This window comes from Marmota monax, unplaced genomic scaffold (genome assembly GCF_021218885.2).
Source record: "Marmota monax isolate L192 unplaced genomic scaffold, Marmota_monax_Labrador192_F-V1.1 WCK01_AAM20220418_F8-fsc00004, whole genome shotgun sequence".
In the NCBI taxonomy this organism is placed as follows: domain Eukaryota; kingdom Metazoa; phylum Chordata; class Mammalia; order Rodentia; family Sciuridae; genus Marmota; species Marmota monax.
Window position 1 is genome coordinate 27,857,002 of NW_026692881.1, and position 287,106 is coordinate 28,144,107.

The window sequence follows — 287,106 nt, forward strand, 5'->3', positions numbered from 1 at the left end:
TTACTTCCTGTCCCCAGATCTGCTTCCTACATAACATGCTGACTGACTGCTGTTCGCTTCCTTCTCTGCTCATTGAAACAGGCTGAGTGAACCCTTGCTCCTACCCAAGAAAGGCTTGTGTTCCAGGACTCCCAGATCTCACGTCCTGGAGAACAAACTAGGCCTCTATAGTTTTCTAAGGGTGAAGGTAGGAAGTGCTCATCATGAAGACCTCATCATCCTCACTGTAGAAGATGAGCCCCCTCAAAGAAAGAGCCATGTACTTGTGGACATCCCCTGAGAGAATACGTTTAGCCTTCATCCATGCTGATATATTTTTGGAACATATCCAAGGGCCAGGCTCTGTACTAAATGTCACGGTGGACAGAGCAGAGATGGTCCCTACACTCAAGGAGAGTGTGGAACTTCATGGTCTGTTTCTTCTCTCCTCTAATTTCCTTGCTTCATGAAAACTTTTGCAGAAGGCTCAGAATGGTTTACATAAGAATGGTCCTGGGTCCCATGGATCCTGACTCTGATGGGCCCAGTGATTCATCCTTAGATGCCAGGATGTCTTTGGGGTCTGTGCAGAGGTGTGGAAGCTCCTTCCCGCTCAGTGTGTCAGGCTGGTTACCTGTTCCCAGATGTAGTTCTGCTTGTGCCCAGAGCCACACAGCCTGCTCTACACACTCGCAGCTCCCAGCCCTCATCCCTTGTCTTGAATGGTCATCTGTGGACTTTAATGCTAACTATAGAAATCAGCATCATTCCCGACAGCTACCAGAGGTCAACATTGCTCTCCCCCTGAAACAATAGCCCATTGCACTTAGAAACCCAAGAGCCATCCAGTTGTCCCCACTCCCCCCTTGTGGTAGCCAGAGAAGGCGATGGAATACTTTTGGAAAGGTGTTGGAGGCTTTCCTGGGCAGAGTTGAACCTGGAAAAGCAAAATGCTTCCAGTTTCAAAAGGGAGAGAGGGGGCGGGGGGGGGGGAGAAATAGGCAAGGTTTAAGGTAGGAAAGGACCAATAAGCCTTTGTGGAAGGTTCTTAGAGACCATTCCCGCTTCCCCACCAGCTGGAGATGGTGAGTTTAGCCACGTTCTCCCAATGGCAAAGGCTGGGCTCTTGGCAATGAAATTAGACCATGAAAAAAGTCCACCGTATGCACATTTTACCTAATGTGTTTTATTCCCCAAACTATTTCCTGAGAAGGTTTCAAATACAGCTCATTGTTCCCGCTAAGGTCTTGAAGATCTAGAAACACAGTGTGATCACCAAAAAAAAAAAAGATCTCATCCATGGAAGAGACTCTATTTCATTCCTCTTTCCTCCTCATTCCTGTTCATTCTAATATAAATTAGATACAGCTGGAATATCCCTAATCTGAAAATCTGAAATTCAAAATGCTCCAAAATCTGAAACTTGGAGCACTTACAAAAAGTTCCAGATTTTGAAGCACTTCAGATTAGGGATACACAATCTGTGGAGTTTATGCAAATATTCCAAATTTGGAAGAATTCCAAAATCGGAAGCACTTTTGGTCCCAAGCATTTTGGATAATGGATCTCAACCTGCACTCAATAAATGTTCTTTGAATGAAGACAGTATTTTTCTTGCTCCAAATTGAGGAGAGAGTTGTTGTTAGGACACTTTCCTCAACTATGTCCCAAGAAATAACAGATAGCAGTAAGTATTTGAAGCCAATAGGATCCTATGAGCACTTGAAGTTTGGTCTTAGCTACAATAGACATTAGCCGACCAAAGGCTCTAAGAATTCCTGTGGCAGGTACAAAGCCTTTAGGCTTTTTCTAACTTGACACTTTTAAAAACTCTATTGACCACGGAACCCTTTATTCCATGGAACAAAATCTTCAGAAGCACCTCACAGAACCCATTATGTGAGAACTTGAGTTAATTAGTCAAAGAAGGATGGAAGAGACATTGCACGAGAAAGAGAAGAGAGAGGAGAGACCATGGGGTGCAGAGTCCTGGGGCTAGGGGCACTTCTGCATTGTCAGGGTACGAGGTGTCAAGTGGAGAGGTCTGAACCACAGACTGGGAGGAAGGGGGCCCTGTTCCTGCAGAGGGCCCATTGCCATGCTGTGGAGCCTGGATTTAGCACTTGGGAGCCCTGGTTCTCTGAACAGTAGAATGACATCATCAGATTCCAGTGGTCAGGTGGAGAATGGATTGGAAGAGGACACTAGGGATGTCCAATCAGGAGGCTGCCTTGCAGTTTGGTAGGAGAGGTTGGGGTCTGATGAATACTGTGTTAGCGGGTGACAGAGTAGATGATCTGTCGTCCAGTATGTTCCCAGCCTTAATCAAGGCCTTGCTGCAATCTGTATATGGGGTAAAAATGGGAGTTCATAACCCACTTGAATCAAAGTGTGAAATATGATATATCAAGAACTATGTAATGTTTTGAACAACCAACAATAAAAAATTAAAAAAAAAAAAATTCAAGGCCTTGCGAAAATGAATAGTGCCAGCTAGCCAAGCCTCTCAGCAAAGACCCTGGTGTCTTGAGGGCAAAGAAGACACTGAGAAGTGGCAGCAGAGCAAGATGGCATCATGGCATCAACTCAGAGGTAGAGGGGCAGAGAACCTGAATCCCTTCAGGGAAGGCACTCATTGTCCTCTCTTTATTCTATTTTTCTTTGTCTCCCAGCTTCTGACACAGATCAGAGTCTCAACAGATGTCCTTTGAATGAATGAACCAATCAACCTGTTGGCTCAAGGTTTCTCAACTTAGTCCATTTTCTGTTGCTATGACAGAATATCTGAGACTAGGTCATAATAAGAGATTTCCTTAGTTCACCATTCTGGAGGCTGGAAGTCCATGATTGAGTGGCCCCATTTGCTTGATTTATGTGTGGAAAAGAGGGAGAAGTGGGCAGAGGGGGACCTACCCTTGTAATAAGTAGTCCACTCTCACAATAACTACATTAAAGGCTTCATGAGGGTAGAACCCCTGTGACCCACGCCTCTTAATAGCCCCACCACCTCCCAATACCATCGCACTGGCAGTTAAATCTCACCAGGAGTTTCAGCAGGGACAAACCACATCCAACCCACAGTTGTTTACCACCTTGTACAAGTTTGCCACTTTTCAAAGAGAGCCTCTCGCAGCAAGAGCAGCCAAAATAAGATGCCCTTGGTTAGTTGAATTTTTTCCTCTAAGGCCTCATTAAGTTCCAGCCTAAGCTTATTGGCTCATCTGTTAAAAACCGAGTGTGAGTTAGGGGGTCTGGGACTTTGGGGGTGCGCACACTGTGGAACAAATGGCCCTGTTGCTAAGGGACACAGAGGATGTTCCAAGTCAGACCTCAGCTCTCCACCCCACCCACCCCAGTCCACATTGTCCCTAAGCATTTGTCCTTAATGGTTAATGCTGAGTGTATTTCAGGGGAAATTTAATCCATATGGTTTTGATTCATTTACACTTAACTCATCAAAACACTTATTCTCTTTTTTTTTTCTAGGAGAGTTTGTTGCCATATGGGAAGTGTTTTCAGATGTGATAAAAGCTTTTAAAATGATCAGGAAAGAGCTAGAAATTGGTCATAAAAATGACGGATTCGACGTGGAAGGAGGCCCAAGGCCAAGCCTGGCCTTTCCGTGCTCCCTTCAGAGATGGCCACTTTTGGTCACAGTGTTCTTGACCTTGGAAATGGACCAGATTAAAGGAAGATGGGAAAACAGGGAGAGAAGACCAGAGCAGGAAGCAGTACAGAGGGGCCAGTACAGCCCCAGCCCTCACCTGCAGGCTGGCAGGCGGAGGGCAGAGGTCCCCCTCCAGCCACCTTGCCCAGCCACCCTCACCTGGGCCAGGCTGTCACCTTGGTCCCCTTGGTTGTGAAAAATGGCTCTGAACCCAGGCTAACACTTGGACAAGCCCTTAGAGACCAACACATACCCACTGGGTTTACACGGGAGCAACCAAAGGGCAGAAAGCAAGAGGCTTGCCTAAGTTCATGCACGGAGCCTTGAGCCAGGCTTCTGCCCCACCCCACACCTGTGTGCCTTGTTACGGGGTGCAAGCTTGGGCAAGTTTTTAAACTTCCTTTATCTTAAGAGATAGTAAACATGGTGACCAGGAGAGGAAGATTGGAGTCACTATGCCAGGGCTCCAATCCCAGCTCTGCCTCTTATTAGGTGGCTGATCTTGAGCAAGTTACTTGGCCTTTCTGTTTCTCAGGCCCCATCTCATGGATGTGTTTATAAGACTGGGTGTTCTTATTATTTAAGTTAGTCCCCCATAACTGCCCAGTAATGGAGCTACCCTTTAAACCTCCATATGGTAGATAAGGAAATGGAAGCCCATGGCATTTGTCCAATGCAACTAACAGAGCTGGAATTCAAACTCAGACTTTTCTGGGTCCAGAGAAGCAAGTCTCTGGGGTTTATTTGATAAGTTTGTAGAATATGTTTATTAGGCTTTCCCCCTCACCATGATATAACCTAGGTGTAACAGGACTTCTCTTATATCTTTAATATACAGCATAATACAATAATGATTGACATTAAGTATCAAATAAATTTCAAATAAAATTTTCACTGTATTCTCAGAACCCGTTTAGTAACTGGTCTCCTTGTGAAATGTTTCTATTCTACACATGATACTTGCAGATCCAAGAGACCAAAACTCAACTCAAATCTTGCAACACACACCAAAAGAAATACGTCAACTCGTATAACTGGAAAAGTCCATGGTCAACTCCAGCTGCTCAGAAGATGTCACCAGGAGCCTTTGTCTCACCGTGCCTTCTCTCTGCTTTCCTCAGGGCCGGCTTCTGTCTCGGGCGGCAGTCCCCATGTGGGGGCAACATGGCCACCTGAAGTTCCAGGCTGATGGGCCACCAGCTTAGCAACCTTGGCAGAAAGAGAATGTGTTGTCTGCAAATTCCACCAAAACCCCAGTGTTGATTCTCTTCTGGTCTGGCCGGGACCTCCCTCCACCCCCTGAAACAATCACTCCTGCAGGGTACAAAACCCAAAGCTTACTCAGCCCTAGTCATGTGATTGTCCCCTGAGTTGGTGAACACAAAAGACTGAGGTGAGGGAGGGGTGGCCCCCATGGAAAGCTCAGACAGGGGATGGAAGCTGGGCTCATGGAAACATCAGATGTGCGCTCCGAGTTGCCAAACAAGTGTTAAGAAAAAAATCAGTCTTTGAATCATACTTGACACCCCAGTGGACAACATTTTCATCCTCAAACATTCTGCCCACGAGTTTTCCTTTGTCTGAGAGCCACTTCTGCCAACGCCCTGCCGGGATGTCTCAAGCTCCAAGTTGGCAAGAAGGGCACAGCAGCCCTGTGCAGGTGGGGTAGGTCAGCTCCAGCCTCTGGCTCTGCAGGGCCAGGGGATGTTACTGCTGTCCCAGGTAAATGTGTTTCCCCTCTCTGGTGAGGACCTAAAACTGGCTTTCCTCGGGATCTGAACAGGGAGAACTTCCCCCTGATTGTCTTGGGACAATGAGGTCTCCCTAGAGGTTGGCTGTGGTGGGGACAGTATTGGCATGAGGACCACGTTCCCGGGACTCCCTGCCCACAGAGAAGTCACCCCCTACCCCAGTTAGCCCACCTAGGGGCCTTGAGGATGGCTGGGCAGAAGCTGTCAGCACCCTGTGAGCTGGTAGAGAAGCCAGTGAGTCATTTTCTAGAATCACATGTGGTGCTGATAAACAGGTCATTTGGGCTGAACCAGCCATTGGCCCAATCCAACAGCATTTACTGCCACTTGTCAGCCTAGGGACAAGCATAGCCGTGGCTTTCTAGTCGATGCCATCAAACTGCTCAAGACAGTGTTGTGCTGTGGAAAGACTGCAGGCGAGGAGTCAGACGGGACCCACATGCTTTCTGGGTGACTCTGTCCTCCATTTCCTGGTCTGTAAACAGGGACACTGTCACAGAGCCTATGTCTCAGGGCTGCCCTGGAGGGTTCCATGAAGAGACATCTAACAGGCCAAGTAGCTGGAGAAATCACTCAGGAGGTGCGGCCTCCCTTCCTCCCTCTGTTGGAGAATTCCTGCTGATGATCCTTCCCAGATGACAAGATAGAGTGCCTTCTGGTACATAGAGATGGACACGTGGGTACTCAGAGACAGCAGTGTGGACACACTGACTTTCGTTTGGTTCAACTCTCTAACCAACTCCTTCAGGCAGTAGGAAGAGGAGGGAGTCACCAGGTGAAAACTGGCCATCTGTTAGCCAAAAACACACCTTAGTGGGCGCCCTGGGTGTCTCTTCATGGCTCCAAATGGAGAGTTTAGCCTTTGCAGTTAGCCTTGATGGCTGTGGCATCTAGATCTGATAATGATAACAGAAGCCAGATTAAATACCATGCTCTTCCCTTACCTCAGAGAGTCATGTATTGTTATCTCTTTTTACAGATGAGTAAATGGAGAGTTTCCATCCAGGCAGCCACCCTCAGTCGTATGTGTGGTCTGTGTGACAGCACCCTCTGGTGTTGCGGAGGTGCATAACAGTCATAAAAATAGCAGGCATCTGTGCAAGGCCTGATGTCTGTCACATGCATGCACATCTTAATCCTCACAACTGTCCCATGCACAATCAGAGACCACATACAGAGACTCCTGGCTAAGGAACTCGCCCAAGGCCAAGATCTCTTAAAGGAAGGGGCCTTCTAGAGTCCCTGCCACACACCCTACACAACACCTCGTGATTGACTAATTCTCCTCCACTCCCCACACACTAGGTGGGAGCTCTGCAGTGGCAGGATAGCCATTCTTGCATCCCCAGGATATAGCAGAGCATCTGGTTGATAGAAGGTGCCAGATAAATATTAAAAAGAAAGTGAATTAATGAATGGGGTATATAATTCAGGGAGGGTTTTGGCCTATGATGTCACAGCAAATGGTTGGAGCAGGTGTGTGTGGCGGGGTGAGTGCTGGCTTCGATGCCAGGTGGTGCAGAACAGATAGAGACTCCTGTGGAGTCTAACACAGATGGAGCCTAACAGGGCTGTGTTTTCTCAAGTTCCCCAACTTTCTTGGTCCCCTCATAACATCTGGTCTAATAGACACATTTCTCAGAAAAGCGAAGGCACTCATTCTGACGTGCAAGTGGCCCCTGGCCAACAGGCACTGGGGTCAAGGCTGATTTTGTTGAAACAGCTGAACGTGGGCCACAGAGACTCAGCCCTTCTGGAGACTCAGCATCTGGGATCTGAGTAGGGACTCTTAATCCTCCTGAACATGGATGTGCTCCTGACTTAGCTCCCAGGCACCCAGCGCCTAAGGGGCGGCCCAGGGCGAGCTGGAACATTCAGAGACACTGCCATCTAGTGGTGCCTTCAGGACAGGGCAGGGTGCTCTCTGGGCAGCTCCTCCAGCCAACCAAAGCCTAAATCCATTTTCTCTTTTTTCCTCATCTTTTTCCAGCTTGACATCACTCCCCCAGCTCCAGAGTAGTGACAGAATCATGTCTGGATACGATTTTGGCATTTGAGTCCTTTCTTTCTGAAAAGAACACAACTAGAATGCACTTTTGAATTCTTAGGAAGTTTTTGGAAATCTTTCTTGGTACAGAGCATTTCATGGAGGATGTGAAGAGAGTCCCCCTGGTGTTGGGTCTCCTCCTGGGTTCAGCTGAGGCTGCACACTGTGGAGGCTGAACACATCCATGCCACCCCTGTCTACCAGGGCTGTGTGTCCTTAATGTGACCTCGCGAATGTAGATATGTCCCCACAGTTTCTGAAAGCTCCATTCACAGCCTGGATAACATCCTGCATGAAAGATTTAATCTGAACTAAAGGGATTTGCATTAGTTTTTCGTCTCTGTGACCTAAGTACCTGACACAAACAACCTGGAGGAGGAAGGGTTTATTTGGGTTCACAGTGTCAGAAGTTTCAGTCCATGGTCAGTTGGCGCCATTACTCTGGCCCTGAGGTGAAGCAGAGCATCGTGGCGGAAGGATGTGGTGGAGGGAAGCTGCAGTTAGAGAGAGAGAGAGAGAGAGAGAGAGAGAGAGAGAGGGATTGGAGCATGATATGGTCCCCATGGGCACCCCCCATGCCCTACTTCCTCCAACCATGCCCCACCTGCCTACAGTTTCCACCTCTTCCCAGTAGTCTATTCAAATTATTAATCCATAAAATGGATTAATCCACTGATGAGGTCAGAGTCCTCATGATCCATCCATTGTTCATCAAGGACCCAAACAAGTGCCTCAGGTTCTAGACAGAATAGACACTTGACAATTCCAAGGTGACTGCACTGTGACAGAATACATGGCATCTCTTGTGCCCCCGGGAGTCTACAACATCCTAAGGGAGCAAAGCTTCAACTGGGTGCTGAGAGGTGATTCCTAGAAGATGTTGTTCCAAGTAGGGCCACAGAGACCATGCACCCTCGCACCACCTTTTGGGCTTGAAATAGCTGCTGCAGCCACCACCTGACTTAGCCGGGAAGATGAGGCCTGGGGGACTGGGAGGATTTGTCCACTGGTTTTTAACACAGAAAAGGGACAGAGAACAAAGACAGAAGTGGAAGCACAAACCAGCCTGCTCTCCCAGCCTCCACCCTGGGGTCCAGGCAGGATGCCCTCTGGGTAGGGGGTGCACTCCTAGGAGGGTGAAGTGATGTTGGATGTGAAATTAGAGACTTCTCCGGAACCACAGCCTGAGGGGATCCTTTTGTTCCAAATAGGAAAGCCAAAGGACACTCCTGACATGCCACCCACAGAAGCAGCCTCTGCAGCCCAGCATGTGCTCTGGGACATCCCTCTACAACTCAAAAACAAAATTCCTTCTTCATTCCCCATGTCCCTAGGCAAGAGCATCACAAATGGAATTTCAGGAGAGCAGTCTACGGGATACGGAGAGGCTTGCATGGGAGGTAATGTGAAGGGAGCTGGGACCTAAAGGATGGAAGCGATGGGCAATATTATAAACACCAAATATTTTCTGCTCTGCTGCCCAGGGGCATGGTGGGCTTGTACTTCCTTCCCTGTCCCCAGATAGTTGGCTGTAGCCCAGCTGCTAGTTCTGACCAATAGGAGTGAGCAAAGGTGACCACTTTTAGGCCAGGGTGTTAGACTTCCAAAGGGCTCTCATTCCCTCTGGTAAGGAGATCACGTGATTTGAAATGATGGGTGTTCTGTTAACCAACCTGATTCCATGACTTTGATGACCAGAACCTTGTACCAACCCATGATGGACTTGGAGGATGAGTGAGAAATGAGACTTTTGTTTGAAGACACTACAATTGGGAGGATGTTTGTTACTGTAGCACAGCTTATCCTGTTGTGACTGATACAGTGGGCATGACTTGGATGAATGACTATGGTTACCAGAGAAGATGTCACTTTGAACCAATTTCTTCCTTATCTGGACTTCATTTTTTTTCCCCCTGACATGATGACTTTGTCTTGGAAGGTTGGGCTCTGCTAGGTCCACACTCAGGAATGAGGGAGAAGAAACAGAATCATTTATGCACATGTAACACTCAGCTGTTTATAGAAAAGGTCCAAGTAGACTCCCTGTGTGCTCCTTATACCAACCCAAGGAAGTAGGCAGAGCAGGAGGATTTCATACTTCCAGAAGTTGGAGGAGGCTGGCTTCTCTGTATCCTGGTTTGCCACATGTCCCCACCCATGCCCACCCTACTTCCATACCCAGCACAACTTGCACGTTCTTGAGCTGCATCTCTCATCTTTGGATGTTCATCAGAATGGCAACTGTAGTTGTTTTTTATTTTACCTTTTTATGGACCAAAAATTTATTTGTGTATTTAAAACAAATTCTTGGCTCTTCCATGGTCTCAGTTTAGATTCATCCCTATGTCCCAGATATATGTCAGCCTTGTTCAAAGAAAAATGAAGCTCACTACAGTAGCCCTGAGATGGAGTAAAATCCTTAGGTGCCTTCAGAAATGAAAAAAAAAAAAAACTACAACTATATGTGAAAGACCTTGAGTTATGGAAGAGCCTTAGACATCGCCTAGTTCAAGATTTTTCAGTCATAAATGAGAAAAATTCAACCCAGAAAGATTAAATGACTTGCCCCAAGTGATGGAGAAATGGTAGTCATTAGAAGAATCCAGACAAAACCCTCCATCTCCCAAATTTCTGGTGTTCTTTTGAATACTGGTAGTTTGCAGGGCCTTGAATGGTCTCAGAATCAGCAGACTTGGGATGGGGCCTGGGATCCTGTCACCTTCAAGACCCCTGGGTGATTTCTGTAAGTTGTGAGCATTGAGTTGTGCCGGGCATATAATTGAAGTTCATGATACTGACTTAGAGCAGAGTCCTCTCGGCTGGGCTAAGCTGAGGTTGGCATGGCGGGGGCTTGGCAAGACAGCTGTAGCTGCTGCCTTAGAGAGCATGGGGCCAGCGCCTTTGTCCTCTCAGGAATTTGCAGAGAAGAGACCTGCTGGAGCCCACCCCCGAAGCAGACAGGGGACAGAGGCACACGTTTGCGTTTTATTATTAAATGGACTACCAGTCCCTGCAGGCTGGCAGGGCCTAGAGTGGTTTGAATTATAAAAAATGAGTATGTCCCCATTTTATTGATGAAGTCACCAAAGCTCAGGAAGAGGGCAATGACATGGCCAACGTGTTAGAGCAAGTAAAAGGCGGATGAGGAGCCGGCTCTGTTAGTAACAAAGGACCAGGCATGGAGCGCCTTACACAGCACAGATATAGTGTCTCACAGCTGGGGGGTCTCACTGGGGTAAGACCTGCATGTCACGGGCTGGCTCCTGGAGACTGGAGGGAGAATCCATTTCTCCTGCCTCTTGCAGCTTCCAGAAGCCCCGGCATTCCTTGGTTCATGGCTTCCTTCTTCTATCTTCAAAGCCAGCAGTTTTGCATCTTTCTGACCGTTCTACCCCCACCCCCACCCTCACCCCTCTCTCAACAGCCAGGAAAGGTTCTCTGCTTTCAGAGATTGGAGTGCACCCTCCCAGAAAAACTAGCATAATCTCCCCATCTCAGTGTCCTTAACCTTGATTGCAACTCCAGCCCCTTTTGCTCTGGAAGGTTCTCAGGATCAGGCGAGGACATCCCTGGGGGCTCCTAGTTTAGAGCCCTGGGTCAGACCAGGCTGCGAGAGTGTCTGCCCTTCCTCCCTCACCCCCTCCCCTACTCCCCTCCAACACAAGGAGTGACTTCCCCTCAGGCTACATCTGCTTCCAAACGGATCCCACAGTTCTCACCCAAACCCACCATTTGATTCAGAAATTACATGCAGGACTAATTGTTGCTGGAGGCGACTTGTGAAATGGGGGTAGTTTGTAACAAAAAAGCCCAGCATATGGCTTCAAGGTAGGAAGTGAGCTGTTCTGGGAGGAGACAAGAAATACAGAGAGAACCCTGCAAACTCTGTACTCTTTACCAGGTTTTCCCAGGTGGTAGCATTTAGCAGAACTATAATGCAACCTCTCAGCCAGAATATTGACAGATACAATACACTGATTTTAGTTAGAATTTCCCAGTTTGATTTGTAGGTTCACACATGGTTCTGGGCCATATTATTTTAGGCTTGAGTTCTCGTGTCTACCACCACCCAACAAAGACACTTTTTTTTTTTCAAAAAAGAATAGTTTTTTCACTATGATGATTTCTCATGAAAATACAAACAAAAGTGGTTCTTTTAAAAAAGAGAGAAAATATAAATAAATGGATACATAATGAAAACAGGTGAATATCTTTAGATTTAATGAAAGAACAGAGAATATAGCCCATCGCCCTATCCACAGGGGATGTACTCCAGGAACCCTGAAACCACAGCTAGTAGCAAACCCCACCATTGCCCATTCCTGAATCTGTGTAGCCCTCTCTTATTTGCTGTAAGTGGCTTGATGTCACTGGATTCAGGGGTCCCTTATTGAAGACTTCATAAGGGCTTAGTGCTGACTTATGAAATATGTTGCCAGCAAAAGGAAGACGTTTTCTGTTCCTGTGTTCCACTCACACATTCAGTGCCTTTTCTTTTTTAACTCTGCGCTTGCCAAACACTGTGGTCATAACTTGCACTTTGATGTGTGATAGCAAAACTAGAGTGAATTTCTTTTTTTCTTCTTCTCAGTTTCATAGGTGATTCATTCTTAGCAAACTCTGCATAGGATTTTCCCCTGCATCCTTATTAAGTCAAGAACTTTCACCTTTAAAGGAACATTATATGGCTTCTCTTGGTCATGTCCAAATGGCCAGCATCAGGAGTCCTGCCCCTTGGGACCCTGATTAAGTGAAGTAAGGGTTACCTCAACACCAGCGCTGTGATACGGTGACAATAGATCTGACTGCCAAAACAGTCCTCAGGGGCCAGCAGGTGGCTCTCACACAGCACAGGTGTGCACACAGTATGGATACAGGTGGTGGCTTCCTGCTCTCAGCCTGCATCAGTTCTGTTACGTTGTCAAGTAAAAAATAATCCCTACTTTATCTGAGTTGTTTCAGAAATCAAAAAAGGGGAAAAGCTGTCTAATATATTTTATGAAAGGACCATGCCTCAACTGAAAAATTATATAAGAACAAAAATTAGAATATAATAGAAAAAAACTTGAGTCAACTAAATCTAATGATTAACTGCATTAATAATGACAAAGTTAGGGTTCATTCCACAGTACACAGATGCTGAATCTTGGAAATCCTATTGTAATTCAACATATCAATGCACTAAAGAAGAAAAATCTGGTGCTTTTATCAATAGATTCAGAATATGTTCTTAATAAAGTTTAACAAGTGATTATTATTTTTAACTCAGAAAAAAAAAGTTTTTTAAATTTTTTTTTAGTTGTAGATGGACACAATATCTTTATTTATTTATTTATTTATTTATTTATTTAATGTGGTGCTGAGGATCAAACCCAGTGCTTCATACATGCTAGGCAAGTGCTCTACCACTGAGCTACAACCCCAGCCCAGAAAAAAAAAAGGTTTTCTAAAAGTTTTCTTTAACTTGAGAAATGCTAGATATAAAACACTTGTGCAAAAATTAAAACTGAGAAAAATTCAGATGTAGTCCATTAAGAATACCAAAGAAACAAAAGATAAATGCTTTCCTTTTACTAACCAGTGTAGCACAGGTGTCTATCCAATGCTGCAATATAACCAAAGGAAACAAAATACGGAAATTGAAAGAATGGAAAAGAAAACTGTCCATATTTGGAGGTGATAATGGTCATTTCCACAGTGAATCCAACAGAACCAGTTGGAAAATTCTTAAGAATCATAAGAGCCTGGCAGATTGCCAGATTCGAGAGTAATTTACACACCTCAATGAAAGAATGCATCTCTGACTTTTAACTTATGGTCCTGGTGATGGCACTGGGACTGGACTTGCCATCCTAAGAACACCAACCCAAAGCAAGTTAAAATTTGAGACAGCTGTTTCCAGGAAATGAACAACAAACAACACAAGAGCTCCGATCCAGGAAAACAAATGAGGTAAGCCCTACCATCCCTGGGGGAATGTTCCGGAATACAGTACAGGGATTAGGATCCCAAGCAGCCCATGGCTGCATCCCTGAGTGAAGAATAAAGAAATCATAGTCTGATGAGGCTGAGGAGACTAGAACTTGTGGAGGCAGAGAACCAGAGGAGAGAGACACATAAAGAAAGAATTCCATGAGTTTCTGTGTGACTCCTAAGATGTGCCCCAGTAGAATGAAACTCCATAAGGCAGCACAGGAATGTTGGAGACCTTGCAAAGCCAACAACTTCCAGAGACAGACGCTTGAGAACTGACCAAATGGAGAAGAGGGTCCTTGAAACTCAGGATTTTTCAAGATAGTGGCTAAGGGTCACATGTTAGCTAGACTAAACTAGCCCAGAATAAAGTTCACTCTAACTTACTCTAATAACGGCTTTAAAAACAAGTCTCAACAGGATAAAACTGATGGATCAGTAACTAGACTGCCTGCCAGAACAAATCCAACATTCCAGAAGGAAAACAACAAAACCCAGCAACATGAAATTCTCGATGTTCACCATTCAGTAAAAGATTACGTGAAATACCAAGAAGCAGGAAAATACAGCTCGTACCCAAGAAAGAAAAAAATCCAAAGAAAGAAGCATCAAAATGCCATGAATGATGAAATTAACAACCAAAGCCTTTAAAGCAGCTATTATAAATCTGCTCAAGGACTTCAAGAAAAATGTCAACACAATGAGAGAAATGGAAGATATATAAAATATATAAACACAACAAACTGAAATCTGTTGGGTATAAAGCAGTGTTTAGAGGAAGATTTATAAATTTAAATGCTCCTTTGGATAGATCTAATGTATAATCTCCCATTATAAAAAATAATTAGAAAAACAAGCCTAAATGAAATAGAAGGAAGAAGTCAATAAAGAATGGAAACCCATGAAATAGAAGCAGAACAAAACTAGAAAAAAGACGCAATGAAACAAAAGCTGGTTTCTTAAAATTATTAATAAAACTGGGCTGGGGAAGTGGCTCAAGCAGTAGCATGCTCGCCTGGCACGCATGCGGCCCGGGTTCGATCCTCAGCACCACATACAAACAAAGATGTTGTGTCCACCAAAAACTAAAAACTAAATATTAAAATTCTCTCTCTCTCTCTCTTAAAAAATTTTTTAAAAGAGAAAAAAATTATTAATAAAACTAATAAACTTTTAACCAGACTTGTTAAGAAAAAAGGAGAGAAGACAGGGATAACCAATACCAGGGACAAGTGAGGAGACATTTTTATAGATCTTATGGATCTTAAAACCATAATAAAAGGATATCATAAGCAACACTGTACTAATGAATTTAACAACTTACATAAAATGAAAAAAAAAATAATTTGAAAGACCAAAAAATAAAATAAAAATATATAAAATAGAAGAAATAGGAAACAAATTGCCTCAATGCAATTTTTGTAAATAGTAAAATTTTTTATACTTCCCACAAAGAAAAGTGCCAGCCAAGATGGCTTTCCTGGGGTATCAATCATATATTTAAGAAAAAAACAACTTTAATCTTAAACATATTCTTTCAGATAACAGTAAAAGAGAATAATTCCCAGCTTGTGTGATGAAGCCCATATTACTTGAATATCAAAATGAGGCAAAGGCATTTTGAAGAAAAGAAAATTGTGGATCAATATCTTTCACAAATATACATGCTAAAATTCTTAATAAAGTATTTAACAATTGTAATCCAATTATATATATATATATATATATATATATATATATATGATAAATCATATCACACATTGTGACCAGATAAGGTTTATCCCAGGAATGCAAGGATGGCTCAACATTCAAAATTCAAATTTATTAATAGAACAAAGGAGAAATCTCATATGATCATTTCCATAGATACAGAAAAGGCATTTGATAAAATTTAGTATGATGCTCATGATAAGTACTCTTCACAAACTCAAAGTGCTAACGGTTTAAAAAAAAAATCCTACAGCTAACATTATACTTAGTTGTGAAAGAGTAAAGCTTCTTTCTTAAGGTTTGAAGTAAGTAAAGATGCCTGCTTTTACTATGTCTGTTCAGTATTACATTGAAGGTCCTAGGAAATACACTAAGAAGAAAATTTTTAAAACATAAGGTATACAGATCAGAAATGAAATGATATATTCTCTAGGGATAAGCTCCTGAGAAATCTATCAACAAGCAACTGAACTAATAAATTGATATGATAATATTTCATAATACAATAATTAATGCAATAATTAATTGTATATCCATATTTAGCAAAGAAAAACTTAGAAAATGAGATTATAGAAAAGGCAATTACAGTAATAGAAAGAAATCTCTGTGGTTGCCTTGGATGAGCAGAAGCATAGGAATTGAGTACAGAAGGTCTTAGGCAAATTTTTGAGGGGTGATGGAAATGTTCTGTATTTTGATTGTGGTCATGGTTACATGGGGTATATATATTTGTCAAACTCATGAAATCCTACAATTAAAATGAGTGTCTTATTTACAGATTTTTGTTGCAATATGATTAATGGGGGAGCATATTTCACCACACTCCAAAAACCTCCTAGAAAAATACTATAGAACTCAACTCACAATTCAGAATAATCTCCATACCTGGGACTATCTAGGAATTAACTGAAAAATATACCAGACCTTTACAGAGAAAATTCTACATAAAATAAGACTCAAATAAACAGAACCGTAGAACGTGTTTATGATTGTATTGACTTATCAATTCTCCGGACATTAACTCTTTAAATTTTATTCAGTTCCAATAGCATTTCATATTTTTTGGATACTTAGAAATAAAATAACACAAACAGCTAAGATATTTCTGGAAAATAAAAAAAAAGAGCAAAGAAAGAAACCATTGCCCTATTAGATATGAAGACACTGTGTAAAGGTGTGGTAATAAAAATAGTGGGACAGTATGTGGGAACAGACAAGTAGACCCGGGGAATAAATAAAGGAACCCAGACAGAGATCCGTGATCTAGATAAGGAGGCACCAGAATTCAGTGGAGGAAGGAAAAAAAATGAATAATTTAGTAGATTCTTGTTGGGGTAACTGGTCGACTGGATGAAGATGAAGACATTGTAGCTCTAATTCAAAACACATTCAAAAATGACTCAAAAAGACCTCAATGTGAAAGAAAAATGTGAAGTATTCAATAGAAGAATATGTAAAAAGAAATAATAATAATCTTTTTGACCCTAAGGTGGTAGTGGTTTTCTTTAATAAGACCCCAAAAGCATAAACCGCAGGGCAAAAACTGGTGAACCTGAAAACGCCCAAATTAAAAATATCTGTTCAAACATGGCCCCTAGCGCCACAGTTAACTAATGGGCAGGAGATTGAACACCGTGGAGAGCAACAGAGGAAGAGACCCTAGAATATAAGATTCTACTGATCAGCAGGACAAAAGCAAGAGAGCTCAGGGAGAAAGGGGAGGAAGGAAACTAAATAGCTAATACATTTAGGAGAACTGTTTAAGCTCCAAGTAAGTAGAAAGACTCACATTAAAATAGCAACGGGATGCTCTTGGTAAAAACTGGAAAAGTGAGAAAGAAGAGATCGAATGTTGGTCAGGATGTGGGGAAGATGCAGATGAGCATGTTCTCCAGACGTACAAGGACCCGATGTCCTCTGGAGACAGACCAGGGTCGGCAGCCATGCTCTGGATTGCTAGATGGGTCCTTGGGCAGGAAGAGCAAGGAGCCATTGCCAGGGGAGCCAGGTGGAGCCCTGACTGGACTGCAGGGCGTCTCCAAGGGATGCCTGGATACAGACCAATAGGAGAGACTGCGGTGGCATTCGGGTCCTGCTGTTTGTCCAGGTGGGATGTGGCAGATGCCGAGTGCAGGGTCTTTCCACTTGGCAATGCCCAGATGGGACACATGCAGGTCGGTCGTAGGGTGATGGGAACAAACGTGAACACCCAGCCCCAGGTGACTCTGTGAGCTGCTCCACCTGGGTCTCCTGGTGCTTCCGCCACCGTGCTCTTGGGCCCTCTGCGGGGGACCTCCCTGCCTCTTCTGTCTCACAGGCCAGGTTATATAAATACCAGGTCTGCAATCTCAAAATGCAACCGGTGGGCTGGACCATCAGGAAGAGTGTGCTGGGCTGCTTTGAGGTTTGACCTATTTATTTTTTGCCAGGAGCTTTTTTGAAAACTCTCTTTGTTAAGGTTTTTCCTCCCCTCTTCCTTTCTTCCCTCTGACTTTGACATCAACACAAAAGCCAGTGTGGGCAGAATGTGGGCGTTTAAGGACACTGCCAAGCAGCGAGTCCGCTCCTGATACCTCCTCGCTCCTGAGTCCTGGTGGCTTCAAGAGTTCCACTGACCCCCAAAGACAGGGGCCAGGTTCCTCCTCCCCTGCCTCGGGAGGGCTCCCTTTCTAGTCTCCTTAGCAGGTGCCCAGCAGAGGCCTCAGGGGCCAAGTTTTGCCCTGGACCCTCTAGGCCCAAGGCCGACCTGTCCTTCTCCAGCCTGTTACTCCATGAAGAACTTTGTTCTATGGAGTATGCGCCCATCAGAGTGTTCAGGAGGCCGAGGGGACTGGTCTGTGGAGCAAGGCGTCGGCCACCAGCTTTACATGACCTATAGTCTCCCCACTTGGCTGGAAGAGGTCTTGGGGTTTGTCATTAGAACTCAAAACCTCATCCCAGTCAGAAGTAGCTCATCAAGTCTCATGAGTTGTTGATACCTCGGTGTAAGTTCCATGCACATGGTGGGAGAGAGAAGATTCTAGAGCCCTCTAGAACCCCACCAGGAAAGACAGGGACTTCTGAGAGAGAAAGACACACAGACAGGCAGGTGGGTGTTGAAGACCAACCTGGCCAGCTCCTGACCAGCTCTGGTTGGGACAGACCTGCCCAAAGCCTCCAGTGCCCTCAGCAGGCTAGCGGGTCCAATGCCGGGCCCCCTGCCAGCCCCAGGGTGAATCTCCTGAAACTTCCTCTCCACTTGCTTGCTCTCTCTCTTTTTCTCTCTCTCAATGTCTCCTCTGTTTCACTGTCTCTTGAACTTTTAATTCATTTTCTCGGTTTCCCCTTTGTCCTCTCTCACTTTTGGTCCACACCTCTCCCACTGCCCTCCTGTCCTTCTCCCGCCACATGGTCTTCTCCTGCTTCCGTTTGGTCTCTTCTCACGTCTTGGTAGCCACGCTCTGTCCACTGAGTAACGTGGTCCCCACATGGTGGGGTCATTCTGGTCTGATTCTCCAGGAGCAGGGGAGCATGCGCTGACTTTCTTCTCACCCCTCTCCCCTTCCCCACACCCTGCACCCTCCTCCTCTGGGCGAGGACCCTCCTCCGACTCCCTCCTCCTACTGCATCTGTCTCCCACCCTCTTCCTTTCAGGGGGCTGAACATCTCAATCGCCCCATGTCGGCAGATCCTTTGCGGGTTGATATTTTATACCAGGTGTGTCTGCTTTAACTCTTCCACTTAAAAATTAAACCCATCTGCCCCAAACCAAAAACAGTCTCTCCCCTACTGGGGACAATAAATATTGATGACTTGAGGCATGATTGGCTTTTATGATGTTTGATGACAACTGGTATCAGTTACAGAACTTACATCATTTAAAAAAAAAATACAAAGCCCTAGCAGGGATGTTGCATGTCCACAGACATTATTAAATGTCAAAAGAAATCCATTTCCTTCCAGAGCCCCAAATCTAAACAAGGTGGGGGGTGCTGGAGGGGGCTGTGGTAGGGGAGGTTTGGGCAGCTTTCATGAGAAGAAAGAAGAACGTTTCTTTGCATGTCCACCCTCATCTGTGACAGTGGAGCTTTCCTACAGTCCCACTGTAGTGACCGCCACAAATGCTCCTCCTTGTCCTCACTGGAGAAACCGAGCCCACTTGACATCTCTCCTTCCCCCACGGAATGCTCTCAGATGCCTCCAGATGGGAGAAAAGGAGACCAGGAGAGCTGGGGAGCCGGAAGCCAAAGAGGAGGTGAGAACACTCATGTCCCTCTTTATTTTTGTTGTCAGAACAAAATCAGGGCTGTCTGGCACTGAGGTTGAAAGCAAATAAACCAAAATCTGGTGCCGGAGCCTACTGTGCTTCTATTTATATCCCTAAGAGTTAAATATAAATAGCTCTATTAAAGGGAAGGCTGGGGGGGGGGGCTGCCAGCATTTCTATTTAGAGCGTATTCAAAGTCATAAAAAGAAAGAAGAGTGGAAATATTTTACTGCTATTTTAAATGTATCTATGTGTTTTATGGAGCTGGATTCTGACTACCTAAGATACTTCCGGAGACTTATTTGGATATTTTTGGAGGAGTCATAAATTCTTGTGGTCTTGAGGGTGGCTTGGTGAATCAAACCCCTCAAGGCTTTTGTAATTGGAAAGGGCAACCTGGCTTCTTCAAGTTCCTAACTGATCTCCCTCTTGCCCCCGCCCTCATAGTTTATGAGATGGGAGAGGCAGACTCCTTTGTCATTCCAAAGAAGGTTCCGGAAAAAGAGAACAGAGCTGCAATGGGAATGCAGGGATTTCTCCTGAAGCCTGCATTTGTGAAGCAGCGTTACCATTAATATCCATCTCACAGGGTCCTTGAGGAGGTCACAGGAACATTGTTCATGGAAGTGGTTTGGAAGTGGGAATGGGTTGAGCGTTCTCTCCTCTAGAGAAACAGGGTGCCACTTACTTGGGGGCTTTGGACCAGTCACATACCCTCTCGGATCCTCTATTTGCCATCAGTGAGATGGAAATGATAATCCTTAGGTCTGAGGCCTTTGGTGGGGAGTGAATGACGTGTGTCTGCAGCTGCTTAGGAAGCAATGAAAGGCCAATGACACTGACCTTGGCTCAGGCCCGCTGCCAGGAGCTGCCCATGGAGAGACGGGTGATGGGAGAGCAGTTTCCACCATGAGGATACCAACCACTGGGCAGTTCCAGTCTTGAGACCTGAAGGCACCCCTCCAGCCTGGGGGCATTTCAGCACAGGTGAGGGAGAGTGGGAGGAGAAAGTTGAGACAGACTGTGGGACAGTAACTGGGCCCACTGGTTGTCCTTTATCCATCCGAGTTGGCCAAGGTCAGTGGAAAGGCAGGGATGGTGCTGAAAGGAAAGAATGAGGCCAAGTTTGGCTCAAGGAGGGGCACAAGGTTGGAACGACGTGTTGCAAGGCCTGGGATTAGGAGCTGGAGAGAAAAATGCGAGGTCCCTCAGGACTTCTTCTGGTGGCATTGTCCCCATGTTGACATGATTTGAGCTGTTTTGCCCAGTTAAGGCTGGAATGAAATGGGAATGCATGGAAGGTCCTGTCTGGCTCAAACAGGCCCTCTCGGGAATCCAGCTCGTTATCTGGGTGATCTTAGCCATCAGGGGCGGGGCGGGGGTGGGTTGGCAAGAGTGGCTCAGAAATGACTTTCTTGTGATCCATGCAGCAATTCCGTTCACTCTGCCAAACCAGAAATACCACTGACCCTGAGGTATTTGGCGTGGGTGACGTTCTGGATCCTTGAAGGGCACAGGGTTATAAAACGGAAATGGTTCCCTTAAAAGTCCACGTAGTTCTTGGAGTGGGAGTGCATGTGTGTGCATGCGTGCATGCAGAGGAGGGGGAGCAAGAGGCTCTCACCTCTTCCAAAGGAGCTTCCCAACCTAATTAAGAGCAAGTGCAAACAGACAGGGGTGGATTTCATAACAGCTGTGGGTTCTTCACCACTGACCACCTTCAGATTAACTGGCCCCCCACACACACCAGAAGTTGTCCCTTTAAGTGAGGTGGGCAAGCTCCAAGGAATTTAAGAGAATCAACGTGTTTTCTTTTCCTGGTTGCATTGCTTCAAATATTTCACTTCTTAAAGTAACCTTGGTTTGTTACCGGTAGATTTTTTTTGGTTTTGTTTTTTTGTTTTCTGTTTTGTTTTGGCTCTTTTTTATATTTTTTTCCTTGTAAATTTTTTTTGTTGTTGTTGTTAAGGTGAGAAAACCAGCTCCAGGAAAAAGAAAAGAAAGAAGGGGGGAAAAAAACCCCACAAAACCCCACAACTTGGAGTTGTCAGAGTCGGAATGCATATCAGTTATGCTAGGAGACAATGAAAACATCAAAAAGAGCATACAAGCCATAAAAAATTCAGGTCCTCTGAAGCAATGTGGGACACGCTTGGCTGTGCTCCTCATTTGCATGGCAGTACCCACAATGCTCCGCCAGCTCCCAGATCTTTCTGAGCAGCCCCAGTGTCTGAGCTCTGGGGAACAAAGCGAAAGGTTGGAGCGTGCTTGTGGGTAAGAGAGGTACTTTTGTGTCGGCTCCGAGGAGTCGGGCGGGTGGGGGCGCGGGAACCTCTCCCACCGTGGTGATTAGCAGGCAGCCCTGGAGGGCTTAATCATCGTCCCTGGCCCTTTGTTTTGTGGTTCTGTTGTGGGTTTTTTACCTTCCTCAGCTGGGCTGTCTTCCCTGTCCCCAGATGCGCTGCACCGCGGAGGCACGCTGTGCTGTGCGGTGCGGTCCGGGCAGAGGAGGGGGCCCAGCCTCAGAAGCCCTTCTATTGCATTCCCTGGAACTGGGTTCGTGTGCAGTGTGTTTCCCAAACTGGTCGTCACCTCAAGGGTACAGGCAGTCCCTGCTTGGTCAAGGTGAAAGCCGGATGCCACCTTGGCCGGATGCCGAGGGCCAGCGGTTCCCCTCAACCCTTGACCTCCACCTTCCTGTACCCACTGTGCTTTTCCCTCCGTAACTCGCTCCTTGGGTCCAGCAGAGCCATTGTCTGGATGCTCCAAAGCCCAAGGTGGTTTGGGGTGCAGGCGTCAAATTAAGAGCAGATGCAAGAAGAGCTGGGCGGAGGCCCCCTGGGTGTGTCCCGTGCACCGTCTCCTGTTCTTTGCCAAGTCCGCCCCGTGGTGTCCCGGGCTGTGGAGGGCCTGGTGGCTATTATTCCACTAGTGATTTTTAGCATGACCAACCGTTCTGGGGCATTACAAAATACATTAAAAAAAATAAAATAAAAGTAAAGCTCGATCTTTGAGGTTGCTACCTGGAAGGTTTTTGTCTGGGTTTGTACTTTGATTTTTGAGCTTGACTTTTCTCAGTGCTGTAAAAGAGTTCTTAGGCTAGATTAATTTAGCAGTAGGAAGGTCTGGGCAGAAGAGTTAACGTGGGTACGTGTGGGCCCTCAACTGCCTTCTGCAACCCCGAGCTTCAGAGGTAAGATGAAAGTCAGCCCCACCCAGAATTCAGAAGTGGGCTACCCGCGAGCCGGAGCCAGCAGACTTGTTTGTGCAGCCTCAACAGAGCATCACAACTGTGTTGAATCGCTTGCCAACGTTTTAAAAATCAGGAGTTTTGATAGCATTTCTTTAAGGTTCTGAAGATTGGGTGCATTCCTCATGGGAACCACCGGCCGGGGTTGGTTGACAGCGCCCCCTACAGGCAGACTCCTTTCCCACTAGGTCTGCAGTGGGCTCCGCCCCAGTCCCCCAGGTCTCTGCTCTTAGGCTGCACACTCTGCCCCCCAGAGTGCCTGTCTTGCAGGCCTCTGAATGCTCAACCTTCTGGGCTGCACTCCCAGGCAGAATCCCTGGGCTTTTCCATTTGCTATCTGTAGCACTGGCCCAGGGCTTGCCCAACCTCAACTTTCCACCTGGGCACAGAGAGAGGCAGCACCCGGGCTCTTGACTCACAAGAACTCCCAGCTTCTCTGTCCCAATTCCAAATCTAGCAAATGCATTTTTCACCTGCTCTCCCTCCAGGGGTCCACTCTGGCCTCCGACTCCTCTTGGCACATGTTTCTCTTCTACCTCAAGTAGTCTGGGGTGAGGGGTGGGTTGCAAGGTTTGGATTTTAAAAATTCTTTCCCAGATTTGTTGTGTCTAATTTGGGCTGCAAGTGGTTTTCGGTGTCAACGACTAACCAGTGTTTGGTCTGCACAGGCATTTCTGTTGAACTTGGATGGTGGTGAAAGCCCAGTTTCCCCAAATAAAGTCTAAATACATTCACACATTTATTCCCAGGTGCGTCTTTATGTTTCTGCCTGTCTCACCACACCTCAGACGTTTCCATGGAAGGGGAGGGTCCTGGAGAGAAAACGGGCAGGTAACCTGAGCTTCTAATGTAAACTTCGTCAAGACAAAAACACCAGCACTGACCCTGGACAAGGGTTGGTGGTCAAGATGCTTCCAAGCAGATGTTCACCTGAGCTTTGGGGCTGGAATTTGGTTCCCTGAAGACCTAAAGGATGGATAATGGGAAATCGAATAGGGAGATCAGAAACATAAGTGAAAGGACCACTTTAAAAAATGGTCCTCCTCCCCCCCAAGTCTAGCTGGACCTTTCAGCCACACCTGCAGCACACCAATGTATGAGACGGTTATCGCCACCGGTTTTAATAATGCTAATGCTGCAGGAGCCATTGATAAAGGGCTCATTGTGTGCTAGGGTCAACGCCGAGGGCTCTTACACGCAGACTTCCTTAGTCCTCAGGATAACTCCATGAAATCTATATGTTATCCCCATTTTACAGACAAGAAAACTGTCACATGATTGAGTGATTTGCCTCTCTTGGAAGGCAGCTGTAAGAGAGGCTCGAGGTCCAGTGGGTGGGAGCAGCCCTTTCTAATTGGAAACTGCAGAGTCAGGGTCAAGGTACTCTCACTTCTCCAGGCCAGCTGGACCACAGAGCTGGGCCTTTAGTAGAAGTTAAATAAATGTCTTTTGATTGACAAGTGCGCCTGTCAATGATTTTAGGGGCTCTTGGAAGGACTTGTGGGAGAGGTGGAAATTGAGTGTGTGTTGTATCTGTTAAACCTAGACTTGCTGCTAGTAAGATATCTAAATTAACAGCTGCAAAGCCTAGAGGGTGATTGTGTAGCATATAGAATGAAGTCTGGAGGGTTAGAATCCATGGCAATACGACACCTTCATGGTCATCAGGGATTCAGCTTGTTTTCTATCTATCTGTTCTTGGATCTTCAGCTCACAAATGAACAGGCCCAAGATCACCTCATGGTAACAAGACGGCTGCTGGAATATAGGTCTCACATCCACTTTCTAGGTAGAAATAAGGAGAACAGGGAGAAAGAACAGCCTTCCCAGAAGGCTCAATTGATTTCCACCAATATTTCACTGACCGCTTCTAACTGCAAGGGAAATTAGGAAATATGTTCATTTATCCTGACACATCCTTGATCTGAATAAAATCTTGCTTCTGTTAGGAGGAGGAAGGGAAGCACAGACAACCTTAGACTCTGTTTGCAAGATGGAGTCTTCCTTTTGGAGAAGGAGAAGGAAAAGAATTCATCAAGGCAACGCCTGTCTCATTCCTGTCCTGTGAGAGGCACAGCTTTGGAACGTCCTTTATCGTGACCTGACGATGTGGCCAATACTGGGCACCGGTGCCTTGGCACATAATTAGTTCCTGCTCTATTCAAACCCTCCTGCCCAGTGCTTGGTTGATTGCACTGACCTCTCCTTCGTTATCTGCAGCTGTTTAATGTGCCTCGAAGAACACTCGCCCTCTATTTGGCAATGAAGCCTCCGGTGAAAGACGGAGTCTGACAGGTATGAGGACAGGAGCTGGGCTGCCAGGAAGGTAGATGGACCGAGAGGTGGCTGCGGTCTTTGGTAAACATTGAGAATCACTCAGCAGCAACATTACTGCCTCTGGCTGATGCAGACCCGCCATTCCAGAAGAATCACTTCTGCTAAACAAAACACGGGAGTTTCTCGCTTTTAAAAAAAGTCTACAAGAATCGGAGCTCCTGTGGAAGACAAGTGCCAAATCCCCACTCATGTGTTTGTTCAGCTTTCCCAAACCAAACAGAAGGTACCAGTTCTCCCAAGATGGCAGCCCAGCCGCCCGCAGGTGCTCTCAGACAAGGAGGGCGCCCTGGACACGGGAAGTTCCCTGTGTCTGGGATATTTTTCCAGTTCCCTTCACCCCAGGGTGAGGAACCCAGGTCTGCAGAGGGGAAGGCCTAGGGCTTCTCCTGCTCCTTCTTACTCTTGCACAACCAGCTGAAGGGGTGCGTCACCTCCTGAGGAAGCCTCCAACGTCCACCAGGCCTGCTGGTCTCGGCCAGTCCTTGAAGGTGGTGAGAGTATCCAGGACACCGACATCCATCCCAGTCTCTGTAGGAAAACCCACTCAAAAGCGGATGAACGCTTCATGTCATCCACGCTGGGAATTTTTACAAACATCTTCCATTCTGGCTTCACTGCAAACTCCATGAGAGCCAGGAATGTGTCCTCTCTCTCTCTCCTCACTCCTTGCCCAGAATCCAAGCAGAGCTCAAGGTGTCTGAGCTTAATGATCATACGGGAAACACCACCTCATTTCTTTCTGGAACCATGTGCAACTTGGCTTCTTCCTTCCCTTTGGTTCCCAGGTTCTTGACATATTTTCTCTTGGGTAATTTTTTTGGGGTATCCTTTTAGTGATTTAGATTATATATAGTTAATTGCATGTAACTGTAGATGACCCTCCATCAAGCAGTATTATACAGGGTCAGCATGTTCCCACATGCTCTCAAATAGACTAAACTGCTCTAACAAAGAGAACTCAAATATAGAGACTTCATTAAATAAAGTAGAATGTAATTCTCACCCACATAACAGCCTAAAGGAGCCTGTGGCAGGTGGACAGTTCGCTTCCTTAAAACATGACATCCTTATCTTGGTCCCTATCAGTGGCTCCTCTAGTTTTGATCTTTCCAAAGCCAGGGAGAAGAGGGAGAGGAAATGGAGGATAATAACTTCCTCATGGATATGCAATCCACAAGGTGTACATTTCACTTCTGCTCACATCCCTTGGATCCAAATGTGTGGCATGACTCTAGTTAACCTGCAAAGGAGGTTGGGAAATGTAGTTTCTGAACAACCAGATGTCAGGAGTTGGTGCTTCCAGATACCCAATGTTAACCTTCAGGATTTACAGACAAGAAGTTGGAGTCCCTGGCAAGACTCAGAAATCCTGAAATCCTAAGCTATTCTTAGAAGACGTCAATGGACTTCGTACCGTTGGCTTATTACAATGGACAGCTAGCAACATTGGTTTGATAAATGAGAAATATTCAGTTTAACAAATTTACAGACAACTATAGCCTGTAGCAAATAATTAAGCATCAAAAAGAACTAGTGAATATTATTGTGTAATATTCAAATAATATAACATTTAGATCTTTTAGCAAAGTTCAAGTGCTACACATGGAAATTGCCAACCAAGGGCTTATTTTACTTCCCAAATTTGTTATTTCTGAGAACATTGCTAACAAGATTTGCGTAAAGCATACCTACATATAAATTTAATATTGATTTATTTCCAAGAGTGACTCTCCATTTCCAGTGGTCAGGACCATCGACATGCACACTTATAGCAGGACCAGAGCCATAGTCCTAGCCAATCGTGATCCCCTATCTCCCATGTGCTCCTGTCCTGTCCCCATGATGTCATCCTTAACCTGTCAGCATTTCCAGCTCTTATCTTTGGTTTGACATTGGTGGATTGAGCCTGTGTTGCTTCTAGGTTCGCGGTTAAGCTTTGATTTTTGCAGGACAAATACTTTTTCCATTAATTTCTTGACTAGTTTTTCTTTTAGCATTTAGAAAAATGTAAACATTTCCCAACAAATGCTGGAAAGGAATTCCCACTTGGAAAAACTCGTCCAGGTGAGTAAGTGTGGGGAGTGGAGTGGAAAGCCCTATCCTCGAAGGCAGGAGAGGATGAGCACTGAGAGATGCCTCTCCTCCATGAGCTATTAGTGAGCTCAGTGCAAAATGAAATGTAGGGGTTCTTCATTAAAAGTTATTCAAAGTATCAAGGTGGTGCCCACGGAGCACTAAACCAAGTGTTGGGTCTTTTTAACTGTGGCATCCTGTACATGTGCACAAGTCCCACACCTATAAAGCTGACCCTGTCTGATACATCACATTATTTTAGAATCCTTGTTAGTATCACTTTTAATGACAGCCTAATACTCTACTGTGCCAAAATGCCATAATTCATATTAATTTTCCTGTATCCTTGAAAAGTTTAGTAACTTAATTCAGCAGTCTTTGCTACCGTTTTTACTTGAACTTGGTGTTCTCCCTGAGCTGTGGAGCCTCAGCCTGGACACCCCAGAGGAGCTTTAGACTGCTGCTGAGATGTGGCCTGCTACCTGCATGGCTTAGTGAAGGCCGGACTAGAAGACCCCAGGACCAGATGGGTGTTCTCAGGAGGAAGGCAGCCGGTCGTGGGCAGTATTAACAGGAAAATCAAGTCCAACCTGGATCAAGATACATCAGTAAGGGCAGAATGGCAGACAGGCAAATGAGGGCTATGCTCAGAGATGGTCATGTTGCCCAGCTGAGGTCAGTTGCTGTCCTTTGCTCGGGCAGCCTGGTTCTTCTCAGTGTGTCTCTGAGCTGATCTCTCTGGGCTTTAAAGAGCCCAGGCCTGTTCAGGCCATCTCTGTCTCTGGTGGATGACTCTCTCTCATAAGCACTGGGCAGACCAGGAGCCCATGGGTTGGGGGCTACAGAAGGAGGGGATGGGCTGGATGACACATTTAGCAGGGCCAGGCCAGTATGACCAAGTGGGAGGCACTTTAGCATAGAGAGGAGAGAAGCCCAGGGGTGCCTTTGGAGCCGAGTCCTGCCCGGCACAGGAATTCCCAACCTGGATGACCTTGGGCAGCACACTTAGCTTCCTGTGCTTCTACTTCCTCACCTGTGCGGTGGGTTGATGGCTGACCTCGGGGCCATTCTTTCTTCTGCAAAGGGCTACACAGTAAATTTTTTAGACTTTAGGGGCCACAGGGGTTTTTTCATAACTACTCAATTCTGCTGTCGTAGAGGAAAACAACCACAGGCCATCTGTAAATGACAAGGAAACCGTACTTACAGAAACAGGTAGCTCGCCATGCTTCCCCGACCCCCCAGCTACTTCCCAGGACAGCTGTGCAATTAGAGACCGTGCATGCGAGCGCCTCCCCCAGGGGTGGGCACAGCCAGGGAGAGGAAGCGCTCTCCACTGACCCTCAGGCTGTCAGGACTGAGTTAACACCACGCTGGAGACGGCTTCCGCTTCCAGGGAAAGAAGATAGCCAAGAAGAATCCCGACAGCCCTTCAGACAGACAGAGTGACACACTTCTGTATTCGTCACTCTTAACTATTTTTGAAGATGGGCACTTCCCAGGATGTATTCACAGACGCATGGCTGAAACAGGAGAAGAGTCTTTGAGAGCTTTCCAGTTCTTTTTTCCCCCATATTGTACCTCCTTTTCATCTCCCATTCGTTCCCTTCTTGAATGTTCTATTGTGGTGAGAACACTTCACCTGAGATCCATACTGTCATGGTGTAGAACAGTGATCTCTGGGCACGAGGTTGTCAGCAGGTCTCCCAGAACTCGGTCATCTGCTGTCACTGAAACCTCATGCGATGGGTGGATGGGTGAGCCACACCCCGTACTCCTCTCCTCCCAGCCCCTGGTAGCCACAGTTCTGTTCTTTGCTCCCCTAAATTCGATTATTTTAGACACCTCTAGGTGATCGTAAAAGAGCCTCTTTCCTCTCCTATGTCATCAGCTTGGTGCTCCAAGGGAACACTGGGGAGGGACACTGCAGCCCCAGATCCCCTGGATAAGGGACAGGTTGGCGGAAGCTCAGAATAATGGCGCCCAGATGCCCACCCCCGCAGTTGCCTGGTCTGCCTCTGGTTTTTTTGCAGGCTTGCTCTGTTGGCCAGAAGGCAGGGGACACGGCAGCACATGCCCACCTGCAGTGATGGCTCTGTGCTCCAGGAAGGCGCTGATTTCCCCTGGGCTCGGCCACCTGGGGAAGCTGGAACTTGTGAACTCAGCCGCAGACGCAGGAGAGCCCTGGGCTGGGAGCGTTTCCGCGTTTCCAAGCCAACGCTGAAGGCTCGGGCACTGGTGGATGGGAAAGCCATTGATTTTTCTCGAGATAATAACTCCAGTGTATTTGTTCAGTGTCTTTCAGAACCAGAGCCTTGTCTGATTTTATTTCTGTTTTGTTTTGGTTTTAGTTTGTTTGCTCTGAGAGGAAAAAAGTGAACTGACTAAAGTCAAAAATCTCAGTGTTTCTTGTTCAGTGGCTCCCGGGGTCAAACGGTTGATGTCCTCCTGTCAAAAGCACTGGTTCTGCAACATGACTCTAATGAGCACCTACTGTGTGTTGTCATGGGCAGGGAGGGCTTTGGGAGGAGCATGACGTCTGGTGGCTTCTGAGAGGGCAGCCTGGCTCCTGGAGTCCATAGTCCCTCCCCAAGTGACCTCTAAGTCCTGATGACAAGTCCTCTGTCAAGAAACCAGTCAGTCCCAGACAAAAATTCCTTGGGAAACTTAGACCCAATGCTCAGCAAATCCTGTGTGTTGTCTGGCCTGATGTCTCACTTCCTGTTTCCAGTTCTTGCCTGATTCCCAGAAAGCAGGTCTCTTTCCTTCCTGTCCATCAACGGAAGGAAGGAATGGGAAGCCATGGAACATGGCACCCAATACTTTCCACCTGAGGCAGATTTTGTCTTCCCACTGCCCCAGCTTGCAAGACAATGATGCCTGTGTAACCGATGGAGACTGAGGCCCCAGAGAGTATTGGCCTGGCCTGTGGAGCCAGCTGGTCGGCAGTGGAACCTGCACTCATCCCTCTGCTGAGTGGCTCCCACCCACACCACGGCTCCCTGACTTCTGTGTTCCCCGAGGGCATCTCATCTTCTCCTTTGGGCCCTCCACCCAGGCCTTTCAAAACCAAGTAGCATCATACTTTGATTCAAGTGGGTTATGAACTCCCATTTTTACCCCATATACAGATTGCAGAATCACATCAGTTACACATCCATTGATTTACATATTGCCATACTAGTGTCTGTTGTGTTCTGCTGCCTTTCCTATCCTCTACTATCCCCCCTCCCCTCCCCTCCCCTCTTCTCTCTCTACCCCCTCTACTGTCATTCATTTGTCCCCCTTGTATTATTTTTCCCTTTCCCCTCACTTCCTCTTGTATGTACTTTTGTATAACCCTGAGGGTCTCCTTCCATTTCCATGCAATTTCCCTTCTCTCTCCCTTTCCCTCCCACCTCTCATCCCTGTTTAATGTTAATCTTCTTCTCCTGCTCTTCATCCCTACTCTGTTCTTAGTTACTCTCCTTATATCAAAGAAGACATTTGGCATTTGTTTTTTAGGGATTGGCTAGCTTCACTTAGCATAATCTGCTCTAATGCCATCCATTTCCCTGCAAATTCTATGATTTTGTCATTTTTTAATGCAGAGTAATACTCCATTGTGTATAAATGCCACATTTTTTTTTATCCATTCGTCTATTGAAGGGCATCTACGTTGGTTCCACAGTCTTGCTATTGTGAATTGAGCTGCTATGAACATCGATGTAGCAGTGTCCCTGTAGCATGCTCTTTTTAGGTCTTTAGGCTATGTAATGTTTTGAACAACCAACAATAAAAAATTAAAAAAAAAAAAACCAAGTAGCCTCTCACCACAATGCCCTTGGTGGGTCAAGAGTGCACTTGTATTCAAAGGACCGCTCCTCTCCCTCCAGATCATCCATCTTCTGGGGAATCACCAAGGCCCGAGGCCGTTCCTTCTCCCAATATGGTCCCTGGCCCAGCAGCAGTAGCAGCAGCCCTGAGGAACTTAGGGGAAATGCACATTCCTGAGTCCACCCCAGACCCACTGGCCCAGAACCTCCCAGCATAGATGCAGGAATTGTGTTTGAGTCCCCTCTCCGGGTGGCTCTTGCCATGCTCTGAAACAGAGAGCCGCTGGCTCAGATTTGATGCCCCGTGGGCTTGGATCATAGAAAGGATGGGAAAGGGGGTCATTTTTGTGTTCAAAAATTGGCAAGCAGCGCGTGTGCTATTGCTGTCTTAGAAATTCATAAGGGTGCCGTGTATTCAAGACCAGGAAGAGCTTTGCAGTGGGAAAACCCATCAGTTTGACTTAACTGGCTCCTTCTAAGCTAAATTTTTCCCTTAAACATATTTTCTTTTGCAAAATGCCTGTGGCTTTTTCAAGGAAGCAGTGATGATCGGCACTTGAGGAGGTATTGATCAACGCGTTCCCCACCTGCGCACGGCCAGAGCTGCATCTCCAAAAGCCACAGCAGACACTCAGGAACATCATGCAGATTCTTTCTTTTTTTCTTTCTTTTTTTTTTGAGAAAATCACTTTGGGATCCGCACAGACCCCAGTGTTGCACAACTCTAAGGGACAGAACCACATAAACAGGGCCCCTGCAGTCAGGTGGCACTGCAGCCTGGACCTATCACCAAATATTGAATTAATGAGAGACTGAGAAAGTTTCCACCTATCAGAGATAATTTAAAATCTAGGGGTTTGAGGAGCCCAGGGAGAGAGATTCCAAGATTTTTAACTCTTTTAACTATGTGAAAAAAATATTTCAGGATGAATTTTGCCAGTTGTAAGTATGCCAGTAAACACCATTGCATCGAATAGAGTCCTATTTTTCTCCTTGAAGCAGAGTTTGTCTTACATTTTCAAAGCTCTTAATAAAATTATGTGGTATTTAGTAGCCTCTTTCGACCCCGCCTCTAAAGACAACCAGAGAGAGTAACGGCAAGAAAATTTCCCAACTTGGAGGTTCCTCCCCTCTGGTTGGGATGGCAAGTATCTAACAGAAGAAGGGAATTTGTTGACACCGAAGTCACTGACCAAATGTTGAAGATGATATCCAAGCCCATCCGACAGAGGAGCCGGAATGCAGATGTGACTGTGGGCTTTCTATTTCCATGAATTAATTTAAGAAAAAGAAGAAAAATAGGGATTTTGTGTCTTCTTTGTGGTGCCCTAAGAACCGCATGTTTAATCAGGAGATGTTTGCCATTTCCAGGCCCCGGGCATGCCTGAGAAATGCCCCAAATCCCTTTGCATTAGATGCTGGTTCCAAATGCAGCAGGGAGCCAGGAATATTAGACACACATAAAAGTTGGTCATGGGGGAAGGTGAGCAAGGCCACCTTTGAGTTCCCTTCCGCCTGGCAGGTGCCTTTTTTTTCTCTTATTTTCAAACAAAGTTTATAATTTTCTCTTTTATAAGAAGAATACCGTCTCATTATAGGAAATTTCAATAGAATCGTAAGAACTGAAGAAACCCCCCTTCACCCAAGGAGCATCACTATTAACAGTCTCAGCTATTTCCCTCTAGTCTTTCTCCCACGCATTTTAGAAACAAAATTAAGGTCACACCAAACATACCAGCCTGATGTCAGGGTGTTACGGTAGAGTCTAGGAAGATGACCTTGCTCGTCATAATGACCCTGGGACCTAGCTCAGAGCCTAGCAGTAAATGTTGCTGAACAGAACGGCAGGGGACAGTATGGCACCCAGAAGATGCACCAGTGCTCCTGTGACCTGCCCTTGGAATCACCGTGACAGGCCATGCTGGGATTCTGCTCTGCTCACTTTTTCTAGACTGGGATTGTCATCTGTTGCAGATCCTGTCATGGATCCTACCATTTCCCCTCAGATTTCCCCAGAGGCACCTGCAGATAGTCCCTGGACAGACTGCTGGCTTCCAGTGTCACCTTTCTGAGCTTGTTGACTGGCCATGGGGGCATGCTTGGTCTACATACATGTGGGGTAGCCTGGGTGTGCCAGTGATATTGTCCCCAAGCGATTCTCCACCCATGGGACGCGAGCGGATGGACAAGTGTCCCGGTTTCTTGCTGCCCATCACGTAGACTTTCCTCTCATCCTTGCCGCCCACATTCCCCACTTCCTCTGGAAATGGCTTTGGGGATCACCTTCCAAACGAACCATTCGCACCAGACCCTTATCTCAGGCTTTGCTTCTCAGGACACCAACCAGGTCAGCGACTTTGCACCCAGACTCCGCAGCAGAATTGCTGGGCTAAGCGAGGATGAGTTGTTTAAAGATTCAGGATGCATGTTGATGGGCAAGTAATTTCCAGGTGGGGGTTTTCAGAGCTCTTCTACTAACCCTCGACTTTACTCTGAGTATCTGGACCCTGAGCTGAACCCTGAAGAAGAGGGAAAAAGTGAAGCCCGAGCCCTGAGCCTCCGGGTTGCACTGGAGGATGGTCCCGCAGTTCACTTGAGTTCGCCCTTGATGTCGCTCACTTCTCTGGGTGGTTTGCCTGGCTTGGTTTCCCTCCGTGTTCCTGGACAGAGGCCAGTGGTTATAGGATATTCTTCTTCTTTTTTTGTCTTTACAAATGGAAGAGGAGGGGGAATGGAATGCAGTGGAGAAAGACCCTGGGGGGAAGGACAAGCAAGAGGTTGCTTCAGAGCATGTCAGCCTTGGGTCTCCGTAACAACCAGAGTCCGGTATTTTCAGAAAGAATGAAAAGAAATAGACTGGACTGTAAACTGGGATTTGTCATCATGAAACCCCTGAAGTCGGTGAGGAGGGTGCACAGTTGTGTTCCAAAATACAGCTGCATGTTTGGGGATCGTCATGGTGACCTGAAAGCACGTTTCCTCCAGGGACACCTAGGAAGGAAGTTTCCTGCTGGCTTCCCTCTGGGGCTGGGGCTGGGGCTGGGGCTGCACGTGGAGACAGGACCCCGTCTGTTTTGCTGAAAATGACCAACAAATGGCTCTCTTTTGCCTAGTATTGCCTGGACGTTCCAAGAAAGCAGGGTCAGCCATTGCTGGGGGGACCTGGAAGATAGAAACTTGAGCACTTAGCTTTGGTGTCCTGGTGAGGACCCAGATTTTGCTATTTGTGCCCCCCTCTCCTGAAAACCTCTCCCTAAACCCTTCTCCCGAAGCCTGTCCCTAAACCCAATCCAGGCGGTCCTCACCTTCCCCGTCCTGCCTTCCCTTTTCAGAGCTACTTTCTGGACCCAGTTTATACGTAGCCCTCTCCCTTCTCCTCTGAGAATAAACCGTCCATTCTGGCCTCACTGTTTCCTGCGACAGCTCACAGGCTCCCCTGAGTTCATCAGAGACCCAGAAAGGTCCACAATGAGATCAGCTTCTTCTCAGGGGGTGACATTGAGGGAATGGCTGTGGATTTTCATGCACTATCATGACTATTTTTTAAAAATGGCAAATGGGTTGACAACGCCGCTATTTGTGAGTGATTGTTGGGTAGATCCTTTAAGATCCCTTGAGCTCATTTTCCTACCTTGCCCAACGGGGTCTCTAGCACTTCACAGGCTCCTGGCTGGGAAGTGAACCAGATGCCCTGTGGTTTTCCTGGACTTGCAACATGTTTGCTCTTTGTGAGGAAGTGGAAGGTGTGGGCCCAGCCCCACGGCACAAAGGAGGGTAAACTGAGGCCCGAGCAGCAAGGATCTGGATGCCAGCTGCTCTGGATCTCCTTCTGGAGTCTCCCGGTCAACTTTCAAATGACCTTGAAGGAAGACCTGCGTTTCCGGGCCGCCAGCTGAACGCTCCCACCACAGGGAAAACCCACCCCCTGTCCCCCAGGGTGGGTTGTGAAGGTTAATGAATTGGTATTTGTGAAGTGCTTTGAGATCCGCGGATGAAAGGGCCTATGAAGTCAAAAGCATTCGGGTGATTATTAAATTGCCTTGCCCGAGGTCAGACAGCGCAGGACTAGGGGAGTTGGAAAAGGAAGACACGCTGCCTTTCTTCCCGTCCCCTGCCAGAACAACTAAGACCGTAACCTGCTCTTGTTAAGACGGGCGTCCCTTGGTGGGTGGATGTCCTCGGGCCTCACATCCTGCCTCCTTTATTCCCGGGCACCCTGTTAGGACCAGGCTTGCCTCTCGCAGGCCTGGCTCATTGGAATGCCAGGCAGCTCCTTGGCTCCTGGGGAGGGCTCTGCTTTCCGGGGCTTTCAGAAGCTCAGGGAAGCTGTTGAGTGAGGGACCGAGACCCACACTTGACCCAGAGACCCTCCTTGAGAAAGAAGGGGCCATTTCTCTGCTGCCCACTGGACATCGAAATGAAGGAGCCCAGCGCCAGCTGCCTTGGGTCGGTTCCACGCACACCCGCTCTTTCCTGTATTCCATATTCTTTTCTCTATATTTTTTTTCTTTTCCATTCAGCCAGCCTGGCAGTTGCAATATTTGTTTTACAAACATCTCCTCCATATTTCTGTCTTTTCCTTCCCCCACGGTGGCTGTTGTATAGATAGCTCATTGCAATTCAGACACCTGTCACTTTCGGATGTCAGTGTGGCTGTTGCCACGCTGATTAGTTAAGATGAAGAAAAAAAAAATACAGTGCCATATAAATAAAAAATTACAGGCTGTCACATTGTTTAAAGAGGGCCCACCTCCCAACGCCAGATCTGGGCAAAGCGGCGTTCCCTCTGTTTCCTGGGTACCGCCGCTAAGAGGAACGCTTAGAACGTCTTGTTTTTAGTGATTAAGTGGTTAATGATTTAATGAACTAAAAAAAAAAAATCTCATTTGTTGCTTCCCTTGGACTTGGAAAAAACCTCAAAGAGCTGATTTTCTGTGTACCTCAGTCCAATATTGCTACCTGCTGGGTTACGAACACAGTCTCTAAATAAATTGCTAGTGGCCTTAGGCGGGTAGAAGAGTCTCTCTTTGATCCGGCTGGAGCGGATGAAGTCAAATGTTCAATCAATCAATCACATTCATAACTTGCAGCTACAATCGGGCTGACAACGGCCTATTATTTATTTTTAAAATCATATATTTCATTATTGCAAAACACACAGGCTCTCACGAGGGGGAAGAGACTAAATTATTGATAAGCCTTATAGATGACGGAGTTTGTTGTTTCTGACATGCTTGTCACTAACTATTGTCAGGAAGAATTTACTAAGATGTAGAGTCGGGAAAGTTGGCCAGGAATGTATGTCGTGCCAAAGCAGAGATGGGAAGAGGAAACTCTAATGGTCCCTCTCTCCCTCTTATTGAATTCTTGTAGGTAAGAGGCAGCTGAAGGCAGAACAGGTTTCTATTGTAAAGCAAGACTTGAAAAGCCCCCAATTTGATTGCTACAGAGCAGGAGATTTGGTTCTCAAAATAGCCATGCGTTTGGGAAATGAATTTTTGCTGGTGTCTGTGCATTCCTGGAAATAACAATCGTAACTCTCCAGAATTCCCACATGGACCAGGGCCAGGCATATTTATTCAATATTGTGTGTTGGGGTGGGGTGGGGGTATGGGCGAGTGCAGCCTCAAGTAACAGGCCCCCAGAGGAGGCCATTTGGACTCCCCTTGCTTTGGAGGTGGAGAAGAGGGGAAGATTTCCTGCTGCACCCCCATCATGCTCCCTGAGATGGCAGGGCATTAGGAATGGGGCCCCTTCCCTGGGCCTGCAATTGGACTTCTCTAATGGGCTTAGGGGAAGGAAGGATGGTCAGGAAAATGCTGACCACTCCTTTCCGTGGGCGTCTTCATTTTCTGGGTTCTGGGTCATGAGCAAGCTGAGATCTTAAAGCTGTACAACCTCTCATCTGAACAGCGAGGGGCTGGAATGGAAGACCCCCCCGGGCCCAGCACTGTCACCCGGCTCTCATCTCCGTGATAAGGAGGACACCGTCCCTGGAGGTGCTAGAAGGAAGAGCCCTCTGGACTGAAGGAGAGGGAGGTTTTTTTTTTGTTTTTTTTTTTTAAGGGAACTTCAATGCTCACTCATACAGATCAAATCTTATTAGAATGAGTTCCTTAACATTTGAACAAAAACAGCTGTGGAACCGAACATTTCTAATACCCAACCCCCACTGGATACCCCCTGGAACGTGAGGACAATGAACATAAAATCGAAGCTCCTTCGGAGGTCTGGTTGAGATTTGACTGGTATTCCTAACTTATTTGCTGAGTTCAAGCTGATCTCCCAGTTGCATGGATGGGGTGGGACAGGGCTGTGTGGGTACCCTGAACCAGTCTCCTTAAAGCCAAAGTGGCCTTGGAGTCCACTGTCCAACTTCTCTCCTCTCAGCTCCATGGAGAAGAAAACGAAGAGTCAAAGGAATCAGAATCTGACAGCTAGCATGTGGCAGGTGGGGAAGCAGATCCTGCCTCCAACCCTTTCCCTAAGGTGAAGCGGAAACCGAAACACACAAGAAATAATAAAAAAAAAGAGGCATCAGGTTGCCCAGTCAGGTGCTCTGTCTTCTACGTGGTGCTGATTTCTAAGGGAACATTCCCGTGCCCTGGTTTGGTTTTAAATCAGTAAACTCCATTTAGAATCCAAACAACGAGAAAGCTCACTTAGCATGTGTTTTTTTATTTATCATTTTTAAAATGTATTTTTTTAATTGGTGCATAATAATTATTCAAATAGGAGTTTTACTGTGGCATATTTAAACATGCACATAACATAATATGATCAATTTCATTCCCCTGTATCACTTTCCCTTCCCTCCTCTCTGCTCCTGGTCCCCTTTCTCTGCCCTACTGGGCTCCTTATATTCATGAGACACCCGCCCTCTGACATACACACTTAAATTTTTTTTTAAATCTCTAGCTTCTACATATATGAGAAAACATATCACCCTTGATTTTCAGAGTTTGTCTTATGTTATTTAACATGATGTTCTCCAGTTCCAGCCATTTTCCTGCAAATGACATAATTTCATTCTCTTTATGGCTCTACAAATCTCCATTGCACATATAGATCATTTTCTTTACCCATTCATGTGTTGACAGGCACCTAGGCTGGTTCCACAACGTGGCTCTTGTGAATTGTACTGCTGTAAACATGAGTGTGTATGCCTGTATCTCTAGAGTATACTGACTTTATTTTATTTTTGTTTTGGGTAAAGACTGAGGAGTTGCAAAGTTGGATCATACAGTGGTTCCATTCCTAGTCTTTTGAGGAACTTCCATGCTGGTTTCCATAGCAATTGTACTAATTTAGATGCCCACCAACTGTGTTTTTTTTTTTTCTTCCTTGCATCCTCACCAGCATTTATTGTTATTTGTATTCTTAACAATTGTTGTTTTATCTGGAGATGAAATCTAAGTGTAGTTTGATTTGAATTTCCCTGAAAGCTAAAGATGTTGAACATTTTTTTCATATATTTATTAGTCATTTGTACTTCTTCTTATGAGAGATATTTGTTTAGTTCCTAAGAATAAATCAAATCAAAGATGTGAAAGACCTCACCAAGGAAAGTTACAGAACACTGTAAAAAGAAAGAAAAGAAGACACTAGACTATTAAAAAAAAAAAAAGACCTCCCATGTTCATGAATAGGCAGAATCAATTTTTTTTAAATGGCCAAATTACCAAAAATGATCTACAGATTCAAATGCAATCCCCATCAAAATCCCAATGACATTCTTCACAGAACTAGGAAAAAAAATCCCTAAAATTCATATGAAAGAATAAAAGACCCAGAATATCCACAGCAATTCTGAACAAAAAGAGCATGCTGGAGACACCACAATCCCCAATTTCAAATTACACTACAGAGCTATAGTAACAAAACCAGCATGGTGTGGGCATAAAAGCACACAGACCAATGGAATAGAAGACACAGATACAAACCTACACAGATACAGTCATCAGATCCTTGATGAAAGTGGCCAAAAAACACTTCTGAGAAAAGACAACCTTTTTAAGAAGGTGCTGGGAAAACTGGATATCCAGATGTAGGAGAAGGAAACTAGGTCCCAATCTCTCACCCTGCACCAAAGTCAACCCCAAATGGATCAAAGACCTAGGAATTTGACCAGAAAATCTGCAACTGCTAGAAGAAAAGATAGAGGAAACACTTCAACATGCGCTGCAGGCAATGGCTTTCTCAGCAGGACTCAAATAGCTCAGGAAATGGTAACAAGAACCGTTAAATGGGAGAGTACCAAAGTATAAAACTGCCCAGCAAAGGAAACAATATAGATTGAAGAAGAGCCTACAGAATGGGAGAGAAATCTTTGCCAGGCAATCTTTTGATAGTTGATTAATATCCTGAATATATAAAGGACTCAAAACACATAACACTAAAAAGTCCCCCAAACGAGTCAATGGATAAATGGGCAAATGTACTAAACCCATGTTTTCACAATCCTGAGTCCTGGAAAGGACTGGAGCAGGTTATGATAGGCTCAGGGTTGGAAGGAACGTCTGAATCCACAAGACGACAGAGAACCAGCCTGGGAGTTGGGAGCCCTTGCTTCTAGCTCTGTGCTGTCTCAGTCCCATGGTGTGTTGGACTCTGTGGGTGGAGCCCCTTCTGAGTTTCTGTCCATGAAGTCAGGAGTGGGCATGGCAAAGAATCTTTCCTTGACCAAATTTTAGTCAGCCCCTCCCAACCCTCTTCTCAGACATTCACCATGGCCCCTGTTCTTGCTGAGCCTGTGTACCCAGTTTTAGAGAATATATTGCCAAATCAGCTTAGAATCTCTTGCCTTTGATATGTGATGACCTTGTTCTGCCCTCAGCAAAAATCTTCTGTGATCAGTGTAGCAAGAACCCTCTGCCCCCGATGAATCCTATTGGTAATTTCCCACCCATTGATCCTGTTCAACCCTTGCTCGTGAAACCGGCTCCTTGACTACCAATCCCCACCTCCTGTTGTATCTAGAGCAGTTCCCAGTTGGGGACTGAGATCTCTTTTCCCCTATTTCAATAGTTCCTGAATAAAATCTGTCCTCACCACTTTACTCTCCAACCCTGGTTTTCTCTGAAAGTCAATACAGGCTTCAGGTCCACTTCTAGCTCCAAAAGTCTACATAGAACCCTACATAAAATCCTATTCTGTAGCATTTTCCTTTCAATTTATTTTTTGAACATTTTGTTGCCTGGGTTGGCACAGGTGGGGACAGAGTCGACCAAAGCAATCAGAGCACCAGGAGAAGCCGTTCATGAGAACCTCCTCATGACACAATAGAAATAACTCCTCACTGGGAACAAAGAAACCTAGCCTCACAGGCCTGGCTCTGCTGGACTTGTCTCTCTGGACCTCATTTTTCTCTTCTGTTAAATGGGGATATTGGTGCCATTGCTCCCACCCAGCTGGGGCAGATTGCTATGAGAATCTAAACCCATTACATAAGTTTAGGGAAGGGAACAGAAGTTAAACTGCACTACAGGTGTGGAGTAGCCGTATTATAGGGCGGTGGGAATTTACTCTAGATGAGAGAGCCTGCTGCAAATATGAGATTACATTTTAATTACCTTCAGATGCTGACCTATGTAAATAGGCCTATTGTGTTTCTTTGGGAGGGGGCAGGAGAAGGGGGTGAGCGGGACTCATTAGCTTCTTAGCAAGCTGCTATTTTCATTTTTTTGCTGCAGGTTCAAGGAAAACCTTTAAGAGAGGGATAAAGAAGCTGCCTCTGTGCAGTTTCACAGAGATGCAGAGTCGGGTCCTTTTCTGGTTTTGGGGTGCGAGGTGCGTTCGTCCAGCAGCACACTGGCTGCTCCTCCTTGGCAAGGTCCATAAACATCATAGTCTTCTCCTGTGGGCAGTTTTTTTCCTTTTGAAACCTGTTTGCAGTGCACATCAGTCAGAGTTGCCACCTCAAGGAGGCCTGTAGGACCTGCCAGGGCTTGGACCGCGGGATGCCAGACAGATGGGCTCCCGCAAGATAAGACTCTATTAAATATGACTTTATTAATAGTCTCTCTCCAAGTCCTGGCCCCTTGGGAGCCTCCCGTGATTGGCCAGTGGTACAATTATAATGGGCACTAATTATACCTAGAAGCCAAGGAGAGCAGCCCACCTTTCAAAGCCCTCGGTGATTCGGATTTGGGTAAATGCAATGAGCTAAAAATGACTTCATCTTTCCAAAAGCACAAAGGAATGGCTCCTCGAAAAATGAATAACTCAGGAATCCAGTTAAACAGGGAAATGGGAAATAAATCAGAAATCACTCCAGCTTTTTACCAGTCAGGGGAGAGTGGGCCCCTTTGGATTAACCCTGGTGTGGACCTGAGTGACATTTGCTTGTCCTGGAAGACTCTAGGAACATGGATTTCGCAGCAATTCCCCAAAGAGGACCCTTTTCTTTAGATCCCAGGTGTGTACACTGAAGCCAGGAAGCAGCCTTATTCTACATCCAGATATAAAACCCCCTCCGAAGGCTCCATCCATTTCCTCCAAATGACCCATCGGAGCCATCCCAAGACAGCGGAACTGGCTGTGAGCGGGTAGCTCTCCGTCTCCCCCAGGGGTTTTCAACCAGGAGTGCTGGGCAAACTCTGAATGACTGCACAATTGCATGCTAAGAGGCAGAATTTGCATAGAGCAGAGCAGCAATGGAGGCCACTTCAGGTCCCTAAGGAGCTTCCTGGGGGGAGGAGTGGTCAGCTGAGTGGCTTATTTCCAAGGAAAGCAGACTCCAGTGTCTGCACTGGGACTTGGCTTTTCATTGACTTCCTCTCCACAGCGCTGTTGCTTCCTAATGGCTTCTGAGTGACCGGGGAACCAGGTGGAGCTGCCATTTCCAAGCTGCTCCACTGCTCTGTCCCTTTGGTGAATCTGGCCACACCCACCAGGACCCTCTGCTCTGGAACAGACTCTCCACGTGTTTCACGTCTGGGGAGCAAATGGTTTGGGGAGCAGATGAGTTCATTTGGTTCAGTGGCTGATCCAGTGAGTCCCTGAGCTCAAGTTCAGTGTCATGAACTTTGTCCTCAGCCCCATGTGGTCTGACCCTGCCACTCTACTGGCCTTGTTTCCTCCTCTTCTGCCACTTGTTCTCTCTGATCCAGCCACGTGACCTTTTGCTGTCCTCAGCCAGACCTGGCTCCTGCCCCAGGACTTTGTCACTTGCTCTTCCCTCTGTCTGGGACTCTCCCTGCCACTAGACACCTTCACGGCTCCCCACTCCTTCCTTCAGGTCTTCGCTGTAAGGCACCGATTTTAACAAGCAGTCCCTGGACATCTTGAACCTCCTTCCACTCAGGTTTCTCCCCCCATCGAGATTTCTTGCATTTATGAACAAATGGAACAGTATGTTCACTTGTCTATGCACCTGTTGTCTGAACTCCCCACTTAATAAAGCACCGTGAGAGAGGAGACTTGTCTATTTCATTCATGCTTCCATCCCAGAATTTAGCAGCATGGTTGTTCCATAGCTGGTGCTCACAAAAATATCTGTGGACCTGACTTTCAATTCCAACTTCCACATAGACCAATTTAGCTAGATCTCTTCTCAGGCTACATTCAAGGGCAGCTCCTGACGACACGTGCTCTGGGGGATGTTTAAAAGGTCCAGCCATTTCTTTGCTACAATAAGAACATGTATCTGGATGGTCTTGAAAGGATGTGATTAAATACTAAAAGTAGAAGATTCGGATGACATAGACCTTGCCCTCCAGCAGCCAGCGAGTAGAGCCTTCAAAGTTTCCATGTGTGGGTCATTCTCACTTTTGATCTATTTTAGCAGAAAGTGGTTTCTCTACTTTTTGCCAGATATCAATCAGTTCACTAGATTCCACTTGCCCAAGTTATCAGAGAAGGAGAAGGGATGTTGTTCCGTTTTCCGACGGGAGAAGTAGACAGGAATGGGCAGCCCTGAACTTGGTGGCACCTCCCAGCTGTACCCCTGGGCCTCCAACGCGGGTGCAGTGAGGGTAGATTGTTTATTCACAACTTTTCCTACCTTTACGTCATTCACAGGAGTGGAAGTGCGTGACTCTCCACTCCACTGATGTCAATCGAGGCCTGGTAACTTGTTGTGGTTGTAAATCAGGGGCAGGAGGGACAGTGTGCCAGCACTCTGATCCCAGGCCCTCAGAACAACCCCCTTTTTGTTTCTACCTGCCCCCTCACCTCGAGGGTCTGATATCCATGTGGACAAAAGCATGCCCCTAAGACTAGTCATCAGCCCAAGATGAGTGAGAGACACAGGAGGAGACCAAAGCAAACTCACAGCTTGAAGCAGAGCTGCCCTGGCCAACCCACAAGTCCATGAGTGAGAAAGTGACTGTCATTTATTAAAGTTTGACATTGTGTGTTCCTCACTATTATTCAAGCAACAGCTGACCAGTAGGAGAGCATTCTAGCGATCCACACTTTCCAGGGTTTTGCTACACCTCTCTCTACCCTATCCTGCTAAGTGACCAGGCTCTAAGTGTACATTTTCTAGTTGCCAGACCAAGAAAAAGACTTCACCTAAGAGTAATGGGAAGGTAAAGGAGAGACAAAGCAGCTTTGTGGTTTGGATAGGAGCTGTCCCCCCAGAATGCCTGTGTTCATGCAGGAATGTTCAGAGCTGAAATGATTAGATGATGCGAGCTGAAACCTGATCTGTGGATTCATCCATTTGAAAGAAATACTCTACTGTGTGGTAACTGGAGGCAAACAGGGTGTGGCTGGAGGAAGAGGTCACGGGGCGTGCCTTGGGGATCATATGTCTTATTTCCTTCCTCCTTGTTTTCTTCCTCTCCTTCCTCCGCCACCTTCAGCCCAGAACAATGGACTCAGCCACCCATGGAAGGAGAGCTCTGAAACTGTGGGCCAAAGTAAACTTTTCCTCCTCTAAGTTGTTCTTGTCAGGTGTTTTGGTCCGAGTGACAAAAAGCTGACTAACACTGAAAGGTCTAACAAAGCATACCAGGAGACGGGAGAGAGACTGACGGGTGCATTTGGACTTTTGAGTTGTCACTGTGGAGACAGAATGGCTTTGCTGGTCTTTTGTCCTATATTTCAAAAGCAGGTCTCTAAATTATTGACTACTTTAGCAAACTCAACACTTCCTAATTAATGATCGAAGTTTTCTTGGCTGAAGGAAAAAGGCTTTGGCAGAGTAAAAACTCAATGTGACTGTCTTTTCACTTGGTCATCATCCTCCCCAATGAGCATCGAAAGACAACCTCACACCCTTCCACCGCACCACCCAGCAACTGTACTAACTTTGCCTGAGCGCCTACTAAGAGCTGGGTGCATGAGGAACGTGTCACCTGGGCCACCCCTCAGAGGCTCACACAGCACTGTGAAAGGAATCCCACTGATTCCTTTCATTCATCAGAGAGTAGATGCTGAAATATCCATCCCCCCAAAGCACACACCTGGTGAGTTGGGTAGCTGGATTTCGACCCAGTGGTCTGCTCCTTGGCTGGTGCTCTGAATCACTAGGCCCCAGAAGCTTCCGTCTGAGTCCTTGACCAAAAGGATATTCTCCAAATCCTGGCTCCTCCCTGACTACCAGAGACCTGGCAGAGCACCTGAGGATGCCCAACCTCTTCATTTGCTCACATACACCAAGATTGTGCCTAAATGAAGAAAGTGTGTTGTGACATCAGGGAAGCATGGACCTTGGCCCTTCCTGATGACTTGACCAAACTGCTCTTGAGTGCAGGGGGGCCATCAGCTGACACTGAGAATGTGGCATGCACTGGCCATGCCACTTTGTCACTTTGTACAGGAAGAATGTCACCAAGGGCATTGTCCCCAGCATGAGGACTCACAGGAAAAGGTCCTCTTCAGGTTTAACATCCACCCAGTGGGTAGAGAAGCACCTATGGACACAGTGAATCAAACAGCTCAGTCCTTCCTTAGAGACAAAGGTCTGGCTCATATCTAGCATGTGAAAAGAGTGCCACAGCCCAGATTTGTGAGTTGGCCCCCTCTGTGCGCACTAGGTGACTCTGGTGGCTTTGGTTTCCTTTGCCTTGCTTTTTGTTTTTACCTGTTTTTAATGTGTGTGTGTACATGTCTGTGTAATTAATGCTTCTCCTGCTTAGGATGCATATGTAGTCACACATCACTTATTTGCCCTCTATCAGCAGGATGTTCATTTTGAGGGCTTCCTCTACCCCCATCCATTCCTGAACCCTTGTGTCTCTAAATGAAGTGAAATTTTTTGTCCTGCTCTAATTGCTGAATGAACCAAAAGAGATTGGGGGGGGGGGCGCTGAGAGGTGCTCTGATATGTTGCTGTGGCCACTGCCACATGGTGTCCCTCCTGGTCCTTCACAGTCTGCTCCTGGGTTCAAGATCCCTGCCAGGATTTCAGGGTGTTCCACAGGGCCCTCAAAGCAGGACACAGGCCGGGGTACTGACCTCGTGTACACATCTTGCTGGGCCAGCCCCTTGACTCTCAATAAAACTTCTGGGACCCTAGGAAGAGCCTAGACCATCAGCCCAAGATGACACTCCATCCCCGGATCTCCACCATCAAGGAGTCCTTGTCTTCCTTCTTCCTGAAGAATTATGGCCAAAGTCATCCTATCTGACGTGCCTGACCTTGAATCTCACAGTGTTTGAAGTTCTAATTCCATCCCTCTCAGAATGTCCCACACTCCTAATGCACATGAGCCCTCTCCAGAGCGGTGCATCCCACCAAAGACCTATGGAGCCTCCAAACTCAGGGCCTGGCTGACCTCACACCCATTGTATGTGCTCCTGAATGTTGGGCCACCTGGTCTTGTGCATCACGACGGCCGACAGCCACATTTCCCATCATTCACACTTATCCATTCAGAAATGACTTGCCCAGTGATTTCTGTTGCATGGGCTAGAGATACAAGCCCCCACAAGAAGAAAATTGTGCCCTGTTCTTACGAAGCTTATAGTCTATGAGAGAAAATAGGGTGCTCAAAAGGACAAGTATTCACAGTGGTAAATGAGGTGGTGACTGGAAGAAACCACCAGTGCCTCAGTTGGTCCAGGAGGAGCTGAGAAAAGAGGAAACAGAAAATGGGAAGGGCATCCACAGATCTCTGCCACTGCAGGAGTCTGTCCCCAGAGAAATAGCCGGGAAGATTTTTGTCTAGAAGGAACAAGAAGCCTCATTAGTGAGGTCCATTCTTACAGCCTATGAAAAGAAATTTAAAGAGGTAAAGTCTTTATGGTTTTAAAGGGCCTTAGGGACCTTCAGAGGGAGGAAAGAACCCGGCCAAAGTCAACACAGCAAGCGATGGAAAAATTAATCCCATCCTGCAACCTAGAGAAGGCCAGGTCCGCCATGATTGCTAAGTCTGAGGCCTCAGAGGAAGAGAAGACCCTTCCAAGGGATTTTATCATGAACGAAGGAAAGTGGGCAGCTGTCCTGTGGTAAGTGGAGGAAAGCAGCCCTCGGGCTTTACCCCCATCCTTCCCCCTCTCCACTTCTTGTCCCGATGCCAGGTACCCCACACTGGGCCAGCCCACCAAGAGGAAAGACCCACATGTCGGGCATTGCTGTTCTTGACCAATGCCCAGTTCTCTCCTTGTGGGACGTGGGAGGACTCCTCTTCTTGCTCTTACCTTTCTTGGAGCCATATTACTAATCCGGTCGTGGGCTAACGTGGCACAAGCCACTCTGGGGCTGGAGCATCAAACGGCTGGCACAGGACTGCCGGTGCTGTCTTTCAAAAACCAGCCAAGTCCGGACAGTGCCGTTGCCATCAACCTGAGGCTCTGAGCAAGGACGACATGGAGCCAGCCTCCCCCATACTAATAGGCAATGAACATGCAAGGTGAGCAAGCAATATGCCACTACTGTTTACATCATTGTTACGTAGGGCCTTGATATGAAGGAAGCACAACCTATCTAATTGTACATCATTTTTATCATTCCAAAGAGAAACCCCATACCCACTAGGCAGTCACTCCACATTTCCTCCACCTAACTCCCTTTCACTAGGCCCCACCTCCTACAGGCTCCACCCGCTACCTGGAGGACCACAGCCTGGCAAACAAGACTTTAGCATCTGGGTCTTTAGCGGATATGTACAAACCAAACCAAAACACTAGTAAGGGGAGCGGTTGAGGAGAGGGAGAGAGTCCCACTATAACAGAGATCAGATTTTCCCACCAGTCTTAGGACTTGAATTCAAATTTACATTTTAAGGGGAAAAAAAATGATGCTTCCTGTATCCAAGCATTCAGGTGGATATAGTATGTGTGTGCGCATATGTGTAGAACAAAGGTCTGGATAGACACCTGCCTACTCGTGATGGGTGGTCACATGGGGAGGGGTGTGGGGTGGAAAAGGATGAAAGGAACACTCGATCTTTATTTTATATACTTTCATATCCCTTTACATTTTATACAGTGAGATGCTATTCAGAGATTATTAATTGTTACACTATAAGCATAATATGAGGTGCATCTTATTATTTTTCAAAACAGAAATGATGCCACTCTGCAGTTAAATTAAACACTACAACTTTCCAAAGGGCTTTACACTCATTTAATCTCATTTAACGGGTGCAATCTCACTTATCAGTGGGAATATTCTTCTTTTTAATTCTCAATTTTTCTTATCTCTAAAATAGGATGATTTATTCCAAATTACCCAACCAATAAAGGTGGAGAGAGACCAAAAGCTTTAACCCTGCTGTCAGGTTCCAAATCCAAGATTCCTCCCTTACACTGTGGATGCCTCCAAGCACCACCTCCTTCCTGAGTGTTGTGGTGAAAAACAAAATTTTGATATTGAAAGGGGAGATCAGGGTGCACTCAACACCTGGGAATCATTTTCCTTTGTTTCTGGTGCCAGAAAAATATATACCTCCACAAAGACTTCCACCCAGAGAATGCTTGTGCACATAAAGGACTTACTATAATGCTCACTGTTGGATCTCCTATCTGGGACGACACTCCTATGACAAGGTTGGTAAATATAGACCATACGAGCTGCCATTTTCCCCTCTCTGTCCATTGAAAACATCAAGAATCAACTAAGGCATTGAGTCTAGTGTAGACCTCAGAGTCTTTCTCAACTCAGTGTTCCAGACAATCAGATAGAGCAAACCTACTTCCTTCCCTGTCCTAAGAGATATTTGATCTCCCTGGCAGACACTGTGATAGTGGAATACAGTTGTTTTTTATAATTCCACTTTCTGTGCCTTCCTCTGATAGATGTTGAAAAACAAAGTCAGGTACTTGATTGCCATCTTCTTTGCAGTTAGGTGTGACTATGTGACACAATATTAATTACCAGTGGGAGGTACTAGAGACTGACTGCTGGGAGATGTCACTTTCCTGATGGAAGGGACATATGCAAAAGGAGCTAGTGAGAGGCCTTCCCCTTCTCTAGCCTTGAACACAGACAAATCTTAAACATTAAGTTACTAGTTGATGACAGTGTTGTGCTTCCAGACCACTTACCTAAAGCCACTTACCTTCAGATTAGTAGTTCACTAAATAGTAAATGTCCTTATGGTTGAGAAAACACTGGTTTAACTTTCCTTACATGCAGCCAAATACATTCCTAACAGATGAAGTTCTTGTTACAGGACAGCAGGGACATTGTAGAACTTTGATCAGTAAATGGGTGAATATTTTTTTTAAAAAAATTTATATAACAATGAATGCATATTTTTACCATTTTAAAGTGTACAATTATGTGGTTTTTAGTATATTCACAATGCTCTATGATCATTACCACTAATTGCAGAACATTTTTACCATTCTAAAAGGAAACCTCAGGCCCATTTAAGCAGTCACTGCCTATGTCCCCTCCTCCCAGACCCTGGCAATCACTAATCTCTCTGTCTCCATGGATCTGACTTCCCTGGATATTACATAGAAATGGAATCATACAATCTGGGGTCTTCTGCGTCTGGCTTTTTTCACATAGAATATTTTAAGGTCCACCCATGATGCAGCGTGTATCACTTCTTATTTTTTATGGCTGTTCTGCTGTAGAGATGTTCCATATCTGGTTTGACAATTAGTCAGTTGATAGATATTTGGGTTGTTTCCTCCGCAGGGATTCTATGAATTATGCTGTGATGAGCACTTGTGTACAAGTTTTGGCCCCAACAGATGTTTCCAATAATCTTGAGAACATACCTGGGCGTGGAATTGTTGGATCCAATGGTAATGCTATTTTTAACATTTTGGGGAACTGCCAAGCTATTTTTCACAGTGGCTGTACCATGTACATTCTCACCCCAAATCTGTGAAAGTTCTAATCATTCACATCCTCACCGATTCTTCCTTTCCTTTTTTTCTGTTGGAATTTTAGCCATTCTACTGGTTGTGAAGTGACATCTCACTCTAGTTTTGATTTGTGTTTTCCTAATGACTGAGGATGTTGAACTGTATTTTCATAAGTTTCTAAACCATTTATATATCTTCTTTGGAGAAGTGTAATTTTCATCCTTTGCCCATTTTGAAGTTGGGTTGTCTTTTTCTTGTGGAGTTTTAGAAGTTCTTTTTATATTCTGGACACTAAATCTATATACAATATATGATTTGTCAATATTTTGTCTCATTCCTTAGACTGTTTTAGATTAATAATGTCCTTTGATGCACCAAAATTTTCAATGAAGTCCAAGTTATTTTTTTTTATTTAGTGACATCTGTTTTTGATGTCCCATTTAAGAAACTGTTGCCTAATATGAGGTGATAAGGATTTATGCCTAAGTTTCTTTCTAAGGGTTTTAAGGCTTTAGCTTAAATGTAGGTGTTGGGTCCATTTTAAGTTATTTTTCGACATGGTGGGAGGAGAGGTCATATGGTCCGGCCTCTCAGCACCACTGGTTGAAAAGACTGTTCTTTCCCCCACTGAAGGGTCTTAGACTCTTGTCACAAATCAGTCACCAAGACCTGGGCTCCATCCTATTAGTCTATATAGGGCTGACATTATGCTGGTCACCATTTGGATTGTCACAGCTTTGTAGGAAGTTTTGAAATCAGGAAGTCCTCAGCCTTCTCTTCTCCCCTCCAAGACTGCTTTGGCTCATTGATGTCCCTTACAATTACATCTGAATTTCAGGATCATTCTGTCCATTTCTGTAAAAAAAAATAATAATAATACCACCAAAAGTTTGATACTTCAAGGGTCTAAATGTTTCTGTCTTCTCCAAATTCGTTGGTTGAAATCCTAACCCCAAAATGGTGGTATCTGGATGTGGAGCCTTTGGGAGGAGACTGGAACATGAGGGGAGAGTCTTCATGATGGCAGTTAGCGCCCTCATCCAAGAGGCATAGAGAGTTAGTTCTTCCCTCCCACCACATCAGGAGAGAGCAAGTTGGCACCATCTGTAAGCCAGAAAGTGGGTCATCACCAGGCACTAAGCCCTCATTGATTTTGAACTTCCCAACCTCCAGAACTCTGAGAAATAAATTTCTATTGTTTATGAGCCGCCCACTTTGTGATATTTGGTTATAGCAACCCAAACAGAACAATAGGCATCACTTCTTTAATGTCCTTCTGTAATGTTTTGTATTTTTAGAATATAAGTCTTACATTTCCTTAAATCTATCTCTAAGTATCTTTCTTTTTAATATTGTTATAAGTAGAATTGTTTCTTTTATTTAGTTAGTTTTTATTTGTTCTATTGGTTATACATGACAGTAGGATATACTTTCCTATGTCATATATAGATGGAGTATAATTTCTCATTCTTCTTGTATAGTTATATATGTACATACGGTAATAATATCTGATTCATTCTACAGTCCTTCCTACCCTCATACCCTGACCCCTCCCTTCACTCCCCTCTACCTAATCTCAAGAAACTCTATTCTTCCCTAGCCCTCCCCCACTTATTGTGAATTAGGCATCACATATCAGAGAAAACATTTGGCCTTTGGTTTTGGGGGGATTGACTTATTTTTCTTAGCATAATGTTCTCCAGCTCCATCCATTGATTGGCAAATGCCATAATTTCATTAAGGCTGAGTAATATTCCACTGTGTGTGTGTATGTGTGTGTGTGACATATTCTTTATACTTTCATCTTTGAAGGACACCTAGGTTGGTTCCATAGTTTAGCTATTGGGGATTGAGTTTCCATAAACATTGATGTGGTTGTGTCACTGTAGTATGCTGATTTTAAGTCCTTTTGGGTATAAACCAAGGAATGGGATAGCTGGGTCAAATGGTGGTTTTATTCTGTTTTCTGATGAATCTCCATACCACTTTCCTCATAATGGTTGCGCCAGTTTGTAATCCCACTAACAATGTATGACTATACCTCCTTTATTTCTTCAGGTGGATCTGAGTTACTATCTGAGAAATTTTGGCCCCAAAGTTTTCTTTTAATATTTCTTTTATGTATAATAGTAACTAATCCTTTCCATTTTTGTTTATCTTGTAATGTCTTAATTTCTCCTTCAGTTTTTGATGATAGTTTTGGCAGACACAGAATTGTTTGTTGGTAGTTTTATTTTCTTTCAGCACTTTGAATGTGTTGTCCCACTGCCTCTGTCCTCCATGGTGTATGAGAAGAAGTCGGCTGTTAATCCTTTAGGGATTTCTAATTATACGTGATGAGTTGCTTCTGACTTGCTATTTTCAAAAGTCCTTCTTGGTCTTTGATTATACCATTTTATTTTGCTGTGTATCAGAGTGGATCTCTCTGAGTTTATCCTTCTTGAATAAACTTGAGCTTCTTGAGAGGGTAGATTAATATTTTCAGCATAACGGGTAAGTTTCAGCCATTATTTCTTCAAATAGACCTTCTATCTCTTTCTTTCTCCTCCTGGGACATATTAGTATATTTGATGGTGTTCTGTAGACCTCTTTGGCTGTTATTTTATCTCTTCTTTTTCTTGCTGTACCTTAAACTGGTTATCTCAATTACTCTATTTTCAAATTTCCTGGGTGTTTCTTACATCAAATATGTTTTCAATGGCATCTACTGAATTTTTCATCTCATTTATTACACTTTTCAACTCCAGAATTTCTATTTGGTTCCTTTTTATAATTCCTATCTCTTTACTGATACCTTCTGTTTGGTGATGCATCATTCTGATGGTTTCCTCTAACTTTTTTGTACATAGTTGCTTTTAGGTCTTTTAGCATATTTAAAATAATTGATATAAAATTTTGATCTGATAAGTTGGATATCTAAACTGACTGCTCTTCATCCTACCTACGGGCCACACGTTCTTACTTCCTTGTGAGTCTCATCACTTGTTGTTTGCCGGGGTTGAAAACTGGACATCTGGAATATTGTAATGCGGTAACTCTTGAAATCAGATTTTCCCCCCCCTCATCAGATTTTGTTTCTTCCATTTGTCATAGTGGTTGTTTGTGTCATATCTTCTCTGAACTAATTTTAATAAGTCTGTATTCCCTGTCATTTGTGACTACTAAAGTCTCTGTGCTATTAGTTTAGTTGTTACCTAGTGACTGAACAGAGATGTTCTTAAATGTCTGGAACAAGATCAAACAACCCTGAGTCTTTGAAGATGGGCTCTGTGGGTGTATTGAGGTGTCCTCAATATGCAGGCAGTGTTCTGTCTCACCCTTAACTTCCTGCCTGTGCAGCATCTGACTGCCATGGGGGAGAGCTCAGGGCCCCTTGGGTCTGTCCTAAGCAGGCAACCAGCACTGGGCTGCCTGTCACCTTCCACATTCCCAGGAAAATGCAAGTTTCCAAAGACCTTGTTTCCCAAAATGTTTCATTGCTCAGCTCTTCCTTGTGAGCACATTTGCCCCAACTGTTGCAGGAACAAAATAGAGAAGAATAAGACCCTAAGGATATCACAGCCCTTAGGATGGTTTGAAACTCTTGGCGAAACCTTCTAGCTCTATCCAACACCAAAATGCTCATCAGTTCTCTGGTTGCCCCCTCCATCCCTTCTCTCCTTCCTTTCCACGTTTTGCCCTCCTCTTCTTTCCTCCCGTTTTCTTTCCCTCTGTCCACCAACATAAGATGGGTGAGGCACTGCCCACAGGGTCAAAATAAAGCACTAATGAAAACAGACTTGGTTTCTGCTCTTGTGGGCCTTTCAATCCAGTAGTTGCATCAGAAATTCAAAAGACAGTCACAGATGATTAATCACTATGGCTCTAAGCCGTAACAGAGGTTCGTGGCCTAATCTCAGGGGTCATGAGTTGTGTGTCTGAAGAAGAGACATTTAATGTAGGAAAGAGAAGGGGAAAATACGAGTGATCTCAGAAAAGAAGCAAGGGGGATGTTCAGGAGGAAGAACCAGGAGACGTGCAGAGGCCCTGAGGCAGGCAGAAACCTGAGAGCAGCAATGGGAAGCAGCCTGGTGGGTGTGCTGGGTACTCTTAGAGGGAGGGGTAGCAAGGGCAGCAGGTGAGATTGGGAAGGGAACAGTGTGGGGGCTCTGCCATCTAAGGTCTTGTGGAACTGATTTGGATTTTACCCTGAAAGCCATGTGAGCTGTAGCAATGGCAGTCCCTAGCGGGGCAGTGATGTCCACACTTAAACTCACATGTTTTCTGCAGGGATGCAACCTTCTTCCTGTACCTAACGTGACCTGACCCTGCACCCTCCCCACAGAGAGGTAAAAAGCCAGGCCTCAACATTAACATCTCAGTTGCTTCCATTTAAAACCATCTCTTTAAGATGAACTCTCTGGCACAACATTTTGATCTTTTCAGAATATGATCTAAGTCACCTCTGGATTCCCTCACTCCTTCTTTAAAACTCCCTCCTGCAGAGGCACAGTGTTCCCTGGGACTGTGGGAGGGGTGTTGCCAATGGGTCCTCCTCCCTGGGCCACCCCGGGGTCCTCACTAGTGCCCCCAGGCATGTTGTTCATCCCTGGTCCCAGGTGGTTGGTGACCCTGAGGTGGGACCAGACCCTCATTCCTGCCAAAGTCTTCACATTCAACCTTCTTCCTCTCCCTCCCCTCCTTTCCCTAATCGTGCGACCATGTGGTAAGTCATCTCAAAATTAAAGATGAGCCTCTGGACCATGGTCCATCCATTTTGACCCAGTCATTGGGATGGGTTACCTGGATGCACCCAATACCCTCCCCCGTGTGAGGCTAACCACTTTATCCCAGCCTGTCATGGCTAACCGGTTTTAAAATTGACAGATCTAAGACCAAGCAACTCCAGTCTCAGGCAGAGCAAGTCAACTGGTCTCCCTACCCCATTCCTCCTTGGCAGGAAGTCAAGAGGCCAAGGTTAGAGGTCCAGATAAGAAAATAAGATGGGACCACATCTAGAAAGTGTGATGCCCCGAGGCTTCGATGGGCACTCATTCCACCTCGGTGAGAATACAAAACCCCCTCCTCACTTAGGTATTTGCCCAGGAAGAAGTTATTCCCAGCATAAGTGGATTTGATTCAATAAATAAATTTATAAATAAATAGCATGCTTAAAAAGTGTAGGGATTAAGTAGCTAAGCCTTATGCTGAAGTCAGAAGAGAAACAAGCATCTTAGGTCATGCATCTAAGTTTAAACAAACATCATCTAATTCTTATTTATTTGGGTAACACTTTGGAGCAGGGGAGAAAAGTCAAATGTTATAGTTTCAGCATCAAAAACATATGTAAAGAAGCTCTCGCTCGCCCACGCAGTTGACGGGAACTGCCCTTTTGGAAGGGGTGCGCGAGAATGCTTTTGTGCTGCTGGGTTTTTATGTTCTTGACTTAGCAGATCAAGGACAGATGTGAATGCATTTTCTGACTTCACAACCAACTGGGAGAACAGCAACCCAAGGCGGCTGGGGAAGAAAGCCGTGTGCAAAGCCACGCTCTTTCTGGAAAGACTGTCTTTGAGTGTGCAAACTGGGAGGCACCCGGGGTGTGTATATTTTGACTCAATGTAAGAAATGATTTAAGGGTGCCAGGGTGGGGGGGGTGTCTCAGGGTTTTTCCTGGTGTTGCGAGAAGTCCCTTTTGCTCCCTTATAGAAAAAGTCCCTCCTCCAATCAGCTATCTTCTGTCTGGAAAGCCACTTGGCGATAGGATCTGGGCGCAGGTTACTTACAAGGTGTGTGTTCTACATGTGTCATCTCATTTGATTTTCAGAACAATCTTTTGAGGAAGCTATGGCAGGTCCCCAGGACTTACCCAGAAATGCTGGGAACTTGAGATGTTTTCAAATTGAGCCTTGTTTTTCCTTTCAGATTTTTAGAAAAGGAATAATTTGGGGCATAGACTACATGTTACATAACTCCCCCTGGAGGATCTGCAGTAACACCCTTTGATCAAACACATTAGTATTTTTGCATGAAAAACTATGAATATTCACATTTGGTGGGACACATAAAAATTATCATTTGCCTCATATCAATTCAGGTCAGACTTCACTGATAAACGAGCTTCAGTGCTGAACTTCTGGAGAGAGAGGACAGGCTTTCTGTTTTCACAGCCTCTTGGATTTCAGAATGGACCAGATACTAGCGTCGGATAATGCCCACGTAACAGATGACACAGCTGAGGTCCAACTGGTCCGTTGTCTGTACCTCAGTCATTTCGAGATGAACTCCAGCTCTTTAAGGACTGCTTAGTCTTTCTGGAATCTGAGTCCAGCCAGTCCTGGCTTTGCCCCTGAAATCCCTCTGCCCAGGTTCATCCATCAGCCGCTGTGGCTGAGTGTCCAGCACTTGCCCAGCTCCCCAGCTGTGTGGGACTTGCCTTCCTCCCTCCCTGTGGCTAAGCCAGGTGCCTCCTCTTTGTATTCTCAAGAAAGAAGACCAGTGGGCAAACCAAGGGCAATAATATGGCTTCCTTCTGCAAAAATGGAACACGCATGGACTCCTCTGCCTGGGACCCCCATGGCGTGGGAGCTGTAATTGGTGGTTCCAGAACATTCTATGTCTGTTGGACAGTAAACATGTCCAGGGCAGCAGGGAATGGCCTCTATCCATCTGCACACATTTGTAATGAATACCTGCAGATAGATCTGAGGTGGAACCGTCAGCCCTGTTTGAAAGAAAATAAGCAGTGGCAAAAGAGGTGGGCGGGCATCACCCTGACCCCTGAAGTGCACGTGGGTACACACAGGAAGGGCGTATCTGTGGGCGAGACCCAGGTGAGCTCTACGAGCTAAGAGCAGGGGTCAGATGGCAACTGAGCCCTTTCACCATGTGAGGGCGGGTGGCTCTCTGAGAGACAGTGTCCCAGCAAAGTCCTGGTCAACCCTTCCCAAGACCAGATGCGTCTCAGAAGGACTCAGCCCTCTCTCCTCCCTGACATCTGGCTAAGGAGACACAAGGGGGCCAGAGCCAGGGAGGCCACAGCCATGGAGAAATCGTGCGTGTGCATGCTGGCTGGGCGTGGTGGCCCTGCCGGGGACGCTGTCCTCCTGGGTGATGGATGACCGCCGGCTCCCCCATAAATCACCAGTTACAGGCGGCAGGGGCTCACGGGCTCTGGCTTGTTGCTCTGCAGGGCTGCAGCGAGTTGGAGAGACCCCAAGTGTGACTGTGGCCTGGTCAGGCAGCTGGGGCTGCTGCTGCTCAAGGAGAGACAGCCTCGCTGTTCAGAGAGGGCGCCGTGAGAGCTGGGGTGAGCAGAGCTCCAGCGCCCGCCTCGGCCTCGGAGAAGGAGAGCTCCGCTGGGCTGCGGCTGGGCTGCGGTGAGCGATCAGCGGTGTGCTGGGCTCCCCACTGGCCCAGCTAATGGTCTAACTTTCAAAGAACCAGGTAGGAGGCTGACAGGCTCATCAGAAAAAAAGAAGAAGAAATCAAATCTTCCCTGAGAACTTTTCAAGTTACTTTCTTCTCTCCATTTCTGAAGGGGCCTGGGTCCAAGTTCTTGCCGGGAAAGAAAGTACTCTGGAGACCCCCAGGAGTGAAGACAGAGATGCCCCCAAGGGCAGAGGGAATTCCACGGATACCTGCCCATGGCACAAGATAATGAACCCCATTCTGCCTGGGCGACAGCCTGAGCCAGGTACTGTGCTGAGCCTCTATGTGGGGGCTGTTATGTCATTGATTCTGAACCAAACACATTTCAATATCATCAAAATTCAGATGTGTCTTACAACTCATGGCACCTTAGCACAGTTTAATTGGCAGCATATTTATTTATCTTTTACATTTTTCAGTGGCTTGAAAAATAATGGAGCATCTTATAACCTGTGGAAGCCTAGATCTGTGCAAATAGGGTGTTACTCCATCTAACAGATGAGGACATTAAGGCCCAGAGAGGTTACACGATCTGTCTAAGACCACACAGTCTCCACTTGAACTTGAAACCAAGTGTGTCTTGCTTCCAGTGGGGCAGGAGCTGGGAGACCCATCGCTGTAGGGCTGGGATGTCCACCTCCAGGTGGAGGGAGAGGGGCATGGCAGGACTTGGCCCAGACTGAGGGCTGTAGGATGGTGGGCAGGATAAGAGGAAGACACAGGTCGGGTTCTATTGGGGGCTCTATTTTCTGCTTGCAGTGAGGATTCTGTTTGTCAGCTCCTGAGCACCAGCTGGCTTGGGGAATCTGCCTCTGAGTTAGACTCGCTTTGATTCAGACTAACAAATTGTCAAGGGAAAAAATTAAGGGGCCTTTTCCCTCCAGCTCAACAGTTGACTAATTCTTTCAGAGAAGCAGCTGGGAAATGGGAAGAGGCTGAACTTAGAAGTTAGATGCACCTGATTTTAATCTTGGCTCTTGCGTCTTTTTAGCATGGGAGGAGTTCCTGAGACCCTCAGAGCCTCGGTGGCTTCATCTATAAAATGGGAATAATAAAGATATCGTCGTGGAGATTTCACGTGTAGAAAAATGACCGACATGACCCGTGCTAGCTAAGTCAAAGTTACCATTCCGATATTGCCATAACATCACGGTGGTGATGAATGGATGCAGCAAGACCTTTCTCTAATCTCACACGTGGCTTCCACTCCCTTGCACCCATCCGCTTGCCCCCACCCCTACCCGCAGGTGCAGAGCTGCGGTTGAGCTCCCTCCTGCGTCCCCCGGGAACAGCGGTGCTGGGGAGGCCTCCAAGAAGGCCACGGCTGTCCTCTAGCGCCCCCAGCGGCCGGATCGTGAATTGCACCCTCCCTTTGCTCACCTCTGCCTTTCCCGGCTCCAGCCACTTTGGGTTAAGGGACTCCATTCTAGGAGGTAAAAGTTTCTGGGAGTTCTTCCTCAACGTGGGTTCCCCAAACCGAAGGAAAGAAGACACCTGACCTCCCCCAGGTGCTCCTTACACCCCGACACCCCCCAGCACGCCTCAGGCATGCTAAATCCACAGCTTAGGCCTTCACCTGGGATACAAGGTCACAGACGTTGCCTCTGACTTCTCACCTCAGCCTGGGTAGAGCACAGAGGCCAAGAGAGGTAAAATGTCAAGTTCAGGTTCACACAGCGAAGATGCTCACAGAGCCTAGATTTGAACTCAAGGCTACCTGCCCCTGGCTCACACCCAGAGTCTCCTATCAACTGCCAGGGCATCAGGTGGGGCTTTAGGATATGGGCCAGGAGCAAAGGGAGAAGGGCCATTTGGGGAGGGAAAAGGATCATCAAATAGAGCAAGGCTGGAAATCCACGTGCCCAGGGACCTCAAGCTGTTCCCCCGAGGAGACAGGGCTCCCCGGCCATCAGTGCAAAGGTGGGGCCAGGAGTGCCTCGTGTCCTGCCCAGCCTCAGCCTCAGCCCGGGGGGCTTGTTCCAGAGGAAGGTCCTCAATGCTCTCACTGGGAGTGCCCAGGAATCTGCTCAGGAGACCAGGATCACAATAACTTTCTAGAAAATATGCTTCCCGTTGTTCCTCTTCCTCCAGAGCCTTTAGCAGCATTCCCATGGGGATTATAAATCTATCTCCAAATGTGGGAGAATTTCAAGAGTCTCCATCTGAAGATAGCCATCAAATTCCAGCCCAGAGCAAAAGTAAAAAGAATCATTTCTATGCCAGTACTATTTGTGGCTGCCCCTCTCCTGTTGCCTTCACCTGGGATGCCCCACCTGCAGCCTGGTTATCTGGTGAACTCCAGACTTCTCCAACCCAGTTCAGACATCACCTCCTCTGAGATGCCCTCCTGGCTTCTTTCAGACATGCTCAGTGCATTCTCTGTGCTTCAGGTACCTTTTAGAATCTGCTCTAGAGTTGTTGGTTTACACATCCATCATCCCTCTCCTCTCCCAGATACACCAGGGCTTATAATACCATGGTGCCTAATATATGCAGGTAGAACAAATAGATGCATGAATTAAATGCCCATTCTACCTTAGCTTATGCCATAAGTTGCAAGGAAGTCATCCATGAGATCTCTGCACCATCCTGTTGTGATAAGATTCATCTGGAGACTAATCACATTGGACATAATAAACAATAATTGCTGCCAAGGACTCCACTAGCTCAAGCCCTGGACTGACAGGCTGCTAGAACTTGGTACTGGTAGCCTTGTCTTTACTTCCCTCTTGTGGCCAAAAGTTGCTGCTGCATCTGGGGGAAAAAAATTTCATTGCAACCACAGAGCTTGGGATACTTGTGTCTCTTGGCACAGTTTTTTTTAGGATCCCTGTGCTATTTTGAGCCCAGGATCTAGGCCCTGCATGTATCTGTGATCTTTATTCCAGTGCCTTGAAAATGTGTTAATAGAGTAATAGCTACAGTGTATTAATAACTAGGTATAAGTATAAAGAGACTCCACCAACTCTGAGTGTGAAAGGCAAAGACAGAAGAACATGTGACAAGTCTCTGCTTAAAGACCTTGCAGTCTATTTGTAGCACCTTCACCCAAAACGAACACCACCGTCGCCTTCTAAGAAACCTAGAAATACCTGCCAGTCTAATAGCCAAGGTCTGAGCCCAACATCCCTGAGGTATGCCCTGGTCCCACACTTGTGCCTAGGTGTCCTTGAAAAAGTCATGTCATCTGCAAAATGGCCCAGTAGGTTCCTGCTCCACAGAACTCGGTGATCAGTGCAAACGATGTGCCTCGTCCCTCGGCCTCGTGCTGCAAGCAGTGAGTTCCGTGAGCAAACCACAGGTATTATGAGTAAGGTTCTAAATTATCTGGCACAGAGAGAACAGGGTGCAATGTGATAAAAAGCTGGACAGGTAGACTCCTGACCATGGCCTTCTTAGAGACAGAGCTCACTATTTTTTCAGTCCTCAAAACCCATCCCAATGTGTTTATTGATAGGATGCTCCATCTTGAGCAAGGTTATCCATAGCACTGCCGTTGGCACAGGCTGTATGGAAGAGGCCACCATCCACTGGCTCTAGCCCGGGTCTCCTCGCTTCCATCTCTCCTGGCTTTACTCATGGCAGACATCACTAATCAATCATCTCCCCCTCCAAGACCCATGGCAGACATGACGAATCAATCACAGCTCTCTTTCAAGCCCATCATGGATATTATCTCAGAATTCTCATTAGAGAGCTCCAGGCAGCTAGAGCAACGGAGCAGGGTGGGGAAATGGCATACAGTCTCATCTGTCTCTCCAGGTCTTGATACCCGAGTAGGTTAGAGATGTGTAGAGGAAGGAGGAAGGTATTTTAGCCAGAGGAGGTAAAGAAAATTGAATTCTAAGTGAGAAGACAGATGGGAAAGGGGAAGGAAGTGAACTAGGAAACCTAGAGAGGGGCTGTGTCACGGAGGCCCTCGCCTGGCTAAAGCCACAGGCAACAGGGACACACAGTTGTTTGGAGATGAGTGTGCGGTGAGGTCTTTGGGGGGCAAGATCTGTCAGGGCCAGGGGGCTGTGAAGTGGGCTGAGCGCAGAGGCTGGCCGAGGAGGCTGGGACTCAGGAGGCTGGGGAGGCCGCGGTGGACTCCTCCACCCCACCTCCGCACACTGGGAACGAGGAAGCAGAGCCATCCTGTGGCTTCCTTGGGCGTGGGCGCCGGGGGCTCTGCAGACTGGGAGGACCACGGCACCTGCCACAGGGTGGGGCCTAGGCACAGCGGAGAGAGAATGTGCTCACTTCAGGCTCAGGGGGTTGGAGGTGCCTTTGGGACAGACGTCCAGTGGCCATTTCCTGTGGGCCGCTGGGAATGGGAGACTGGAGCCACAGAGGGGAGGGAAGAGAGAGGAAAGCTGGTGATTCCCGGGTCCAGCCTCGTTTCCACTCAGAGGAAAAGAGCAGATGGAGAAACAGATGAACTGGGTAAAGGTCGGAGCTTAATTAAGAGCTGTTCGCTGCGACCGGGGGGTTCCAAAAGACACTGCGTATCTGGGTCAAGTATCCTTTTCACAGTATCACCTAAAATGAGTAGGAAAAAGATTTTTTTTTGGTAATAGGGAGCAGTAAGTCTCATGAACAGGACCCCCAATGTCCCTGTTGCTAAGAAAGAAAGTATATATTTAGCTGAAATGCCCAAGCCATCAGAAGAGGGGTCAAAGGGGTGGTTTCTTTATGAGAAGACTCCATTTCCTAGTGGTTTATAAAGTCACTTGGACTGGAAGGTAAAATAGACCTGGATCTGAACCCCAACTCCACCACTTCCAAGCTGTGTGACCTTGAACATTATACTTAACCTCTCTGAACCTTGGTTCCCTTATCCATCCAGTGGAGATAACCGAGTGTCTAGTTCATAGGGCTGTAGTGGTAATCAAATAAAATAGTGCATGCAAAAGGTTTAGTTCAGTACCTGACACATAATCAGCATTGAATGGGTGAGAACTGCCTTTTTATCCAATCATCTAACGTTCTTTTAGGAACAGGTTTTAAAACAGCCAATATACCACTTTTCATTGCTGACATGGCTCCTTGCATCTCCTCTAGGGGACAGTCCACCATTCATCAGTAGGGTAAGTTTCCTGTGTCCCGGGGTGTAGGTGAGCGGCCGCCCCCACCTGCTCTACAGGAAGACTGAGAAGAGGCAGGAGCAGAGTAGCAGGAAAGGTACTGTGCCCTTGGGTCCCAGCTTGGGGACCAGGGGACATGATGTTTGAAGCAAGACACAATAATTACACAAGTAAATGAGGCCCTTGGTGTAAATGTCTGACAACGGGTCTCAGAGTCTCGGGACAAATCTCGGATAGAAATAGTAGCCACAGGAGCATGAAAAGGAATCTCAGGTCACAGGGGCCTTTCGAGGCTGGGCACACAGAGACCTTCGAGGCTCTCCCATCCCTGGGTCCCTCTGAGCCAAGCTGGGTGCAGGAACGTTATGGAAGGAGAGACTGCAGCCCGCTTCTCCCTGGACTTGCCCTCTCGTTCCGTGAGCCTTCACTGAGCGCTTTCTCTGAGCCCAGGACCAGCTGTGAGCTGGGCCAAAATAGACGTTCCCCGGGGAGGAGCCTGTAGCCTGGGGAACAGCAGACTCGGGCACAGCCTGGAGGCCCACACAGTCCCAAGTCATCATGGAGCTCAGAGACCCATGGGATCCTCTGCTTCTGCCCCTGCTGGGAAAACGCCAGCAAAGAGACCCCACTTAGGGCTTGGGAGGAGGTTGGTGGCAGTCGACACCAGGGGGTCCCTCTGAGAGAGCTGCCCACTGCCCTGTGGTGGCCGTCAGCTAGTCCTCTCCCTCCCTCACCCCAGGAAGCTTTGGGGTTGGTGGGGCTTGGCTGAGCCAAACGTGTGGAGACCTCCTCCTGTCCTCTCTGTTCCCACTGTCACCCAACCAAACAGCGTCTGATCATGGGGACACATGGCAACAGAGTCCCCTGCTTTGAGTGGCAGGCAGAATTTCACAGAGGTCAGACAGCAGATTTGGAATCAGATACATCTCAAGTCACATCACTAGCTTTGCCAAGGTGACAAGTGACTTCATGTCTCTAGGCTCCAGAAAGGTGCACAGAGCAGAGGACAAGGGGACCTCCCTCCTGGGCCCTTGATGACAATGAAGCACAGCTTCGGGGCTCTGAGCCAATGCCCGGCCCCTTGGAGCCCACAGCAAATGGGAGCTGTTCTTGCACAGCGTTGGGTGCATCCTCCCCAGCGCTGATTCTTCAAGAATCGGAGTGAATTTAGAGTCAGAAGACCTGACTGAGATCTGGGTTCTGAACCACCTCGCTGCTCCTTCTGTCGCTGAGCATCCCTAAGTCTCTCTGTCCTGGTCATCGTGGGCATGGCTGTCCGCCCCACTCTGTTGTGAGGATCAAATAAGACAAAGGAGGGGCAAGAGCTTTGCTCACCAAGTGCCGCGTAGCTAAGGGGAGTGTGAGCTGAGGCTCCTGCGGCCTCCGTCCCTGGGGGCAGCCCAGCCTGGCACCCGGCTCTTCCCCTCCCCCCAAGGCCTCTGGCTCCTCCCCGGTGTTGAGCATTCCTACCCTGCTCCCATCTGTGAATCTTTCTTAGATGAGATTCTAAGTCCCCTGAGGACCAACCCTGCATCTCTTGTTCTATAACCAAGTCACAGTCCATCCCACCCAGGGTGGAACGGCATTTTGCAGGGTCCACTACAGGCTCCCCTCCCAATGACCCTGGCCAGAGAGCACGGTTCCCATTCCCATTCTCTAGATGTGCAAACTGAGGCTTAGAGGAGCCGGGCAACTTGCCAGTGCATGACTTTTCCCAGGATGCATGGCAGCAATGTGAGCCGCGTCACTCTGACCCCAAGCCAAGGGCTTAGCCCCATGCAGAGTTGGGCCACTTGGACCCCAGTATATGCATTGTGTTAGGTCCCCTCTAATTTCAACTTTACACCTATAAGAGGGGACACTGCATAAGGAGTCAGGAGTCATACCCCCAGAGGTTCCCTTGAACCTCACGGGAGGCCCACTGTTGAGCCATGTAGACGCCATCCGGGTCCTAACCCCAGCAGCACACTTCTCGGCCCGGCGACTGAGGAAGTCAAGTTTGCGTTCACCATGGTTTTTATTACCTTACGATGGTTTGGCATTTGGGGTGTCTCCTGGGCCCCTGTGGAAATTGCCCCTTCCAGGGCTGGATAGTCTCTGAAGATCATGACAACGTGCGTTCATGTCTTTTATTAGCAAACCAACCAGCCTTAGCCCCAGTCACCTCCTATCTAACACACCGAGCCCAGGCTTCCCTGGCCTGACTACCCAGGGGCAGGCACCAGGTGATGGGAGACCATCTCTGTAGCCAGACCCCACTGTGATTCTTCACATTAGCCAGTACTAAGGTGTGGCCCCAGCCTGCCTCCCCTCTCCCACAGAAATCCCAATAAAGTCTCTGGCCTGGGCTGCGTGCTACCTGTGCCTCCTAACCAAACTGGTGCGTCTCCACGCAGCATGGTGGCCTCTTCTCTAGGGAAATGAACATAATGAAAATCTTCTTTCAATGGCATTGCTGTCTCTCTCCAGTCCTCTCCATAAGTTAAAATCCTACAGATACGTTTTAAGACAGCATCTGGTAACAGGCTGAGCAACTGTCCTTGTGAAGCCTGTGTTCTGGGAGAGAGATGGGGGCAGATGCACAGTGGCAGGCAGTGACAGAACCACAGGGAAAACAGGTCAGAAGGAAGGACTTAAAAAGCCGTGGGGTGTGGAGCCTGAGGCGTTGTTTGGTGGAGGATGGTGCCTCCAAGGAAGTGACATTTGAGATGTCGGCGCAGGTCAGCGGAGACCTGAAGATGTGAGGAGATGAGCAACGCGGATCCTGGGGAGGAAGAAGTTCAGAGAACATTCCAGGCCAAGGGAGCATGCTGGGTGCATGTGCAGAGAGCCTGGAGGTCAGCATGACTGGCCCTGAGCCAGTCAGGGGAAGAAATGTAGGGATGAGGATGGACAGGTGAGGCCCAAGGACACGGGGCACCATAGTGGACTTTGGCTTTCATCCTGAGACAGGAAGCCACTGGAGATTTTGGTCATCAAACAGAGAAACAAAATTCACCTTTGTCTTTCCTAATGTAGGTCAGTGATTTTCAAATGGGGACATTTTAGCCCCATTCCCCATCCTGGGGCCATTTTGAATCACCAAGTATGTGGGGAGTTGCTGGAGGCATCACGGGGGTGGAGGCCAGGGACGAGGTCGAGTGTTCTAAGATACACAGGACAGTCCCTCACAATGGCGCATCCTCTGGCCTACAGGGCCAACAGCGGGAGGTTGAGAGACCATGGTGGAGGCCCAAGGCCAGCAACTCGCTCTCAGGAGGGTAGCAGCCCTTCACACACACGGCATCTGAGTCCCCGGAGCTCTGAGTGTCCCCAGGGTAAACACCCTGCCTGACTGTTGGCGTGTCCTTCTCTACTCCAGGACTCCTTTGCTGGGACACAGTCCAGGCCACTTCCTGTGGCGTGATGCCTGCTGTGTGTCAGCCGAGGATGATGGTCCTCTGCGCTCAGGGCCGTCAGCGTATGTACGCAGCCCTGATGGGTGTGTATCCTGCGTCCTGATGTGTAATTTATTAGGCCTAATCCCTGTCTGGGAGGACCGTAGGTCTTCCCTGTAGATATCAGTGGGAGGAAGATACGCCCATTATTATTCCATCAGGACTCCACTGGGAATTCCAGCTGTCCCTCATGGGTATCACATGTCCCTTGGATGATTTAGAGTGGATGTCCTAGGGCCTCACTCCTCCCGAATCTCAGGAAAAGTATCCACCCATTTCCATAAATATGTCCCAGCCTCTTCTGATTTCCAAACTCCTTCTTTCCACGTCATGCCAACATTGGGCTTCTACTAGGTCAGATCTACAAATGTGGGGAAAGAAGCCCGGGACGTTGACTGTTTTCTCAAAAATGCAAGTGACGGATTTGAAGGCTAATGTCAGCGGCAAGGTTTCCGACCTCACAACTGGTGTCTCCAGTTTCCCTCTGGAATTATCATGGAGATGGGCTGCTGGGGCCAGGTGGCATTTCAAGAATTCTCTTTCCTCCTCCAGTCCGAATGTGCAGCATCAAAGAGCAGGCGCAGAACGGCCGAGAGTCTTCGCCTCTGTTCCCCACACAAGGAGTCAGCCCTCTCTCAATCGTCCGACCTTCCACCACTTCCCAAGTGCAAAGTCAGCTGTACCCAAGGTGGTGCTGAGGTCCCTGGATTCCAGTCCCCCATGCACTAAGGTCAATGGCTCATTCCACGTTCATTTCCAGGCCGTTACATCCCATAGTGTGGAGGCTGCTACCGATTGCACTTGGGAATGAACCACAGAGCTGTCTGTTCTTGATATCTAAAAGTGCCCACGGTCACCCACCGTCACCCGCCCTGCTGCAGCTGCGTTCTTCACTGTGGGAAGTGGCTGGGCCCAGGAGGGCTGTGGAGCCAGAATCTCGAATTCTAGTCCAAATGCTCCGTCTGGGTACCTGAGATCCCTCTGGTCAGCCACGTCCCCTTTCTAAACTTCAGTCTCACTGGGCACATGGGAACCTTTGTGCTTTCTCCATTGCCTTGTGAGCAGTCAATGAAATCAGGCAGCGAAAGCAGCTTTCAAACTGCACAGGGCAGCTCGGATGCTGTGGTTCTGTCCTAATGGCTTGCGTGGCTGTGGAGAGACCAGTGAATGAGGGGAACGAGCACAGTGCCTCCACCCCAGGTGAGCGGAAGCCCCCCGGCTCAGGCTGAGCAGAGGGAGGGACAGTGTACCGACCCTCCCCCCCCCCGTCAGCTGGGTGGGTGAGGGGAGGGGCCGGCTCCTCATGGAGGCCCATGGTCCACCTGTGCTTGGAAAGAGAATACTGTGACCACCTAAGACAGTAGTAGGCCTCCCTCCCCTTCCACCCGCCATACACAGTGCAAGAAGCAAGAAAGTTCTCACACTAAGTTCTGGAATCATTGCTGTTCAGCTCGTCAATAGTTGCCTTATAAGAACAACCTTATGCCTAAGAAGCATTTTAAGCCTCTCTAAGCTGCAAAGATTAGAGTTGGGGTGGGAGAAGGACAGAGAAACACCAGGCCGGAGAGTGCTCGCCATGCAGAAAAGCAGACACCGCACTCGGGGTAGATCAATCCCCAAATTGGAACAGCCGGACAGGGTTCTGAGAAAGGAGAGAAGGGATCAGAGGAAGCCCCTGGGCAGAGCCCCAGCACTGAACCGCGTGTGGAAAAGCAGGCTGTGTCCTTCGCCTAGAGCTGAAGGACAGAAGACCAGCTGATGGAGGACAGACAGAGGGTGGGAGTTTCCTGGGGGGAAGCTGGAGGAAGGAGAGGAGCGGTTTCCTGGGTGCTGTCCCTGGGCTGTCCCAGCGCACGGCGTCTTCCCTTCTCAGTGGGGACCACAGCCACCATCCAAAACACAAGCAAGGGGGCAGATCCGGCCACCCTGTTCCATCCCAGGCAGAGGGACCCTCACAGAGGGCCTCAGTACCCACCGGGAAGCTGTCACTTTCGGCTGGCAGCCCTGGTTTCGTCCCCATAACTGTGACCTTCTAGATAAAGGTAGGCTTTCCTCCCAAAGGACTCCAGTCCAGGGTGGAAGGCTGGGAACTGCGTCCGAGGGGCAGTGGGGACATGGGCCCACGAGGTTCAATGGCAGCTTGGTCAAGATTTGTACGTCTTCCCAAAAGCCCAGAGGGTTTCTAAGAGGACAGCGCTGATTTGGAGGTGTTGGTGGCTTAAAATAACAGTCGCATGATTTTATAGTCACCTCTATAAAGCCTGAACCACAGACCCCGCAGGCCCTGTCAGGAGCAGGGAGTGACAGACTCCAGTGCACAGGAGGTGTCCTGCAGAGCAGGGCTGGCCAGGAGGGAGGAGGACCCGAGGACCTCGGCTTGGCTGTGTGAAGAAAGAAGAGGGGGAGGGGGAGGGGGAGGGGGAGGGGAGGAGGCCCCTTCCCCTCTGCCCAAGGCCCTGAGGACTGCAAGGTAGACATCAGAAGAGCCTAGTGAGGGGTCAGGAGGCCCTCTGTGGGAAGGTGACCACCGGGAGGCCACCTAGGGGCTGCCCCCAAAAGACGCTGAGCTCCTTCCTCTGTCCTCCAGGGCCCGTGGGCACTGCACTGAGGGATGGACGCCTTCGTCCCTTACTGACTCCTCTCAGAGCATCTGGTCATCTCTGGGATTGATCTTCTCTGCCGACAGGTGTGTGCTGAGGCAGGGTCTCAGACACTCCCAGGAGCCCGGGCGGGCGGGACTGGGGGACACGCCAGCCTGGGGAAGGAGGGACAGGGCGTCCTCAGAGATTTATCCGTAGCCTGTTCCCTCGGTTCTTACCCGGCAGCCCCCAGGCCTTCCTACCTGTTGCCATTTTACCTGTCCTTAAAAAAAAAGTGCTAATACTTTAGAAAATATAAAATATTGTAAAATGTCATCCAAGCCAGTGGGCCATATACTTAAAGAAACTTTTTAAAACTCGTATCAAAGTTATATGAACACACGACTGAAAATGGGCTTCTAACGAAAACAACCCTGGGCTTCAAACCTAGAGGAAAGTGTTTGGAATTTGTCATCGCTGTTGTGGCTCTGGGGATTCCCGCCCTGTCTGCAGTGATCTGCTCCTGACTGTACCAGTTCCACACTCCCCTGCTGTCTCTGGACGTGGGCACAGGAAGACCTAGCTCACTCAGGGACCCACTCTTCTCTTCTTTCCCCTACATAGCTACGTCAGAGTTCTTAGTTCCTCTGTTGGTCACCTCTCTCTAAATAATGCATTTATATTTATTATTATTATTATTATTATTATTATTACTTTATTTTATTTTGCAGTGCTAGGGATAGAACCCAGGACCTTTTGCCAGGCAAAAGCCACACCCCCGGCCCTATATCAGTTAATTTAAAATACAGTCATGTGTCACTTAACAGGATCTTCGGAGAACAATGTCCTTAGATAATCTCACAGTTGTGGGATCATCACCGAGCAGCCTGGCTGGCCAGGTCAGTGGCTCCGCGTGATGCACGCAGGAGCCGCAGTAACACCAGACATGTGAGGCCCCTCCATGAAGGATATTGAGAAGGGAAAGAATGGACCTCTCTGCTGGACAGGAACGCTCTGAGGCCTGTAAGCTGAGTCCAAGGATGCAAAGGAGTCAGGCTTACAAAAGGCAGCCTTTAAGGGAGGTTCTAGAAGAGGAAAAGGAATATGCAAAGGCCCTGTGGTAGTGATGGACAGCAGGCTGTGTTTAAAGAGCTGAGAGGAGGCTGCTCAGTCAAGCTTGGCAGGCAAAATGGAGAGTGGTCCAAAGAAGGAGAGGTAGCTAGAATGCAAACACCAGAGAAGGGCCTGGCGTGTCCCAAAAGGATTGAGGATGTTTGTTTGTTTGTTTGTTTTTCCTAAGCACAATAGAAAGGCAATTGAAGGATCTCAACAGGGAAGCAACAGAACCCAATTTTTGCTCTGGAAGCATCCACGAGGCTGCCTTTTCCTAATCAGAGACATAGACGCCCTGTTTTTGTGGGAAGAAGGGTCTATCTTCTCTCCAGATGTCATCGCCTGTGGCTACCAAATGGCTCCGGGATCTGAAGAGGAAGGGGTGTAACAGAGGGCCACTGGAGCCAGGATGGCTGTGTGGCCACATTTAACACAGGACTCGCCTCCCAGACCCACAGTGCACCCGGCTCTGGGCGTGCTCGCCGGGCAGAAGACACAGCGGCCTGACAGTGTCTGTGCCCAGGAGTTCCACCCGGATGGGAGGCTGGTTGCAGGCAGTTCCATTTCAGTCCTCTATTAACTTATTTTTTTATCACCTGAACTCTTTGCCGGGCTCCCTGGCTCCACAGCAGGGGTCCCCATGTGACTTCTGCCGGGATCCACCCCCACTTTCAGGGAGTGGGTTGGAGGCGCTGCCCTCCACTTTTCAAAGCCTTTCCTCTGGTCATCAGAGACAGTCTCCTCGGGGTTGGTCTCTGTGAAATGGGGGGCTTTCTCTCCCCGCGCCCTCTCCTCCTCTCCCTCCCGCCCCCACCCCTCCACTTTTCCCTCCCCTCGATGCTGAGCCATCTGTTCAAAGCAAGCCATCTCCTGGAACAGCCCGGGTGGAGCTTGTCTCCGTCAAAGCTGCGCCATCCTTCTCTGGCCCAGCTCCTTGTATCTATCAAAACTAACTGCCATGTCACCTTAGGGGTGCTTTCTCCCTTCTTGGGGGCTCAGGGCAAGACGCTGCCCCCGCCGGCATGGGCTGGCGTTCGGGACGGGGGTCGGTGGATGACAGTGAGGCCGGAGCCAACCCAGGATAGCCTCCCACGCCCTGGTGAGCAAGATGACCGTCAGACGGTGGAGTTCTCACTCTGGCTGCACCAAGGTTTAGCAGTGGGACCTCAGTGGCCTGGTTAACCTCTCTTGTGCAAGGGCCCTGTGGTAGTGATGGGCAGAAGGCTGGGTTTAAGGAGCTGAGCTTTGCAGTCCTCTATTAACTTTTTTTTTAATCGCCTGAACTCTTTGCCGGGCTCCCTGGCTCCACAGCAGGGGTCCCCATGTGATTTCTGCCGGGATCCACCCCCACTTTCAGGGAGTGGGTTGGAGGCGCTGCCCTCCACTTTTCAAAGCCTTTCCTCTGGTCATCAGAGAAAGTCTCCTTGGGGTTGGTCTCTGTGAAATGGGGGGCTTTCTCTCCCCTTACCCTCTCCCTCCTCTCCCTCCCGCCCCCCACCCCTCCACTTTTCCCTCCCCTTGATGCTGAGCGAAGGGAGAGAGTCTCTTGTGTAGCACCTTCTGCAGTTCTCCAGTCTCTCACCAGCGCCCCCCAGTGGCCAAATCCACCTGGAGGCTGGAGAGTGAGTGCAGTTCCCACCAGTACAAAGCAAGGCAGGGGGAAGGGCCAAGAGAGCCTGAGAACTGTAAGAAGGGCCTGCAGTGGGCATGCCCGACAGAGCTTCCCACTCTGGTGCACAGTGTAGGTTGCATGTTCATAAATATAACGCACCAAGAAATAACAGCAAAGTACTTTACATTATATTCACAAAACCCTGTAAAGTCAGGAAACTAAGGCTCAGAGGGATTGATTTATCGGAGGTTGTACAGCTCTAGGGAATAATTCCAGAGCGGCTGCCCAGCCCTCCTACCTGGTGCCGGAGCTCCTGCCCAGGACACCACGAGCCCCATGCAGTGGTGTGAGTGAGACTTTTGGTCAAAACTTCCATCTGGTCACCTTGTGGTAGAAGCTGGCCTGCTCCTTCCGAAGGACAAGCCCTGCCAAGGGGAAGATCCCGGGCAGCCTCTCTGCTTTGATTTTTTTTCCTACACGTACATTTTAGCACTTAGAATCGCTTCCTCAGCAACAATCTAGTGCTATAGGAAAAGTAAGAGGAATCAATTGCCCCAGATAGATAGAGAGAGAGTAGCTTTGGGGAAGAAGAATATCGAATTCTGTTCTGCCTAAGAAAGTAGAAATTAGTTCCCGACAAGGCATCCAAATAAGTGCCCTCCCTTTTGCACGGTCCTCCCAAAGGCTAGAGAGGTAAGTCTGGAGAGGGTGAGGCAAAAGGGGTGGGAGCAAGGCTCGGGGTCCGCAGTACCCTCTTTGTCCTTGCATCGGCCCAAGTGCAAGCCCGGCTCCAGCATCAAAGGCCAGGGCTGAGGGGGAGGTTGCAGGTATTCAGCAGGCAGGTGAGAAGCCAGTGCAATTCCTTCTTCTTTCTATTCCTTTTGGGGGGGCGTGGGGTGGAGGGCAAAGAGTGTGGGAAGAGGAGGGATGATCTCATCTCCTGTTTTATAATGAAGCCCTGGGCCCAGAGCAGCGGGAGGCAGAGGCTCTGCCCCCTCCCCCAGGCCTCCCACCTCTGAATCCTATCATCACCCGGAGGACTTAGTCCAAAGGGAGAATCGATAGGGGACCCAAAAAAGCAGGCGAGAGAGAGCCAGGAACAGAAGGCGAAGGTCAGAGGCTGGCCCATGCTGTGTTCCCAGAGGCACCTATGACGTGGACCCTGTGGGTAAAAAACCAGTGCGTCGGTCACCCACTTTTAGATATCAGTGGGACTCTGGATTCCCGGGTCCTTTTGAATACACTAACCTGGCCACCTAGACCTGCGTCCAGGATGCTGAGGCTGGGTGCGCCCTGTAGCTGAGCTCTCGCCACTGTCTCCACCACTGCCTCGCCATCCTCCCACCATTCTCCCTCCTCCCTCGGGCTGCTCATTTCAAATGACCCGCCTGGCCCCTGCAGACATCTGCATTTGCAGCCCCAGCCTCAGTGGCCTGGGACTTTGTTGCGTCTGTCCCTGCCACTTGCCTGTCCCCTGCCCTGGTCCTACTCTGCTTCCTCTGCAGCCTCCCTGAGGACAGGGCAGGCACTTGCTGTCCTTTGAAAACTCCGGGCCCCTCCTCAGGTAGCCTTAGCCCAGGCTGCCGGGCTGGTCTTCCTTGGCTTCTTGTAGCTACTGATTTTAGTCCCCCTACTGGTATCTTTTTAATTACCTGCCATAACAAACGACCACACTCAGTGTCTTAAGCAACACAAGTTTATTCTTGTGTCCTTCCGTGGCCATGGGTCTGACGTGGGTCTCAGCAGATGAAATCAAGGTGTCTGCAGGACTGCGGTCCTCGCTGACCTCTCTTCTCTTGCCAGCTGTCAGCTGAGGGCCGTTCCTCGGCTTCGAGAGGCCACCCACATCTTGACGCGTGGCCCCCTTCCTCCCTCTTCAAAGTCTAGGCTCTCACCCTTTGAATTTCTCCCTCTTTTTCTCCCCTCTCATCTTTCTGACCCAGTCGGGAAAGGCTTTCTGCTTTCTCTTTAGGACTCGTGGCTTTAAATAATCCAAAATAACATTTCCATCACAAGGTTTATATCCTCAATCGCACGGACTGAGTCCCTCTTGCCAAGTGAAGCTGGGGGTTCAGAGGCTCCAAGGGACGGGGCCTTGCGCCTTTGTGGAGGGGTGGGGCATGGTGTCATCGATCTCCCCACCCGTTTGTCCCTCCATTCGTTCTATTAATACCTTAGAGACCCAAATCTAGTCTCACATTTTCTAAAAAGCTCTGCTTAACCATTTCTCTCCTAAATCCCTGTGCTGTGTGGCATTGAGAGTGTCACTTATCTTTCTGTTTCTCGTCCCCGGGGGTGGAGGGGTGGACTGATGAACTTCAAACAGCCGCCCCGAGAAGCCCTGATCTTGTAGCATTTACCAATCTATGTTTTAAATATTCCCAGGGGATTGATTTCAAGTGCCCATGTGATGTTCCCCTAGTGGAGTTGGGCTGAGCCAGCCTCACTCCACCGCCTGCGCGCAGAACCGGGAAACTACTGCCCGATCCAAGTATCACTGGTGGATTAATAATCTCCCCAAATCTGAAAACCTCCTGACAGCTCTCCATTACCATCTCCCACATCAACGTTCCAGACACCTCTGGAAGCACATCTAAACCCAAAATGAGCTTAGCCTCCAGAAAATAGATGGTTTCTTTCTAGCAAATACTCGAGGCGGGTGCATAACGGGTACTATTGTGATTTCTTCAGGTGCCTGTCAGGAGGCATCCAGTGGAGAATGTCAGCTTTGGAAAGAACACAAAGTACACAAATGCGCTTCACCTGCACTGTGTGTGCTCCCTGGGGCTGGGGAAGGTCCTTCTTTTAGGCAGCTGTGAGAAGAGAAGCAGCCGCCACTGGGTGCTGGCCACCTGGGAGGCCCGTGCCAAGACCCTCACGCCTGTGACCAGTTAGATTGGCCTGTTATCCCAGAGGGTTGAACAACCAGTCCCAGGTCATTGTACTAGAAAGTGGAGGCCCTCAAGACCCAAGCTCCAAACATCCAGCCCCGTTGTTCCTGCCCTTGACCTCCAGGCCAGGAGATGGGCTCGCTGCAAAGATCTGGGTGGAGCCAGACCCACGGAGCATGAGCAATCGAGGGAGGCCTTGCCCTCTGAGAATCAGTTCCCCTTGACCAGAGCTCCCTCTATTTACTGGCTATTGCTGCCCCTTCTGTTGACTTAGCGCTAGGGACAGAGGTCAACGCTGACCATCTGAATAGACTCAGACCTGATTGGGGGACCCACCATCTCAGGGGCTGCTATGGCTTCCCACGCCCCTCTTTCTCCTTCCTTTCCCCCTTGAGATCTCACGTAGCCCTAAGGTGAATGCATTTCATTCAGCGGACAATTATTGAGCACCTACTGTGTGCCACATGTTAGAGATTCAAAAATGAGATTAACAGAGTCTTAGACCCCACTTGTCCCCAGGGGTGGCACATCAGGCCTGAGCCATAAAGATGAAGATGCCACAGGAGACCTCAGGACGCGGAGCTGACTCTGACTCCTAGGGGGAGAGCCTCAAGCCAAGTTCTCAAAGAGGAAGAGCAGAGCTGCCCAAGCCCCACAAGTGGAGGGGACTCTGTCTGGGGAACCAGGAGGGGGAACAAATGAAGGCCCCGGGGCTTGGGGGTGGGAAATGGCAGTGAGGAACAAGCGGGTGGGGACAGGGAAAGCCAAAGCCACCAGGGGCCCGATTAGCATGGCCTCTCATGTTCACGAATGGGGCTGGACTTTGTCCCAAAGGCAATGAGACAGTGTGGGCAAGTTTTAAGCAGAGAGTGACACCCCAGGGTGGTGTGTCTCCTGGCTCATCTGGCACAGAGAAGGCTGGGTTTGTGGGTCAGGCTGGGACTGGGGGCTACTGCACCGTCCAGGCAAGGGTGCCCAGGGCCTGCGCCACAGGCTTGGAGGGAGGGTGGGGCTGAGAGGGCCCAGGTGAGAGCCTTCAGCAGGTGCACAGCAGGTGAGCTGCTAGCACAGGACCCCTGCGGGGATGCCTGCCTGGGGCTCAGCTGGTCCCTGGGAGCTGGAAGATTCAGCAGGTCAGGGGGCAAAGTGACTCCAGAGGACAGGAATGATTCAAGGCCAAAGCCACCTGTCACTGGGCCAGCTGATAAGCCCCGGCCACACAAACACCTGTAGAAGGGGCTGCTGGGCACAGGGCATGGTGACAACACACAGGTGCGTACGCAGCAGTTCAGGGAGCTGGATAATCAGCAGCGGCAAGGAAATAGCAAAGCCTTCTGTCTCGGGAGGCTGCGCCGCCCTGAACATCCACTCTAGGCCTCAGGCCGCCAGCTTCCGATTCTTTTTTTTTTTTTAGGCCACGTCAAAGGTGCCTCTCTCTCACTTGAATCAACCCTCTGGCTGAGTATTGCTCACATCGTCAATAAAGTGTCTTTCTAACATCCCTTATGCTAATGAGCTGAGCCCTTGGTGCAACCTCAGAGCAGGACAGGAGGCCCGGCCATAGACAACCTGGAAGCAGACCACCTGGCGAACACTCCAGAGCTCCTCTGTGCTGCATGGCTCCAAGCACCTTGACCTTTGCCCATCTTAACCCGGGCAGTGGCACCCCTTATAAGGTGGAGACCAACATCATCCCCATGTCACAGGTGAGGGAACTGAGGTCCAGAGGACCATAGGTGAGGTCTGTCCTCTCATCTCCAGCCAGTCTCAAACCCTGTGCTGGGCATGCAAGAAGCATATGTTGGTGGCAGGGGACAATCACCCAAGTGTCAGCTGGCTTTCCGGAGCCCCCAGAGGCTGGGGTGTGGCTAAGGATGGGTCAGCCAAGAGCTGTCCTGTCCTGACTGATGGCACCCATCTTCTTCCTGGGCTTCCTCCAATTCCCATGCACCCTGTGAGGCTGGTAGTCGACCTTGGCAAGGACCCGGGTTTGCAGGTATCTGTGGATTTGCCTGTCTGGGCTTTTCCTCATGGAGACAGTCTCTATGCATCTTTGGATGCCCTGGTACCCAGCACATAATGACTTCTAGAACAAGGGAACGGTTGGATGATTCAGTGAGAGGAGTCTCACAGTTCTGTGTGTGTATGTGTGGGGGGGTGTTGCTCTTTCTCCACTGTTGTCTAACTTCTTTCATATAAATTTTATTGATTATCATGCCAATTTGGAGAAAGATATATAGTCTCCATAAGATATTTGGAATAAAACAAGCACTGGAATAGAAAGAGAGGAAAAATAGATTAAAACAAATCAAGTATTTACTCTGTGTGGGGCACATTTGCACATATCATCCCATTAATCCACACAAAACTTAGGTAAGATAGACTCAGAGAGGTTAAGCAACTTGCCCAAGATCTCTCCACAAGTAAATGGCATTTCTTTGGGTTCTAATGCCAACCCAGGCTCTTGCTAGCACAGCGCAGAGGTAGTATGCAAATGTGCTTAGGGAAGGTGGCCATGCCTGGCAGTGTCTAGAACTACATTTTAGAGAGGCCCTCAGAGGTCTCCCTTCCCTAGAAGCAAAGGGGCTTTTGAAAATATCACAGCATCCTGTATTCAGAAAGCCGACAAGTCTAGACAGAAAGAGACGCCCAAATCTCAAGATCCCTTCTGTTTCAGGTATTCTATTACGTGGGGTGGGGGCAGGTGCTTTCCAACATGCAAAACGTATGCAGAATTTTATTCAAAAATGTTTAATAAATCAAAGACGCACTTAGAACAAGAAGCATCACACAGCCCAGGTGATGGCTGTTTGTGAGGCTGGAGATCCAAGGAGGCAGACTGTGTTTCCGCAGAACTGATTGATGGGATGGGAGAAATAGGGGGAAATGTGCTCTCCCTGCCATAGACAACCACTGAACAGAAGAAATTAAAATGCTGGAGTGAAGATTGAAGCCCCACTGAAAGATTAAAGAAAAGAAGCAAGAACAAATGGGCAGATTAGTCATTGTGTGAAGATTGCTAAGGTGTTCAGCTCACATTGGGCTGGGTCGCACTTGGGGTTGGCAGGGGGTGTGGTGTCAATAGTTTTTCTGACTTTCCAAATCTCCTGCATCGAAAAAGTCAGAATGACCGACGGCAGGAGCCAGGGCCCACGTGATAAGAAGAGTCACTTTGAGTCCTGAATCCGTAGCTTGGCTGTGAGCCCCTGCCAGTGGAGGGGATCTGTCCCTGATCCAACATGGCTGCCCACGGTGCTCTCTTTCATCCATCCACCCATCTACCCACCCATCCACCCATCCACCCATCCAACAAATATTTATTGCTGCTTACTCGATACAAGGCCCTAAGCAAGGGATGAGGATTCAGCAATGACTATGACAGACACGGTTCCGTCCTTATGGAGAACAGTGCATGGGTGATAGAGTCACAAAATGAACCTGGAGAAATAAGCAGAGGTCAGATCCAACAGGGTCTCAGTAGGAATTTGGGTTTTGTTCAAAGTGCACAGGGAAGACAAAGAGTTTTAAGCAGGTGGGTGACGTAATATGGTGAGTGCTACTGGATCTTGGAGAATGGACTCAACAGGGGGCAGGGGGCCAGGCCGGAGATGGGTAGCAAGCGTGGAAGGTGCTGGAAGGATCTGAGCTGCATTCTGGAGATGGAAACCTGTCCGTGATTTGGACTGGGGGAGGAGGAGGAAAGGAAGAGATCAATGACGATTTCCAAGTTTCCCACTTGAAAAGACATGTGTGCCATTTTCTAAGATGGAGAGATGTCACAGAGGTTATTCATTCCTTCTGTCCCCCAGCTGGTGTTGCTTGAGCACCTACTGTGTGCTGGAGGAGCACCTACTGTGTGCTGGAGACACACCACCTGTGAGGAAGAGAGTAGGGATCATGGCTCGTCCAGACTCCTGGCTGCCAGCAGAGGGGCACCCTTCCGCTGGCCATGCTGAATAGCCATATGGCTCAAATGAGATCTTCACTGTCTCTGTGGGATGCCACATCCTGTTTACCCAACTCCAATCCATGCTCAGCAGCTTGGAAAAAAAAATTCAAAATTGACCTGGGATTGATCATGAGGGAAAAAAAACTTCATTTTTCCTGTGAAATGGACGTATGTCTGATGTCAATGGTGCCCAGTGGTCCGATTTCTCTATTTCCTTTGGCCAGCAAGGAGCACGGCTCTATCCTAAATCTCAGGTTCTCACTGCCTAGGGTTCATGTCTTCCATAATGGCATCCTAGTTCTCTCTCGATATTGATTAATCTAACTAAACATCTGCCGTCGTCTGCCCTGTGGACCAGCCTGGCCGCGTTCGTGCTTCAGCCGTCTGTGATTAGCCCATGGACGGCTGGAGATGTTTGCTCAAGGCCTGGCCGAGTCATTCAGGCTCCTGAGTTGGCACTTGACCTGCGGGATGCAGAACCAACGTCCGGCTCAGGGGTGGGGCGGGTGCTGCGCTGCTCCAGGGGTGGCCCTATTCCCAGCCACCCTTTTATTCAGCTGCCAGGTGGGGTAAGGTCATGGCCCTCAGCTGAGCTCCTCTCTACCTGTTGCCCTTAGAGAGCTGCCCACTGTCACGGGCCTGCCGTGAGGGTAGCCCATGTCCAGTGAAGAGGCCATCCCAGGACAGAGGCCCAGCCCCCTGGGCTCAGGGCATCCCAGCTCCGGAACTTTCCACAGGATGGACTCTGTCCTGACTTCCCAGCAACCCGACTCCTCCTCTGCTCAGGGCCGCCCGCCTGCCTCCTGGGGGAGGACTGATGGGAAGAGGCCACATCCTCCCGCACACCACCGAGCAGCTCTGTCCGTTTCCCAGGAAACCCAACCTAGGACAATAGTGGCTGCGTTGCTGGAAGGACGTGATTGCTTTAATAAACACTAGCCACTTGCCACCCACCCGACAGGGAACAGTAAGGAGGAGGAGGAGGAGATGGCATTGTGGGGACAATGGGCCATCCTTGCTGTTAGATGTGTTTTCTTCAATAAGAACCCAGGTGGCCTTGCCCTAACAGGGGAGCCCACGCAGGAGAGTCAGAAGGCCTTGGCTTCAGTCAGAAGACTCCAAATCCTGGCAGTGCTTCAAGCTATGTGACCATGGACAAGTTATTTAACCTCTCTGAGCTTCACTTTAATTTAAAAAATGGGCCAAATTACCTTGCACAGTCGTTATGAAGAGAGATATGAGCTCAGGATTACAGAGGTGCCTGAATCCCAGAAGCTGCCCAATAAATTCTGGCTTCCTTCATAGGCCGGGGCAGGCTGGTGCCCTCCAGGTCAGAGGATGGGCTGTGCCACACCAGGTTTCCAGCGCAGGTGGACACACTGACCTGACTGGGGGCCTGGGCAGAGTGGGAGGGGTCACACACACACACACACACACACACACACCTGTGCCAGGCTGACAAGGTCTTTCCACTGCTCCATTCTCCCCAGGGGCCCTCAGAACAATGGGAAAGAGCAGGGACATTTTCCTGCACACTGTCTTCTCTGATCAGAGGTGGCTTTAGGAATTTTACAGCAGACCATCCACATGACCCAGTGAGGCTCCTTTTAGGGAGATAACTGCACGTGGCTTTACCAGCTAGAGCCCTGCTAGGCACAGAGTAGGTACTCAATAAACACAGAATGAATGACTAAATGCTCTTTGGTCCCCCACCCTACACAGACTCTAGCGAGGCCTAGAGGGAAGGGGGGGCATGTTTCCTGGGTATACTCTCTGAAGTGGCGGTATCACATCAGTCCAGAGCCCTGAAGAGGCCATCCCAGTACAAAGGCCCAGCCCCCTTGGCTCAGGGCATCCCAGTTCCAGAACTTTCCATGGGATGGACTCTGTTGTGACTTGTCCACTTGTCCAGTACCCCATCAAGTCACGCAATGCTCTGCTGCATCCAGGTGCCATTCTGTAATAGTAGGTAGGGGTCTGTAAACTGCGGCCCTCTTTGTGTAAATACAATTTTTTGTTTTTGTTGGTACCAGGGATTGAACCCAGAGGTGCTTTACCACTGAACCACGTTCCCAGTCAGTTCTTTATATATATATATATATATATATATTTTTTTTTTTTTTCACTTTAAGACAGGGTCTCACTAAGTTGCTTAGGGCCTCACCAAGTTGCTGAGGCTGGCCTTGAACTTATGATTCTCCTGCCTCAGCCTCCTGAGCTGCTGGGATCACATGCGTGCACCACTGTGTCCATCTGTAATTACAGTTTTAATGGACATAATCATGCCTATTTGTAAAAGTATGTCCTGTGTCTGCTTTTGTGGTACCATGGCAAGATGTGCAAAGTTGCAACAGAAATTGTATTTACTCTCTGGGACTTTTAGGAAAAATTGGCTGATCCTGGTTCTAAAGAAGCCAAATAAGACAAGAATCCTTGCCAAGAAGGTGATCGTTCCTTTCCCTGTTTGCAGACTAGACCCACTGGGCACCCTTTCCTCCCTGTGGGGGCTCTGCAAGCCCAAGCCATAGAAAGCCCTCAGTGATGTCAAAGCCAGTGAATCTGCAAACCTCTGCTCCCCGCCAGCAGCTGCGTGAAGCACCCTGATCCTCTCATGCACGCCTGTCAATAATACCACAGGGCAGGAACTCTATCAGCCCACTTTACAGTTGAGGAAACCGAGGCTCAGAGTGGGAAAATGACCCAAAGTAGGTGCTCAATAAATGCATACAGAATGAATGACTAAATGCTCTTTAGCAGGGATATGGCGGGATGGGAACTCAAGCCTGGGTCTGTTTTGAGTCCGGGCTGCTGGCCTTGGGCACCCCTTTCTGCTGCCTGCCCCCACACAGAAGGAAGAAGACTGACTTAAAGTCAGACACGACACACATTCTTTCAGGCCCAGCAAGGGGTTGCTGTTAGAACAATCCCCAGCCCAGTGCATCAAAAGGTGGGTCTCTGGCCAGGCTACCATGAGGACGCCATTCCTGAGGGTGGAGAATAAGCCCACTAGAAAGCCAGGCTGCACAGGAGCTCTGTTCAGCAGTGTGTAACCCGACATGTGGGAAATGGCACCCAGAGCACCCAGGGAACAGAGGATGGGCAACCGTCGAAACCCCCCAGGGAGGAGCAGACAGGCTCTGAGTTTGCATTTAAGCCCAAGAGACCCCCGTAGGTCTGTTCCATCTCCCCAGATAAACACATATTGCCTGACAAGCCACCCCCTCTGTCCTTCTGAATCAGAAGGATTAAGTATCCTTTAGAGAATTCTCTCCTTTAGGACCAAGAATAGGAGTTGATTCAATTTCACATTGTCAGGATGACAAAACTTTAGGGAAATAAGAGACAATGGGCCGGGGGGGTGGGGGGTGTGTGTGCTTGGAGCCACTAAAAAAGAACAAAATCGTTCCCTTTGTGCTTGAAATAAAGGGAGATTACATGTCAGGAAATTAATCCAGATCACAAAGCTGAACAGCCAACCTGCCCGGGCCACTTCCTGTGGACACAGGAAGAAAAGCCTCTGACCTGTTTTCTGGGAGTCTCTCCCCTGAGCCAGAGGCCACTAGTACATGAGGTGATGGGGGGAAAGAGACACCTGGTCACACGAGGGGTTCAGTGGCAAGGCTCACCCGAACGTGGCCACAAATGGGTTTTCACTGCCTGACATTCAGGAGCCGTGAGAGCCGGGGAAGCAGCCAGGGCCTCTGTGCGGGCCCTGACCTCTCCTCTGTGAGCAGATGAGCACCAGCATCCTCAGCCACGGGAACCACCCTGGGCCCTCACCATCCCTGTCTGAGGAAACCTTCCACCGCCAGGATTTCCGACCCACACCTGGCTCTTTTCTTTTTCATAGTTATCAGTAGCTGAAACTAACTAGTTTACTCTTTCAGCCAGAACTTGTGCTCCTCAGAATGAAGTTCACGTTGGCTCCCTACAGCCCTCTGTTCCAATGCCCAGCTCACGGTAGCCCCTCAGCGGGTATTTGAGAATCTTAACATCTTATTCACCAATAAGTGGAAGGATGCTCAAAATTTTTATAAAGGCTTTTTTTTTTTTATGTCCTGTTTTCACATTCGTTGGCTATGTGGTCGAAGGCATCCTGGTTTTGTTCATTTCATCCAACATAAGTTTATTCAGCCTCTGATCAAGTGCTGGGCAAGTACTTGGTGTCTAAGGTGGGAATCCAATGCCTGATCTCACAAGCTTTCTGTCTGATGCGGACAGTGTGTGAACAAATATCAATGAAGTAGCACCAGCAATGCATCATCACAACCGTGATCAATGCTGGAGGGAAAACACAGGCGTAGTTTCTTAGGAAGTAATGTTTGAGCTACTACCTAAAAGATGCATGAAGTAGGTGAGTTGACTAAATTGAATTTCTCAGGAATGAATAAGGGCAGAGTTAGGGTTGGGGTAAGGATTAGGGAAAGGGTAGGATAAGTTACTGAAGAACTTTCTAGAAAAAGGGACCAGCATGTACATGTGTTATAGGGGTCAGGTGGATGTTGATCAGAAGGGAGTCCATGGCTGCCTAAGATAGGGCGGAGACAAGAGAACAGGAGAAAAAAAACCAACTGAGGGTTATTTAGGCAGTAAAGTGGCAAGGGTCCTTCAAGACCCACTTGGTTGCTGGGACATTGACTTTGGCTTTCTTCTGGGCTGGGACGTGAGGGGTCCTCACAGCTCGCAACCTGATTTCCCAAGGTGGGAGCAGCCACCGAGCAGACTGTGTGCATGTGGCAGAGGGGATTGACAGAAGTGAAAGGGGCAGGCACAGGTGAGACGTGGTTCAGAAGTGGGCAGCATTTCAGAACCTGAATTTAGAACTCAGGTCTAGAGAATTCCTGGAGCCTCTGTATAGATTACTGTGGGCAGTCAGGAGTTTCTAGGAGCTCAAGATCACACCTATTAAGGAGATCAATTGTGTCCACATGAACCCATGATTAATAGGGAATCGCTTCTTTATATAGGCCTACCTGCAACCTTGTCTAAACAAGGAACAATTGTCCCCGAACCGGAGCACCATGTTTTATCCTCTCCTCTTCATCAAAGAATGACTCCAAAGAAAGGGGGGAAATAATCAAAAAGCAAAAACCTTACATAATGAGATTTAAAAGAAAACTTTTAAAGCCAACAAGCGACTGTGGGCAACACTTCAAAGGACCCAGAATCAATGTTTGTCAATAGCAGTTTTGCATCTTTTAATTTATCTTTCATGAATATAAAGTGTGATGTTATTAGGAGCCCATCCAGGCCTTAATTCTGTTTGAGATTTGAAGAATCAGAAATCCATCAACCTTCTCCCCCAGTCAGCAATGGAAGCCACCTTGGCATGGCCTCTCCTGGTCTGGAGTCTATTCATCCTGTGGCTGAGATGCATAGATACACCTTCAGCTCTCTGCACTGAACCCTCAAGTGCACCCAGGAGCTAGGGGGCTCTTTATCTCAGCCCCTTTCTTTGGAGACTTTTCTTCCCAGAAGAGAAACTACCCCATGACTCAGCCCAGCCCCAAAGTTACCATTTGTTTAATCAAGATAGTTGGTTTGCAAAACATTAAACAGTATTTGATGCCTAGTTAATAATTTGCATCCTCTTCATTTGTTCCTGAATCCTTGGGGACTGACATTTTTCCCCCCTCGAGGCAAAGACGACCAAAGAAACTGCATCGAGAGCCAAGCCCAGGCCTTCAACTGCCAGGATGTCGCCCAGGAGGCCTGCCCTCCATGTTCTGCTGTTAACTGTTCTTGTGGGAAAGTCAGCCGTCGGGGTAAGTGTCCTTTTCGAAGGTCTACAGTCAAGGGATCCTGAGGTTATTGGGAAGACGAAACCAGTTGTGCAGGGAGTGAGGACAGACGTTAGTTGGGAAAGGCAAACATTGCCAAATTGAGTATGTCCTGAGTCTGAGAGGCCTTGGCACGGGCTGCTAGTCCAGGGTGACATGCGTCTGACTTGAGCCCCCTGGGAGCAGAGCCTCCACGAAGCATTCCCACAAAGGAGCAGGGGGAAGAAAATCCGCTAAGGCATTGGTTGTTATCTGGCATGGATCTCGGAGGCCCTGCTGAGAGGCCACGGAGAGCCACAGACTCTCTCCCCAGAACAGTCTGCTAATGTGCTGGTGACGACACACCCAAGTTTCCTGCCTTTAGGAGCCATCGCTGGGATTGGCCCTAGAGAGGAATCCTGCTGGCTGCAATGGTCCTGGCAAAGGATTTGCTTAGATGGGTTAGATTTGGGGAGAGGCTTCGTGGTGGGTACTTTTTCTCCTTTTTCTCCATGACCACAGTGGCTGGGGCAGAGAGGATGACCAGGGGCCCGAGGGAGGTTGAAGGGTGTCAGGCAGGGAAGTCCCATCAGAGGGTCTTGGACTGGGGACTCAGAACCTTTGGGATGAGATGAGAGGTGGAGATGTTGGCCCCTGCCTGCTGTGTGCTGTTGTGGTCCCAGGGTCAGCTGGATCTCTGCAGGCAAGGGCAAGGGAGCCTTCAACAGAGGTGGACCTCCTGGGAGTTTCCTGCAGGATGTGGGCTGAGGCATGAGTGTGGCTCTGGGTCCAGGGGTGAATCTCAGCTTGGCCCCTCTGTGGGTAAGGAATGTGGGGCCAGGAACACCATCTCTCTGAGTCTCAGTGTTCTCGCCTGAGAACCAAGTGCTAATCTCTCACAGATTTGGGGAAGGTCACAATTAAATGAGGTCATAGATGAGACTTTCAGTAAATGTGAGCTCTTTTTTTACTTAAAATTTCCAGAATGAACACAGCTTCCCTATAAAAATCAGACAACATACTCCTCTGTTGGGGAGCGGGTGGAAGAGAGTGGGCAAAGGGTAAGAACTGAAGTAACAGCTGGAACCTCTGTATCTTATTAAGTACCTTTGCAGCTGACGTCCCATTTCATTCCAAAGAGTGCTTCCTGAAGGAAGCAGATTAAATTACAGGATTTCTCATTAGCGTGTTTTTTAGACAACAGCTTTGCCTCCTCCTCAGTAAACTCCGCTCAGACACCTCTCTTAGCCACATAGTCAGCTGCCAAGTGACTTTGGTTTCTTTTCAAATTATGACTCGAGCATGAGCAGTGGCTGCAATTACAGATTGCTATCAGCCCCTCTGCATCATTTGATTGCTTGTTGCCGGTCTGGGCCCAACACACGGCAGAAATCCCACAGGTCTACAGAAAGATGGTGGAAATTATCAGAGGCCCCTGAGAGGCCTAGAGAAAGTACCAGTCGGAAGGAATTAAGCCTAAAGTTTGCAGGCAAGGAGAAGGGCTGATGCAGTCTGTTTGAAGTTCACAGAAAGGATAATGGTCCCGAAAAAAATCCCTTTTTTGCAAGCCCCAGTGAATTTTTAGGGTTAGCGATGAAATTATAAGTCAATAATGGATAAAAGAGAAAATATGAGAGATAGCCTTCGGGCAATGAGCTTAGTCAATTCCAAAGAGAGGACTCGGGCTTTGGAATGTTTTCTTACCCAGATGTGTGCCAGACAGGTGGTCGAGAAGGCGGCTCAAATTCCACAGGCCAGTGCATGGGCATCCAGAGGAAAGTGGCCAAGGCACTCAGATGCTTTGGAGAGTTTGGGGCATCACTGGGGGACAGAAGCCACAGAGCCAGATGGGCTGGGTGGCCTCTCCCACTCTTGTAGTTAAAAATAATAACCAACTTTATCCTGGAAAGAGGAGTCCTGAGTGCTAGGGCTGAGGTTTCTGCAGATTAGTTCATTTCCCACAAGAATCTTAAGTAGTAGGTATCGTCCTTGGTCTCATTTTACAGATATGGAGCAGGATGACTTGGCTCCAAGTCACAGAGCTGGGAAGTGAAAGAGCTGAGCTTTAGATGACAGGCCTTGGGCCCTGGCTAAGCGTGAGACCTCTTTGGTCCTCATCACAGGATGACAATCCACTCTATAGGTACCGAGGCTCTTAGAACAGGGCCCATTGCTGGGTGGAGGGTAATGGGTTCCATATGCTGCTGAAATTCTGAAGCAACGCATTCGCAGGATCTGTGATTGCTGTCCACTGGGAAGACCTTTGGGCACTCTCCTGTGAATTGGGTCACATGGTGAACATGTGTTAACTGCTCTTTGGGATCGTCTTTAGCTTGGATTTTAACTTCAATATCTGCTCATCAAAGAGCTATAGGTCAAGTATCATTGCTGTGAATTCTGGGGCACCCTTCCCAGGCCTTCCTGATCTGGTCTAGATTGGTTTTTCCAGAATTATCAGTTTTGATCACCTAAACCCAGCATAGATGAGTGTGTGAGCCCTGCTCTCGGGTTAGAAATAAGTCCTGTGATGCTCAACTACTTTGCCAACCAGGACTGGGACACAGGCCTGTCCAACTCCTCATCCATCATGGGAGGCCCACTTGATTGTAAGAATGATGGGGACTGTCCAGAAACCTCATTCTACTATAGTTCTTGGGGTCATTTAGGGCACACTGGGCTGGTTGCAATGGGATTTGTCCTCTTGCAGGATCAGAAGCAAGAGAACAGTGCTCGTGGGCCTGTCCTGTTTATCTCAGTCCAGTCCCAGAGAGAAGCAGAGACAATGGCATTTTCTGTCCCTGACAAAGGGGTCTTCAAATTAAAATGCCTGCTTGCTCACATTTCTGGGCTTTTTAAATCCCGGAACTCTAGAATCTTCCCAGGTAGAGAGCTGCAGAAACGGCTACATCAGCCAAGGGTTGTGACTTGGCCACCCGGAGTCCATTCTGCTCACAGTCCAGGTTTTATTTGGCAGGTAGAAGGTCAGCCTGCTGAGTGCTCTAGTTTTCTTTTAGTTGCCAGGCAGCATTGGAAAATCAGAACATTTCTTAACGGACACAGATCTCTGAGTGTTTTGAAAATGAGACATTCTGGAGACACTGGACTCACATTCATACACTGCACCATGAAGGGAGGAGCAAGCGTTCTGAAGCACGAGTCTCCAGGTCCTGTGGTCCCTCCACTCTCTGTGCCCTTCCCACAGATGTGCGTGATCTGCCTGGTTCTGTCACGAGAGAGAGAGAGAGAATGAGAAAACATGCTTGTCTGGTTATTGCTCAGAGATGCTGTGGATGTCGAAGCATTGGAGCCAGACTGGGATGGCCAAGCAGCCAGGCCCAGCATCTGATTGATTCAAGCTCCCAAATCTTCATGGGCTGCAGGAACAAAATAAGGCCTTTGATGGGCAGATGTGAGCCAAAGTCTCAGCTCCCCAGAATGCCCATCTCGTTCAGAACCTAGAAGAGGCAGAAGAGGTGGCCCTTTCTCTTGGATTCCACGTACTCTTCCCAAAAAGAGAAGGATTGAATTTCACCGCAACTTCTCCTACATCTTTTTAAAAAACTGATCCGAAGCACGAGTCCAGCTCATTAGCTTTGGCAGTGTACACTGGTATTTAGGGAAATCAGGTCGCAGGAAATCACATGTGTGTATAGGCACAGACACATTTACATTCTGAATTCATTAGGGTTTCCTAAATGCAAAAGCAATTTTGCTGCCACAGAGAAACAGCATGGCAGAATACTCGGCAGCCGGGATTTTAAATAAAACATTGCTTTTTCTTCATAATTAATATAATAAGATTTCCTGGCTTAGGGCTTGGCAAAGATCCCAGGGAAGATAGTGGGGGGAGGGAGCCGGTGTGATGTGCCTGTGACCTGACAAACAAGTTCCAGGAAGACTTTGCACTGAGTGAGCGCTCCTCAATCTGCCCCTCCCCCGGGGTGCACTCAGCAATTTGCAAAAAATAATACAAATCATCATCGACATCAATGGCTAACAATGGTATCAATAACAGCAGCAATCAATTTTAAGTCTTTATCCTATGCTAAATACTGTGTGTTTTATGTTTATTATCAGACTGAGGCTTTCCAATAAGTCCAGGAGGTAGGGATTAGTGTCCCTCTCCTCTCACAGATAAGAAACCGCGCCACAGAGAAGTTCAATAATCCATTCAAGATGGCGCCCTGGCAGGTTACAGATAAACCCATCTGCCCAATGCCAGTGCTCTTAACCACTGTGGCATGGATCCTCTCACCGGACCCTGCCAAGGACTGTGGGACTGTTCAATGTGGAACCAGGGGTGTCAGACGGGGCAGTGGCCTCAGACTCCTGCTTACAGCAGGAGATCAAGTTGATCCCACCTGAAGGCTCCTCAGGGATCCTGAAGCTTTCTTTACCTCTGACCCTCGAAGGATCAAGTCTTGCCAGTTAACCAACCAGTTAGGTCAGTGTTTGTCATGAATGAATCCCATCTTGAAAATTTTTACCACAGCCCCAACTAGTTTCCCATACTTTTGTTAAACAGACTCCCCTTTTCTCTATCTATACTGACTTACTTTTTAAAGGACAGTGTCTTTACCATTAATGGAGAACCAAACAAAACACAGGGACGTGCTGAATTCTAGCTGGCTGTCCTCAGGCTAGAGCCCTGCCCTGAAGCCTGCTTCTCCTTGTCGGAGAGCAGATCAGCCAGGGATGGAGGATGGAGACGCACCAGCCACCCGAGTCTCTCCCTGAGGTGGACCTGGGATGGTTGACAGTAACTTGAGACTTGTTCAGACTGCATTTCAGTGTCATTTCATACCCTGGCCAGGCACCACCTAAATCAACTCAGGGACCAGCCACGGGTCACCTGCTACAGAGTGGAAGACAGCTTTGGTGGTGGAGCTGGTGTCCAGCAGTGGGCACTTACTTTGCTGAAGCCCTGGGTGGTTTGCTGAAGTTACCTGGCCAAGCAGGTTAACGTGAGGGCTCCTGTCCGTGGAGGACCCAGACTTGGCCTACTCTTTGTTTTATCTTCTCATTGGTGCATTATCACATCCAGAAATGAGGGCTCATTTTTCTCCAGTCTCCACCCTGGAAGGGCTCACTCCCTCACTTTTAGCCCCACCTCTTCCTATTTGACCCAAGTCCCTGGGATGGCCCATTTGTACAGATATTTCTCACCTAGTGCCCACCTGAAGAGGGATCCCTTGCAAGTCCTGTACTTGCCCTGAGAAGCAAAATGCTCTCAAATAAGAACCTCAGAGTGGGTAAGGGAATTCTTATTTTTATAATCGAGGAAACTGAGGCGTGGACTGATTCAACAGCTGCACGGGAACAAAGATAACCCTCCGTCTCCTTGGGTCACTTGGTGGGATCCAAGTGTGGCCGAGGGTGGAATGGGCTGCACTGGTGGTAAATGCCCAGGGTCTGTGCTGTTACCAAGCTCTCTCCACAATCCCTAGGCACCTGAGGTTGGAGAACCAGTGTCTTTAAATAGCAATTTCCCAGGTCCCCAGATGGGACACTCTTTTCCTCCCTGCCCCTGCCCATCCCTGATGCTGCTGCGGCCCAGCACCCAGGTACCTGGGTACAGCTCTGAGGCAGGCACAGAGACTGGTGTCCGAACCAGGGGCCTGGGCTCCAGTCTCTCCCCACCTGCCAACCCACTCAAGTCCCCACTCGAGCCACGGACCCGAGTCTTCTTCCGTGGTATCCAAACCTTCCACCAAAGTCTTTCCCTCCAAACTTCCCTCCTGCCCTGAGCCCCAGAAGAAAAGATGGACGCAAAGCCACAGTGGACCTGCCAACCCCAGGACAGCTCTGAGCACCTGTGAGCTCAAGTGAGAAGGGTGAGAGTCCTTGGGCATAAAAAGGACAGGCCAGCACCGCCTTATTATTGTCACAATGGCTGTATTTCTTAAAAATAAAAAAAAATTGATACTTTCTATGTTATTGGTTTCCATGTTGGTGGGGAGATGAAGACATTGGAACCCTTCATTCATTTTTGGTGGGATCATAAAACACATCTGCCCTGGAAAACAGTGAGGTGATTCCTGGAAAAATTAAACATGGAACTACAACAACACCCAGTGGCTCCCTGTCCAGATGGACACCCAGAGGGACTGAAAGCAGAGACACTAACAGATCACTGTACATCAATGCTCACAGCAGCCTAATAGCCAAAATGTGTGGAGAACCCAAGTGTCCATGAGTGAATGAATGCATAAACAAAATGTGACAGAGATAGATAGATAGACAGACAGGCAGGACAATGAAACACTATTCAGCCATTAAAAGGAAAGAAAGTTTGATATATGCTACAACATGGACAGACCTTGAAAATATTATGCATATGAAATAAAACCAGTCCCTGAAGAAAAATGTTGCAGGGTTCCTCTTATATGAGGCACTTAGGAGAGGCAAGTTCAGAGAGACAGAAGAAGGAGGTTATCAGGGGATGCAGGAAGGGAAGAAGGGGGCGTTATTGCTTAATGGGTGAAAGTCATGTTGGGGAAAAGAAAAACGTTTTGCACGTAGAGAGTGGTGATGGATACATTGTGAATGCAATTAGTGCCAAAGACGCCACCCTTAAAAGTGGTTAAGGTTATATATAATGATACATATATTTTGCCACTATTTAATGGATCAAAGGGTCTATGGGTTGGCTTAACTGTTCTTTTTCATGACGTGGCTAAGGTTTGAGCAGAAGCAGAGAAGGAGGGTGGTATGAGGACAGCACTTGGGCTAGTGACCTGGACACTCTCAACTGCCTCCTGTCACCTCCACCATTTACTTTGGCCCCAAGCTCTGCATCTAGCAGTGGGGACTGGCCCTACTGAACTGTGTGCACATGTCCCTGTCACACACACACCCCCCCCCCCCCCCCCGTCCAGCAGCTGCAGACCCACTTGGCCACAGTGCTAAGTTCTCTCCTGCCGGGCTGCCCTTGGGAGTAACGTCATCCTTCCCTGGTGGTCGGTGACATCTGCTCCACCAGGTACCTGGTAGAACATCCAAGAAGGAAGAGATGGCTGAGATTAGGGCTCCAGCCTCTCACCTACTGGGAGAAAGATTTCTCTGCTGTAGGCCCTATCTAGGCCTTAGGCCCCCCTCTGCCTGTCCATCGCCTGAGAACATTTCTACCGACTCCATGTGATAGCTGGAACACAGCAACTCAGCCTTTCAGCCTCAGCCTTTTGGTCTTGTCTTCCAGAAGGTGTGGAATTCTGAAAGGCAGAGCGAGAACCTAGTTAAAATCACGACTAGATTAAAATGATCACTAGATCGGACAAAATAGATTAGAGCATCCCAAGAAAATTATGCTGTAAATTTTACACTAGACCTTGAGACAAGCTTGCTGGTGGCTTGGGGAGTTTAATGTTGCCAAGGGCCTGCTCCTGACCTCTGGAAGGTCAGAGTCCTGAGCTGTGGAGCCCCTGAGAAAGTCCAAGTGTGGAGCCGAGGGACCCTCGGCTGGATCCATTGCAGAACACCACCTTCCGTGTGTGAGCAGCAGCCGAGTCCAGCCACCTAGGAGGAGCTGGTCAGTTGGGACACGTGGAGTTTCAGCCCCATGGAAACTAGGAATGGAGGTGGTTGGAGAAGTGGACAGTGTCTTGTGTGCCTTCGCATCAGGGTGGAGAGTTGATTGAGATGTGTACGCCACAGGGGACCAGCTGGGTTCACTTTTGTGCTTTCTCCCGGGACCAAATGGCCTTTTATGTGGTCTGCCAGGCCTGAGCCACTGCAGATGGACCTGTTATAAATATAAAGCTTTCCAAGAACAGGATCCTGGTATTTTAACCTAGCTCAGCATCTGCCCCTCTTAGGGTTCTGTCTCCTTCTCCTCCACCCTTTCATGACAGTGTCTGCAGCCTGGGTTCCCTCGGCCCTCCCAGCAGGGACAAGTAAGAGCAAGGGCACCCATGTAAGGCTGACTCTCTGAACCCAGCTCCAGCATTACTAGCTGAGTTATTTGTGGCAACTTAACCTCTGCAAATCTCAGTTTTCTCACCTCTAAAATGGGCATACTTATTGTACCTAAGTTATCCAGTATTACGTGAGACAAACTAGACAAAATGTATTGCACCCATTTAGCACAGTCTTTGGCTCATGGTTAGCTCTACATAATTGTGAACTGAGATCCTTCTTCTGGTCTCTTCTACTTCTTAGTTATCACAACCCTCACGGCCTCTTCCTCCTCCTCTCCTCCTCTTCTTCTTCCTCCTCCTCTCCTCCTCTTCTTCTTCCTCCTCCTCTCCTCCATCAATCTTCCTCTATGAATTTGCAAGTCCAAGAGTAAGAGTTCTTCTACATTTTGCTGTCCCTGTGGGAAACGGAGCAGACTCATGGGACAAAAGGAGCAGGTTCTGTGTCCGTCATTCTGCTTGCAGGCCTGTCCTGGTCAGTTTCAGGAGTGTGGCCCTGAAACTGCGTGTTCCCAGCTCTGAGGGCCCCCTACAGTATACCCAGATCTGCAGCCTGGGTTTCCGGCTCCCACGTCCCATCGCAGCCTCTCTGTGGGTGGACACAGTGAGTCACAGAGTGACTTGCCTCTGCTGCAAAAGTGGGCAGCGGCAGTCAGCCTCCTGAAAGGTCAGCTCTGCGCAGGAAGTCCAGCTGCCTCCTAACCTGGTTACTGCCGAGAGCCGCCTTGGAAGGGCGTGCCTGCCACCTGCTGGCCAAGGGCAGCACGACACCTGGGTGTCCCTTCGGATCTGTTTAGAGCCAAGATTCACGCTCTGGCTCAGGCCCAGGTCCTGAAGACCCTTCCCTGGTGGGGTCCAAGAAAGGGTGTCCCCACAGTCCTCTCTCCTGTCCCTCACACTTCTCAGGGCTGATGGTAGCCAGGCACGGGCCACCCTCCTCAGTTCAGAGAGAAGAGTTCCTGCGGTACCTCCTGAGGAGAGGGCAGCCCTGTCCTCTGGACAAGTTCAATGGAGGGAAGGTGGAGCAGGGTACAGCGACCAGGGCCAAGCACCAACCAGTGGCTGCAGTGAGGCAAGGTTGGAGGAGGAGTGATGTCTGTCCCCAGGGCCCCCATGCCCCATGCTGACACCCAGAGCGTCCTCAGGTGCTCCCTGTACCTGACCCCCTCCCTAGGCAAGACTCCCAGCCCAGCCCCCCAACAAAACACCTGCCCCCGCCTCACTGGTGTAGAAAATGGGGCAGAGGTACAGGCCCAGACCTCACAGGACGGCCCCTCTTTGCTTTTCTCCTTCTTTGGCATTCCTTTCTCCTCCCTCAATTTTTATTTTGTGAGTTTTCAAACCTACAGAAAAATGGAAATAATAACAACACAGTGGACATCCTTCACCCTCCGAGATCAATTGTTAACATTTTGCCACTTTCATGCTCCCTTCTCCTGTGTGTGTGTGTGTGTGTGTTTTCTTTTGTTTGCTAAATCATTTGCAGATAGAGAGCAGACACCACCCTAAATACTTGAGCAGGCACATCTTAGAATAAGCATTTTCCTATGAATTTATGGCAACGTTATCCATCCCCAAGAAATTCGACCCTATATGGTAATACCATGTAAATATTTAAACTACCCAGTTGTCTCAGTCATGACCTTTGTGGTGGTGCTTCTCTTAAATTCAGGATCCAATCAAAGGACCACACACTGAATTTAGTTGCCAAGTCTCTTGAAACAAAGGACAGTCCTCCATTGTTTTCTCTCCTTTGAGGCTGACTCTGGAGGAGTGGAGGCTCACCCTTCTGTAGAATGCCCCGGGGTTTGGATCTCCACTGGGACCTGTGTGTTCCCTGAGGGTGGATTCAAGAGGCGCCTGTTTTTCCACATTGCTCTCTGTACTGCACATCAGGAGGTGTTCCCTGTCTCTTCTTATCTTCCTTTCTAATTCGTCCGCTTCCTACTTCCCAAAGATGTTTAAGGAAACCAACAGCAAAACAGAAAATTAAAACTTCAGCTGCAGGTGGAGGAGGCAAAGCTATTGAGCTGCGTGCATCCCCTGGGTCCTGGGAGGGAGCACCCGGAGCTCAGCTTTCCTGCAGCCAGGACCCAAGGGCAAGTCTGCCCAGGGATAAAGCTCTCATTTTCTAATCAGAGGTCAGCGGACTTTGTCTGTAAAGTGCCTGTAGTGGTTTTTTCTGAGCTACGCTTTCTCTGTCACAAATATTCTGCCAGTGTTGGCACAAAAGTAGTCATTAAAAAAAAAATGGGAGCTGGGGTTGTGGCTCAGTGGCAGAGTGTTCGCCTAGAATGTGTGAGGCACTGGGTTTGATCCTCAGCACCGCGTATCAACAAATAAAATAAAGGTCCATTGACAACTAAAAAAATATATTTAAAAAAAGGAAAAATGGTCATGGGACTATTTTCCAATAAAACTTTATTTATAAAGCCCAACTGTGGGGCACTGCCCCAGGGCCTTAGTGTGAGGCTCCCTGTTTGAAGGGAAAGAACCTATTCCAGTTATGGGGTGAGTTCAGGTTTCTTCTTCTGGTTAAGAACTGCATTCTAAAGGGAACTGTTTATATCACTCATCAGCAAAACCTTCTGAGGAATGCCACGGGCCAGGCACATGCTAGACATTGAGTGATGCGCCCGTGACAAGATGAAGATCTCCATAGAATCTAATCTCAGAGGCAGAGGACAGGCAAAAGTGAACAAGTATAAAACGAGGCTGTAATGAGGACCACGGTGGGGATAAACAAGTGTAGTAACAGAAAAACAAAAATAGAGTGAGGGATGTCCTACTGATTGATAGGGTGCTTGGGGAAGGCCTTCTTAAGAGGATGGCATTTAAATTGAGACCTGGTAGACTGTGGGGAAGGAGGTCCAGGTAGTGAAGACAGCCAGTCCAAAGGCCCTGAGGTGGAAGGAACTTGGCTTGTGCCATTTAGAAGCTGGGTGTGGCTGGTGCTTAGTAAAGGGCAGGGGGAGGAAGGAGTATGGGAAGAGGTTGGAGGTCCAGGTGGGTGCTCGTAATTTATTCCAAGAACAACGGAAATGTCTGGTGAGTTTTAAGCATTTGCCCACCCCCAATCCCCAAAGGCTGTCACTCGGACTTGAGCCTAAATTCAGACCTCGTCACAGCTATGTGACCTGAGTCTGCCTTTCTTCCTCAAAGGCCTCCCATGGGGTTGTTAGAACATAAGGGGCAACCAGGCAGATAATCACTTCAACTGCAGGAACGTCAGGACCTGGGCTCTGTGGGCCCACAGGTGTGTGCAGGCAACACGAGTCTCTGCTGAGGAGGAAAAGGGGCATCTACAAGTAGACCCCACCCCACTCAGAAGGCGCCCAGTGCTCCTGTGTCCTGGATCTGGTCCTCTCTGGCTTCCGGAAGGACAGGGAGTGCCCCGCTGCCTGGCCTGGCCTGGTCCAACGTGCTGTGTCTGTTGCTTTGTTTTTCAGTTCTCCTTGATGCCTTTCCTCGATGACCTGGACCCAGGTGAGTGTGCTGACCACCCTGTGGCTTCCCACCCTCCTAGTGATTCCGAGCTGGAGGAAGGGCAGGTATTACAGGGCTCTCAGGTCCAGCTGGTTCAGAGGGGTCACAGACCCCTTAGGGAATTTTTCCAGGAACATTCCCCTCACTCAGTGCTTTGCACAACTTCAAGTTGCCCTGGGACACCTCAGATGGCTAGTCTGAGAAGCTCAGGGGGAAAGCTCCCTCATCTTACAGAGAAAGAGACCGAGACCCAGAGAGGGAGGCAACTTTCTCCTTGTCCCACAGCCCGTTGGTGGCTGAAGTGACATACAAAGGCTAAGCCAGGGTATGCCTGAGCGATGGCCGGCTTCAGGAAGGCGGACCCACTCGACCCCTCTGGTGGGGAGCCAGGACCCCATTTCCTCTACCGGGTCCCCACAGCCATACTAACCTCCTCCAGTCATCCTCCTGTGGTCGCTGGCTCTGGGTGCCTGTCTCCCTTGGTTCTAAGAGTCCTGAGGAGGAACCTTGGATCATGGCTGCCTCTGTCCAGAGGCTGACACTCCCATGATAGGGACTGGCACCCCCTGAGGACGGGAACCAGACACAGAGGCCATGGTCATGTCTGAACTTTGGATCAAGGGCTGATTTGGAGCAAGGCGAACAGTAGCCAGGTCAGAAGCAGCTCAGTGGTGACTTTCTCCAGCAGCCAAGCCCAGACAGACGTACAGGCAGACTGACATAAGGAGCCCAGAGCATGAGGCTCCAGGACCCCATGGGCTCAGGGAATGCAGTGGAAATACTCATGGGGCCTGGGTTTTGAGAGATTTTGCATCTTTCCCCAAAGCTAAGGAGAGTACTTGGTAGTGTGGAATCCAGATCCTCTGGAGGTCACATTCCAAGGGCTGTCCTTGTGATGGCCATCCATTGCCCACACGCACAGCCAGCGAGAGGCCGAGGGGCTGGAAAGGCTGCCTCTGCCTCAGGCACCATTAAAGGCCTGGGTGTCAAAGAGACAGAGCTGCAGAGGTTGTGGAGAGACATAGGAGGAGACGAGAGAAGACTCAAGAGACCTCACTGTCTTCGAGTGTCTGAAAAGCAGCCCCACCCCTGGTCTAGGAGGCAACTTTGTGGAAATTACGGAGTTTCTCTACCACAAGACACTTTACTGCCATCTGCTAGAATGTTGTCAAAGATGTCTACAGTGAGTTTAGACATCCTGGAATGGTGCAGAGAACAACTTGAACAACCCTACCTCACAGAGATGATGGAGAAGGAGTGGATTCATTCTTTGGGCCATAAGTTTCAGAGCTGCCATTCAGTAGATTGGAAGCTGTAGGGTCGGGTTTGATCTGCAGTCGGGAAGAACTTCCAAACCAGCAGAATTCTCCAAAAATCTGAATGGGCCCTCAGAACCTTAGGAGTTAATAGGTTCCCCATCCCTGGAGGTGTTTAAGCAGAGGATTGAGCACCCCGTGAAATTGGGCCCTACAAGAATTCTGCTAATGGCTTGTGGGAATTTGTTGAGAGAATGAATGGGCCCTGGGGCAGGCTGCTCCTAAGACCCACCTTGAGGTGCTCCAAGAGCCTCTGGCTGGGGGGCAGGGGGATACTTCATGCAAAGAGCAGGCTAGGTGTTAAGCCATGCCCGTCAGGTGTGTGATTGAATGGCATGGGGTTGTGCTTTGATGGACTTTGTCATCTCCTGCAGGCTCCAGACAGCAGTGTGGGGAGGGGACACTTTGTTCATGCCCACAGGCAAGCCGCTTCTTTGGTTAGTCTTGCTAGAGACAGTGCACAGCGAGGGCCTGGCTGGAGCAGAAGGTGTCCAGTCCCAGTGGGCAGTGAAGGAGGTGGTCATCAAACAGCACAGACTCTGCCCATCTCCCCAAAGCAGGTGACACAGCAGCCAGCAGGCCTGCGGAAATGCCTCTTCAAAGCTGGCTGGGCTCTGCCCTGCAACACAGGCCAAACCCATCCATCAGCTGTCCTTCCGCCTGCCAGCGAGGCCCTGTGCTGCGCTTGCCCCGTCAGCCAGAGTGGAAGCGTCAAATGCAGTCCGACAGGGCTGGGCCCAGGAGAGGCCCTCGGAGGAGCTGTCCGTGCCGCCGTGATGGATGACGCCAACAGGGACGACATTCTGGGGATTTTTATTCTGTTCCGCACATCTGGCAAGCTCTTTAACCAGAGCAGCTGCGAAGCCCCCATTGCAGGACCTCTGCGCTTGTTCTGAGAGATGCTAAACGTGGACACAGTAATCTTGGTGGAAGGACCTGGAGCACGTGCTAAAGATATCCCAGTGCATGTTGCTTCCTGAAAGCTAAAACCCATGGAGTTTCTGAAACATAAACCCAAAAGAGGCTCGTAAAGAGGCAAACACGACTTGAAGTTAGGTAGATCTGGGCTAGGACACCAGGTCCTTCTGCTTTGGTTTTTCCTTATCTGTGGAACAGAATAGTGTCACATATGCCTTGGGGATGCTTCAGGTTAAGTAAGATAGTGCACAACCACAGGACTTAGCCTAGTGTCGACCCCTAGGAAGGATTCAGTATGCAATAACCTGTCATTAGGACTCTCTGGTTAACTGAGCATGACCTCACCATTCCTCCTGGTAGTTCCTAGAAACAGACTCTGATACGTAGACAAATCCACAAATTTTTCTTTTTATACCTATAAACACTTCTGTCAGTTGCCCCTTTCTTCGCCAAGCCTCTCCTCTTTCTTGCAGCCCAAATTCTCATGTAATTGGAAATTGAACCCAAATTTGTCTGCTACAATCTATCAATGGACTGAGAATCCACCTCCGGCAGCGATCCTCTCTACCCAAGAAAGCATTTGGACAAGTTCTGAGATTCCCGTCAGGAATTTTCTTCACTAATTACTTATGACCCACATCTCACATAGTTTTTCTCCTGAACTCACCATTGGTCTGCCTCAAGCAGGGGCCATCTTTGGGGGCAGAGCCATGTGCTGGCCAATCAGAAGGCAGGAGGCTCAGAGGCCAAGGGGGAGGTGGGTCTGCCCAACACAACTGCACACAGGGCTCTGCTGGGCACCGTGAAGTCGAACGTGGCCCTTGCTCTTAAGAAACCAACTCTCTAGTTGGAGGAAACAAATCAGATGGATTAAGTGAATCCCAGAGTGAGGTACCATCATCCCAAACCTAAATTCTGCAGCCAACTGGGCCATTAAGGGATGTTCCTATGCCTAAAATATCTAGAATTGTTATTCCACTAGCAACCCGACATCACTCAATCCTGATGTCTGTTGTTATTAAGTAACACAATACCCCAAACTCAGTGGCTTCAACCATTACCTATGTATTTAGATATTTGTTCTTGGGGTTAGCGTTTAGATAGGGCTTAGCTGGGTAGTTCAGGTCTGGACCCAGCTGGGTGATGTGGGCTGGGCTCAGGCTGGTAGATGGCTGGGGCTCTTGTTCCACTGGCTTCCTGGGTCAGTACCACCCTTTGATCTCCTTGAGACTGGCTTTCTCCTCCAGCCTACCCTGCCCGGAGCTTTCTCTGAGGACAAGGCCACATCCCACTCTTATTTGTATAACTGGGTAACTCTCCATGGTCCCCCGTGCCTTTCAGCCCCTGGCATAATCCTTGTCTGATTGTAGATGCACAACACGAGTTTCTTGTATAGATAGTGCTAACACGAGAGGATAAACAAAATAGGCATAGAGTTTGGAGGTGGAGGAAGCCTCCTGCGTGACGCTCCCACAAGACCTTCAAAGCACACTGTGGCTCCCCCACACGTGAAGGACCTCCATGCCTTCCTCACACAACCCTCTATGGGGGGTGGCTTCTGCTCTGGTGATAGGGCCACCGAGTCTCTCTCTGATGGTTCTTTCCCTTTAACCAAGGACCCAGGACCCTGGCAAACAGGAGGCACTGTTGGTGTTGCTCAGCGGGAATGTGATTCGGAATCCCTGAGAGATGAGCAGCCCTTGCAAACAGAGCTGGGTTCAAGTCCAAATCCTCCCACAGACACTTCACCCATCCCCCATCCCCTGGAAACCCCACACCGTCCCCTCTATGTAAGAATCTCCCAAAGGATTTCCAGAGATCCTTGGGGGAGGGATCCCTGGTAGTCCAGTCAAGGTTGGCCAGTCAGACCCCTAACCCATGGGAGCCATGGGAGAAACCATAGGAGCAACCTGAAGGCTCTTCTCTGTAAACACCTGTTGGAAAAACAAAAACAAATTCTCCAAAGAATAAAGAAATTATGTCATCCCCGCATTGTCTCTTCCAAATGTCCGTTTGAAATCCTTCACGTCCAACTCAGAAGAACCTTTCCTTTGTGCCGCTTCTTGGTCTTTCTCGGTGGCACTGGGATGGAAGGAGACTTCATTTGCTCCAGGGAGACAATGGCCTTGTCTTCAACCTGGATCCTCATCCCGGGAAAGGTGGCCTCCTCTGGGACCATTTTCAGAGTGGGGAAAAGCAGCTCAGGAGAAATAATGAGCAAGCAAAGGGGAGTCTGGACTTGACACTGAGATATGATGGGGAACTTTGCCAAGGAGCCGGAGTTGGCGTATTCAAAAAAGAAATGAAAAGACGGTTCCGTTTTAATGGGAAAGATAAAGTGGCCATTGTGCAAAAGTGGATTTTTCAAAAGCCAGAGACATAAAGACTCTAACGCAATGAGGGAGGGGATGGAGAGATGAGGTGGCTGATTATCAGGCGTGGGTGGAGTGCCATCCTCCACGCTCCACACCGTCCACGGGCTCCTGGCTCTGCCTGGTCCCTTTCAAGTCGCCTGTCTGCATGGGCTCAGCTCATTATCATACGCACCTCTGGACAGCTTCCCTGACTCGGCACACCCACCAGCTGGAAAGCACAAAACTAACCCAACTTCTTCCCATTCCAAAATCTTCCCCGCCAGCCGCAGAGTGTCTTCCAAGGCCCCGGACAACAAAGGGCTTTTTGTCAAAGTCTGGTCTAGCGTGAGATTTACACCAGAGGCCAACTCCACGCACAGCCTTCCCGTTTGTTAGGCAAGAGCCACGACCTTATCAAGCTTGTGCCTGGCGAGTCCTAGTTGGCAGGCGGGGTCTTGAGAGGGAATGCTTGGAGACCCTCTCCCACGGCCACATGTGAGTGTAGCCAAGGCCGTGGATGATGCCAGTCAAAGCAGTGGGGCCCTGAGGTTGAGATCACTGCTGAGATTCAGTGGTTACATGGACACAAGTTGCATCAGCTAAAAACCCTGCCATGTATTAGTATGTGACCTTGAGCAAGTGACTCAACCTCTCTCAGCTTCAATTTTCTTAACTTGAAGTCAAGCAAATGATACACCTGCTAGACGTGAGTGAGAATGAAATGAGATGGTGCGTAGTAAGGGCTCAGTAAACACCAGCTGTTTCAATGGCTCTGTAGACTCGGCTTGGGAGAAGCCTGATGCTGGGACCCAAAGGAAAGTGACTTCATGAGACTAAGGTGACGAATAAAGTCTCACGAAGAAATGCTCTCACAGAGCCACCCAACCAGGCGCTCCAAAGCTGCAGAATCTGACCTGGTCCACCCCCCACGGAACCAAGGAGGCCTGCTGGGCCCCAGTCCTGCTGCTCTCAGAGGGGAAATCGAGGCACAGAGAGGACAGTTAGTGCACAGCCAAGGCTTGACCTCCCTCACTCTCAATCAGTGCCCTTGGCCCTGCCAAATAACGACACAGCCTTGCGGGGTTGTAACACCCCTAAGTGAAAAGCCACAAAGCCTGATCCTGGCTACCCACCCCCATCAGTATGCAGAGCTGGAAAGACACGTGCTTCCTCCTTGAGGATTTTGAACTCTTTCAGGAAAAAGTGTTCAACTAAATAAGATGCTGATGCTGAGGTTTCTTCTGTGCCGTTCCCGTCCCTGCAGATTGGACTCCCGACTACTACGACTACAGCTCCGAGCATCAGAACCCGGAGGAGAACACCACCTCGTGGTCGACCTACGCCGAGAATCCCGACTGGTACTATGCAGACGATGGTAGGTACCAGATCTGAGTCAGGGCCCTCCGGGAAGGAGGCCACAAGCCCAAGAGGAATTTACCTGAGACCCAGTGTAAGGGCTTCTCTTCCCTCCTCTCTGATGAGCACCATAAATAGGTATTAAAAAATTCATTTAGACTGGATCTTTTTATTTCTTTTAAGTTTTTTTAAATTTATTTATTCCAATTCGTTATATATGACAGCAGAATGCATTTCAATTTATAGTACACATATACAGCATAATTTTTCATGTCTCTGGTTGTACACAAAGTAGAGTCACACCTTTCGTCTTCATACATGTACCTAGGGTAACGATGTCCATCTCATTCCACCCTCTTTCCTACCCCCATGCCCCTCCATTCCCCTCCTTTCCCTTTGCCCTATCTAAAGTTCCTCCATTCCTCCCATGCTCCCCCCTACCCCCATTATGGATCAGCATCGACATGTCAGAGAAAACATTTAGCCTTTGGTTTTGGGGGATTGGCTGACTTCACTTAGCATGATATCCTCCAGTCCCATTTACCTGCAAATGCCATGATTTTATTCTCTTTTAATGTTGAGTAATATTCCATTGTGCATATATACCACAGTTCCTTTATCCATTCCTCTACTGAAGGTCATCTAGGTAGGATTCACAATTCAGCTATTGTGAATTGGGCTGCTATAAACGTTGATGTGGCTGTGTCCCTGTAGTATGCTCTTTTTTAAGTCCTTTGGGTATAACCAAGGAGTGGGATAGCTGGGTCAAATGGTGGTTCCATTCCAAGTTTCCTAAGGAATCTCCATACTGCTTTCCATATTGGTTGCTCCAATTTGCAGTCCCACCAGCAATGTATGAGTGTGCCTTTTCCCCCACATCCTCACCAACACTCATTTGTATTCTTAATAGCTGCCATTCTGACTGGAGTGAGATGAAATCTTAGAGTAGTTTTGATTTGCATTTCTCTAATTTCTAGAGATGAACATTTTTTTCATATATTTGTTGATTGTTTGCATATTATCTTCTGAGAAGCGTCTGTTCAGTTCCTTAGCCCATTTATTGACTGGGTTCTTTTAGGCCCTGACTTCCTTAACAAGACTCCTATAGTGCAAAAAAATAAAAATCAATAATCCATAAATGGGATGGATGCAAACTGAAAAGCTTCTTCTCAGCAAAAGAAACAATCACTGTGGTGAAGAGAGAGCCTACAGTATGAGAGCCAACTTTTATCCCACGCACATCAGATAGAGCACTAATCTCCAGGATATATAAAGAACTCAAAAAACTTAACACCAAAAAAAAAATAATAATAATAACCCAATCAATAAACGGACTGTATCTTTTCCAATTAGAATCATACACAATGAGGCCTGGGGCGGGGAGGGTCTTGGAAACCATCTCCCCAACTCTTGAATGGCAGATGGAGTCAGTGAGGCCAGGGGAAGAACCGGTTTGGTCAAGGTCTGGTGGCAAGCTAATGCCTTACACTCAGGGCTCCTGACTCGGGGACTAGTAGTCATGTTCAAAGTCCATTCTGAAGCTTTGATCTCAGGCTGGATCCGAGTTATGCAGGAGGATCTACGTTATCCTGGAGCCCTGAGTGTGGGATCCATAGCTTGGCTTTGAGCCTCTCTTTGAGTCCATGTTTGCTGTGTTTTTCTTTGTCCTTCGCTCTTCGGAAGGTTTAGGTATGTTTGTGTGTCTGTGTGTGTGTGTGTGTGTGCTCACACATGTGTGCCTCCACCACACTTGTCTTGCGGCTTCTTAACCAGAGCAATTGGGGGCAGAAAGGAAAATAAGAAGCTGGGTCCAGGCAAAGCCACGTGACTGAGGCAGGAGAAGGCACGGAAATCAGGGAGCAAGTGGAATAAAAGCTGTGTTAACTGAGCAAAGTGGCCTGGAAGGCAGGGCCAAGATATAGGGCATCAGGGGAACTTCAGAAGGGACCATCAAAACAAGAGCCAGGCCCAGGGATCCGAGTTCCTGAACCAAAGAACAATGTGCGTGAACAGAAGGATAAAGAATTCCCCAAGGGGGAGGTCCATTCAGACAGCCATGAAAAGCCAAAGGCACAGATGAAATATGACAAAATCTAACTGAACAAGTAGTTGAAGAAAGATGAAGGCCACTGGGTCATTTCCTCCTTGCCGTCAATCCTTCTGTCACCCTCCGCCTTTGGTCTTCTCTCCTGATGTTCAGAAGCCTTGCGTTTCATGAGGGGTGGGTTTTCTTCCCCCACTCCTGACCTCCACCCCTGGGCACTGGGAGTAGGGAGGTCTCGGGCTTGTGAAATGCCTCCAGCATCAGAGACAGACCCCGCAGCACTCCCAGCGAGATGGGAGGAGAAGGACACTCGCGGGGGAGACGGGGAGTTTCGCAATGAGAAAGGCCCAGTCCACAGTGGGCCGAGGGGCTCCAGTCTCCATCGCTCCGTCTCCCCTCTTATGAGCCTGAATCCCTGTCTCTGGTCGCGTGGCTGCAGTTTTCCTCGCTCTTTAAGGACGACTCACACTTTCCTCCTTTGCCCCATCCCTGGCTGTGTTCTCACTCTCTCCTTTGGGGCCGGAGACTGAAGTCGGATGAAAAGTGGGGGTTTCCTATTGGCTGACCCTCACTGACCTTGACTTCTGCCCATGTGTCTTAGATCCGTGCCAGTCCAACCCCTGTGAACATGGCGGGGACTGTGTCACCAGCGGGGACACCTTCACCTGCAGCTGCCCGGCCCCCTTTTCTGGGAACAGATGTCAGAAAGGTAAGTGCAGATTCACTCTTCCTTGGAATGGAAGGAGAAGCCGTTCCTCCTCCAGCCCTAGCTGGAGGGCCAAGTGACCCCACGGGAGGGACTGTGGCTGCACCTGTGGCATCACGCACGATGGATTCCTCTGCACGGTCACAGGCAGCATCTCTCTGCATTCTCCTCTCACACGGTGAGATGGGACTAGCATGTCCACTCTACAGATGAGAAGACCGAGGCCAAGAGGGAATGAGGGCTGGGATCTACCCAAGGTGCCTTCCAAACTCAGGACTCAGCTTTCGGAACATTTGGACTAATCACACCAGAGAAATACTGTCCCCAAATGAGACAGCAGGAAGACCCTCAGGGCGCATCAGGTGCAACCCAGATAGAGAAAGGAAGCCCAGAGTGCAGAGACTTGCTCCAGTTCCCACAGCGAGTTAGGAGGGAACAGAAATGAGAGCCCTGGTACCTGGCTCCCAGCCCCGGGCTCTTTCATCTTTGCCATCCGCAAGGTGCTGGCCTTCTGTAAGCTCTTGAGGGCGTAACATGGAGACAGATCCATGGGATACCCATCAGGACTAGGACTCCTATGGGTGTTGCACCCCTAGAGAGAACCTGGACTCTGTCCAGTCTAGCACTGCAAAGAATCCTACTGGGATGTGGGGAGGTAGCAAGGGTCTGGAGCATATAGAGGACCTTGGAGCCGACTTCTTTCCTTTGTGTCTTTCCCATTTATTTCTTCCATTTTCAAACCTTATGTTCCTCCAATAAGTGTTTCAGGGTGGTCGAGGATGCTGGACATGGACATTGCATTTGGGTTCATCCCTCGACTTCTCAGAAGAAAGACAAAACTGTAAAATGAAATATGAAATCGGTTATAAGATGCAGAGACTAAAATACTAGCTGTTTGTTCAAGGTGTAAAATGTATCAAGGTTTTTACTAAAAAGAGAAAAAAACAAAGACTCTGAGCAGTGAAAGGAACATAGGAAGCAAACACCCTTGACCCAGGGATGAGAGAGCAGCCATCGGTGCAGCAGGGCATTTCAGAACCATGGACAAGGCCACAGACAGCTCTTCTGCCCACCCCACCCAATGCCCCATGCAGGTATCCCTCTAAACAAAAGGTGCCCAGACAATGTCTTATGTTTCCCCCTGTTTCTCTGTCCATCTCCTACAGCACAAAACAAATGCAAGAACAATCCATGTGGCCGGGGCGAATGTCTCATCACGCACAGCCCCCCCTACTACCGCTGCGCCTGTAAATACCCTTACACGGGTCCAGACTGCTCCAGAGGTAGGTGGTGGAACCCCCTTTTCTGCTTGTGCCTGAACCACTGCATCTCATTGTGTGCAAGTCCAGACGTAAAGTAACTGACGTTTCCGTGGCATCCATGATGGCCTTCTGAACTAGAATTTTAAGACTAATCCTCCCTGGAGAGCCCAGTGGGAATTGACTGATCTGTGTCCCTTCCCATCCAGAAAGAATCAAAACCCACTCCCTCTGGGGAGTTGGCATTAAAGGATTCCTAAGATGGGCCATGCTGGGGGATTAGTCTACCTTGAATCACTGCTGAGTCAGGTGCTGTTCCAGGAGATTTGCAATCTCGTTCACATTCTCCCAAAACTTTGCAAGGAAGAGTTTTATAGATGAAGAAACTGAAATCAGACAGGTTAATTAACTTGCTCATGGCCACACAGCTATGCAAGGCAAGAGCCAAGTTTCAGCCTAGCCCAGACTCATCCCCAGTTTCTGCTCTGCCTATGCCGGCCTCTTCTCCTTGCTGGGTGACCCATCTACATACATGTGCTCTTTTTGCATGGCCTCCACCTGTGTTGCTTCTTCCACATCTGCTTATGTTCCTAGAGCTCATGTGTGCATTTACTAGAATGTCCATGGGTCTGCCTCTCCCCTTTGGTGATCCATCTGTTGTAAAAGTTGACAGCAGAAAAGTGCCACCAATATCCCCTGGTCGTCTCATAGGGAGGCTGCAACTCCTCCTGAGGAGCTCTCCTGGCCCCGATTCCTGTGTTCACAGCGGCTCCTGTGTGCAGGCCCAATCCCTGCCAGAACGGCGGCACCTGCTCGCGGCATAAGCGGAGATCCAGGTTTAGCTGCGCTTGCCCTGAGCAGTTCAGTGGGAGATTCTGCGAAATAGGTATGGGTCTCAGCCACCGCTTCCCCGGAAACTCAGGGCCATCATGGAGGCCTCTGGAATCCTCTTCTGCTTGGGTTTTGTTGCCAGAACACAGTTCAGTTGAGTTTCCCAAACCCTACTCCTGCCTCGTCCTCCCAACCCAAGGCTGTGTCTGGCTCCCGGTAAAGATGGTATAATCTGGGACATATTGCAAGCAGATGGATCACACCTGGGCATACCTGGGCTTCAATTCACCCTCTACATGTCCCTTTCTAGGCCCCAAGTTGAGAATTTAACTTCTCACCCACCTCCCAACAAGTATTTTTCATGTTTTGAAGTTGGGTTCAGTGTGGAACTTTCTAGAACCTTGTGATGAACTCTCTCCGAGTGATAACTGAAAGGAAAGTGACCACAACACTCGGAGCGACCAAGAGATCTTTTTGCAGAAGTGCAACAGAGGAGAAAAGAGAGAAAGAGAAGAGAGAGAGAGAGAGAGAAAGAAAGAGAGAGCAAAAGCAAGAGCAAGAGAGAGCAAGAGAGCAAGAGAGAGAGGGGCCCATCAGGAGGGAGTTTTTATAGCCCAAATCTAACAGGGCCTCTGGTCTGCAAGCTGCCTTGTTGGCACAAAGGGGGGTTGAGTGTTCAGCCTTGAGTGGGGGCTGAATGTTCAGCTTTGACGCAAACAGGTGATAAAGGACCAGACAGAAGGAGGTTTGAGTGCGTGGGCCATCCTGCAGCTAACATTTGTTCAGCCTGCCCTGCAGATAACATAGTTCAGCCTGTTCTGCACCTAACAATAACGACTCAGGCCCCTTGAAGCAGCACACCCATCGCCCCCTGTCCTCACAGCCCTGTCGCCCTCTCCGAGGTCCTGAGGACTGCTACGTTGGTGACGGCTACTCCTACCGCGGGAGTGTGAGCAGGACAGTCAACCAGCACCCCTGCCTCTACTGGAACTCCCACCTCCTGCTGCAGGAGAATTACAACATGTTCATGGAGGAGGCAGAGGCCCATGGGATTGGGGAGCACAACTTCTGTAGGTAAAGAGCACCACGGTCTCTGGGCCCAGTCTTGGTTGCCTGATTTGGAAACAGATCCTGAGACAGACTGGACGTCTTCTAGGGAGGTTTCCCACTCAGCAAAGTGCTGGGCACCTCCCTGTCCCTCTTGGGGCTGCTCCCTTCCTGAAGCTGTCTTCGTGGGGCCTCCTGGCTGGCTGTTCTCAGAGGATCTTGCCTGGGATCCAGAGGTTCGGGCTGAAGAATTCCCTTTCTGGTCCCTGGGATTTCCGTACCCCGAGCTCTGCTAACCCGTCAGAGGGTGTTGAGAGCCACAGCCGAAGGGGCCCCAGCAAACTTCCAGCTGCCAGCAAACTTCCAGCTGCCAGCAAACTTCTAGCTGCCAACTGATTGGCTCCTCTGTGGTGATGCTCATTGGGCTGTTTCCCCGCCCTTTCAGACCACTGAGCTGTTCATTGGGGGACTTTTTTTGGCTCCGCCCACGTGACCCAGCCAATCGGCCTCAAGAGCAGAAGGAGTGTGGGAGGTTGAGAGGCTTGGGGGAAGCCGGTGGTGGCAGTTGGGCTCTGAGGGTTTTTCCTGAGGAGCTGTGTGGTTTGGTGTGTGTGTTCTAAAAATAAAGTTCGTTTCTTTTGACAAGTGGCTCCTGAATTGTGCCCAGCCAGACTGCAGCATTTGGTGGCCCGTACGGGGGTGTTGAGGGCCTCCCAGCATATGGAGGTGGCGCTGTTGGTTGGACACTTACGCCCTCTGGTGATAGAAAGGTGTTAGTAGCAGTCTCCTGTTGTAACTTTCCTCCTGATGGCTTTTTCTGCTCTAAACTTCCTTCCTCTGTCTGACTAGCTCGAAAGACCTTCTCTTTTACTTGAATCTTTTCCTCTTTCTGACTAACTTGAGAGACCTTCTCTTTTACTTGAATCAATATGTCTTCTCCTTCCTCTACCATTGTCTGAACTGAAGGCTTTGGACTAAGCAAACAAGATACCAACGCCCACAATGTCAATGTGCCAACTGGCAGAGTTCCTGGGCTTTTCTTTTCTATTCTTTTTAAATCTTCACCATGATGGTTCCATTGTGATATATTCAACAACTCCTCCTTAAAAAGCCATGGGCTACATTTTTGTATTGTATCAACGTGTGCCCTGACTGCTCTTGATTTTACTGGGATGCCTCCTTCCTCTAACAATTTACTTAACACTCTTTCGGTTTGTTTTTTACTAATTTCTGATCCCATATTTCTACTATAATACAACCCAACAAGATGACGCCAAACAAAACCGAGACAGAATGAAATAAAAATGGAACCACACAAAATCATTATATCAGCCTTTCTATCCTCCTGAAATGTCCATCCGTCCTTTCTCCCTATCTGTTCCTCAGACGCAAATAGTTTTTCCTCAGATGTGAGCGGTTTTTCTTCCGTCTCACTCATCTCCAGGGACAGGCAACTTAAAACAAAAGTGAAACAAAACAAAAGAAGAATCTTAAAATGGCTACCCATCCTCTCGCCCTGCCCTCAGGGGCGAGCAGTTTACCTTATCACTTACCCTCAGTCATTCCCCATGCGGCCTACCAAATGCCGCAGTCTGGCTGGGCACAATTCAGGAGCCACTTGTCAAAAGAAACGAACTTTATTTTTAGAACACACACACCAAACCACACAGCTCCTCAGGAAAACCTTCAGAGCCCAACTGCCACCACCGGCTTCCCACAAGCCTCTCCATCTCCCCCACTCCTCCTGCTCTTGAGGCCGATTGGCTGGGTCACGTGGGCGGAGCCAAAAAAAGTCCCCCAATGAGCAGCTCCGTGGTCTGAAAGGGCGGGGAAATAGCCCAATGAGCATCACCGCAGAGGAGCCAATCAGTTGGCAGCTAGAAGTTTGCTGGGGCCGCTGTGAGCCAATCATCAGCTGGCAGCTGGAAGTTTGCTGGCAGCTGGAAGTTTGCTGGGGCCCCTTCGGCTGTGGCTCTCAACAAGAGGGTTCAAATGGAGAGTTGTCCCAGGGGAAGCTCAGAGCTGATCCCAAGGGCTTTGGAGGAGGTTGAGGTCTTCAAGCCTTGACTCTGAGTTACTTTTTTAAATTTTTACCTTAGAAACCCAGATGGAGACAAAAAGCCGTGGTGTTTCATTAAGGTCAACAGTGAGAAGGTGAAGTGGGAGTATTGCGACGTTCTGGCTTGCTCAGCCTCAGGTAAGCAGGGCTGTCCCAAGGCCCATAGGGTGGGAGGAGACGGTCCTGGCACCCGGTTCCAGCCAACCCTGTTCCCCCTCCACACCTCTTTGCCAACCCCGCCTTCCACCTACCCACCCTCAGCAACCCTTGGATTCTCCACAAGCTGGACACTCTCCCACCCAGGCCAGGTGTCCAACCTCCAGCCTGTGATTCTGGACTCTGGGTTGCTACACTCAGCGGCTAGGTTTTGATCACTTGCCATGTTCCAGGTGCCAGGCCAGGCCTGGGGTCTATGATAGTGATTAGTTTCTGCTGGCCCCCCGCCTCTGAGGAAGCACGTGGTCTGAATTCCAGCTCCAGGGCTCCTGCCAGCCTCCCCAGGCCCATCAAAAACTGCACCACATCCAGAACATGTGCTCTCCTACCCTGACCAGCAGGGGTTCCTCCTGACCACAGTCACACCTGTGCCTGGCTCTCAGGGTCACCTCTGGTAGAACACTTCATCCCATATCTGCTCTTGGCCATTTCCAACCATTCTTTGAGAACCAACTCAAGTGCACCCTCCTCCAAGAAGTCCTCCGTGATCTCCTGAATGGCGCGCTCTCTCCTTCCCTACGCACCCTCAGGACCATTCATGCAGCATTTACCACTGTCCCTCTGCGTCCCAGTTGTCTGTGCAAACATCTTATCTCCCTATTCTACATCATCTGGACATTGCCCCTCTGCACTGAACAAGGCTCCAAAATACAGTGTGTGTTCATTAGCAAAGAGCTCAGCAATGGGTTTATATATCTGCACACACTTCCGTGTGTGTGTGCGTGTAGATCCCAGGAGCAACTCACTTTGAAATGGGAAGGAAAGCGATGTGTTCGATGCTATTTCTATGGTAGACTTGTGTTATGTGAATCGAGATGCAGAGGCTGAGTCGAGTGATTTGTTTTCTTGCATCCTGCAGACATTGCCAACCTAGAGGGGGGCCCCGCAGAGCCCCCAGCCAAGCTGCCCGGGTTTGCCTCCTGTGGGAGGACCGAGATAGCGGACAGGAAGGTCAAGCGGATCTACGGCGGCTTCAAGAGCACTGCGGGCAAGCACCCGTGGCAGGTGTCCCTGCAGACCACTCTGCCACTGACCACCTCCATGCCCCAAGGCCACTACTGTGGGGGTGCGCTGATCCACCCCTGCTGGGTGCTCACCGCTGCCCACTGCACTGAGTAGGTGTCTCTGGGAGCAAGGACCAGGTGACTTGTTGGCAGGGGGGTTTCCCTTTCCCACTGGAGTGGCAGCTTGGCGGGATTAGGGACAAATGCTTCAGAGGCAAAGAGTGGCTCTTAGGACTAGAGAGAAAACAGCCACCGCGTGGTCAGTGCCGGCCATGGGCGTCGCATGCATCGTACTCTATTTGATCCTCAAAACCATCTATAGGAAGACAAGTCAAGGGAGGCTGGGGATTCCTCTCTGTTTTATTAATTGTGGTGTCCTCGGTGCCTACAGCAGGGTTTGTACACAGAGAGCGCTTGGTGAATACCTGGAGGTGAAGGGTATTTTTTTTATTCCTCTTTTCAAAATGGAGTCATGTGGAAAGAAAGTGGGTAGATGGGGAGTGAACTGGCATCTATCTCCTGAGCTGTGCAGTCCTGCCCTGGACAGAGAAAGATAACCCACTCCATTGTCCGATGCCAGTATCAATGAGCCTCCAGGGTCAGGTGTCCTTGGCCAGGTCTCCTGTGTGCTTCCAGAAGGAAGTGACTTCTGGGAGCTCAAGAGCTGCCCCCTCCTCCAAAGGCCCCAAGTTCATGGTCAGGGCTGGTCCCACAAATTCCAGTTTTGGGGGGGACCTTGAGGGCTTCCGGTCTATGCTGTCATTAAATGGTTTATTATGGGATTCTGGGAGGTGCCTCCCAAGAGAGGCCAGACAAGTGACCATTAGTACCTACCAATGAATGTCAGCAGATGTGTTCACAACCCCGATGGCTGTCCTGCAGCCACGCCCAGGGAGAAGGGGAAGTCTCCCGGAAAGATGGATAAAAATGACAACATGGGTTTGGAGTTTGCGTCCATTAATAAAGAAATCCCCTCACGGTGTCACATATTTGGAACCCACAGTAGGGTCCTGTGCGGATGACAGGTGAGGATGCTGAGGCTGTTGGTCGGGAGTCTGCTGAAGGTCACCCAGCACCCCAGAGCAGAGCTGGGGTGTGGCTTCCAGGTCCCATGGCCCAGGACAATCTCCCCATCATCTAATTTTCCCTTCCAGCATAAAAGTCAGACATCTAAAAGTCGTGCTAGGGGACCAGGACCTGAAGACGACAGAGTTCCACGAGCAGACCTTCAGGGTGGAGAAGATGTTCAAGTACAGCCACTATAATGAGAGAGACGAGATTCCCCACAACGACATTGGCAAGTCTCCTCTGTTGCCAATCTCCTGGGGTCTCGTCCTGGGTGGGTTTCTCCACTGATGGAGAGCTGAGGTTTGGTCCTTGATCATTTTGGTCCCCTGTGGGTCCTATAAGGTAGAGAAATTATTTCAGAGCTTTTTAGATCTTAAGAGTATGTGTTTGTGATCTTAATAAATGGGCGACAGGTCTTAAGTTGAGTGGAAGAGATACAAGGGCATTGTGTTGTGGAAAGCACTCAACCTTGAACCCCAGGTCCCCTGCTTACTGGGAGCTGGTCCCCTCCCTGAACCTCAGTTTCCTCTTCTATAAAATGTGGGCACTGTTGTACAACTCTTAACTTCCTACGCTTAGTGACACGATGAACCAGTGGCCGTACCTGGCACCTGGTAGGTGTTCATGAGCAGACACAGCCTGCTTTTTAAAGTGGGTTAGAAGTGGTTTCAAACTCAATTATGATCCTTGATATTATTCTCAGTGTGTGTTGCTACTCCTAGGTGTAAACTTAAAAGGTGAAATGACTGAGGAAGAATTTTTTCAGGCCCAGGGTGTGGGAGGGCTTTGTCATGACCACCTTTCACACCAAGCTGAAGCTGATGCTTCTCAGGCAGAGATGACGTGGCCTGAGCTTCCTCCTCTGTCTCCACCCAGCTCTGCTCAAGTTAAAGCCCATCGATGGTCATTGTGCTGTGGAATCCAAATACGTGAAGACTGTCTGTTTGCCTGATGATCCTTTTCCCTCTGGGACCGAGTGCCACATCTCTGGCTGGGGTGTGACAGAAACGGGTGAGTCTGGCATGCATTCTCCTGAGACTCAGGAGAGCCACATCAACCAGAGAGAAAAGGGCCAGCCTCACGTGTCCTTCTGAACTTGAAACAATTGGTTTAAGGTGCATTATCAAAAGGAAGAATCGACCTTGTCATCCCAGATCTAGCTAAATCTCACCATCAGCAAGGAACCTTCCCTGACTTTCCCTGATCTCTGTGTCCATCCCTGGTCCTGCCCCTAGATGCCTGGCTTCTCTCTCGCCTTGATCCTGAACCTGGATGACCTCTCTCCTTCCCTTGGCAGAGCAGAAAGCACATGGACTGTGGTGTCAGACGGGCTTGTGGTGGATTCTTGTCTTTGTTGCTTGAATAACTCAGTTTTATCTATTTATTTATTTTTATGCTTTAATTTTTATTTATTTCAAAATATTTTAAAAATTTTTTTGGTACATCTTCTTTGGCCCATAGAACATTGGGGTTTTTAAAATTTTTTATACATGACAGTAGAATCTATTTTAACTAATTACAACTCGGTTTTAATCTCCCAATAATCACACTTATCTCCAAGGCCTGGAATCTGCTCATAGCCAGATTAGATCCTCAGATACAAAGAAATTCAAAGGGGGAAGTTCAAGTTGTCCCCCAAACACTCTCTCCCAATCTCATTCTTAACAATGGAAAGCAAGAATCATTTTAAATCGGTTTGTATTCATGAAGAAAGTGAAATGTAATATGCAGATTTGTAGAAGGCTTTTGGGAAAGGAGATTTCTGACCAAATGGACTTAGGGTCAGCCAGAAAACTTTTTGTGTCCATTTTCATTGCAATCCACCTAAGCCTGTCCTCCTCTCCTGTGCTCAATGTGATCGGGTGGGTATAATGTTGTCTTAGGGATCTTATGGGGCCTTTCTTTGTCTTGAATAGTCCTCTAAGACTGCATGTTCAAAATCAATGACATGTTTTAGCTGATTTCACTACTTTAGGGGATCTCTGGGAAGCAGGTAATTTAATGCACGGGGATACATCTGTGCCTTCATCCTTGCATCCTGAATACACTACATGCCAGCCCTTCCGTTAGAGATAGGAAATTTAAGAATGGTACCACACCGTCCCTGCTCTCCCAGACCTCGCGGTGCCGTTGGAGAGACGGGAGGGCACCAGCGATGCCCCTTGGCTGCTGTCAGGCAGCTCGGCTCTGTACAGGTGGGGAGGCTGAAGGGAAGGGAGTTCGGGGCCTCTCCACCATCTCCTGGAATCCTCCTTCTCTCCTGAGCCGAGGGCTGATGGCCTTCTCCTTACTCCTGCGGCTTCTGGTGTGGTGGGTGCCCCCAGGTCCCCGAGGTAGCGACTCTTGTCCCTGTCCCCCAGGAGAAGGGTCCCGACAGCTGCTGGATGCCAAGGTCAAGCTGATCTCCAACACTGTGTGCAACTCCCGCCGTCTCTACGACCGCACCATCGACGACAGTATGATCTGTGCAGGGAACCTTCAGAAACCCGGGCAGGACACCTGCCAGGTCAGAGACTCCAGTGGCACTCAGGGGACAGGCTGGCAGGAATCACGCTGGGCACAGAGGCCCCCTAGAGCTCTGTGAGGGGAGCCAGGGTCAGAGGGCCACCTGCCACAAAGTGGAGGCCCAGGCAGGGGACCTGTCTCCCCTGGTGCATCTGAATCTACATCCAGCCAGACGAGTGGGCGTAATGGCCACAGCAGGCCTGCAGGGTCTAATGTAACTCTCACAGCCTTCTGGTGCAGGGGTGTCATCCTCACCACCTCACGGCTGCTTAAAGAAGTTACCTTGGCCGAGAGACAGAGAGAGAGACAGAGAGACAGACAGAGAGACAGAGGTGGGGGTAATTGATTTAGTCCTGAAAAGTAAGCGGTTCCAGGGCCACAATTAACCTAGGACCTGATGACATTCTTCCTGCTCCAGACTTTTGGGAGTCCCAAGCTGCTAGGTCTGTGGGGACAGCTGGAGAGGAAAGGGTGCTGAAGAGACCTCAGGTTCCCAAGTCAAAGCCCCCTCCCGGCAGCCCCTCTCCCTGCAAGTCCCATATCACACATGACGTCCTCCCCAGATTCCCAGGAACACCTCAATTTAGGGTTCTCTGTCCATAGTCCTTAGAAGCCACCCCACTGTCCTGGAAAACCCAGCATGGCCACATTCAAATCCTGTCTCTTAGAGCATCCCTACAAAGGAACCCAGCAATGACTTGCCAGCCTCGAGCCCACTGGGGACGGGAAACTGAGGTTTCTTTCTCCAGAGCTTGTGGCTCTCCTGCTACCCTGTGCCTTTACGAGGAAGCCATGATTTCCACCTGCTCAGGCAGGGGCAAAGGCAGGTGGGTGCAATATTCACTGAGCCTTTGGAAGGTGAGTAAGAAAGGCAGTTGCTCAGTTCTCTAGACAATGCGAGGGCTTTGGAAACCAAAGTCATGGGTTTCAAACCCGGTTTAGTCTCATGTCATGTGACCCTTCTCAGTCACCAAAGTAATTCTCCAATCTCAGATGCCTGAAGGGACTAATGTGTCCCTCAGATGGTAAGGTGGCAGCTCCGGTTAAGAGAGAGCAGTCACTGCTTAAACCCTGTTAGTGAAAGCAGGAGTGACTGGGAGGAGCCCGCGTCCCCCCCCCCACCCCCCACCCCACCCCCTGTCTCCTCCCCACCCTCCCCCTCACCACTTCCTCCAGGCCCATTCTATGTACTTTACAAAGAATCCTCACAAGAGCCCTTGGGAGGGGTGTCTGTTGCCATCCACAGATTAGAATTGAGAAACTGAGGCCCCGTTTATCAAATGGTTCGGAACCCAGAGGACCCAACCCCACAGCCCAGGTTGAACCGTGGGCTAGGCCATGCTGCCTCGGAGTCCCTGCCCTCCCCCAGTTGTAGGTCTGTCCAAACAGGGCTCATCCCCTTGGTCACTGCCAGAGGAAGTAGAAAGCCCCTGAGAACTGGCAGTGATCACATCCAGAGGACCAGGAGCAGGAGGTGGGAGAGAGGTGGGGGCGTCTCTGATGTCTTCTGGCCCAGGAGACTGAACTCCGCCTGCTCTCCCCCTCAGGGTGACTCTGGAGGCCCTCTGACCTGTGAGAAGGATGGCACCTACTACGTCTACGGGATCGTGAGCTGGGGACTAGAATGTGGGAAGAAACCAGGCGTCTACACCCAAGTCACCAAGTTCCTGAATTGGATCAAAACCACCATCCACAGTGAGACAGGCTTCTAAGATGCTGTCCTCAGGACCCCAGAACCCCTCTGCACCAAGGGGCCCTCCTGGGCAGTCAAGGACATTGCTGGAGCCTCCAGGAGGCCACAGCCAGAGTGTCCAGGCTCTGAGCAGAGATAACTGCCATCCAGGCTGGACCTGGTGGGACCAGTACCATCTCACGAGGCTCCCAGGAATGACGGCATCAACGTCAAACAACCGTGCCCTCTAGAAAATCAGCATTCACAGAGTCTGCCTTCACCGGGGACATCTGCAAATGCGAGACTGCAGGATGCCCAGCGCCAGGGGCAGTCACCTGGACTCTCCTCATTCCAAACACTGAGGCACTCAACACAACCAGCCACCCTCCTGGGGCGGGAGACGACCAAAAAAATACAACCTCCTCCGTTTGGTTTCAGAATTGTTATTTTAATAAAGGCAGCTCTGGGGATGGGCTGGTGTGCTGTGTTTCACAGCTTGCCCAAACCGAAGCCATCTTGGGCACGGATGTGTCTGGCAAGCAGACTTCCTCTGTGGCGTCTCTCTCGAGAATGGGGGGTGGGCTGCCTGCTCACATCCACAGAGCCTTTTTCCTTTTGACGTGCAGAATCTCAGTGGCATCTGGGTTCACCTCCCCCCTCGGGTGACCTCCAGCCTCCACCACCTCCGGCTCCCCCTGCAGAAACCAAACATACTTCCCTCAGTTGAAAGGAAGCCCCTGCCCTGCTCCCACAAGACGTACCAAGATGCCCCCGGAGCCTTGAACATGCTCACCCTCCCCTCCCCCACCCTGCCCAAGAAAAGTGATCCTCAAGGCAAGGACGAGAAAGCAGCAGAGCCCATCTCTCATTTAGCCGTGGAATCTTTCTTCTGAACAAAGTAGGGTTCAAAACGCAGACTGTTGTAGCCAGAGAGTCCCTGACCCTTCCCGCGCCTGTAACGAGCAAGCAGTCAACGCAGCCCGGGCTGCCCTGGCCCGGGATTGATGTCGCCCTGGTAGGTTTGCCTCTGCAGAACTAATGGCTGCGACTTCAGAGAAAACCCTGCAGGAAGTTTAACCCACATGTCATCCGCCCGGTCATCTCAGACCCAGGAAATTAGGCGCCTCGCTCGAGCTGTGTTTCACACTTCTTTAGCGCCAGCTGACCTTTGGCCAAAAATAAACTTTGAAAAGAAACAATGAGTTTGTCTTTCCCATGGTCTTGCAAGACGGGGGGCAGGGTTTACTGGCTACTCACATAAGCCCCCGGGAGACCCAGGCCCCTCATGTTGGCCAGTTCTGCAGCCCGCCGAGCCATTTCCACTTTGTAGGAGCCGGGAGGGGTCCAGCCGACACCCCTAGTCAGGTTCAAGTCTGATTTGTACTTGACCTTGGGGGAAGGAAGAAGCAGGAGGAACAAGTCAGCAGGGTTTGGGGTTCTTGGACCACCTGGCAGATAGGATTTTTTTTTAAAAGGAAGCCAGAAGAAGCCGAATACGTAGTTGTCAGGAAAGCCAGGATGAGAGGAGTGGAGTCGTGTTAAGCAGGGGCTCCCTGCATGGGGACCTTGAGCTGGCCAGCTGCAGCTTCCCTCATCTGCCCACTGAAGCAATGAGGGTGAGGAGGATCTGGGGCCTGCTCTAACTCACTAACTTAACTTTCCTCCTCTGAACTTTAGTTTCTTCCCAGGGAAAGTGCAAGAGTTGGGTAGGATGACTACTAGGACCCACTGGAGGTAGTATAGTGATCGACCAAGAGCTTGGGCTGTCACATCAAGCCAAAGGTGGGTCACATCCCAGGTCTGCCACTTAATTGCTGTGTGATCTTGAGTAGGTTATTTAACCTCTCTGAATCTGGAGTTCCTGATCTATAAAATGAAGCAGTCCTGGGGTTGAGGACAACGGGACACAATGCTGGAAGAGCATTTGGCACAGAGCCTGGCCCCCAGGAGAGATTTGAGAAATGGCAATTACTGTTCTAGTCCTCCTGGTACGAAAGTGTCTCAGACAGCCTGGCTCGCCCCAGAAGGGAACATGGGACCTGTGAAGGTACTCACGTCACTCTGCAGCTGGTGGGCCTTCTGCGCGTGCTTCAGGCCCAGCTGCTCGGGGTCGCACGTGGGCTGGGGCAGGGGCTGCCGGTAATGCACGTCGCTGGCCAACTGCTGGCTCCTCTTGGCCTGGAGGAAGCCAGGCTGGTCTGTGCGGCTGTGGAACTGGGACCGACTCTTGGCAAAGTCCTTCTTGTACTCATTGTCACTCTGGAGCCTGCCGACGTTCAGGAAATGCTTCATCCTCGGGTCATCGTTGATGCTGCGGTAGCCAATCTGCAGGCCCCGGTCCCGCAGGAAGGCCTCTCTATACCGGAACTGCAAGTCAGAAGAGCAGAGGGTCACGAGCCTACCTCCCCTCCAGGGCCAGACTCCAGGGAGCCCACATGATTCTCAGCCGGAAGCACCACAGTGGCTAGAAACAGGCTTTGGATTCAAGTAGACCTACCTCTGTGGCCCTGGATCATTGGCTGGGCCTCTCTCAGCCTCAGTTTCCCTATCTGATAAAATGGAAGGATGACTCTCCACCCCATGGGATGCTGAGAGGATTCAATGAGATGGGGGTGGGGCTTCAAGTCCAGCACCAATTCAAGCCCACCGATGGTGGCTCTTGATACTTCCTTTGATCCCTAGTACCAGACCTAGTCAGGTACTTCTCAAATCATTTATGGTGAGGAACCTGTTTCATTTTGTGTTGTTAAATTTCTACTCCGTCAAAGACCCATGTGCGGTTGGACCACGTGCTCTTGATAATACCCAGATTGGCCGTTACCCTGTTGAGTGAGAAGAGTCCACCAATCAACCACACGCTTTGCTGTCTCATTGTCTGTTGCTAAGAACGTTTCTGATCACCAGCTCTTGATTTATGTACTTATCTCATGGTGGACTGGCAAGCAGCTGGCTGTGGGGTGAGCCTGTGCCTCCTGTCTAGTTACTGAAGCTCTCCTCTTCACTAATTATGGCAGCTGGGTTTTGAACATCTGCCATGAGCCAGACACTGTAAGCCATTTCATTTCCATCCCTACATCAGTCCTAGAAGACAAGTACTAAATCTCCATTTCGTAGACGTAGAAGTTTGAGTTCAGAGAATATCAGCAACTTGCTGAAGAAAGCAGCCAAATCCTAAGTGGCTGAGCCAGGATTTGAACTCAAGCCAATGTAGGGCACAGGCCCAAAGGCTTTCTCCTCTCCACATGCACTTCGGCTGAAAGAGGTCCCTTCCCTGCACACCAACCAATCACATGTTCTCTGACCTCCAGATGCTCATCCGTCCACTCTTAGGATTGCCACTCTTAAGAGAGGGAGTAGGAAGGCAACCCTCCCCACCCCAAATTTCTGGCTAAGATCCTAGAAATCAGGCCCTGATTTTTCATTCCTTTGAAATCCACGTTCAGGTTTGATGTGGAGAGAGGGGCACTCGTGATAGTCCTGGTGCCTGTCCTGTGCTTTTCAGCAGAGCAGGGGAAACCAAGCAACCCTCTCAACAATGCAGAGCGCGCAGGGTCTTACGTCGCTGGCGATCTCCCTGGATGCCCGAGCAGTCTGGAACGGGATGGCGTCCAGCCTGAAGTCGTAGCCGCCAGCGCGGGTCTGCTCCCAGGAGTTTCTGTAGACTTTCTAGATGGGGAAAGGAAAAGCGTGGGTAAGCAGGGGCGACTCCATTGTCGCCGTGTAATGATTCTCAGCAAGAGGAGTTCCCAAAAATGGTTCCCATGGCCCCCTTGCATCCTGGGGACTCCCCAGCTCTGGGATCACTGGGGCTGGCCATGAAGGCCTTCAGCTCTAAGCCCCCAACCCGACCACTGGATCTTGCTCTTGTGGGCCTGGGTCTCAGACACCCCTTCCCCTTCCTTCCCATCTCTGCCTTCACTCTCTGGGTCCAGGGTCTGCAGTTCTACGGGCCGGAGCTCAAAGTTCAAGAACCCAGTTTCCTCCCACGTGCTGATGGCGCTGTTCCTGGGGTCTTGACACCTGCGGGTTTGTTAGCTCCAGTGACTCCTGGGGTGAGGGCTTGGCCTGGTTTTGATGCCACATCCCACACCTCTCCTGAGCACCCCAGGGGCCTGCTCCAAGGGAGGAGCCTTCACCTGGATTCAGTGTATTGTCAAGAACCTGAGTTTGTGACCCATGTGTTTCATGTCCCTTCTTTCATTTTTTCCCTTTTCAGGTTGTCCCCGGGCCCCCTCCAGGAGTCTGGAATCACAGCCTCGGTCCTCAGGTAGACCCACACCACCAACGGAGGTGTCAAAATCTCCAGCGCCTTCATGTAGCGATTTTTTTTTTTCCCAAGGTAAGGGAATGACTCCATGAAAGGCGTCCTCGGGAGGTCCCAGCAGAGGGCTCGCTTTTATTCAGCCACAGAGAAGGGAGACAGCAGGAAAGCCGCACATCACCAACAGAGGACAAAGTGACGGCCCCAGACCTCATCACGACTCGCTTGTTTCATCAGCCACAGCGGGGCAGGGCCCTTAAAGAATCTTACTCTTGTCACCCGGAAATAGAGGTCAAGGCTGGTCCTCTGTTCCACGGGGGTGGGGGGGTGGGGTGGGGGGGTGGGTTGGGAGATGGAGCAAAGGAGGAAGGGCAGAAAGCAACAAAGAGGCCCAGCCCCTCCCAAGCTGGGCCTGGCACCAGAGGGAACCATGAAGCACTGGGCCAGGCAGGGCGGGTCTGTCACCTGTGTGTGCCTGTGGTCATCACCCTCACTTTCGCCCCCACTTCCCCCTCCAAAATCCAACAGCGCAGACCAGGAACCAAATATCTACAGTGTCCGAGGGCCTGGAACACAGACCAGTCATGCTGGGGAAATCACCTAATTGATGGATACAGAGCCTAAACAATCCATTTACTGGGTGTCACCCTCGAGTTTGGCGGCTAGCACTGGAAGACAGAAGGGAGGAGCCTTCAGATAACAGCAGAACAGCGATCCCCTTCAGCATGATGCTTCCTATTTTGGTGACCCCACCTCATCAGATAGCAAATAGTCAAAAAGCCCTGTCACCCTCTGTGTCAGGGACACAGTGCCTCTCTGAGAAGAGCCTCCATGCCAGGCCCAGGCTGGCTAATGACACCAAGCTTTGCACAACCTCCAAGCCCAACGTCATCCCACGCTGGTGTCCCATGCACCCAGCTTCGGAGTATCGGTGGCTCGGGGGTCATCTGGCCGGAGAGTGGCCCGAGCTCCTTCTCCTGTTCTTCCTCCTGTCTACTCTTTGCCTGATTGTGATCACTTCCCCCTGAGTTTTTTATTCTGTTGAGGTTTTTGCCTTGCCACTGGGATCCTTAGATTCTGGAGGCCCTTTGATTTGGAACCCTAGGCGCTCCTCTTCTTGATCACAGTGGGCACAGTCTTGTCCTCGTCCTCACGCATTAGAGCCATTTGATTTTGAGTTATTCCGGCTGCCTTGCACATCTCAATGGCTTTCTTTGCCCAGGAAGGTCACTTTGCCTCCACCTCCTCCTCGCAGAGCACTTGATCCAATTGTGCGTATTCCACACGCCCCCAGAGAAGCGCTCTTTCAAATGAGGTCCATGAGTTTCACACCTGCACGCCCCGGCAGCTAATTTCAGCTCGAGGACTCTGTGGGGCTGGCCCCCCATGAGAGGGAAGATGCTCCCCGCCACTAACCTGGGGTGGCTTCTTTCCTCCTTAAGCTGGGCCCCCAGTGGACTGGCAATTTGATCCCAGCTTCCATGGCTCTGGGCCTCCGGAAGTCCCTCCAGTGGAGGCCCTGCCTCCCCATCCTGGCCGCTTAATGAGCTAGATGTCCTGAGCCAGCTCTGTGGAGGGGGCGGTCCAGCTTCCCCAGATGGAGGTCAGCCCACCAGAGCTTCTGTTCTAAAATTATCCCTCGTGCATCCCTCAAAAGCATCAAATGGTCATAATAACTCATATTTATAAAGCACCAGCGCATTCACTGCGTGGGATCCCACAGGGCTTTACAAACGCAACAAACTAATACACACGCTAACTAGAAGGCGCCTCTTGCCAACCCCTGCGAGGCGGCCACCTCTGGGGTGAGCGGCAGCAGCTGTCGATCTGCACGGAGCCCCAGGACACAATGGCCAGGCCAGGGAGGGAAGAATGGCCGGGCTCTGGGAGGCCGCTCGCTGCCCCAGGCTGACACACTCAGCCTGTGTTATTCCAATCTGAGAACGTCTTTTGATTCCAACGCCTCTCTACCTGTTATCCAGGGATCACAGCTTTGCTGGCCATGCAGCTGCCTATTCTATTACTACCGGGGGGTGGGGGGGCTCCAACCCCTGCTAACAACAAGCCTGGGTCTAGGAAACAGCATCTTGGTCATGCAGGCATCCCAGGGAAACTGGAGTGTTGCAGGGGACAGATACATGGACAGAGAGGCAAGTGCATTCGGACAGGAGAGGCTACCATGGGGCGTCTCCCCAAGGTGCAGGGTGAGGTGGCGCCACTCCATCTCCATGGCTGCACTCCTCTGGATGGCTGAGGGAACCAGGATGCAGACACCTGCAGGGGCCAGGAGAACACGCCCCTGACCACTATCTAGCACACACTAAGGTCCATGGAGCCATGCCCAGATCAGAATATTAGAGCCAGAAGGAACCTCATGTCGCTCAGCCTCAACCGGGTTTTACAGGTGAGCAAACAGGTCCAGCAAGGAAAGTGTCAAAAGTCACACAAACAGTGTGTCCCACTCTCAGTTCACTGTTCCTTCTCTTTCACCTCCTCCTTCCTAGGACTCTTCTATTTCTAATGAATAAAATCCACTTCGGGCACAGGTCATTTTAGCAAAGTAGGCCCACAGGACAGGGACCAGAAGCTCACTTACGTCACTCAGGTGCAGTGCGTTGAGGCGGGCTCGGGTGAACTCAGGGTGGTCGGGGATCAGGGTGTATCTGTGCAGGGCTTCTGCATCCCCCAACCTGTACAGGCGCTGTGGGTAAGGCAGACTCATGGTCAAGGGTGAAGCCACAGGGCAGAAGCAGCTGATTCTCTCTCCTGCCCCTCCCACACAACTGCCCACCAGATGGAGCAAAACCCAGCCCTACACAAGGAGAGGTCCTTCTAGAATCTTGTGCCTGGAGGCAGCAGCCTTTGGGACCAGGGTCAAGTGGAGGTGGCTGGTTCCACATAGACCCTGTTAAAAATATTCACCAAGATCTGCTCCAAATGGATCACAAATCAACATACTGGCTGGCCACACTTGCAGTCTAAGGTGTGTGGATATTTCAGAGGGTCTTTGCAAGGGAGCATGACACATGATTTTTACTGGTAATAAGATACAGCTTCAGGCCTTTGTTGTTTAATACTAATAGAAATAATAATAATAATACACCTAAGAAGTTATTCTTATTACAAAATGTCAACATGTATTCAAAAAAATTTAAGCTTTTCACAGCTCACCCAGGACCCAAGCAGATACAATTTTAAAACTCAAACTACATCATGATTGCTACATCTAGAGCAGCAAATGAAAACTTGTAGCCAGGTTTGGTGGCACACACCTAGAATCCCAGGGAATCAAGAGCCTGAGGCAGGAGGATCACAAGTTCAAAGCCAGCCTCAGCAACTTAACAAGGCCCTAAGCAACTTAGAAAGACCCTGTCTCAAAATAAAATATAAAAAGGACTGGGGATGTGGCTCAGGGGTTAAGCACCCCTGGGTTCAATCTCCAGTACCAAAAAAAAAAAAAAAAAGTGCGAACAATTTTAGAAAGTATTTGAGTCTCATGTAATTTTAAAGAGGAAAATACAAGAGTCTAATCCAGTCTCAAATTCACTATGGACTTTGCAAATGCAAATGTACAGGTCAGTACAGCATCTGGGCTCCCTGTGTGGATGGGGCAGCTCTGTCCCCGTGCTTACAGGATTGATTCCTTGACAATCCAGGAGAGGGAAAAATACGTTCCCACTTCTTGAAATAAATACAAGATAGAGGAAATGGAGCTAAATTATACAGGGAGCAAAAGCAGATTGAACGTAGCTGCTCTTCCTTTTCCTTTTCTTTTTCTTTCTTTTTTTTTTAACCTAACTGGGTTATATTAAGCTTTTAATTCCATTGCCATTCATCAGCAATTAAGATATATCTGGTCTCTCGCAGGGTAAGGGATCATCAATAATACTTGGCATTATTATCATTATGATTATGGATCAAGCCATAATAAGGGGCATTTATACAGTACTTGCCGTACTCGCTAAAAGCTTTATTTGCTTTTATTTATTTAATCCTCACTTAATTCACTTAATCTCATGAAATCATTGCTCTCATTTTTCCCCTGTCCCGCAACCCCCTTCACATAAGAGACCTGAGGTTAGAAGAGTGAAAGTAACTGACCCACAGTCATCTAGAGAGAAGATTTGCAATCTCAGAAGGTTTCCATTCCGGGAGTTAAATAATGGACCAGGCCTATGATACAGGAAGTCCCCACAAACAGGATTTGAACCCAGAGCTTGTGTTCTTCAGCACTGACCACTGAGCAGCTGCACCCCACCGCATGCCCAGGATGAGTGAGGAGAAAGAACCCACCTCGTTGCAATGCATGTAGCTATTCTTGGCGTGAACCAGATCTGGGGAGTCAACCACTGTGGTGAACTTGATACTGTCTGGTTTTTTACGGTATTTGGTCTATAAGAGAAAGACAAAGGTTTCCACCAAACACAGTCGCACATCATGCATTTTCCCAGATGAGGCTTCACCCCACCCCCTTTAGAATCAAAGATACCAGTGACATTATTGGAGAACAAATCTTTCTGGTGGGTACCCAAATCAATAGCATGGGAAAGATCCAAGCTCTCTTCTGTGATTAGGAACATTTTACAGGTATTGACTCTCTTAAAGAAAAAGACTCTTCACAATAAAGGAATAGAGCAGAGGACAATGTTCAGCATTAATGTGATCCTGCTTGGACCCTGACCAGACAAGTTCCATTATGAAGGACACAGAGAAGGCAGAGTCACCCATAAGGGGATTCCAAGGGAGGGATCTCCAGGTCATTAACCTGGTGGGGAATTCAATGAAGGACACTGTGTGCCACCTTTAACACTCTCTGAGACTGTCTGGACACTAGACACTATGAGTCAACTCGGTAGGCAGGTGCAAACTCCTTGCCTCCAATAAAATAATGGCCATATTTGATCATGATTGTATATACTGTGTTTACTGAGAACCTTCTAACATGTTTGCCTTTAGTTCCCCAATAGTGATTTCCTTTGGTGGGAAATCTCATTCCGTTTTAGAATTTTGTTGCAAATGGTCTCAGAAAAACACTGGGAATCCAGCAGCCCTGGATCCCGCTTGGGATCCCTACTCCATGAACAGGTTCTCTCTTCAAAGAAGTGTCACTCTGGAAGGGACAGGTTGATGGTACCTCGCTGATGAGTTCTCCCGCCTTCCTGGCGCTCTCTATCTGTGGGGATCTCAGTGCTAGCCATCCTGTCCCCTTCATGGCCATGAGGTCCGACTTGTAGCGAAACTGCAGAAAGAAAGTCGTGGGCTTTCTCAGCAGAGTGCCCAAGACTCTTAGGGCACTTCAAGAAGGTCCTTGACTTGCAATGGCATTTGCAATAAGTCTCCTTACAACAGTTCAGCCCCTTCCTCAGGAGCGCATTCTGCGGGTCATCAAGTCCAGTCATTTGCATTGTGCATTCTGCCAGGAGGTAAATAATGAATCCTGCACGTGATACAAGAAGCCCCCACCAGCAGGATCTGCAGCCAAAGGTGATGGTTTCTGTGAACTCTCACTTAAAGAAAGAGCTGAGACATGTGCTCAGACCCAGGCAGCGGCCAGGATTCTTTTATGTATGCTGCCAGGGAGATGACTGACCACCTGCCCATATCAAATCGCTCCACTCAGTATTGGGTTGAAAAAATTGCTTTGAGCCCAGATCAACCCTGCTGTAACTAGGGGCAAATTTTACCAAAATGTGACTCGATTTCCCTCTGTGACACTGGAAGGTCATGTCAACCCCTCTGTTCTCATGAAAACATGTGAGAGTACTTAGGGACAAGAGCCAGTTAGAGTTTTGTTCTTGTGGTAGCAAAAGTGAAGGGGGAAGGAGTCAATGAAAGCAGGATTTAAAACACTGAATCAAATTTAGTCACGATGGGCTAAGAGTAAGCCATTTTAATTCTTCAAGCCTCAGTTTACCTCGTCCCACTGTGTCATTATGATTTGCTTATATTGCAAAAATGGACTAAGCTTTGTTCTCTTTCTTCATTTTAAGGGCTCAGAAGACTAGGACTACAGCACCATTCCTTGGAGAAAATAATAAGAGGTGCTTTTAAGACAATGGGTTGATTAGGAGCCCCCCAAAACATCAAACCTTACAACAATTCCTTGATCTGCCCACCATTACCTTCAATGAGACAGTCACCTGCATCCCTTTCTTCTTCTCTTTATGGAAATTAGGCATTTTTAAAGGTGGAAAAGCCTCTCTAAGGAAATCTAAAATTTGGATCTAAACGAAGTCAATGGCATTTCTCTAATTTAGATATAAGCTCTGCTGTAACGCAAAATATCACTCTGGAAATCAGCCTCTCGGCCTTTTTAGTTTTCTTTCATTTCAGGATTCACAGTGCTCCTCACAGCTGGCCTCAAAGAGAGTCCGTTTCTGATCTGCTGTCTGCTGGCTAATGCCCCTGTGCCAATTCCACTCTGCCTTCCAACTGGTGGAGGGAGACATCACTCAGGCTTGGGAGCAGGTTTCAAAACCCCATGTCAGTAAGATTGCTTTTTATACCGCGATCTTTCAGTCTACACCGGCAAAGCTTTTGCCTTCTACTCTGATAAAGAACAGAGAAAATTGGATAAATTTCTAAGTTGGAGAGAATAATCCTACAGGGCCTCTTCACAGCCAGGCCTTGCTCCTTTCATAAGCCAGATGAAGTGGGGAGCGCTCTTTCAACTTGCCTTTTGTTGAGCTGAACAGTAGGATCGCAGGTAAGTCAGAAAGCAAGATGCAGGTTCCCCAAAGATCTGACTGCACCTCACACTCTCTTATAAATGGATCGTCTATTGAAATCTCAGCTCCCAGCCCAGCTTTGACTATTCACCAGACCCTAAAAACAACACACCTGCCCCAGACTTCAGGATAAAAGAGGGGAGAGGGCGGGGGAGGGAGAAGAATCAGCTACCCAAAGACGGCTTCAGAGAATGAGCCTAAGGTAATAATAGACCTTCCCAAACTGCCCATCCAAATCTGGCTTCAGCAAACAGCAACCTCGCTATTTTCCTTCCATATACTAAGACCTGGAAGACACCTGCAGAGTCATAAGTGGGGTTTGGGGGCACCCCCGTTTTGGAGCACTCTGTTGCAAATACACTAGAGGCAACATTCAGTCTCTGAGTTATGATGAACCTGTGAGTGAATGATGTGAGTACCCAGGTGCCTAGAGGAAGGGGTATATGTACTAATTAGAAACATTATCATGTCACCTTGTGTGCAGTGGAGCTTGCTCTAGACCCACTATCTCGTTCCACCCTCACACTGTCCTGCAAAGGGAGGGTTCTTGTTCTCATCTGCATGTAGAACATGTTTGGTGTTTCAAAGATGGGCTGGATTCACCGAACAGCCTTGAGCTGCTGCACTCTGGGTAGGTGTTATGGTTTGGATCATTTTTCAAAGCATGGTTCCCAGGTTCAGGGGTGGGGCTTTTAGGCTTTTGAATCATGGGGATTTTGACTTCATCAGTGAATTAATCCACCCAATGGATTAATCCATTAATCCACTGATAGTCAATGGACTATTGGGAGGTGGGACCTAGTTGGAGGAAATAGGTCAATGGGAGCATGCCCTGGGAGGGTTGATCTTCTCTCTGGTCCCTTCCTATCTCTCTATTTCCCAAATGCCATGAGCTAAAAGTTCTCCCTGTCATGTCCTTCCGCCATGATGGAGTTGGCTACCCATGGACTGAGACCTCTGAAACCATGAGCCAAAGTAAACCTTTCCTGCTGTAAGTTGTTCTTGTCAGGTATTTTGGTCACAAGAACAAAAATCTGACTAACACAGTAGGCCACACTTGTAGTCAGGAGCACAGGCTCAGAAGCCAGAGATTGGGGTTCCTAATCCAGCCACATGCAGAAGCCAAAGAGACTGATCCAGGGGTCAGGAGACCAGAGCTGGAATCCTGCTTCACTTCCTCCTAGCAGTGGGTCTTGAGCAAGTCACTTCCCTGCCAGCCCGTGGAGTGGGGCACATTGTTACTGAGAGTATTCATGCTTTATTGCTGCATCTGTAAAGTTAGGAGTACTAGTACCTATCTAGATCTTAAATAATATTGTGCAAAATATATATATTAATGCCAGCCCAGGGCAAGGGTCCCACATGTCTTAGCTTTTGTGACTATTGTTGGGGAAGCTGAGGCATGGAGAGTTTCAGGAGTCTGCCCAAGGACACACACCTGTAAAGAGTGGGGCATGTGCTTTTCAGGACCTCCCATGGTCCCAGCATGAGATCATGGAGGGAGTATGGAATAGCAGTCTTGAAAAGGCACAAAGAGGCGGCAGGACGAGCATGTGTCCATGATGGACATTGCCAGGGCCAGCCCGGGTATCTCACAAACTCCTGAGGAAAGAAGGGCTTGGCCCTGACATGGGAAATCATGGCCTTGAGGAACTCAGCCCTAGCAGCAGGCATCTCAGCCCCCTCTGGCCCCTCACAACGCTTTCCTTCTGGCCTGGATGGGAGGGGGCAGGGGCAGCAGCTCAATTGAGGAGACTCCTTCTTGGACTACCAAGTTGAGGGACCTCCCGTTAAGCATTTGTTTCCTTTTCTACATAATATAACGACATGAAAGTTGATTTTTTAAATAATAACAACAATAAAGCTGAAGGCTCAAAAGCAGCTGGACATTTTGAGGTCTACTATTTAAACTATCCTAGAATCGAGACTCCCAAATTAACGAATTTATAATCAAAAGACAGTGCATGTAGCATAACATGGTAGTTTAAGTTTTTAAGCCATAATTTCTTAACCTTCAAAAATGTAATATAGACCCTGGTCTTAAAATGTCAGTATGAGATTGCCAACCACTGTTTCTCCTGTTTAGATGATGTCCCATTTTTTTCTAGTGTTAAAGTTTCCTTTCTGTTTAGAAATAACAGTGACATAAATCATACCTTCAGGTAGCATTTAGGGTTTTTTCCCCCTTTTCCTTACTTAGTAAAACAAAATATGACATTATATTGATGCTGCCATTTCAAAAATAAATAAACATTTTTCTATGATTCACAAAAATCTGGATCAGAGCAAACCTCTTTGCTTTTCCAGTGCAGAGACAGAGGCCTAGAAAGCCAGAAGGGGGGGGGGGGGGCTGCCCTGAGCAAGGACAGTGGCTGCCTCCAACACACACCTCCTGGCTCAGACTGGCGTCCTCACCTCCCCCAGGTGGCCTCGGAGTCTTCCCTGAGTGCCTGTCCTGTCTCAGCAGTTTCTTTTCTCCCCCAAAATAGACTATTGACCAGTTGGGCACTGGAGAGTCACATTTTGAGCTTTTCTTTTGGGTGGGTGGGGTTCTCAGGATCACCTGCTAGCAGTGACCCTGAGAGTGGAAGTTGGCAGCAAGTAAAATCTCCCTCTGGGGGACCCACTGGTCTTGCACACTCCATACTCTCCCCAGTGGTGAACGATGTGATATTGCAAATCATAATTACTAACGTAATGATTCATTAAGACCATTACCATAATAATTGATAACCAAGTATGTGTTTGTAACACCCCTTTATTGCTATATCTAATTAAACTTAAGAGCAGGCATTGCCCTGAAGGCCCCCAGGACGGGAAGCATGTTGGGGGGAACATTCTAGAACAGCTAACACTTGTTCCAGTGTGCTATGGGCCAAGCTCGGTGCTAAGTGCTTCCCATGGACCAGTTCTCAACCGAGAACCAGATTCTCAACTAGGGCTAATTTTATCCCCAAGGGACATTGGCAATATTTGGAGAACTTTCTGACTGATGCAATGGGCAACCGGAGGATAAAGATCAGGGACATTGTTAGATATTTTACAGCACACAAGACAGTTCCCATCACAAAGGAATATCTGGCCAAAAGTAACACAAGTGCCCAAACTGGGAAACCTTGGTGAACACAGTAAGGGCTAATGTGCCAATGGCCCAGGGATCACTCTCTAAAACAGGACCACCTTCCTGCTAAAGGCCTGGAGAGACGATGTGTGGCACCGTGTCCGCCACTCTGCACATCCTGCATAAGCACTGGCCATGGTCACGTTGTCATCATTACTAAGTCCCAAGTCAGTGTTTCCATGTCCAAGGTTTTGCAAGGACAGGGACTGCCCAAGCTCACACATCCAGGGTGGAGGACCTGGGATTTGCATCTCAGGAGTCATGACAGGGGAGGGGCTGCTGCCCCTGCCACCTGCTCACTGTCCTTGCTCAGGGCAGGACCCCACATTCTGGGCCTCAGGGTCTACAGTACACCATAAGGGGCAGGACATCCTGTTTCAGGCTCCCTCCAAGGGAGCAGGATGGCTGAGAAAGTGGGTTCTAGAGCTAGACTTTGCTTGGTGCCTCCCTCATGCTCTCAATCTATAAGGTAGGAGTGATGTCTGTCCCCACCTTAGAGCTGTGGCAATGATACAAGCAATGGGCAGCAGTCAGCGGGTGTCAGCCGGTCCTGAATTATTCTTGTCATATCCTCACCTCCATACTTCCCATCCTCAGCCTAGACCCTGTGTTCTCTCTGACCCCATCTCCCATGACAGCCCCCCACTTGCTTCACTCTGGTCTCAAATATGCCAAGCCTGTTCCTGCCAGGACCCTGGCCTTTGAACTTGCTGTTCTATTTGCCTAGAATTCTCTATCCCCTTCTCTCGTCTCCTTTAGGCCTGTGAATGTCACCTTTCCAACAAGAGCTACCCTGATGCTGTATTTTAGATTGTGCCTGTGCATGAACACACACATCCACACCCCCTACCCACTCCCCTGAGCCATTTGTCTCCATAGCATGTCGCCATCCAACTTGCTATAGATTTGCCTTATCAATCATGGCCTATCTCCTTCCAGGAGAATAGAAGTCCCATGAGCATGAGATTGTTTTCCTTTTTTGTTGACTGTTACACTCCCAGGGCCTAGCACAGTACCTGGTATGTAGAAGGTGCTCAGCAGTATTGGCTGAATGACTGAATGATGGATTTCAACTTAGATGAAGCAAGTCACTGGGACTTGAGGGTCCAGAAGCCCAAGGAAGGGGCAGTGGTGGACACCAGCGTGTGATGGAAGAAGGAAGGAGGGGCTGGTTTGCATTCCACAAGGGGCCTACCTCACTCTGCAGGGCGTGGGCTTTCTTGGCCCAGGCCAACTTCAAGTCTTCGGGTAGCGCTGTGAACTCGTGGTACTGAGTCCTGTAGTCATGGTCACTGGCCAGGGCCTGGGCCTTCCTGGCATGGACCAGGTGCACCATGTCCATGGGTAGGTGGCACTGGGCTTGGCTGCCGGCTGCCTCCCTCTTGTACTGATGCTCACTTTGCAGCTGGCCCATGAGCCGACAGTGCCGCAGCCGGGGGTCATCGCTTACACTGCGGATCCCGATGAGCTTCCCTCGCTCCTTCACAAAGTCGTGTCTGTAGAGAAACTGGACGGCAGCACCAGCGGGTCAGGGTTCTGTATCCAGCTGCTTAAATTCCATCTGTGCTACCCCAAAGACCCTAGAAAAATCACCTCTTACAAGAGGAGGTGAAGATTATAAGAGCCACCACGGCGGGGCTGGCCTGAGAGCTTGCCTTCCTCCCTGGGGAAGGAACAATTAAAACATTGCTCCATCTTTCCATCTAATTAGAATCAGATCCTTAGAACCAAAGCAAGGGTCCCACTCCCCTTACGTGTCCTGTGGCCAAACGGAATTTATCAAAAAGGGTAAAAGAGAAACTCGTGCTTCATCTGTTTGTGCTTGGCAAAACATTAAACCCAAAAGACAGGATCCATTTATTTGAAGTCCACGTTTTCTGTGATTTGTTTGTGGGAAAGAGAAAGTCACCTTCATGTCCCAAAGCTACAGACGTTATCAACAGAGTGGCTGCAACGCAGCTGGCAAACCCTAACACTGTGGCAGGAAACTTCAGGGAGCCAAGGGGAAGGCATGTTAGGGCTGCCTAGCCGTCTCAGGGGAGATCCGGTTCCAATTCTGGGTGGGGTTTCAAAACAGGCAGTTCACACATTACAGGGCGTCCCCAGATGGCCCAGACTCTGCAATTAGAAATAAACCACAAGCTCCTTCCTGCTGGAGATCGGTTGCCTGAATTTAGCTCCCGATTCACAAAGCATTTCTTTCCCTCCCTCTGTCAAAGGATCTCATTCATAACTAATATATTCTGCAGGTGACATCCTGTCTCTCATGGTTATAGATTTGCTTTAATTCAGGGAAATCAGCCACAGACATTGTTTTACATGAAGTTAACAGAGATTAGGCAAGATGGAAGGTCAGAACATTCCACTCACATCGCTGGCGATGTCCCCAGAGGCCCTTGCAGCCTGGAAGGGGAGCGCATCTATTGTCAGCTTGTAGCCTTGAGCACGGAGATTATGCCAAGACTCCTTGTATTTTGCCTAAAGTGGGAACACATGTACATCTTTTAAAAAAAAAATAAATTACATGAATCAGTGAACAAAGGCTACCCCTTTCATTTGTAGCACAGGGCTCCAGAACCAATTTCTGAGATGCAAAGACTTCCTATTTGGAGAGAAAAATCTCAGCACATCCTGCGGCAGGCTCTGAGCACACCTATGCACCCGACACATTTGGGCAAAGGTAGGCGGGTTGCACAGGGGCATCTAAAACATGCATTTAAAACATGCATCTGTATTGTGGCTCCTGTGAATGCCAGAAAGGTCACTGTCAGGGCTCGTCACAGACACACAAGCATGCACAGCTGGGAGCATGCTCAAGTTGAGCAGTAGGACAGGCTTACGTCGCTCAGATTGGCCGCATTTGTTTTTGCTCGGACAAACTCGGGCAGACCCAGGGTCATTGTGTACTGGTGTCTAGCATCCTCTCCAGCTGCTTTATAGAGACGCTGCCCGCAACCGGAAAAAAAAAAAGAAAAGAAAAGAAAGAAAGAAGATAAGTGCTATGCGTTTCTGAAGTGCTGGACACTCCTCTTTTGTAACTGGGCAAACATGACAGCAAAAGGTCATTCAATGTCAGAGGTACATCTGCCACCTCCAGGGAGACATTTCCTCCCATACAAGTCTTTATGGGTCAAATCAGTGAAATAGGAGAAATATATAAAAAGCTGCTATTTTCTTTGCTCAATAATAGGCCAGGGAATGACGTAAATTTAAGGATGCTATTGACATTTCTCACGACACAGACCTTGTCCTTGGGGACAAAGCATAAGATGATGCTAAGACCTGAGAGATTTAGAAGAAGCCCTGCCTGAAGGAAGGGGGCGCCCAGTCCTGTTGTGCGTCCTGTCCTGACACCAGGGATCCTCCCCATGAGCAAGCCCATACCAGGGCTGTCCTGGATGGCCTCATCCTCTACAGAGTATCGATCCTGATGATTAGAAAGGGGGCTAAAGGGTTGCTGAGTTCTCCGAGGCCAGAGGCCATCATAAAAGGTATTGTCACTCAATTCACAAGAGAGGCAGGAAAGGTTAAATAAGAATTTAAAACGGATAACATCACTGAACCACACCATGAATTCCACCTCTCCAGACTTTTTTCTCCAGCTCACTTCTTACTTCTTAGCTTGGGGTGTAAGTGGAAATTAACAGTATCAATCATATTCAAGCAAGGCAGGATGGCACATGCCTGTAATCCCAGCTACTTGAGAGGCTGAGACAGGAGAATAGCAAGTTCAAAGGCAGCCTCAGCAACTGTGAAGGCCCTAAGCAACTTAGAGAGACTCTGATTTAAAAATATATATATATATATATATATATATATATATATATATATATATATATATCATATCAATAGTCAAATTTCACTTGACTTCTAAAAGTCACAGTCAGGAGAATCTTAAAACCTAAAGACAACTCAATATTTACATCTCTGCTCAGCACACCTATGTCAGGTCAGTGAAAGAAGTAGGATCAAAAGGGTGGGAAAGACAGCTTATGGAGTAACATTCTTTTCCTTTTGCTAGAGCCAGGTAAATAGGGAGTGAGAAGGAGAGGAGGCAGGGATCAGGAAGACTGACGAGCCCTGAGCCTTGGGACCGTCCAAGCACAACCACAGATCCTCCCCACAGTGACAATATAAAATTGGTGAGTCCATATTTGCCTAGATAGAAGAAAGGAATTATAGACCAGAACTTGTCAGACTTTAATATGCAAAGGAATCATCTGAGGCTCTCGTGACATAACCTTTGGATTCAGTGGCTCAGGGTAGGGACTGAGCACTCCCAGGGGACGCTGCAGAGGCTGGTCCAAGCCAGCCCTAAGGGAGCAAGACCACAGACTAACCCACATTCCCTACTGCTCCTCTTTCCCTCTGGACAATATTCAGACTCTGCACATCATGCTCTTTGCTTTCTAAGCCTCCGTACAAACACAGGCTCTTCCTCCTCCCTCAGCCCACAAATATCAGTTTTTTAAAAGCCATAGGAGAGTTTACCTCGTTGGTAATCTGGTTGCTGAACTTTGCATGAAGGAGATTGGGGGTGTCCGTCACAGTCGTGTACTTGATCGACCCAGGATGCTGACGGTATTTACTCTAAATCCACACACGAGAAAGGAAGACGACGACTCCGTAAGGTTTAAACCCAGAGGAGAACCAGTTCTTGGAATACTAGTTAAAGACTCATTTTGCAAAGGCTGCAAGCCTGTCGCTCCAGAGTCCAGTCGGTCCCCTACTCTTGTGACCTCCCAACTTACGGGGATGAAGAAGCAGAGAGGAGGACAGGACGGTGGACTGAACAAGACACTCATGAGGGGAAGGGGAGAGCTAGCCTTTGCCATGAAAGCAAACGAGACTATTTAAATTTGAAGTTTGCTCCCGAACAGAGACCCGGTTGCCCTGTGCTTGAGGTGACACTAGGGCCAGCTTTGTAGCCTCTAACCATGCACCTGCCACACAACCCAGGAGACCAGTAATCCCAGATACTGGGGAGGCTGAGGATCAGAAAGTCACTAGTGGGGCCCACATCTCTGGGTTTTCTTTTAAGCTCCAACAGGGTTCTGATGTATCATGAGCTTAAGAAACCTTCATTTTAGTGACTTCCTTGAAGAACTGGAGCACAAACAAGACCTAAACTCCCACGAGAAGCACACTGGGAACCCACTGGAGCTCCTGGGCTGCACTCTGACACCTTCTACTCCTGTGCCTCCATTATGTACCCTTGTCCTTGCATAGACTGTGGAAAGAAGTCCTGTGGGCATCTCAGGACTGAGCTACATTACCCAGGGGTGCAGAATTCTAAGCATTGCATATTCTCAAAAATTATCACCAATCTTATAGTGAACACTTTGTATATAGCTGACACATGAACTGTGCTTAGATTAGTGTGAGTCCTCACAAAAGCTAAATGGGGAGGCATGAGTATTCCCATTTGACTAATTAAGAAACTGAGGCTCAGAGAGAGCTGGTCACTGGTCTGAGGACATACAGCAAATGAATACTGGTCTGAAACTTCAATCTCTTATCTATTGGTCTCCAAAGACTGTTGGCTTTGCATTGTACCACAGGGCCACTTTTCAAAGGGACAGTGGATAATTGTTACATGTTAATTCAGGAACTGACTCCAGGGTCACAATGACATCTTCAATGGCATCTAACTGCATGGAAAAAATCAGTGAGGACAGAAGCCAGGCAAGAGGCTAGGTAGTGAGCCACCACTGTGACAGCTGAAGTTCCCACTGGCCTTACAGCCCCACCCCCAGTCCCAGTCACCTCACTGATGAGCTCAGATGCCCTCTTTCTTCCTTCAATCTCTAACGTGCCTGGAATGACGCAGGCAACGCCTCGCATGAAGTTCAGGTCTGAGCGGTACAAATTCTGCAAGGAACAATACAAAGAATCAGAAAAGCTGAACCCTCAGAACAATAGCAAGGAGAAGCCAGAGGTCTGTGACATAGCATCTGTCATCATTAGAACTCAGGGCCGCGTCCGTCTCTCAGATACACCATGCTCAGCGATCGCACAGATGCTTCTTGGTAAATGCTCATTAGGGGGGAAAATGTAGGTCAGAAGAAGATAATTCTGCTGTCACTTGTCTCAGAGTAGCTGTGGTAGCGACGCTAGACAGATTTTCATTTTAATGTGAGCTATCAAAAAATAAACGCTGGGGTGGATTGCGGGTAGGAAGTCAGTCGTCTTGGGGCGTGCGTGCAAATGGCTTAACAGGTCTTCTAAAACAAAACCCGGCAGCAGCGGGTGTCATTAATTAATTATGGGTTAAGAAAGAACTAATAAACGAATCCAAAACACTCTGGCAAAGGCCTGTCTGAGCCTGCCTGGATAGGGGCGAGCGTGTGCACCAGAGTGATTTGGGATGACAGTTTAAAGAGTCCCCAAAGTCACTCCCCTCAGCCAGCGAGGTGGCCCCTGGGCCTTCTGCCTTCCAATTGCCAGCACGACAGGAGGCAGGGCAAGCGAGGGCTCTGTGCAAGTGACAAAGGGGCCCGGGATGAGTGTGGCAGCTCCCTGGTTCCTACAGCTGCTCTCAGGTTCCTGACAGCTGATGTCATTGAGTAAACACCGTACACAGGCATAAAACTCCAAGAGACGACAGACACCAGACCTGAGCGCCGCTCAGCTCGCTGGCACCACCAAACCAGGAACGGGGTCTCGTGTGGTGTTCTACTCTCCTACAGAGGCCCGTTACCTGCAAATCTCAGAGCACGCACACCTGGCAACCTGGGATAGAGGTGTGAGCAAAACAGGCTGCTGCTGCTGCTGCTGCAGAGGAGCGTTAGCTGCCTCTCCTCCAGAGCCAGTAAGTCCTCCTTCTTCCTGCCCCTCCCTGGCCTGCTGCAGAGGACAGGCACCAGGAGAAGCCTGAAGAAGGGGCTCTGATTCCCCAGACCTCCTCCTGCGCTCGCTTCCCCTGAAGTGGGTCAGTTGATGGATGGGCTCTGAGCAGCGTCTACAGACACATCTTAGTGCTCCCCAGAAGCGGGGACAGGAGTGGAGAAAGCTCCAAAAGGAACCCTCCATCCAATGTGCAGCCAGAGGCAAAGCCACTGGCAACTCCTGAGTGTGAAAATGTATGAACCTAGGGGCATCTCCACCACTTGAACCTCAAGTTCAAGTCCAGCACCCCCCTCTCTCATGTACAGTTGTGTGATCTTGGGTAAGCCGTTTAACTTCTTGGCACCTCACTGTAACTTCTCTGTGTGGTGGGGATGAAGACCATCCCTTCAGGGTTAGTGTGAGGAGTAAACAAGAGAATGGGTGAAAACACGGTGCTTGGAATTGAGCAAAAATACTCAGTAAGTGGTGGTTGTCCTTATTGACTCGTGTAATTGTGCAGGAACTCTCAGGTTGTGTCTCAGAAGAAGATGCACATTTAGGATTCCCAAGGCCTGCGGCCTTTACTGAGCTGTCAGGAGCTGCAGGCCAGTGCTGCACAGTCAGACCTGGGAGAAGAAGGGCCTCGAGGCAGAGGCGAGGCCTCCTTACCTCGCTCTGCAACTTGTGAGCTTTCTTGGCACAGCGCAGCCTCAGGTCTTCTGCCAAGGATGTGTGCTGGGGGAGTGGATGTCTGTAGTCCTGGTCGCTGGCCAGGGTCTGAGCCTTCTTGGCGTGCACCAGGGTTACCATGTCCAACGGCAGATGGAAGTGTGCCTTTGAGTGTTCAAAGCCTTTCTTGTAATTCACCTGGAGGGGCAAACAGATCAACAGCGGCTATTTCAAAGCCACCATTTGCAATGGGACTGTCAGCAAGAGCCACTGCAGTGTAAGTGTCCCAGGTCAGCCCCAGGGATGTTCCTGACAGGATTTGTGCTCCTTACTTGTGAGGAATGGCCTAATAAGCAGGGCTCAACTCCAAGTCCTGCCATTCACCACCCCAGCTCCTGGAGGTCATTGATCTGGGTAAAGAAGGCCCACAGCTCCTCTGTTAGGGGAGAATACAAGGCCCAGGATAGAACGTCAGTGATCTCCTGGCTCAATTCGTTAGATCTTCTCATTTTTCCAGAGGTATGAAGATGCATGGCTACCCTGGACTCTGTCCACTTTTTACTCTTTTCCACACCATCCACTCAGGTTCAGGGTTCAGACACCAAGGGTCCTCATCTCACAGTAACTAAGGAAGAACTTTCTCAAAATATTAGGTGACTTCCTGGTCAACCTGAGGGCCAGGAGCAGTAGGGTGGATGCCTGGAGAGCCAGCCCTGAGGGATGGACATTCCCCAAACCCAACGCATATCCTGAGAAGGTAAGGGAAACCCACTCCAGACCACGGCTCCACACCCTCCTGGAGGAGCTACTGGAAGGCCTGTGAATTTCAGCCAGGGCCCTCTCGGGAGTCAGGTGCGTAATCACCACCTTCTCTTCCTCGTCCTCCTCCATCTTTCCCATCGCTTCCCTGAAGCTCCATCACCCCACCCAAAATTGCCACTCCACTTATCCTGCCCTCGCTCTAGCACAAGGCCAAGCACAATTCATGCCCAACCCCACAGTCACAGGACAAAACAGAAAGGGGGGTGGGTATTAGAAATGGGGAAACCGAGACAGAGAATAAAACAGCCAAGAACATGTGAAGCTGTGGAAAGAGTATGAGACATGGAGTTGGCGCCCCTTCCTGGCCTCGCTCCTCTCTAGTTGACCTTAAGTAAGGGACTGAACCACCCAGTCTCTAATTATGACTTGGATATGAGGTGTCCCTCAAAAGCTCCCGTATTAATGCAAGAATGTTCAGAGGAGAAATGGCTGGATTGTAAGAGGTGAGAAGATTAGATTATGAGAGCTGTAGCCTTATCAGTTCATCTGAGTTTGAATGGTTCAGCCGGCGGGTAACTGTAGACAGGTGGGTCATGGCTGAAAGAGGGGGGTCATGGAAGTGAGCCCTGGAAGGGTGCATCTTCCCTGTGGCCCCATTCCTCCTTCTCTCTTTCTGTTTCCTGGCTGCCATGAATGGAGCAGAGCTCTGCCATCATGCCTTTCCGCCACGATACTCTCCCTCACCTTCAGCCCAAAGCAATGGACTTGACTGACCATGGACTGAACCATGAACTATGAGCCAAAATAAACTTTCCCTCCTCTAAGTTATTCTTGTCAGGTATTTTGGTCACAGCAATGCAAACCAACACAGTCTCCATCTCCTTATCAGGAAACCAGGGTGAATAACAAGGCAGAGTTAGTTCCCAGAGATGGTTTGAGGTTTTATGAGACATTGTACATGACAGCATTTGGACTTTCGTAACATGTTGAATGCAGATGTTACCAGTGGTGTTAGCCAGCTCACATGTGCAAGGAGACAGCATGTACACACATGTGCCAACACCCAGGGGTCAGGATCAACTCTGAGGGTGGTGGCAAGCTCAGATGCCCACATTTGTGCAGGTAGCACAAATAAGTGAAGGAAAAGGCAGAGGAGGAGGGGCAGCTGCTGGCCAGGAGAGCACAGAACCCCTCTGTAGGGAGCTACCAGCAAGATGTTGGTAAGCAACCTCAACCCACGGTGGCCTTCGGGAACCCAGTCTAGCTTCTCAAACTTTTATGTCACACTTTCCGTTTTTAAATGTTTGCAGCTAATTCACTCCGCAGACCAAACAAAATACCTCTGCAGGCCATAGGCCACCATTTGCGGTCAGTGTTCCAAATCAAAGAATGTCCTGCCCGGAAGGGAACTAAGGGGTCAACTCATCCAACCTCATTTGATAACAGAAGAGGCTGAAGTCCAAACGCAATTTAACAACAGAACCAATGCCCACTTCCACAAGCACAAGTGACACTAGTTGGCTGTGCCATGAGCATGGTTAAGCAGGGCCCCCGGCTCCGGTCGCATTTTCTCCTACTTACATCACTCTGCAGTGAGGTCGCATGCACTGAATGTGCAAGGCTGAGATCATCTTCCAAGCTCCGGGAGCCAAGCATCTGTCCTTTCATTTTCTCAAATGCCTCTTTGTATTTGTACTAAAGGGAAAGAGAGCGGGAGAGAGTAACAGCTCGGGGACAAGGGACACGGAATGGAAGAGGTGGGTATTGGGCAAAAATGTTTTGTTCTTTTGACAGTAACTGGGTGAGTTAAAAGAAAACGCGCGGGAGTTGTCAAAAGGTCTATTCTTTCATATGCAAGACTCCCAATGACTAAAGGGCTCAGCTATGAAATGGCAGGACACATTAGCACTTGGGCGGCCCGGGCTGCAAGAAGGTGCACGCATTGTTAACCGTCTCTTCACACAGACTCCCTTTATGAAAACTCTTGGTGGAGGGTACATTTCATCTGCCCGGGGTCCATGTTTACAGTCCAGCATTTGGCTTTGTACCCCCGGCTAGGGAATTTTTTTTTGTTGTAAGGTATGTTCTTTTGCACTGGTCATTATCTGATTGCCCTAACACAGTCAGTTCGGAGAGGAGAGGAAATTATCCACAGGCAAAAGAAGGCAGGGGTTAGAGGCAAAAAAAGAGCTAAAGCTGGGTAGGATGAAACATTGTCATAGTATCGGATGCTCACATCACTTATGATTTCACTAGAAGCCTTTGCTGCCTGGAACGGAATGGCATCCAACCTCAGTTTATATCCACCGTCTCGAAGTTTACTCCAGGATTCCTTATACCGTGTCTGGAAGAAAGATGTGTACAAATAAAGACCTTCGTGTGACCCAGTGGTTCCTAAACTCTGGTTTACCAAAGTGGGAATCTGGTTTGTGGTGGGCTTCTCTCCCCCCCACCCCAATCCTAACCCCAGTTGGGTTTGGAGATCACTGGGCCTTAGAACAAATGTTCAGAGTGGGCTCCTGCCTCCCACCCACTGTTGGCAGGTAAACCACAGAGAGAGGGGTTAAAAGCAAAGAGTCAGACCCAGATTTTTCTGATCAGCAAGTTGACTGGAAGAAGGGGGTGCAAGGCTGCATTTGCATAGCTCTTCATGTTAAGATAAAGAAAAACCAAACGTGTCTATCGAAGAATAGGAGTGGCAGGTGGGAGTGCAGATAGAGATTATGGGGGACCGGAGTTAAGCCCCCAGGCATCTCCTTGGCACAGCCCCAGATGCACTCAGCTTTACTGAGATACTTCCACACTTCAGCTCCTTGGTACACATCCCTTTGCACCGAGGCAGGTAGGTCGTCTTCCCTGGCTCATTCTCTGCAATGAGCTCAACACTTCTGCAGAATCAGCTACATCATTTGCAGGGCCCAATGCAAACCAAAGTGTGGCTCTCCTTGTTCAAAATGGCCACACGTTTCAAGAGGGTGACAGCAAAGCTTAAAACCAGCCCAGGACCTTTTGAGCACTGGGCATGGTGCGTGCCCATGAAGGTACCCTGACTTGCATCATGGAAACCAGTGTCCCTAGTGGTTCAAGTCAACCTCACCTCACTGATGTTCATGGCATTCAGCTTGGCCAGCAGGACCTCAGGCAGGTCTGTGGTCTGCGTGTAATGATGCTTTATGTTCTCTCCTTGTTCCCGGTACAGCCTCTGTGGATGGAGAGAGGGTTTGCATTAAACCCAGAGCCTCCCCATGCATTGGGCACATTGCACTCCAGGAGACCAAGGTGCTGTAGCTACCATGTCCTCATGGACACAGGATCGCGGGCACCCTGCCTGCACCCAGATTTATAGCTGACATGGCAATGTGCACATCATTCTCTCCCCAATTCTACTTTCCAGCTCAGAATATGACAGCTCAGAATATTTCCCCTCTGTGAATATGCCACTCCTAGCACACCTCTGAGGTGAGTGCAAACAAGAAAACGAAGTCCAGTTTCCACCCGGTGATTTGGTTATTAACTAAAAGTGGCGAGAGGGCATGAGGAGGCAGAAGCCTGTCTGTGGGGTTCCTCTGACTCCATCCTTGTCCCCTCTCCCATCTCAAGGATTCTTGTCCTAATAAACCTCCCCTGGGTGGGTATGGGGCTCTTTTAACCCATAGCTCTGATTTTGGCTTCTGATATCCTTGTAGTTTGCAATGACATGAGGAGTTGGCATCAGTAACCAGAGAAAGTTTCTAAGCCAGGGTTTTCCATCCCAAATCTTAGCTGCTGTGTCCAAGTTCCTGCGTATCACAGCAGTGCCCCCTAGAGGTTATTAGGGTAAGGAGGAAGGAAGTATTGTTTTTCTCAGAAGAAATTCCTATTTGACCATCTGTGTTTCTCAGAATTCAATTTGATTTTGATGGGCTGATTAACAAGAAATTATAAATTCCTGAGCCCATAAGCTTGGAAATCATCCCACTGCCTATTCTGACAAGCGCCCGGCCCATTTCAGAATTCCTGTCAAATAAGGCACAGCCGGAATGATATGCTGGGACGCAAGGGAGAGAATTTTAAAACCCCTACCCACGAGGTTTGGGAATTTTCCATGTGGCAAGTTGAACGATTTGAAGAAATTTAAAATGTAGCTCTGCTTTACCCAAAGAGCCATGGGCTCCTCTCAGTTGAATTGGCCAGAGCTAATCCATGTCCCAAAGTGAATTTTTATAGGAACTTGTCATTCTGTTTAGTCTCTTGTGAACCCAGCACTGAGAGGGCAAAGGGTAAAACCTTGGTTCCACATTATAAAGGGAATATGGGAAATGGCTTGAAAGCCAGGCTAATGTCCATAAATCAGATTCAAATCGTTTTCAAAGTCTGGGAAACAGAACTATTCCTTTCCTTGGGTCCTACAGACCCCTAAGCATGGCTTCGGTATTCCAATTAGCAAGAATCTCACCCCAAGTTCCCTTCTGAAAAATAACACTTTCAAACAAAGGAGGGGGGGAGGACTCATCACGGAATCTTCAAGACATGCAAATGGGCAGGAAGGAGAGCATCTTGGGGCAGTGGGGTGCGGAGCCCCACTTGGCATCCTAAGTGCAGGAACGCCCCGTTTGCATCCTAATGAGGAAGCACCCCCGCTAAGGGGAGCCTCAGCAAAGGACAAGGAGCTCCTTCATCCTTAGGACGACAGAAGGAGCAAGCCCAAGATCCCCTCCGCTTCAATCGCACTGTTGAAAGAAGGGCCCACTCTTAGAGTCATAATGTATATACATTATCACTTACATCCACTGCTTGGGTATAACTAATTCTGGCCTGGACCATCTCCGGAGTGTCTTTAATACTGGTAAACTTCAAAGCATCTGGATGCTGACGGTACTTCTTCTGTTGAGCAGGAAAAGATCAAAGCTGTGAATTTTGTGCTGCTCTTTCATGCCATTTGAAAGAGAAAATCATAGGTTGCTTGAGATTAGAGTGAATTTGTGAACATAATTATTATTCTGCTTCCTCCATCTTTATATCCTAGGTGCCTTCAGGTTAATATTTGTTTCAATTTAAGAATAACCTCATGTCAATTAACATTAAAGTATTTCTACCTGGTGCAAAGACAACATCTCAAAATTAGGTTATACCAGTAAAAAAACTGTAGGATCCACACTTAGGAAAGGATTCCTTTTATAGGCTTCAAATACTATGTCGCAGTTGTTTACATATCTTAGTTTGGCTCTGAGAGCGTTCATAGTTACTTATCCATTGAAGCTTTCTATTTTCTTTCCATAAAAGGACTTGGCACACATTATCACAGTCAAAACCCTGGCATTTAACAGTCAGGGAACGTACACTAGCCAATAACTTAAGAGGCTGGTTCGGTTAGCATGTGTAATAATTCTTTAAAATATTAAATAAGAAAAGGGTGCTATGATTGGAATGAGTCACCACATAAATTAAGAGACACTGAAACAAAAAAAAAAAATTCACATGCTGGCAAAGGCCTTAGAACCCAATTTTGAAGTATTTTGAAAATCATGCTTAAATTAATTCCTTTTTCCTTTAATCAAAGTATTCTTCCCAGGCACTGAAATAGTTGCTATTTTAATAGGACTGTGTAGTTTGTTTTCCCAAATCAAATAATTATTTAATAAATATCCCTTTATTTATCCTAGTTGGGCTTTTGTGTATGGTGCTAAGTCGTATTAGATGCAGTCAAATGTAGCCCATTACCCATTTTTGTAAATAAAGTTTTATTGGAACACAACCATGATCATTCACCTATGTATTGCATATGGTCATTTTTCAGCTAGTTGTGACAGAGTCCATAAAACCTGCTAGGCTAAGAATATTTACTATCTGGTCCTCTCTGGTCCTTTGCAGAAAAGGTTATCTGACTCTTGCTTTACACCATAGGCATGTGGAGGGTGTGTGTGCAGGTGGGGGTGTGGGTGTGTATGCATGCATGCCCACCTGTGGCTCTTTCAACAATGCCTGGCACCCTGACAGTTAAGAAGTCAACTCAAGGGAACAGTAACTTAAAAACATGGTGGCCTGAAGTGAGATAGTTGGGAAAGATTGTTGAGTGATGTCTTCCCTTTCTCCCTGAAGTTTGAGGACTGGTATGAAACAAAGACATTAAGAAAGATAACCAAATTCCTTGAGAAAGTTTGCAAAATGATGTCATAAATTAAATCACCAAGGGATAAATGGTTCCCAAAAGATTTCTTGGCTGCCAGACTTAGACTCATATCAGAATTACTTTGAAGGCAAGTTATGCAGATGGTGGTCTTTACTCTTCGTTTCCTTTTATGAGTAGGCCCCAAATTGAGAGGTAAGGATCATGAATCATCAAACCCAAATGTTTGTTCCTCTAAGTTTTTCAGGTTCATCTGCCTGAGAGGGTCTCTTCTTAATTTTACAGAACAACTTAGGGCAGTACTGTCCCCACTGAGATCTGAGGACCTTCTGAGCTTCAGGTGTTATTGAATAAGGTCCCTATGCTGATATGGGTGAGGCCACTTTTGAAATCAACCCTGCTGTGTGTCATGTAACTAGAATGCTCTCCCCTGGGAAAGTATCAATGCGGAGCAGGTGTGCTTGAAAAACCAGCATGGGTGTCCCTCTGTGTCCCTCTGTGTGGACTGTGCATTTAGTAAGAAAGTCTCCTCAAAACAACGTCCCAGGATGCTCATTGCCAAAGCTTAAGCATTTAAGGGATGTGGCCATTGTGATGCCCAGAAAAATCCAGAAAGATCAGAGTACCCCGAAGTTAGTTGAATGCTCACCTGCCTCCTGAGCAAGCCCCTCCCCAAACAGACATGAAGAGGGCCGGGTGGGTGGTTTGATGGGGGGGCCTCTGTGTGAGCAGGAGCCACGGATGACTGGCCGGGGGCACCCAGTCCAGTGGCAATTCTGCCTCCTGGAGGACATCTGCCCATGTTTAAGACCTCTTTGGTTGTCACAGTGAGGCAGAAGGTGCTACGGGAATCTGGGGTCCAGAGATGCTGCTAAACACCCTGAGAGAGACACAGGCAGCTCCCCACAGCACGGAGTTAGCAAAGCGTCAACCGTGCTAAGTCTTTAAAATTGCTGCTCAATGAACGGTCCTGAAAGGTGGTGAAATGGCTCTTTTTATAAGCAGGAATGCCCTCGGGTCCAGCCAGGGTGGCTATAAGTTGGCAGGAGTGAGATTTAAATTCAGTAGAATCTAATCTACTCTCACAAGAAAGCAACAACCATGTCACCACGTCGGACACCAGTGAATATTCAAAAACTGTTTACACTGTGGCCGAAAGAGAGAAGGAAAACGGGCGTAAAGTCACACAAAGCGCTTTCTGGGTGCAATAAATGTATCTTTTCATCATCTCTCCTGTGCTGCTTCATTAAAAAGGTAAGTTGGTGGGTAGCAATTGAGCTCCTTTTGATTGTCATTATTATTCATAATGTCATTTGTCACCCACTTTGTTTTTGCTGGGGCTCTATGGGCCCCCACTGGTGTGTGTTTGGTATGTGGTTTCCCTCTAATTACCAGCCCTAGTCCGGGTTCGGAGGCCTTTCATGTGGCTTTGCCTTCTTCTTTGCCTTTTGAGTGGAAATTATTTTAATTTTATACAGAAACGCCGCACGCCTAATGCAGCCAGGCCTGGTACACGCTGTCAGGAAATCTCACCTCGCTAATGAGTTCTCCTGCCTTCTTTGCCTGCTCCACATTTAATGACCCGGTGGCGACCCAGCCCGTGCCTTTCATCCACTTCACATCTGCCCTGTATTGGTTCTGACAAAGGAGAGAGAGAGAAAAAAAAGAAAGAAAGAAAAAAAAGAAGAAAAAAAAAGGCAGGCCATTGTTGGTGCACAGACATTTGAAGGGCTATTAACGGCTCCCGATGTCCCCTTGGTGCCAGCTGAGTCAAATCATATGCCACTCTTGTCTTATCCATTTCTGCACAGTCACAGGTAGGGCTTCCAAATGTAAATTAATTTCCTCTTTAATTGGAGCCCTCCCTGTGGAGCTGGGCTTTAGGCCCCGCCCACACTCCTGGGGGTAGAGCAGGAGGGACCAAACCCACCTTGGCCCTCATTACGGGGACTCAGGTCTGCCTCGGAAAGAAGCACATCCTCATTGTCTGCACTTCCAGTTTTCTTGTTTAAAATGACACGAAGGGGAGAAATAAATGAGAATTCGTAACAGAACTCAGGCGGGAGCTATTGGAGGGAATTTCACAAGACATCCAAGGCTTCCCAAGGTGCCAATTCCTGCCCTCCACCACGGTAGGGGGCAGGAGGAAGATGTTTCTCATTTCTTTACTTGCCATTGAAGGAGTACTTTTAATGGACAGTTATTTAAATGGACACTTCTCCCAACTAGCCTATCATCTGTGGATCATGAAACAGTCTTGCCCAGAAAAAAAAGTGTGAGTACACACACTCACACACACAAACACATGAGCACACACATGTGTGGAACAGTCTGGCTACAGCTGACCCACCTTTTCCACTCACCCACATTCTTGCACAAGAGCCTACTAAAGACAGAAAGAAAACGGCACCCGGTGGGTCATAAGGGGGAAGGAGAAGGTTTTTGAAGGCTGGCCATCTGGTCATTCCCAAACTGAGGAGCCATAGTGACACTCTCCCTTAGCCAACCACAGCTAAGAATGTCACAAATACATTTTCCCTAGTGGTCAAAAGAAACCTGGAAGACGTATGTAGATCAGAATCCAAGAAGGAACAAGTAGCTCTGTGATTTTCTATTAGTGCGGAATTTAAAATGGGCATAATTTCTATAAAGGTTAAACCAGCAGGAAGCTAAGGTGTTTCCACTTAGGGAGCCAGAAACAGGCGTCCCATAGCATCACCTTGTCTTGAAGCGTGTGGGGGACACACTTGCACCAGCACTAGCACCCACGTGCACACACACACATAGAGCTTACATCACTCTGCAAGCCATACGCCTTCTTGGCCCACTCCACCTTCATGTCCGTGGGCAACGCTGTGAAGTGATGGGACACTGTCCTGTAGCCTATGTCTGTGGCTAAGTGCTGAGCCTGGCGGGCGTGCGCCAGGTGGATCATGTCCAGGGAGACGTGGCACTGGGACTTGGTGTCTTCGAAGCCCTTTTTGTACTCCAATTCGCTCTGCAGTTTGGACATTTGCAGCGAGTGGCTCATTTGAGAATCCCCCTGTGCACCCTTGGCCCCGATGAGCTTCCCTCTGGACTTCTCATAGTCCTCCTTGTACTTCACCTACACGAGGGCAGCAGAGCAGCAAGACGTGAGAATCCCCTCCAGGAGCTGTTCAGATTCTAACTGGAGGCATGTGAGTTAGAACAAAGCCTTTGACATAATCCTAAAAGAATTAGAGTTTGGACAACGGATATATTTCCTTTCATCAAATGAGGAGATAAAATATTATTACCCATTAATTCTATTTTTTTTTTTTACCTTGGCTGCCCAAAAGCTCTGGCAGCTTCCTGAATGCTGAATGCTCAGCTATGATCAGTCTTTTACCAATTTTCTTATGAAATTCCAACTCCTCTCTAATAATTTGAGATCATTCTTTCGGGATTTATTTTTAAATGGCCTGGGTTTATTTTTTCCCCCACAAAAATAATCTTAAATTTTTTTTTAAATTCTTTTCTTTTTCAGACATAGAAGTTAGGCAAGTGCTTCACCACTGAGCTATACCCCCACCCCTAAATCTTTTTAGAGAGTGAGATCATTGTTTTTAAAAAGCAGTCATGAAATGAAAAAGACATGGAATAGGCAACATATAACTGGTATTTAAGAAAGGAGCTCATGGAATATGGGAATTAAAAAGAGTATGTTTCCTGAAAACTGAAGAATTCACTAGGCCAGGGGCAGAGAGAACCAGAAGGAGAGTCAATGGGAAATGCTTGGGCAACCGTAGCACTATGCTATGTGGCACTGTTTTCAACATTTTTGCTACTCCATTAGGAGACCTGGGCTCCACCCTGATCTCTTGCCTGCAACATCATCAACATCTGCCGCTATTTATTGCACACTCACTGAGCCAGGCATGGGGTAACCAGGTGCCACTCAAAGTGCATTCACAAACTGGTTTGCAAAATGTTGCTTGCTGACTACAAGGTAAGGAGCTCATGTCGGAGTGAAAACCAACCATGTGACCAAGCCACTGGCTCAACTGATGTTTTTTTTGTTTTGTTTTGTTTTGTTGTTATTGTTTTGTTTTGTTTTTAAAGCAAGACTTCCATGATGGAGGAAGCAGAGTTTGACTTATGCTCTGACCCAAACTCCTTATCTCCCATCAGGCTCATAACAGATGACATTGGACTATAAAACAACACATCCCTGGATGCAGTGGCACATGCCTGTAATCCCAGTGGCTCAGGAGGCAGAGGCAGGAGAATCACAAGTTCAAAGCCAGCTTCAGTGCAACTTAGCAGGGCACTAAGCAACTTAGCAAGACCCTGTCTCAAAATAAAATATCAAAAGGGCTGGGGATGTGGCTCAAAAGTTAAGTGCCCCTGGGTTCAATCCCCAGTACCAAATAAATAAATACACATCAATTCATTTCATTTCCACCTGACCATTTTGCAATTACCTGTTTACCAGAAAGTTAATCACTGAAGGGTTAAACAATCTGCCCAAAATAACAGTGCTGAGAGGTGACAGAGCTGTGGTTGTAGCCAAGGTCTGACATCAGAGCCTATATTCTGTTTCTTTTTTTGGTTCCAGGGATTGAACTCAGGAGCACTTGACCACTGAGCCACATCCCCAGCCCTATTTTGTATTTTATTTAGAGACAGGGTCTCACTGAGTTGCTTAGCGCCTCACCGTTGCTGAGTCTGGCTTTGAATTCGAGATCCTCCTGCCCGAGTCTCCCAAACCACTGGGATTACAGGTGTGCACCACTGCACCTGGTTAGAGCCTATATTTTTAACCATGGCTACAGCAGATTTAGAAATAGAACATCATAAATCACATTAGAAAGATACAGACCATCTCTGGACATCTGTAAAGTGAGGACCCTGGATTCTTGCTCTTACTAGTACTATTACTAAGTTACCACTTACCAACACAGAGACCCAGTAAGTGCTTTCCCACGGAACTAGCAAGGGTAGCCATGCTGGTTATTATCCCCCTTTACACATAAGAACTCTGGGGCTTATGAGGATAAAGAACCTGCCCCAGTTCCTTGAGACCCTCCCAGACATTAGGCAGCAGGACCCCACACTCCCCCACACTCTGGGGGCTGACTCACCTCGCTCGCCAGGTCCCTCTTGGCTTTGGCTGCCAGGAAGGTCAAGGAATCAAGACTCAGCTCAAACCCTCTTGCCTTCTGGTTTTCCCAGCTGCTCTTGTACCGTTTCTGGGGGATTTAGGAGACAAGAGATCATCCTCTGTGAGAGGGCTTCTCCAGACTCTGAAATGACCTTGCTAACAAGGAAACCGCAATCACATCTTCCCTGGAAACCGAAAGCCCCAGGCTCAAACAGCCTGAACACACGCAGGCCTCCTTGCTGGTGGCCGAAGACCCCTCGGCACACAGGGCTTCAATCAGAAGACATTAAACTCCAGAAGCCTTGAATTTTATATCAGGAATATGTGAAGCCCCCAAAGACAGGCCACAGGCAGAGCAGCATTGCGCAACACAGAATTTGGGGGAAATCTGTCCTCTGTGTCTGTCCACGTGCCCCCAGCGGTAGGGCTCTGGCTGTACCCTTTCTCCATCCACTGGGCCTTTCCTTCCTCCTGTTCCCTGTTCTACACCCACCTCCCGGTTTCCAGGTCTGTTTTGGGGAAGCCCCCCTCCCTTTCTGTGTGGGAATCAATTTAGCATTTGTTTCTCCTTCCAATCCTCGCCACCACCTATCCCCAGATCAGAACCCCAAAGCCCTGGGAGCTGCATGGAGAACTAAGAGTAGACCCTCCTTAGAAGACAGAGAGGCAGGGGAGACAGGACTCCGGATACTCTCCCACCTGAGGGCAACCACTGCGCATGCTCCTCCAAGTGCCTGATGCATATCTGCCCAGTGAACCCTCATGAAAACCAGCAAGGAAAGGCTAGCCTCGTTCCATTCCTGGGACAACTCAAAGTAAAGAATTTGTCCAAAACGTATGGAACTGGAGGTTATCATGTTAAGTAAGACAGGCAGACACAGAAAGATAAGTATCGCACATTTCCTCTCCTATGTGGAAACTGAAAAAAAAAAAAAATCCAGACAACAGAAAACAGAAGATGGGCTACAGGACAGAAGAAGTGGACCTGCGGGGAGAGGAGGGCAAGAGTGGGCACCTGGGAGGGCGGCCCCAATCAAGCAGGACAGACACATGTAAGGGAAAATGTCACAGTGAAGCCCACTAATTGGACAGTATGACTGAATAATTATAATAAAGAACAACAATAAAAAATAATTTGTCCAAGGTCAAATCCCTGGGACAGAGAAAGATCAGGGATTAAACCCAAGCAATTTAGGGTCAACTTCTGAGCTCTTCCCACTCCCTCTGCCACTACTCAACTTCGACCCCTGGAATAACCACTCCCTGTGACCCCAGGATCCACCCAGAGCCTCAAGTCCGCCACCAGCTCATCGCTAGGGAAGGTCGCCAGCCCCTCCCCAGGAACATGGCCCAGGAACCAGACGTGCTAGGGAGCAACGTTTAGAACCACCCCATGTCAGTCACCTCTGTTGACACAGACACCACCAATGTGGCTGGTGGGCTGTGTGGCTAAAGGCACAAGCAGCAGAGTCCATGGATGCCCATGCCCCCCGCAGTACCTCGCTGAGGTGAGCAGCGTTGGCCCGGGCCTGTAGGAAGAGAGGCTCGTCTTTGCTGATGGTGTACTGGTGGATAGACTGCTGGTTCTCTGCCTTGTAGGCCACCTGTTGGGAGAGAGCACTGGGTCAGAAGCAGGTGGGGGTGATGGGAAAGGCATTACAACTGCTGCAGCAGGTGGGAAACTGGGGGACACTGCGCCAAGTGAAGCCAGACACAGAGACAAGTACACATGACGTCACTCATCTGTAGGGACTAAAACCAGCAGCTCACATAGAGAGTAGAACAGAGGTCACTGGAGGCCAGGAAGGGTAGAGGCTAGGAGGGGAAGATAGAGGATGGGTAATGGGTCCCACAATACAGATGGCACAGGGTAGTTCTAACGTTGTATACACAAGTGTAAGTATGGTCTAGGACAATTAATTACATATTTCCAAATAACTAGAGAAGAGTTTGAAAATTCCCAGCATGACCTTGCTAACAAGGAATGATAATATTTAAGGAGATGGAAATGTTAATTACCCTGATTTGATCATTACACATTGTACATATTATGGTTTAGAGATGAGGTATCCTCCAAAAGCTCATGTGTAAGACAATGCAAGAAAGTTTAGAAGTGAAATGATTTGGTCATTCGAGCTTTATCTACTCAGTGCTTTAATCCACTTGAATGGATTAACTGGGTGGTAACCACAGGCAGGTAGGGTGTGGCTGGATGAGGTGGGTCACTGGGAACATGCCTTTGGGGTATATATTTTGTCCCTAGTGAGCTGAGCTTAGTCTCTCTTTGCTTCTTGTCCACCAAGTCCTGAGCGGCTTTCTTCCACCACACCCGTCCACCATAGTGTTCTGCCTCATCTCCAGCCCAGGGCAATGGAGTTGACCCTCTGTGGACTGACATCACTGAAGCTGTGACCCCCGAATAAACTTTTCCTCCTCTAAAACTGTTCTTGTCAAGTCTTTTGGTCACAGCAGCAAAAAGCTGCCTGAAACAGTACACATACATCAAATTACAATACTGTACCACAAAAGTAGGTACAAATATTCTACAATTAAAAACAAAAACAATGTAAAGAGAAACAAACCACCAGGCCAGACACTAGGTGGCAGAATAGAGTAAATTAGGTTTAAATTAGGGCCCAACCTGCAAACCTCTCCAAGGTTTCTACTTTCATACCTTTGTTCCCCAGAAGCCACGGACCTCCCCAAGCTGTTGTCATTTACACTGTGCATGGCCATACAGAATAGCCCACCAGGGGGTCAGATTAGCACAGGAGGGAGGGAGAGATAAGGAGCACTCTGTCCTCTGTGCCTCCATGACCTTGATGCATGGGGAGGCACTGATACCAAGAAGGGAGCAGTGACCAAAAGGACAGTAGGAGTGAACTTCTCCTCCACGGAAAACTCAGCACTGTTGCTCTTTCTCTCTCCCTTCCCCCACCCTGGAGTTGAGTTTCCAAACAGTGGCTTTCCACCGACCGGGTGACATTGATAGCATCCTTTACAGCAGGGGGACCTGGACCTTTAGGATGGAAAACTAGAGAGGGTCTGGCCAGGCTGTAGGGAAGAGGGCATCTACTCAGTGCTGGACACTAATCTGTAAATAGTGTACATGGCGCCTCACTGTTCTGCCGCCCATATTTGAGGTCAAATGAGAGTGACCGGCACACATCCCACAGGCAAATGTCCTTCTCCAAGATTTATAGTCTTTTATGAGAGAAGAAAGAGAAAGAAGAAAGAAAGACGGAATACTGAAGGCAGAAAAGGGTCACAGTCCTGCACCCATCTCTAACACTTGGGGGAGAAGGGGGTTGAGCAAAGCAGCAGGGACCAGTGGCCAGTTCCCAGATGCAGCCTGGAAGCCTGAGGAAAGCCGGGTCCAGCCTGTTTAAGGGGAAGGTCCTTTGGTTCCTGGGTCGTGCCTGGGCAGCACCTGCTGTTGTCCCTGAAGACTCCCAGGGCCATGACACAGCAGCCTGGTGGAGAGAGGGCAGCCCGGGACTCACCCCGCTCTGCAGCTCCTGGCTCTTCTTGGCGTGCTCCATCTGCGCACTGTCAGTCACACTGGTGAACTTCAGCTCATCAACCCTCTGCCGGTAGTTTTTCTAAAAGGAACAGGACTCCACAGCATTATAATTGGGCTGCCCCCCACCACCATGCACACAGCACATGTGTGTGCATACACTTTCTGTGACCCAAGCGTTTCCCTGGGAAGAATGTTCTAGTTGGTCCTGAAGCTCCAGCAGGACCACATGGCCCCAAGTCAGCCTGCGCTGGTGTATTCATGGCTATTACTGGGAGGGAACTTTAGTTTTTCCTGTGGCAGAGACTGTAATTCACTGTGTGCAACCAAGTATTTGCATTTTATAAATCTAGCTCTGACATAGGAGGGTTAAGTGGAAGATACTTGGCCTTTGCAACCATAAGGACCTGGGTTCAAACCTCCCCTGTGTCTCTTATCAGCTCCCTGGCATGGGGCGTGTCCCTACAGACCTGCGCCCACCGGGCTCTGACTATACCACAGGGACAACAGAAGCTCCTTCTCTCTGGGTTGCTATTCCTCCCATGTGAGCCAAGTCCTTGGCACATGTGTTTAGAACCTCGCTATTGCCACTGTCATCGTTGTCACTACGATTGTCCAAGAAACACTGGCTACAGAAAGGAGGAACACCAGGGGCCACAAGCAGAAGGCTGGTGCTCAGGTGGGATTCACCCTCACAGTGTCTCATCTCCCGGATCACGGAGGTCTTGTTCTCATCGTGTCCCCGTCTCACAGCCACAGATTAATTGGCAAATTGTCAAATGTGCTAATTCTGTCCCCCTGTGGGAACTTCTCGTCTTTCCTGAAGATTAATTAGTTCCTCTGGATTTTCCACCGGAACTGCCAAAGTGGAGGGAAAGGTGGCCTCTGAGGATGGCGGGTTGTAGCAATAGCTTCATATGGTGGTGGGGACACTAGAGATGAGCTCACAGCCCGGGGCCACCAAACTCTCAGTGACGTTAGCAAGGGCATTATAGAACAACTGGACCCAAAATACTGATTGGAACCCTGGGAGCTCCAAATTTCCTCCCTTTTATATAAAAAGGGGTCTAAAGAAAATATGCTAAAGAGTCTTCAAATTTTCCTTCCTTGTTTCACTGTGTAGAATAGGAAAACCCCCTCACCATGTGATGTCACATTGCTCTTCCATTGTTGACATTTCCAGTCACCCCAGACTCTGCCTTGCTCAAATTTACTTACTAACTACTTTCTAAGGAGGCAAAAATCTGTTCTGCCATATAAAAAAAAGTGAAGGGGAAAAATCCTCTTGGCCCCAAACAGCTTAAAAATCTGTAGCCAGCGCAAGAAGTGAGATAGAAATTGATGTTCCTGAGGATAAAGGACCCACTGCCTGGGTCCCCTTCCAGACTGCACCCCTATCCAAGACAGAACAGGCTTTCATTGTTCCACCTGGAAATGAGCGAGTCTCCAGGAAGCTAGGAAGTGGGAACCCCAAAGGATTATTTCTCTCTTTCTACCTTCCTTATTTATACAGACTGGCCCTAAATGTCTTTGTCTGAGAGAAGGGCAGTGGAAAGGTAAGAATAAATGACAAAATATGCTTTTGGCAACATTACCTGTTGCCTAGTGGACAACAGTTAGGGCACTAGGTCTCCCAGGCTGGGTACAAACCCCAGGTTGCTACCCACCTAAAGTTTGACTCAAGTCTCACTTTACTCATACATAAAATGGTAATATTAATAGTATCATCATATCTACCCATATAGGACAGTCGTAACCTATAAATAGCAGTTTGCATTAATGCACTCAAAGTGGTCAATCAAATGCACCAGTGATTAGACAATTATCATCAGTCCATAATGGTACCTATTTGATCACTATTATTATCATTTGCAAGAGATATGCCGACTCAGCCTTCCTGGCACTGAGACAAGAATCCCTTTTGAAGATCCCAAACAAAGTTCCTGAAATAGTCACACTTCCAAATTAAATGTCCTTCCAAAGTCCTCTTCTGCCTGCTGCCATTCCGTGGCATAAAGAGATGCATAGGCTTAGGGCTCCAGGGCCCTTGGGGACTGTCCTGTTCAACCTTCTCATTTTAAAAGGGGTCAGGATGGTGAGTGACGTGTCTGAAGTCAGCAAGGCAGTTAAGGCCCAGGCATAAAAAGAATGCTCACTGCAATTATCAGACTCTGATTCAGAAGCAATCACATCCTCCTCACACAAGAAAAACATTACCAGTTGAGTTTCCCTTAATCCAAAATGCCTTTTCTGGATTTCAGATGTTTTTGGATTTTGGAATATTCACATGGACATAAAGAGGTATCATGGGAATGGGACCCAGATCTAAACAAAAAAATTCATTTATGTTTCACATATACCTCATCCACATAGTCTCAATGTAATTTTATATAATTTTTGTGTGTGTGTGTGTGTGTGTTACTGGGGAATGTATCCAGGGGATTTTGAGACAGGGTCCCACTAAGTTGTTGAGGCTGGCCTCCAACTTATAATAATCTTGCCTTGGGCTCCTGAGTTGCTGGAATTACAGGTATGCACCACTATGCCCCAGAGTATACAATATTTTAAATAATTTTATATGTGAAACAAAGTCTCATGGTGTGGAATTTACTACTTGGGGCATCATGTTAGTGCTTAAAAACTTTTGGATTTGGGCGCATTTCAGATTTCAGGCTTTTAGCCTAGGGATGCTCAACCTGCACAATCTTTCTGTATGAAATTACTCTTTGGATAATTGTAGGCTTCTTAAAAATCCCTCTCCAGGAAGTTTAAGGGTGTAGAAAGTTAGTTCAGAATGTGCTGCAAATGTAAAATGAAGAAGTACTCTCCCATGAATCACATCTAAATTAAAAGCTTGGGGTGAGGAGGAGGAATCAGACGCTAAGGTCACTCTCGGTGACTTGGGCTGAGAACGACTGAAAGCCAGGTGCATAAGCTCAGGTTACCTCGCTGACCAGTTGTCCAGCCTTCTTGGCCTGTTCCAAATTGAGACTGCCCTCAGTCAGCCACCCGACTCCCTTCATCCACGCCAGGTCGGACTTGTACTGTAGCTGCAAGAGAAACACCACCGGCTCTCAGCACAGACACAGGTGCAGACAGGACAAATTTGGTGCAAGAGTCAGGAAGCTCTCGATGCTGCATTTTTTCTCCCAGAAGAACTGCCCCCTCCTCCCTTATGCCCCCTCCTCTCTGCTTGGGAGGTAAAGCCATTGGGCCTGCCTCGTAGTAAGAATATCCTGTCCTACTTAAGTGTTCAAACACCACAACCTTAACAGAAAGGCCATTTCTCCATCCCAATTAGAATTAATATATATTCCATGCTTACAAAAAATATATCAAAATAGATGCTACTGCCGTGTATAACTAAAAAGAACAAATATAAATTTTAAAAAATTTTAATAAATTTGAAATTACTCTTTGGATAAATTGTAGGCTTCTTAAAAATTTAAATTCAAAAGAATTTTAATAAATTCAAAAAAATTTTAATAAATTTTTAAAGACCAGTTCTCATATATTTTAACCAAGGACCTTCTTTGTCAACCTGCTAAATTTCCAAGATTTGTTTCCCCTTTGCTTGTGCCAACACATCTTAACTTTCCCCATTGGCTCTGAGCCCCACACCTCCATCCATCACACCTGAGTCTGTGCTGTCATGATTCGGCCTCCTTCCTGTCCTCCCTGAGCCTAACATCTCCAGAAGTTCCTCCTAGTCCTCTAAGTTATGTAATAGTCTCATGCACAAGTTCAAACGGAGAGTGTATCTAGTTGTGAGATGTGGGCACAGCTGCCAGTGAGGGAGGGCTCACCTCGCTCTGGAGCCCGTAGGCTTTCTTGGCCCACTGAGTCTTCATGTCTTCAGGCAGCACGGTGTATTCATGCAGCTTCTTCCTGTAATCCAGGTCACTGGCAAGAGCTTGGGCCTTCTTAGCATGCCTGATGTTTACCATATCCATGGGCAGGTGAAAGTGGGTCTTACTCTCTTCAAAGCCTTTCTTGTATTCAACCTGGGGTGTACCAAAGCAAGGCCCATTACCTAAAGGCTGCTCTTGCAGAAGTGATGTGAAAACACAAGATTCCCAGGCTTTCAGGAGGAATGGGTACCTTCAATGCCACCCATCTGTAAGAAAGCTCTGACCCAGAGCTTAGCTCTGTAAGCCAGTGTTGCAGGCTGCTGTGGCTCCACCTGTCTCTGGGATACCTCTCGATTATGGATCTTAACTCTTTTTACCTGGCTGCTCCAGGAGGGCACTCTATCTGCAGAAGCACAATTACAAAGCTTGGGCTTCAGAGCCAGTCACGCCTGAGCTCAAGCCTGATCTGTCCTTTACCAGCTGGGAAACCTCTGGAAAGGTATGTCACCTCCCTGAGGGCTCACTTTCCTTGAAACGGTTGTAATAAGTATATGAAAGAGGAGCAGAAATGTGCTTAGTCCAGGGACTGTCACACAGCAAACACATGATAAATGTAAATGATGAGGATGACAGTGACGAGATGCAGTAATGATGCAATGATGATGTTGGTGATGAGGGTGGCCATGATGATGTCTGATGATGGTGGTAATGATGCTGATGATGGTGACAATGGTTGCCATGATAGTGAAGATGGTGGTCCTGATGGTGATGATAGTGGTTCATGGTGGTAATGGTTGCCATGATGATGGTGATGGGGATCCTGGTATGATGATGATGGTGGCGATGGTGAGAATGGTGGTCTGGTGGTGATGGTGGTAATAAAGAGCTTGGTGGTAATGGTGGTGATGATGGAGGTGATGATGGTAGTGTGGTGGTAATTATGGTGGTGGTGTTGGTGGTGATCATAGTGATGGAGGTGAGAGATGAGTATGGCATGTGGTGGGGAAGGTAGGGTGCTGGAGTAGAAGGAGGTAGGCCAGCTAGCACGAGCTCTGGGGTCTAATCTCTATCCTGACTACCTATGACTTTGGGCAAGATACCATCTTTATGACCCTCAGTTGCTCCAACTGCATAAAAATACCAATTCATTCTCTGTCTAAACTAAGCCAAATTCTCCATGCCTCTTTATGCTTCATGACTGCATTTCACAGGGCTTGCTCTGTAGACACATCCAGAGGCAACCCAGAGGCCAATGCACATATTCCATTCAAATCATGACCTCTTTTTGTCAGGATGGGAGGGATACACCAGGGATGGAACTCAGGGGCACTCAACTACTGAGCCACAACCCCAGCCCCTATTTTGTATTTGATTAGAGACAGGGTCTCACTGAGTTGCTTAGTGCCTTGCTCAGGCTGGCTTTCAACTCACGATCCTCCTGTCACAGCCTCCTGAACGACTGGGATTACAGGCGTGTGCCATGTGCCCAGCTAAGTCATGACCTCTTAAGGGCTTTGTCGGGTAATTATGTCCACCTGTACCTTCAGAGCTGCATAAGCTGGCTTTGCAGCTTTGAGCAGTGGTCATAGAGCAGGAACTCAAAGGGCTTGTGGGCCCTTTCTGCCTGCTCAGTGTTGGCAGGGAAGACTCTATTAGGAACTAGGTGTGTCCCTTCTAGCCATGCTCTCCTTCCCCAAAGGATCCCCCCGACTCGCCCTTTGGTAACTGATATTTATCATGGTTAATCTCCAGCCACCAGAGTTGTTTACAAGAAGTATCATTCTTATTGGTTGGAGCCTGGGATGTCCTGGTTGTTTGGTAAACACTTTGAATACCATGTATGTTGTGATTGCAGGATTCTTCCAGAACATCACCACAATGAGTGAGATGCTTACTGCCTAGCTCCCTGCTAGATTTGAACATGGTTTCCCATCACCAAAACACATTTGGAGGCTTAATCCCTCAATGAGGCAGTGGGGAAGTGGGGCTTGGTGGTAGGTGTTTGGGTCACGTGGAGGGGAGCCACATGAGAAGACACTGTGTCTCAGTAGGGAGCTGGTTCTCCCCCTCATGGGACCGGACTAATCATCACAAGAATGGGCTACTACATTGTGATATAAACATCAGAGATTATTATATAGACTAGCATGCTGTATTCTGCAATTCATATTTTATATTAATATTTATAAAATATGTACTGATACTTATAACTATGCTTATCTGATTAATAGATTTTTGAGCACTTAAAAAAAAAGAATGTGCTATGAAGAGCAAGGCCACACTTGTGTTCTCCCTGTTGCAGGTACTCTCTTGCCTGCCCACTTTTCCCACCACGGTGATGCTACATGAGGCCTTCACCAAATGCAGTCTTGAATAAACCACCTCCTTCTCTATAAATTTCCAGTCTCACATATTCTATTTTAGCAAAAAAAAAAAAAAAATAGACTAAGCCACTTTCCCAGCAGAACTAAGCTCCATGAGGGAGAAACTCATTAGGAGCTCCCAGTGTCTCATAAGTGTTTTGCCCATAGTAACTGCTTGGTAAACCTGTGTGGATTAAATAACTGTGGCCAAACACCTCTGTACCTTGATTGGCAGAGGCTGTCACGGTTAGGCTACACTCTTCCTCTACTTTAAAAGAAGAGCATGCTCACTAAAATAAAGAAAGCGAGCAAACCTCTTACACAAGTCAGGAAAGAAAAGAGTTGCAGGCAGAAATCAATAATAATAAGAAATCAAAAATACGGTTTGCTGGTGCTATCCTAAATGACCAGGTGAAGTTGCCAGGAAAAACTTTGAAAGTAACATAACTTTAGGTAAAGGGCTGGGGGGGGGGCGGTGGTGGAAAGGGAATCTACCTCGCTGCTCATCTTGGCCACCTGCAGGGAGTGCAGAAGCTTCGAGTCGGTTGTTCCCATGGCTTTGCCTTTTGTTTTCTCATATTCTTCTTTGTATTTAATCTTGAGAGAAAAAAGAAAGACGACTGTGAGTGAGAGAGAAACCTTGCCGTCCAAGGGGCTCGGTTTAACAAATGCAAGGAGAACTATTCTGAGAAAACACCTCCCCATCTTCCGTGGATCCAGAAGATTAAAGTACTGCGATGTTTACAATGTTAACAGTCATTATTTTTTTTTTTCAGCAGGACCACTGACACGTTATTGGAACCATTCCTTATCCATTTCTGAGTTAATGAGAGAAAACCTACATTGCTAGCAAGCTCCCCCGAGGCTTTGGCGGCCAACAGAGACATGGCATCCAGCTTCATCTCAAATCCTTTCCCCTTTGTCTTCTCCCAGCCTTCTTTGTACTTAACCTAACAAACAAAAACACAGGTGAGCAGGAATTGCTACCTACAGTCCTCCCAAAAGTTGAAGACAATTTTTCTTTAAGGAAAGAAGGTTTCTTTAACAGCTTACAGGCCAGAGTCCTTGGGTGCTATTATAAAAATAGTAATAATAACTATTAACACAGTTCATTGATTCCTTAACTAGAGGGCCACATGGACAGTTCAGGACAAAGCTCTATTATTTCTTGGTCATGTGACTACGGGTAATTACATCTTTGGGCTTTGATTTTACCATTTACAAAAAAAAGAATACCATCTCCTCTTTCTCAGAGGTGCTGTGAGAATGACTTAGATATGGTATACGGTAACAAATGCTGACCTGGCCAAGTGCCCTTGACATAGAAGGTATTGATATTGCCATGGTAACAGCAGCTATGTTTTGCTGGTGCTGACCTAAATGCATTAACTCACTAACTGCAAATCTTCTCATTAGGCCTTCGAGGCTCAGAGAAATTGAAGAACTCACCTAGGGTCACCCAGGTAAAAACTGTCTGTACCTATATCTAAAACCCAGGTCTACCAAATCTCAAAGCCCATGCCAACAACTGTGTCCCTACAACAGCTCCTGAGGGTTATGCTGACTCTGTATCCTATCATGTCACATCATACCAGCTGCTCCAGTATAGAACTGGTTTTCAAAAAAACATTAGTTCTGGGGTTATTTTCTCCTGTCCCACAAATCCAATCTGGAAGGAGAAGCCTAATCACAGCCCACCAGTGACTCTGCAAGACTCTAGCAATTAAGATTGTTCTTGAAGTCTGTGTTTTGTTCACACAGCAAGTCACCAGTCAGAAGTCACCAGGGTGATGGCGATGATGGTGCTGATGATGGTTGTACAGTGTTCTCACAGGCCATACATGTGCTCGGGTAATGAGAATTGAGTTGCTCTGACCAATTCGTCCCTAGTGAATGGATGCCACAAGATGGCAAAGTTCAAAATTAAAATGCAATGGATGCCTTTGACAAACCTCTCTCAAGAATAGAAGGTTCCCTGCTGTTGGACCATGCCGGATCCTTCATGTTCACATCCACCCACGTCCCCCTCTGTGTCCTTCCCATTGTCTGCTCACCTCACTGAAGAGTTCAGCGTTAGTTCTGGCCTTCACCAGCTGAGGCACATCCTGCGGCAGTGTGTAATTCAACTTGTTTTTCTCATAGTCAGCGCGGTAATTCACCTGAGGGATTGAAAACACAGCTACAGGTTTTTTATATGGGCAAAAGGAGAACTTTGGGGGAGACACTCTTTCCCACTTTCCCCTGAGATCCATCACTAGGAAGGAATTTCTGGAAAAGGCATTTTATAAAGAAGCTTGTAATCTGGGGAATGTTTCTAATTAATAGATAGAAGGGGCCGATTGAAAACATAAACAACTCAAAGGCACACTCAGAATTGTGTATTTAAAAAAGAGATCCCTGCGACAACTTCACCAACTCCCTTTACAAGCCCTTGAAGGTATGAAACTAATGTTTGTAACTTGCTGTGGTGCTGAACATTTTGCCGTATGTAGGGTAGATCCTCAATAAGAAATTACCAAATGCTCATTTGAAGAAAGAGCCATCTTAAAACACACAGACACACACACACACACACACACACACAAGCTAGCGAGGTGTGTGATTCCTTAAGGAAGGACACAGCATCATTTAAGATGTAGTCTTGAACAAAAACTAACTCTGAACTTTGGACACTGGTGACATTAAGGATTATTGTTAGGACGTCTTGTTTGTTGTTTTGGTGTGATGTATTAAAATGGTATAAACATGTTTAAACTTTTTCATCTTTTAAAGATTCACATATGTAAAATATTTATGATTAAGTTATTTTCTTCAAAATAATAGGGGGGTGTGTGGGTGGGTCTATAGATGAAGCAGGATGTGGCATGAGTGGGTATTTGCTGAATCTGAGGATCAGGTACATGAGGATTCATTATGTTATTCTCTTTTGAATGCATTTGAAATTTTCCATAATAAAAATTTTTTGAGGGGGATCATTTCGTGGTCATAATAAGACATGATGCTGTTATTAAAAGTCAAATCTTTGGGAGTTAGATGTTCAGAGGCCTCACAGTGATCACAAGACCCCCACATCCAGCCGGGCTGGGGCAGGTGACTTACGTGGCTCAGTTGCTGGGCATTGATTTTGGCCTGAACAATCTGCGGAGTATTGGTCACAGAGCTGTACTTCAGCTTGTCGATGCTTTGCCTGTAGTTGACCTAGGTAAAAACAGGCACAGAGAGATGTCACTTGGTTTTTTCTTTTTCTTCTCTAAGATTTGCTTGGGTCCCTTCCCCAACCCAACCAATTGGTGATTCTCAAATTATTAGAAAAAGAACCAAAGATTTCAACTGGATGCCAACAGACATCCTGAGCCAACAGACAGGAAAATAGCACACTCAAAAAAGAGGCCCACTCACTGGCCAGTGGACACAGGAAGAGCTGCTTGTCCACGTTATGAACCTGAGATATGCACACTAAAATCACAACAGGATATACTTCCACACCCACCTGAAAAGAGAAAATTAAAATTGCTGAGAATATCAAGTGTTGGCAAGGACGTGGTGCTACAGAAACCCTTATAATGCCACAGACAGACGTGCAGATTGGCACAATAGCTTTGGAAAACGGTATGGCATTTTGGCAAATACACATTTCCATGTCCCAATAATGCGATTCCTGGGTTATTCTCAAGGAAGATCTGCACACGGTCACTTTATAAAAATTCAAGGTGAATGTCTGCACTTGCTATGCTTTTCTGTATGTCTTATTCCTCACAAAAAAGGGATGTTTAAAAGGAAAATGAAAGAGAGAAAACAAGTCCACCCACGCCCATACACGTCTCTGAGTGGGAAGCAAAGGAGCATCAGTGGCCCCTCACAGGGACAGCCTAGGGTGACTGCAGCTGTGCACCAGCCCCTGCCTGGCCCTCACTTCCACTTGGTGAGAGTTCCCAAGAAAACTGCTCTTAGCTCAGCACTTCAATGGAAGCAGTGAGTTCAGAAGGGGAGGAGGCGGGATTTCCAGCACCAGGCTTCCCATTTCAAGATATTTGGGACTAGTGAACTTTCTCTTTTGAGAATGCAAATTGCTTTTTAGAGAGTGAAGGGTTATTAGCTATTTGCACATGAAACCGTATTCATCCAATCGTGTCTTCCTCCAAACACACCTGACCAAGATGCACCTCCCAGGCAAAGGGAACTGGAGCCGGGGAGTAAAGGCCCAGGTGTGCAGCTTAAAGCAGGTGGGCAGGGGATGTGCTGAGCTGAGCGGAGCAGGAGGCCCCCAAACCTATCTAGCAGGAAGGAGATCTGGGGTGAAAGAAATGAGGGTAGGTTTGGATGGTTAAGGACTCTTTTGAGTAATTGCACACGCAGGCTAGCTGGAAATCCAGGTAAAAGAAGAAGTCAACTCATCCCTAATCCTGCCCTTCTTCCCTTACACCTTCCTGGTCCCTCCCACCCGTCCACTTGTTCATTCATTCATTCCTTCAACTGTCACAGATGCCTGTGCAGAGTGAGCACGTAGGTATTGCTGATGGGTCCTTGCTTCCAGGACCCTAAATGACACAGTCCCTCGAGACACTTGAGCCTATCTGCCCATAGGCTCCAGGTCAGGGCCCTGAGCCTGCTAGGCCCTGGCTTGGCTTGTGGGGCTGATCACCACCAAACTTCCCCCAGGCACATTGCACATCTCTGGTGTATTCCCTGAAGCCCCCAACCCCACCCAGGATCCCACAGTAGATGGCAGCTGCTGTGGGGCTGCATCCTGCCTAGGAACCCCACACCCCTTACTGTGTCCCCACTGTCTACTGCCATCTCTGCTTGGACCTGCAGTCATGGCCACCCGTCTGCTCTCGGCAGCTGGCTCTGCCCTTCACAGGGGCCCCAGCCCATCTCCTGTCTATCTACACTACAGCCTTATGTCTTTGTCCTTTTGTCCACCTGTTGCTATCTCTGGGTGCTGCCTCCCTGAGATGGTAGCCCATGTCGGGGAGTTGCAGCCTGAAGGCCACCAATATCTGTGGGACATTCCAATTATTCCAAAGAAGCCAGGAATACATATTATCATGAAAAATCCTGCAGTTTTAAATGCTGGAAAACAATTTAATATTTTTAAAATTCAGGGATGCAAATGAAATAGACCTAATGGCCACTTTGGGTCTGCTGGCTGCTGCTCGTATGCCATTGTCTTCCCTGGTCTGTACTCCCTTCATTCTTGTCTGTCATGACCAACACCAGGACACTCACTGTGTCCCCGGCAGTGCTCCAAGTCTCTCACACATAACTTATTTAATTCTCCCAACCACCCTAACAGTAGGCACTACTATCATCCCTACCTTATAATGTGCAAACTAAGGCACAGAGACCTCAGGTGACTTACTAATGTCAGAGCTTGGATTTGAATCCCAGGCGTGGCTCTTAATCTATGCACTAGAAACCTGGTTTGCCAAAGCTAGTGTGCTTGGACTGTTCACCTGGTATATGGATGAGAGGTTCCCCATAGCCAGAGCTAGTATTGCTTTAGACAGGGAAATGTGTTCCATGTAAAAACGATGACTTACAAGTTAACCTCTAGAACAGGATCTAGGAAAAATACACTGGGCCTCAGAGTGTTTTTTTGTTGGATTTGGAGTCAAGGATAGCACCTCTTTATACTTTTTATTCCATGATTCAAGGAGAAAAGTTTGTCTGTGTCCTGAGTGCATAGGAAAAACTAGGAAATACAAAGTCATTTCAAAGTCAACTATTAATGAGATTACAGTACTGTGACTTCCTAATGCATTAATTCAGAGTGAAAACTTATCAACTCATAATGGAGTCTATTAGAATTCAGAATTATGCATGATAAAATGTCATGAAAACTATATTTTTTAAATGGCATCTTCCTTCCCGATAATTCTGCATTAAGTATGTCACAGAGTACAATTACTTTTCTCTGCAGGACATAATTAACAGTCTCCATGATTAATCACATCTTTGCAACATCACAAATGCCTGGCCATTGCTCCAATCTACATTCTGAAGGGTTTCTTCGCTAAATATAGAGTCTCATTTTAATTCTATTAGTGTTTATAAAATCCATCTAAAGGGAATTCTCTCTAATTAAGGGCCCATGCATTTCATAGTTATTTCACCACTTTTAATGCTATCAGACAGAGAGGACACAAATGCTCTTGCAAATGGATTTCCCCCAAACTTCCTGAACACTAAAGTCCCCACGTTAGGGACAATGAACTCAAATTCACACCAGAGCCAGGAAGGAAAGGTCAAAGAGATTAAGTCACACTACGGGAACAGCCACCATTCAGTCCCAGACAACTGCCACCATGCAGAAAGTGGGACTTCTTTTCCCAGGCTTTTCAGACTTTTCAAGAAAAGATGAAAATATGAATTCCCCTAGTCACAACTTCAATTTTTTTTAAATATGTGTATCCAAAAACCAAACCAAACAAAACAATACTCCTGAAGCCTGCTTGTGGCTCATGCCCTGCCAGTTTAGTACCTATCTCTAAAAGCAACACCCCTCATTCAGTCTAAGTTAATTCTTGGATCAGATGTCCCAAGTGGGCTAGCTATATTTCAGGTGTACAGTTAGATCCAGAGTCTTCTATGGAAAAATGTAGTCTCAGGTCATGTTATAATGGGATAACAAAATTGTAGGCTTTGATCTTGTTTTGTTTGTGCTATTTATTAGGCATGATTTCTAGAACTCTGCTGCACAAGCACACACTGGAGGTTTAATGAAGTACTCTTAATTGGCAAGTGTCTCAGGTAATATTTGCAGGTAAAAGAGAAAGTAACTTTGGTGATGGCCAACTTTAACTTTGGCTTCATTGAGGTGAGATGAGTAAGTCAACCCAATGACACTTCTGGGGAAAAAGAGGCTGACATTCCTCTGCTTCCCATCTCCTTTCATCCTATAGACTATCCTTTGCTATGCGTGTGCTCTGATGTCCAGAACACTGCGTTAGACCCAACCACATCCTACTGCTCCAACTGTCAGCAAGAGAGAGAGCAGGGTGAAGCCTTATGCACCAGTGGGGAAACCCGAGTCAAATACTGGAGTCATGATGATCCCAAAGGAACTGAAGGAAAGTAACGCTGGGCATTCAATAAATATATGCAGAACTGTGTATTAAATTGTTGATCAGAGACTACCTTCACTGACCAAGAACGATGGTAGCCACTCACTTACAGACCACCTTAAGAACGTTTTAAGATAGCAAATGACTTTTATCTTTTTCTTTGTACTTTTCTGTGTTTTCAGAATTTTTCATTTTAAACATGTAGCAAAATTCTTATGATCAGAAAACAATCAACTGAATTGTACTAGTTTGTTTGGGGCAAGCCAAACTTTTAAAATATTCAATGCTGTAACAGTTAGGGAGAGATAGATAGATATAGCTATCTACATATACATACACACACCCAGATATATATACTTTCCAAAATGCTCCTGAGAAAAAGCTCAGTCAACGTTATCACTTACTTTCAACTTATATCCATCTGCTCATTTTATTTGACTTCCTTCAGTCCTTAACATACTATACTCCAAAGCTTAAAACAAAAATCATCATTGCTAAGAAATAACGATCCTAAATGCCCCCACAGTTCATTTCTAAGAGAAGAAAAGGAACTTCAGGGTATCTTCAAGACCAACAGAGTTGGCCCCACTTTACATTGAAAACCTGAGTTTTCAGCCATGCATGGGTGGACTTCCCAGGGGCAAGAGCCCCCTTTCTCAAGTCCCTTCAATCTCCGCCAGCGAGCGGTCTATCTAGTTTCTGTCCCTCTTCCTTCCTAAGAATAGTCCCAAAGGGAGGAAGTGGCAAGTAATAAATAAAAGTGCCATTAGAAGAGGACTTACATCTTTCAAGGGAACCAGTTTCATTGTTGTTTGATAGGCAGGAGTAAGGGTGGCTGGATAGTTGTAGTCCACAATATCGTGTTTATAATCAGCCTTGTAGGCAACCTGAAATCCAAAGAACAAGAAAAAAGAAATCAGTCCCTGTTTTCTTTTGACCTCATTTGAATGTTATAAGAAATACTTTTAAAATAGCCAGAAACAAAATTAATTCAGTTGCATCACCTCCAAGGAAAATTAAGTTATGTTCACACGTTTGCCTTTAATTAATTTGAATTCTTCTTCATTAATCAAACATTAGTTAACTTCCATCTGTAGTGCATTTATCTTTCTTTTTAATGATGAGACTCCTTGTCATTTTTAACAAAGAGCATGTGCTCATGGGTAAACCATGAAGGTACTTCTTAGCTCACCCCCAGAAAAGGAATAAAAAGTTGAGTCTTCAGAGTATTTATTTATTTTTTTCTTTAAGGTCAAATTGGACATTCTCAAGCAGAGAAAACTGACATCTGCATAATGAAAGCAGTTTCCTTTCAGTGTCCTTGACCTCCAAGGTTTACAACCTCGAATTTGAAACTCTGTGAATTGGATTGATAAAGCCAAAGAGAGATTAATAATTACATGCTACAAGGAAAACAAGAACCTGTTCTATTCTGTGATCCCATTACCTTGCCCACTGCCTAGCCATAGTAGGTCTTCAATGAACATGAAGACTGGATAAGCAAATAGACAAACTCACCAACCACCTAACAAACTCCAAATAAATCACAAAAACCTTGGAATCCTGGGGGAGGTGGGGTTTCAAATACGAGTCATGCTTATCCATTTCTCTTTATCACTCAGAAACCGAAAGTTCTTTTCATACTGGATCAATTATAATAGATCTAAGTACTCTTCAAATCAGAGAAAGCTAAAAAAAAATACACTTTGAGTCTTTAAAAAATTTAAGGGATGAAACATATATTTGGTTGTGTTGGTTAACATTTAGAAATTCTTATGGGTCTGTCTTTACCCAGGAGAACGTAAGTATTTTAGAGAAGTTAAAAAACAATTAGCTGAGTTTGTGATGCCCCATGCCTCTCCACCCCTGGAGGCCCTTGCACAAGCACTCACATTGCTGGCCAGACTGCCAACTTTCAGAGCATGAAGTGTGCGTCTGTCCATGCCAACTCCTTCATAGTGGCCTCTCATGTGGTTCTGGTAGTTTTCTTTATATTTATTCTACGTAGAAACACAAAACTTTTAGCAAAAGCTTCCCTACTTGTTGAAGACGAACTACTTGTCTTAATGCACAGAATCCAAACTATAAATGATTAAATAGAACCTATTTAAGAAGTCAGTACACCAGTGAATAAAAAATAAAGCAAACTTCTTTTCTAACCACTTAAATTTCAAGCGAGCACAAGAAGTTGGGTCAAGACAGCAGATAAGCACTCGGGAGCATGGGTCTGACGGGCACTGGTAGCACAAAGCAGATTTGACTTACTTGTTTATTTTTATATTTTTTGTTTTAAATTTACCTTTTCCAATGTGAAAACTTACCACGAGAATGTGGAGCTCATTACTGGATAAGCTCTGATTGTATAGATGCTGTGGATACAGTCCCAGGCTGGGGACTGGTACAAGCCACTGCATGAAATAACTTCTACTTCCACATATAGTCAGTCCTCTGCCTCCATGGAATTTAGAACCATGTTTCAATCAATCATAGAATGAAAATATTCATTTAAAAAATTGCATCTGTGTTATACACATACAGACTTTATTGTCACAGTTTCTTAAACAATATGGTATAACAACTATTGACATGGCACTTATATTAGGTAGTATAAGCAATCTAAAAATGATGTAGAGTATGTGTGAGGATGTACACAGGTTATATGCAATTACTAAGCCATTTCATATAAGGGACCTCAGCATCTGAGGATTTTGGTACCCAACAAGGGGGTTCTCAAACCAATGTCCCACGGATGCAGAGGAGTGACTGTATATGAAGAAGACCAGACCTTTGCCAAATTCTGTGACATAAAAGATGGTCACTGCAACCATGTGAAAGAATGATGCTATGTCTCAAATAACATCAAGTAAAGAAAAGATCAAAATGGAATGATGCGAAGTCATAAATAGGAAAATCTGGGTAGCTTCATGACGTTTCATTAAAATCACCCACCCTGAGAGGTCACTGAGTCTCCAGGCCCACGGTGCATTTAAGTAGAATACTATTGCTATATATTAGACACAATTCTATTTATCTCAGTTAACCTTTGCCAGCCACTCTATGAAGAAGAAGGATTTATTATCATCCCCATTTGAATGATTGGCAAAGTAGCTCAGAGAGCTTAACTGACTTGCACTCTTGGGTAACTATATGGCACCAAGTATGTTAGTTCCAAAACTGGTCCTCTTAACTAGAACCTTCATACAAAATAAATTTCTTACTGAGCCTTACAAGGTCACTTGTGATTGTGAATTCTACTATTAATAGAGCTAAGCAGAAGTAAAATCGTACACTCTAGAACAGGTTCTTGATATCCTCAAGCCTACATCGCCAGGCTTTCTCTGAGAATGTCCAGATTCACAAATGCCACTCCAGCATGTATCTGCTCATCTTTGAGGTAGGGAGAGAATGTCTGGCTCCCAGATGACCGTGAGAGTTAAGTGAGATCATGCATTCACTCAGAAGCACAAAGTCCCATGCTCAGCCAGGCTCCCTCACCAGCATTTGTCATTAGGAGCAGACACTGGGCTGTGTGCAAGGGATTCAGAAAGACAGAGAGGACAGGTCCCGCCCTGAGGACTCAAAGTCAAGTGTGGCGAGGGAGAGGAAGGATGTGACAGAATTCGACATCGCCCAATCCCAGCAGGCAACCTTAACCAAAACTCACAGGTACTCATGCCTGGGAGCCCCTGCTTCTCCAAGACACAGGGACACATGCAAATGCTTAGGCATCAGCAACTCACATCGCTGGTGAATTTTGAGATCTTGCTCACGTTCCTGAACTGAGGCGTTTCACAGTAGTTGATACTGTGACCTTTACTACTTTCCAGATCCTTCTTATATTCCACCTTGGGAACCAAAACACCAGATGCGCAATAGAACCAAACCCCATGTCCCTCTTGAAAACATTTCCAGAACTTCATTGAGGTGGTTTTAGAAAACTTTCAACCCCATATTTTAAAATACCAGGCATAGGATGCTATAACTATGTGTTCTCCTTAGTAAAAAACAAATAATAAAGTAATAATCAATTTCATTCTGCAAAGTAAAAATATATGGTCCTTTTCAAGAACAAATACTATAAAAACATACAGCTGAAATGAATAAAAATGGAAAAACTGGGGTTGGGGGTGACGGACGCTCAGTGGTAAAGCAATTGCTGAACACACACAAACCCCTTGGTTTGACCCCCAGCACCACAAAACAATTAAAAAAAAAAAAAAAACAATGGAAAACTGATTTTAGAAATCAGGTGGAGTCTTAGAGGGAACAGTGTAGGAGAGATTATGAGGAGTCACGGCCACCTGTAGAAATTCTTCCTACTACACACTCAGGGTATATGCACCTCTCTATATATACATCACTAAAATTTTACCCCAAAAGGCACTTTATTAAAGAATAAAACAAGGGAGATCACCCTGATGAAGAGCGTCTTCAATTTAAAGCAGCCTGGCTATTTGAGCTCCCCTGGGTGCCTGGAAGAAGCCATGAGGCTGTAGTTATTAAATTAAACTCTGAGTCGCCCTGAGTAATTGCAGAACGCGGCTGAGGACGATCACTATTTATAGAGGCAGAGCTGGCTGGTCTTACTGGAGAAACATAAGGCAAAAAAGAAATCAAAGGTTCACTTGTGGCTTCTTACCAAAGGAAGTACAACTTCATTTGTTATAGTATTTTATAAAACTATATAGTGGGGATATGTCCTTTAAAATATGCAAAATGCATTATAATGTTCACACTATGATTTTAAGATAAAATATATAAAACTGTAGATATAGTTGAATCCTAACTGTACATATATGTCTTTATATTCATATATTCAGTTGTTTATATATGTGCATAGGAAAAGGCCAAACATGTTAACTGTGCTATTCCAGGGTGGCAGAGCTGAACCACCAGGGGTCTCACTCCACCTTAGTCCCTGAGAGTCTCTATGAATCAGAACCAGACACTTATCTTTTACAGGCCCATGACAAAGTGATGGCCTAATCTAGAGCTAACAAAATTAGCAGACAGTACATATTTTAGGCTTTGCCACCATGTGGCCTCTACACCAAGAGCCTAGGTAGCCCGAGAGCAGCCACAGACAATATGTAAGTGAATACTATGTGGCTGTGTTCCAACAAAACAACACTTCTTAAAACAGACTGCGAGCTGGATTGGACGCTGAGGTTGTAGTACGTCAATGGTCTTGCGCATCAGAATCGGCTGGAACATTTGTTTAGATGCAGATGCCAAGGCCTCCACACCCATCTACTACTTCCAAGCATGATGAGACTCAGGAGTGACACTTTCCCAAGTTGTCCCAAGTTGCAGAACCATGGGTTAACAAACAGTTTGGGGGAAAGGAACAGCCTTTAGAGGTTAGAGAAGAATCTCTGTCTCTGAGGTGCAGATGACTCGTTAAGTGAATCTTTTAGTAGCCATCACTCTCCGTGTTGCCGGAGGTTGCCCATTTGGGTCCAGAGAAGAGATTGGGGTAAGAGGAGCTGCTGGACAGAGAGGAGGGTGCAGAGAGGACACGGTGGGGTGTTTCCTTGCCAAGTTGTACCCAAAGCTTAAGCACAGGGTAGACCCACACCACGCACCCTCGGGTAGCTAGCTCCACCTGGGAGGTAGGAAGTCACAGCCTCTCCAACTGTGGCTACAATAATGGGAGAAGGAGGGAAGTCAAACATTCTCTCTGACCTTGGATTTCCACTCTATAATGACATCATACTGTTTTCAAAGTCCTGCACTCTTTCTGCCAACCAGAAATCTGCTGCCTGGCACTTTTGACTATCTACAGCCTGGTGAGGACTTGGGAAGACATGTTTGAGCCACCAAAGAAAAATTTAATTTGCTTGACTCCTGGTGTTGTTGTTAATTGTGTTTTACCACATACTCTTCAGACACTGGAAACCCACAGATTGTATGTGTGGTGTCACTCTCTTAACGGCCCTTTTTATTACAGGGTCACCCCTTTACTGCCTAGGAGGCAAAGGGGTGACAGTGGGGGAGTGTAACCCCCCCATACCCACCTCGCTCACAAGCTTGTTCACACTCTGGGCCCGTTTGAGAACCAGGTTGTCTTGGGCTGGAAGAGAATGATAATGCGCGGCGCCCCTCATCTTGTGCAGGTCCTGCCTGTATTTTATCTGAAAGAAACATACGAAGAAGATCTATAGTTGCCATTTCCATTCTCTGTGAGAAACATATCTCCAAAATAACCCCAGATTTAATGTCAACATTTACTGAATAGAATTTTCTAAAGGCAAAGAATTCATGTGGACTTCTTCTTCCATTACATCTACAAACTACTTGGTCCTTCTTGAACTAAAATGATACTGGACCTTTTCACACTTCTTACGCATTACACTCTAATTCTGCATGAGAAAAAAGAATGTAGTTCTAAAACGATCATGTCATTCCAGCCCAATTCAAACCCAGGTTCCAGTACCCTAACTCTAGCCTGGTAATGAGGCCATGTCTTGTACTTTCTTTCTTAGGCAAAAGTGGCGCCGTTCTGGCAAGTGGATAATTGACCCTTAGCAGAGTCAAGGTGAAGGGAAAAGGATCTTTTGAATGTGAGGTCCCTGATTAGAGGTCAAGTTCAAGTCAGACTGTTAAGGTCTGCAGTGAAGTTTCACTTTACCAAGTTTAATTATAGCCTATCTTTCAAGGACTGCTTGTTGGCTAACATTCTGCAAATAAAAAGGACCTTATCATTGGGTTACGCCCAGTCTGATAATCATATAACCTATTTTAATCAGCTCTTCCGTTAAAATGCTCAACTTCTAAATGGGTTTTGGTTGAGACTCTTAATCCCTGCTTATCTGGCTGGACCAGCATTTGTACTTGCTTCAAAAGACCTAAAGTGAGTTGTGCTGTTTGTCCATATCAATCTACTTGCAAAGCTGATAAATGTAAACAAAGACTTAACAGAAAAAAGAAGACATCAGAAAATGTGGATGGGAGTCGAGGGCTAGGCGAACATTCCCCTGTGGCTCAGCTCTAAGAAATGTGCCTGTGTGTAGGTTTCAGTCAGCACAGCTTTCAAAGTCTCATTGTTCCTCTATCTCTGGGGTGCCGCCAGTTGACCCTGCTTGATGGTACTTACATCACTAGCAAGTTCGTTGGCCTTCTTGGCATTCTGATAAGCTGGGGTGATCATGGCTGGGAAGCTGCCCTTTCCCCTGGGCTCATCATACTCCTCCAAGTCACCCTGCTGAGATAATCAAAACTTTGGGTGGTGATCAGAAATGATTGGTCCCAGAGCCTGTTCCCACAGAGGTCCATCCACACCGGCATTCCAGTGACCACCACAGGTGCTGTACCATGTGGTGATCAGGACACCAGACCCTGGAGTCAGGCCTGCTCACGGTGCACAGTACACAGCAGTAAATAAATGGTAACTATTATCATGATCATTATCTTTAGTTCCACAAGAGGAATCAAGATACTCCCAGTCTCCCAGTGCCATGGTGCTAGGGACTGTTCATGTCTTCCTGATAGCAGGGAAGTCCTTTGTTTCCCCTGGTCTCGAACATTATCTTACTTAGGTACCATGGCAGATCTGTGCACAGAGATGCTTTGACACCCTCTATACTGTCTCCCTCTGTGATGTGTGTCATGAAACCAGAAATGGGGTCTTTTGCCATTTTTGCAATTTGTGAGGGAAAACGTCACATCAGTTATCTGAAACGGGAGTAACTGAGCACTGAAGACAGAGGGTGGTAACCTTCGTCTTAACTTTTCCCTTCCTCTTCCCCACGCCACCCGTCCGCTCCCACAGAAACCTTCTCTTTCATGAAGCTCCCATCAAGTGACTGGGGCCACCCTTCCCTGGCAGCCAGAGGCACTGCAAGACCAGCTCAGATGCAACTTTTTCTTGCGTGTCCCCGATCCTCCCTCATCCCAGACCCACCCTGGGCAGAACCAGCTGCGCCCTCCTCTGCATTCTTGCTGCTCGATGCCCATAACTGTGTCCCCCAGCTCATGACTCCATCTTCCTGGGCCTCATCCGGGGCAGGACCCACCCTCCTCCAGCACCAGGACTGGACTGTGGCCCACACATTTTCTTAAGTAAAAGAATTGGGTCAAATTAAAATGTCTAGGCTTCCTTTTGTCCAGTCATGAAAACTGTTTAGCCTGAGTGCTCCTTTTTGCTTGACTGCCAGAATATTCTGGGCCAAATATAATAAGCAAAAACAAAAAACTCTTAAATTCTTTAGCAATCTGCTTTATGGGGTTTTTCCCCATCCTGGTCTACAGTTTTGTGCTTGTGGTTTTGTGTGTGCGTGTGTGTGTGTGTGTGTGCGTGTGTGTGAGAGAGAGAGAGAGAGAGACAGACAGACAGACAGAGAGAATCTTTTTGTAAGATACCTGATCCTATTGGGGAGTTGATTGGTTACAAATGATAAATATAATACACAGTATAGTCATTTTAACGAGTCCAATTAGATGTTTAAAAGAAGCATGAATTGCTTGGCATTTTAGGCATTACAGATATTTATAGCTATCTGTCTGCCTCTCTCACTCCATCCTACCCATGCCCTGGCGAGTCACGCTAAATCACACAGTGAAATGCCACACCAGCAGCTGCTAACGGTGCAATCCAATGACACCCACTTTGATTCTTGTATTTGTTATTATCAAGACTGGAAACTTCCAAGTGTCCTAAAAATTAAGAACCAACTATGATCTCAGAAATTATATTTCATCCATGTGCATGGGCGTGCCTCGATGCTCACACTAAACATGTGTTAGAGCTAGTGGTGGAAGGACTGTCAAAATACAGAATCAAATATTTTGACGGCTACAGAAGCCAGATATTTCTTAATAACACTCATTTTTAAAAGTTGTCTCAAGCCTTCTAGACAACATTTAACATATGAAACCAGTAGAACCCATTGTTGTTGAATATAAAGCACCAAGAGAGCATGTAATCAACCTGTAGAATTTAATAAAATGGTCTTTTGAATTCAAAACCAAGCCTTCTTTTCCTCAGGACAACATTTGCAAAGGGGTCACTGCCCATGTCCACACATATCCTAAGACACATGAGTATGTGGCCACAACTGGTGACTTGTTTTTCTAAAGAGAAATAAATTCTTTTGTCATTTAATTTTATAGGTCCTGTATGAGGTAGAGTCAACTAATTCGTTGCCAAATAAATCAAACTATGCAGCTAAGGAAGACATTCATTTACTCAAACTCATTGAATGTCATGATGAACTAAACATAACCTGTCTTAATCTTTGGGTCTGTTCTTCAATAAATAGATGAGAATGGCTTATTCTTGGCTGAGCCACCATATTGATAGAGCTTCTTAAAGAAAACAGTGCTTGAAATCTGACTTCAAATAGAAACCTGTGTAATTATTTGTCTGCTACTTCCTGGCTTGGAGAATCCCCCATCCACACACAGGGCAAAGATAATCCACAGCCCGTCCCCTGGTTAAAGGGACATAGGCTATGTCACAGCTAGTAGGGGCCAAACTGAGAACTGGCCAGGGGCAGGCCAGTCTCCCAGGAAGTCATTTAGCTCATACCTGGCCCTCGGCTCCAAAGGCTGGACCCGCCATTCCTCTCATTTCTCTTTGATATTGTTGATGGTATCTCACCTGTTTGAAGGGAAAGGACAAGCTAATTGAATTGAGCCTCCCATGCACAGGAGCCAGAGGGGGAAAAAAATGAGTGTTTTATGGAATGTTCTTTTTCTGCTTGAGTCTAGGGAATATGTCTTAGACATAGAAGTACCAGGTCATCAGCATGGCAAAAATGACTGAAAACTACGAAGGAAAGCTACTTCTTGGCTCCGGGATGCATGGGAGAGTAGACAGGAAGTTGGACTCCCCAGGCCCAGGTTAGCTGTCTGCTTCCTCCTTAACATGACAGCATTGCCACGGCCACTTACATCACTCGCCAGCTCGTTGGCCCTTTTGGCTATCTGATAAGCAGGCGTGATCATAGCAGGAAAACTGCCCTTCCCTCTCTGCTGTTCATAGTCCTCTGTGTATCTCACCTGGGAAAACAAGAAAAAGAAAAGACTGACTCACACGCCACAATCCCACTGTCTCTCAGGGAGGTGCCTGGCTGAGGGCTCCTGTGAAGGACACTTTGCCCATCCCCTGTCACAGCCCCTATGGCACATCACTAGCTTATGGCTTGATGGCATGTGCATCTCATTTACCTATCATTCCCAGCACTCCGCAAAGCATCTGGGGCATGGAGACGCTCAGCGTGGAGCTCAGTGTCTAACTGTGTTGCACCTGCTGTGGACCAGGTGCTGGGGCTGGGCTGAGTAAGGTCTCCAACCCTTGACCAAGAAAGCCCCTCAACCCAAGATCCACGACAAGGCAAGTGGAAATTGCTTATAAGGGGAAGCTGGATTTGTGCTTCAACCTCCCATTCAGAACAACACTGCATTCTTGGGTCTCAGTAGGCTGTGGGGCACTTAAGCTATGCCAAGGCAAGTGGTAGAAATTCTTTAGAAATTATGCTTTCTACTTTGCAGTGGCAAGAGGGATTTCTTTCCAGTGCATCGGCTCTATCTTCTTTGGCACTAACCTAATCTAACATTTTCTGTTTAGAGTTTTGGGGAGGTCTATGCTGACCGACTCATGGACTTGACCATCCTTGACCTTAGGAAGTCTTGCTGGCACTGCCGCCCCCTCCCAGGACTGGGATGCCTCTTGCATCCTCCCTCCCTCCTCCATCCCGTCTTACATCACTCTGTAGCTGTCCCCCTGCCTTGGCCCGCAGCAGCTCAGGAGTATCCGCCACCGTGGAGAACTTGGAGATGCGCTCCTCATGCCCTTTCTTGTATTCCACCTGGTGAGGAGACAGCACAGAGACAAGTTTACACCCCCTCCCAGCCTCTGTGAGGACCTCGCCTTAGAGCTCTCCTGAATCTACACCATCAGGCCATGCTCCACACAGACCTGGGACAAGTCTATCATGATCACAAAGGCACCTATGCACCATGCTAAATTCCAGAGAGCGCCAGGCACCGCTAAGCGTTAACCAAAGAGTAACTTGGTGTCCACAACTACTCATCCACTGGGATTATTCTTTTCCTTGCTTTTCAAATGAGCAGCCAGAAGAATAGAGAGGTTAAGTAATTAGCCTGTGGCCACACAGGAAATATGTGATAGAGCTAGGCTTCAAATCCCAGCATCCTAGTTCCAAAATCTGAGCTCTTAACCAAAAACCACACCAGACTTCAGGAGGACCTGCCATCTGGTTGATAAAAACGAGTGTCCTTAATACTAAAGCAACTTTAAGAAATCATTAGGTCCATTCTGGATGAGCTACATACAGGGTCTTTTCTCCATTTTGGAGATATGGCCCAATAGAGGCACAGAGGATAAATGAAAATAGTGTTTTAATTTCTCCCTAACACAACACTAATAGTTCCTACTGCACCAAAACACCATCTTATATTATTTTTTCTGAATAACAGAGCTTATTTAATGACAAAATTGAGTACAATCAAAGGTGAATCAACTCAGGACACTCACCTGGCTGGCCAGCTGGTTGGCTTTCTTGGCCCTCTGATAAGCAGGTGTGATCATGGCAGGAAAGCTCCCCTTGCCTCTCTGCTGCTCATAGTCTTCTGGATACGCCTGTTGGCCAGAAGCAACGGCAGCGTGAGAATCAGTAAGATACCGGAGGAGAACGAATCGGACCCACAGAGCTGGCTTCGAAAGAATAGGAGAACACTTCAATCACTTGGAATAAGTTTGAAAATGGTGCTTGAGTAACACCATCAACACCAAGGAGCTCACATTCCCTAGGTCAAAAGGTATTGTCTGCAGGATTTACACCAAATTGGGGGAGCCTGGTTCAACCCCACAGGTGTCCTTTGACTCCAAGGCTTGCTTGGCGGCAGCACAGCCATTCACACGGGAGACTTTGCGGGAACTGGTCTGCTCCAGAGAGTTCTACCACACCAGGAGAGGGAGGGCTCACTTGCCCCTCCACGCTTTCAGATTGGATAGTTTTCCTAATAAAACATCTCACCTTAGCGATCATGTTTCTGTTGCTTTCTTCCCACTCCCTAAAGGAAGAGTCAGCAAGACTAATGGTATTTTCCAAAGTAGACTCTTCAAAGGGTCGGTGTGTGAGAGGGCCAGGGGCACGGTGTGCAAACAGCTGGGGACTTCTGCACTGGGGCTACTGGAACACTTTCTAGGGTCTCACAGTTTGGGGGGGTGGGTCCTGGCTTAGCGTGGGCCAACAGGCTGACATCCCTGTGGTAGAACTAGGGAGAATCTGCTTCTTTCCCTTTTCCAGCTCCTAGAAGCTCTGACATTCCTGGGTTCCCAGCCCCACAACACTGTGACCTCTCTCTGTCCTTAGCATCTTTCCTAGAGTGGCCCCTCCTGCCTCCCTGTCATAAAGACCTTGTGGTTATATTGGGCCACCCGAGAATCCAGGTTCTTGTCTCAAGACCCACAACTTAATGACACCTGCAACATCTCTCTCACATGTAAGGTGACACGCACCCAGGCTCTGGGAATTAGGACAGGGGACTGTTTGGTGGGTACGGTATTCCTCTGCTGCATTTCTCAAAACAAAGGGAGATTTCAGCCAATTGCTAACTACTTGCTAAAGCAATCACTAAGGTGATTCCTAGGGCCCTTACCTCACCAAGAGACTGTCGGGCCTCAACCATCCTTACGATTTCGGGGTCTGGCAGAGCTCCTGGGCACCAAGCATTGCTTTCCCCATATCCAGGCCAGTAGGCTCTCTGCAAAGGAAGCGCAAGATGCTAAACACATGCCTTGCACACTTGGTTGGCAAGATCCCCCATCCACCCCGCACTCCCAGCAGCACTCACATACACTGTCCAAATAACATCTTCTTTAAAAACCACAAGCTCCTATTGGTATGTGAGAAGTCTTCACTAACTAGCATGTTTGTTTCCTCAGACTAGAAGATGACCTAATATCCTAAGTGATAGAAATTTGTGAAATACACTGATGTTATAGAAAAATGTTCAAATATAACTTAACATCTTTTGCTCTTCTTTGCACTTGACTGGGCTGTGGGGAAGGAAGAGGGTCCCTGCAGACAGCCAACCTGAGATTAATCAGTATTATTCAGACAAACTTCAAAAACCTACTTTGTGTTATGTGCCTATTAATAATTTTTTAAAAAGGAAAAAAAAAGAAGGAAGACAAAGTTTCTTTTTGAAGGTATTTACCGTTGCAGATAAAATTAACATAGGAAAAAACAATTAGAAATCATTTATATGTAATCATGTTCTTTAAGGATGATGGACACAGTGAGAGGTTTTTAAATGTGCCTCTGTATGAGAAGGCCCCTGCCTTTGGTAGAAAGATAAAATTTTAGCTGGACCTTCAGGGCCAAGGTCAGTTAACAGGGCAGAGGGAGAGGGAAAGGCATCTATCTCCTCTAGGTCAGTTCCATGAGGCAGGGATGTTCATGCTCCATTATTAATGGATCCCCAGTGTCTACAACAGTGCCTGGCACACAGTAGACCCAGTAAATATTTGTTGAGTGATTCCCAGTAGTGTGGGCGGCCATGAAGGAAAGTAGAAGGCAGGTGGAAAAGACCCAGGAACTGAGTTTAACTGACATGAGGGAAAAAGATAGGGAGCCAGTCAGACAGGGCAGGCTGGACAGCTTGGGCAGAACCAGCCTCTGGAAATCTGAAAAAACACTTGAAAATATGCTCAACTGCACTAGCAAGCAGCAAAATCTCGATTAAAACAAAATACAGATGGTCAAAATATCTGGTAAAACCAAGTATTGGTGAGAGTATAAGAAAACGGGTCATAGTCTGCCTGTGGGAGAATAAATGCACAACTGTTTTAACTCTGAAAATTAAAAAGGCACACACCCTGGACCTAGCAACCTTATTTTCATTATCTATTCTATAGAAACACTCCCTTTTATCCAAAAGAGGCCATGAAAATGAGTGTTCATTGCAACTCTGCATTAGGGAAAATATCCCTTCCCATCAATAGGATGCCATGGTACAAGCCTCTGAACCATGCACCATGCTACACCGGTCCACCACAGCTTGGAAGGCTGCCAATGTGGAAATGTCTCCAAGATATTTGTTGAGTGTGAAAAACAATGCATGTTGTTTCATGAGAAAATAAACATAGGCCTTTCAAAAGAAATGTGTGTGAAACTATCAATAAAAATAATAATAGCCAGTATTTATTTTATCTACCACTGTCCTGATATTTTTGTAGGTATTTTATCTTAATTTTCACAATAGGCTCCGTGAATTAGGAAGTTTCTGAAGTTCATTTTAAAGACAAGAAAACTGAAGCAAAAGAGTGTTTACATAACTGAGTCAAGGTCCTTCAATAAAGATAGGTATGTTCAAATGTAAGTAGTTGAAAGTCAGATAAGTGATAGGCAGGTAGATAGATGATTGATAAAGCTAAATGACTGATAGATCTAAATAAATAGAAAATAGACAACAGATAGCTAGATGATAACTAGAGACAGGTAACTGACAAATAACATATGTAAACAAAAAATAAAGTCAAGTCTAGGATACCCAAAAAGTGATTACAGTGGGTTCTTCTAAAGTGAGGGAACTGGATCAGAGGTGGTGGATAAAGGGTTAACTTTACAGTGTATAATTTTTTTATAATAAGAAAAATGCAAGTATTATGGATGTAATTAAAACTAGATGACTGAGGGATTCTGAAACGAGGAGGCTGTCAACAGAGAGGGTGGTGGACGAGGAAGTCGGGAACATACAAGAAGCCGTGCGTGACCAGCGTGGGCACAGGAGGCTGGGGAAAGGCGAATGTGCACGAGGCAAAGCCATGGCAGGAGGCCCTCACAGAGGTCCAGGTAGAAATGATGAGGATCCGAGTGGAGAGGGTGGCCTGGAGGGAAGGGCTGGGGCAGAGTGGAGGACCAGAGGAAGAAAGGGCAGCGCTGGTTGCAAGCCGGTGTGTGTGTGTGTGTGGGGGGCTATTCCCAGGGACAGGAACATAAGGTTGGAGGGACAAGAACTTGGACTGGACAAGACACAGTTGAAGTGCTGCCAGGCATTGATGGAGGTCTGTTTCACAGCTGGTTGAATTTACAGAAAGGACAAAAGAAAACTTAATTGATTTTCTGTAGAAGTGACATTGCTATTACTACTGCTAACCGTCATCATCGTCATCATCCAACTCATTTGCATAGCCTGCCGTTTCTCTTTTTCCCAAGCCCTCCATCGCTCCTCTCTCACCTCGTTCACCAGCGGTTGCCTGTGAGGTGCATCGGGTCCATCCCTGGATTTCATGTCCCAGTGAAAAACCGATCTAAACTGTTCACCATCTTCTTGGTCATGGGTCTGCATGAACATGGTGAAGATGAACATGGTGAAGATGTTGTTGGTAACATTTCCATTCAGAGAAGAGTAAGAAAATAAATAAATAAATAAATAATAACACGGAGCTAAATTGAGGGGGATCTTTCCCAAGTCTTGACCGTAAAGTATCTTCCCCAAGGCACACTGCGCTGCCCATCTTGCTGTGGTCTTATCTGTGCCACCAGCTAGGTGGCACATATTGTGCTCCTGCTCTGTGCCAAGCTGTGTTGAGCAGGGTGATTAACAAGACTGAGGTAAAGTCTCCATGAACTTAACACACAACACACAGTATTCAGGTTGGGGTGACCTCTGAAAATGTTGGACAACAGAGTAATGTTCTTTGCTTCATTCTGTGTGACCATCACCCAAAGAGTTCACTAAAACGCTGGCTCACCAGTTTCATGGGAGTATTTTATTTCCTCATGGACAATTTTACCTCTAACATCTCACTCTATAATATACTTTGAGTTGATTTTTGTGCACAGGTGTGAGGTAGGAGGCAAGGCTCATTTTTTTTTCCATACAAATATCCAATCTCTCCAGTATTTTCTTGGAAGATCATTCTTGTTACACTGAATTGCAGTGGTGCCTCTGTTGTCATTTGAGGGACCACATCTGAGCAGAGCAATTGCTGGGCCTCGTATTCAAGACAACCCTGGTCTTTCCATTTTTGTACCAATTCTCCACTGAATGAATGAGTTCGACTTTTATAGTAAATCTTGATAACTTAGAATAACCTAAGTCCTTCAATTTTGTTCTTCAAGACTTAGAACCAGTCTGCCAGTGTCTACAAAACACACCATGATTTTTTATTGAAATGGTACTGAAAGATGTAGCAGCACAGATGGCGCAGACACATGTATCTCAGTTTGGTCAGAACTGACACACTGTCAACATCTTCATCACTTGGGGTAGGCAAAGATTTCTTCAAGAAAACATGGAAACTAACCACAAAAGAGAAACTTGGGTCTTAGGTCCAAATGAAGGTAGCCCAATTTATTAGGTCTGAGATAGATAGGCCCAGATATCTGCAATTCTTAAAAGCTGAAGTTTAAATCATTAATTTTATAGATAATAAGGAAACAGACCTGGAGAAAAATACGCCCTCAGGGATCCTCGTTTCCCATCAAGGGAACTTTTTCTTGCCTGACTTTCCCGGCCTACTACCGCCTACTGCTGCTTCATGCTGCTCCAAGGTGTACATTGTTAAAACCGTAAATGCTGACACCTTTACCCGCTGCTTTCCGAGTATTTGAAGGAAGTACCACGAGCGTCACATAGACTTAAGGCAGGGTTTCTGATATTTTGGGGACCAGTTAAATCTTTTTTGTGGGGAAACTTCTTGAGCATTGCAGGGCATTCAACAGCACCCCTGGTTTCTACCCACCAGATGCAATAATTGCCCTTCCCAGCTGTGACAATCACAAATGTCCCCAATTCCACTGAGGATGGACAAGGGGAGAGCCATAGTGTGACCAGTAGCGTCCAGCATTTAGGACTAAAGTTCATACTCTGAATAGGTGAGAACACAGATGATTATTCTTCTAAAAATTCCACTCACACCTATCAAACACAACATTCTGTCTTAGTAAATATTTATTTATTTTTCAAAGAAGGGCATTTTGGAAACACAGAAACGTAAGTCTGCTGCAAATGCCAGCTTAGAATCTGTGCCCTCTTTTCTCCTTCACCACCATCCCTGAAGCATCTCTTTCTTTCCTCTGTTTTCTTAGCTCATGCACAATGATTTTTTTAAAACTTTCATTGGCAAAGTCTTTCAGAGACATAAGGGGCATAAAAAATAACCCATCACACCCCCTAGATTGGTTGCATAAAAGTCTTGCGGGAGCAGATCTGGGGCCTAGAAGGGACATAGCTGACCATTTAAAATTTTCCCTGGTGGGAAAGGAGAAGAAAGGGATCTCAGTAGTCATTTGTACATACACACGCACACATGCACACACATACCATTTACACATCTGTACACATGCACACACATGTACACGTGTACGTGTATACCACACACGCCTGAAGACAGTGTGTGCACATACATATACACACCACATGCACACACATACATGCAAAGGCATATACACATACATATGCACATATACACATTCATACCTAGCACACACACATATACATATGTGCGCACACACACCATGTACACATATGCGATACACTTTAATATGTAGACACACATACACCCATGCACATATCACATGTACATATATGTATGTGTGTGCCCACATATTCATACCTGCATACACACATACACGCACTCCCCACATACACACATATGTCCATACACACACAGTCATATAGTCACATAAATTCACACAAATAGACACGCTCAGGCCTCCTGGGATGCCCACATGACTGCCCGTGGCTGGAAGCAGAACCAGCGATAATCCTAGCCTCAAGCCAGGTTGGACCTGTCACACACAGTTAAAAGAAAGAGAGTTTAGCACTGCAGCAAGGTAAATCCTGTGTGACCTGTTGCATGACTGTAAGGTGGAACTGCCAGCTGTGGCTCGGGTAGCGTTGGAAGATGCGACAGGACACGACAGTCTTTCTGTAGAGAGTGTGATACATGCAAGAGCATTCTGTAAACACATCTCCCGTTCACAACTGTAAAACCATCTGGATAGGTGCAAACATCAACAAGTATTTTTTTGCTTCTGGAGAGTTTGCCACCTTCTAGTTAGATATGGAATTGGGCCGATGACAAGAATTCTGCAGTCAGAAAGATCTGGATTTGTACCCACCAAGCTGGATGAACCTGGGCAGGTTACTTAACCTCTCTGAGCCTCAACTTCCTCAACTTCAATATGACACTAGGACAGAGGTTCTCGTGAAGAATACATGAGAAAACAGAGAACTCAGCTGAGTTCCTGGCACTGTTGAAGTAAGAGCTAAATTACACTTATTGTAATTTCACATAGCTGCCCGCAGACATCAAAAGATAAAAATCAAAGTTCTAAGAGGCTTAGTCTTCTTAGTAACCTAGGATTGCTAGTGGATTCTTAAGGCTTGTGGATCTTTAGAAATCAATGAGGGATGACCAACTGTCTGGGCCTCAGTTTCCTCACCAGTAGAGTAGGAAAATAATAGGATCTACTTCATTGGTTTGTGATGTGTAGGAAGTGAATTAAACAAGTCTATTATGCTTGTTAAATAAACATAATGTAAACTGGCCAATAGTGTGGAGCACTTAGTGACATAAAGTTTTCCCGGAGCAGATGTAAAGAGTCACAGGGCAAGGGCGGTCACTCCGTCTAATATAGATTCTCCTGATGGTGAGGCCACTGTCAGTATAAGGGGTGAGGGGTAACACCAACAAGGGACATGGGGTAAGGAGAGATTATTAGAGAGCCCTCCACCTCGCTGGTCATTTTCTAATTTTAGAAAGTTGCTAACCGCCATCCCACAGAGCTATTTCTCACCCGGCCAGGGCCAGAGAACTTCAATGAGTCATCCCTTTAAGAGATGCAAGAGTTCCATCAACGGCTAGTTATTTGACAAAACTTCACTGTTGATGTTTCAAAAGGGAAAAGGGGTCAGGCTCATCAACACGGCCTCTGCATCCACCTCCCGCTTCCCCTCCCAAAGCCAGTCTCATTTCCAAATCCAAACATCTTTGACCTCCCCCTACCTGCAGGGGAAAGAGAGGCTCCACATAATCTTAAGCAATTAATGAAAGAGAGGTTTCAGAGTGTGGAAATGGAAGTTTTGAATGTTCTGTACCAAAATATTACAGAGGAAAGAAAAGAAGGGCCCTTGTAATATCTTCCAACCCTGCAAATTTTGCTTTATGTATTAAGCACTAGCGTACGCAAGGCCTATTCAACTAACACCATCTGCCCAGAGCGGGTCAGACAGAAAGATTATATTAGAATCAAGGATCAAATACTGAACCCAGATTATCCTGTGTATTGGCCCCAAATGTTGAGGGAGGACAAAGAGCGACATGTGCTATTTAAATACACTTTGCATGGGTCTGTGGAGGAAATAAACCATCCCCTACAGAGATCCACTTAGAAACCTAACAGGTGCCTAAGCAAAGGGATTTTCTTAAAAGGCTATTTTGAAATGTAAAAATTAAGTGACTTACCCCACCCACGGCTCCTGGAATCTTCTTCGCATTTAGATTTAATGGCATGTGATAGACACTAGTGAACGTGTTGTTCTTGGGGTTATGGCTACAAAAATGAGGTATAAATCAAAATCAGGAACACCCCCTTATCCAAGATGATTGAATGATTATTCTTAATGGTACTGTTGATTTTTTAAAATCAGTAAATATAAAATTTAATAATTAAGTTCATAGTTTTCTGGTCAAAAAAGTCTTAAAACAAAAATAAAACCAATTAAATTCAGCACATAAGGACTTAAAGATAAACTTTAACTGATCACTTGAGAGCTTTCTTAAAAAACCTAGGAAAGGATTTGAAAGTGACTTTAAAAATCTTAGAGCACTCTCTGCCTATCTGCTGGCAGTTAAACTGCACAACACTTAACAAGTGAATAAGAATTTATTGTAGATAGATTTGATCTTTAAGAAATTTGGAATTCTCTACCCACTGCATAACACCGCACTTTGGATCTTTTCCGTGATTGGATGTGAGTGGACACTTTGGGGACATTGCTTGGATTTAACCGTGGAGGGCACAGGTTGCTCCTTTAGGAGACTACTTGTCAAAAAAATGAACAAAACTCAAGAGGCAGGGAAGGGGCATCAGACACTTACACGTGACAGTAGGGCTTTTTCTGGTGACTCACGAAGTTATTCACAGTCAGCATCATCTTGCACACTTCACAGTGGAAACATGCTTTATGCCATATCTAGAAATCACAGAGAAGACTCAGTGATTGTTTATCCCCTACCCCAGGCTCAGGATTCCTATATATTCTGGGTTTTAAAGATTGAGATGTAGGAATTAAATGGTGATTAAAAAAATTTTAAAACCACACACACATATAATTATTTTATGTTAAATAAATACAACTTTTTTTTTTTTTGAGGCAACCTAGAGGACACGGAAGTGGGTAGAACCTAACGAAGGTAGAAAAGTACATCTTTCTCCTGTGGTTCAGAAAAAGCCACATATCCATATGTAAGAAGACAAGTATCCCATGTTTGTCATTATTCCCAAAGGCCAGGCTGTGGCTACTGACCTGGTCGATGCAGCTGATTTTCTCAGCAGGATACACCCCATAGCCACACCTGGAGCAGGCCTGCACGTTCATCTTGGGGTCTGAAGAATGAAGACAGGGGCAGACAACAGGCGAGAAATCCAAGGAGAACCCCCAGGCTACTTGCTCAAGTCTCCAAAATCCCCACGACTACAAACTCCTATGGGCTCCTTGATCCAGCGTTCAGAATCCAACGTCCACTTTCCTTTACTGACCTTCTGGTTTGAGTCAGCAGTTGGTTGGTTTTTAAAGCCACCACTTACTCAAGGGGCTATTTTGGCAACTCGCTCTCAGCACGCATGCGTCTGAGAAATAAGGTGGAGGTATTTCTAGCTGACGGGCTTCTCTAAATAGAAGAGTGAACTCACACAACAGCATCATGTTTATGTGGACAGCCAAACCCTGGGGTAGGACCAGGCAGCGGGTAGTAGTCGAACAGTAGCTGTGATCACAACCCAAGAAAAGAATCTGGAGCCTATGCCACGCACCACCCGTGATCTAATTAGAAAAACTGGCTGTAGGCATTCTGTGACTAATGCCAAGAGGCCAGCTCCCGAGAACTCAGGAAGTCAAACAGGACTGATTCACTCCCCTGGAAGGGCAGAGCTCATACGTGAATTTTAGCTTTATCTACTAGAAACACTTAAACATCAAACATTTTTACTTAAACAACAGTATAAGTGAAAAATTAGTAAGATAAATTGTGGGGAGCGTCCATTGGGATGCAAAATGGCAAATGAGAACTCTTAGTGCTCAGGCCTTTGTATTCTGTCCTGTTCCAAACAGGACTTTCTGCTTGTTCTCTTGTGTCGTGGGCCTTCAAAAGTGTAGCTTGAGGACAAAAATCTCTTCCCCCTCACTTTGTGACACTCTCACTGCCTTCCGTCTCAGCTTAAATGTCACCTTGTCACCTTATACAAAAATGCTCCCTCACCTGCCACCACCACCCCAAGCTCATTTACCTTCTAGTCCTTACTTCAAGCTTTAGGATCTTCACTGTAGTTATTACCACCTTAAATATGAATGTATTTATTTTTAATTCTATCACCCCCATCAAAATACAAGCTCCACCAACACAGGATATTTGGTCCTTGTTGCCATGTCTATATTCCCGGAACCCACCACAAGGTCTGATACCTAAAGAGTATGCGATAAATATTTATTGAGGCTGGACACAGTGGTGCACACCTGTAATCCAAGCAGCTTGGGGGGCTGAGGCAGGATGAATCTCAAGTTCAAAGCCAGCTTCAGCAAAAGCAAGGTGCTAAGCAACTCAGTGAGATTCTGTCTCTAAATACAATACAAAACAGGGCTGGGAACATGGCTCAGTGGTTGAGTGCCGCTGAGTTCAATCCATGGTACACGCAAAACTTTTTAAAAAAATGTTTATTTAGTTAATGAACTAAGTTAATACTCATCCCACCATGCCTGTAGAAGCCAGGTTTGAAGTCACAGGACCTTCCCAAATGGAGGAGAACACACCTCATCCAAAAACCCCAAACTCCTCAGACCCAGCCATCTGTTATCACAGGGAATTAGTAACCAGTGTTCCCAAATGTTCTGATATATCCAGAGAAGCTGAAAACATGCATTTACACACAAAATTACCTCTTTTATATAACAAAAATGGGCATAAAACAATTAAACAGGGCCATAGGTAGTATCTTTCTGGCAGGCTACCAATTAGCAACCTTTGATCTCAATGCTCTGAGATTAGGCTGGGTGTCACCAGGTCAGGTGGAGAGAGGTCAGTAGTATTTTTGTGTGATATTGGGACATCCACAGGAGAGAAAGTAAGTGAAGAAGAATAATGTTCCCATGAGAACAGGCGAGTTTCAAGTTCTCCCCTGTGGGCACAAAGCTGCTGTGTGCACCACAGGAAGGGGGCCCATCAGGGACTCCAGGCTGCGCAGACTCTCTTGAAACATAGCTTGGGTAGGTGATGAGGCAGCAGGGTTGCGACGAGCCAGAGCAGATGCGAAATGCAACTCCAGATGTTTTGCTCTCCACCAAATTTACCAAGTCCTACCTGGCTATGGGGTGGGAGCCCCCAAAATCACTGAGAATGCACTTGCCCCCAGTCTGGGGGCCTGGGGGACTGAGAAATCAGGGTCGACTGCATTCAAGGAAAAAGCCGTGAAACATTTTTTTCCTTGCCAAAGGTGGTGATGCAGCCCTCAGCTGTCACCCCTTCTCGGTCACACTCGGGAAAACACGGATGCTGCAAGACAGCTGCTTAAGTTGACTTGCTCTGTCACTTCTGCTGTCAGATGTCAGAAATCAAGAGGAGAAACCCCCATCAAACTGGAAACGGGATGGTTTCCACTCACTGCCAGGCAAGATAGTCGGGCTGATGCTGTGCTTTGGATGTGACCAAGTTTCATGTGCTGGAAACTTCATTCTCTATGCCACAGGATTGGGAGGTGGGCCTAATGAGGGGTGATTGGTGGATTAATGTCATCGCCTGAGTGAGCTGCTCCCTCTTGCCCTCTGGCCTCTGTCATGAGATGACACAACATGCAGGCCTTCCAACTTCATGCTGTCGGACCTCCCAGCCTCCAGAAGACTGTGAGCCAAATACATTTCTGTTCCTTACAAATTACTCAGTTGTAAGCATTCTGTTACAGAAGTAAAAAAAACCGACTAAGACAACAGACACTGTGCGTGGACCACGCCCCTCTCCCATTCTGCACAGCCCCCTCCCTTCCTGGGCCTCCATCCCTCCCTTTGACACAGGTTACAGCAGGCCATTGGAGACCCAGTCGATGAGCACACCAAGGGCTCCTCTGGTCACAGGGATTGGTTCAAACAACATGTGGCCTTAGCCTGGATTCTCCAGGACACAGAGCCCGAGGTCAAGGCTTACGTGGCAAGGACTTTACTATGCAGTGTAATCCAGGGAGCAGGAATAAGTGGGCAGGAAATGAATGAGGGGCATGGTCAGTAAGAGGTTTGGTTCTCAAGTTGACCAGCACCTGCTACAAGTTGAGTATCCCTCATCTAAAATGCCTGGGAACAGAAGTGGTTTGGATTTCAGAGGTTTTTTTGTTTTTGTTTTGTTTGTTTTTGTTTTGGAGTATTTGCATATACATAATGAGTTATCTTGGATTTGGGAAGCAAATCTAAACATGAAACTCATTTATGCTTCATTTACACCTTATACGCATGGCTGGAAGATAATTTTATACATTTTTTTTTTAGATTTAGTTTTTGAACCCAAGACCTCACGTTTGGCAAGTATTCTACCACTGAGGCACGTCCCCAGCCATACACAATATTTTAAATAATTTTGATCATGAAACAAAGTTTCACAGAATAAAATTTTCTATTCATGGTATCATCTTGGTGCTCAAAAAGTTTCCTGTTTTGGAGTTTGGGATTAGGGATGCCCAATATGTGTAAGCTATATTAGATCACTAGATCTCCATCTTCAGAAACCACATAAATGACTGCTACCCAGTCTGTGATCGGCTTTCTCTCCTGTTAGTGAAAGATTTGGGGCATTAAGTCCTTTATTCTTCATGCCATGTATGTGTCCAGAGAGTCCCAGAGCCTGTCATGTCTTACTGTCAATGGGAAAACCCCAACAGCAGCAGAACCCTAAAGACACTGTGGTTTGAGTCCATGAGAAGATGCCAGAGCCCTCCTAGAGCTGGGTGCCACCAGTGTAGCTGGGTTGGCATAAGTAGGCACAGGGCCTTGACAGGTGACGCCAAGTGGGTCTGAAGGAGCAGCTGAGAGGCATGTGACGCTGTCCCATCAGCAGAGTCCAGGATGGGGGCCTGGGGGTGGATCAGGTAGAGCTTTGTGGAGCCTCCATCTGGATGCTTCTGCAGCACCACCCCATGTTGCTTTGGCTGTTTTAAGTCTTGGCTCAGGGAGCTGGTGACCAGTGAAAAGCTGAACAGCCTTTTGTTCCACGTGAATGACTGTTGCATTCATGGGGCACTCGGTTTCCCTTTGAACTTAAAGGTAGTGTTCCCTTTTTACCTCTTGATAAATAAAAGAGCAGACCCCTTGAGTCAGCTGGTCAAGATCTTTTTGTGTCTTGATTGTGTCATCCCGAGCATGAGGCAATTCTTCCCAGCTCCAAAATCATTTCCTGCACTCTCAGGGCTGCATGTATGGCCTGTATTTGAAATTACAGAGGTGACAAGGGTCAAATGAGGGGACAGCTACTGACCCCTTTTTCTATCACTGCTGCTCAGGATAGACTGGGGCTGTTCCTCCCATGCCAGGAATTCATGTCTGCCGTGGTTCATGGTTCCAGCAGAGCTGGAAGCCAGAACTTGGGTACAGATAGCTTGTTTGGGAGATGGTCCCACGGACTAGAGAAAGAAGAGTCATTAAAGTGAGTTTATTACGGCTACAGGCAGTTGGGGCTCAGTCTTGCTGGGGACCCTTTGGGAAAGTGTATAGAATGTGCTCAGAATCATCCCACTGAAGGATGGGGGTCTGGGAAGCTTGCCCATTCATGTCTCATGGCCCATTGCTGAGTGTTACCCCTATACCTTTAAATCCCCCTTTGCCTTTAGAGCAGCAGGTCTGCAGGAGCTGCAGGGACTTCTGGGGTGGGCAACATGCATGGAAGGAGCTAACCTTGGTGAATGGAAGGGAAGACACATGGGGTGTTCAAGAGTCGCTCACTCAAAGAAGCTGGCCGTGGGCTGGGGAAAGGGCAGCTCTCCTGTGAGATGAAGCATGCACTCCCCATGCCGCTCCTCAGAGCCCATGGTGTCGACTCGGTTCCCTCCTCCCCTCCTCTGCACCCTACAGTCAATACTGTGTTCCCACACTTGGGGTGGAGAATTCACAAAGCAGAGCCCTGTCTCCAGCGCTCACGCTCTCTCACCTACCCTTACCTCTGTTCCTGGGCCAGAAGCCTCCCCTACTGAAGCCTCTCTCGTGGATGGCAGTCTTTCCCCTGTGTCCTCTCATGGTCTCCCCTCTATGTGTTTCTGTGTCCAAGTTTCCACTTCTTAGAAAGAAAAAAGTCATATTAGGTTGGCGTCCACCCTTATGACCTCATTCTACCTCTTGAAAAACTTTACCTCCAAAAACAGTCCCATTCTGAGGAATCGGGGGTTAGATAAACTCACACAAAACATAACAACGGAACATGCCACTACCCCTGGAGCTGAAATGGGAACCCAAGAAGGATTCCCCACCAGGGCTGAGATCCAAACCTTGTCGGAGGGAGCACAGCTGTGACTCACCGGATGGCAGAGAAGTCACTGTGGTGTCATGCCAGTGGAACTTGCTGGAATTGCTTTCTGGAACTTTCTGGAAGTCAGTCCTCTAGATGCCAGAGAGAGAAGTTCTTGGAGAAGTATCTCAATGGAGGTACTCTGCTACAAAACCACCTGAGGGGGTTGCCAGGGAAAACTGCTGGCTGTGTGGTGCTCTGACCATGAGCCACTCTATAAGAAGCTGGTGCTGAGAAGCCAGGTCCTCTGCAGGCCACACCAGGCAGAGAACCAGGAAACAAAGCTTTTTCCACCCGCCATGTCTCTCCAGCGCCCCCTACAGACAAAGGGAAACTACTAAGGGCCCAGATAAATTTTCACAGAACAGACAAAAAGGATGATTTGGAAGTTGAGAGGCCATTAGTTGATAATAATTACAACATGAATTGCTCCTTTAGGGAAGAGTTTCTGCCTGAGCTTCCCATGCCCCACACCTGGCAGAAACCTGCTGGTGCAGAGAGGTGGTTTGGGCCTGCTGGTGCTGAGTCTGGTATTTCCTTTTTAATTTTTTTTTTTTTTTTTAGTTTTTTTAGATGGACATAGACAAAATATATTTATTTTAGTTATTTATTTTTATATGGTGATGAGGATAGAAGCCAGTGCCTCACACTTGCTAGGCCAGTGCTTTACTAGTGAGCCACGACCCCAGCCTGAGCCTGGTGTTTCTGAACATCTTGGGACATCCTTCAGTGGGGGTCCTATGCTAAGTCATGGTTGGCCTGAGCTGGAGAGAAGTGGAGAAGGAATGGTTGGTGGCCAGCAGGTGCTGTGCCCAGCAGGTAGAGCCAGAGAACTAGTGGGAGCCTGGTCAGCAGAGCAGAGGGCTGGAGGGAAGGCCCAGAGGGACCTGTCCAGGAGCAGCTGCAAGGACAGCCCTTGGGAAACCATCCAAATAGAAGGGGCTGGGGATGTCTTGAGAGTGAGGAGCAGGAGGCTCATGCTATCCTCCTGTCATTATAGAAAGGAAGCATGGAACAATTACATGACGGGGGCTGGGGGTGCAGCTCAGGGGAAGAGTGCTTAGGGCTAAGACTTGAGTTTTATCCCAGCACAACAAAAGAAAAATATTAAATAAATTGTTAAAAATGACATGGTCCAAGGCTGGAGACACCGAGGAGGTATATTCAGAAGGCAGTATTGTGTGGATTCAAAATGTCAGTTCACTTAAGGAAACATTCAAAATGGTTTCTTCCCTTCCAACTTTCTGTGACTTGTTGATACTGTGATAGCCTGAGAACAATAACACTGGAGTTTCACACACCCACCCACAATAAAGTACCAGGGGTTAGAAAAGGTTCCCCTTTCAAGCCACCTCTCCATTTGAACCAGCTATGAATTCCTGAAGGCCAACCCAACGTTAACACTTATGGTGCAGCTTTCTTGGGGGTGGAAAATTCACTGTTTTTCTAGGCACCATGATCCTGGTTCTGCCACTAGCAAGCTCGAGTGTGGGCAGCTTCTCTGCCTGATTCCTCATTATCAAATGAGCAGAGATTAATTTTTATGTCCCCTTCTCACTTCTAGAATAGTTTCATTGTATTTCAGAAAACCCTCCAATATCCCAGCCTTGCAAGTTACATACATCACAGTAACTTATCTGCTTTATCAACAGGATCCTTGATTTCTCAAATGATTCACAACCATTTTTTTAAAATAAAATTATCTTAGTATCTAAAATGGTTTAACTCCAAAACTTCATGAACACTGGTATTAAATAGGAATGTGGGTACCTGTATTAGGAATCAGGTTAAGTGCATATTAAAAATACGGGGACTCAAATGTATGATATGTCAAGATCATTGTACTGTCATGTGTAACTAATTAAAACAAATTAAAAAAATAAATAAAACAAAGTTCAAGTGGAAAAAATATGTGGGAATTTAGGAATGTACAGGAGTTTATCAATTATAATTATTCCCTTACTCTTACTCCAGTCTTTCTTAAAACCAAGTGATCTTACCTGGTGAAATTTTAGAGATAACACTGACGTTTCAGGCACAAGGGAGAGAGAGCCAGCAAGCAAAATCAGCTGAGGTTATTGCCTGATGTCAACCAAAAGGGGAAAGAGGGCGTGTGTTGGAGGGTCTGGGTGGATGTCAATCTCTCTGCATCGGGCTAACTCACGGTCACACACCCACTGCTGGCACTTGGGGGCGCTCCATAAACACTTCTTGAACGATTCTGGTACAACATCTAGGCAAACTGTCTGGATTGCGAGGTGCTAACTTGCTGGAGAGAAAGTAGAGTTAGCGTCCGCGGGAAGGAGGGCGCCCTCACGAGTGGAAGCGACGTCTGGAGGCCTCTAGACCACAGCGACCTCGCAGCTGGCCCAGGGGCTCGGTCTTGGGGGAAGGTAACAACATCCTATGAGGCGCGGAGCCCCTGGGGGATGCGAACTGCACGTGCTGGGGTCAAGGGTCTGGCCAGGAGACGAGCCCTCCGGCTTTGGGAACTGAGCCTTCAAGTTGGTGCGAAGGCCCAGGTAGAGGTACAGACTGGAGGCAGGGTAGGAGGGGGTGACAAGACAGAGTCCCCATCGCTGCGAGTCAATTTGAGCGCGGCTGACTTTGCAGAATGTGCTTTCCGGGGAACTGCGCACGCGGCGGGATCCTTTAGAAGTCTGCAAACTTCGTCCGGCACGCTTTCCTGTGAGCGCCACCTAGTTGGCCCGAGATGGCGCGGGGGACGCCGCGGGACCACAGTCGCAGGGCGCGCTCTCCCGGGGTGATGCGCGCTCTCCCCAGCTTTGCAGAGGGCGTCCTCCCAGGACAGTGCGCACGGTGGTCGGGGCCACTTTGCGGGTAGCCCTCTGCGCTACGCGCTGTGCCAGAGCTGTTAGCGCGGCGAGGGGCCCGTCCTCCGCCAACTTTGCGCAGCGCACAGTCCCAGGCGCGGCGCACGCGGCCTGGCCCGGTTCCGCGTCCCGTCTGGGCGGCTCCGCCCCCTAAAACTTGGGACTTTTACTTTCGCTTTCGCGAAAGCGGCCCCAGATCCTAGCAGCTGTGAGACGAGACCGCCGCAGGTTCTGGCCTCCGTGGGAACGGTAACCGCGGCCCCCGCCGCCGCTTGCACTCCGCAGCCCTTCCGCCGCGCGCTTCCTGCCGCCGCCCGCCGCCCTGCCCTTCTCCCCCCTCCCGCCCGGGTCCCCTCGCTCCGCCCGCCGCGCTGTGGGAACCGGTTTTCGCGTGCGGAGTGGCCCAGAACGCGGGCGCCGAGTCTGGGGAGAGGGAGCGCACTCTCCACGCCCCCTCCTGCTGGCTTTGCTGAGCGTCCCGTCCCTTTTCTCCTAGAGCCTGGGGCCTGGGGACACTGCATTCGGGATTGGGCGGGGAAGGAGGGGTGGCTTGGAAGGGAAGGAGGGAGGGCTCCCTGGTCGGACTGGTCTGGGTTCCAGTTCCCACGCCGGTGCTTTCCGGCCGTGGGACCTTGGTCCTCTCCGTGCCTCGTCTGTTAGGTGGAATCGCAGCGATCCCGGGCGGATTGTCGCTGTGCGGATGCAGGAGGGGATGATGGTGCCCAGCAGCCCTCTGTCAAAGTTAAGAATGCTGACGCTCAGGTCACTGTTGGGCTACCCTTTGCTGCAGGGCTCTTGGAGGTATCTTGAGGGGGTGAAAAAGAGCCAGGTGACACTTGGCCCTATGTGTGGACTCCTGCGTCCTTTCACCTTTGTATCAGCTTTCCAATTTATAAGGAAGTAAAATTACTTGTAGATGGTTTGGGTGGATTATTCCCAGCCCTTTTCCCATGAACTCCTGCGCTGGTTGACGTGGCCTGATCTTTGTGTACTCAGACTGTTTCCTCCTTCAGAGTCTGCTCAGCCTGACCTTCCTCCTCCGTACTGCTATTGCCTAGGTATACAGTCCACTTTCTGCCACGTGCAAACTGTGTGGCTTTGGGCAGCATACTTAACCTCTCTGAAGATTCTTAGGCAAGACAAGTGTCTAGTTTCCTGTCTCCTAGCAACCTGTGAATGTCAGGTGACATAGTGGAGCGCTTGAGTGCCAGGCAGAGCCCAGCTTCCTCCCTCCAGAGACTGGAGGTGAGGAGGTCACCAGGACTTTTTCTCTTTGGACCCTTTAGGAAGAATGTCTTCATTGGGGCAAGAAGTGGGATGCAGATTGTGTGATGTCACCTGGCAGGGAAAGCAACTGCTATTTACTCAGTTTCCCAACTTCTAGGGGGGAAAAACACAATCAGTAATAACTGAATTCCCCCACCCAGCTCTGTACCAGTTGCCCCAACTTGTACGCACCTGTTAAGCCTGTTTAGAAATCGCTATAGGAATCTTTTTTTTTTCCAGTCTCCACAAAAGCTGTTTTAAATATGGATGTTGTTTTAAAATATCAGTGGAGTCTGACTCTGAGTGTTCTCTCAGTCCTGGGGACAGAGGTGATAATGGAGAATATTTGTAAATATTCAGCGTGTGCCATGCCTTGTCTCTTTGGTCCTCACAGCTGCCTGAGACTTAGGCATCTTCGTTTCCCATTTTACAGACCAGGGTGCTGAAGCTCAGAGGCTGAGTACCTGTTCCAAGGTTCTGTGGCCAATACACACAAGAGCTGATTCAACCCCAGTTCTGCTGGTGGCCACACCTGGGCTCTTAACCATCCTCCTGGGTCCCTTTGGTTCAGTTGTTTGATATGCAGTTTATTCAGTTAATCTATTAAGAAATATGTATTGGGTGCCTGCCAATTTTCAGTGATTAAAAAAAAAAGGCTAAGGTGAGCTCCCAATCTGCATACAGGTACAGTCCTGGTGAGTTATGGCAATAGTAATAACAACTAAGACTTGTTATGTGCCTGGTGTGTTAGTGCTTTGGATGTGTATTAGTCAATTTTTTGTTACTATAATGGAATACCTAAGGTTTGTCCCTTTATACTGAAAAGAGGTGTATTTAGCTCACAGTTCTGGAGGTTCAAGGGCATGATGCCAGCCCAGCATCAGCTCACCTTTGGTGAAGGCCTCATGGTGAATGCCACCACAGCGACAAGAGCACATGCCAGAGAAAGAAAGCATGTTGTAAGACAGGAAGCCAGAGCAGCCAGGGAATAGCCAGGCTCATTCTCTAGAGAATGAACTCAGGTTCCTACAAGAGCTACCTTAATCTCTTCCAAGGGGTCAGCTCCTCCTGCAAGACCTAATAACCTCCTGCAGGGTTCCATCTCTTAAAAGTTCTGTTGCCTCTTAGTGTCCCCGTTCTAGGGGTCAGTTTTCCAACATTTGAACCCTTGGGGAACAAACCACATCCAGGCCATTAGCAGTAGGTATCGTCTATTAAATCATTTAAAGAGACATTAGACACGGTTCACAGTGGGAGAAGCCGTGTTCCTTGAATGTCTGCGCTTTGCAGCCTTGACCCTGAGACTGGGCCAGATATAAGAACATAGTGCCAGGTGCGCCCTCTCCAGGAAGCACGCAGAACTGAGCCCAGCCTGAGTTTTCTCTGTGGGTGGTGAGAATGAAAGGAAGCCAGGGGTCAAAACCAAGGGTTGGCATGCCTGGGAAGAACCCCACCAAGGTCAGGAACCGCACCTTGGGCCCTTTGGGTGTTTCCAGCAATCAAGCCCAGCCTGGTAGAATGAGGAAGAAACTGATGCTGAGCCTTGCAGATTCAAGAGTCCAGTCCACCGCTAACCAAAGTTGTTAGGAGAAAGGCCCGCCACCCTCAGCTGAGGTCAGAGTCAGCCAGAGATGATGCTTAGGCCTAGAAAGAAGGTCTCCTAGCCCAGTGAGTGGAGGGAAAGCTCCCGCCATGGAGCTGTAACACCCAGCCTAATTCTGCTTCTCTGTAGCTGAGTCCCAAGCCCTCTCCCTGTGGCTGGGAAGGTGGGGGACTTTAAGCCTTGCTCCTCCTTGGATGGAACCTACCGCTGTTTAAGGAGCACAGAGCTCCCTCTTCCTGTGCCGCCTGCCCTGCCCTCCGCTTCCCCTTTCAGATCTCAGGGGAGTTTGTTTCGTCCCTGGAGAACTTTCCCTCACTCCTAGGTGGCTTATCAAGGTCCCCTGGTGTGGCCACTCAGCGCTTGCCTTCCGGTACCCACCACAGTTGCAGGTCAACATTTGAGCCATCTGTCATCGATGTCTGTCCTTCAACATGGCAGGACAGGGTCCCCCTGCTCACAGGTGTGTCCCTGACTCCTAGACCAGGCCTGGGGCTTTGGACTCCCAGAAGGTATTCACTGAATGAGTAACAGGGAGTCAGGGAGTCTCCAAGATTCTCAGCTTTCCTGATTATATTAAATATAAATGTTTGATTTTTTTTTTTAGAGACATTTTGGCTTGAGGGATTTTCTTACAAAACAAAATACTTTATTATGGTATAATTGATGTGGAAAAATTGTGCGTATTTAATATACACTTCTTAAGTTTGGGGATAGTATGGGTGTCCATGAAATCTCACCACCATCAATACCCCATCACCTTCTAAAGTCTCCCCCCGCCCCTCGCCACTGCCCAGCTGTCTCTCAGGTCGGCCAGAAGGTAGCTCACAATGACACTTGGAGCTCCAGGCCAGCAGGCCATCACTTGGCCTCTGTGGACATCCCTCTCTGAGCTGGATTCCTTCTCCCCACCTCCAGAAGTCATTACTTGTGCTCTGGAGCACAAAATGTTCTGTAGAATGATGCCTTCTTGTCTTCCAGCCATCCCCAGCTAGCCCTGGAAGGGGAACAGAACTGGCCCCAGTAGCTGGGGCCTGCTCAATGCGGTTGAGAGGCTCAGAGGTTGAGAACAGGTACAAACGCAGTCTAGAGAGGTTTCCCCCTGTTGCTCAAAGAGGATCCCTGGTCCCTTCATGAGGAATGAAACAGCACTAGATTGTGAAAAGTCATCCTAATGACGGGCTCCTCTTGGAGAGAAGAGCATTGTCCTCAACTAAGTCTTTTCCCTGGGGGATTCGTTTCTTCCAAACTTCCACTCTATATCCATTTAATAAGCCACCTTCTGTGTGCCAGATGCCTTTGACAATGAATTTATATTGCCCTTCGGACCCAGGGTATTAGCAGAGTGCAAATCAGCAAGACCAAGACAAGGGCTTTGGAAGGAATGAGCACGGGGTAAACAGCCAGGTAGTAAATATTTTTGGCTCTGTGGACCATAATGATTCAACTCTGCCTGCCGAGAAAACAGTCACAGATAATGCCAATGAACAGGCTGGGCTTCTTTCCACAGGAACTCTCTATATTCACGAAAACGGGTGGCAGGCCATAGGTCAGGAAAGCCCTTAAAGCCCAAGGAGACAGGCTAAGAGCTAAGCTTGTGGACACTGCAGATTTCTTGACAATTCCTGAACAGGAAAGTGATTTGATAGAAATCCATCTTGATATAGCCCTGTAAAATCATCAGAAACAGAGGACTTGGTGGCTTTCAGGTGCTGGTGTTCTTGATCTGTGTTTGAGCAACAACAGGCAAAGGATGAGCACATTATTACCTGCCAGGAATTGTGGTGAAGATCCCGGTTGATAGAAACCTCCCATGATTGACTGTATGCACTGGACAGTGAACAGACACTGTGAAGGCTGAGAATCTTCCTGTGGGCAAGGCAGGGCTTTGAGTCCTTTGTTGCTTTTTGCTGTGTCTCTGGAATGAGGCCTGGAATAGACTTGGCACTCGTGTATTTAATTGATGGTGTAGTCATTCTGGAGCTTAAATATGCAAACTGCTCACCCCAGGCTTAATTGGAAACGGTGTCACCTAGTGAGTATCATTTAAAAATATCACAAGGCCAGCAATGCCACTGAATACCAATTGCCTGTTTTTTTTTTTTTTTCCTCCTCTCAGATGGCAGATGATCAGGACCACACTGGGGAGCTGGGAGCCGGGGATTCTGCAAGTGCAGATGTCGTGGATGCTAGGCCAGACCGGTCCTCGTTTGTCTCATCTGTCTTCCGGTAAGTTTCCTTCCTTGCTGAGTTCATCAGGAACCCTCAACCACTTGAGCCTGCCACCCTCTGCCATCTCCACCCACCCATGGGGAGGGGACATTTAGGGAAGGAAGCTCATGCCATACATTAGAGGTTTGCATAGGATCTTGTGGATTGTATGTCACAACACCAGGGTCCCTTGTGCACCCTCCTGTCTCAGGAGTTGGGGGACCAAGGTATAGGGGTCTCCTGCTCTGTAGCTGTGTGTCTGGGGGAAGTTCCCAGGAATGAGGGGCTGTTCTCATCAGAGGTGACATGCAGGCACCTGCAGGGAGGAACTGGGGCTGCTGCTGCCAGTTGGGAATGGACTCAAAGGCAGGGCCCAGGAGCCAAGGGATGGCGGTGCTGGGGGACTCCTTCCTGCCTGGTGCCCTGGAGGATAGTGCATGTTCTGGACTGTTCGCATCTCTTCCTTCCTTGAGTCTACTTTCAAAATTGTAAATTGGACATTTACTACTAATAATAGTTTTCTTTATTAAACTCTCGTGTGCTGGCTTGGTAGTGTTTTACCCAAGCCACATGGTCCCAGGGACAGTTCTGTTGTCCCCACCATTTAACAGATAAGGGAACTGAGGCACTAGGAGGTTTAACCGTTGCTTTTCTGATGACAGCCAATCAGTGGTGAAGCTGAGATGAGACTCTAGAAGGTTCCAGTGTGGCTACTTGAAGCTTCCCCTGTGTGCGTCCATTTAGGAGCAGGGCTGCGGGGACATGGAGAGACCCTGCACCCGCCTCGTAACTTTGACCATGGCTGAGCTTCCTGACAGGAAACAGGAGCCATCGTGGGTCAGAAGCACCTAGCTTCTTTGTCCAGCAGCCCCACCCACACCCTTATCCATGGTTTTACTTTTAGAGATTTTGATTACACATGGCTAATCGTGTCTAAAATATGAAGTGGGAAATTCCAGAATAAACCATTCATAGGTTTTAAATTGCATGCCATTCTGAGCAGTCCCAGGGAGTCTCGCACTATCCCGCGTGTGACTCATCCCTTTGTCCAGAGTCTGCACACTTGACCTTCCCGTTAGTGACCTGGCGGCCAGGTTGGTGAGGTACTGCAGTTCAGGAAACACAGGAATGGGGATGGCCATGCGAGATGCCAGAGAGAAGCTGCAGAGTGCCTCCTTTAAGTGCAGAGGGTACTGAGGTTGCTCAGATCTGTGGTTAAGAATGGATCTTTGGCCGAGTGTGGTAGTGCACACCTGAAATCCCACCAGCTTGGGGGGCTGAGGCAGGAGGATCTTGGGTTCAAAGCCAGCCTCAGCAACATCAAGGCACTAAGCAACTCAGTGAGACCCTGTCTCTAAATAAAATACGAAATAGGGCTGGGGATGTGGCTCAGTGGTCGAGTGCCCCTGAGTTCAATCCCTGGTACCAAAAGAAAAGAATATGCAGTGAAATACTTGAAAAATATAGCCCCAACCCCTGGGAACTTTCAAAAGCCAGGAGGTAAGTTGGTCTAAGCTTACCCACCCCTCAGGAAAGCTCCTTGGAGCCGCGGCCTTCAAGTGTTAAGTAGTGTTGCCAAACTACCTGGTCCCTTGTATATTTTCAAGTGACATAGAGAGTTTTTGTTAAGGTAGCTGTGAATGAGATATTCTACTTTTCCCATCCTTTTTGAGGATTTGGGACGAGCAGGTTGCCACTAAGTGAAAAGAGAAACAGTAATTGTTTAATCATCATTTTAGAAGTCTTTGTAAAGCTTTGCTAAACTCCCCAGAAATGAAGAAAAAGAATGGGGTATATAAACATTGATATAAAAATATTTCTTTAAATATATCCAGTGAAATCCAAATCTATAGAGATTAAAAAAAAAAATGGACAACTCTCTCAAGAGCGAGTTTTTATGTTGTTTCTTGTTTCCCCCTGAACTCTGGTGTTCTTTTATTTTGTAAATTCATCCCTTACATTTTATTCTGATATAATGGAATGCAGAATACATCCCTGACGTATTTATGTGTGCCTATGTGTGCCTGTGTTCATTTTAAGACATTTTCCAGGTATTGTGAGTGTTAAAAGAAATCTATCCTAGACTGTTAACTATTTAAGCCATTATTAATTCACAGTTGATCTAAAAAAAAATGTTAACAAATCATTAATATTTTTAAGTAATTCCTTACCAAAATGATTCTAAATGGAAATTGCAGTGCATTCTCAACTATTAATGAAGCGGGTGGGCTTTTAAAATTAGTTTCTAAATAAATCTTTAATACTAGTTGCTAGAATAAGAACAAGTTCGATATTTCGTCTTTTTCCTGTTTTTCATTTTTAAAGCTATATGTACTGAAAAATCATGAGTGAGTTCATGGGAGGGTAGGAATTTTGTTATAGTAATGTATCTTAATTCTTCCTTCTGAGTTCTGTGCCAAAAATGACAACTCGATTGGGTCCCTTTCAATTATGTTGAAAATAAGGAATTGGAAATTACCTGACCTATAAAGGCCTTGTTATTCAATCTTTAGAGGTATTGTTCTTTTTTCAGTTTCTGGGAAGTTCTCCCAGAATGCACTCAAAACTTCCCAAACAATTGTTTATTAAATCCACTCCCCTTTTTACATAGGGACAAACCTGTTTAATTCAAAACGTTCAACAAGAAAAGATTATTAAAGTAGCTTTAGTATATATCTGTCATTATCCTTTTAAAACAAATGTCAAGACCTGGGAGCTGTCAGCATAACTTGCTCATTTATGGAACTGCCCCCCGCCCCCATGTCACCTGCACAGCCAGCTTCCGCACCCAGGTACCCTGACTGGACTTGCTTTCTGTCAGGGAAGATCTGATTCCATTTTTCAGTCCAAGAAATGCTGATTAGGCATCCTGTGATGAACATCTTGTTTCTGAATTCTAAATCCAAATTCTTGGATGGATGGATGGATGGACGGACGGATGGACAGGCAGATGGGAAGGGTGAAAGGAAAGGATATAAATCCCAGCCCTATGTTTACCTCCTGGAGTCAGTGTTGGTTTTGATTTCACAGACTCTAGCTCAACACTGATGAAATTTGGGGGAACAATCAGGGGATGAAAGAAGCAAGGTCATTAAACAAGAGCCAGCTTTGCTTTCACTCCATTCTGGGGTGTGTGTGTGTGTGTGTGTGTGTTTTTCAATACATAAGTGAATTTGGAACAGCTCAAGGTGGGGCCCTGAACACCCCATAATGCCGTGTGTACTTCACTCTTCTCAGACTCATGTGTAACAGGAAGCCCCACCACGGTGCCTGATTCTAGGATATTTATGTGTCCCTTCTTAGGTGACTGGAGGTTTGGACAGCATGTAGAGAGATTCAGGTGGGTGCGAAAGTCTGTTCTTCTTTTATGCAATGGAGGTGGGTGAATTTGAAAAGGTAGTGGTGTTTCGGACAGACCAGTTTTAGGAGAAAAACATATAAATGGAAATTGAGGATGTGTCCGTGTCTGCAGCCCTTCCAAAGTCGCTGAGTACCCTGTTTGAAGACGTTGGCCTAAACCCTGCTTTGCCTAAGTGGTTGTGATTTGTGGTGTGATTTCTGTCCCCCTCAGTCCTTACATTCTGGTCCATTGTACTTGTCTGACATCAAGTTTCTTATTATCAAAATAAGCCCCAAGTATCTTTGCAAAATATTTAAATTAAATGCCACTTTCTGAATCTGAAATGCTTATTTTAGTTGCATGAAGCATAAGACGTGCTTGTTGAATTATTAAAGAATATTGAGCTACAGTGGATGGTAATTCAATGTCTTATTCTTCCAGATGGCAAAATGTTGGTTGCTTGTTTACATTCTTTAGACGTCTGACCCTCTCCACCTGTTAAGTGATAACACGACCAGGAGGAAGTCAGTTTGAATACCGTTCAGTTAGGATTTATGACAGACCCTGAGAATTTAGAGTTGTTATTCTATTTTTAAACCTCATTTTTAAGTGTAATTTTTTTGTCTAGGAAAGTATCAGCAACTTTAAAATTAAACACTCTAGATGCCCTTTTGGGTCGATGATTTATTATGTCATTCATTCATGAACTATTTGAAGTGACAGAAAGCAAGTAAGTCCCTTGAGCCAAGTCCCATTGTTGATCAGCAGCTGAGCCCAGGTTTGAACCTGCATTCACCTGCCTCTCAAACTGAGCTCTCACCCAGGGCCTCTGTTGCCACCTTTATGCCCCAGGTTCTGTGTTGGCCCCAGGGCTGCAGTGGGAGCCAGAGTCATGGTGGCCCAGCCTTCCTTCCAACCCTTGCATTTGTGGAGGGAAGGCGGCCTTGGGTCAAGTGATTTAGAATCAATCCTAAGGACAGTGGAAGTCACCAAAGGGTTTAAGCAGTAGAGTGATGTGATCAGTTGTGTCTTTGTTATGTTCCCCAAAGGTGCATGAGCTTCGGGCCAGAATAAATCTTTCCTCTTTTAAGTTGATTTTCTCAGGTATTTTGTCACAGCAGCATAAAACAGACTAACACAGCCTTTAAAAAATGACGCAGGAACCCTGAGCTACAGTGGAGAGGGGATCTATGGAGATGGGCAGCAAACCAGGAGGCTGGGACAGTCGTCCAGGTCGAGTGGGATGGGCAGGTGAGACAGGGCACTCAGACTCCGGAGGTGCCGGGAGGTAAAAGCAACAGGACTCTGTGACCAAGTGGAAGGAGAGCCTGAAGAAGAGAGATGAGGAAAGGTGGCACCTGGGTCACAGAATAGTCGTGCCCTCTGGTCATAGACGTAGATTGTGATCTGAGGCACAGAGTGGGTGTCCAGCTTCACTTCAGGCTCCTGGACAGTGTCAGGACTCTAACTGGGCTTGTTTATTCTGCTAAGACATAAGTCATTGGGGCGACCTGAGATGGCATTCAGAGGTTGGTGACTTCTTGGGATCTAGGAGTTGGAGAGGCACCAGGTGTCCCACCACCAGAGTGTGGTTGGCTCCTCCAGATGCTCCTTGCGGCTAGGGGCAGATGGCTTCCCTCTCATTCCATCCCTGTCCCTGTCCCAGAATGCCCAGCACCTCCGTCACGGAGACAGGGAGGGAGGCAGCAGAGCCCCACACCTGTTTCTAGTTCATCAACAAGACAGCCCCCCCAGCCCCCCTGGAAACCTTGCAGGATTCTCAAAAATGTAAAGAAGCCCCCCTTTGCCCAGAAGCCTGGGTAGGACTCTGGCCCTTAGTAGTTCCAAGCTCTGTCTTGACTTTTTTCTCACGACCACTAGGTGGCAGGACAGCATCGTTTTATTTCCATTCCAGGGGCCCTGACTAGTCCAGGCTGCTCTTGACTCTTCTTAAAATTTATATATATATTAAAAATGTGTTCCTCATTCTCTGGTTATTGAAGAATATTTAGAAAACACAGATAAAAATTACCCAAGATAATTTAAAATTATTGTTTGTATTGTTAAAAATTTATTTAGGGGAAATAGGTATGGGTACAGTCTAAGTTCATTATGTGCCACAGTTTCTAGCTCAAGGCCCGTGTCGTCAGTGCCCTTGAAGAGGGATCTTTTTTTAAAAACATATTTATTTAGATACAGAGGCTTACTGACTTCCTTAGGGCCTCACTGAGTTGCTGAGGCTGGCTTTGAACTCGTGATCCTCTTGCCTCAGCCTCCTAAGCCCCTGGGACTACAGCATGTGCCACTGCACCTTGCAAAGAAGGATCTCACTTGATGTAAAGGTGACCCCCGGAGCACCTAGCACAGGTGACCTGCCACCCCCATGAGCCATGCAGTCCCTGCACTAGATGTAAAGTCAAGTGTTTATTGAATGCCCAGGCTGGGACTGCAGCTATTAACTAGGCTTCTTTAAGATACAGCCTGGTTGCTGGGGGAGGTTAGGAGGGGAGGTAAGGCATGGAGCCGGGACTGGACCTCCACTTCTCAGAGAAACAGTGCTGGGGGTCCCAGGAGACAGGCAGAGCCACAGGGCCATGGCAGAAATGGTGGTCAGGCTAGGCACCAACCCAGACTCTGCTGGGGAAGGTGGGTGGAAGCCACTGGCGAGGGGAGTTGGGTACTGATGACAGGAGCCACCAAGAGCCCTTGCAGTCCAAGCCCCGCAGCAGCTGCCTGGGAGAGGTTCTCCCCTAGGGCATCTCGCTCCTCTCTGGGCCATGCTCGGGGTCAGAATTCAAGAAAATAAAAGCAAAGTGGCAAACAGATCCCGGTCCCCTGTCTCACATTTCCAGCCTCCGGGGCCCTGGGGGACCTGCCGAGAGGCTGACAAGTTGATCCTTCCAGCTCCCCACAGAGAGAGCGCAGGAGCAAAGGCTTATTCTCCAAATGTGACCAAGTCCCTATTTTCGAGGCACAGGCTCGGGTCACATGGGCTGCTGCTTTGGCATCATCCTTGTTTTCCAGTCTGTCCCCTGGAGGGTGCTTAATAAATGCCACTTGGTTATAATTCTTTCTCCTGCCTGCAGCTCTCCTCCAGGGCGTGTTGTATGTAAACAGATCCCTGTTTTTAAAATGTGTTATTTGTGTAATTATAAGAACGATCAGGTGGCTACCTTTTCATTCAGAGAGGAAGCAGTGCTCTGGAAAGAGGCCAGACCTCAGCTCATTCAAAGAATTCCTTCCACATGAGGCCGGTGCTGCGCCCTGACAGCCATTGACTGAGAGAGGGCAGGTCTGGGCCCCTAAAGACATAGGAACATGAAAATCCACCCAGAGCATCTCCTTTTCAGTAAAGGAAGATGTCACATTGAGCCTTCAGACTAGTAGGTGTCTGAATGGCTAAACTGTGGAACCAACCCAGATGCCCTTCAGTAGATGAAGGGATAAAGAAGCTGTGGTATGTATACATAATGGATATTACTCAGCATTAAGAGAGAATAAAATCATGGCATTTGCAGGTAAATAGATGGAGTTGGAGAACATGCTAAGTGAAGTCAGCTGATCCCAGAAAACCAAAGGCCAAATGTCCTCTCTGATAAGTGGATGCTGATCTGTAATGGGGGGACAGGGCATGGGAAAAATGGAGGGAGGAATTTTAGTTAGGGAGGGGGTATAGGGGTAGGTAAGATGGTGGGATGAGAAAGGATATCATTACCGTAGATGCATGTATGACTGCACAAATTGTGTGACTCTACATTGTGTACAACCAGAGAAATGAAAAGTTGTGCTCCAAAATAAAAAAATAATAGATGTCTGTTCCCAAATTTGCAGAGTCATATTAGTGCCATATTGAAGCAGCTGTGTTATCTAACTAAGTAAAATAAAAGTAGAGGTGGAGTCCAATTGGACAACCTGGGATCAGATCCTGGTCCTGCCTCCCACGCTGTAGTTGAGGACCTACTGCAAGTCATGTGACTTTACTCAGCATCAGTTTCCTCATCTGTATCATGGGGATATCCATTCTCACACCAGTGGATTGGTGTGAGAATCTAATAAAATAACCAGAATGTATCTAATGAGGAAGAAATCACAGAATCATATTGTTAAAATTGGAAGACTCCTTAAAAGTTCATTTACCTAACTCCCTTCTGTTTTGAGCAACAAAAATAAGACCAGAGAGGTAAAGTAATGTATCTATAGTTACCCAGCAGGACCAGGACCAAGATACAGGCTTACTTAACTTGGAGTGTAGTGCTCCCACCCTGATGTCAAGTGCCATCCACAACTGTGGTGGCATCGAGCTGTTCAACCACATTAATCCGCCAACAGCAGTTCTTTGCTTCCACCCAAGTGGGTCAGCAAATTCAATTCTTCATACACACTGCACACTTTCTGCTTCACTTCAGCTGTGGGATGGTACAGGGACAGCTGCTGCAGCAGGATAGCAGGGACCCTCCCTCTGGTTGATAGGGCACGTTTCAGGAGTAGTGAACCACGTGCCACTAAAATGAAACATGGTCAGAGTTTAGGAACTGTGAGGCTGCGTCCTCTATGCAGATAGAATTTCTTTGGGTATTTTGGGTTCTAGCTCTTCCAGAAGGGAAAAAAAAATCAAGATGAAAAGAAAAGAGTGAGAAAAGGAGGTAAATCATCAGATTTTCAGAGTGTCTTAGTCCACTTCCTGTTGCTATAGCAGAATGCCTGAGTCTGGATGATTTATAAAGAACAGAGGTTTATTTTGGCCCACAGTTCTGGAGGCTGGGAAGCCCAAGCACATGGCACCAGCTTCTGTTTGGCTTTTCGTGAGGGATTTGTGTTGCTTCAACTCTGTGACAGGAAACAGAAGAGCAAGTGGGCATCTACAAAAGAGAGGGGAGCGTTAGAACCACCCTGTCCCTTGAGAACGACACTGATGCCTTGGTGAGGGCAGTGTGTCCATGACACAGTCACATCGTAAAGGTCCCACTGCCTCTCAATGCCATGGCACTGGAAGTTCAGCTTCAACCTGAGTTTTGGCGGGACCCACCACATCCAACTGGAACACACAGTACTAGAAATTTAAATGCTGTTAGTATAGAAGGTTAAGTCCAGTACTAGAAAAGCCACATGAGAACAGGACCTGTGGCCTCCCCAGTGAGCAAGGCTGGGGATCCCAAGTGAGAAACATGTTCTAAGGCCTTGCGTGATTCTGCCCTGTGCTCGCTGGCCTTGCGTCTGGCGAGGGCCTGTGTGCCACTCAGAAAGAGAAAGGAAGGGTGGGGTGACGCCCGGGTGTGGACCCAGGCACCTTATGTGAACTCTGGGCCTGCCCTCTATACACACAGACACCTCCTGTGTCTTCCGCTCCGTCTCCTAGGCTATTTGAAAATACGCCAGCCTTTATTGCTCCTGGATTTTTTTTTTTAAAGTTCTTTGTCCATTTTTATCATCAGAGAGAGAGAGAGAGAGAGAGAGATCTGATCATCCCTTTTTTTGGGAGAAAGAAACATGGATGTGAATCGCTTTGGGGGAAAGGGATCTGTTCTTCTCCTCGGCCTCTTACACTGGGTTTTAAAGAGGTTTAACATACCCCTCTTACAGTATGTTTCTGCAAACTGAGTTTCAGAGAAGAACGTAGAGTGCCAAGTTCTGTCTTGCTCCCAGAGCTCAGTTCACGTGGGGAGGGCTGCAGGGAGCAGGGTGGTCACCCCGCCATCAGCCGGCAGTTAGCATTGACTGCAGGTCCCCACCCAGACACTGGGAGAGGCATCTCCAAACCAGGGGCTGAGTGCGTGCTTTGGTCCTGTGTGTCTTCGTCTTCCTCCACGCACTTGGGGGTCGAGATGGGAAAGTTCATTAACCCAGGGCTGTCCCCTCGATGCAGGACCCCAGGAAGGGTTTACATTGCTGCTTCTGCAGGTCAAGGCATTGGGCGTGTCCTGGAGCCTCCTGATGTCCCTGGTGTTTCTGGTCTGACTACCTTTAGAAGGAGGGGAAAAACAGCCTGGTGAACTTGAACTGTTCGATAAAACACAGATTCACTTCCTGTCGTCGGTGCGTGTGCACGGATCTTGACACGCATGTGCGTGCCGTGTGCAGGCTTCAGTCGACCTGGCACTTGAGCGGTGGGTCACGTGTGCCTGCTCGTCATGTCACAGAGCTGCAGGATGCGGTGTTCCGCGGTCACTCCGCCTCTTGCTCGGCCTTCCCGCCGCTGTTCTGGGTTTTACTTTTAAGGCTCCTTCCGCTGGCTGCCTGTTCACGGAAGGGGTTTCCCCTCCCCCTGGACCCCGCGCTGCTCCTAGAAAGTTGCCTTTGCCCTGGGGAGGCGTCCGGGGGTGGGGGCTGCTGCAGGGTGGAGGCCGGCCAGTTTCTGCCGGTCAGCAGAGAAGGGAGAGGCCAGTGTGACCTTCCCAGCGGGGGTTTGAATGGTCCTATGGAAAACTCCAGCGTGCAGCTCACTGCTGATTCAGTCGCAGGCCCTCAGGGCCCGCGGGGCCTGTGCCAGTCTCCTGTCCCCTGCGGAGCTCGGAGCATGTTGAGTTTTTATTATTACAGAGAAGAGGGAAACTCGCTCCCTGTCGTCGCCGGGCGAAGTCTGCTTCTGCTGCAGAGGGGGCCCCTTCCGGATGGGGACGCCAGGTACCGCCCTGCACCTCCTTTTCCTCCCTGTTAAGACCATGGGGATGCCCTCTGTGGAAGCCATGAATGAATCATCCCCCAAATATTTAGACAGAGTAGCTAGCAAACCCGAGCCCTGGGGAGGCGCAGGCCCAAGCTCTGCTTAGTGTTTGCTGAAGAATGTCTGCAAACACGAAGCAGCTACTGGGAGTCCTGTCCACAGAGGCACTTTAGGGAACAAACAGGAGTCGGTTTGCAAGCTTCTCTTCCCTTCCAAACACAGAAAGGCGTCATTCAGGTTGTGAGCAGCTCCCGGGGATCTGGGAGAGAATGAGACCTGTATTTATCTACTCCAGCGATGGAACCCAGAGGGGATTGTGAAAACTCCACTGCGCGCTCTCTGAGGCTTGCCACCTCCTTGTCAGGCAGTCAGAATACTTTTATTCTGTAGTGTTTTGGGGGGATGAGCTGCTGGAGATTCTTCAAGGAGGCCTTTCATCTAAAAACCCAGCAGAGCTTGGTTGTAAATTTTTGACTCTTGGTTGTGGTGAAAATGTACCACGCTGGCCTCACACCGAGATCAGAGGTTGCAAGAACTGGCTCTGGACCTGAGAAGTTGGGATAATCTGGTTCCTTCCTGGTAGCTGATCAGGCACGATCTGTGTTCCTGGCAGAGGTTTGCACTCACCCGCCCGCCCCCAGGAAGTGAAGATAAAGGTACTTGCCGGTGTGGGCCAGGAAGCAACCCCACGAAGCAGGGTGGTGGGGCTGGCCGTCTCTTGGACCTGTTCTGGGGATGGGCTTCCCAGTGCACTTTAGGGCACACTTCAGTGACTTTCTAATCATCCCACCAGGATATCAAGTTTGTTGTGATCTTGCCTGTTCGGCGCTAAGCTCAGTGACTTAGTGGCCAGATTTATTATTATTCTTTTAAAACCTGCAGCCAATTGTGGGACTCCTGAGCTTTTAAGAGGATTTTGAACTTTGAATTCACGGGTCTGATTTATCGTGGACTTTGCATTTAACAGCAGCTTCCAAAGCAAGAACCCTTTGTTTCTTCTTAGCAGAATAATCTTGGGGAAGAAAGTCTTCCAAAAGTAAAAGGAGCCAAGAGAAAGGCAAGGTTTATCTGCAGACAGTTGGCTGAGGCAGAGTGGAGGGGGTTGATGGGTAGAATGGGAAGCAGTAGAATCTGGCTTATCAGAACTCCAGGGCCAGTTTTCTACCATGTGGTCCGCACTGGGCAGAATCAAGGGATAACGACTGTCTGTGCACGTTGTAAAGCCTGAGTCCCTGAAAACATCCATGATGCTTGTTCGCCACCCAAAAAATCCCTGAGGAGGTCCCTCTGCCCGGTGTCCCATTTAGGAGAGGACGTGCATGTCCAGGTCTTCTGCAGGAAGTTCATAAAACAGGGCAACAAGAACAGCCACGTGTAGGAAGTTGTATACCTGGGATGATGACCGGCTGGAGAATGTTTTAATCTGGACCTTTGAAAGCTGCTTATTTCCTCCTAGGCCCCTCCCCAAGACCCTGTGGAGCCCCGCTGCAGAGCTCTGCCATCTTCTTGCAGGGGGCTAGTTCCCTAGCCCCCGGGCCCTTTCTTCTGTCCACCCAGTTGTTAATCTGACCCCACAGGTGATTTCTGGGCAGATGCTAACTCCTTTTTAGCTGCTAGAACCGGCAAAGTGTGCCTCTGCTGGCTGAGCCCAGAGGGAATTTCTGCTCACACCCAGGGGACCCCAAAAGATGTGTTACACATGAGAAATGTTCTTGGATGGCGTTGCCTGGGGTGGCATCTCCTGGGAGCCTTTGGTGATGGTGTTACTGTAGCTGTGACTCAGTGCTGGGCCCTGCTGTCTGAGCTGAGTGAACTTATCAGGTTTCAGAGTCATGAATCTCACCCTCCGCCCTAAAGACACCACGCTGCTGCCCAGGGTGCCCCCCAGAGGGCCCGCGCCCTGCAGCTTGGTACATTTGACGTTCTGGTCCAGAGCTGCAGGGCTGAGAGGCTGTGTCCACACAGAGAGGTGATGCTATGGTGAGGCCAGCTGCGCTCTGTCCCACACGGGACACAACACCATCCTCCAGAAGGCTCTTTATGCAAATATGATCCGCCAGGAAAGGGGGCCAGCACCTTCTCTGCTCTGATGGGCCCCAGAAATAGCTGAGGGGAACAGAAAGATCAGAGGCCACGCTGTGGGCAGATGGTCTGTGCCATGGGCCTCAAACTTGAGAGTGTCTGAGCCTCTGCGGGAAAACTCGCCAGCCTGGCTCCACTTGCTCTACGTCTAGGGCAGGATTGGAATCTCAGCTCGGAAAGCCATCCGGGAATAGGAGAATGGTGCTCTTTCTTGGAGTAAGTCAGGCCCTGCCCCGTCCAGCTTCGATTAGGTCATGCTCTGTGAAGTGGGGCGGGAGCCTCAGAATCGTTCCTGGAATTAAATGAGAAAAATGCCAAGGGGTAAGTGAGCAAAACCTTAACTGTATTTATATTGTGTGAGTGTTGACATGGAGGAATGAAAAGTTTAAAATATTAAGGAGAAGGTTACAATTGCTCAGGAAGATGGGGTCTCCAGGGAGCCTTTAAAAACTAGCACAAAAATGTACGAAGCCAGTAATCTTCAACACAGGCCAGGTCTTGAGGTCCCGTTGTAGCGGCAAACGACTTTTAACTCTTTAAATAGTAATTTTTAGGTTAATGTTTAAAATAACCCATGTAATTTAAAAAGCTGTACCGGGAAGATTCTTTCCCTCTTGCCTGCGGTCCTGCTGCTAGCTGCCCATAACACAGGTGACCGACCACTTTTGATGATAGACAGTAATAGCTTGAATCATGATAGTGACATTTCTTTCCCACTTACTACATGCCACGCGCTTTTAGTGCTTCGTGGCTGTCCACTTGTTTCTAAGTCTGAGGTAGCTGCCGTTATTGTGTCCTCCTTACAAGTGAGGGAAGTGAGGTACAGAGAGGTTAAGCAACCTGGGGTGTGATCACACAGCTCTGTGGTGGAGCAGGGATTCAAACCCAGAGGCAGTGCGACCCCAGAACCCAGGGATTTATCCACAGCACCATCCTCCAGGAGGCTCTCTGTGCAATTATGAGCCAATTGAAGAAAACAGTTTTATTTTCTTCTCAGTTTCCCCCTCAGGCAGCCTGAGCCCCGTGGGTCTGCACTTCAGTCTTGCTCCCTGGTGGGCACTGCCCTCTGGAGCTCGTCCCCATCGGCACAGCCTCATTCTTCGCAGGAGAGTGATGGTGATTTAAGACCCACCCCCGCCCGCTTCGTGGTCCAGCCACGGACTAGACCTTCCTGCTGTTCTGCTGGCTCTTAGAGGGAGTGAGTCCCTAGGTGAATAGACAAATTGAGGCCTGTCATGAAGGTGCGAGATTGGGATTGAGAGGGGCAGGGAAATGCAGGAGGAAAACCTGGCCTTCCAAAAGGGCTTCCAGGTAGGACTGGATCTCACCTCAGAAGGACTCCACAAGAGAACCCCCAGCCAGGGGTCACCCTGAAAAGCTTCCTTCTCTATAGTCTTTTCCTCCTGACTGGGGACCCTTGAACCTGAGTGGATACCTAGTTAATGCCTCTGGAATGCTCTGCTGGCCCGAGGGTCACTGGTTGGGGGCAGGCGGGGCCTTGCTCTATTGTATTTTGTCTTCATTCCTTTTCGGAATATTACTGAGTACCTACTGTGTGCAGCACTCTTGTAGAAGCTGGGAAACATCAGTGAACCAGGCAGGCTCCGCCAGACCAGGTGATGTGGGCCTCCCAGGGTCCTGCTGGAACCAGCAGCAAGATACCCTGTGAACTAGGGTGGTGGTGCTCAGAGACAGCTCAGCAGGGCGTGCGTGACCTATAGGGCTTTACTGGGTCCCCCTGTGCCCTGTGAGCCTCCACGAGCTGTCCACAGGGCTGAGCCTGTGCAGGGGAGCACAGCCCCAGGGACACCGTCACAGAGATCCTTGTCTTTGCCAACCTGTCCTCTGACTTCCTCAGGTCACATGGTGAAGCGTGGCTACCAGCAATTCTCATGTTAGTCCTTTGAGAGAAACTGATTCTTTTCCTCAATTCCAGTTTCAAATTTCCAGGCAAGAGAATTGACCCAGCCTAGAGATCAGGAATCCTTGGGACACTCAGAAATGGCCACAGGGTCAAGGGACCTCTATGGCAAATCACTTTCTGCCAATAGGGTGGCTCTTGCCACAGTCTTGAAGGGAGACTTGGAGAATTGGGGTCTATCATCCCCCAGAGAGAAGGTGTCCCCCACTTCTGGGAGCTATCAGGAGGGGGACTAATCTCAGAGGCTCATTCTTGCAGAATGCATCTGTCTGCAGGGGACTTTGGTCTCCCTCTGTTTGGCCTGGGTCCTCCTTGTCAGTGGGTCTCTCCAGGTACTGCTGTGGCGATCACCGCTCTGGCTTGGTCCCCCAAAACTGGCTCTTAGGACAAATCCGATCAGACTGAACTGATAATCACACTGTAATGCACCTCTGTGGTCTGGGAAGACATGGTTTAAGGAAAAGCTGTTTGGGTTAGAAAGAAACATTAACATTGACTGACTCAAATCCAGAAAGAGGAAGCAGATATCAAGTTCACTTTGAAAAATCAGAGTTCAGTTTGAGGGCAGGACAGATAAGGGAACTTTTGTGGTATTTATCAGGGCTAAAAATTACACTGTATGTTTCATTTTAAGGTACACATCATAACTATGTGTATGTATCTTTATTCCCCAATGGTGTTCTACTTTTTCACAAAATTAATTTGAATTAACTAAGAAATTAATTAATTTTCGATTTCCATCCTGATAGAAGCAGAGACCTTTCATTTTTCGTGTAACCTGTACCCAGCCTGATTTTTTCTTGTAAAACATGTTGGCTGAGATGTTTTTTCTTATAAAAGATATTTTGCTCTTTGCTGAGGATGAGCTAATGGCACCTTTAAAAAAGTCACAGCTTGTTTATTACTTGGTGGTTGTCCTGTAGATCTGAATCTCAGACTATAGAAGTAGAAATTCATCTCTTCAAGAACACGGTACATGACATGTGACTTCCAGCTGGCCACAGCTCCCTGTAGGGTTTTCAAATGGCCTTCAGGGCCCAAGAATCTTGCTGTTAAGTTTTCTCTCCTTTTACCCCTTTCTGGTCTTTTCTTGAAAGGTTGAGGAGAATGCTGGATGAAGCCCACCCTGAAGCTGCCTTTGGTTGAAAGGTTCAGTCAGTCAGGGGCCAGGTATAAGAAAAGCCACAGCTTAGACACCAGCTTCCCCGAGTAACCTGGGAGAAGAGTAAGTCCTGTCCTGAGTTTCCCTATCAAAGATAGGGTTTGATCAAAGAAAAACACTCTAGTAAAGCCCGCTCTGGGAGGCATGCCAGCCCTGAACGTCAACTTTCCTGTCTGTGCAAATGCAGAACAGGCAACAGGTCACTCAAGCGCCTGCCCGTAGGTGGCTGGTGCCAATGAGGAGCAGCTGCACTGTCACACCATGTTTATTTCTGGGGTTCCACTGCCCGGAGCTGGGCCTGCTGTGCCCACTCACCCCGAGCCAGTTACTTTACCACCCAGGCCTCACCCGCTCATCCTTAAAGCGGGGGTTATGGTGACACCCACCTCTGTCTTTGGGGTGCTGTCAGAATTCAGTGAGAAAATGCAGCTGGGAACTTTCACCCGCGGCAGGCACTGACCGGTTGATGGTTATTATTACCTGTAAGGTGGGCCTCATCCTCCAACCCACCTACCTCCAGGTCCTCTGTGAGGACCAAAGTTTGTGCATGTGATCGACTGTGCGTGCGTATGTTCCCACGCACGCCAGCACCGTCAGTCCTCATCAGCAGGGTGGAAATGAGGAAGTCCTGCTTCTGCCCATGAGCTTGTCCTTGGACAGGGCCACAGAGCCCTTTGCTGACGCTCATGTCTGGAGGGGGAAAATCTTCACAAGGAGCACCTACTGCCACCTGTCTAACTTTGTGACAGTCACAGAGGGCTGCACCTGCTGCCTGTGACCAGCTCCATTGATAGGAGAGGATGTAGGTGCTCTGAAGGGCAGTGATTCCCTGGCCCAGGTCACACAGGGGAGTGGACACAGCTCTGCCATCCCAAGTCCAGGGCTCCTTGGTGCGGTGCTGCCTTCTGGGGACATGGTGTGAAGCAAAGCTGGCATTGCTGAGCACAGAGGGGTGGGGGAGGAGCCCTGAGAAGGCAAGAGAAGGGATTCAGGATATTCTCTAAAAATACAATGGCGTCTCGGAAGAAATGGGACCTCGGGAAGGTGGAGGACAAGGTCACGTCAAAGTGGAGGGATACCAAGAAGGAATCAGACATTAGACACACACAGCCCGTCAGGAATCCGGGCCAAGGCAGGAAGGGAGGGAGAAAGGCCTCTTCCCCTCAGAGATGCTGAGAACACGTTGGCCAGGAGCGAGCTTCACCCTTGCTTCGCCTCCTCCACCTCGGGGTGAGAGCACCACAGCAGAATGGTGAGTCGTCCTGACTGATGCTCCCGGGTGCGGGGTCTCACTTCTCAAAGAGCACGTCCACTCCACCCGTCACTGCCTGAACAATCCCCTGCCTCCCGTGGACCTTGGTTTCCACATCCATACAGTGAGGGATAAGATTCAGTCGATCAACCTGTTCACATCAGAAGTATTTATTGAGCACCTACATGCCACTCCTTGTTCCGTGTGTTGGGAGTTCAGCGATTTTCGAACAGATGAAAGTCTGTCCCCTCCTGGTGCTCGTGTTGGCCTGGAGATTGGCAGGGCTGCTTCCCACTCTCCCTTGACGTGGGTCCCCTGCCCTCTTGGAATGGCTTGTGCTCCCACCACAATACCTGCATGCCAGACTTGGCAGACTGGACCACCAGTCATCTGGAGATAAGAAGGGCCCTCCTTTCTTTTTTAAATTGCCCTGTTCCTTTTTTTCTTTTTAAATATGCATTTTTAAATTATGACATTTCCACATGGAAAAGCACACACGTGAATTTTCCCTGACACTCGCATGTAACCAGCACTTATACCAGGGAACAAAACATGACACACACTTGACAGACAGTCCTTGGGTCCCTTCTGGTCCCTAAGCCTCCGACTGCTGGAAAAACCATCTGCAGACGTCCAGTTCCAGGTGTTAGTTTTCTAAGCGCTGCGGGTGCCTTTTCTGTTTGGCTCTTCACCGACCGTTGTAGTTGTGAGGTTTGTTCTCGTTGCTCCATGTTGTCAAGGTCCGTTCCTTCTCATACTGTCTGTTTCACAGCATGAATGTTCAGCAGTTGAGACACTCTGCTGTGAATGGATTATTTCCTGTTTGGGGCGATTGCTGGGAACCTTTGGGTAAACCTGTCTGCGCTCCAGGCAGTCCCTCTGTCCTCGGGTGTGTGTGAGCTCAGTGTTAGTGGAATCTGCCAGTTTTGCACAGTGGAAGTACAAAGTAGGTTCCCCCAGCAATGTGTGATCATTCCAGACGCTGAACACTCAGTTTCTTTCACACGGTAGCCATTCTGGTGAGTGTGTCCTGATCACATTGTGATTTTAATTTGCATTTCTCTGACATCTAGCAGAATTTACCAGGAAACCCGTTTAAACATGACAGTTCAACAGGGCCATCTGTCCACCTCAGGTCTGCACCCTGTGACTTTCCTGGGCACAAAGGGCCATGACTCTTCCGCAGCCCCTAACTGGTTTTATATTTTTCCCAGTAAGAAGAATAAAAATGGTTCCACGAGATCTGTCAGGATCCCCCGGGACCGCGTGCCGACATATCAGTACAACATGAATTTTGAGAAGGTGGGGAAATGCATCATCATCAACAACAAGAACTTCGACAAAGTGACAGGTGGGTGCTGTGGCCTGGGTTCCCTCTCCCATTCCATTCCATTTTCTCCAGTTTGTGTCAGACATTCAACAGAGAAATGCTGCGATGCTGTGCCCATGTCCTGTCTCAGTCAGCTGTCCTCCAAAGGTGACCTTCTTGGAGGGGCGGGGATACAGAGAAACCAGGAACTTGCAGTCCAGTGTCCCACCGTGTACATTAGCTGATAAGGGACTTTGACCAAGGGCCACCAAGGCTAGGAATCAAGGGGCCTGTCTGTCATTGAGTGGGCTGAGAGCTACAGGAAGAGGGCAGGAGGCGTCCCCCCTCCTGTGCATTTGCTCCTCATTTCATTTGCTTATTGAAATCGTGACCTCGGAAGGTGTTTTATGTACTCAGAGGATGTACTTTGGAGCTGCCACCGGCACCTGGGCACCTGGATTCCCTGGGCACCTGGCTCAGTGGTACCCTGCACCCAGCACTGCCCATTGGTGGCTCTGCTTGATTCCCACAGGTATGTGTGTCCGAAACGGAACCGACAAAGATGCAGAGGCCCTCTTCAAGTGCTTCCGGAGCCTGGGTTTTGACGTGACCGTCTATAATGACTGCTCTTGTGCCAAGATGCAGGATCTGCTGAAACGAGGTGAGCGCTCCCCCTCCTCTGCCTTCCTCCTGTGTGGAGAGGAGCCGTGTCCGGCGGGTCTCGGGAGCACAGAGAGTTTGCCGCCTGGGGATGATTCTTCCTCTGGCCACTCTGTGACTGTGCTGCCAGAGGCGGGTCTCTTTCAGAAAACTAGAGTATCTCCGGAAAAGCAGCTTAATTAAGCTCTCACAAGAGAAACAGGTGTGAACATACAGAATGGGTGTAGCTTCATAGGACTGATTCCTAGAGAGGCAAGAAATGTATAGCCCCTTGTGCAGAATGGAGTTGAGATGGAAACTTTTCCCCGTGGCAGATGGAGAATAATAATCCCCATATACTTCAGAACTGCAGCACGTCCACGATTTCATTTCACTAAATCTTTATCACAAACCCTGCGATGTTGGCTCCCAGCAGTACCATGCTCATTTTATAAATGTGGGGATAGAGACATACTGAAGAGGAAATTATGAACGGAACCAAACCCCAGCCCGTCTTCCAATGTGTTTTATGTCCCACACCATCTAATGGATGTCACTTAGGTTACTCTGGAATTTAGGGCTTGTTTGAAGATCAAGTTGTACAGATTCATTTGACAGTGACCCAGAGGGAGTAGACAGTTCATTGCTGCTTTTCTTAGCTGCCGTCTAGAAAAGAAGACGACTCTACCCTCTTTTTTTTTTTTAAACTAGGCATCAGTTTTAATTAGGCTTTTTTCTAATTTCTTCAAACTTGAATCTTATAATTTGAACTCCTCTGCCCTAGTAGGTCGTGTAATAGAACACCCTGGGAATCGGGAGTTCCGTTGTGGGTCTGGTACCAGTGCCAACAGCTGGGTGCCCTGGGCCAGGCAACTGTACCTTTCTCATCTCTACTTTCCTGAAATGTGGACCATGCTCCCAGCTCCGCTGGTTTCCTGGGGTTGGAGGATTAACTTTGCCAAGTATAATAGCCTCCATAGGCACGAGGGCAGGGGTTGGTTTCTGTTCTTGGGAAAGGTGAATTCTGCCCCAGCCCAGAGCATGTCACGTCGTATCCTATCAAAACAGTAAAGCAGGGATTTTCCTTGACTGTGTGTGTTCTGGGTCCCAGGGAGGATGAAACTCTCACTTTCCAACTCTGTCCTGATTCATTTTATCTTAAAATAAGCTAAGAACTCCAACATTCATCACCTTCACCTTGTCCCTCTATTATCAAAACTAACACAGAAGTCACCAGGCAGATCCTCGCACAGGTGACTCAGTGATGGGAACAGCAGAGGCCACGCCTGCTCTCTGGAACCATTGAAGCAGAGGGCTTGGCAGCACCATTGGAGCATGGCTCCCAGGCTCCGATGCTTGTGCCCCCTGTGGCCAGTGCTGTGGCACCCCTGCGAGATTCCATCCATGTTTCATCTGTGAAAGAAGAAAAATGAGACCTTCTGCATGGGGCCCAGTGAGAATAATAAGACGGTCTGTGTGAAGTACCTGGATAGGTGTCGGCACAGAGTAGGTGCTCATGAAATGTTAAGTGTCATTCTTTGCCCCGTCACTGATCACAGAGAAAAATTTGTATCATGATAAAAGCTGCCGTTTTAATCATCTTTATGTGTGGAGCGCAGTGGCATTAAGCATGTCCACGTTGCTTACAAACATCACCACCGTCCACCTCCAGAATTCTCTTCATCTTCCGTAACTGAAGCATCAAATCTATTAAACACTAGCTCCCTATGTCCCCTTCCCCGCAGCCTCCGGCCACGGCCATTCGACTTTCTCTCTGTGCACTTTACTACTCTTGGTACCTTGTCAAAGTAGAATTACACAGCATTTGTCCTTTAATGACTGGCTTATTTCATTGACATAACGTTTTATTTTCTCTAGCCAAATGCCTGCATGAGGCCCACTTGACAAATATTAACTGATTAAACAGGTTCTGCCACCTCTACTTACAAACAAGGAAACCAAGGCATCAATGGTTAAGTAACCTGCCCGTTGTCCCAGACCCGGCCAATGGCAGGGCCATGCCCTTCTGCTCCCCAGTGTGCTGCCTTCTGACAGCTACTTGGCTCCTGGGTCCTCGGGGTCACTCTTCGTGAAGCCACTCCACCCAGGGTGTAGACCAAGTGAGAATTTCAGAATTCTCTAACTTCCTTCCACTCGTCCCCACTCAGAGGGTCACCGCAGACAGTCCCGTGCTTTGAGTGGAGCCCTATCCCTGACCTCCTCCACCTCTCGCTGGTCCCCCTCCAGCAGTCCTGGGCGGCTGCCTTCTTCCCTCTGGGGGTGCCACATCAGAGGTCCACAGGGCTTCAGTCTTAATTTTCAGTGTTCACGTTGCTTGCCTGCAGCTTCTGAGGAGGACCATTCCAACTCAGCCTGCTTTGCCTGCATCTTATTAAGCCACGGAGAAGAAAATTTAATTTACGGTAAAGATGGCGTGACACCAATAAAGGAATTGACGGCCCATTTTAGGGGAGATCGATGCAAAACCCTTTTAGAAAAACCCAAGCTCTTCTTCATTCAGGTAATCATTTTTCTAAAGTCAATACGACTGCAAATGGGAAAAGACTGTAGGGTGACTGGGGTGGCACTGTCTTTGCAAATCTCCGTTTCTATGGGGCATGCAAATTTGGGTTGGTTTTTCTGCTCTAAGTGGTTGGTTTATGTATTTGCCTTGGATCCCAAAGGAGGAAGGTTTCTTTAAGACTTGCAACACTTTGCCTCGCTGCCTAACTGGGATCATCATTCATTCACTTATTCATCCGAGGACCACAGAGCTCCTCGTATGGGCCTGATATCACTGTCCCTGGCATCTGGACACAGCAGTGAACGGCCTGTGCCTTTCTGTTCCCAACTCCATGAAGTGATCTCTCCTTTCATTTTTAGGCTTGTCGAGGGACAGAGCTCGATGACGGGATCCAGGCTGACTCAGGGCCCATCAATGACACCGATGCTAGTCCCAGACATAAGATCCCTGTGGAAGCCGACTTCCTCTTTGCTTATTCCACAGTCCCAGGTATCCAGTCTGCTGCCTCTGCTCACCTTACCAGTCAATTCCACCATCAGACTGAAGCCTCGAGGCCTCTCCCTATTTCCCGTTGCTGCGTGAATTAATTGTAGTTTGAACATCCCTCATCCAAAATGATTTCAATCTGAAACTTTTTGAGCCACCAACGTGCTCAAAGGTTTGGATTTTGGAGCTTTTCAGATTTTGCGTTTTCTTGTTAGGATGCCCCATCAGTAAAGACCATGTAAATGATCCAAGACCTAAACACTGAAATCTGAAACACTTCTAAGCATTTTGGATGAGGGATACTCAACCTGTCCTGTAAACACAGTGGCTTATGACAAATGCATTGGTTGCTATTCTGGCAATCAGAGTCCCCAAATGAGTTGTCAGAATCACCTTCCTTCTGGAAGCTCAGCGGGGAAACCCATTTCTTTGCCTTTTCCTACCATGTCGGAGCTGCCTGCGTTCCTCGGCTGTGTCCTTTCCTCCATTTAAAGCCAGAAACCTCACATCTCTCTGACCCTTCCTCTGTTCTCATGTTGCTCCCTCTTTCTGACCACAGCTGCAAAGGGCTCTAGTGATTAGACTAGCGCACCTGGGCAACCCGGAGTCCCCTCTCATCTCAGTTCTATGACCTTAATCACATTGGCAAAGACCTTTTTGCCACATAAGATAATATGGTGACAGGTTCCAAGGTAAGGATGTGGACATCTTTGGGGACCGTTATTCTGCCTGTTCACTTTTCTGCCCAGAGAAGCTGAATTCTCTCACTTGTTCCTATTATTATTAGGAAGTCATTATAAAAACAAACATTTCTTCCGTGCTTTATAATTTACAGTGGGACTTTGTGTCTTTTACGTTGTGTCATCCTTATGATAAAAATGTAGTTAGTTAGAAAAGGTGTTATGGTGTCCTGATTTTACAGATGGAAAAATTAAAATGAGCTTGAGAGATGTGCCCAAGGTCAGGCAGAGATTTCATACACCACTTCTGGGCCAGGATTCCTTCACACTCACAGGTACCAGAAAATGCCAGTTGTGAGCAAGCCTCCTCATTATTTACCAAGCACCGTGCTTTCCTGAGACTGTTCCATGAAAGTCCTTCCTTTATTTTGGATGCAAACCATCACTGAGTTAGAATTCTCCCAGCTGCAATGACAGTTTTGTCAAGTGGTTGGTGCAGTGGTTTTGGTTATAGTAAATAGGTTGGTGTGTTTGAAAAAACCAGCCCTGGCAGGATCTACAGATAGGATCTTAAGAGAACAATAACTTCACAAGTTTTAAGGATCATTTAAGATATAAAGTAATTTGGCCTTCCTGATCTTGGGAAGGAGGCAGCGTAAGGGAAGTCATATGTTACTGTAAACAGACGTGGTGGTAGAGTTGTAGGTGCTCTGAGCAAAGTCTCAGGGAACTCAGGGAAGAAAGATGAACTCTTCTAGGGAGGCAGGCAAGAGAGTTGTTCCTTAAAAGGAGCTTCTGTAACTGAGTCCTGAAAATTCAGAGAAGGGGAAGAGAAGGATGATTTGCCAAGCAGGTCAAATAGCCGAATGCATTTAGCTAAACTTAAGATTGTATCAAGATTTATCAGTTAACTCAGGCTGCTATAACAAAATGCCATGGACTGGATGGCTTAAACAACAGTTTTAGAGACTGGGAAGCCCAAGATCAAGGTGCTAAACGATTTGGTTGCTAGTGAGGTCTTGTAAATGGCTGTCTTCTTACTGTATCCTCACATGGCCGGGAGAGATAGAGCATGAGTGGGTGAGGTCTCTGGCGTCTCCGCCAATAAGGACCCTAATTCTGTAGGATCAGGGACTCACTCTTGTGACGCCATTTACTCCAAACTATCTCTATAAAGGTCCTGTCTCCAAATACAGTTATATTGGAGGCTGGAACTTCAACATATGAATTTGGGGGTGGAGGGCACATTTCACTCCATAGCACAGCATGTGACAGGGCATAGCAAGGGTCCCTGTTGTCATGGGCCCTTTGTGATACACTAAGCAGCCTGAACTTCATTCTGATAAAGAGGTGCACGGAAGCTATTTTGGGTGCTAGTCACAAGATGACATTTGAACTTTTGAATGGTTACCTTGGAGCCCCTGTAGGTCAGAGGTCAGAGGTCACAAAACCAAGGAGATGGTAGTCTATGCCCAGCCTCATCAGGATACTATATTGAATGAGATAATGTATGTGCCCTACTAAAGCCCTAGTTCAGGCCACATGCAAGTAGTTACCAGTACCTTGCACTGCGGGAGAGAATTCCAAATCACTTTACACAGTAGCTTATTATTTACTTACTATATATTGACATTTATTTTGGAACTGGTTGTTATAAAAATTATGATGACCTAGTTATCATTCACCTGGTGTGACCCAGTGGTAGTAAGAGGTAGAAGCACAGCTCATCATGGAAACCAAAGACAACCAACTTTATTGTTCTTGCACTCTCTTTTTAAATGAAGGTGGGGGAGTGGGGGGGCCTGGGGGGAGTGGACTCTTCCCTTGTCTCTGGATGAAAATCACAGTAGGTCCTTAGATTTGCTGCTATGCTAAGACATGAGACAATACCATAGAGACTTTTAAAAAGTCACAGACAGTTGCAAAACTATAACCAGAATGTCCAGTCGGAGATAATAACTAAAACTCCAAACTCAACTTGGCTTTAAAGTTCTCCCAATTCCTCAGCCCTGCTGTAGGGCTAAATGGCTAAAGGGGTCTTGATCTTTCAGCTTTTTCAACAGCTTTCCCATTTGAAAGATCTGTTTTTAGATTCTTCCAGAGTCAAAGATAGGAGGGAGTCTGGGAAGGAAGGAGGCAAGGTTAGGGATGAGACGTGAGTCCCATGGTCAGTCATCTGACCTCTCATGCCCTGGCCAGGCAGACGATTGGAGCACTCACTGCTGCTCTGCATCGGGGTTCCCTGGGCCCTGCTCCTCCTCCTCAACCCTTGGATTTGCATCTCTATTCCTGATTAGTCTTCCTGGTTTCTTCCTCAACTCCTAGACATCCTCTAGGGCCCTGGTGTGTCCTCTCTCATCCGGGGTCTTCTTGCTTCTTCAAGAAGACCTATTGGTCAGGACCCAGGACAAACCTAGAGCTAACTTTCCCTCCCATAGGCCTTGGGTGGTCCATGAGGAACACATCTTTGCCCTGACAGTGCCAAGCCCACGGGGCAGCAGGCTTTCCTGCCTCAGCCCCTAAGGTATTCAGCATCCCTTAACTTTGCATTTCTTCAGCAGCATCCAGCTCTGGTTTTGTGTCCCTCCCCGCCAAAAGCAAGAACACTCTCACAGTTCTCTGAGATTCCTTGCAAAACTCTTTCCTAGACTTGAATTAGAAAGTTGCACTCACCCCAGTTGTATGGTGAGGAGTTGCAGGGTTACAGCCTGGGCCTCCACCTTTCCTATGGAAATCTCCAGAAGCAAATGTGTCTTGCTCTCACTTAGGTGTCTCCTAGGAATTACATGGATACCTCCGTCAAAACAGATGCAGGAGAGTGTTCTGGCAACATCCACCAACACTGGCCCTGAGTGATATTGTCTGTTATTGGATTTCCATGACAGAACACCCAAAGCATTCTTAAGCATCTTCATGAAATTTTCTCCATCTAAGGTGTTTGTTCTCAGCAATATGATTCTCATTAGTGACTTGTGTGCAAATTAGAAGGAAATCGTTTCCAAAGATCCCAGACATGAAGATCCCAGACACTGACAGCTCATGCTTATTGGTGAGTACATTAGCTACCACAGTTAACTGATTGGATCTTCTCATTTCTCTCCTCTCAAAGGCTATTACTCATGGAGGAACCCCGGCAAAGGCTCCTGGTTTGTGCAGGCGCTCTGCTCCATCCTGGATGAGCATGGCAAAGACCTGGAGATCATGCAGATCCTCACCAGGGTGAATGACAGGGTAGCCAGGCACTTTGAGTCCCAGTCTGAGGACCCCCGCTTCAATGAGAAAAAGCAGATCCCCTGCGTGGTCTCCATGCTCACCAAAGAACTCTACTTCTCCAAGTAGCCATTTCTTCTAGCTGAGAAGCTACGAATCATTCATTGATGAGTCAGGTTATTATTGTTATTATTTTGAAGCTCTTGAAATATCCAGAAATGTTATGAGATTTTTAATTTCAGGAAAATTTATTGATTCAACAGGGAAGAAACTTTCTGGTGCTGTCTTATGTTCTCTGAATTTTCAGAGACTTTTTTTTACAATGTTCTTCATTCAATGACTTTGTAATTTCCACTTAAGATTAATTTTGTTGGTATTTCTCTTACCTTGTTATTGCACTTAGTACATGCAACAAAAATGACCTCTTGGCTGTGTCCACTGTAATTGATGGTGACATTGGTAGAGAGTCAGGGTCATGTTTGCAGTTCACAAAAAGAATTCCAGTTTTTGTCAGAAAAAAAGCTGAGGGGATACTCATTGGCCTATATTGCAGAAAGTGGGCATTGTGTGGTTTGAGTGGATTTTTATTGGCTTAACGCAGATTCTCATGCAGACATTCCCAGGTAAGTGAGACGAGGAAAATAATTAATGGTTCTAGTATGTGTCAGTTAGGATCCAGTCCAGAAAATAGAAGCCATTCTAGGTGTTTCAACAGAGGGAATTTAATACAGGAAATGCATCTACATCAATGATAGAAGAAAAACCAAACAGCAAAAAGCTGTTACTACACTTGGGATTGTGAGGATAATGGGGGATGTGTGGTTTCCGGAGTCCAGAAACCAGATCAGTCACAGGAACTGGCGCCATGATGGAACTGCCTACTGAGAGCTGGATCTACCAAGGGACTCTGGGAAATGGAGTCATGGCAAGGCAAAACCACCACCTGAGACGGAGACAAGGACAGAGCTGAGTCGGATACCCAGAAGTGCCCTGGCCTCCCCTCTCTGTCTTCCACCAGCACCTTACCATTCCACCTCAACTGGAAGCCAGCTGGTGGCCGACCTGGGAAGGGTGACTTCCCCCAACACAGAGAAGAACAAGGGATCATGAGGGAGGAGAAACGAGTGTCGGCCTGGTCCATAATGTGAACATAAGTAATCATATTCCCTGGTGTTCAGCAGTTCATCCATTCAATCATTTATTCTTTGAGCTGTTGGATAATCTACATATGTACAAAATAATTCGTTTCTGCTTTATGTGCAAAATAATTTGTTTTAGTATGAAAATACACCTGGAACTTTTTAGATTATTTCAGACCTTACTTTGAGTAAATGTTTTTTTGTTATCTCTAATTCTGTAAGTGAGGAACTTTATAGCAAATATTTTTAGCACTTTGTGTTCAAGGTGCTATTCTCTTTTGAGCTCTTTATACATTACTTTCTTTATTCTCTCTACCTAATAACTGGTTAACAAATGTTCATATTTATTGATTAAAATGTGGTTTCTTAATTCTTAACTGGCGCGGTTTGCTTTCCTTTTGAAGTGATTAATGGCAGTGGGAAAATGTTAAGACAAGATTAAGAGTTGAGCCTCCTTCTGGGCACAGTATCACACCCGCCCTGATCCCAGAAGCTCAGGAGGCTGAGGCAAGAGGATGATGAGTTCAGAGCCAGCCTCAGTAACTTAGCAAGGTCCTGAACAACTGAGCCAGATCCTGTGTCAAAATAAAAATATGAAAGAGGCTGGGGATGTTGCTCAGTGGCCAAGTGCCCCTGGGTTCAATCCCTGCTACAAAAAAAAAAAAAAAAAAAAGAATTGAGTCTCCTGACTTGATCTCAACACAAAATATAATATATAATTTTATTTTGAAGCTGGAACACTAATAAAGTAAGTATAGTCATCTTTGTAAAGCTGTTTGGGACCAGCTGCCGTCATTAATTTGGCCAGAAAAAGAAAATCAGATGGGGTAAAAGTATCTTCTTTCAAATAAGAAAACTAGTTTCAGGGACAGTTTATTGGACTTCTTCCTGGTCTTCTGCCATCTAAAATATACCAAATGTTCAAAATTTAAGTGGAGATCATAAATCAAGAATCAACAAGCATCAATTCTACCATGCCCAGAATTCACAGGCTGTTCTTTGCAAAATAGGCTGTCTTTTAAAGGCCCCTTATTAGAAATAGATGATAGATGTGCTTAAATACATTGCAATTCGAAGTACAAACCAGAGCACTCTAGTTTGCTTTGTTAGCTTCATTGGAAGGGAAAAAAAATGATCCCAAGTGTTAGAATTAATTTTTTTAAGTTATCCAAGCAGTTATGGGTAATAAAGAGTGAATATTACAAGTTCAGCATCAAGATTTCTATGAAATTTGGATTAGGCATGATCAGCCAGTAAAGCTGATGCAAATACCAAAAGCTGAAAATCTCTGAAATATGGATTGCTTCTAGTCCCAAGTATTTTGGATAAGGGGGTACAATTTCTTATATCCATTAGACTAGAAGTATAAATCACGGTTAAGAAAGCATCTTCAAGCCAGATGTGGTAGCACATGCCAATGTAGCACACCCCAGCAGCTCCGGAGGCTCAGACAGGAGGATCACAAGTTCAAAGCCAGCCTCAGTAACTTAGTGAGGACCTAAACAAGTTAGCGAGATCCTCTTTTGAAATAAGAACTAAAAAAAGGACTGGGGATGTAGCTCAGTGGTTAAGCGCCCTTGGGTTCAATTCCTGATACCAAAAAAAAAGCATCTTCAGAGACTGGAGGGTGTGACTCAGTGGTAGAGTATTTGCCTAACTCTAACTCGTTTGAGGCCCTAGTTTTGATCCCCAGTACTGGCAAAAATAAATAAATAAATGGATACATCTTCATCTTTATATCCTTGTGTTCTTATGGCTAGAGACATGTTCATCAAGATTGAAATCTTATTTCAACCATGTATACATGATGTTTTCCATATTTTATTGGTGTATTATAATTATACACAAGTGAGATTTGTTGTTACATATTTATGCACATACATGATATAACAATTTTGCGGGGCGGGGGGCACTACTGGGGATGCAACCCAGGGCCTTACATGTGCTAGGCAAGAACTGTACACTGAGCTACACCCTTAGCCCTTCAGCATCAGCAATCTTCATCCAGGCTGGGCCCCTGCTCAGCCACACCTTCCTGTTTCCACTTTCTGAGCATTTCATAGCCAGCTGTGCCCTAGGCAGAACTCAGTCCAGATGAGCGTGCCTTCCCAGATCTCATTGTTATGAAGAGTCCAAGATCCCCCTGGCAGGAATATGGGACAGTGCCCTCCCTCATCACATGAAGAAGATATGTGTCATCCTTAGGCACAGGGAGCTCCATCTGGGTTTCAATTTCTTTTTTTTTTTTTTTTATCCAGGTGCCACTAACCTACTTAAAGTGTTAGCTATTGATACATTGTCCCTAGTTTTTTAATACTTTGTCCCTAGTTTTTTTCCTGAGCAGATTTCCATAAACCATTGTAAGCCCATTAAGATTATGAATTGCTCAAAATAGATCTCAAAATGAAAGTGCTGGGACCATTGTATACACAATTTAAAACCTTGAAGCAACTAAGTCCTCTCTGTGAGAAAGAAAATTAACTTCACTGAAGAGTCACAGATGCTGATTGACAAATCTTTTATTTTGTCCAGTCTTAACGGTGCATTAGCAGCTTCTCTGGTCACCAAGAGTTGCTTTTGACTTCTTGGGAGCACACCCTTCCCTCCATCTTTCCATCTTTCAGGCCCTTTTTCAGGAAACATCTGGCTAGGTAAGACTCTGTGGCAATCACTAGTTTATAGCAATTCTTTTATGCTCTTCAGTGTTACTATGGTGCCTGGTGTCTGCAGGGAATTGGTTCCAGGAACCGTTCACGACCTTCATATAAAATGACAACATGCCAGGCGCAGTGGTGCACACCTGTAATCCCAGCTCGGGAGGCTGAGACAGGAGGATCATGAGTTCAAAGCCAGCCTCAGCAATGGTGAGGCACTAAACAACTCAGTGAGACCCTGTCTCTAAGTAAAATACAAAATAGGGCTGGGTATATGGTTCAGTGGTGCAGTGCTCATGAGTTCAATACCCAGTACCCCCCCCCCAAAAAAAAATGGCATCATATTTGCATATAACCTACGTATATCCTCTGGGATGAATTATCTCTAGATTACTTATAATATCCAATACAATAAAAATGTGAATGTAAATAGTTGTTCTATATTGTTTAGAAATCGTGACAAGAAAAAAAGTCTACATGCTCAATACAGATGCAATTTTTTTTAAAAAAAATTGTTATTATTTTAGATGTAGCTGGACACATACCTTAATTTTATCTATTTAATTTTGTGTGGTGCTGAGAATGGAACCCAGGGCCTCACACATTCTAGGCAAGCACTCCACCACTGAGCCACATCTGCAGCCCCAAGATGCATTTTTTTTTTTCAAATATTTTCAATCCTTGGTTGGTTGAATGTGCAAATTCCAAATCCATGGATAAGGACAGCTGACTGTGATGGACCAGGGACAAGTAGCAATTTCCCAGGGATTTCCAGAGATACTCCCTAGGTTGCCTCAGATCTTCTGAACAAGAATCTGCACTTTAATCAGTTCTTCAGAGGATCTATTTGCTCATTGGACTTTTAAAACCTCCGTTTTCGGGGCGTGGATCACATCTTACGTGTTCCATAAAATGGAGAGAGCAAAACTCTCTTGTGAAACTGCATGATAACTCTTATTTCAGTTCGTTTTCTGTTACTACAACTGAATATATCATGGACTGGGTAATTTATTTAGAAAAAAAAAAAGAAGAGTAATTTAACTCACAGTATGGAGGCTTGGAAGTCCAAGAAAATGGTGCCAACATCTGATTATCATCTGGGGAGGGCCTTCTTGCTGCATCATATCATGGTGGAGGGCACACGTGGTGAGTCTAAGCAAGTGTGCTAGCTCAGGTCTCTCATACTAGCCACTAATACCACCATGGGGCCCCACCCTCATGATTCATGTAACCCTAATTGCTTCCCTGAGGCTGTACCTCCAAATACCATCAACGTGTGAATTGGGATTAAGTTAACACCACATGAACTCTGGGGATATGTCCAACCCATAACATACCCTTAAGGAACATGGCAAGCTTTTCACTTTCTCTATCTCCATTTTAAAATAAGCCTTTGCTGAGTGATATAATAGGGTTGTTTATGTGTTCTTGAGGTGGCTGTGAATGTGAATTGCAGACTTTAAAATGTCTTCATAAATAGATGGGAGCCTGCATTTGGGAGTTTTCATTGGCAGCCAGAGCTGTTGTGCCCTGGAGCCTCAGGACTTGTCCCCTCCCACCTGCCCTTGGAGCCCACTGGGAGAATTATTACCTCTCCTTACCAGGATGCCCTCAGGCCATCGATCACATTGGGTTTTATTTTGGATCAGACAGCTAGAAATTCTTTTGGATTCATAAATCATTAACACAAACACACCAAGGACATATTTGGAAAGCCGCCGCAGCTACCACGGCAGGACTGACATGGACGTGGAAACTCCATTAGCTTGTAGGTTCATGCATGAAGAGCCCTCTAAAAGTACACGAACAACCTTGGAAAACCCAACAGCCAAACTGAGTTGACTTTGGCATTCGTTTTGTTTATCTGACACTATAAATATTTATGGCACTATTGTTTTCCTAACAAATTTGTTTTAATCATTGAAAGCCAAACTATGTCAAGGGATTTGAATCTGGAAGCGTCATGGCTGCAGATACGCAAGGCTGAACACTTCTTAAGCTTTGCTGGTCCAACCCAAGCAAATACCACAGGATTCAGGAAGGATTTGGGAAACAGAGGGACATGTCAAGGACCAAATAGATTTGGTCTGCGCTGCTTGTTTCAGCTTTGATTATCTGAGACATAATCTCAATCAACAAAGCATCCAACTTTATAGCAGAGGTGATTTTAACCCTCCGTGTTTGAAAATGAGGCTCTGTGTTTGACCCAAGTTCTGATTCTGGCTGTGCCATTTGACCACTTAATACCCCATGTCACCTTAGGCAGCCCTTCCTTCAGTTTCTTAGTAACGTGAAGGTTAAATGAGAGGTGGAGAGCTCAGCGCACTGCCTGCTCAGAGTGACAGGTGAATGATAGATCTCAAAGATGCTGATGCTATGAAGATGGTGACGGTGATATGGTGATGTCACAGCTCCTGGAGAGGCAAGAATGGGTGATGGTCCCCTAGGCCCTCTACTTGCCCTTTCTGCCTCCAGGACTCCTTGATCATGCTGTCTAGCATGTGCTTTCACACCGAGGTCTCCCAGAGATGCAGGGATGGCGCCAGATTGAATTACAGTGAATGTTACTAAGTCCTAATATTTGCCAAATGGCATGTTAGAGATAGGACTGGAAAAGATACCCAAAAGACGGATGTTCGCCCTAAAGGGGGTGAACCAATCACTCCAGTAAGAGCAGCTGGGACAGAGTGGTATGTACCTGACTCTGGAATACTTGCTCTCCTGCCTAGGGACCCGGAGACAGGTTGCCAGAAGGAGTACCATTTTTCATTATTCCAACCTCTTGACCAGGCTGAGGGGAAGACAGTGGAGAGGAAGCTATGGCTGGCAGGTAGAAGTTAGTTCCTTTATGATTCTCAAGTTTTAGATGCTTGAGAATCCCTGGAGGAGCGGTTTATGAGGCAGATTCCTACCCCACCCCCATCCCCATTGCAATCCAGTAGGTCTGGGGTAGAAACCAGGAATCAGAGATTCCAACGAAGGTGGTCCCAGCACAATGAACAGATACCAAACGTCTCCCTTGTAAATCTGCACAAATGACAGCAAAGCCTAAATTAAGCAGCTGGCAAGGTCACCAAAGGTACTGGCTGTTTGCAGACCTGCAGACCCATCGCAACCCCACATCAAATAGCAAAGGATTCAGGGCCAAAGTGTGCTCAGAACTGGAGCACTCCTACCCAGGAGTTTCCAGAGTCTGCATGGGATCTTCAAGCCCAGGACATTTTGTTAAGAAAGGCCCAGTTGGGCCCAGGTGCGCCGGCTTCTCCAGCTGGTGTCAGCAGGTGTACCTCCTCGCTTCCTCTCAAGTAGATCACTTAGCCATTCATTTAGCAGGTTACTCATCCCCACAATGCAAAATGTTCCCTTTAAAATTACTGACATTGTTCAGTAGGGAAAGGAACAGATAATTCCCAAGCGAACGTTTTAACATTAGGGTATAAGACCAAACTCTTAAAAGCTTAGGAAAATCAGCTTTTGCAAATTATTTTTTCCGAAGCTTTCAGCTTTAAGTGCTAACAGTTTAGAAGCACTGAAATGAAAGAGACCAATTCTTTTTCTTTTCTGTTGCTAATTAGAATTTTTCTTGGCATTACAAAGCCTGCTTTCCTCTTGAGATATTTGCCAGCATACATTAATTGCACAAATATTTACAGAAGGCTAAAGCACAAACAGCAGCTTATACCAAAAAAGATATGGAACACTTAGGAAATAGCCCCTGTGATACATCTCCATGGCTTGCTAACCAGAATCAGCAAAAACTCTTTGCCCCTTTAGCTGCAGCAAATGTGTTTAAAGAACATCATCCCTGGGTTGATTTAGAGTTTACTGGGCTGGCTGTGGTTGCTGACATCTTTCTTCAAAAGCCTTTCAGTGACACTTCTTCTTCTTTTTTATTTTAGGGTTAAAAATAAGGTTTCCAAGAATATGAATATGGATATGTCTTATGGATTGCTATATTGCCAACATTTTTAATCTCTAAGCCACCCACATGGAATAGAAAAGGTTCATCCAGTGGTTGTTCCAAATCCCAGGAGCTTCAGAAAGTCAAAACTAAATAAGCTGCAAACTTGACTAGCAAAGTCACAAAGGTCTTAGAACTATTGTCTTGTTTCCCCAGTGTACTAGCTAAGACAAAAAGACTCTGGTGTCAGACAGCACCAGGTTCAAATCTCAACTTTGGCCCTTCCACATCGTACAAGCTTAAGGAGTCTCTTAACCTATCTAAACTTCTGCTTTTCCATCTTCAAATAGAGATAGTCCAATGCAGGTACCCCCTCCAAAAAATGGTACCTACCTCCAAGGGTCTTGTAAAGAATGCATGAGATAATGAACACAAAGCACTGAACACGATGCCTACACACAGAACATATCCAGTAAACCTGGGATTGTGTTTTTAAACCAGCCTGATCTCATAGAAATCAGGCCACAGAAAGAGATTAGGAAAGTGGGAAAGGAGATGCAATTGGATTCTTCTTTTTTTAATAATGTTATTATATTTTGTATACCTTTATTTTATTTATTTTTATGTGGTGCCGAGGATCGAACCCAGTTCCTCATGCATGCTTAGGCAAGCGCTCTCTACCACTGAGCAGCCCCCTGCAATTGGATTCTAAAATGCAGAGGAGGCTCTCTCTGAGCAAAGTGATTACCCATGCAAAGGAGAGGAAGGATGCAGCCCAGAGCAGAGGCAAAGCCCCTGGGTACTATAGGAAGGTCAGAGAATGGCAGAAACTCGCCCGAGCTACAGAAGAGGAACCGGCACTGAGGACCAGAGTCCCCAGATAAAATACAAGATGCCAGTGTGAGAGTTGTCAGAATCGTAATGGAGTCACTTGTGCCAACCCCAACAAAACATAAACAAATAAGGCCAGGAAGTCTGAAGGAGGGAATTTCATGCATAATGTCATCTCATGTCTGATAACAAGAACTGTCGCACCAGAACCACAACTTTGCACAAAGCGCACTACAACGGAACAGCAGCAAAATACTCCTGTGAGGACATCTGCCCAGCAACTGCCAGTGCAGCCTTGGACTGATGCCATCCTTGTTACTGATGCTTGTCGTCAAGGTGGGCTATTTAAAAAATACTTATGTAACCCTCTCTATTTTAGAAACTCTTGCCTCCCCTTGTTACAGATAAAGCTTCGTCCCGGGGTTTCATAAACTGACTTCCAGACCACTCACGTATAATCGAAATCAAGCCTTTATTGAAGCATACCAGTGGTGGCTGACCAGAACATAAAGCTGTTCTCCTGATCAGCCCCGAACAATTGCAAGGGCACTCCTTATAAATCTGAAAACCACAAAAGGGACATTTGCGGGTCCAGCCAATGCAAGCAAGCCAGGTTACAGAGCGGGACAGTGCAGTCAAGCGGCGGGAAGCCTAACCAATCACAGTTAGCCCAGTCACCCCAGTTACAGAAACAATGCCCCATTAGGTAGTTCCGTGTTCTTAAAGGTTTCTACAGCAAAAGGAAAAGAACATCTTGCCGCAATCATGACCCTTCTCCTTGGCATGGTTGTTTTACAGGATGAAGTCATAAAACAAAATGGAGTCACATTTGCTTTTATTATCACACCCTTGCCTCCCTAAATAAGCACAGAGTGTTATTTATCATAGCACGCATATTCCCATCGCAGTGTTCATTTCCAAATAATTCCATTATCTTTGGAGAAGCTCTTTCTGTTGTTACTTAAATTGACACTGACTAAATTTGAATATCAGATAAAACAATTGCTCAATATAAATATATCCCAAATAGGACATGGAACATACAAGAAATTACTCATGGTTTCTCTGAAATTTCAATTTAATTGCACCTCTTGTTTTGGTTGGATAATTTTGGTTGAGTTTGTTTGTTTGTGGGACAAAAATCTGGCAGCCAGGTTGTGCTAACTGTGCAGACCATCACTCCAGCACCCTGGCTTCATCTTGGCCCTGAGGGCCCACCTCACAAAGATGTTGGGAAGAGTCAGAGAAATAACACGTAGAAAAGACTTTGACATCGCCACAGAACTCTCAAATCACATGAGGAGACCTCTCCTTTGGTGGGTGTTGTTACAAAAACTCAGTCATCAAGCAGAACTCAAATCCTCATGAGTTCCAGGAGATGTATGAAAATTTCAAAGAGGACTTTGGAGTATCTAGCAGAGGGACTAGATGTGGCAGTTCTGTACCTCGGACACCTTAGAGTCACCGGAGAGCTTTTCCAGTGCCAATACGCAGGCAGCATCCCAGTCCACCCAAGTCAGGGTCTGTAAAGCTGGAACCCAGGAATCAGTGTTGCAAAACTCCTCCATTCATTTCCATTTGCAGCCAAGCTCAACAACCAAAGGCCCAAGGCCTGGAACAGGGGGAGATGGACAGTTGAGAAACTGTGGAGCCAGAGGAGGGCCCTGGGGGAAAGCTATGCCCTTTGGTAAGACTGGTTCAAAGAAGGGGATGAGGAAAGAAAAGAAAAGAAAAAGAAATACCAGGAGGGAATTTATTTAAAAAAGTATATTCAATCAACTTAAAAAAAAAAAAAAACTTCTTACAACTTTTACATTTTAAGATAACATTAGTAACCAAGGGCAAAACAGCATGGACAGCTAAAGCACTAAGAGATCTGGATGTAAGCTAGAAATAGTGGGTTAGGTTAAGAATACCAGGTAAGAATTTGCTGTAATTAACCAGCCAGCATCTAATAGCCAGGTATCACAAGGGGAACAATGGTCCCTCTCATCTAAGAATGCAAAAAGATCCATTTGTGATTGAAAAGGTCTGTGTTGGAGATTTGTGCTTGCAAATCACAGTTGGTTCACAATTTCTCTTCTATTGGCAGGGCTTGTGGGAGCTGACGACCAATTTCTTTTTCAGGCATAAATATATAGATGTGGGTGGTGATGTAAAAATGCACAGCTCCGTGTTCTCAGGAAACCACAGCTCTGCGGAAAGCCACCTCTTGTCCTTCACTATCCATGATACCTAAAAGGAAATAACCATATAAATTATACATATGTTTCTTTTCGACAACAAATATTTATTGAGTTAGTGACAAGTGCTGTTCCTGGCCTTGGGGAGAGGGCGGGTTACCAAGTAGTCCTAGTCCTCCTAGAATTTATGTTTTAGTCAAGAAAGCAGTTAATAGCATTTCCTGTAGTGAGAAGTCTTGAGAAGAAAGATAAAAGTAGGACTTGAGGCTCACAAACAGTGAGGTGAGAAGGAGACGGGCTGTTGGAATGGCCGAGAAAGGCCTCTCTGGGGAGAGTAACTTCTGAGCAGAAATCTGGGTGGAATGAGGGAGGCTGTGGGGACATGTGCAGAGAGTTCTAGGAAGAGCAAGCAGCCAAGTGCAAAGGCCCTGAAGCAGGTACCCAGCCGGACCTATATGAGAAGCATCAAGCACACCAGTGCGGTAGTCAGCCCAGAAACAAAGGTGAAAGGTAGGCAGGACCAGATCATGATGGGCTCTCAACCATGCTGAGCACGTGGATTTCATTCGGCCAAAATGTAAAACCACTGGGAAATTTGCTCAGGGAAGTGATGGACCTGTCACACTTTGCAAAAGACACTCTGAAGAATGTGTTAAGGAGAAAAAGAAAAATGGAGAACAAAGTAGAAGGCTACTGTGGTAGCAGCCCAGGTGAGAGATGATGGTGGGTTGGAGGAGACCTCCATGCTCAATAAGGGGAGGGGAGTCAGATCTGGGCTTGTTTTTGTTTTGTTTTGTTTTTTCTGGCCACTTTGTTAAAAAGTATGATTGACATATAAAGTACTGCACAGATTTAGTATATACCACTCAATGAGTGTGAAGATAAGTCTATACCTGTAAAACCATCACCGCCATCAAGAATTTGGGCCTTATTTTGAAGGTAGAGCCTGCCAGATTTGCAGTCAGAAAAGACTAGAAATTCAGGCTGAGTCCTGGGTTGATGGTCTAGGCAGGTGGATGAAATGGTTGTTTCCTGCAATTGGCAATAGTTTTGGTGGGAAGAGGTAAAACTGTGAAAAATCAAGATCTTATGAAAGTTGTTTGAGATGCCCACTAGATACACAGAAGAGGCTCTTCCACTGGCCCATGTAAACTTCACTTTTTTTGGAAGAAATTTACTTTCTAACACACTACAACAAATTTAGCACCTGAAAACATTGCAAATGAACTCTCTTCCCGTTATGGAAGTCATCAATTTAAGATCAAGGTGTCTGCAGGGCTATAGACCCTAGAGAAGAATCCATTTCCTTGCCTTTTCCAGTTTCTAGAAGCTGCCCACATTCCTGGCCCTTTCCTGCCTCTTTAGAGACATCACCGTAGCATCTTCTCTCTCCCCTGACCTCCCACCTCTTCCTTATAAGGACTTTGTGATTACATCAGGTCCACTTAATAAGCCAGGTTCATCTTCCCATCTCAAGATACTTAATTTATGTCTGCAAAAGTCCCTTTTGCCATGGCAGGTAACATTCACGAGCTGAAGATTAGGCTGTAGACTTCTTTGGGGGTGGGGCATTATTTAGGCTACAATATGTTCCTATTTCCTTACCCTCAAAATCCTGATTGAATTCAGAATAGTCATATGCCCAGCCAAAAACTCTATTTTGAGGCCTGTTTGCAGGTAACAGTGACAAGGTAACTGCCCATATCCCCCCTGCCAATTGCATCAGTCACTGGCCTCCTCTCAAATGCCAGAGCACACATGGTTTTGTCTGGAGGGTTCCTCTGACCTCCAAAGCCCACTTTAACATGTCCGACAGGATAGTCATGCGTATAAATTAATGATCCCTGATGGCTGGCAGGAGGTAGTATATAAACATCAGAGATCCCTCATCCCGGGATAGACCTAACTCTGAGGCAGGTGTCATATACCAATGCCCAGTTTCCCATGGGATTCAGCTGCTGTTACTCTGGTGGTAGTTTACGTAGCATCAAACCTTGTAGCAGTTAACATGTTAGTTTGTTTTTGTTACTGTGACCAACATACCTGACATAAACAACTTAAAGGGGGAAAAGGGTTTTTGACTCACAGTTTCAGAGATTTCAGCTCATAGACAGCTGACTCCAAGGCAGAAACATCGTGGCACCAAAGTGTGATGGAGGAGAGCTTCTCAGTTCGTGGCAGCCAGGAAGCACAGAGAAAAAAGAGAGAAGGGGGCCAGGGACAGGATATAGTCCTCAAGAACACACCCCAGGGACCTACTTCCTCCAACCAGGCCCCACTGCTATAGTTCCCGCCACCTCCCGTTGTCCTTTCAAATTAATCCATAAGTGGATTAATCCACTAATGAGGTTAGAGCCTTCATGATCCATTCATTTCCTAAAAGCCCCACCTGTCAACATTGGTGCACTAGGAACAGATCCTTCCACACATGAGACTTTGGGGAACATTCCAAATCCAAGCCAAGGTATCTAGCTTTCCTTCCTGGATATAAAACAAGGAAAACAATGTCTTCACTGTGCCCCTAATAAGGCTTATGTGTGAGCAGAGGGAGACCCTATGCAAATGCTTTGTAAATGGTAAGCTGCAGTGTGGGAAGCCGTCCGTGAATTACTTGAAGGTCTTCTCTCTGTATGGTAGCCAGGGAGACTGAGGTTTGGCACTGTGAACTATCCATGGCTCTCCCGCGACAAGATTGCCCAATGCACATGGCCTTTATCTCAGCTCTTCTAGGAAGATCCCTCATAGTAGCTCCGGAGATGGGCGTAACCCATTGGGAACTGGTCAGCCCACCTTTAACCTGTTTTGGTGAAGAACATTCTATGGGAGGCCTTTGATGTTTCCCAATATAAATAAAGTTGGCGTGGGCTCCATTTTGCCAGAGTCTAGGAGCCTGATCTGTCTGGTGGGCTTACCCGTCCGGCCCATTTCTGTGTCCTGTGGTTTTTTTCCATCATTCTAGTTTTCCTAGCTTTTATTTCTCAGCCAGCCCATTCCACCGAGGAGAACCCCATTTCTACTGCCTGTGAGGGACGTGGGCGAGACTGTAGACTCAATTAAGGTGGTGTTATGAGACTTGGAGTTTATCAAACTCCTTAGGTACTTGAAGGTCACCTGGTCACCACCACCAGATTCCCCTAGAGGGAGCAAGGGGACAGGCTTGAGTCTCCCATGAGCTGAAGCAGAGCAGAAGCATGAATTCCTGTCCCATTCTTGGTCTTCTGTGATTGGCTTCATCATGGCATTTACTACTAGATTTCCCCCCCACCCCCGATTATTTTGATCCTCCCAGGACCTTTATTTATGCATGTAGGATAACAAAAGAATGATGGGCATCCCCAAAAGAATGACTCATTCACCATGTAAAAAATACTTTGAAGAGTCTTCACACTCCGAGGGGAGCCCAGCCCCATTCATTAGAGGTGAGCTTGGTTATGAATTACAGACACAATGCCTTGCTTATAAAGTGTCACCACATGCCGAGAACTATTCTAAGCTCTTTCCAAATATCAGCTCATTCAACCCTCATAGTGAATCAATTAAATAGGTACCATCATCATCCCCATTTTAAAGATGAGGAAACTAAAGCACGGAGAGGTTAAGCGACTTCTCCAAGATCACAGAGCACATCAACAACCCTTGGAAGTCTGACTCCATGCTAGTGGATACTAGGCCATCTTGACTCACCTTCCTTTTGTATCCTTTCTGTGAAGTCCACTTTGCTGCATGTTCAACAGGTTAGAAGTGACAATAAATTAATGCCTCCCTGATGAACAATTTAGTAAAAAATACTTAAATAGCCAAGGAAATTTCAATTACTCATAGTGGGAAAGTCCAGAGGCAGAATGGAATTCAAGCAGTTTGGTGCCAAGTTGGCCAAACCCTCCGGACTGCTGCTCTGTGTCTGTGATTCTTCAGTGTTTCCCTTTCCAGGCGTCATCCTTGTTATCAGGGTAACTTCCCCCATGAAAGCAAAATGTTCTCCTGTCCACAATATGCACTGCCCGAGGAAGAGAGCCTTCAACCAGCATCCTGGGCACAAATCTTGAGATTCCTTCTGCCTCAGAGTCCTTGACCGGGGCCAACAATGCAGTCATGTGTCCACCATCCAAGAGCAAGAGGAGTACCAAGGGTAATTGGGAAGTGGAGGGGTGCGGGGAGGTAAATGGAAACCTCATCTACTCCAGCCCATGAGACCAGCAAAGATGCCATCTCCTCCCTGAGCCTCCCTGGCAACCTGTGCAAGGTTACACCATCGGTCAGTAGCAGAGCAGGCTGAGAGCCCAGGGCAACTGGTCCCAGCCAGGACTCATATATTACAGAAAGTATAAAAGAACACATACCAGCTTCGGAGTTAAACAGATGAGTTTGATTTCTGTCACTCACATATGAGCTGCATGACTTTTTTTTTTTTCAAACGATTTCATCTCTTCACATTTCAGTTTCTTCCTTTTGAAATTAAGGAATGACATTTATCCTGCAAAATTGTTGGGATTAAAAAATATTCTAGGTAGAGTAAAAATGTCCCAGTAAATAGTAGGCATTTTCATGCAATAGAAATTGAAATTGTTCAGTTGTGTTTTTGTTAAGAGGCAACAGAAAACTGAAGAGTAATTCCATGATAGGGAAGCATAATTAGCCAAGTCATGAAATAACTCATCTGCTATTTCAAGTGAGCAGGCAATTGCTGATTTGCAACAGGTATTTGACCACTGCCTTCTTCACAGGTGGATGGAGATAAGAAAAAAAAAAAAAACAATGCTTGCCTTTCATCAATGTGTTTAGATTTCACAAGTTTAATATTCAATGTCTGAGCCAGTTTTTGTTTGTTCCTAGTTCTTATTTTACAGGTTGCATCTACAGTACAAATAGCTTTCCTAGGCACCTGTAGAATATATGAAATTCTTCCCCAAAGAGTTTTGTGATACTATTGGAAAACAAGACCCCTCAAAAAATGGCTGGAACAGGGTGGGATAATGGATGGACATGTGGAAAAGTGGAAAGTCTATTTATCTGTCTAACCTTTTATGAGCATCTTTTCCAAAGGAACACAAGTCTTAAAATCATATTCTTTTGTCTAGGTCTCTGTACTACAATGATGGGCTGTCATAGCTTGGTAGTTCCCAAGTAAGTGGAAATCAGCACAGGCTTTTTAAGAACTACTCAGACCTACAATTACTAATATCTAGTTAAAGACTAGATGTAAAGATATGAGACTATTTTTAGAGTGGCCAAAAGCTGCCCAAAGAAACATTCAGGAAATAATATCATGGGAAATTGTTTCTCCTAAACCAAGCAAAACCAGTCCTGTGCAGGAGGTGAACAATAAATCAAGCATTTCTGCATACCTGAGGTTCAATTAGACAAACAAAGAAATCAATAAGACCTGCTCTCTTCACAGAGTGCAAAAGAGACAAACAGAGACATAATCTCTGTGAGATGCTAACTATGGATCCAACACTGTGCTAAGTGCTTTTTATATGTGAAATCTTTAATTTTTAAAAGATTCCATGAAGTCAGAATTATCCATTTCATTCTGTTGATGAGGAAATAGACTCAGAGGGGGACTGCGGTTGTGGCTCAGTGGTAGAGCACTTGCCTTACGTGTGTGAGGCCCTGGGTTTGATTCTCAGCACCGCATACAAATAAATAAAATAAAGGTCCATTGACAACTGAAAATTTAAAAATATATAGACTCAGAGAATCTAAGTAACTTTGCAAGACCCAGGCAATGGATGCAGAGCAGAGCTGATTAGATCCCAACTATTCTAATGAGGATGAGAAGGATTAAAATGAAAGACAATGTATTTTCATTGAAAGGTGATTTAACAGGATAAAACTTATTAACACCTTTTTCCTAACAAATACATAAACATACTAAGGCCCTTTGGTGGCCAAACACCACTCAGCAGGTCTCAGGGTGGCCATTCAAGCAACCTACTCACTGTTATGAACTGTTGGATGGCTACGCCAGGGGCTGTGCCCTGCACCACCCTGTTGATGAAATACCCCATCACGGATGAGGGAGCAGCTAGCTCTTCCTGGAAACCATTGGCATGTATGAGGGTGTTAGAGAAGCCAAGCTTCTGTTTTCTCATCTAGTACAAAGGAATCCTTCCTACCCTCCCCAGGAAGATGTTGGTAAGATATGGATGGGTGGGAATCGAAGAAATTGTTTCAGTGGTAGTCACTGCAGAAGGTCAAGGTTGGGTTGGCACTGTCCTCAATAAGAGTTATTGTGACTATGGTCCAAAGTCTCCCAGGACTTTTTTTTTTATTTGTTTGCTTTTATTTTTTGGTGTTAGATACCTGAAACACCAAGGGCAGTTCTGTGCCAAGCCACAAGAAGAATGAAAGCCCAGGACTTCCCCTGGGGCACCAGCTTCCATTTGAATTTGAGGCAGTAAAATCTTCCCAACAGTTATAGTTTGAGAACTTCCTGCTGGTTCACATTTCAAACAGAGCTCACACTTAATCCCCAACCTGGCACCAGAGCTCACATTGAACAGGTGGACTGCAGGAGACCCAGGGACAAGGCACTTTCCGGAGAGCTGGACCAGCTTCCAGTAAGTACTCTGTAATGTTACTGGTTTGGATTCTCAAGACTATTGTGATTTGGAAGCTCATTACCATGGAGCAGTTGCAAAATTGAAAATCAAAAATTGGAAATTTTTCAATTGAGGCATCTTGCTTTTATGAGCTTTTTTTCATAATCTTCTTGGGCTGTACAGAGGGAAATAAGACCTCTTGGTATCATAGTCCACAAATCCCAAGTGACACTATAATGAACAACTGAGGCAATGAATATGGAGTGCTGTTCCTGAGTGAGACTGAAGAGATGAATGGAAAGGTTTTCCTACTTTTTTTTTTTTGGGGGGGGGGTGTTGCGGAGCCAGCAACAAGAAATGCAGACAAACCTAGGGAATGATTTCATTCTTTTTCCTTGGATAGAAAGGACAAAGTGGTGAAGATTGACTTTCAAGTTGGGAGGCTGGCTCAGCTTCTTTTTAATTGTGTGCTCTAAGGCAAGTTGTTTACTCTTTCTAATAACTGTCTCCTTGTCTGTCACTTGGTATTATATCATTGTAAAAAGAATATAAGCTTCACAGTAGTGTGATGAGGCTCTATAAACATATTGCTTACAAGTTCCTGCTATAATCAATAAATACAGCGATTATTAAGCAATCATAGAATATCAGAGCTGGAAAGGACCTGAAAACTAGCATCTATTGAGCTCCTAATATCTACTGAGTGCTCTCTTCAGATTATTTCAACTGAGGCTCACAGCAATTCTAGAAGGGTGACATTATGCCATCCACTTTACAGATGAAGAAATGGAGGCATGTAGGGGTACTGTCATATATTCAAGATCACATCTCTCATAACTGATGGGGATGAAATTGAAACCCAATCTCCACTGTTAACCCACTAAACCATCAAACCCTGCAGCCTTATCTGTCATCCCATTTTGTAGTTGGTGAGAGAAGAGGGAGGAGTGGTCCCCACAGGTGACTTTGGAGCTCTTCACAGACCCTGGAAGCCAGAGATGTCCTTCAAAGCACACTTTGCTATTCACGGTACACAGGAGAGTGGAAGTCATCAGGAGTGTACTTGAGCATCAATCAGGTGCCCTGAGGGGGCTCCACAGGAGAACTAGGTGCAAGTTACCTTACTCTTCCTCTCTCAAATGCAGTATTCCATTTGTAAAACAGGCCACCTCCAAAAGAACAGTTCTGAGACACAAAAGAAACAGCACTCAGTGTGCAGGCATTAAGCACCCTGCCCCTGGGCTCCCTGGATGCCACCTGCTCATTCTGAGCTCTGGTGGCAGGGTGAGATTAAGTACAAACTCTGAAATGTGAACCTACAGGAAGTTCTCAACCTGCTATCCTTGGAAGGATTTTACTCTTGACCTTTATCAACAAGACAGGCTTTAAAACTAGTGACATATTTTATCAGAAGAAATGATGTGGAGCTTTTGGACAAATAATAACCCCCAAACAGCTTGAAGCAAACACGGTGCTTTAAAATATGTCAAACAGAGCTCGTCACTTCTGTACAGTCCTCCCAGCTGAGCTTGAACTCCATTGCTCACGTGGGAGGGCAACTGAGTCTCACGTGCATGGGTGGCTAGAAGGATGACAGGCTGGAAACCATCCATTCCTAATAATTACGCAGGCATGGATAGCCTAGAATTGGAAAGAAGCTCATGAATTTAATACCAAATCTCAGGGGTAATTTTTTTTAATATTGTCCCTGCTTTGAGGGGGACGGGCAAAGTTTCAAGTAGTTTATATCATTCTTCTTCCTTGTACAGAACTGATATTCAGGGAACAAAGGCCTCAATAGTGTGGCTTTCTCCCCAGGCATTGCACAGAGTAGAGTGTGTCCATCGGACCAGGCAAGGGACAAGGGCATTGTTCTTCAACATACATTTGCACATGCCCCAGAAATTCGCTCAAATCATCACTACTGTTATTGCACAAGATACCCCAAGAAAGACAATTTCCCCAGGCAGGATAGGTGTGATTTTAGGATTTGGGAAATCTCCCCCACTGGTCTTCAAATAGCTCTTCCACGCATCTGACAAAACACCAAAAGGATGCTGTGAGGACATGTCTTAATCTTAAGATGTTCCTCTCTGTCATTCAGAGATGAGTCATTTCTACTTTTGGAGGAATGAATAAGTTTATGCTGAAGAAAGGGAGATCAGGAGGGGGGTGCCCATGGCAGTGGGAGGCCCTGCGTCTTCTCCCCAGTTCACCCCGGCTGCCCTGGCCTTGCTCGCTAGTTTCCCTTGGGAGAAGGCAAGTCCCTGTCATGGAGAAGGGCTTCTTTCTTTTCCAATCTTTCCTCTCCTCAGCAGTGCTTCCTCACCCGCATTCTGTGGACTCCTGCCCTCTGCCCTGTTCTTATCACTTCTCCTTGGTGTTGCTGTCACCCAGGGCTCTCTAGTCAGAAATGCTCTTGACACAGGGACAAAAAAAGCCCAGGAAAGACGGCTCCTTCAGTCACCTTTCCAACACGTCCACAGACCACCCACTTGGTAAGCACAAGTGCATGGCTATCACCAGCTTCAGGGATAAGGAGGAAAGTATTAAAGGAATGAAAAGGGGACATCTCAGAACCCGTCTCCCCAGCATTTGTGAGCACCATCCTGATACTCAGTGCTTCTGTGGCTGCTGGAAGGGGCATACAGTCGTTTGGAGACCAACTGACACTTTACCCTTCTTTTTGACAGGTGAGAACAGACGGCCATAATGGAAACCAAATCTCCAAAGAGTCCAGGTACCTGGGGGCATAATTTCAAAAGGAAAAAAAAATCTTTTTATCAAAAATGAAAAACAAATCCAATCAAGCTAACCAGGATACACACATGGGTTTCAAATGGGGGAATAAAGGGTGGGCATTCTGGGATCATGGTTCTTGGTTTGGAGAATGTAGCACAAACTTTGGATTTCACTTAATTATCTTGTAAGAGCTGACGTGTCTAGAAATTTCACATTTTGTGATTTTTCATGGGCCAAATGTTCCATTTGTTACTTGGAGACAGTGCTCATAACAAACGATGGCCCAGCAAAAACAGGGGTGGATTTCCCTAATTTTGCATGAAACTCTCATTACAGAAACTGCCTAGATTGTTATGAAGCTTGTTATGAAGGTAGCTCAGGTACATTATTCTATTATCATGGCTTCTATTCACATAATCCATTATAGGTGAGTGGTTAGAAGAACAGAGTTCAGGATCAAATAACTAGGAAACCAAATTCTTCCATTAACTAAAACATATTTACAAAGAACCTATTACTCTAAGTATGTGTGCTTCATATTGTGTGTGATATGCCAGTAAATTAATAATAGAGTTATTGCACTTAAGGAGTTTATCATTTCACTGGAAAGTTAAGAGAAGCACCCGCAAGTAGCTTTACTGGAAAACACAGGCTAGCACATGCAGTCAGGCTTTGCTGTGATCAGGAAATAGGGACAAAATGCTGTGGAATCAGAAGAAGAAAAAAATGTGTAAAGAGTTGTAGAAATCCAGAGAAGATTTATGGAGAAGGCATTTGAGCTGAAACTTTCAGGATGGGCAGGGTCTTAAAAGAGATTGAAAAAGAAAACACATCTCAGCAGAAGAAATGGCAGGAATAAAAGCAGTGAAGTCACTCAGAGGCAGGATGTGTCAGACAAGAACGGGATTCTAAGGTAGGTCAGGGGAGGATAGAGGAGGAGGACACAGAAGGGCAGCACCACACGGGGCCAGACATTGACCCCATCTGACCGGGAAACCTCAAAGTATTTGGAGCATGGACCTGGCATGGTCATGAATTTTAGATTGGTCATATTTTTAATAGCTTTATTATCATCTATTACAATTGTCATGCAATAAACTGCAAGTATTTAAAGTATACTATCTGAACCAGGCGCGGTGGCACACACCCGCCACTGGGAAGGTGAAGGCAGGAGCGTCTCCAGTTCAAAGCCAGCCTGGGCAACTTAGTGAGCCGATCCTGTCTTAAAATAAAACAAAAAGGGCTGGGGATGTTATTCAGTGGTGAAGTCCCCCTGGGTTCAATCCCTAGTATACCACAAAATAAATAAACAAACAAAAGAATGAAATGAAGTGTAATACCACAATAAGTTTTTAAATATATTTCTTAGTTGTAGATGGACACAATACCTTTATTTTATTTATGTAATTTGTATGTGGTGCTGAGGATCAAACCCAGTGCCTCACACATGTTAGGCAAGTGCTCTACCACTGAGCTTCAACCCCAGTCCCCCATGATAAGTTTTTTTTAAAATTATATTTAATTTTTAAAATTTGTTCTACTTAGTTGTACATCACAGCAGAAGGCATTTCAATTCATTGTACACAAATGGAGTGCAACATTTCAATTTTCTGGTTGTACACGGTATAGAGAATCACCTTTTGTGCAAGGATAATGATGTCCATCTCATTCCACCATCTTTCCTACGCTCATAACCCCTCCTACCCTCCCCTTTGCCCAAAGAGCCTCTATTCTTCCCATGCTCCCCATCATAGATCAGCATCCACTAATCAGAGAAAGCATTTGGCCTTTAGTGTTTGGGGATCGGCTTATTTCACTTAGCATAATATTCTCCAACTCCACCCATGTACCTGAAAATGCCATAATTTTATTCTCTTTTAATGCCGAGTAATATTCCATTATGAGTATATACCACAGTTTCTTTACCGTGATAAGTTCTGACAGATGCATTCACCTGGGAAACCATCAAGATAGTGAACATAGCCATCATCCTCAAAAGTTTTCTTAGGCCTGTTTGTAGTTCTTCCCTCCAGCACACAGTACTGCCTCCACCTCCAGCTCTGCCTGTCTTTGGATTTGCCTGAGTTTTACACAAATGGAGTCATATAGTACCTTCTTATAATGTATAAAGTCTGACTTCTTCCACTCAGCTTAACTCTTTGGCGATTCACCCACAGTGTGGCATGTATTAATAGTTTTTCCCTCTTATTGAGTAATATCCCCGTTCCATGGATGTGCCGTACTTTATTACCTACTGTCAATATTACCTATTGACAAAATGGTTGGGTTAGTTTCAGCCTTTGCTTATTACAAAGAAAGCTGATATGAGCATTTGTCTATAAATTTTTAAAAAATCATATATCTATTTTACCTAGTAGAATGAAGGAATGAGATGATAAGAAGAGGTTTATTTATTTTTTCCAAATTTATTTGTTTGATTTCTTTAAAAAAAAAGCTTTATTGAGGTATAATTGACATACAATAGGCAGACAGGTTTCGGTTAACAATTTCACAAGTTTTGACATGTGTATGTACCTGTGAAGCCACCACCCAATCAAGATAATGCACCTATCCGTCAACCCCACAAGCTTTCTCATCCATTGTCTCCCACTCTTCCACTCACACACATTTCCCCAGACAACCACTGCTCTGTTTTTTCCATATATAAACTGGAATATTCTAGAATTTTATATAAATATAAAAAAATAAATATATATACATTTTTAAATATTATTTTTTAGTTGTAGTTGGAAAAGAATGCCTTTATTTTATTTATTTTTATGTGATCCTGAGGATCGAACCTAGGGCCTCAAATGTGCTAGGTGAGCGCTCTACTGCTGAGCCACAACCCCAGCCCCATATAAATTTTACATAAATATCAACATGCAGTATCAACAAGTCATCTGGATTCTTTCACTCAGCATGATTCTTTTGAGATTCATCTCTGCTGTGGCATATATCAATAGTTTGTTCCCTTTAATTCCCCAATAGTATTCAGTTGTATGGGCACAGTACAATTTGTTAATCCAGTCACCTGTAGGTGGACATATAGATTGCTTCCAGTCTATAGGTATTACAAGTAAAACTCTATGAACATCCATGATAAATCTTTGCATGGTTGCATTTCCTTTGGAGTGGAATAGCCTTTTAACTTTTTAAAACAGATTTTAAAGAAAAATTAAATGAGGGCTAGGGATGTGGCTCAAGTGGTAGCGCGCTCGCCTGGCATGCGTGCGGCCCGGGTTCGATCCTCAGCACCACATACAAACAAAGATGTTGTGTCCACCGAAAAATAAATAAATAAATATTTTTTTTAAAAAAAAGAAAAATTAAATGAACTATTTTCTTCTATTTTTTGTAACACTGGGGACCGAACCCAGGGCCTTGTGCATGCTAAGCAAGTGCTCTACCACTAAGCCCCACATCCTGAGCCCTAAATTAACCATTTTAAAGGAAATAATTTGATGGCAGTTAGCATATTCACAATGTTGTGCAGCCACCCCTTCTATACAATTCTAAAACATGACCTCACTCCTGGATTAAAGCCTTCACCCAACTGAGCAGTGTCTCTCTCTGTTCTGCCTTCTCCTTAGTCCCTGTCGAGCACCAATCTGCATTCTAGCTCTAGGGATTTATGTATTCAGGACACGTCAAAGAAATACAGTTATACAGTATGTGACTTTTTGTTTCTGGCTGCTTTGTTTCTGTAAAATGTTTTTAATGTTCATCCATGTTAAAGCATTTATCACTACTTCATTCCTTTTATGACTTGGTAATTTTCCATCATATATATATTCCACAAATTGTTTATCCAGGCACTCCATGATGGACATTTGAACTGTTTCCATGGTTAGCTCTTGTGAACAGCACTGGATATAGCATATGTGTAGGTGTCCTTGTTTGAGTGCCGTTTTAATTCTTTTGACTTTATGCTTAAGATTGGAATTGAGGGGGTCATATAATAATGATGTGCTTAACTTTTTAAGGAACTACCAAATTGTTTCCCACGATGCCTGAACCATTTTGCATTTCACCAGTGGCATCGGAGGGGTCAAATTTCTCCATATCTTCACCGGACACTTACTTTCCACCATAATCATTACTAATGTAGCCATCTCGGCAAGCACAAAATGGTTTCTCATTGTTCCCACTTCGTGTCGGACAAATTTTTGTGTGTTTATTAGCATTTGTATATCTTCTTCAGAGAAACGTCTATTCAAGTCCTTTGTCCATTTTTTTTAAATAGGGTTGTTGTTTTAGTTATTGCATTTAAGAGTACTATATTAAGCCCCTATCAGATATCTGCTTTGCAAATATTTACCCATTATTCTGTAGGTTCTTTGTTCACTTTTTTGATAATGTCTTTTGATATGAATAAGTGTTTAATTTTGACGAGATCCAATATACCTATTTTTTGTTGCTTTTACTTTTGGTGTCATTTCTAAGAATCTGCTGTTAAATCCAGCACCATGAAAATTTATGTATTCTCCTAGGAATGGTATGGTTTTAGCTCTCAAATTAAGGTCATTGGTTTTTGAGTTAACTTTTTTGTTTGATAAGATGTATAAGTCTAACTATATATTTTTTCATGTGTGGATTTCCAGTTGTCCTAGCACAATTTGTTAAAGAGATCATCATCTCCTCATCAAATGGCCTTGGTCATTGATGTGTGGGTTGTTGTTTTTTTTTTTTTTCCTGGACTCTCAACTCTATTATACTGGTCTGTATATTTATCTTTGCACCAGAACCATGATTTTGATTTCTGTAGTGTTGTATTAAGTTTTGAAATTGGGAAGTCTGAGTTCTGTCTATTCTTCATCAAGATTGTTTTGGCAATTCAATTGGAATTCCAATTGAGGATTGCCTTTTCCATTTCTGCAAAGAAGTCACTAAAATTTTGATAAGGAATGTGTTGAAATTTTAGATTGCTTGGGATAGTATTAACATGTTAAAAATGATAAGTCTTCCAATTCATGAATGTGGGATTTTTTCTTTTTTTTTTTTTTTTGTTGTTGTTTTCTTTAATTTCTTTCAGCAATGTGTCGTAGTTTCCAATGTACAAATACTTTACCTTCTTAATTAAATTTACCCCTAGATATTTTATTTATTTATTTTGGATTCTACTGTAAATGGGATTACTTTCTTAATTTTATTTTCAGATTATTTATTGCTGGCTTATAGAAATAAGACTAATTTTTGTGCTGATCAAGTAAGCTACTGAATTTTCTCCTGAAGCTTTTTTTTTTTTTTTCAAATTTACTATATGAGGGTTTCTATATAGATTCATGTAATCTCATAATAGAGATAGTTTTACCTCTTCCAATTTGGATGCATTTAATTTATGTTTCTTGCCTAATTGCTCAGGATAGACCTTCTTATACAATGTTCAAGAGCAAAGCTGAAAATGGGGATTTGGGGTTGTTGTTGCTTCTGACTTTAGAGGAAAAGCTGTCAATCTCTGATGCTGTTTATAGTTTGGGGGTTTTTTGTTTATTTGTTTTGTTTTTTTAATAGATGTCTTGCATTAGGTTGAGGAAATTTTCTCCTTGTCCTAGTTTGCCACGAGTTTCTGTCAGGAAAAAGGATGCTAATCTCATAAAAAGAGTTGGGAATATTCCCTCCTCGTCAATATTTAGAAGATTTTGTGTATAATTGGTCTTATTTATTCCTTAACTGTTTGGAGGAAGTTACAATTACAACCACTTAGACCTCAAATTTTCCTTATGTGAAGGTATTTAACTACAATTCCAAGTTCTCAAATAGATATAGGGGCTATTTAGATTATCTATTTCTTCTTCAGTGATCTTTATTAGTAGATGTATTTTGAGAAATTTTTCAATTCACCTAAGTTTTCAAATTTACTGAAATAAAGTTGATCATAATATTTCTTTATTATCTTCTTCCTCTCAGTAGAATCTGTAGTTAGGTTCCTTCTTTTCTCCTAATATTGATCATCTGTGTCTTCTCTCTGTTTTTCCAGATGTATCTTGCTAGATAGGAGTTGGCTAATGTTGATATTTTCAAAAAGATCAACTTCTGGTTTCTTTGACTTTCTCCACTGTCTTTCAGTTTTCTGTCATTGAATTTCAGTTTGATATTTATTTCCTTTCCTTTCTTTAACTTATATTTAATTAATTCAGTGTTTTCAAGAGTCTTAGTGTGGAAGCTGAGCTAACTGACTTGAGATCTTGATCTTTTCTACTGTAGGCATTTAGTGCAATAAAATGTCTCCTAAATACTTTTTAGTGGCATCCAAAAAAAATCTGATTTATTGTGCTTTAATTTTCATCCAATACAAAAAGTGTCTTCTTTGATCCAGGAGTTATTTATTTCAGGAAATTTTATGGTGGAAATTTTCTTCTATGGTGGAATGAGATGGACATCATTACCCTAAGTACATGTATAAAGAGAGGAATGGTGTGAATATACTTTGTATACAGCCATAGATATGAAAAATTGTACTCTATATGTGTATATGAATTATAATGCATTCTGCTGGCACATAAAACAAATTAGAATAAAAAATAAATTAAATAAATAAAATTTTTTATTGATTTATAATTTGATTGGAAATTATACTCTGGGAACACAATTTCATAACTCGAATGTTTTTAAATTTACTGAGACTTAAATTTACAACTCAGATTGAGTCTATCTTGGTAAATATTGCCAGTACCCCTGAAAAGAATGTGTATTCTGTTGTTGTTGAGTGAAGTGTTCTGTATTGTATAATATCACTCAGGATAAGTTGGCTGATAATGTTGTTCAAGTCTACTATATCCTTGCTCAGTTTTTATTTATTTGTCTTCTCAGTTATAACGAGAGGAGTATTTAAGTCTCTCAGTATATTGTAAATATGTCTATTTTTCCTTAAGTTTTATTAGGTTTTGCTTCAGGTATTTTGAAGCTCTGTTATTAGTTGCATATATGTTTAGGATTGTTATGTTCTATTATGATTAATTGAACCCATTATTATTATGAAATTACCTTCTTTATCCCTGGTAGTATTCTTTGTTTTGAAATCTCCACTGATATTAATACAACCATTGCAACTTTTGGCTGTGTTAGCATAGTGTATCTTTTTTCTATGATGCTCCTGCATCAGCCTCCCAAGTATTTGGGATTACAAGTGTGCACTGCCCACTCATCTTTGTATTGATATTTGTTTTCTATTTGTCTTTTTTTTCCCTTTGTTTTCTCCTCTTGTCCTTTCTGCCTTCTTTTGGATTAGCTGAGAATTTCAATAATTCTCTTTTATCTTCCTTATTGGCTTATTAGTTATCATTATGTGATTTATTATTTTAGTGATTACTTTAGGGCTTATGTACATTTTTAACATATTATAATCTAACTTTAAGTGATTTTATACCAATTCAAAAATAATACAAGAACTTTACAAAAGTGCATTTCCATTTTTCCCTCCTGGACTTTATGCTGCTATTGGAATGCATTTTATTTATATCTATTATAATGTGCACAATCATTGTTAGTTTTGTTTAATAATCAATCTTTTTTTTTTTTTGTAGTGCTAGGGATTGAACCCAGGACCTTGTGCATATGAGGCAAGCACTCTACCAACTGAGCTATATCCCCAGCCCCTCAATGGGTTTTTTAATGTGTTAAAGAATAAGACCAAAGCTCACATATTTACCTTTGTAGTTACCATTTCAGTATTCTTCATTCCTTTTATAAATTCAGATTTCCATCTGGAAGATTTCCTTCTGCCTGAATGACTTCCTTTTACATTTTTATAGTGCAACCCTCCTGGTGATGAATTCTTTCAGCACTGCATATATGAAAATGTCTTAAAATTTTTTAAAAGATATTTTTAAAAAATTTTAAGACATTTTTTAAAAGATATTTTTGCTGCATAGAGAATTCTGGATGACAGTGTTTCTTTCATTACTATAAGTACATTGTTCTATTTTTCTTGTTTGCATTGTTTCTGACTAGAAATCAGTATCATTGTTCCTGATCCTTGTTCTGTATACATCATGTCTTTTTTTCCACTAGTTGCTTTTAAGATTTTTTTCCTTTATCACTGGTTTTGAGTAACTTGATTTTGATCTGCCTTAGTGTATTTCCTTGTATCTTGTGTTTCATATGGTTGGGGCTCATTGACTTGCTTGGATCTTGGGATTTATAGTTTTAAGTTTGTAGAATTTATAGCATTATTTCTTTGAATATTTTTTCTGTCTTCCTCCCCCACTTTAAGAAACTCCAATTACTTGTATATTAGTTCACTTGAAATTTTTCCCAACATTCTGGGGTTCTTTTTATGTTTTTAAATTCTTTTTTTTTTTTTTTTACTTTCTGTTTATTTTGATAGTCCCTATGCTTTGCCTTAAACTCATTTATTTTTTTCTTCTACAATGTTCACTCTCTGTTTCTCCTACCCAGTGTATTTCTTTTTCCCCTAAAGACATTGTCATTTTCATGTCAAAAAGTTCATTTTGGGTATTTTTAAATTTTCTATCTCTACCCAATTTCTTAAAAATGCAGTGATAATAACTGTTTCAGCGATCTTCTCTGCCAATTCTAACATCTGTGTCAGCTCTCAGTCTGTTTTGATTGTTTGGTTATGCTCTTCATCACAGTCATTTTTTTCCTGCCATTTTTGCATGCCTGGTAATCTGGACTGATTGCCAGACTTTGCAAATTGTACCTTATTGGGTAATATATAAATATATATATATATATATATATATATATATATATATATATATATATATCCTATAAATCTTGATCTTTGTTCTGGGATGCAGTTAAGTTTCTTGGAAACAACTTGGTCCTTTTAAGACTTGTTTTTATGATTTGTTAGGTGAGTTTGGCACAGTCCTCAGTCTAGGGATAATTATTCCTCAGGACTTTACCTAATGTCCTGTAAATTATAAGTAAATTGTAAGTCTTTCCAGTATGGCTGAAAGGAATGGGCGCTTTTGCTGACCCTGTGTGAACATTGAACACTGTTCCTTCTGATCTTTTCTAATGGTTCTTTCCCTGGCCTCAGGTAGATTCGGCACACCCTTGTGCTAATTACTATTCTTGAATATTTGAGGACTCTGTGTTGCCCTTTGGTCTAGCAAACCAAAGAAAAGCCACTTGCTATTAAAAGCAGGTGGTGAATATGATTAAATCAAGAAGCTACTCATACATTAACTGTTCTCTGTAAGTATTGGAATTATAAGCATTTTTAGTTTTTTCTGTGTTCTAAGATGTTTACAAGAAATATGTACTACTTTCATTATTTAGAAAACCAAAGTATTGTTTAAATAGTTTTTTAAGTGATTGGTTTTACTTTCACATTCAAGATATAAGTCTAGTTTGTACCTGGCTTTGGAAATTTGAGAGCGTCTTTATTAAGTGAAAACAGAATCAAGATTCTGTAGTACATATGTTGGGATCAGCATCCTAGTGTCCAGTTATTCTGGTGAGCAGCTGTCCTGAATTTTCCTCTCTCCCCAAGTTCTGCAGACACTCCACCTGCCCCTCTCCCCCACCCCCCCAAAAAAAAGCACTTTTGCCACCTCATTTTTAATAGCAGGTGGTTAACTTTTATTTGCAAACAAAAGGGAGGTACAGAATTATCTTGCTCCTGCAATGGGAATGGTGACAAACCTGTGCTCACACCTAGAGAGTCAGTGACATATTCCAGAAACAGAACCAGATGGGGGTGAGCAGGACAAAGGTACCTCGAAGCATCCTTTGAATGACAGCCCCAGCCGTGGATGAGGAAGAGTCACACACTTGCTCCTTTTTTTTCTTGGGCTGACATAGGAGAATCTTTTGAGTAACTGAATGATTTGAAGACCTTTCCAGAAATAAACAGTGTTATCTGATTGAAGCAGTTCTCTTCTGAAATTTATGAGAGAACAAACTGAGTCTTGTTCACTTTCTTTTATTAGGCAAGCAACTTACATTTTATTATGAAAATGAAGTCTATAAACAAGATTACTTTATTAAGTCACCACCTCCTCAGCTTTTCTCCTCCGCAGTAAGTATTCCCTACAGATTAACAAGCCTCCCACCAGCACCATGAGCATTTTTTAAATGCTCTCTCTTTCTCTGAGATTTAACTGAGATGCAAAACTTCTTCTTCTTCTTTTTTTTTCTTCACCTTTCAGACCTCTTGGAAAAAGCGTTTTTGTGTCCTGTCAAAGAATGGGGAAAAGGGTCTTACTCTTTCCTATTACAAAGACCATCACCAACGAGGTTCCCTCGAAATTGATCGGTGTGTATCCAGAGCAAGGAAATTTATAACACATCTTATCAAGTCAGATACTAACAAGTTGCATGTAAATTTAAACTTAAATCATTGACAGAGGAACTATGGACTTTAATCCTATTATGATATTTGAAAGGGAACTAAAATTATGAACACTTAAGAGTAAAAGATAGTTAAATGTTCATTCATATTATGTTACAGATGATAAGTCTTTAATTAATAAGCATTCATTTGGAAAGGATTTTCACTTAATTTGTGGATGGGAGGGAGAAGATGAAATTTGCCATTTTATAAAGCCAAGATGGGTTTTAAAAAAAATTTAGGTTAACTTTTTTGGTCTTCTATTTTCAAAAAAGTATGTACAAGAAAACAACTTGAAAAGATGATTTGTTCCCCTTCTCAGTGGCGCACACCTGTAATCCCAGTGGCTCAGGAGGCTGAAACAGGAGTACTGAGAGTTCAAAGCCAGCCTCAGCAAAGGAGAGGCTCTAAGCAACTCAGTACCCTGTCTGTAAATAAAATACAAAATAGGGCTGGGGATGTGACTCTGTGACCAAGTGCCCCTGAGTTCAATTCTTGATACCAAAAAACAACAAAACAAAACAAACAAAAAAGATGATTCGTGAACTCAAGAATCCAACTGAGCTAGGTACAGTGGCATATGCCTGTAATCCCAGTGACTCTGGAGGCAGAGGCAGGAGGATCACAAGTTCAAAGCCAGCCTCAGCAACTTAGCGAGGCCCTAAGCAACTTAGTGAGACCCTGTCTCAAAATAAAACATTTTAAAAAAGGAGAGAGGGATCTGGCTCAGTGGTTAAGCACCCTAGGGTTCGATCCCTAATACAAAAAAAAAAAAGGAAACATCATCTTTTGAATTAAATTTCAGGCCAAACACAGTGTTTCAATTAATGATGAACCAGATTCAAAGTGCACATTTATTTTCTAAAAAAATAAAATAAAATAATAATTCAAATAATAGCAATAATAATTCAAATTACTGGACGATCTTTAAAACATGGATCAAGCAGATTTTAAGTTTTATTCAAATATGCATCCTAATGTAAAACATTAGTCAGTTTTCTTCCTCATTTGGTAAGTACATTGGTTTAGTACTTTGTGTCTATATCTAACAGAAATGCCAGCGTCAACGTGGGTATAAATAGCCAGGAAAAGCTTCAATCTGTGCAGAAGATGTTTAAATGCCACCCGGATGAGGTGATGTCCATCAGAACCACTAACAGAGATTACTTCCTCATCAGCCACGACAGGTAGGCTGTAAGGAGCTAGAGTCGTCTCCTGGGTGTTAAGCAAAAGCAAACCGAAATCCAGAACATTTTAAACGATGTTTAAATCTCCAAAGCCATTCTGGCAGCCCTCGCTATACTAATTTCCAAAGGCTCTGTAACAAGGTGTCACAAACTAAGTGGCTTAGAAGAACAGAAATGTATCGTCTCACTGTTCAGGGGGCTAAGTGATGGAGATCAGAGTGTGGGCAGGGCCGTAGTCCCTCTGAAGGCTCCAGAGAAGGCTCTGTCCCAGGACTCTCTCCTAACTTCCTTTGGCTTGTAGCAGTGTGACTCCAGTCTTCACATGGTATTCTCCCGGTGTGCGTCTCTCTGTGTCTAAAGGTCCCCTGTTTGTAAGGACACCAGTCACATTGGGTTAGGAGCCACCTTTACTCCGGTATAACCTCATCTAAACTAAATATATCCGAAACAAGCCTATTTCCAAATAGGGTCACGATCTGAGGACTGGGAGTTAGAACTGGAATGTCTGTATCCTGGGCGGGGTTGGGGGATATGATCCAACCCATAATAGTCACTATTACCACAGATGCATCCCAAGTAAAAGGACCTAGTACAAGAATACCTGTATACGCTACCTGTATAAGGGAGGGACCGTGCTCACCCCCAAGGAGTCTTCTCTTTGAGGAGCAGCTCCTGTAGCTAGTGAAGGTGCCCACTGAAGTTTTGCACACTTTTAAATGCTAGGGGGTGAGGCCATGGTGAAGGGAAGAGGCTATGCCGAGAAGGCCGGGAATATCGAAGCATGTGGGACCTTGATCTCTTTTAGGTTGACCTAAAGATCCAGAGCTTTCTTTTAAACTGTTGTGCAAGTCAGCAGCAAAGAAGATGGGATTTATATACATTCTTTCAAACACGACTCTTCATGAAGACCTGCATTCCCTAAGGGGAAGCTCACTTGGATAGTTGTGCCAAAATGGCGCTGACAGGCTAGGAGGGCACTTGCTCCAGAACACCATAGAGCTGAAAGCCCCAAGCCCTGGGATTACTCCTCTTATTTTCTATTTCCCATTTTGTTACTCTGAGCTTTCCTCACTGGGGTGGCATGAGAAGTCCTTCCAGAGTGCAAATGGGGAGGAAGTGGGCCTCTGAAGCTACTGGCAAAAACATCCATATTTACCAGATAGCTGCTCCCATGGCCTATTCTAGCCACAGTAAAAGAATCCTCTGGTGAAGTGAATAGAGAGCCTACAGAATGGGAGCAAGTTTTTACCAGCAGCACATCAGACAGAGCAATAATCCATAGGATGTATAAAGAACTCAAAAATCTTAACTCCAAAAAAACAAATAATCCAATCAACAAATGGGCCAAGGAACTGAACTGACACTTCTCAGAAGATGATATACGATCAATCAACAAATATATGAAACCATGTTCAACATCTCTAGCAACTAGAGAAATGCAAATCAAAACCACTCTAAGATTTCATCTCACTGCAGTCAGAATGACAGCTATTAAGAATGCAAACAACAATAAGTATTGGTGGGGATGTGGGGGATAAGGCTACACTCTTACACTGCTGGTAGGACTGCAAATTGGTGCAACCAATAAGGAAAGCAGTATGGAGATTCCTTGGAAAACTGGGAATGGGAACCACCATTTGACCCAGCTATCCCACTCCTTGATTTATACCCAAAAGACTTAAAAACAGTCTACTGCAGGAACATAGCCACATCAATGTTTGTAGAAGCACAATTTACTATAGCTAAATTGTGGATCCAACCTAGATACCCTTCAGTAGATGAATGGATAAATAAAATGTGGTATATATATACAATGGAATATTATTCAGCATTAAAAGAAAATAAAATCATGGCATTTGCAGGTAAGTGAATGGAATTGGAAAATACTATGCTAAGTGAAGTAAGCCAATCCCAAAAAAACCAAATGCTGAGTGTTTTCTCTGATATAAAGATGCTGATTCTTAATGGGGATGGAGTGGAGGAGCATGGGAGGAATAGATGAACTTTAGATTGGGCAAAGGGGAGGGAAGGTGGGTATGGGAGTAGGAAAGACAGTGGAATGAGACTGATACCATTACCCTAAGTACACGGATGAAAACACGAATGGTGTGGCTGTACTTTGTGTTCAATCAGAGACATGAAAAATTGTGCTCTATAATATGAATTGAATTGCATTCTGCTGTCATATATAATGAATTGGAATAAATAAAATGATCCTCTGGTTCAAAATGAGTGACTTCAGGTGCTGCTTTGCCACATGTCAGCTCAAAGTTTGTTCCCATCAACAGGGAGAAGATTAGAGACTGGGTCTCTTTCATATCATCGTTTTGCCATGGTGTACAAGCAGCTCACCAGAACACCCAGGTGACTATCGTTAATAAAATAACAGACATCTAAATACGACCCTCTTTTAACAGAAATAATGGTAGCTTTTTCTTTCTCCTTGGCAACTGGCATTAATTCTAGAAATAAATAAGTGAGGAAATGTTATGTTTTATGATGAACAAAAGGAAAAAAATACTTTCATGTTTTGCAAGAGAGCTAAAATACGGACATTTCAAATGTTTGTTCTGGGGGGGACAGTGAAAGGAAAGGAAGAGATTTTTAATAGTAGCTAGAACTATACTATTTTCCATCATTGTTATTCAAGCTACGCAAGACATTCTCTTTTGAATGACTACATCTAGGGCGGTTTCTATAAAAATGTTTTTTCATCTATCTTGCATTTTAATATAATGCCAGTTGTATAAGGGCTGGTAGTTTAAAGTTTTTAGTTTGCTTCATAAGGGTCTTCGTCAATCTGCCAAGTCTTGTGTTGGTGCAGGCCTTGACAAATGGAACTTTGCTCTCTAGGTGTCTTTATTCACATATTTTCTAGATTGTTCTATGCTTACAGCAAAAGCCAAGATGCAGGAGAAAGCAAAGTCTGTCTATAAGTAAACTTGAATGATAGAGCAGAACGGGCAGGATTCAGAGGGAGATATGGCTGATAAGTTGAGGAAGCTCAGGGCCTCCCTCAAGGCCAGGCAGAGTGTCCTCGGGTTTGGGAACAGACTAGGAGCCAGCTGGCAGGATCAGCCTTGTCTTAGTGAGATAGCACTGGCCCGTGGCAGCCCAGCGCCCAGATAGTTGAGGAGGTGCTGAGGGAAGAGCCCACGGGAGGCTCTTCTTTCATTCCAGACAGAGACCAGCTGTGTCCTGATGATATTATTCCTTTCTCCTAAGCAGGAGGGACCCTCACTGGGTGATACAAGGCCGGCTTCCTACCCCAGCCCTGTCTTTGGTCCTTCCAGTGTGATGGAGGCTGTGAGCCCCACCTCGCCACGAAACAGCCTTCCAGACATGGTAAAAGAATCACCTTCTCTCTTGGGACCCTTCCCCTGCTCCCTCTGTCTGCGTTCCATTTACATGTCCTGGACACACATCTGGTATGCTGGCCTGCGGTCCCTCTGCTAAAGCCAAAGCCTGCTGGCCTGGCACCTTGCCACGCACAGGCACAAATGCCTCTGGGGAAAGTCTCCCTGTGATTTCTGACCGTCCAACCTGGGCTTCTCTTTTCTTACTGATTTCCTTCATTCACCTTCATGGGTCTTGCTTCTCACTATAACTGCTGTCACCTCGTCTTCGTTTCTGATGAAATCCATTCAAATGCTCATGAATTTCAGGGAGTGAGGTAAACGCACTGCCTCTTGAAAGCCACTCTCGATCTGCCCTCTGCTGCCTTGCCTTTCTGTCTCTACAGCTCTGGATCTCGGTCCTAAACAGGCTGCCCAGGTTTGCAGGGTACTGTTTCCTCCCCTAGAGACTTTCCCTCTCTGTGGGTCCCAACCATCTCTAAAGATGCACAGCCTCCCAGTGTATGGAGTTGGTAGCTCTTCAACTATTTATAAGCTTTTCATAGCGTGTCACACTCACCAGGCCAAACACCTCATCTCATTTATCCATTCAGTGAGTGGATACGGTCCTGTGAACCTTTTGAGCAAAGACCTCTTGCTTTTCACTCATGAGGTCTCCTTTTCCCCAGGGAAAACATTATTGATCACTTTGCCTTTTTATGCTGTTTAGATCCAGTGATTTTCTAACCAGCTCGAGTTAAGGATACCATAGTTTGTTGGTTTCTGTCATTGTTATTTAACCTACTTTCCCATTATCCCAGATATTAAAAATACATTCTATAATATAGAATTATATAATATAATCATATAATTATATTATAATAATTATGATATAATCTTGTTAATTAATATTAACTAATATAATAATATATAAGCTCTAGATTATGATTTCTTTGTCAGTTTGGCTGTAATATTCACAGCATTGAAAACTTGGGACTTAACAGATTAAGGGGGACCCTTTTTCACCCCCAGGGGAAAGATCAAAATTTAAAATTTGAGGTATGCTTTCTGCAGAATGTGCATCATTTTCTCATCATCAGAGAGTCAAAAAATCATAAGTGGACTCATCATAAGTTGGATCATCTGTACACATGTTTTTTTAAATCACCTTTCAAGGACTTCTCATAGAATATTGAGGGTCTTTTTGAAAGCCCCGGCCTTAAGACTTTGTTCTTGCAAGAATTAAATTGAATTCATAACAATTCTCCTGCCATACAAAGCAGTCATTTTAGTGGAGTAAGTGGTATCTAGGGGGAAGAGAAGGCAATAATTAATTGGTTGAATGTCTATCACCCTGACTCCTATAATCCATACCATCACGTGATCGATGCTGCCTAAGAGCATTGCTATGGAAACAGAAAGAGGTGAGCAAAACACAAAAGAGGACTAGGAACAAGAAGAGGAAGGGTGGCATGCCCTGCCTCCGGTTAATTACCTGCTCAGATGGCACCAGCTGATAATGAACAAGGTGGGAGTGGGGACACCATGGCAGAGCTTAGTAACTAAGAACGCCACTCCCAGGACAAAACCACTTATTCTGATTTATGCTTCAAGTAGTCGAGAAAGCAGTCTGAATCATGTGCTTATGTATTTACAACAGCGAAGGCGATGCAGACTCCAGAGACCAGGTCAAGGTGTGTGGACTTGTGTGGGTGGGAGCTTGGAAGGTTCTTTGATCTTGAAATCCAACTACTCTACTGTGGCTTTTCCAGAAAGCATGTGGTTTAGCTCTGTCTCTGGAAAATAAAATCATTCATTCCTTCTGCATCTCTTTTATGCAGTATTTAATGGAAAAAAGTTCTCCAGGATTCAAGCAGGCTCATCTTCCGCGTGATTTCTTGTCAAAGACCACTCAAGACACACAAGAAGAAAGTTATTATCTTAGTCCTCGAAGTGTTCTTTTAGAGGTAACCCTTCCCATCTGCTAATGGCTCATTTCTTAGAGAAGTGATTCCTGAGCCCCTGTCCTGCACTGTTTGTGGAGAATCAGGATAGATGATGAGCTCATGGCTCTGACCCTGGTGGAGGAGTTGCCACAGTATAAGACAGAAAGGGCCCCATGCTGTAGAGAGATGCTTATACAGAGTCCCAGGGTGTACCAGTCATAGGAAGAGCGGGGCCTGATTTCCAAACGGAAACCAGAGAAGGATCTATAGAGGAGGTGACATTTGACCTTACTTGATGGCTAAAATTTGGACTTGGGGAGTTGACTTGAGGAGCTCGTCAGTATTCTGGACTGAAAGAAAAATAAGAACAAGAGGTAGGTCCTCGGGTGGTAAGTTGTGTGGTGTGTATCAGTCAGCCTGTTGGTACATTGGTGCCCTTCTGAGTGCTAGGCGCTGACCTGTCCCAGGCATGGTGGCCTCAGTAATGGACTTGAGATTGCCCCTTCCTTCCGAGCTCACAGTCTAATCGTTACCACATGATAATGTCACACACAAAGAGGCACAAAGTAGCAGGGAACATCAGAAATGGGACAGATTTTTCTCTCCATTGGAGTCAGGGAAGAAAGATTTGGGGGATGGAACGGTATTTGATATGTGTATGATGAATTGTTCAGTTAGGTGGCCATTCAGAGTGTGTAGGGACAAAACAGAAAAAAGAGCCAGTTCATGATGGTCTCAAACACCGAGTTGACTTCATTCTGTAAGCAGCATCAGGGCAGAGCTGGCTTCTAGGTTGGGAAGTAGCAGAACCTGAATTGCCTTCCAGTCACAGGAACCCAGCCACTCCATCTGCGGTGGGTGCAGAGAGAACAGAACGGGAGACAGGAAGGCCACGTGACTGGGGGCATGGGCGGCATCGTTTCCCAGACTGGGGTTTTCTACTAGAGTATGGTGATGGAAGTGCCAAGTTATACAGCTTTTTAACAGCAGGGTCCTCAGAGCCTCTAAGAGGCAGTGGTGCATTATAAATAGGTGAGTGGCACACAACGCACAGCATTTCCCAGGCTTATCTGAGCCCAGAAGCCTTCTTCACCAGGAATATTTTTATGCTAGGGGACAGTCTTTCATGATAGTTCAACCAACCAACCAGGTGTTTTTTGAGCATCAGTTGTAATTTACGCTTGTCTTTTGCTAAATACTGTAAGGGATGCAGAGTCCACAAAGCAGATTAATCTGTGCAATAGAAATTCAGAGAGCCATCCACAGAGGTGGGGTGACCAGGGCAGGCTGTGGGACTTCAGCCAGGCCTGAACATAGTGTCAATGGACAGAAGAGAAAAGGGACATCCCAGGTGAAGCAAACAGCATGAACATTGGGGACTAGGAGAGCACCACTGGTAAGGGGCAGCTATGGGAAGTCCAGCTTGATTGGCGGCAGTGTTCCAGTGTGAGATTAGTGGTGACCTAGGCAGGTAAGTCTTGGGTTTTGAGCAACCATTGCTGTCAATGATGCCTAGTTCTAAGGGACTGGTTGAGCATCTCCCAGGGACAGAAGTTTCTAGGACCCTTGGGGCCTCCTCAAGCACTGGGGCTGCCTGTGAGCACTGTAGCCTATGACCAGCTCCACATTGTGTCTGGTCTTTCACCTGCCCACTTCTGTGATTCTGCAGTAGGATTGTCTGGGGACAAGGGTTCATGCCATTAAGTGCACAGTGGTAAAACATGAAGGTAAACAGCAATTTAGTCCAATAGAACACTTGTATCAGAAAGCACAGGGCACCCAGGAGGACAGAATGGACTTTGAGTCTGCCAGGAACTTCACTGGCTCAAGCTTGCGTAGGTGAGGTTGGTTGACATTCCCTAAATGAGAACCATTATTCATCCAATGGCAGATATACTTACAAGTTCAGGGTCCAGGTTAATGTCCAGGTTAGAAGTAGAAGGTTCCTGTATGATTGGCAGACTTGCATCTTTACGTTCATTCTTCTTGTCTTTAGTTGAATAATGTTATTGATTCCAATGATTCTGGTGAATCCATTGGACCTGGTAGTGAAGACCAGGTCCCCAAGACAACTGAATGCCATTACATGTCAATGAAATCCTGGTAAGTAAAACTGACATTTTAAAAATTGATTCTAGTTATCCTAAAACAACTAAATTCTTTTTTTTTAACGCAATACCTTTATTTATTTATTTTTATGTGGTGCTGAGGATCAAACTCAGTGCCTCATATGTACTAGGCAATCACTCTACCACTGAGCCACAACTACAGCCCCCAAATTCATTTTTAATAATTGACAAATTGAGAGAAGTGTTTTCACAGACTCCATTCAACCCAAGTAGAATCTTATTATCCAAAATGCTTGGGTCCAGAGGCATTCCAAATTTCAGATTTGGGAATATTTGCATATATATAATAAGATATCTTAAGGATATAACTCAAATCTAAATGCGAATTCATTTATGTTTTATGGACATCTTATACACATAGCCTCAAGATAACTTTATGAGCTATTTTTAATTTTGTGCATGAAACCAAGTTTCATGGTGCAGAGTTTTCCACTGACAACATCTGGTTGGCACTCAACATTTCATATTTTGAAGCATTTCGTATCTCAGGTTCTTGGATGCGGGATGCTCAATCTGTAATCTCAAAACCAGAAAAACGGCAATGATTTCTCCACCCACAGAAAAGCATTTGTGACAACCTCAGGACGTTTTCTGTTTGGGGAAGTTGTTTCCTATTTTGCATTTATGTCTCTCACACTCGCACTCTGTCCTCCAAGCCCTGAAAAGGATTATTTTGGTTCCATATCCATTTTTAGAAGGAAAGCTTATTGGATTTGATCCTAACTGCGGCTGTGATTCGGAGGGTTGGACACGCTTCAAGACCTTGTTAGTTTTCATGTGGCTGTTGGCTACTTAAATCTGACACACACCGTGGAAAATTGTAAATAGACATACTAAAAAAGGGTTTGTTTTAACGTCTTCTACTCTATAGTTTTTTCAAGGCTACACTCAATGCATCTGCTGGCTGCCCAGAGGAGGCCCAGACCTTTCCAGAGCCCCAGGATGGAGGCCCCCAACTGCAGGAACCAGATTCAGGAAGTGATCTGTGTCTTTCACCTGCCAATCCAGAAACACAGGCCACGGATGATAAGAAGGGATCGGCCTCACTGACTGTTGTGAAATTGTCTATATTACTCAAGTAAAGCTCTAATTTTTAAAAAACTCATGGGTTCTGAGGGCAAGGCAGGCCTTCTGTTTTTATTTAGGATTCAAATTTTGAAGCAGTTCCTAAAAATCTCCAAGTCAGCCAAGAATCTGACCAGCTTCTCCCTGTCATTGATGCTGTGGCCAAGGACAGTGAATAAACAGAGCTGGACAGAAAGCAGTCCCCTGGGCTTGGGGTGGCATTTTCAGCTACTTTTAAAAATTCTTCCTTGGCTAGTCTTTCAGGTCCTGGGGCTTTGGATCCACACTGATCCGAGTAGTATATCACCCGGCTTCTGCCATTAACATTGCTAACATGGCGTGCAGGTCACGAGAGGCTTGGTTTATAGACAAGGAAGGGGATGTTCCAATTTCAAGTGATGCCAAAGGCATTTGACAAGATGGTTGTCATCTTAAGGATGCTTATCCAACCAATTTACTGTGTTCTCCTCTTTCTCCATTGTCTCCCACCCACAACCACATCCCAAGAACGGTGGGGAGGGATACTTATGAGTAATTTTCTAACTTAAATTCACATTTTTCTCCAAATGTTTTTGACAACCATTATTTGGAAACTATCTCAGAAATAGGAGGCCAAAAATCTGCTCAGAGAGGACAGTTCAAGAGCCAGGGTCAGTCGCCTGAAGTGACTTTTACAAATGCTTTCTCTGTCAGCAACATCCCTGATGAGAGCCACTTGGAGACGCTCGACATGTTCCTTTCTCCGCCAGATGTCATAAACTATCTTGCTCTTGTCGAAGCGGCCGGACGGATATGGTAGGTGGGAGAATTGACTGTTGTGGACTAAAAAGGAGATTCCAAGACAGGAAGAGAACAGTCATTTTGACAAAACTGACTGGGGACTTGGGCTGTCATATTGTCACAAAGAAGACTCAAGGAATCCTTGGCCAGGTCGTGGACTTCTCTTGAGGCGGAGCTTGCTCATTCGTGAATTTGCTGATTTGTTCTTTAGATGTGCGTTGTGTAACCTCGTGGGCTCACTGCCCACCAACACTTACTGAGCGTCCTCTGTTTTCTTGAAACTGTGGGGTTATAAAAATTTAAAACAAAACAATAGAAAGGCGGCACCACAGGGCCCCATAGCCTGGTGAAAAAGACAGCTGCCCAGACAAGCAAATACAAAATGCATTTTATTTAAAAGTGTAATGAATAAGGTGCTCTCACAATGCAGAAGCCCAGGGGCAGGGAGATTAACTATAGAAAAGGAAGCAGAAGGTCAGAGTCCACAGGGCTTTGCAAGAGTGAAATGATTTGCACAGGTTTTGGAGGAAGGGTTAGACTCCGACAGTAGTGACAGAAAAAGGAGATGGTCAGCTTTAGATGAGGCCCAGCACAGCTTGAGTGAGGAGTTCCTGCAGGCCTGGCCCCACCCTCCCTTCCCTGAGAACTATGTCATGTGCTGGTATTGAGCCCTGTATTTCTACTGCAGTGTGGCCAGGTGGGAAGGCCCCCCACATTTGGGATGCTTATTTTGCCATGGAGATCATGTCTTGGCCGTGAATGACCTGAAACCCCAAAGCCTGGAGGAGGTCTCCTTGTTTCTTACCCGATCCATACAGAAAGAGGTGAGTCCTAGTAACTGACCCTGGCCAGGACAAGTCAGTGGCAAGAGGAACAAGATCAAGGTCTTCACTGGAGTCTGAAAAGTACTTGGGATACAAATGAAACTCTGCCTTTCACATAAGGTAGTATTTGCAAGATACTGGGCTAGGAGACAGAGTACCTGGGTTTGTGACCTCAGACATAGCATAGGGTAGGGAAAAGAGTTTGCATAGAATCAGGCTGGCTCATGGATTGCAAACCAGCTACTTGAAGGAGTCTGTGCTTCCATTTTCTCTTCTGTGAAATCAGGGATACTGATAGTACCCGATGTTGGGGGAATTAAACGAGATAATATGTGGTCATGTGCTTAAAACAGTGACTGGCACATACTAGGTGTTCAGTGTAGTACTATTCTTTTTGCTTCTTTTTTGGCCATGGATAGGCTCAGTCTTGACATCATCATACTGTCCTCATATAGTTATTATAAGAATTAGACATAATATGTAGGTGTGCAGAGTATATGTGGTTTTAAAAGGCTAGCCTATTTTTAAATGGTCTCTCCTATTAGTGTAGTTTTCATATGGCTAATTCCATCCTGGTTTAACTTTGTCTCTAATTTTTAGCCCTGTGACCTTGGGAAAGTCACTTCCTTCTCTGGGCTTTAGTTTCCTTTCTCTAAAGTGAGAGGGTCCATTTTCAAATTCTGATTCTTGGACTTCTAGGGTGGTAGTTGGGAGAGAGAAGAGGAGGGGGACAGTGTGCCGGGGCTTCAATTAGAGAAATCCATGGTTTTCATTTATGTTTTATTAAACAGACAAGTCCCCAAAATATTGGCCTGTCTTAGCTTCCCTTGAAAACAGTTTCATGACTTGAAATTTCTAAAAACCATGCTACTAGATAACCTTTCTTCAAACTCTGAGGGTTTATGACTATGCATCATATGTATATTAGGGATATTTCTTCTCTCTTCTGCATCACACAAAGTAACCCTGCTGGTTAAACAAATTGTCCTATCCCGGCTATCTAAATGGGTAAACCCAGTAAGTAGGAGCAAGTTGGCTAAGACACCTCACTAGTTAATGGCAGAGCAAGGACACATGTGTTCATTCATTCATTTATTCCTTATTTATTGAACATCTGCTTTATGCTGGATACTGTGTCATGTTGTAGGACTGCAAAAATGGCCTTACCTTGAGCTTAAGGAGCTCGTAGATTAGTGGATTGAAAAAAGCATATCATGGGCTACTTGCCATAGCGTATGTCCCTGAGACATGGAATAGGGAGGACAGGGGAAGAATGGAGTAAGTTATTGTGGAAGACCAGGAGGGTGTCTCAGGGGAGGTGAGGATTGGCTTAGGTATTGAAGTTCATATGGGGTGTGAACTAGTAACTAATGCATTGAGTCTGCCAAAGATCCACACTGGGGCCAAGTAGCCAAGATAACCTTCTGTGCTGTTCTGGAAGTTTCCAACCCAGACATGGGCTCAGATGCCAAGAAAAGGGTTTCTGACTGGGAGCAGATCCAGGAACTCCACCTGGGTGTCTCTGCCTCGCTTTCATCACGAATGTCCTTCCGGAATGGAGAGTCACCTGCGTGGGCAGGAACAACACCTGCATTTCCCTTAGGCTCACCCCATGTTCCCCTTTCTGTCTGCAACTCCTAGGTACTATTGAGAACTACGGGGCCCCCACCAACATGATTATCTGAAAGATTAGGAAGTTGCCCTCCTTCTCCACTATTCCTGACTTCTTTCTTTTATGTAAAAATGTGTATACAGTTCTCTTAAAATTCAAATACCTGGTCCCTGGAAGGAAACAGAATGTTGGAAAGGAAGATGTGGAGCCAGACAAGGAACAATGGCCCCTGATATTGTAAAGCATCTGAGCCCATCAGATCTACCTTTCTTGTTAGGCTACAGTTGATTGGTTGTGGTAGGGACTGTGAGGGGAGAGGATGTAAGATCTTTCTTTCTTTTTTTTTTTTAATTGGTGCCAGGGATTAAACCCAGAGGCATTTAACCTCTGAGCCATATTCCTGGCCCTTTTCATTTTTATTTTTATTTTTTGAGACAGGGTCTCACTAAGTTGCTTAGGGCCTTGGTAAGTTGCCAAAGCTGGTTTTGAACTTGCAGTCCTCCTGCCTCGGCCTCCCAAGCTGCTGGGATTCCAAGCGGGTGCCACCACGCCCAGCTGAGAATGTAAGATTTTTAAAGGTGGCGAAATGTGAGTTTTGAGGGGGAGGGCCTGCTGGATTGCAGGAGACACTTTAATTTCCTCCCAGTTTTGTCTGACTGGTCCTATCTGATGGTCTTATTTTGATTTGCTGGTTTCAAGAGGTCCTTTTAATTCTTGGTGCATCTGGACCCCTCTGGGCATCCTTGAAGCTCTCTGGAATCTTCCCTAGAGACTCAGGCCAGTAACTTCCAGAAAATGAAAACCATCGTCATCCCTGGCTTCTTCTGGCCATCTTGTTCATCTCAGGATTTTCTTCCTAAGAGCTTCAAAGGGTGTGAAGGAGGACCAAGTGAGGACCAACAATCCTAAGGATGATCTTCAGTCATTTAATTTTCTTCTTTCTCATATTTTAGAAAATAAAGCTGTCCATCGGGCGGATCCCAAATTCAGAGAAATTCCATGCTGAGGCCTGTACATGCCTCTTAAAACACCAACGAGTGGCACTGATCCAACAGGAGAAGTCTGGACTGCAGAGGGCACCAAAGAGGAGCCCAGCCATTAAAAAGGGCCAGCAGAAAGGGACTGGGGAGTAGCTGGCCACCACCTCACTGCAGCAGAGGATAGAGCCCTGGACTGTGCCAGGCGTGGCCACTCAGGCCAGTGATATGAGACACGCCAGCACACCTCTCTCAACTGCTGCACCTGCACCTTACCTGGGGGATAACTGTCCCTGCTCTGACTATGGCATCAGGGGTGTTGAGAGGGTCAAGTGGGATAATGACTAGGGAACACAGTGAAAATGGAAGGCCTTGTTATCTGAGACTCTGTCCCAAATACTGCAAACACAGACTGGGTAAGTCCCTCATCTTATTAGTACACACCGTGTTCTGTGAGGTCATTGTCACACAATTGCCTCTTTGTTCAGGAACATCCATTTGGAACTACTCATTCCAGGAAGGCAAGATTCCCCGGAGACATGCGAGACCCTTGCAGCCTTCCCAAACACCTCCTGTGACTCATCAGCCCCAGAGTCCAGAATGTGGACCGGGTGGCCACTTGGATTCAATGCATCTCTTGTTTGCTTAAAGACGCAGCCACGATTTTAGAAGTCAAAGCAGTTTTAGGTTCTGTCCAAGAGTGCCCTACTTGCTATGCAAGTAAAAGGAGAACGACTTAGCGCTTCTAATTTGAAAGCTCTTAGCTAATTGGTGCAGTAACAAATTGATCCTGGGAGGCCAAAAGAATCAAATGCTTTTTCATAAACAGAAAAGCCGAGGGAGAGCGCTGAAGCACTAATCAAATCGGGGAACATTAGAGCAAAAGGGGCTTCAGAAAGTGAATCTTACCAGGCTGTCATTGCACGTGGAAGAAATGAAGGCCCCATTCCGTGGGTGGTGTGCCTTCTCCACAGTTCTGAGGCTCACAGCTGCTTAGTGGCAGAACCAGCAATCTACAGCCAGCTCTGGAAAACAAATATCCTAACTTAACCTTTGATTTGGATAAGATTAGAAAAGACCTTCAGGGCTTAGAAGACACATTCAAATATGTTTCACTTTCTGATGTCCTGCTTGTCCAGAAAGTAAAAATGTTCTCATTTACATGGCCTATTTGACAACTGCTTCTACTCCTAAAAAGGTATCCTATGAAATGCACACACAAAGATATCAGTAAAAACCAGAAAGTTTATTGTCACATTGTAATATTGCTTGTGGTAATAAAAAATCATTTGGAGATTGCTTAGTTATGATTTCATATAACCGAACATAGAAGATGTTTAAAAGCTCAGCATAGACAATTATGAAAAATATGCACAAACTATTAAGAATCAAAGAAGCAAGTTGTAGCCAGGTGTGGTGGTGCACACTGGTAATCACAGTGATTCAGGAGGCTGAGGAAGGAGGGTGGCAAGTTCAAGGCCAGCCTCAGCAACTTAATGAGGCCCTAAGCAACATAGCAAGGCCCTGTCTCGAAATGAAAAATTAAAAAGGCTGGGGATGTAGCTCAGTGGTAGAGCACTTGCCTAGCATGTGTGAGGCCCCCAAGTGCAATCCTCAAACTGAGGGTGGCGTTGGGGGATAAGGCAAGTTGCAGTTTGATAGATAAAACATCCCAATTTAGTAGTAATGTTGTGTTTGTATAGCTATGGATCTAAAAACTCCCCAGCCCTCGTTAGGAGAGGGCCACCTCCCTCCCTCCTTGAGAGGTTGTGGGGTTGACATTAGGCAGGTGGCCTCCTTGTGAACACCCTCTCAGGTGCTGTGCTGCTGTCTCTCAGCCCTGCTTTTTGTTTTTGTTTTTTACATTCAGTATAATGCCCGTTAGATTGTCAGTAAGAATTACTTCTGAGAAGCATGATCAGGTAGACCCTGGGGCAAGAGATGTATCTATGTTTGAATTTGTTTGTTTTCTCTTTTCCATAGCATATATTGCTTTTGTAATAAAAAAAAATTAGTATGAGAAATAAACGTGTGTGTGCGTGTGTGTGTTTGCGTGCACACGTATGCACGCGCTTGTGTGTGTGTGTGTGTGTATGTCTTAAACCTTCTTAAGTGAGAAACCAAGCCACCTCAGTAAAGGAAATAAAAACCATCAAGATAAAACCACCTGGCAACCAACCATGTGAAGCCAAAGTTCCTCCCCCTGGTTTGCGCACAAGGCCAGCCTGCAATTCCTATAAAAGCCTCGGTGAGGGAGAGGGACAAATGTTAGCCCAAGTCCTTGCACCTCCTTACTGAGGCAAAGAGGAGGTAGAGGACTGGGGGGCTGATCATCTGTCCGGCACATAGATGTGCTGGGACAACACACCACAACCCCTGGCCTTTCCCAGTGTGCCACAGGGAAGACAGCCAGCCTGCCCCTGCCCCCATCCGATCCCAAATTCCTTCCCCCCACCCTCACAGCAGGGTCAGCTGGGTACTTGTTAGGCGCACAGGCTCCTGGGGCTTCTCCCACACAAGGGGCGTGTTCTCAAAAGGAAATCTCAGGGTGGATTCCAAGATCCCCCAACCCAAGGATTCTGACATGGTGGGTCTTTTGTGGGGTCCTGGAATCTGCATTATCATACTCCCAGGGGAGTTGATTGCTGGTCCACCAAGAAATGCACATTTTGGCAAAGAATCTTTCCAGGGGAGGCTTGGGAGTCCCCAGTGAAGCTGCAGAACATGGAGTGTGAACAGGGGCATTCTCCAGGGGGAAGGCCAGGCTGTCAACAGCTCTGAAAGGCAAATGATCCCACCTCCCCAAAGGAAGCTGGATCCTGAGGCAGCAGCCTGGCTCTCAGTCCTGCTCTCGGCCACCTCCTGAGTGGCATAAGGCCTTCTGGTCTGGGTGCCGCCACGTGCTTTTCGGCAGTTGAGGTGGAGAAGCTCTGTCACTTCTGCCTGCCATTCCTCAGCATCGATTCCTGGTTGTCCTCTGTGCCTCCCCTTTCCCAGAGCTGGAGCAGCCACACATCCCCAACATACAGGTTCTTTCTCCTAACGATACCAGTGGGCCCCAAAAATGGTCCTGACAAAACGGGTCCAAAAATCTGGGCGTCGAGGCCTTTGTCCCTAAGCATGACTTTTGAGGTCCTTTTCTGTGACATGGCAAAGAGCTCTGCAAGATGAGCTGCTGAGAGATGGGGAGGTCTCTGAAAACAGTCTTGTTCCTTCTGGTGTAGACTTTTTTCAGTGCCAAGAGGCCTTCCTCACACTTTGCCTGTCCACAGTCACAAGCACAGCCAGCCCCAGGGAAAATGCCATCGGTGACCTTTATCCTTCCAGAGCTGCCCTTGACGTTCATCGCAACCCCATCCAGGTGGGCATGGGAGACTGGCTCAGCTGTGCCTGTGAGGGATGGCCCTCTTCCAAGTCTACTCCATATGGACCACTACGTTCTTGGCCATCGCATCTTTGGCTTGAATCTGGTGTGGCTCGGTTTTGCTGGGGGAAAGCCAGCACAGAAATGTGAAGAGACTCCCCCCAGGCTTCCCCAGCTCCATGCCTAGGCCTGTGGCTCCTGGGTTGATATCTTTTCTGCTTTTGCACAACTTTCCTGTGAGGCATTTGGAGGTGTTGCTCCTCCAGCCTGCTCCTGGTTCCTGAAGGGTGCCTCATGCCTCTAGAACAGGCCTTGGAGGGAGACTGTGTTTCTGCTTTGTTCTCTCTACTGAGGATGCAAGCTCTCCACAGTGAAACGCAGAACACAGCTGGTAAGGTAGGAACTGAATGTACAGGGCCAGGGACAGCTGTCCTTAGGTGAAGCCGTCAACCAGAGGGCGTGGTTACGTGTATGGATGTGAATGTGTGTGTGCATATAATGAGGGGCACGAGGAGGCAGATGGGAGTCATAGGAATTCTTTAATAAACTGAGAAGCTGACACACCCCAAGGCTCCTCCCCTCGCAGCTAGTTCCAAGTGACTTTCCCTTGGGACAATAACAAGAATTTAAAGAATCATAAACAGGCCCAAAGGAAGAGGTTTTTTTCAGATTCAGCTGGATTAAATCAGGGTTCTTTTGTGAAACTGGACTTGTGTTTTATTGAGAATGTGTTTTATTGAGAAAGCCTTTCAAAATGTCTGAGTTAGAGAAATATTTGTGTATAGATCAACAATGTGGTAAGATCTTGAGGCCATTGTCCATATCAACTCTGGCTAGGTGGCGCTGGAAAACTAGGTGCTTAAGAAAACTTCACACTCACATCAGAGAACCTTGGAGCTGAGCTGCCCCAGTATGGTAGCCACATGTAGCTATTTAACTTGAAACCAGTTAAATAAAATTTTAAATTCCATTTCTCAGAGGCACAGGCTACATTTGAAGTGTTCAATAGCCTTGTGTGATAATTGACTACTGCATCGAGTAGCACAGATATAGACTATTTCTGTCATCATGAAAAGTTTTAGTAAGCACCAAGAGGAGGAAAAACTCACCCCTGTCTATGCACACATGTGTGTACTTATGTGTCTATTCCCAGCAAATAAGGACAGTGGTCAACTCATAGCAAATGCTCAATAAATACATGTTAAAAGAAGAAATTACTGCATTTTTATGTTAAATTCTAATTCATAAATATTATTCTATATTGATAGTGTTTTAAAATAGAATATTCATATTAATGACTTTGGTAACATTTCTTTTTCATCTTTCTTTCTTTCTTTCTTTTGGCCTGGGATCAGATATAATTAACTTGAAAAGCAAGCTATGGACCTTTTTAATGCAAGCTGCTTTCTCAACAGTTAACAAGTTTTTGTATTATAGCCAATAGACCTGGGAACTATTATGAGGACACAAGAGAAATGCAAGGTCTAACACTCTCCAACAAATTACTGACCACACAGTGAGGAAGAGAAAATGAGCATATCATGACCTCTTGTTCCCTTGATGTCACTTACAAAGGCATATTCTGGAGTCATAGGCTCTCCAAAATGTAACCCTTTCCGGCATCCTTCAGTGCACACTCATGGGCACTCTAAATGTACATCACTCTAAGTACAGAATGAGTATCCCTCATGCAAAATGCTTGGGACCAGAAGTGTTTCAGACGTTGGATTTCGGGATATTTGCACATGCAGAATGAGACATCTGGGAAATGGGATCCAATTTCTAACCAAGGAGTTCAATTATGTTGCAATATGCACCTTATACATATTGCCTGAACTTTTATACATTTTTGATAATTTGGTGCATGAACAAAGTTTCAAGGTGAGGAATTTTCTACTTGTGACATCATGTCAACACACAAACTGTTTCATATTTTGGAGGATTTTCAATCTGTGTTTCCCACGGATACAAAGATTTAGAGGACATTTTCCCCTTTCCCCAATGAACTTGGGTTGCTTTTGTTGATGCTATGGGCTGGGAAAGCAGATACCGCGGCTTGTTATAGCCATGTGCACACTTAGAGTCAGTAAGCCAGGAGTGTGGGTGTAAGAGGTTTAGGAGAAAGGACATCAGTTTTTATCCAGGCTTTCTGGGACATGAATTTGGGGCTCAGCTGCCTGGGTGGGGTGATGACGGTGGTGGAGGCCAGAGAACTCCTTAATCTCCTTCAGTGATCACTATCAGCACTTTTTGAGCATCTGTGGGTGTAGAGCACTATGCCAAACACTGGCAATATTAATAAGAATAAAACATTTTCCTTGAGAGAAATGATAGCTTAAGGACATGGGTAAAAAAAAGTTGTTTAGGGATAAACATTTCCCTTATAGAATTGAAATGTATTTCTGCACATGAACCCATACAGCATCATTGTTCATGACAGCCAAAAAGTGGAAGTGCCAATTAATTGATAGATAAAAATAAAATATGATAAATCCATATTATGAAATATTATAAGCCATGAAAAGGAATGAAACACTGACGCATTACAATATGGATGAACCTCAAAAACATTGTGTTAAGAAGTCAGACATAAAAGGCCACATATCATTTGATCCTATTTATATTAAATATCTAGAATAGACAAGTCCCTAGAGGCAGAAAGTAGATGAGTGGTTGTCACGTATGAAGGGAGGAGAGAATGGGGAATGATGGTCGTTGGGTTTCTCTTTGGGGTGATGGAGATGTCCTAAAATCTTAAAATTAGCCCAACAACCAGGGTCCCAATTTGTATAAGGATATACAAATTGTCATGGTTTGGATATGAGGTGTCCCCCACAAAAGCTCCTGTGTTAAAGAAGAAATGTTCAGGGGTGAGATGATTGGATTGGATTGTTAACTGTACCCTAATCAGTCCATCCTAGTTTGAATGGACTCTCTGGGTGGTAAGTGTAGGCAGGTGGGGCAGGGCTGTAGGAGGTGGGTCACTGGGGGCATGCCCTGGAAGCGGCATCTTCCCTGTGGTCCCTTCCGACCTCTCTCTCTCTCTCTGCTCCCTGGTCACCATGAGCAGGGAGTGTTGCTCTGCCCTCTACCATGATGTTCTGCCTCACTTCAGGTCCAGAGGAATGAAGTCAGCTGACCACGATGAACTGAGACCTCATTGTGAGCCAAAATAAACTTTTCCTTCCCTAAGTTGCTAAGTTGTCCTTATAATATCTGTCCTTATAATACCTGACAACTAATATCTAAGTTGTCAGGTATTTAGGTCACACACATGTCAACTCAGGCAAGAGGGCATGCAGTGGCTAGCAGGCAGGATTCACAGAGCTAAACCAGGATACCAATGAAGCACTCACGACAAACAACGCACCTCTCAACTTGTCAATAGCTAAGTAGGTGCTGGTGGCTCTCCTCTAAGGCCTTCTTCTAGGAACTGCTAAGCTACCATGATTGCCAGTTTTGCATATTCAGGACTGGTAGGGCTTTCCTCTACTCCAAGGAGAGCTAACTCCTTGACGGATTGTTTTTGTCTTATATGCTAACCCAACCTTGATTTCTCAGAGGCTATCTGGCAATCCCATTATATTGTCATACAAAACTAAAAAGCCTAAACAATATCCAGATCATGAGGACCCCAGCTAGGAGACCAGATGCTCCAGCATGAGCTACGTGGGGAAGGCAGAGGACTCAAGCTCAGAAAGAGGGAGATTTAGGAAGAAATTGGTCTTCATCATCACAGGCAAGCTGCCAAGAAGCTGCCAGTTCAAATCAGGCTGGATGCTGTAATCCAGCTTTTCTTTAATTAATATCTCACACTTCCAAACAAAGTGTGTAAAACTGCAAGGGACTCTGCCAGAATTCCTCCTGGCTTACATAAGCCTAACTTGAGCTGGGCTGTGGATTTATTAGGCAATGCTGTGAACATTTTTAATGCAGTATCTATTTGCTGAGCTATAATAAATAGACCTGATGCTAGTGTCACTGTCTGTTTAGGAAAGATGCTTCCCTTCATATGGTCTTATGTTGGCTCTTGAGCATTTGCCTACTCGTTATGATCTTCAAAGCTTTTTCATACCCATGATTCCCCTCCCCCTATGATCTATCTCTCCTAACTTGCTAGATTTGAGTATAAACCACTCAGACTATTAAAACCACATCAGAATGCCCTGGTTAACTCTCTATGATGTAGGAATGAAAAGAAACATAAAAGGAAAGTAAATGGCAGTGCTGTGGACACTTTTTAATAGAGTATGTATCTACTAGGCAAACAGTCAACCCAGGAGGTCCAGCTAAAATATCACCTTTTTCTATAGCTTTCTTCACTTCTCTTCCAGGCAGAATTGATGGCTCCATCTATGTTTCCATATCACTTTGTATCCATTTCCTCTGTAGCATGCAAAGTCTGCAAATGTTCTTTATAACTATGCAGTCATCCCTCAGTATCCTGGTGGGGGCAGGGGGGAGATTGATTCCAGGATTCCCTGTGGACACCATCATCCCTTATATAAAATAGTGTAGTGTTTGTATATAAACTATGCACACCTCTCCCTCCATAGAGTTGAAATCTTCTTTAGATGTCTTATAATACCTGAGTCAATGTAAATGTTAGGTAAATAGTGGTTATACAATATTGTTAAGGAATAACAATAAGGGGAAAGATCCATAAAGGCACAGTTTGTTTCCAAATATTTTCAATCTTCAGTTGGTTGAATAGACAGATGTAGAACAGGTGGATACAGAGGGCCAACTGTACCTGTTGTTTCTTCCCTGATTAACTCTGTGGATTCTTGATGCAAAAAAAAAACCATATTTTTGGTAATTTTTATATTTCATAGTTTTTAAGAGTGCTCAGAATGATAATAAATGCATGTCAAGTTAAATGAAAGAGGAAGTCATAAACTCACAATGCAAAGGCTTCCATGAGGGGTCACCAAGGCTCCTCTTGGTTTTGGTCACATAGATAGATGAGTTCTTAAAGCCACATGGGTCAGGGCTTCTAGAGAAAACAGAGTTTCAACATCTATCACTAATAAAATGGCATTTTGCTTTTTGGGCTTTCTTTTTCATACTAGGAATTGAACCCAGGGGTATTCTACCACTGAGTTACATTTCCCAGTTCTTTTTTATTTTTAATTTTGAGACCAGGTCTCACTAAGTTGCCCAGGCTGACCCCAAACTTATGATCCTCCTCACTCAGGCCCCCACTTGGCTTTCCAGTCTGGAAACCAGGTATTTAAGCAGCACTGCTCAATAAAGGCTCACTTAGAAAATGTAGACGACACCTTTTTATTCTTGAAGTTACAGAAAGGAACCTGCTGGGTAACACTGTGCACTGTATTAAGAGCTTTAAAACATTATTTCATTTAATCTCAACAATTCTTCAAGGTAAGTACTACCAGCCTCACTTTACAGGCAAGGAAAACAAAACTCAGAGAGGTTAATGAACTGTCTCAAGGTCACAGAATAAAACCTAGGCTGGCCTGCCTCCCAATCCCATTCACCACTATCAGGCATGGTCTTTAAGGTCCTACTGAACTGTCACCCAACTGCTGCTTGACCTTTGATCTGAAAAATTTGCAATTGGTTCTCAATTACTGCATCAGCAAAATGGGAATACTAACTACTTTTTGATAAGTGATAATGTAATCTTTTAAGGATTAAAAGATTACATTATCACTTGTAACCTTAAGCCCTATCATTCCAAACCCATTCAGGAAGATACCTTTAATTATCAAGAAAAAAGTATTGTGTGACATAAGAAAGAGTGTATTCAAGTGCCCAGACCCACCATGTAAACCATTAGTGACACAGCAATTCAGAGGAAGAATTTTGCCTAGGAGCTAATGGGCGCATTACAGATTGGCCACTTGCAACAGATGGGGCTTAAACTGGGACAAAAAGAATGAATGACAATGTGAATGAATGGAAAGACAAGGGAGGCAGCAGATTGGCCATGGAGGGTGGGGGGAATGAGTTTCCATGAGCACAATAGGGAAGAGAGCACTGAAGTCATGAGAACAAAATGACCAAATGACCCCTCATTGCAGGTTCACAACAGGAGCACTCCAGGCACCTCATAAGGGTTGTTTCATTTAAGCCTCCCAGCAATTTTTATAATGTTAAGTGTTAGATTATCTCCCTTTTAAAAAAAATATTTATTTTTTAGTTTTGGACACAATACCTTTATTTTATTTTTATGTGGTGCTGAGGACCGAACCCAGTGCCTCACACATGCGAGGTGAGCACTCTACCTCTGAGCCCCAGCCCCAGCCCTAGATTATCTTCCTTTTACTGAGGAGGAAACTAAGGTTCAAAAAGTAAAATTATTTCCCTGGGTCACACAGTTAGTAAGTTGTAGAAATGAGTTCTGACTCCATGCGCTGGACTGGCTAGGTTTATGGAGAGGGATATGCAAAGCCAAGAGGCCTCTGTAATCACCGGGAGCATCCATGTATATAGCCAAATTTTCCTTATAAAATGTCAAGTAGGGGACTATCTTAAACATACCCCCTGCCCCCCAGATTCCCAAACCTTGCCCTATTCCTTGGTGGAACAAGTCTAACACGTTTGATTTGATCTCTTCTGGATATTCAACTCATCATTGTGTTTTGGCCAGAGTTGACAGATTTCCTGTTTATTTTGTTATTTCTTGACATCAACAAAAAATCAAGGTGGTTTCCTATACTTATTTTTCTTCCCTTTTGAAAATTTTCCTTTCTTCCCCTTTTAAAGTTAATATCTAATGACTTTTTAGAGCAATGATTTGTCTATTATTCCATGTGGAAAGATCAACAAGAGGCTGGCTGATCAATAAATAAGAAATTAATTTCCTTAATTCCATCTGATAGACGGCAACCATGTGAATACTTTCAAGAGACACATTTCCCAAGGATTCTTTAGAGGAAGATGGTTTGAGGTCTTTGTTCTTTTTTGTTGTTGTTGTTTGTTTGTTTGTTTTCATTTCATTTTGTTATACTTAACAAAGAGTTCCAACTTTGTTATTGTTATTATTTTAGGTTGATTTTTCTCAGGTGTTCCTTGATATTTTCCTCCCTCTCTTTCTTACTCCTAGTTTTTTAATCCTTTGCACATTTCTTTGAGCCCTTCAGCAAACACAGCTCATTCTGTGTATTATTGTATTGGAGAGTGTCTAGGCTACAGGCTTTGGTTCTCTCATATGGTCAGTTATGCCTCCAGCAATTCAAAAATTTAAAGTAAGAATTCTAATATAGAAATGATGTGATCTTAAGAAGTCGTTGCCCTCCAGAAAATAAAACAATCAATGTTCTGTGACTCCAGGGGTCTGGAAGTGATCTCATTTCAACTTAAGTTAACTTTGGCCATTGACTTTTTTACGTGCAGAGAGAACTCCTCTTTAGACAGCCACTACTTCTTGAAGGGTCCACACTGGCTTTTGTTCATCTGTACAGTCAGTGTGTCGCCCAACTGCACTACATGAAGGTAGCTTCAAGGTTGGGGCCCCCAGCACCCAGGAGCGAATCAGAGAAAGACTCGGGGACTATCAGGTGAAGCTGCAGTAGCTATGCACTGTGTTGACTTTGTTGGAAAGCTAAGTGATTAAAGACCAAAATGAATACAGCAAAAACACAAGTGTTTTCAGATGGAGAAGTTCTGGATCCCGTGACCCTGCACCTGAGGATTCCATTTAGAAAGGCAGTAAAGAGCATTGCAAGTCAGCATTCAGTACTAATCACAGCACTCACTCTGAAGAACACTTGCCTACAGAGGAAGGTGTGCAAGGAGATGTTGAGCACATCCACCACCCCTGCTCCCTGAGTGCCCAATCCCACCTGGTGAAAATTCAGCCTGTGGTCTCCCCTGCTGTGCAACCTGAGTCCTGCTTAGGCAGTAACAGCATAGAGCAAGCTTAAGCTAGTAGCCATCAACCCATGAGGCCCTTGGAGTGCCTTTGTATTGAATGCTTAGTAACCAACGTATCTTCATGCAATGCAAATCCAGGGTAAAACCACACAGGAAAGTGTGCAGATACAGTTTTCTCTGAAATGACCAGCAGATGGAGAAAAACTGTCAGCATTTTCCATATGTTAACTGCTTTTCATCTGGAGTCTGAAAATAAAACCAAACTTATTAACAATACGTCTGATGTCGATTCTTGCCCAGGTTGACAGTTGCCAAGAAAAATGGAAAGCTATACTTACAGGTTAAGTCACTCAGTACACTGCAACTCTATTAATAACTGTATTGAATGTCCACCCTGTGAAAGACACCTTGAGGACATAAACGTTAAATAGAACCCTTCTATCTTATCATCTCTGGCATTACAAGTTATCAATGTGAGCAAGTGGCTGCGAATACATGGACAGAAGATTTGGAAAACACAGATCAATGTCAAAGTCAAAATTTCTTCCCGACTTCCAAATGGATGACCAGCCTCTGACTGAGAGAGAGATTAAGATCCAAGAAGTAAATGCTTTTTGATGAATCCTCCAAAATTTAAGTCTCAATTACTTATTACCAATGAAGAGTTGTTCATTCAACACATATTTTTAGCACCTGATACCTTCCAGGTACTATTCAAAGCACCAGAGCCATTAGCAACAAACAAAAGAAGCAAAAATTGCTACTGTCATGGAGCTTACATTTTGGTAAAATCATCAACTCCAGCATAGAAATTATAATAACAGATCTGTTCTCCATATAAAGTTGTTAGAGATTATATATTTTCTGCCAACTTGTAGAAAATTTTTATTGACTGATGTTCGAATTGGAAATAAATTCTTCTTAATAATATGCGAACTGGTTACCATTCAAGTTAATTATAGACTTATTTTTAAAGTTAATAGCATACTAACACTAAAATTAAGTCTAACCATGCTATGGATTAAATACCCCATTTTAAGTTAATCTCTAAAATTTTTAAATATACTTCACATGCTGACAACATCAAAACCCTTTTGTGAATTTGCTGTTATTCCTAAAATCTTTGAGTCTTGCCAGATTGTCGTTCCTGCTGCCAGCATAACCTTGGCTTTCTTTTTCCAACAATGTCATCTCTTGAATACTTGTTTTGTCCTGAGAAATAGCAATCCCACATGTGTGTACTCTTATAAAGACCCCAAATATTTTTCACTTCATAATTTTGTTGCATTCCTGCAAGGTAACTGGAATGGATCAGATGTTTCCTAGCAACATCTTTTGGATATCTGGAGTTCTGGAATTTAACAAAGGATAAAGTACACTGTTTGGGAAAGGCAAGAAAATGGTAAAACAAACAAAAATCAAAACAAAAAAAACCCTAAATAACAACAACAAAACCCCAAATTGAGAAGTTTTCATTTATCAAAAGAACTAAAAATAAGGCAATGTCACCAAGGAATTCAACAATGGGGTTCCCAAGGCAGTGACTAGTGACCAAAAAATACATTTGAAATTAGTCTGACCTTCATTACTGACTCCCTGTATAACCTTAAATAGCAGCAAGTTCTCCAGGCCCCTGTCCCCTTTCCATTTTAAACCTAAGGTATCTTTCCTCCCAAACAATATGGTGGTGTTTGAATTCAGCAGACAGTACCTCTGTGAGTAATCTACTTTTAGATAGAACCAGCCACAGCAATTCATTTTAGTGATAACGTTTTGGTTGATATTGACACTAATCTCGGGAATATAGAATTGGCTATTTACTGCTCAGTATTAAGGGACACTAAATTGATTTCCTTCCATGTACAAAATATTTTTAAACGAAAGCTTTAAATCACCTTGTCATCCCTAAATCTGTTCCGAATGATCGGAACTGGAATCTTGGCTGAGTCGAAAATTATAATGTTGGGAAACTCACAGAACAATAATTTCGTCTTCTAGATGAAATAAGGGTTGTTTTCATATTATTTCAAGATCGTATCTCCTTAGTTTTGTAACTCGCTTCTTTAGCCATGAAAATAAATTATTGCACAATTTTTTCAGAACTTAAATCAGGTTGAAATCAGGCAATAAGGCTAAAAACAACTGAACTTACCCTGCCTCTCTTTCACATTTCCTTCATTTTTGTAAAAGCTATATTTATAGGAAGACTTTTAAAGTTCAGTGAAAATTTCAGATCCACCAAGAATAGGTTATTATTCCATTATTTAAAAAAAAAATTGGGGGGCTGGGGATGTGGCTCGCCTGGCATGCATGCGGCCCAGGTTCGATCCTCAGCACCACATACAAACAAAGATGTTGTGTCCGCCAATAACTAAAAAATAAATATTAAAAAAATTTCCCCAATAGAAATTGCCCTTAGGACTAACTGGTACATCTTCCTCATCAGACAGAGGAAATGCTCCTTAACCAGCGTGTAAATTTGTTGCATGTTCCTAAAATAGTTAAAGCTAAGAAAAGATTAAGGTGAGTCTTTTGCTTGGTTAGTTGTTTTTTGTTGTGAAAACATTGCAATTACAGTTTCCTCAATACCAGCAGGTCCAGCAGGCCAGAGGGCCAGGCCCTCTCAGGAGCTGATGAAGAAAAGACTGACATTCTGTGCCCACAAGATAGGAAGCAGCCCAACAAAGGGGAGCATCCATGAGAACAAGCACATCAATTTCCACTGGGGCTGATGAGATCAGGGTTTGCAGGAGAGTGGAGAAGCTTCCTGACATGAAGGATGTCTACTGGGAACACAGAATCAATGCTTGTTTATTTGAATGGATGTTCTTTGAATCACTTGTTAAATTCACTTCTAAGAAAACCAAACCTTATTCCCAGTCATTTGTAATGTGGTATGTTAAAACAAAGAATCTCTCTCTCTCTCTCTCTCTCTCTCTCTCTCTCTCTGTATGTGTATTTGAAACTTATATTATTTCCTCCCACAAAGTTTCAGTTCTCCTCATGACTGGACAGAAATTCAATCTCAAATAAATTGCCTTTTCAATGTACCTGCTTTCAAAAGTAAGCAGGCCCCTGGTTCCTTCATCTAACATGGAACTCATGGTAAAGGAATGCTAAGTTTATAAGAACATTAATATGAAATGCAAGCCTACTTCTTTCTGAATTATACATTCTTCATAACTCATTTTATTTTTAGTATTTGTTTATATCATAGCTTATAATATGAAATACGATCAAATAATAGAGCTGACTTGTTTTGGGCTGGATTCCTGGGTAGTCATGAGGAAAATACTGAAAGCGTGCAGAGAAAATAATTGATTTCAATTTTTCTTAATCCATAAAAATCACAGAGTTGAAATGAGTTGTACTAAGGGTATGGAATAAATTGAAGAACCAGTCTAGATATGACAAAATGGAATGCAGATTTTTCTCACTTACATTAGCCTTTTGTTATATGTTCTAGTGAGATTTGATTTCTTGGGTTGGTGATCCTCAACCCTGTCTACATATTGGAATTCTTGGGTGAGCTTTTCAAAAATAACAATGACCCTCCCCAGACCCAAATGAAGCAAAATCTCTGGAAGATTCTGGAAGAATCTCTGGGATTTGAGTATCAGTATGTTTGCAAATGTCTCATATGATCATAATATGCAGCCAGAGTCAATAATCATTGATTTAAGTCCTATAGTCTGACTACAGGAACATGAAAGATCATGTGGCCTGTGTTCTGGAAGTTGCCATGCATATCTCCTACCATCAGAGAGCGGTAGAGGGAAATAAAAAAACAGGCGGGCTGCCAGACCAGGGTTAAGCCCAGCCAATGCACATTGAGCACCAAAAGGAAACTTTAAGAATGGAAGGACTTGTTACAAATCATTCTCAATGCTGTGCTTTTGGGCTTTTGCTGAAATTTATAATTGGATTCTGAAATCTCAACATGTGGAATCCACGCAAGGTATTCAAAAGACTTTAAAAAGGCTAAGGAGGGAAAACCTCACAGAATAAAAGATTTTTCTTTCTCAATGACTTCTTTGCCTCCAAAGAATGCCAAGTTATTAGGAGAAATACTTCTATCTATCTCCTTTTATTTTACAGTATGCCACATGATATTTTGATCTATGTATACATTGTGGAATGATTCAATGGAGCTAATTAACATAACCATCGTTTCATGTACTTATATTTTTGTGATGAAAAGATTAAAAATTGATTCTTGGCAATTTTCAAGTCTCCTAAGCATTATTATAATCACTTGCTGTATAATAGATCTCCAAAATTCATTCCTCCTAACTGAAACTGTACCCTTGAACCCTCACTCATATCTATCTATATTGATGTCTGTATTTATCTTTGCTTCACATTGTTATGACCTTGGAAGGACCATGGAATTTGAAATTAAAAGCAGAGAAATCTTTATGTCATGAAAATGTGATTTTTTTTCTTTTTTTAAATTTGTTCTTTATGACAATAGAATGTATTTTGACATATTATACATTCATGGAGTACAACTTCCTATTCCTCTGGTTGTACATAATGTGTACAATCACATTGGTTGTGTATTCACATATGAACACAGGATAGTAATGTCTGATTCCTCCTAATATCTTTCCTAGTCTCATTCCCCCTCTCTTCTCTTCATTCCCCTTTGTCTAATCCAAAGTACTTCTATTCTTCCCTAACTTTCCCTGCCCTTATTGTGAGTCAGCATCCATATGTCAGAGAGAACATTCAGCCTTTTTTGGGGGGGAGGGGATTAGCTTATTTCACTTAGCATCATATTCTCCAATTCCATCCATTTACTGGAAAATACCTTAATTTCATTTCTCCTTGTGGCTGAGTGATAAACCATTATGTATATGTACCACATCTTCTTCATCCATTCATCTGTTGAAGGGCATCTAGGTTGGTTCCATAGTTTAGCTATTGTGAATTTAGCTGCTATAAACATTGATGTGGCTGTGACGTTAAAATACACTGACTTTAAGTCCTTTGGGTATAAACCAAAGAGTGGGATAACTGGGTCAAATGGTGGTTACATTCCAGGTTTTCTTAGGAATCTCCATACTGCTTTCCTTAGTGGTTGCACCAATTTGTATAAGAGTACTTTTCCCCCTACATCCTCACCAACATTTATTGTTACTTGTATTCTTGATAATTGCCATTCTGACTGGAATGAGATGAAATCTCAGTGTAGTTTTAACTTGCATTTCTCTAACTTCTAGAGATGGTGAACATTTTTCCATATATTTGTTGATCAATCATATTTCTTCTTCTTTGAAGTGCCTGTTCAGTTCCTTTGCCCATCAATTGATTGGTGTTGTTGTTGTTGTTGTTAAGTTTGTGAGTTCTTTATACATCCTGGAGATAAATGCTCTATCTGAGGTGCAGGTGGCAAAGATTTTCTCTTATTCTATGGGTTCTCTGTTCACCTTCTTGATTGTTTCCTTTGCTGTGAAGGTTTATAGCTTGATACCATCTCATTTTTTGATTCTTGATTTTACTTCTTGCACTTTAGGAGTCTTGTTAAGGAAGTTAGTTCCTAAGCTGACATGATGTAGATTTGGGCCTACTTTTTCTTCTATTAGGCTCAGGGCCTCTGGTCTAATGCCTAGGTCCTTGATCCACTTTGAGTTTTGTGCAGGGTGATTTCAGAAAATGTGATCTCTATAAGCTTCAGTTTTGTAAATTATAAAATGAAGTTTAGATGATAAAGTAATGGAAATACAAATCATATTTAAAATTCTCAAATGTGTAAGTGTTACTTTCTGCAAAGATGGCTTTGGGGTATATAGGAATCTCAAGGTCCAAATATTAGCAATATTTTTTTGAGGGCCTGTTATGTGCACAGCCCTAAACCAAGGGCTCTTGTTTAATGAGAACCTTGTTCCATTATCAGGTATGGACAAAATACACAATAAAAATGTGGCCATTGGTCTAAATACCTGTCTGTGCCTTGAGTTTTCTTGGTGTTTCAAGCATTGGCTAATAAGGAGTTAATGGCTCACTTCAAGTTTCTTAACTGTGACTCAACAGGACATTATTTTTTAGCAACTAGAAAGAGAAATGCTGCATTTTGGAGTGCTAGCCTCTGGAGAGCAGCCGAATTTTAAAATGTTTATATCCCCGTGTCCTTCCGCCCCAGAGGGCTTAATAAAGATTCTGGTTGGAATTAAATTTACAATATGGTGACTAGACATTTCATTTTTACTGAGATGCAGTATAATCCCCCTAGAGTATTGTATTTCATCTATGTAAATATCTACAATTTGCAGATGTCTGTCCCTGCTCCAACAAATTGCAAAAGACTGTTGATGATATTTAACCTCCCAAGAGCTCACAGATTTGTTTACCAACTACATTCAGTATTACTTTCGAGCTTTGTAATCAAAATTGTGAGCCTCAGCAGACAGCTCTTTGGGCATTTCATAACACATAGCTTTCCACTGATAAAACCTGATTCTTGTGTGTCTGCCTTAGCTCCCTGACTGCACCAAAGTCACCAAAGAGCAAGCTCCAGCCACTCATAGCAAATACTCAATGGTTCTTTATAATGAAGAACTGGGAGTAAAAGGAATGTGGGGGGCCATCCAATCTAACATTTTCATCTGCAAAGTGACGCTTAACAACCCCAGGAAGTTGAAAGACTTGCCCAAGGTTGCTCAGAAGCAAAACAAGGACTTGAACCCAGGACTCCAAATTCCCAGATCTGTCGAAAGGAAGAAACATTAAGAAGCTCTTAGGAGATTGGATGGTCTGAATGACTGATTGGAAATAAAAGGTGTTGAACCCACTTCCCATACCCCTGCCCAGACCCTGCAGGTTCCCTATGATGGAGAGACACTGTATTACAAGTCTCAACAGAAAACATGGAAGCAGAGTTAGTGGCATTTGGGGAGATAAAATAATATGGGGAAAAAACACTGGAGAGTTCTACCACCCCAATTGACTCCAGAAACTTTCTCTCTGGTCCAGAACAGTTCTGGAAAGAGGACCAACTGGTCTACCAAAGCTCTGAGAGGACTTTCAGATCTCCATGTGTTGGTCTAAATCTGGCTAAGTGGGCTGAGTCGGGAAGAAAAGCACCACTAGACAAGCAAGAGGGAGTTCCTGTCCCTCATTAATTTTAATCCAAGAGAAACTTAGCTTTCATTGGTATTGTTGGAATTGAAGTCAGAACAAAACAATAAATAATATTGCAGACTTTGGTCTTGGCTTTCAAAATGCAGAATGGCCACACTTTGTGCTGTCATAGGAGAGAGCCAACTTTCTCTAAGCAAAGGATCCTAGCTGTTTCCTCCTTCTAAGGTTCAAAAACAGAAAACACATACCTCTGACTGGATGTAGACCCACACAGGTTAATATCTCAAAGGCTGAAAAAACACATTAACAGAAGGGCAGCTTCACTAGTAATCCTTGTGCACTATGGTGAGTTGGAGGCATTCTGGCACTTGGAAGTTTACAAAGTTAAATATGAGTTTCAGCTAGATTGCTTGATTTGTGACAAGAAATCTCTGAGGTAATAAAGACAGTAAAACAATTAGGATTGTAATTCATGTTTCTCTAGCACAAAATCCAGCGTGTGTTATTGGCACCATGCCCAGGAGTGAGAGTGAGTAGAACAGCTAATGGGTGCGAGCCTGGGGGTCAGAGAAGGCAGGTTCCTGAACTGGAGGACTGTGCTTATCCTCAGCACTGGTCTCAGAAGCCAAGAGCCAAATGTGCAGAAGCCAAATCTCAGCTGTAAACAGAATGGCCACCTAAAACTAACATGCGACTTAGCTCAAACCAATGGAT

The 287,106-nt window shown here is 46.3% G+C and overlaps 4 protein-coding genes and 1 long non-coding RNA gene across 14 annotated transcripts; 4 read left to right on the forward strand and 1 right to left on the reverse strand.

Annotated features, from left to right (window-relative positions):
- Positions 1–23,377: 23,377 nt before the first annotated feature.
- On the forward strand, positions 23,378–29,664 carry LOC124096472 (uncharacterized). Its single transcript, XR_006852856.2, has 3 exons — positions 23,378–23,454; positions 26,955–27,024; positions 29,067–29,664. It is a non-coding gene; the product is annotated as an uncharacterized LOC124096472 (long non-coding RNA).
- Positions 29,665–82,715: 53,051 nt separating this feature from the next.
- On the forward strand, positions 82,716–115,833 carry Habp2 (hyaluronan binding protein 2). Of its 2 annotated transcripts, XM_046449867.2 has the most exons (13): positions 82,717–82,886; positions 94,243–94,279; positions 100,132–100,242; positions 102,869–102,976; positions 104,140–104,256; positions 104,999–105,118; positions 105,966–106,137; positions 108,210–108,307; positions 109,245–109,500; positions 110,544–110,686; positions 111,334–111,468; positions 112,818–112,963; positions 114,510–115,833. In XM_046449867.2, the coding sequence occupies exons 1-13, from the start codon at positions 82,818–82,820 to the stop codon at positions 114,672–114,674; spliced, it is 1,677 nt and encodes a 558-aa protein (XP_046305823.1). In that variant the 5' UTR covers positions 82,717–82,817; the 3' UTR covers positions 114,675–115,833. The 2 variants fall into 2 exon arrangements, with proteins under 2 accessions (XP_046305824.1, XP_046305823.1); XM_046449868.2 differs by lacking the exon at positions 100,132–100,242 and having other exon boundaries at positions 82,716–82,886.
- On the reverse strand, positions 115,062–185,861 carry Nrap (nebulin related anchoring protein). Of its 5 annotated transcripts, none has more exons than XM_058581316.1 (42): positions 185,547–185,857; positions 185,119–185,213; positions 184,483–184,570; positions 180,246–180,350; positions 177,663–177,767; positions 176,536–176,640; positions 175,742–175,846; positions 174,930–175,037; positions 174,565–174,636; positions 172,132–172,236; positions 171,053–171,169; positions 168,776–168,880; positions 166,928–167,035; positions 165,818–165,922; positions 161,068–161,166; positions 160,023–160,127; positions 158,811–158,918; positions 158,464–158,565; positions 155,561–155,758; positions 154,700–154,804; positions 151,738–151,836; positions 149,734–149,838; positions 148,215–148,322; positions 145,904–146,215; positions 144,643–144,747; positions 141,768–141,866; positions 140,101–140,205; positions 139,240–139,347; positions 138,585–138,698; positions 136,242–136,439; positions 134,511–134,615; positions 133,236–133,334; positions 131,585–131,689; positions 131,115–131,222; positions 129,940–130,251; positions 124,030–124,134; positions 123,189–123,287; positions 121,492–121,596; positions 118,193–118,300; positions 116,690–117,001; positions 115,892–116,023; positions 115,062–115,329 (listed from the first exon to the last, which is right to left on the reverse strand). In XM_058581316.1, the coding sequence occupies exons 1-42, from the start codon at positions 185,616–185,618 to the stop codon at positions 115,225–115,227; spliced, it is 5,160 nt and encodes a 1,719-aa protein (XP_058437299.1). In that variant the 5' UTR covers positions 185,619–185,857; the 3' UTR covers positions 115,062–115,224. The 5 variants fall into 5 exon arrangements, with proteins under 5 accessions (XP_058437299.1, XP_046305822.1, XP_058437301.1 ...); XM_046449866.2 differs by having other exon boundaries at positions 172,132–172,239; XM_058581318.1 differs by lacking the exon at positions 124,030–124,134 and having other exon boundaries at positions 172,132–172,239; positions 185,547–185,861.
- A 7,147-nt stretch (positions 185,862–193,008) lies between these two features.
- On the forward strand, positions 193,009–225,463 carry Casp7 (caspase 7). Of its 4 annotated transcripts, none has more exons than XM_046449919.2 (7): positions 193,009–193,163; positions 198,590–198,699; positions 216,314–216,450; positions 216,941–217,069; positions 219,393–219,568; positions 219,931–220,060; positions 223,847–225,463. In XM_046449919.2, the coding sequence occupies exons 2-7, from the start codon at positions 198,590–198,592 to the stop codon at positions 224,074–224,076; spliced, it is 912 nt and encodes a 303-aa protein (XP_046305875.1). In that variant the 5' UTR covers positions 193,009–193,163; the 3' UTR covers positions 224,077–225,463. The 4 variants fall into 4 exon arrangements, with proteins under 4 accessions (XP_046305875.1, XP_046305874.1, XP_046305876.1 ...); XM_046449918.2 differs by lacking the exon at positions 193,009–193,163 and adding an exon at positions 193,704–193,853; XM_046449920.2 differs by lacking the exon at positions 193,009–193,163 and adding an exon at positions 194,228–194,366.
- Positions 225,464–240,697: 15,234 nt separating this feature from the next.
- Plekhs1 (pleckstrin homology domain containing S1) lies at positions 240,698–270,131 on the forward strand. 2 transcript variants are annotated; one of them, XM_046450524.2, is made up of 14 exons: positions 240,698–240,793; positions 240,958–241,218; positions 243,894–243,940; positions 253,848–253,936; positions 254,067–254,173; positions 255,301–255,435; positions 257,724–257,799; positions 258,661–258,780; positions 260,612–260,737; positions 262,713–262,819; positions 263,717–263,923; positions 264,604–264,705; positions 265,379–265,514; positions 268,080–270,131. In XM_046450524.2, exons 3-14 carry the CDS (start codon positions 243,913–243,915, stop codon positions 268,257–268,259), a joined length of 1,413 nt encoding a protein of 470 aa, XP_046306480.1. In that variant the 5' UTR covers positions 240,698–240,793; positions 240,958–241,218; positions 243,894–243,912; the 3' UTR covers positions 268,260–270,131. The 2 variants fall into 2 exon arrangements, with proteins under 2 accessions (XP_046306480.1, XP_046306481.1); XM_046450525.2 differs by having other exon boundaries at positions 258,664–258,780.
- Positions 270,132–287,106: the final 16,975 nt, after the last annotated feature.

Excerpts from the sequence above, each read along its gene's own strand:
- Plekhs1 (XM_046450524.2), top strand. The coding sequence starts at position 243,913 with ATGGAAACCAAATCTCCAAAGAGTCCAG. Across the intron at positions 257,800-258,660 it reads CAGCTCACCAGAACACCCAG|CAGGAGGGACCCTCACTGGG; the intron begins GTGACTATCGTT and ends CTTTCTCCTAAG. Across the intron at positions 260,738-262,712 it reads CTCGAAGTGTTCTTTTAGAG|TTGAATAATGTTATTGATTC; the intron begins GTAACCCTTCCC and ends TCTTGTCTTTAG.
- Habp2 (XM_046449867.2), top strand. The coding sequence starts at position 82,818 with ATGTCGCCCAGGAGGCCTGCCCTCCATGTTCTGCTGTTAACTGTTCTT. Across the intron at positions 102,977-104,139 it reads TGGGAACAGATGTCAGAAAG|CACAAAACAAATGCAAGAAC; the intron begins GTAAGTGCAGAT and ends CATCTCCTACAG. Across the intron at positions 112,964-114,509 it reads CCGGGCAGGACACCTGCCAG|GGTGACTCTGGAGGCCCTCT; the intron begins GTCAGAGACTCC and ends TCTCCCCCTCAG.
- Casp7 (XM_046449917.2), top strand. The coding sequence starts at position 208,437 with ATGGAAAACTCCAGCGTGCAGCTCACTGCTGATTCAGTCGCAGGCCCT. Across the intron at positions 217,070-219,392 it reads GCAGGATCTGCTGAAACGAG|CTTCTGAGGAGGACCATTCC; the intron begins GTGAGCGCTCCC and ends GCTTGCCTGCAG. Across the intron at positions 219,569-219,930 it reads CCAAGCTCTTCTTCATTCAG|GCTTGTCGAGGGACAGAGCT; the intron begins GTAATCATTTTT and ends TTTCATTTTTAG.
- Nrap (XM_046449866.2), bottom strand. The coding sequence starts at position 185,618 with ATGAACGTGCAGGCCTGCTCCAGGTGTGGCTATGGGGTGTATCCTGCT. Across the intron at positions 158,919-160,022 it reads ACGCTGAACTCTTCAGTGAG|GTTAAGTACAAAGAAGGCTG; the intron begins GTGAGCAGACAA and ends TTTGTTTGTTAG. Across the intron at positions 134,616-136,241 it reads CTCACAAGTTGCAGAGCGAG|AATTTGTACCGCTCAGACCT; the intron begins GTAAGGAGGCCT and ends TGTTCCTTGCAG.